Genomic DNA, 240,488 nt, shown 5'->3' on the forward strand with positions numbered 1-240,488 from the left:
CCATATTTCACGGTAGTAATAATGATAGTTGCTAATTTGAATGTTTTTGGATGTCGCAAGCAAAAGGGTAAAATATTCCAGGTAATAGTGTTACGAATTTTGTACATATACAGATAATTTTAGTGAAATTTTTGTATTTTTCGGTTTAATGTAACATGAAAATCTAAAAGAGCGAAGCTTGCTTGAAAACTAAGAATACAAGTTCAAGTCTATTTAACATTGAGTAAATGACTATCTCTCTAATTTGGCGAGATATCGCCAAGCTGTCAATGGTTTTAATGACTAATTTTTGTTGCCAAATGTGGCAAGAAGTCGCCAAACTTGGTGACCATTTGGCAACATTTTGGTTTTCTAAGAACAGGATATTTGCTATATGAGTACCTTTGAGGAAAAGCTATTAACACAACATAGACTCTTAAAAGATTGAAGAAGCAGCTGAGAGAAGTCTAAATCTTGTATGCAGATTGAACAGAGCTTGCTTGTATCACAGTCATAAAGTATTGCAACTGAATAACTGTAATTGATTTCAGATGGTCTGTAACTGCACTTAGCCTGCCTTCCAGTAATTTCTGGAAGCAGAAAGCAGGGCTGTGGAGTTGGGCAGATTTTGGGGTAAAAGGAGTCGAAGCTGGAGTCGCTAAAACTCCGACTCCAATTTTTGTTGAACAGTTTGAATTTGAAATGAAATTAAAATGAATTGAAAAAAAAAATTAATGACAAGCTGAGTTATTATTTTTATTTATGGACTACATACATTAATAAATAGTTTTCTATTTTATTGACATATTAATAAATAAATATAAGGGAGGAGGATGGCTGTGATATTTGCCATTAGTGATTAAACTGATTCATTTAGTTACAAATCTCACTGGTAAATTTAGGTAAGCAGCAATAGCAGCAAGAACTCCCAAAATTGATGCCATTCTTAGGAAGCGAGCAGGAAAAGGAGCAATTATTGATCAAGCAACGCAATAAGGAAGTACATATTTGATGACAAGACGTTTGGAATGATCTTGCAGAATTGGAAACTTTTCTTTCTACATCGCATATAGCCACAAAAAAGCTACAATCTGAAAAATTGACAGGAGGCGAGAATGGAAGAATGTGATGTTTGTTCTTTCTGAAATGGAGAGTTTATTACAGAAGGAATCATTTCTTCAATGAAGAAAAGAGAAACCAGTTTGTTAGACAATGAGATCTTGCTGGGTTCAATATATGTAGATGCAAAACTCCAAATTTTCTTGGATGAGGAACAAATTAAAAAGCCAAAGAAAGTCATCAATGAAATTTTATTAAGAACGAAATTATTCTCAGAACAATTGGAGAATTCGAATCAGGACAGTCAAACTGCAGACATTGCAATTGAGTCTCTATCATCCTCTTCCAAATATGAATTAGATTTTGAAAAATATTTTTGGATAATATTAAAGGCTAAGGCAAAGCGAATGAAAATAAAGAACCAAGAGCCTTTAGATATAAAAATGAAAAGATACAAGCAAGATTTTTACACGGCCTTTGAAGAAATAGAGAAATGTGATTGCGCTTGCAAGACACCTCTTTTAGAACTTATAAAAATCTATCCTGAAAAGTTAAAAGTAGCCCTAACAATAAGAGCTCTTCCTCCTACTCAAGTTAGTGTGGAAAGACTCTTCTCAGCTCCGCCGTTTATCAAATTGGATCTATGGCCCTCCAGCAAAGAAGGTCTTCCCGAAGCTATACTGTTTCTTAGAAATAACTAATGCCAGTTTTTCCATTTCATAATAAATTGTAATTAATATAAATAATTTGCTATACCATCAATTTTCATTTCTGTAGCATCTATTACTTCTTTTATATTAAAAAAATAAGCTGTACCCCATGTGTATATGTTTACACATATATATATATGACAGAGTCTTTAAAATTCCAGGAATCAGAGTCGGTCATTTTCCCTACTCGCTCCACGGCCCTGGCAGAAAATACTAGAAATATCCTGGTAGCCAGGTGAAAACTATACAAGACCAGAGAAAGCATCTGTTCCTGAGTAGCAGTTGTTGTGAGTTGTTAGTTTAGTTAGTTCAGAGCATTGAGATGTCTCTGGGTTAGGTTCCTGTTTAGAAGCATTGTGTTGTGTTTAACATTCTTAGCAGTTTGAAGTGTAACTACTGACTGTAATCTGTAATACTATGAACACCTGTATGAGTATTTCTCTGAAAAGTTCCAAAGTTTTTTTTTTTTTTTTTTTAATAAAATAAATTTTATCTACCTATCATTGGACCTGTTTGCAAACAACAATAGAATTTGTGAAATGTTCCAATCATTAATAACAACACTTCAAATATCAATCAACTGAGAGATGGCAAGTGTAAATAAAATATTACTTCTGATACTGAAGAAAATTACAATGAGGTCATTGATAATGAAAAGATATCGATCCAAGTTTAGAATTCTGAACACAGCAATTTCAGCAAACTTGGTAACTGAACAAGAATTTATTTCTATCTGTAAAATTAAAAAGAATGTAACAGTTTAAACAACTTACACTGAAAGCAATGTTTCATCAAACAAATAAATACTGAGTTTTTTTTTTTTTTTTTATTTTTTTGTCGTTAATTTTGTTTCTTTTATAGTCACAAATGCTTCATTATTTCATAAACAACAATTTCATATTTTTAATTTTATAATTTTTACCTGTATTCTTACTAGATTTAAATTCATGATCTAAAATCTGGAAATTTCCAAAATCCATGATATCCAGACTATTCTGGACTTGGTACTGTATTTGTTTTCGTTTGTGAAAATTTGAATGTAATAAGCAGCTGATTTTATTATCCAGTAAGTTTAATAAGCAATGGATATTTTATTGCACTAATAAATACATTAAGCGCATTGCAAAATGTACTATAATCTTTCATTGCAATTTGTAACTTTTCAAGAAAGTACTATAAAATAATGTAAGAATTTACCTAATACAAAATATTTCAAAATTCTCAATCCATTTCATTGAAAATGCTTCCCTGCATTAAACTATCAGTTTTCTAAGAACAGGATATTTGCTATATGAGTACCTTTGAGGAAAGCTATTAACACAACATAGACTCTTAAAAGATTGCAGAAACCTAAATCTTGTATGCAGATTGAACAGAGCTTGCTATTTCTCAGACAACTTATTTCTGAACTCTTTCACTTATAATAACTGATAGCCTTATACAACATTTCAGTGGAAGAAAGAAAGGCCTAATGTTTCATCTGGACATATTAAAAGAAAATTTTAAGGACCATTCATGTTCTCTGAGGAAAAAAATTATAGATAATAGTTATCTTGATGTGTTACACATTTTCTTAGAGACACAACTAATTTCAGTTGGTATTTATGACACAACTGTGCTCCAATAAGATGACAGATCATAGAATTTTGCGATTATCTTGCTAATTTGTTGGTAATGCATTACCTAATCACTGGATTTTAAGGGACTCATGAAGCATGTGTGCTCTATGTTCATCAAATCTAACCACTTTGATTTCTCTGCTTTGTACTGTTATAAAGTCAGAAATGTACAGGATTAAGATAAGCACTGTCCAGATGAAATTTCACATTCAGTAATGCACACCTTCCATTGTTGGAATAGCTTTTCAGATCAACTTTAGACAGCTGCAAGATTCATGCAGAACTGGAAGAATACATTAAAATTTCTTAATATCTGTGTATTCTACTCTTCTAAGTTGTTATTTCCATCACTAAATTTATTCCTCCTCTTAAAATAGATCAATACTTAACATTTTTTCGGTAATGGAATGAAAACTATGCTTTGTTAAAGGACTATAAGCTCTTAAAGTAAAATATGTTGCTTTTTATAAATTTTGCAGAAATGCCATGAACTGCCTGGATAATTAATAGAGACAGCTACAGCGCCTCTGGGTCTGGATTCAAAATCATGGGGGAGGGGAGTTGGATGTTTTTTAATATTGTATCTTTTTAACAATACATGTCAGAAAGTTCTCTCGTTGCAATGGTAATAAGCATGATATTTTAAGGTTTTTTTCGGCACAATGTTCAGAAAACCTCATTACAACATAAATCGCGTAATATGTATTTTATAACTGTCAAAACTAAGTACTATGCATTAACTAAGTAAGCAGTATTTATTAGTATGCTTTTCTTTTTCCTTTTATCAATAGTCATTGGTTTGAAAAAATCCAAGCATCATTCACCTGACTACAAACTTTTGTGACAGTTACAAAAATACATCTGACTGCAGACAAAATAATAAGAATAAATTTTTCATTCCTGTTCTTAACTTTGTAAAATATTTATGTATTCTACACTTTATTTTTGTAATGAATTTATTATAGTTTAAAGAATAACAAAAATCACAATTATATGAAAGAGACAATATTTTATTTAATAACACAAAAATTTAAATTAGCACTAATAGGAAGTACAGAAATTCTTCTTCTAAAAAGATATTAACATCATAGAAAAATATGTAATGGAAAAGGAAACAGAAATGAAAACTATATGAATAAAAATATATACAGAAAAATATACTAATAATTACAAAAAGAATGGTCGTAAAATGCATAAGGTGATGGAACATGCCATTAGTTGTGCTTGCTAATATTTCATTTCCAAAGGTAAGTAATCTGAGATTTTAAAAAAAAAAAAAAAAAAAAAAAACTGTCTGCTTATTTAGCTAAAAAATTTGATTGTCAAAACAAACACTTAATTCCCCCCCCTTGAATATCAAAGGGAAAATGAAATATCTCTGAAATGTTTTTGCACTGAGAACTTTAATCCCCTTAACCTCTTAGTTCCTAGCATATCATATGTGATATACTTGTGGGTTCATTGTATCATGTTTGATGTTCTAAAATTTGAAAATCTAATAAATGGTGTTAGAATGCCACAACGTGTAACTGAAATATCTAGAGTGTTACCAGTATTTATTCTATGAATGCAAAATGTATGATGCTAGTTTATATACAGAGCAGAGTTTAGAAACATATTAGACAGTGAAAAGTTTCTTTTGCGAATAAGTAAGGCAATAATATATAACATGAGTCGATGTTTTGAATTTTTAAGTCTTTTCCTTAATAAATAAAAGTACTTTTAAATGGTACAAATAATCGTTATTAGCAGCACTGATTTCATCTTATTTTTCTTTCAATTGTATGAAATCATGATTAAAAATTAATGTATGCAGGGTTGCCACTCAAACAGGAGAATGAAATTCCCTGACTTTTCCAGGTGTGTTTCAAGAAAATTCCAGTCTATCCGCGTAATGTACGTTGGCTGTGCTAAGAGGTAAATTAATTATGGTATTACTTGTATTGTGTAGCAAATTCACTTAATTATTCAATAAATCCCAGAGGACATTTATTCTTAATTATTCTTGGTATACTTTGTTTGATAATTTTGTTTAGTTTTCCACTTAAGAAACTTAATAAAATTTAAGATATATACATTGGATAAAAAATGTATGTTTTATTTAATTATTACTCATGATCACCACCAGTTCAACACGAGGCTAATCCGGTCCTTATAAATCACAACGCAATGCTAAATAGTTAGGTTAGATTTTAGGTAAATTTAATTCGCGTGAGGTATGTTCTTAAAAGGCACCTTAACACTTGAAAACACAAATATAATTATAATAGTTGTTGTTTTCTCCACTGAAGATTGAGATTAGAATCTTCCCAATCTGGAATAAAATAAGGCTTTTTTTGCAGACGTTCTGCAGCTAAACGAAAGAAAGAAATCTATTTTAATAAATTGAGGTATTTTATATTTATTTTGCAGCATACATAAGGAAAAAATATGTGCATTAAATTTCGTGATGGTATGTCATCATACTACTATAATTAATTTTAGGATTATGCCAGAGAAAATTTCGTGAAATTTGGAAATATTATTTACTAATAATAAATAAATTTAGAGGGAAGAAGCAACATTAAATTATATGAATAACATAAAAATAATTACTTAAAAATTGAATTAGAAGAATCAACGATATTTTTAGCGAATATAGTTATATTACATGGCTAGCCTAGATGACTGATTACTATTTTTTTATTTTACTGCAAAATGGCAAGGTATTTATTAAAAAGAAAAAAAAAAAAAACAAAAAAAAAAAAGGGTTTAAAAAGATTTTGCGGTAAAATTCTAGTATACGGTAAGGCTTTGGCACGATTTTGAAAATTGTCGCCAAGACCAAAATGACCCGTTTACTGCGCATCATGATGTCGCAAAATCCCATTATTATTCTAAACAAAGAACGTCTATGTAAAGAAGAAAAGGTTCCATACAAGTAAAATGCTATTACCCGTTAGAATGCAGAGGGAAAATTTGTCAAGAAATTTGGCGACGGAACCTGGCGGCCAGAATTTCTCTCTTCGCGATGTGTACAGGAAATTGAGAAACACGTGTTAAGAAGAAACGCTCTTTGACAAAAAGAAAACTACGAAAATCCGTTTTTAAAATTATTGCGAAAAATCCACGCAATAATTTTAAAAACGGATTTTCGTAGTTTTTTTTCCCCTGAAAATAACTAATCCATGAATTAATTTACTTGCGCCAAAAAATATTTTCTTTTCCTTTAGAGTTTAGCCACTTGCGCTAAGACTAAACTTCACGGTTGCGGTGCCGTGCGCTACAATATAACAAGCGGTAAAGTGTCTCATTTACGCCGCTCCGCATCTGCAAGTGCAATCCAGAGCTGTAACTCGAGAAATAAACAATCTCGTTGTTAGGCGACGTGTGCACCACGTTATTTTCATTTTTGCAATAAATGCTTATCGACGTGGTGTTCACGTCGCTCACGGTTTGAGACAAAAGCATCTCGACATGCGTGGCACGTCTTTTTAGCGCAAGTCGTTCAAGAAATTTTAAACGATATTCATTTTATGAACTCTTGATAACGTGACCTTCGAACTTCGACACCGGTTTCGATCTTCGGCGACAGATATATCAGACATGCACAGCTGTTTCCCTCTATGATGGAACGGAGCCACGTCTGTTGCAGAAAAGTTTTCCTTCTTTACAATACATATTCTTTGATTCTAACCTCCATGGTACCGTATACTAGGATTAAACCCATTTTGTTTTATACGAGAACAGGTACTTTCTTTAGTTCATGCACTGCACATGCGATTCTCGAGAATACTGGAAAACCAAAAGTTGCGGGAAAGTTGCTTTGCCTTTCTAAAAGACAATCAAATTGGAGCTGCGAAAATTGGCTCTATGCCAGCTACCCGAATGACACTCACGTGATACATAATTCGCCAAAAAAGTTATCTCTTCCGACGTCGGCGCAAAAATCGCTTTTTTTGGCGGCATCGTTGTATGAACTTCCCTGACTTTCCCAGATTTTGACAAAAATACTTAAATTCCCTGACTTTTCCCTGAATATTTTGGTCAATTTTCGAATTCCCTGACTTCTCCCGGTTTTCCAGGTAGCGTGGCAACCCTGTGTATGTTGGAATCCATATACTTCAATAAAAGATTTTATAGGAACTGTTTTTGCAAAGATTTAATACTGAAAAATATTAGGTACACATGGAAGTTCACAGTTCCAAGGCTGCGGGTCCATGGGAGAATTCATTCTCCTTTGACTGAGTGGAAAATTTTTTTTAAAAAAGGAGAACACATTTATAAGCAAAAATAATGGCTTATGAGTATTAATATAAAATAAATTTTCTAAAGTACAGAAAGATATGTTGCACTAATGGAATTATTTTCATTTATTTTAATTCAAATAAATCCATATTATTAACATTCCTTAGCACCATATTACCTTCAAATTAAATAAAGTTAATACGCTAAATTACTGTAAAATTACATTAAAATAATGTATTAACATCAATATTGAATTACAAAGCATATTTACAAATAGATTTTTTTATATACATACATATAAAGGTGTTTCAAACTTCAAAGCCAGATCATACTGATTATTATTACCAGATACATACTTCACATACTGTTCAGTTGCTTCATCAATAATTCCCTATCTTTTATGATCTTCATTGCTTGATCTCGTTCCTTTTTACTTAGTTTTTTCCCTTTATATTTAGCAGCAGCAATATTTCGATATGCTTCCATAACCTGCAGAAAGAAATATGTGTATAAAAATACAAGAACTTCTGTCTACAAATAATACATCATTTCATAAAGTCATGGATGAAATGTAAGAAATAAATATACAGATGGATGAGAATGCCATTTTACATTGAACAAACGTATGGAAAAGGGAAGGTAGCTTAATTTTTATACAATTTAATTGGGAAATTAATTATTTTCTACTCTACATAAGTTTTGAATAGTAGAAAAACACATTTTAAACATTCTGCACTTCCCCAAAACTACAAGAACACAAGGCCACCATATGAGAAACCACAAATTTCTTCAGATATGAATTGAAATTACCATGCCCAGTTAGAAATTTAGTAATTTCAAAATTACAGAAAAATTTTGATTGAGTTTATTATTATTTTATTTTCCATTCTTAAATTTTATTCTATTGTTAACAAGTCAATTGAATACGAAATGCATTTGTTTCTTCCGACTTCTACAGTTTAACTTGAAATGAAGACAAATTGACATTGCTATCTTTGGATCAAGAAGTAAAATTTATTAAGTTCATTGAAAAAAAATTTCAAAAATTCTGGATTTTATTAAAGATCAATTCCCAGGTCTAGGAAAAAAAAAGCACTGAAAATATTATTGTTATTTTCCATGTCATATATTTCCGAGACAGGCCTTTCAACTATAGTTTATATTAAAACAAAGAAATGCAAGATCCTGAAAAATTTAGATGAGGAGACGGAAATGGATATATTATTTATTTGTTCTAATATTGCAGATATCTGCAGAGGTCAACAAGGTTAAATATCACATCAAATTTTAGAATGTTTTTAAATAAATATATGTATTTTGTTCTTTAATAAAAGTTAAATTTTGAAGCAGGGGTCGCCAACTCCACATCTGCAGCATGGTTCCTTTCCCCCTGTTATCTTTAATACTGGAGTTACTTTTGCAAGCAATGTCATTTTTCCCATTGTGCCTTGATATCGGAAAGGTTGGCTATCCCTGCTTTAAAACTCATATTCTATACAAAACAATTTCAACAATTAGTGTTCCCTGACTTAAAAAGTCCAAGAAACACAATTGTAAATCATCTTTAGGTTTAGTTAGATTCTGTTATTCAAATATGGCAAAGGCTTACATTTCAGGTAAGAGAGGAGATATGCCTTCATGGAGGACTTATGGAAAATGTGCTCATATTCAAGCTACACATAGGGAAAACCCTGAAAAACCAACTATGCAGCCAGCCCATTCACCTATGATTGAACTTCCAATATTCAGCAGTCTTAACCACTTGGCCACTGGTCGTGCCAAATTTCTCTAAAGTGATCTGTTTGAATACAAACAACAACTTTTAACATTACTTTTTTAAGGCCACAAACTCCCTCCATAGGTGATCAAAATCATCTAGAACCAGGATGTTTGCCTTAGAAAGTTTTTACTTTTAGTTCATCAGAAAAACTTTTGTTAATTGTAATATTTAATAATTTGTAAATGGTAACATTTAATATTTAGTAACTTGTAATTGGCAACACTTTGGATACATATATGAAAATAGAACTACAGTGTCTCAAAAAAGTGATGGGACACTTGTGCTTTACAAAAGGAAACTGCAATAAAATAAATTTAAAAAACATGTAAAATTTTTTGTGGGTGTGTTTCATACTTAAATTTAGTAACAATTATTACATAACATACATTTTCTCAAAATATTAAAATATTAATTTAATAAAAATACAATTGTTTAGAAGGGAGCAGAAAATGGCTCACTTAAGTGATGAGACACTTACTTTTCCATCAAATATTTATCCAAAAATTTTACTTTTTAAAAGGTTTTAATATTCTGTTGGATTTTGTTTTACTTTTAAAACATGATTTAATCTTCTTGGGATGGATTTGACTAATTTTTTTGTGATTTCTGGAGTGATTTTACCCCATTCTTCTTGAAGCACCAATTTTAATTGTTGTTTTGAAGAAATGGTGTGTTTGCGAATTCTTGATTTCAATTCTTGCCAAATATTCTCTATGGGATTTAACTGTGGAAATTGTGGGGGTGTTTTTATTATTTCAGGACAGTTATACAGCAGCCAGAGTCTAACGTTCAAAGCACTGTGCTTGGGGTCATTGTCCTGGTAAAATTTAAAATCGTTATGAAGGTTCAAATTTCGTGCTGAAGATTTCAAATTTTGATTTAAAATGTCAATATACTTGTACTGATCAATTATACTGTCAATAAAAACAAGATTACCAACTCCAGTGGACGACATAAACCCCCATACCATAACTCCTCCTCCACCATGTTTTACTGTTGGCACCAAGTTCTGTTTGCGAAATTCTTCCCTGGGTTTTCTCCACACCAAGATTCTACCGTCAGAACCAAATATATTAAGTTTACTCTCATCAACAAATATAACTTCATTCCAGTAATAAGAATTCTTATTTATGTTGGATTTTGCGAAAGCCAGTCTGAGTTTTCTATTCTTTTCACTTACGAAGAATTTTTTCCTGGCTGCTCTACTGTGATATCCAGTAGATCGAATTACTCTTCTAATAGTCTCAGAATTAACAATTACTCCATATAATGCTTGTAAATCAGCAGCAACTTTAGGAGCACTCATTCTTGGATTTTTTTTAAATATTTCGAACGATAATTCGCTTTATTCCATTGTATAGCTTTGATGGTCGGCCAGGTCTTCTTTTATCCTGAATCATATGATTCTTTTTATATCGTTTAATGATATTGAAAACTGTTGAATGACTGAAGTTAACTGTTTCAGTAGTTTCTCTAATAGATTTTTCACGTTCAATATGCAAATTAATAGCTAATTTTCAAATTCCAGGCAAAGTTTCTTTTCGTTTAGCATTCATGGCTGCACAGAGCTAAAAAACACAAAAATTCCAAAACAAACTGGAGAGAAATACTACAGACGATTTTATAAATTATTGGCAATTGCTTTTGAGTAAAAATAAATACCCCAAAAGATATTTTTATTGCTTACTTCAGACGATTTTTGTTGCATAGTACGTACTGTCCCATCACTTAAGCGAGCCATTTTCTGCTCCGTTCTAAACAATTGTATTTTTATTAAATTAATATTTTGAGAAAATGTATGTTATGTAATAATTGTTACTAAATTTAAGTATGAAACACACCCACAAAAAATTTTACGTTTTTTAAATTTATTTTATTGCAGTTTCCTTTTGTAAAGCACAAGTATCCCATCACTTTTTTGAGACACTGTATGCTGGTAAGGCAGTTCTCTGTGATTATACATTCTAAGATTGTAAATAAATAGTTATTAGAGAAAACAGTTCAGCTGTTGAAGAGAATATCAGGGGAACAGAACAAGGAGTTAATACACAGAAAACAGATGTAAAATTATATGATTCCAGATATTCTCAAGGGCAAAGTTTAGAAGATGATCAACTACCAAACTCTGCTAGAAACAAAGAACGGTGAGCTAAGAACTAGAAGTGGGAGAATGATTAGAAAGCTGGCCAGGTATTTGGACTGATTTTAGACTGTTAAAACTTTTGAACTATTTAAAAAAACGGAAGAATGTAATATTTAATAATTTGTAAATGGTAACATTTAATATTTAGTAACTTGTAATTGGCAACACTTTGGATACGGATTTGAAAAATAGAACTAGGCTGGTATTGCAGTTCTCTGTGATTATACATTCTAAGATTGTAAATAAACAGTTCTAAAAGCTAAAAGTGTACCCTCATAATGATATATGGTGTTAGGAAAATTTTGCTTTCAAAATGGAAAGTTTAAAACCACCGAGCCAATGAAATTTGATGGAAATCTAGCTTCGAATTGGCAGAGATGGCTGCAATCATTTGAAATATATGAAGTAGCTAGTGGATTACATAATAAAGAAGAGAAGTAAGAGTTAATACTTTTCTTCATGTAATAGGAATTTGTGGTCTTGAAATATATAATACATTTCTTATAGAAGAGGGTAAAGAAATTAAATTAAGTGAAATTAAAACAAAATTTACGGAATATTGTATTCCTAAGAAAAATATTACATATGAAAGACATTTATTCTTTACTAGAAATCAAACCGCGTCAGAAACCATAGATGAATACATAACTGACCTTCGAAATAAAGTTAGAACATGCAAGTTTGCACAATTAACGGATAGTTTTATAAAGGATAAAATTGTTTGTGGTATTAAAGATGATGTAGTGAGAGCAAGATTGTTACATGAAACAGAATTAACATTATAAAATGCTTTTGATATATGCAGATCTGCTGAAATAAATGCATATCAAATGAAAATCATAAAAGATGAGGAAACTGCTGTAAACTTAGTGAAAAAGAAACTAAGTAAACATAATAAGAATACCTACAAAGAGGTAAATATCGATAAACAAAAGACAAAAGTTTGTTCTAAATGTGGAACATCTCATGAGTATCGAATGTGTCCAGCATATGGAAAAATCTGTCATAAATATAAAAAGGCAAATCATTTCGCGAATCAGTGTAAAAGCTATATAATAAAAAATGAAGCAGTCAAGGTAAACAAAAAAGGTAGACAAATTAAATTAATAAATCATGACTCTGAGGAAAAGTTAGAATTTTATGTTGGCACATTAAACCTTAATTCAGATAACAAGGAAGAGAAATGGACTGTTGACGTTAATGTAAATAAAAGTAAACTAAATTTGCAGTTAGACACTGGAGCAACGTGCAATGTTATTTCTAAAAGCAAAGTGAAATTGCTAAATGTTCTGATACAGAAGTCTGAAATTAAAAGATTAGTTACATTCTCTGGGAATAAAATGGATACTTTAGGAAAAGTAGTACTTAACTGCCAATATGGGAAAAATAATTATGTTGTGGAATTCCAAGTTATTGACAAAGAAGTACCTTCTATATTAGGATTAAAATCATGTTTGCAACTAGGTTTGATTCAGAAAGTAATGCCTGTTTACACTGAAGACTTACTGGGGGAATACAAAGATGTATTTGAAGGCTTAGGTTGTTTGAATGGAGAATATAAAATCCAGTTAAAACAAGATGTAACACCAGTCATTCATCCTCCAAGAAAAATACCCATAGCTATACGTGATAAAGTTAAGAAAGAATTACAAAGAATGGAAAATTTTAACGTTATTGAGAAAGTAAGAGAACCAACCGAATGGGTAAATTCAATGGTCACAGTTGTCAAACCGAACAAAATAAGAATATGTTTAGATCCTAGAGATTTAAATAAAGCTATAAAACGAGAACATTATCCAATGTTAACCATTGACGAAGTTGTCACTAGAATGCCTAACGCAAAAATATTTTCTGTTTTAGATGCTAATAGTGCTTTTTGGCAAATCCAGCTTGACGAAGAAAGTAGTAATTTGTGTACATTCAATACACCTTTTGGCAGATAAAAATTTAAAAGATTATCTTTCGGCATATGTTTAGCTGCAGAAATTTGCCAAAGAAAATTAAGCCAAATAATAGAAGGTCTAGAAGGCGTTGAATGTATTATAGATGATATCTTAATATGGGGATCTAATGAAAAGGAACATGAGCTACGACTTAAAAAAGAACTCTAATGGAGAATATAAAATCCAGAGAGCACGAGAAAATAATTTGAAGTTCAATAAGGCTAAATGTAAAATAAAAGTTAATCGTGTGAATTATATAGGGCACGAGTTAAGTGACAATGGACTAAAACCTGATTTTTCTAAAGTGGAAGCAATTGTTAAAATGCCAGAACCTACAGATGTGCCTTCGCTACAAAGATTTTTGAGAATGATTAATTATTTAGCCAAATTTATTCCTAACTTAACTACTATTACTGCACCATTAAGACAGTTACTTGAGAAAGATGTTCTCTGGCACTGGACTGAAAAGCATCAAAAAGCTTTCAAAACACTTAAAGAATTGATTGCAAAAGCACCCGTATTAAAATTCTATGATGTTAATAAGGATGTAACTCTTTCAGTAGATGCAAGTTCTGAAGGATTAGGTGCTGTTTTACTACAAGAAAACTAACCAATTGCTTATGCTTCCAGAGCTCTAACAAAAAGTCAGAAAAATTATGCTCAGATAGAAAAAGAGCTTTTAGCTATTACTTTTGGATGTTCTAAATTTCATTAATATATATATGGCAAACGTATTACAGTTGAAACTGATCATCGACCATTAGAAAGCATAACTAAGAAACCTCTTTTTTAAAGCACCACAGCGGTTGCAAAGAATGCTGTTAAATTTACAAAAATATGATCTAGATGTACGATACAAAAAGGAAAAGACTTATTAATAGCAGACACTTTGAGTAGAGCATATTTGAATACAACAGAAGATAATGATGAAGATACAGAAATTTGTACGCCGATTCCAGCATCTGATGACAAAATTTATGAATTGAAGAAAGAAAGTGAATGTGATGCTACACTACAGTGCTTAAAGAAATATATTCTGAGAGGCTGGCCAGAAAGGAAACATCAGGTAGAACCTCAAGTCAAAGTATTTTGGGACTACAGAGATGAGTTGACAATGGAAAATGACTTATTTTTCAAAGGAGGAAGGGTAATTATTCCTTTATCTATGCAAAAGGAAATGTTAAATTTAATTCATGAAGGTCATTTTGGTATAGAAAAATGTAAGAAAAGAGCTAGAGATGTTTTGTTTTGGCCACTTATGAACAAGCAGATAGAAGATAAAATTCCAAAATGTTCTATATGTAATGAATACCAGAACAAAAACATAAGAGAGCCTCTGATACCACATGAAATTCCCAATTTACCTTGGTATAAAGTTGCGACAGATTTATTTGAGATTAACAAAGATATATATTTATTAATTGTAGATTACTATTCCAACTTTTTTTAAATCTCCAAACTACCGGATACTCGAAGTCAGACAGTGATCAGTTACATGAAATCTCATTTTGCAAGATACGGTATACCATTGATAGTGATATCTGATAATGGACCTCAGTTTGCAAGTAAAGAATTTGCAAAGAAATACCAATTTAAACATATAACAAGCAGTCCATACCATCCACAGTCGAACGGATTAGCAAAGCGTTCAGTACAAACAGCGAAGATATTGTTAAAGAAAGCCCAAGCAGATCATGCTGATCCTTATTTAGCATTGTTAGCTCATAGGAACACTCCAACTAATGAGATGCTAGGATCACCAGCTCAATGACTTATGAGTAGAAGAACAAGAACGAATCTTCCTACATCTGAAGAATTACTTAAATCTCAAGTTGTGAAAAATGTAAGAGAAAAAATCAACCATGAAAGAACTAAACAGAAGTCATATTATGATCGTCATACAAAAACATTACCATTGCTAAATAAAGGAGATTGTGTTCGGGTATATCAAGATAATCGCTGGAAACCAGCAGTTGTAGAAGAAGTGCATAAGACGCCTAGATCATATATACACTTAGATCAGGTGGATCAGTATTGAGAAGAAATAGAAAAGATATTAGAGAAAACAGTTCAGCTGTTGAAGAGAATATCAGAGGAACAGAACAAGGAGTTAATACACAGAAAACAGATGTAAAAGGATACGATTCCAGATATTCTCAAGGGCAAAGTTTAGAAGATCAACTACCAAACTCTGCTAACTTAGAAACAAGGAACGGTGAGCTAAGAACTAGAAGTGGAAGAGTGATTAGAAAGCTGGCCAGGTAGTTGGACTGATTTTAGACTGTTAAAACTTTTGAACTCTTTAAAAAAACGGAAGATGTAATATTTAATAATTTGTAAATGGTAACATTTAATATTTAGTAACTTGTAATTGGCAACACTTTGGACACGAATTTGAAAAATAGAACTATGCTGGTATTGCAGTTCTCTGTGATTATACATTCTAAGATTGTAAATAAATAGTTTCTAAAAGCTAAAAGTGTACCTTCATAATAATATATTAATTAGCATACTTAATATTTTTGTTCATCAATTTAAATTTACGAGTACTAAAAATATATATTTCATAGTTCTAAATAAAGTGTGGCATATATTTATCACCCAGTAATTTGTTTATTGATAAGTGTTGTTTTCTTATGAAAATTTTAAATTTAAAAAAAAATATAATTTGACAACAATTCCTAAAAAATATCACTTTAAAAAAAATTTTTTTAGAGCCTCCTTTTTTTTAAATTTATGTTCTATACATACTTTTTAAATGCATTAAATATCTGAAAGAGAATATTAAACATTAAGATATAAAACAAAATTCTTTAACTACATACTCTAGCATCAGCTTCTTGCAGTTTTTTCTTAACTTCTTGTTTGGCCATTTCTGCCTTGGCTAAGGCTAAAAGCTTCTTTTTCTGCTTAATATTATGCTCACAAACAGGTATTAAGGCAGCTTGTAGCCTTTTTAGTTCATTAAATACTTCATCAGAACTTCTAGATTCACCATGATTAGCTTCTAAAGCACCTGTAAGGAATAGTAAAATGCTGACAAAGATCCAACATTTGTCACACTAATTGATGGCAGAGGGGGGCTTTTAATTATGTACAACTAAACAGTTTTAATTTAGTACAGCTGAAATAAAAATAAAAAGAAACCTCATTAAGAGTTTCATTTTGGTTTTCTGTAGAAGCAAATTTGCATTAAATATTCAACAGTAATATTTATTTATAAGAAAAATTGATCATTTTCTGAGTTTGTCATCTTTGGGAAGAGCTCATTATAAGAGATTTCACTCTACGTAGATAGATATACTGATAAAATTTATATTTTTTTCCTGACTTCAGATAAAAAATAATTTGAAATCAAAATTCAAAAGGGGGAAAAATTAAAAGAACAAAGGCAACTAATAAAAAAATTTAATTAGAACTAAGCTACCTGTAAATTAATAAACATCTTATTATAACATTTAATAAATATCTGTTTGAAAATATAAAGTGGAAACAAATAGTGAACCTTAGATTTCAAAATATATGGGATTACCGATTAAAGTTGGGATTAAAAAATCTAACTAATACGTCTAAGTTACTCCATCCATTTAAAACACATTCAAGAAAGTTTAGGCAATCATTCGATATTACAGCACTAATTTGTGCTAAAAGCTTTCTCTCTAGATTTAATCTCTCAGCTTCAACAACATATACATATGTTATGCTTCAGTTTCTCTCTGTGAGCCCACTATATCAAATGTGATGCAGAAGCAAACCATCACTGGTGGCCCATTCATTGTGAAGAAATATTTTATTTGAAATATTAAATGCGCATGAATGATGTTAGATTGTAATAGTGAAACGTAATGGCATAGCTTGAATATTAATTTTGTTTGTATGAGTATTCTTTATTATTTTATGCTACAAAAGTAAACTGAACGATGTTTATAATGAGCATTAAGAATTTAGAAATATTTCACAAAGTACAATCAGTTTAAAATTTTGCCCAGAAATATGAAAATATGACATGCAATGATATTTTAAGTTTTCTTCTTCATTCCTGTATGAAAATAATTTAAGTATGCAAATATAATCATTATTAATAACACTGCAATTTAACTTCTTAATTTTAATTTTGATTTTGATTGTAAATAATATAATTTTTCTGCTTATATTATAAAAAGTAACACTTGAATAATATATGCAAGAACCCAAATATTCTATAAAAAGCAGATGTCATAAGAATAAATTTTGCATACTTGGCTTAACTGAAAACACACTCAGGCACATGATGACATTTAGCACTCCAAAGTCATGGGTGCATGCGGAAACTTCTTTCTCCTGGTGTCAGAAGCGAAAAATTTAATTCACACAATTTTAAACTAATTTACTTACATCTGACATCATTTTCTCTATACATAAATTTATACAGTGAAGGTTTAGAAAGTTGAGGTAAGTGATTTGTATCTAACTAGCCTTTGTCTGGTTTTTAAATGTACCGGAAAACAAATGTCTTCTCGACAAACGCCGTATCCAAGTACCACTCAACAAAGATCCAGTATCCAGGAGAAACATTACATTAAAAACCTGCACAGAATTATCAACCTAATTTTTCTGAATGGTAACAGTGCTGATATCAGCAACAATGGCAACCATGATATATCAGCAACAATGGCTTTGTGCTATTGTTGCTGATATGAGAAAGCATTATTGATTTGATGGGATTTCATCAAAAAACGTAAAATAAAAAAAATCGCATTCAAATTTTGAAAAGTTGCTTTGAGGTGCACTGGCTCTTGTCTAGATGCATTTATGTACCAAATTTTGTAGCCTTGGGTCATTAGGTTATGCACAGCACGAATGATAGACACACACAGACTCTTCTTTTTATTATATGTAGAGATTATTAAGGTATTGGGAAAATTTTAAAAATATTCTAGCAATTTGATTTCAAATACAAAGAAATACACCATGTTTATTTTTTCTTACTTTAACCACTCCTGAGCAGTATGGCTTTTTACATTAATTCATGAAAACCTGTATTTAAACAACATTTATTTCGTTAAATTTGTAGAATAACTTATGTTAGTCTCTCATTTCATAAACTTCTGTTCATTAAGATGATATTTGCATCATTAAAGAAAGTGAAAAAAGCAGACTATGTTTAATTATAAGCTAATAGACACTAAGTGACTAAAAGTCTCCTAACTGACTAAAGTCAGTGATGCCAAAACACTTAAAATCACCAAAAAAGGTATGTTAATTACATGTTGTGGGGTGTGAGAGCCATATAAGAATTCTCTGTTCAACAGGAAGGAATCTGTTATCAAAGGAGAGAAAATCCCCATGTCACAGGTGGTCCTGTTATCAGTTATTACGCTCTTTAGTTCATATATACAGAAATGAATGTTAAGACTTGCATTAATTGGCAAGCTGGCAACCAAAACTGCTGAATTTTTTTTTTCCCATAATCTATCAATTTTATGTGGACAGTGCATATCTCATTGCTTATGTTTAAATATAAGACACTAAAACTCATGAAGCAATATTTTTTGTGAAAGCAGGCTTTTTCAGGTAGAGGACGAGATCCTTCTGGTGTTAAGATATGCTAAAAATTCTAAGTTATCAACACCCAGGATCGACTTAGAAATTTTGATTCTTAAACCATATTTATCTAATCTATCGAAAACAAGTTTCAAGTGATGTCTGTGTTGTTCTTCTGAGGCAGAAGCAATTAATATGTCATCGAGATATGGAAAAGTAAAGTCCAAACTTTGAAATGCTTCATGTATAAATCTTTGAAAAGTAGCTGGAGCATTTCGCAAACCAAAGCTCATTACATTAAATTCACAGAGGCCGAATGGCGCTTTTCTGTTTGTCCTTTTCGGCTATAGGAATTTGGAAATAGGCTTTGAAAAGATCAATTTTGGAAAATATGTTTTTGCCTTTTGAAATGTGGTTAAAATCGTTAATCCTAGGGCTAGGGTATCTGTCAGGAATAGTTATAGCATTAAGTCTTCGACAGTCTCCACAGGGAAGAAAATTTCCATCTCTTTTAGAGACTAAGTGGAGAGGATTAGCCCATGGAGATGTAAACTGTTTTATTATATTGTTTTCCAACATATACTGAAATTCTTGTTTGGCAATCTGTAATATTTTACTGTCTAGCTGTCTTGGCTTGGAATACACCGGTTGACCTTCAGTTAAAATGTGATGCTTAACATTGTGCTTAGCATTTATTATCAAAAAATTAGGTTTTGTCATATTCGGATACTTGGATAACAGATCATGATATTTTAACGTATCATGTACTAAACTTATATCATTCATTTTGGAGATGGATGTAATGTCACATTGAGTAGTAAGGTTAGTTACACCATTAATTAATCTTTTGTTGTTTAAATCAATTAATGACTTGAAATGGTCCAAAAAATCTGCTCTGATTATGCCTTTATTAATTTTGGCAATAATGAATGGCCATTGAAAAGATTGACGAAGGCCAAGATCAAGCATTAAAAATTTTACGCCATAAGTGGGAATTTCTGTGCTATTGGCGGCATACAATTTGAAGTCACTTTAAAGTTTATCTTTTTTTGTAGCAGGTAATAAACAAGCATCTGTGCCGGGATCAATCAGAAAATACAAACCCATGTGTTTGTCAGTCACAAATATTCGGTGTTTGCGGCCATCCTGAACATAACCTGCAGCAAAATCAGCCGCTAATTCCGCTGCTGGTTTAAGTTTTCCAACTTCTTTTGACCCCAAGAGCAGTTAGGTTGACACTTTTCAGGAATGCATTTTGAGCCAAACATGTAATGGTAATAACAATACTTTCCATTTGTATTAAATCTTTTACGTTTATTTACTACTTTGCTCTCTGTATCTATCGCTACTATGATTCCGAGACTGAGACTGGTAAGAAACATTTAAAGTTTATATTTGTTTTTCCACAGAAGAAATTTTTAGCAGTAACTCATCAAATTTAAATTTTTGCCAGCGGAATAAATTTCAGGTTTTGAATTCCTTTCCATTATTTTGTCGGCCATTAAAGCTATTTTGTCCCCTCATCGGAAACCAGTAAAATATTTTTTATCGAGTCAGGCATTTTTTTAAACCACAATGCTTTGAGTACTTTATCTGAAAAATCATCAGTAGCGAGCGATCTCATTTTTTGAAGTAACTGACTGGGTTTCATATCCCCAAGGTCAAGGCCAGTGACTAAGCGCTTAATTTGCTTATTTTCGCTCTCTTTCAAAGTGTTTAACAGTTTTTCTTTAAGGCATGTTTATCCGTAATGATATCCCAAATAATTTCAACATATTTTGGCTCTAGTTGAGATATTACATAATTAAATTAGGTACTATCAACAGTTATTGCATTAATTTCGAATTGAGCTTCTATTTGAAAAAACCAAATTTCAGGATTTTCTAGCCAAAAAGGTGGAATTTTAACACTCACCTTGCAAGTTTCCAGCGTTGATATTCCTTCCATAATCCAATGTTATGGTCACCAGTCTTTCATTGTTGATTTGATGAATAAGCGAAATCAAAACTGATCAGCCAGAGCATTTCATAAGTGAAATAAATGCTTATTTTGGTCTTAAAAGAAACAGCCTATTTATTTTTACAATTTCCATTCTTATTTGCAACATGTTGCTTATTTTTTACATAAAAATATAACAAACTTTTAAGAAATAAAGCTTACACAACGCTTATCATGGAACACTCCAAGTAACAACGTTTTTAGCTCAACGTGTTGTTTAACGGCGATCTTAATAACTATGCAAAACATTACATCATGTTGCTACTTAGGAAGTCTTAATAATTATATAGAAACATTAAATTATGTTCCACTACAATGGCACTTACGATTTGCGACCTGTTTTCTGTTTCTACTTAAACCTCTACTAGTCCAGTTTGTGAAATTTTCAGCTTTAGAAATGCTTTTTAAACTGTCTTTTTTTTTTTTTTTTTTTTTTCCAGTTCTTTATCTTTCAACTGTTTTTCTTGAATTTTTTAGAACTATCTCACTGGAAAAATCCACTCATGTTGCAAATAAGTCACAAGGGACACTTACTTTTGAAGATCTAGACATCAAGTCTGCAAGCACATTAGTTTTACCAGGCATATATTCAATTCTCAGATAGCAGAATTGAATCTGAAGAACCCATCTTGCCTAATGGTCTGATGGTGACTTGATGCTCTTAAGCCATTTTAACGCCTAGTGATGGCACGATTATTTCTTGGTTTTCGATGTAACCTCGAAATTTCTCCCGAGCCCAAACTACTACAAATGCCTCACATTCAGTAATGGAGTAATTTCATTCTGCTGGGGTAAGCAGATAACTGGCACACTTGATAACATGTTCTTCGCAACCTTCTCCTTAAGTACAGATTGCTCCTAGAGCATAATTGCTACCATCTGTATGGATAAGAAACGGCTTCGATCCATATGGTTGTTTTAACACTGGGAATGTTATTAATCTTTTCTTCAATTTTTCAAAAGCTTCTTGCTGTTCAGGATTCCAAATGTACATGTTTTTGGAAGGTTACTAAGTGGCCCTGCAATGTTTGAAAAGTAAGGAACATACATTCTAAACCATAAACAAGTTTGCAAGAAGGACTGAACTTCCTTCACACTGGTTAGCACAGAAATTTACTGAATAGAGGATACTTTTTCTAGGTCCACTTCAATTCCATTTGTGATTATTCAGTAATAAAAATATTTAACTCGGTTACATGCAAAATGAAATTTTTCTCTGTTAGCATGAAGAAAATCTCTCGAAAACAATTTGCTAGTCACTAACATGTTGATTAAAAGTCTTTCATAAAGTAATGACAGAACAAAAATATCCTTTAGGCCTGTTCTAAATTAAGTAGGTGTTGAAAAGTGACGGGCATTTCATAATCTGAGAGGGAGTGCACAAATATTAATATGCCCCAAATGGACAAATGAAAGCCATTTTATCTTGATCAGCTTCATGTACTTTGACCTAATGATTGCCTGATCTAAGATCGATGGTAGACATATAGACATATTTCCAGTGTTATAGGCAGTGGGCTTCACTTCTGTGGAAAGATTGTCCCTGCGTGATAAAGGTTATGTGTCTGCAATAATAGTAGCATTTAGTTTGCAATAGTCGACGAAAAGTCTTATGCTACTGCTTAGTCTTATACAACAGAATTCGCATAAGGAGATTCACGTTCTTCAATTATACTATTAGCCCTTAGAAAATCTAATTATTTTTTCAGCAACTCTCCTTTTGCAGAACTCATTCTATACAGAGATTCTGCAATCAGTGGACTGTAACAATATTAACCCTATGAATGGCCCAGGTTTTTGGATCTATCATGAAGACCTATATTTAAAGAGCCTTTAATAGCTAAATATATATATTTACATAATTTAGTCTCTATTTTCATAAACTCACATTCATCACGATGGCATTTAAATTATTAATGAAAGTAAGAAAGCAAAATATCTTAAATCATAAGCTAATATATAACAAGTGAAAAAATCTAATGACCAGATAAAACTGGCCATGGCACTCAGAGGATTAATACAATGTTCAATGAACTGAATTGGAAGTTTCTGAAGTTCTATTCCGAGAGTCAGAAATGGATATAGAATTTTCAGTCTTGGAAAGCACCTTGTAGAAAGTGTACTGGATGTGAGGATTTTTGCAGTAATGCTAAGCATCACTAAGGACATTCAGGACAATCCCAGCATATTGGAGAAAGTCTGTTCCCAAGACAGTTCTGTTTTCTTTTGTTTCAGGCAAAGAATTAGTTTTGTGGGTACCACTTTACTTTCAATATTAAGATCCACAACTGTAGCCAAGGCAGCTATGTTGCTCTGTGAATTCTATATTCCATCAGCATCAAAGAAATATGTTTGGGTTTAAACTTTACTTTTTTACTTTGCAGTATACAGTAAAACTTTACACCAGCAATAGATTGTGATGTACCGGTATCAGTAAATACAGCAGCTTCCACTCTACAAATTTTCAGGATAATTAAGCTGGGTGAAGATGTGGGTAATTCAAGCATAAACAAATTGACACTAAAGACGCTTTTGTTTCTCCTTTAGATCATAAACAAATAGAACATTTAGATTGTATTTAGCTAGGACAGAGGTCGGCAACCTATGACCCGTGGGTCACCGAGTGGCCCATTTGGTAATTTCAAGTGACCCACTTTAGTTCCGAAAATAAAGTATAAGATATACAAACATTTTTTTCTTTTTCCCAAAAATTTTTTGTCGCAAAGTTATGAACGTACCAAATTTGAATCCAGTATAACATATAAAAATATCCATTTAAGCTCTACCCCCGCCTGACTGGATATGGAATCGGCCGATAGTATGCGGAATGCAGCGACATTGTCTGAACAAATTGTACCATTCCTGGATGCGCGCCACATCCCCGCCTGACTGGACATGGAATCAGCCGATAGTATGTGGAATGCAGCGACATTGTCTGAACAAATTGTACCTTTCCTGGACACGTGCGTCGTTATCTCAGTTGTATGTCAGTTATTGTTATAGCACGTGTAGTACAGTAGCACAATAATATTGACCTAGTGAAATAAATATTATTATTTAAAAAAATTACCACAAACAAACAAAAAGCAAAAAAGAGATTATTTCAAGATGTGTGGACAGAAACGTATGGGCGTATCAAAAATGGTAACAAATTGATATGTACTTTATGTACAGATATAATTACTGCCAGAACTTATAATATTGAGCGACACTTTTCTTCAAAACATAAAGATGTGAGTGAAATGGCAAATGAAGATAAATCTGAATACATTGCTAAACATGTATTAAATTTTGGAAAACAAAATAAATTCTTAAAGAGATTTGTTACCAGCAACAATCACACTACATCTGCCAGCTTTGTTGCAGCTCTTAGCATTGGTACCAACGGAAAACCATTTACAGATGGCGAGTTTTTGAAAAACGCATTCATAAATTGTTCCGAACACTTATTTAATGACTTTGAAAATAAAAAACAAATAATTTAGAGAATCAAAGAAATTCCATTGTCAGCTAGAACAGTCCAGCATCACGTTAAAGATATGGCGAAGAATATTGAACAGGTAAAAAATGATTTGTTATCTTGTGACATAATTAGCATTGCAGTTGTCAAAAGTACCGACATAAATAGTATTGGTAGGCTTGCAATAATTATTAGATTTGCATCAATAAATAGCTCGAATGTCAATAAAGAACTATGCATTCTTGCTTCAATGAATGACACCACCAAAGGCACTGATATTTTTCATCAAGTACAAGAGTTTACAAATTTCAAAAATGGGCAAGTATTGGATTTAAAAAGTAAATTGTTTTCCATAACAACTGACGGTGCTCCAAGTATGAGAAGAAAAACTGTTGGATTTGTAAAACTAATGGAAAATGAACTTGGCCGTTCACTTTTATCGTTTCATTGTATCATACACGAAGAAAATTTATTTGCAAAGGCATTTACACCACAACTTAAGGATGTAATGGAAAAAGTTGTTAAGATTGTAAACATGATAATAGCCCGATCAGCATTAATACACAGGCACTTTAAAGCTTTTTTGGAGGAAACTGAATCGAAATATGGAGATTTGTTATTACATTCTCAAATACGATGGTTAAGTCGGGGCAAAGTTCTTAATAGATTTGTACAGTGTTTTGATGACATACAAATATTTCTTCACAAAATCGGTGAAAATGATCTCGAACTCAATGATAAACAATGGTTTTTAAGACTTTTGTTCTTAACAGACATAATGAACCATTATAATGATTTCAACGTACGACTCTGAGGAAATAACCACACAATTTTGAAAATGTATGAGGAATGGAAGAGTTTTACTTCAAAATTGATATTATTTAAAACTGTCATAAAAACTAAAAAAATTCATTTCTTTCCCTTGTTAAAAAGGGAACATTAAAAGAAAATATCGATGAACGCAATCTAAATATGTTCGAAACTTGGATTTCGGTCATTAAAAGTGAATATGAAAGTCGTAAGAAACATGGAGAAATGTTTACATTTATAATAAAGCCCGATGAAATAGAAGAAAATATTATAAATTTGCAGTATTTTGAATATCTAAGAATTGACAATTTTAGTTTAGAAATGATTGATTTTAAAAGTTCAACATTATGGACGGATAAATTCAAGAAATTGCGGAACAATTTGGAAAATACAGAAGATAATCATTTTCTCATGATATCAACATGTTGGGCATCACTTCCTACGATGTTTTCATCATTAAAAAAAATTGTCTTTGCCATTTTGTCCACATTCGGTTCCACTTATAAATGTGAGCAAATATTTTCACAAATGAAATTTATTTTAAGCAAAAACAGGAGCACGTTAACTATTGAAAATTCAGATGCTTGTGTTCGACTTAAAGCGACTAACTATAAATCAGACTTGACTAAATTGACGTCACAAGTTCAACATTAGGGGAGCCATTGATATCGTAGAGAAAGTTTATAAATAAAGTTTATTCAACTATGTTTGTAATTATTTTCTTAATAAAATATATCTTATTATTTACTAAAATACTGTTTTAATACGAAAATATCTCTGACCCAAACGTCTCTTTAATACTCGCATTTTGGTCGATTTTGACCCGCGGCCAAAAAAGGTTGCCGACCCCTGATCTAGGAGTTCCACACTCATAACATCAGATGGTTCCTTTTCTCTGTTAGTAGAAATCTAAGTTGTATTTGGGCTTTTCTTGCGTTTGGGGGGGGGAACCCTGTCTGAAACAGTGAGCAATTAACCTGCATCGCTTAAGAAGCATTTCCTTAATTTTTTTGGTAATCTAGAGATTCTTTTTCTAGTAATAAGTTGTACAATTTCTGTTGGTAATAAACAGATCAGATAAAAATCCATTCTGATTATGGAATACTTAAAAATTGTAATTGACATTTAAAATTGTTAAAAGGGTTAAATTTAAGGACAGCTCTAATAATATCCATTTGGGGTTGCTCTATTTTCTGACCTGTCACCTCTTTTCAGAAATTTTTGTAACTCCAGTTGAAGTTTTTTTTTTCTCCCAACTAAAAAAAAGTGTTTCTTTTTGGTTCTTCCATCTTCTGCAATATTTTCTTCATGCAAAAGTTTTTTTCAATGCTTATTCTTCATACAAAACTTTTTCTTTTTCAACTATACTAACTTATCATTTTCAGATGCATGTTCAACCAATTTTCTTTCGTCAATTATGCTGATAAATATATTCCTTATGAATACTTCTTTGTACTTGTCTGGGTTTATGATTAACTACTTGAGTCAAATCACTTTCATATTATCTGAGACGGGCAGACCCAGTTCTGTGGCTAGTACTTCTAGATCTTTTTTTCTGGCTAGTCCTAAAAATGCCATGTTATCATACTTTACTGTTGAAAAGTTCACTGTCTATTATCTTCAGGTGAATTTGAAACTGAAACTTCATATATCTCCAAGATAATCTTTAGATGAAGATTTCACTGGTACAAGTACTAACTAAAAACCTGCAAAAGAATATGAGTCAATGTCTTGAAGTCTTAAACACTGGTTGTTCTCAACCAGACAAATCATTCGGTTCTCGTGTTGATTTGCTGATTTATAACCAGAGTGCGATAATTCTAAGCATGATTAGCTTCTGAAATATTTTATTTTTTTTTTCCTTTTAAAACTAGCATTACACTAAAGGTATGCATATTATTATTATAATAGAAAATTTTACTGCTAAAATGCATTCACGTTTTGTTATTCATATCATAAAAAGAAAAAATTACCAGACTTATAAAAGCCCATAAATAGAAGACAAAACATTCACACAGCGCCTGTCCTACCACTAACATTTATCATCAATGTTGTTTTTCCTCCTATGTTTAAGTCAGTTACTGTTTTCCTAAAAATCTTTTTTTAAACCTTTGCTTACTGTTCCCATTTCCCATTTTCTGAATTCTGTCTTGTCGTGGCTACTTTTCATTTACTGTTTGCCTATTATTTAAAAAACACTGTATTCCCTCTGGCAGCCACTAGGCAGCACACTTAAAAGCTGTCTGTGGGGTTACAGAAATTTCTTTTTTTTTTTTTCTTTTTCTTTTTTTTCTTAAGCATATAATAATATACATACATTTTAGATCAAAGATAAAAGAAGATATATAATGATTATGAATTATAGTACAATCATAAAAGTTATTTATTTACTGAAAAATTATTATAATTCATTGGAATGATAGAATAAGGAAAATTATACAATTAAATATTTATTACACAGTAACAGTTATTTACTATACAATAACAGTAATTTGTATTTTTACCAATATATAAATAAATAAATCCATAAAATTAAACCACAATATAATTAAACAGTTATTAAAAAATGATGATCCAGATATCATTTTAGATTACTTTAAAAGTAATTTTCTGCCTTCAAAAGAATCAAGCCCGTTTTATTATTATAATATTCAATCTTTGAATACATGCATGTTTGTGCTCATGGTCACGGCTGCCACAGTCAAACTATACAATCAAATCAGTTTTTAAATCTTTTACACACAATATATTCAGGCGCAGATTTTTTTATTTAAATATAAGCTGCTTTAAATGCTGCATAAATGTTTCAAAACTACTTCTGCGTCATCTTGAAACAGAAATTTTTTAAACATTTTATCTATGATTTGTAAAGCTATGTTATAGCTCAGGATCTAAAATTATTTTTCTGAGCTTTCTGACCCAAAAGGGGTATTTACACAACTGTTCTGTGCCTGACTCCTTTATTAGTCATGCAATTATAAGATCATTATCAATAGTCAGATATTGCTCATATTCTATCTCCATTTTGTAAACTTATGTCAGCCATTTCTTTTCTTTCTGAATAAGAATAATTTTCTGAAAGGGAGAGAAATGCATACTGCCTTTAGTAGGTATCTTTCTTATAATGTTAAGTTAGTGAGGTTCCATAACATAGTACATTATACCATATAAAAGTCTTAAGTGGAGTTTTTAAAATGTTAATTTATCTGAGGATTGAGATGTAATAAGGCTCAAATGAGATAAATAATTAAATAACAGCTGAAAATTGTCAAATCTGATCAACAAATAATGATCAAGGCAGACTTCATAGAGATAAAATATCCAATCCTAACAGCATTAAAAAATAATAAAAAAAGGCTTTATATTAATTTTTGTTTTATATTAAGAACTTATGAATTAACATTAGTCATTTGATTCTTTAATGGATAAGACTCATAATATTTGGGAACTTATATTATTGCATAATGTTTTATTCTGAATTCATTGTATAAATTTTTAGAAAAATGGGACATCAAAACATTAAGTACATTCTCATTTAAGTCTTACTGCTACTGGTAAAGAACTAAAAATAATGTGTAAAAATTAATGATTCTGTTTATAATGAAGCAACCAAATGCTACAAATCTCATAATATTTTCAAAGAGGAATAAAGATTAAATAAAAATCAAAGAAGTAATTTGATTTTGTTAAAAAAATCTTTTTTTTGGGGGGGGGTGCAAAGTAACCATAACTTACAGAAAAATGGATGTCAAAGTCTTTACTGAGATATGATTTAGTTATTTAGAGTGAATGAAAGATTATTTTTACAAATCAAGGCAGTGATTATCAAAAATTCCATTAACAAAAAAAAAAAAAAAAAAAAAAACAGTAAAAAGAAACCAATATGAAAGTCAGTATAGAATCTTGCATTCCGATTGAGTGAAAATCATTTTCCTTACCTATATTAACAAGTTCTTTTCGTATTCTTTGTTCAAGACTTTCACCATTTAGATTATTATCTGATTTCCCAATATCCTGTTTACAACTTGTACTTGTAAAGGAGCCATCTGAAAAATTAATTTACCTCAGTAACAATTACTATAAAATCATCAGTAATGGTTTCGTAAAAAGAATCAAAACAAATTTATTATTTAAAAAATATCACAGGATAAAATGGAAGGATAACATTAAATAAAATAATTTTAAAATACTTTATTTAATAACTTAAAGCTAATTTTAAATAACACAATTTATCAGACTACTGCTTAACAAGCTTAATAAATTTTCGGCACATTTAAGAGTAAAGAAATAAACTGAGGATCTCCCATCTAAACAATCTACAGCAGTGGTCGGCAATGCAGAGTCCATAGTCATCAAAATGGCCACCTTTCAAAGATCTTAATTCTATATGTTAAATATTTGGACAACAAACACTTGTAATTTTAATGTATCATTTTTTAAAAAGTTATTTATCTTTCCATTTTAACAATTACACAAGTTGTGCAATTAAACTTTTGATAAAAACTGAATCTTAGCAACATGAAAATAGCATTACATGAATAGATGAATCTATTCTCAACTAATAGAAACATGTTATTCTGCATACACTGAACTATTTTCTCGTTTTGACTCATATTCTGTATTGAGAGAACTATTAATCTCATACACCTGCTTAAATAGCCTGCCATTTCATAAATTTTTATTTTGAGCTGCAAGCAGAGCACCACTGTGAAAAGAAAAAATAAAATACAGAAGACAAATAATTTTAATGTTGAATGGGAAGAACAAGAAAAAAATGTATATGCTTATTATGCAATTCAACTGTAACAACTGCTAAAAAAATGCAACGTACAGAGATACTTCATATCTACAATGCCTGCTGAACTATTGCACTTTTTTTAAATATGTCCTCCTAGTAAAAAAGGTTCCCAACCCTTGATATAAAGAACAGCATTACAAGACATATGTGACAGATTTAATTCATGGTCATGATTTCCGGCATGATGAATACCCATATGTATACAGCCCACAAGTTCGCGTGATAAAAGATCATATCAATAAAAGAGGATATAATGGTTATTAAGACAGATCATAATTATTATCAATATTGAATGTATTTTTTTTGCAATTAAGAACATGGATATGAATCGCAAATTGTTGATGTATGAATCAGAAGGCTCTTCCATGGGATCTTACTCGATTAAGATAACAACTTACTAATTGAAAAGAATATTTAGTCATTTTTATGTATGTGCAAGCAATATAAGCTGTGTTGCTTTATGATTAACAGATTAGCCATAATGTTTCAGGGATGAGTATACAAAATTTTCATTTTATTTTTTATTTATTTATTCTCCTGCTCTCAATGGGTGAAAAATATAAAATATTGTTGACATCTCACAAAAACCAACTCTAATTTTATATGGCCCAGATTAAGTATACACATGTTTCAGACTTTAAGAATTTTAGTTCTTTAAATATATACATTGTTATGTATGTAAGGTTCATAATGGATGAATGCACACAGAATTGATAACAACTTGATGAAATTTATTTCTTCAAAAACCATTTTACATTTCTGGAACTGTTCACACAAAAGTAATCAAACAGCCCTTCTCAGTATGACAAAGCACAATCAGTAGTTACCACTTCAAAGTACTTAGAATGCTGAAAACAAGGCAATCCAAAGCCTCAAATATGTAAACTCACACAGTGACCTCTCGATACTCTGAGCTCAACAATGAACTACACTAAAAACTTACGTAACTTTTCTCTGGCCGCAGAAAAATTTCTAGTATCTTTGATTTTTCGAAATTGCTAGAAGGCATACACAGCTACAGTTTATATAAGGTCGGTTACAGTTACATAGGGATCACAGTTACACAGAGATCGTACTAAACCCTGTTTTTCTGGTGATGCTTCCCACTCTGAACATTCTGAGGCCTTTCATGTTGCATTGTACAAGAAATATCACAAGTTACATATAAGTTCACTAAAATTATTTACATATATACAAAATTCGTATTATTGCCCAGTTCACAATAACTGCACATACAGGGCAGTACAATTCCTGTACAGAAAGACATACTTACAATTAAGGAAAATCAATGCAATATTAAAATAATGATTTCAATAAATAAGATACTAAATCGATAAATAAAGGCACGAACTTACAAATTTATATACACAAAGGACCATAGTCTTTGTATGCTATTTACATTATACTATACACTATGTGTAAGGGGCTAGCCTATCGAAATGAATGACATTAGGCTTAGAATTTGATGACTTATGGATTTGAACATCATCATCATTCTGCCTGCTTAGGGCTGCATAAGGACCATTCCAGGGTAATTATTCCATAGCTACACCTTGACACCTTAGTTGACCTGATGTCTTATAGCTCTTGTGTCACATGGGGTCTTCATCTTCTCCGTCACCAAGTTGACTCGCTCTTGTGTAAAATTATGCATCACTTCAAGCCCGGCACGGAGACCTTGAATGTACTACTCAGGCAAAGAAGGCACATCTGGAGGGCAACCTAACAACAGATTATAAGGCAGACAATGATAACAACTGAAGAACATCTGGGATTGGGAATAGCCAGTAGTCTTATGGACAATACTGTGATAGGGCAGTAAGAACAAAAATAACTTCTGCTCCCAGTCCTATTGCTTTCTAGAAACCATCAGGGAAAAGTTGTTAAGGACAGTTCGATTAAAGCTGCCTACTATGCCGTCTGACTGTGGATGTAAAGGTGTTTTTTGAGTTTTGTTAATGGCAAGTATTTTACACAGTTCTTTAATTACAACCAAGATAAAATTCCTTCCTTGATTAGAATGTAACTGACAAAACCTCGAAATCCAATGCTGTATCATTACCTCTGCCACCTTGATAGCCTCTTGATAAGACATAGGATATACTTCAGACCACTTTGTAAAGTAATCAATTACAATGAGAATTTATTTGTTGACATCCACAATTTGTGACAGAGGTCCCAGGCAATGCAATCAAACGTTGCACTACAATGCAGTGTTGCACCTTCCCTCAGCAGCACTTCTTTCATTCTTTCTAACCCGCACATGCATCGCACGAATGGGACCAGTTTTGCACATCAATCCTCATTTTATTCCAGTAGAAGCATTTTCCAACTCTACATAAAGTTTTCATTATTCCAAAGTGGCTTCTTTTTGGATTGCTATGTAGTTCTTTGAGGAAATTTTGGATCTGAAATATCAGCTGCCATTAGAATGCCTTTCCATCATCCAATTTGAAATTCTGGTACAAGACACCATTCAAATATACAATGATCCCCAGAGAGCCTAATATTGTTTTGTCATAGAATTATTGATTGCAATGACCTGCCAGGTAGGTTTCCTATTTGAAGACTGAACTAAATCAATTATGGGTTTGCGATCATCCTCTTCCAACTGGTCTTTCCCAACTTCTTTTTCATACCAGGGATCTATATCAGAATGTTGAATTTGTAACTCGATCTAAAACTGGATAGGGCCAGTGCCAAAGCTACGGTATCCACATTAAGTAGCAAAATTATTTAAATTTAGGTAAGAGACGGATAGCAGTATGCAGGAGTTTAGAGTCACCACTGGGTGGGAGAAAGTCTTGCTTTGGGCTAACAACCTGATTAACCAGCTCGTATTTCTTTTCACCCTGAATCGATATTGGCAGCTTTCAGGGCAGGGTCTTCTACACAGAGTGTCACTGTTTCCATGTGAAGGTCATTTCTGATGATGGATAGTGATGTCATAGTCATGGAGTCTTTGTATCTATCTGCCTATTTGGCCTTCAGGATTCTTGAAATTTAAGAACAAAGTCAGATTTTTCTGTGCACAAAATTAAGTTTCCTTTTGGTCCCACTTGGCAAAATGACACTGAAGGTGTAGAAAGACTCAATTCACTATTCTGCTTAAATGTAAACAAATATGGCTGCTATGGCAAGAAAAATTAGGCTTAGCTACACTTAAACAACTTTTAAATTGTTGATGATTCTACAACTACTTGCTGCATGATCTGTGTAGAGCAGGAAATTAGCCGTAGGAAATTTCTCAGCTGATGGAGATTTTTGGGACGTCTCCAATCTTTAACTGCTGATATAATTTCTGGATTCATACACACACTGTCGGCAAAGATGACATGTCCAAGGTAACTTACTTCATGTCTGAACAATTTATACTTGGCAGGACTTAATTTTAGATTGGCTTCCTTAAATTTCTGAAGCAGCTTCTTAATAGTTTCTAAATATTCTTCAAAATGCCTTCACATGATGATGATGTCATACAGGTACATCAAACAGGTTCTGTAGAAAAGACCTCTCACCAGGGTTTCCATGGAGTATTCGAATGTTGCTGGTGCACTGCATAATCCAAACGGCATTACTTTGAACTACCAGGGTCCTTGTCCAGGAATAAATGCTCTCATTGTTTGGACATAAAGATGTATCTCTACCTGCCAATATCCACTCTTTAAATCAAATGTTGAAAACAACTTGTTACCAAAAACTGTGTCAAGAATGTCATCAATTATAGGATAGCTGCTTTTCTTCATGACATTGTTCAACCAGTAATTACCTATGCAAAATTTAGTCAAACTATCCTTCTTTCTGATCAGGACAATGGGAGAGGCTCAAGGCTTAATAATGTTGCTTTCTTGCATGCTCTTCAAAAGTTTTCCTACCTCTTATGTTTAGTATTCAGTAAATGTCTTGGATGTTGTTTTATTGGTGAATGATTCCTCATATCAGGGTTGCCACTCAAACAGGAGAATGAAATTCCCTAACTTTTGAAGGTTTCCAAGTGTATTTTAAGAAAATTCCAGTCTATCTGCGTAGTGCACATTGTCTGTGCTGAGAGGTAAATTACGGAAAACACAAAAATTTGCCAATTACATATGATTTATATATTATATCTATATATACAGATATATGACTTATATATATGCTTTCATTGTTTGGACTATAACTATAATAGCAAAGCATTACTATAACTATAATAGAAGTTGTTGTCTCCACTGAAGATTGAGATTAGAATCTGCCCAATCTGGGTTTAAATTTTTTTTTTCAGACATTTTGCAGCTAAATGAAAGAAAGAAAACTATTTAACGATATTTTTAAATAAATTCAGGTATTTTATACTTATTTAGCAATATACATAAGCAAAAAATATGTGCATTAAATTTCGTGATGGTATGTCATCATACTGCTAGAATTAGTTTCAGGAGTATGACAGAGAAAATTGCTTGAAATTTGAGAGTATTATTAACTAATAAAAAATAAATTTAGAAGGAAGAAGCCACATTAAATGATATGAATAAAATTAAAATACACTTAAGTACTTAAAGATTAAAAACTGAAATTTCAATAATCAACTATATTTTGGCAAATATAGTTATAGTAAGTGGTTAGCCTTAATGACTGATAACTACTTTTTTATTTTACTGCAAAATGAGAAATAAGGTATTTATTTAAAAGAAAAAAAATTGATGTGTATACCACAACTTCCTTGTAAAGAGAATATTAAATTATACAAATTTTTTTCCTGCATTTCATTTAAGCATTGAATTTAATTAAATCTACTTCATCAATAGCGCATAAACCACAATAAAATAAATGTGCTTTTTAAAATTCACCATATTTATTTACCACAGCAATACTCTGGCGTTAGGTTCACTTTACAGTGTTACATCTCATTCAATTATAACTCAGAATGCACAAAAAATTATATCATCTGAAGAATTATCTAATCACTGCCACATGTTCTATTCAAATACTATAATAAATCTAAAACAATGTATAAAAGAAATTAGACAAATAAAAAAGAAATACTTTTTCAAAGATGATTCAGCACCGCTTACCTAACGTGCATATGCTACTTGTAAACATTTTCCTCTATCCTAAACAGGCTGGCGACAATATTTGCTCCTAATACGAAACACTTACGTCCTCAAATTTCATTAGAGATACATTGCTCATTCAATTAATTCAGTTTCACTTTGCGGCAAGGCAAAAATGCATAAACAGTCAAAATATCTTCATTCAAAATTGAAAGATATAGAAAAACATAAAACACCAAATACAGTTAAAGCAATTACAAAAACAATTTTTACGATTAAAATTACAGTTTCCATGCAAAAACAAGCAATTTGACCAGCAGGCAAGAAGGCAGATTTTTCTGTGCACAAAATTAAAAGTTTCCTTTTGGTCCCACTTGGCAAAATGACACTGAAGGTGTAGAAAGACTCAATTCACTATTCTGCTTAAATGTAAACAAATATGGTTGCTATGGCAAGAAAAATTAGGCTTAGCTACACTTAAACAACTTTTAAATTGTTGATAATTCTACAACTATTGCAGACAGATTAACTAAAGGCATAAAAACCTTAATTGGAAGATAAGAAAAATATAATTCAATCATTTTTAAAGCAAAAAATGTGCAATTTACCAACATATAAGGAAAAAAAAGAGCTCAGGGAATTGAGTAACAGAGTGGGTACATAAATAGTTTTAGTATGGCTGATTGCAACCGAAAAGAAAGGTGCACAACTGCAAGTTATAGCAGTCCTATATACAAAATTTCAATGTTCCAAGTCTACTCGTTTTTGAGTTATGCGAGATAAATACATACGTACGTATGCACAGACGCCACGGAAAAATTTTCAGAATTCATTTTAAATTAATTTTATAATTTTTTGGGGGGAAAAGAGTCCTTTATCCTTACGTACAGATGTCATGCAAAAACATCATTAAATTGCATTCAATAGCTGTCAAAATGGATATTTTCATATATGAAATACGATACCCAGAATTTTTTGTTATTACAATATTTCCTTTACTTCATTCAAGAAAGTAAAAAAAAAAAAAAAAAAAGTTTATAAGTTTTTGTGATAAAATTCTAGTTTACAGTATGGACTTGGTATGATTTTGAAAACTGTCACCAACATCAAAATGACCCATTTATTGTTCATCATAATGTCGCCAAATCCTGTGTGTACCATATACTAGCATTAAACTGATTTTATTTTATACGAGAATGGGTAGGCATTTTCTTTCACTCAACATGCACTGCACATGCGAGTCTCTCCATTTTTGAGATTACTCTATCTGAGCCAAAGTTGCTGGAAACCTACTTTGCCTTTCTGACTGAAGACAATCTGGTTGGAGCTGCGAAAATTGGCTCTACTTCAACTGTCCAAATGATGCTCATACCATTCATAATTCTTCAAGAAAGTGATCGCTTTTTTCGGGATCACTGTATGAAGTTCAGACTTTTCCAGATTTTAACTAAAATATTTAAGTTCCCTGACAGTTTTGATCAATTTTTGAATTCCCTGACTTTTCCTGGTTTTCTAGGTTGCGTGGCAACCCTGCCATATTAATTTTATTCTGTGCCAAACTGATTCTACCTACATCAGAAGATGGGCAGGGAGAAAACATCTTGAAATTCTTGAATGGCATGGTTTACAGCATTCCTCTCTCCATTGCTTAGTCGTACATTGTGCAGTAACACTCATGTTAGGCTCTCCAAAGATACAGCAATTGGAGTTTAAATGTTTCGTTTAATGCAAGTCACTGGAGTACAAGCTGCAACCACTTCACCTTTCTTAATGACTTTTGCCTTATCACTTTATGCTGGCAGCTCTCATCAGGATGATGGTCCTCAATAGGTAGATGAGCACCGAGGCTACTAGTACTCATTTCAGGCTGTTGCAATTCTTTGAACATTCTATTATGCCATACCAGAAATTACTGTTTTTAGCTTTGGATCCAGGAAGTTGCTATTGTCATGATGTTCTTGCTTGAGCTATGACTTGATGAACAGATATCTTTAATTCCAAACATGATTATGTCCTCAGAGGCTGAATGCAAAGCTCAAGAAAAAAATTTTACTTCCTTAGGAAGTCTAATCTGAGCATGCAAGTGTCTGTAATATCCACTACATAAGCCATGTGATACTAGATGGCATTTTAAATAATGTTAATGTTTAACTTTCCATCGATGTCCATTTTATCACTGGATAAAATCTGCACATTTTATCACTGGACACAATCTGCAGGGTAATGCTGGGAGCTTCCAGATGAGTCTACCTTCCGATCATTGAGCCAGATCTTTCTGGATGATGGTCACATCGGCTCCTGTATCAATGGTCATATTGCAAGGAACTTCATTTCATGTCCCACGATGAAGAATTGATTACTGCCGCTACTCTTTGCAGAAATCTGAAACACTTTAAAATGGAGCTTCTGAATATCTGCAAGTCTCAACTCCATGAGATGGCCACTGATTAGTTTCCCTCCTTCTTGCTGGCAGAACACTTAACTCCTGTTTCTTGGAGTGTTCTGGAGTTCCTTTAACCTGGCCTTCACCACCGCAGTTCCAGCACTTCAGAGTCAGATTATTGCCACTGCTATTTCACCTCAAGTCATTAAACTGGCTGGTTAAATCGTCTAGATCAGCAGCAAGCTGATTCACAAGCCCCTAGACATGAGAAGCTCTGATTAAATGGCGATCTCTAATAGTTGCTAGCGGGGCTACCTCGAATTTCACAGTGTATACTAAAGTACATTTTAGATCCTGACATCCGCTATTTGCAGATATTTATTTATATATTTGCGGATTTAGTATCTCAGGATCCCATATGCCATTGATGAAGTACTGCAGGAGCAAGATTTTCTCTTGTTTCTGTTGGACAGTCCAAAAAGGCCTGATGAGACAGGCTTTCAACATCTGTGGCAAGCTCTTGAAGTGTTTCCATGTGCTTCTGTAGATGATATTTTAATAGAAGCTTGCTATAGTCTTTTAAACACTCTCGCCAAAGTGCAGTTTTAAAGTCAGTTTTAGAGTTTCAAAGTCCAGTCTCTGGTTTTGAAGGATATGCGCTGTGTCTGCTCTGAGAGAAGTAGCAAGATGGCAGGCCCTAGCTTTAGAATCCCATCCATTTGAGTTCATAACTAGAGAGAATTGAATCTTGTACATTTGCCACGTATGATGTCTTTCCATCATATGTGGCATCATTTGAGTCATGGAATTGAAATATGATGTCTTTCCATCATACGTGGACCACTTTAGAGGGGATTGGGAAGACATAGGTATGAATTTCAAGGCATCAAAATTCTGTCCAGCTGCCACTATGTTTTTATACAAGATGTTTACTTCTTTTGTGACAGCAACAGACTGTGACTCTGTCATGGATTTGTTGTTTGATAATAGAAAATCTTTCTTCAATTTGTTCTTTGATAGCTGAAACTCTTTCTTCAGTTTCTCCAACTCTATTTTCAGCCGTGTCTATGCTGTCTTCCATATCCTTGAACTTGTTTTCGATTATAGCAGGAATTTCTCTTTTTATTTCCTCTTAACCTGCTTCAATCTTTTCTTGGTCTGGGTCTACCTTTTTTTGAGTTTCTTCCATCTCTTCTTCAAAGGATTCTTGACCTGCTTTCATATGTTCTTTAATGGACTTGATGACCCCTTCCCTTAGTTGTTCCTCATTGTTTTTGACCCAAGCATTCAAAACCACTCTTGACTCCAAAAATTGTTACATGTGTGTGAGTTCATAATGGACTGAATGTACAATGCACAATAAAATAAAACTAAAGAAAGAAATAAAAAAGGAGGGAACGGTTCTGTATCTTCCGTTCTGCTGAGCCAATTGACGAAATTCAAATTGCGTTTTTCATGTCTCAAAAGCGCGCCTTATGATATATATTAGAATGCATATAGCATTATTCTAATACAGGTATTTTGACCCAAAACGGACTTTTTCTGAAATCGCTTGCGGATTTTTTTTCCATATTTTGATTCTACGACTCGAATTATGCCTAAATATTAAATTTTGTAAAATCTGATGCAAAATTTATGGAAAAATTTAAAAATTTATCTTGTTCCATTTTTTTTTCAGTTTGCGCCAAGAATGATTCACTTGGTGAACTTCTTAATTTAAAGAAACCTATTTTCTTTTCCTTTTTTCATTGCATATGAGCAAAAAAAAAAAATCATTGTTCACACTTTCAAATAATTTTAACAAAATGCATAAAATATGCTAAATTTCAAAATGCCCCAATATGCAAATTCATGTATATCTTAGAAAATTTTGAGTAAAAAAACTCTATTTTTTGCAGGCATTCTTAGAAATACATCTACTTTAAAATGATGGTAAAAATTTTATAGGTTATGATACAAAAATATTTTCGAAAACTTTATAAAAAATATTTCAAAATACAAATTTTAAAAATAAATCATAAAAAATGTATGAATTATATTTGGATTAAGCATAAATTTTTAATTCTGGAAGGTGGAATCAAGTAACTTTTATAAAAAAAGAGATATTAATAAATATATATCAAATTCAATTAACGTTGAGGAGCTAAAATTTTAAGAGCCAATTTTTTAAAAACTACTCGTGCGATTTTTACAAAACTTGGCAGTTTGGCATAATATGAGACGTGGAATTGAAATATGGAAAACAAATGGCATGTGATTTCAAAAAAGTCCGATTTTGTGTCAAAATACCTATATTAGAACAATGCTATATATAAATCTAATATATACCCTAAGTCATGCTTTTGATAGATAAAAAATGCAAGTTGAGTTTCGTCGATTGGCCCAGTAGAATGAGAGATATATAACTGTCCCCCTTTTTTTGTTTTGTTTTTGTGCAAAGTGTACATCTAAATTATGCACAATGGTAACTTACATAAAGTGCATGAAGGCCCAACATAGTTTTCATTATGAACCACACATGAATATCTTAACACATGCAGCTAACTTTTGTTTACTTTCTGTTTAAGCAACACATAAATACAGAAAATGCATATGTGCATAAACTAGAACAATGAGCAGAGGAATTGGGTATGTAAACATACTTAACATTAATTTACTGCTGAAGAACTGCAGTTTACAAAGAACCCCCCCCCCTTGAAATTTACTTTTCCAAAAACACTTTATAGTTCTGGAACCTTTCACACAGAAGTATTTGTACAACTCTTTTTAATCCAACACAGCACAATCAGTAGTTATCACTTTCAACTACTAAGTTGAATGCAAGGTAATGCAGAAAACCTCAGATGCAGATGCTTGCACAGTGATTTCTCAATATTCTGAGCTAAACTCTGAATTCAACTGAAAACCGATGCTCTCTCTGATCTTATAGTTTTCCTTCAGCCACAAAAGAATTTCCAGAATCTTTGATTTCTTAAAATTTCTGGAAGGCATACACAATAACAGACACATAGGGATCGCACTAATTTTAGTTAGCCAAGGATCGAACCCAAACAACACCAAATGGTCGCTAAGTTTGGACACTTTTGATGATTAATCGCCAAATTTGGCAACAAAAGATAGTTTTTAAAACTTATGGCAGCTTTTCGTTATTTTGCCAGTTTAGCGAAATAGCCATTTAGCTCAGTGTTAAATGGATTTTACTCTAACACCCTGCTTTTCCCATAATGTTTCCCTCTCTCAGGCCTTTCATGCTACACTATGCAAGATATACTACAATTTACATAAACTTTCACTAAAATTACTTATATATGTACAAAATTTGTAACAGTATATATGCTGTAGATTTAGTAAACATGGATTATTTTGGAAATAATGATATGTGAAAAATTATTGTAAATTGAGTTAATGGCTTTTTTTTTTTTTTTTTTTTACCAAAATGCACATACACACAGTATGTAGATGCATACACACATATTTAATATCTGTTTATTGCATTTGTTATATAAAATTTAGGTACTCTGGTATTATCACAACCACCTTAGAGCAATCTGGCAAGTTTATGAAGAAGAGAAATAAAGGTAATTTCAAATCGGAGAAAATTATTTATTTCATATCATACATGTTATTTATTAGGCACATATTTTAATTCAATATTTATCCCAAAAATCAAGTTAAAAAATTACTTAAAAATGGTATCTCCCACATGTACATTCTAACATATTTCTAACTGTTCCAAGAAAAATTTAACATTCATTAATTCTTTACTTAAGCAATGCATAAATCTAAATACTTAAGTAAATGCCAGAAGACTGTTCTTGAACTAATTATCACTCTGAATGCTGATGTGTTCATTACACTTTTTCACACTGAATTTCTAAAATGGTCATCTTCCAAAATACATCATCATCAAATACGAATCTGAACATTCCCGCCCGTGCAAAATATTATAGTCCTGAAAAATTTCACAGAACTTTCTGCATTTGCAACCAAATCCCACAAGCACATATTTCAAAATTCAGCTGAAAGCCAAAAATATCACAATTTGCCTTCAGAGTTTCTAATACTACGAAAACAGCATGTATGAAAATGCCAACATTGCTTATTCAAACTTACAGTTATTAATACGGTTACCTGAAGAACTGTTATGTGCATGGTTGCCACAGTTTGGCGACTTCATCAAAGGTGGTTGCAATAATAACAAAGTACCAAATTTATAGGGAAGATGTTAAACTGAACATGAAACTCCTGTAACAAATATTTACTTTCAGCTACCTAACTATTATACCAAGTTCAACTTGAAATGGTTTTCTAAAAATTAAATTACAAAAATATCAGTTTTGAAATCTATTTTTAATAAAATAGTTTTCCTTATATTACATAAATTTAAATTGTATTTTCATTTGCCACTAATAAGCTGAAACCAAATTTCTTAAAATTTTCTAATTTCTTTGGCACTCAGAAATTTGTTTAATTTTACTTTCCTTTGGGTGCATAGTTGACATTTTATAATAAATATTACATACACATATACTTTATACATTATGTAATCAGAAAGAAGGATAATTCCTTTTTCCAACGCTAAAATATTTTTAAACTTCTTTCAGTTTTTAACAACAATGTAACAAAGCAATATCTTCAGGAACTTAAGACATGCTCATTAAAAAAAATTGCTTTCATTTAGTTATTGTTTTTGTTATTTTAAATGAAATTATCAAGAAATGCACGTAAGAAATTGTTAATCTCCCTTCTCAAAAATTTCTTTCATTTTAATGACAGATTTTCTTTTCCCCTCTGGTCCCTTCTCAACAACACATCCTAACACTTGGCCACAGGTGGGCTTTTCATGTATTACAGCAATTACCATCGAGATGTTTGTAGTAGTCCTTGTCTGAAAATATGCTTTGACACAGTATAAAAATCAAATTAAAAGAATAATTCTCATGGCTTTTTAAGATTTGATACATTTTCTTGTCAGAAATCTTTTGTATGATGCACAAATTAGCGAATATTTAGCCTTTAACTGGTGCAGTATTATACCTCATAAAAGAAATAAGAGACTATAAAAAAGAGTCATATGTTTCACATAATGATGCTTTTATATTTAGAGTAAATACCAAGGATTACACATTAAAGAGTTTAAAAAACATCTAATCCCACAACATAAAACTAAAAGTAAGAGCAGAAAAAAAAAAAAAAAAAAAAAAGAAGAAGAAGAAGAAACGGAATTAAAAAATAAAAATAATAGAAACAGTCAACATGACCAAGAACTTTTATAGAGAATAAGAGATATTTAGGCCAAATATAACATATATTTAGAACCAGTTATATAACATTCTTAAAAATTTTAATACGGTTTCAGTTTTTGAAAAATTGCAAATCTGACTTTTTTAAATTAAAATATTTAAAATACTGCACTGGTAAATACCAGTTTGTTAAATTTACTTGAAATTGAAATGATATGAAAGATAAATCTAAGTGGAAAGAATTTAACAGTATAAAATGAAATGGTCAGATTTGGCATCATCCCTGCACGAGTTTGGAAATCACTGTCAAACATTTTTAATATTTAAATTTATCTCACACAATTAAAAAATTCTAATATTCTAATTGAAGATAAGGCTAAAAATTGTATCTTACGAAGGTGTGCAAATTTTTATGTCATAATTATTATTATTATTGAAAAATCTGTAAAAAATTATTTAAAAATAAGCAAGTGTCTTAATATTTTATTTGGATTAAAACTAAATTTCAAATTAAAAGAGAAGATAGCAAGGGAGATTAAGACAGCAGTATTATGAAATAAAATCTAAATTCAGTTAACATTACCAAGCTAAAATTTTGGGTTCTAATTAAAAAAAAAAAAAAAAAAAAAAAAAAAAAAAAAAAAAACCCTCCTCCTGAGATTTTTATAAGACCTGGCACTTGCCATAATCTGAGATACAGAATCAAAGTGAAAAAAATTGGTACGTCATATCAGAAAAAAACTGATTTTGTTTAAAATATATATGTTAGAACGGTGCTGTATATAAATCTATTACATCTCCTAAGTCATACTTTTGAGACATGAAAAATGCAAGCCTAATTTTGTCAATCAGATAACTAGAATGAGAGATAAAACTGCCCCCCATTTTTTTTTTTTTTACTCACTGTATATATACACATCTTGAAACTGAAAATATTTCATTAATATGTAAATAAATGCTTATCAATATTTTAGTTTTCCCCAACTATGTAGGAGGAGGATATGTTTCATTAGCAGAATAAAAAAAAGCTGGAAAGTACCACATTAATCAGATCAAATTTAAAATGCATTACTTTTCAGTCTGATAATTAAGAGAAAGTTTATAATTTGATTGAAAATAGAAACTGAATTATTTAAGGTTACATAATTTTATGTTAAATATCATCAAACTTTGTACTTTCACATATTTTTAATAAGCAACATATATTTAAAAGAGATCTAAAAATGCCACAGTTTTGATTAAACTGTATTTCATGACATTTATATAACTGCATCCTCCAGTTTATTAGTTATTCCAAAAAGTAGAAACTAAAAATGCCCGACATCTTTAAAATATAAAAAATAAATGTTAAATGTGAGCAGCTCTTTATGCACATGCACTTTTAAATTGTTGAAAAAATGAAGTGTTTTAAAATGTTGAAAGAATGAAGATTACCTTCACAAGTTTCTGCCATGGAATCGTCAAGTGATGTCATAAGATTTTCCTCCACAAGAGAAGAAACCAAGCGTTCAGTAAGAGGACTATTTTGAGATTCAATTGTAGGTAACCTATATACCAAGAATACAAAAAATATATATAAAAAACAAAATATGAATAATTCTGGAAGATAAATGATCAAAATGATTATGATTTCATAGAATGGTAAGTGATGTCACTTCTTCAATTTCAGATTTCTAGGATATCAAAAATACATCTCTCTCTTCCGAGTTTAATAAAGGCAACTACATAGAAGTCTTTTTCTTTTGATTTTAACACTTTGTGGTTTCACTTCTATCATGCTAAAACCCCTAGCTCATTGTTCTTATAAGAAACTATTTTTATTACAATAATTCTTTCAAAAATGAGTTCTCAAAAAGCATTTACTTGACTCAAGGAAGCTAAAACTGTCTTTTATTATCTACCTGTAATGAAATTAGTTTCATCCAAGTTTGAATAGGAGGAGGGTGGGTTCAACTCAAATGCTGAATCCTCGGTGGCCATATTACTCAAACCATTTGCACAAGAAAGACTTGTGATTCCAACAATTAAAAGAAAAATTGAAATATGAGATCTTGTGTTACCTATGTACGAACAAAACTTCTAAAAAGATTCCTGGGATTACTTTTCATGCGCAATATTGATATTTTTCTTTAAATGTAATTTGATAAATAGGCTGAAAAATATCACGTCATGCATTTTCTTTAACACGTGAAAAAAAGGATTTAATAGCAATCAAAAGATGTTAAATACATTTTAATGTTTCTGTTTATAACTGGCATCTTCCTTCCTTAACATGCAATCATATATGCTAGGATTAAAGTATGTAATTTGAACATTTTAAGTAATTCATTTTATAATTTCCATGAAAAGTAAGAAATCAGTTGTTGCTACTTTTATGAACTATAAAGGTGTTAAATAAAGTAATGTTTTCTTTATGTATTAATTATTATTCACTTTTAAGTTTTGTGAATTGTTATGAATATAATTTTTGCATGTGATCAAGATAAACTGTTGTGTTGTTAAAAACTGCATAAACTAACAAATTCCTAGGCAATATAGCGATAAAAGTAAGTAAAATATTTACCATAATTGAAAATGTGGAGACATACCAAATTATTTATATAGGTATATTTCTGTAATTCAGCTTAATTCAGGGTAACTTTCTTGAGATTCATAATTATGAAACAAGTATAAACTGAAATTATCAAATTTGCATACATCTGTTTTATTTTATTTTAATGTTTATTTTTTCTTGTTGTTACAAGGTTATGAAAAGGATCCATATAGGATTTAAAAGTTTCATTTAAAAAATGCAAGCTGTGACTTGTTTTTTAGATATTACTGCTACAGCCAGTAAAACTGCAAGCCATAACTAAATGACTTCTGTAGCCAATAAAAAATATGTTAATTTTCGTTTTAATGTATTGCAGCATAAAGCGGTGACTATTTTTTTAGATATTACTGCTACAACCAGTAAAACTGAAAGCTATAACTAAATAACTGCTTTAGCCAATAAAAAATGTGTTAATTTCTGTTTTAGTGTATTACAACTTAAAGCTGAACTATTAAGCATATAAAAATAAAATAACTTTCCTTTCTTTTTCTTAAATATTTATATATAACACGATTCTTTAATAAATTTCTATAATATTTGAAATAAATTAGAAATATCTCTTTTTAAAGGAAAAATTGGAAGGTACACCCAACTGGTAAGTAATAAAAAACAAATCCTTGAAATATGCAGAAACTTTGTTTTGAAAGGCTTTATAATTAATTTTTTAACGACATTAGCATTTCGATTTAGAACTATTTCTTCATAATTTCCTGCACATAGTAAATTATAGATACCATCTTTATTACTTTAAAACAAAAATTTAACAATAGCGAGGCATTTCGTTATAAATTTAACTATTCTTACTGGAAATACGTATGTTTCACTGCTATAAAGGAATCTTTTGAGTTTACAAAGATAACCACCGCTTGTTACGTAGGATTTCATTTCTGATAGTGGAGGGACACAGTGAACCATCGCTATTCCTGTTCTAAACTTCTTGATTTTTCAAACATGAGAATTAAAATGGCAAATGTTTGCAACTATTTCTTAAAAAATGTCAGACTAAGTGTTACTAATTTCTAAAAATGTAATCACAGATTCAATGGAGAATTATAAGCAATAAACTACCTATAGTGGTAATATGTTGTTATTACATACAGCTTTATTGGAAATATCAATCCGAACATATAAAAACAGCTCAAGTATCACACGTGATCAATGGTAAATAATAAAAAAGAATAAACATTTATAAATTAAGAATTAGAATAAATGAACATGGGAACAAAAGTAAAAAGTTAAAAATTTAAACAACAAGGAAAGGAACATAAGAGATGTAGTCTTTACAAGGAGTTCATGAATGCTCTGGCATTCCAATATAGTTTACTTATCTCACCACGTTTCTGAGATTCTTTATCTAGTTCTGAGCATATAAGAAGATACTCTGCATTCATAATGCCCGAATTGCAAATTTGACATATACTAGATGGAAGGATGCCTATTTTGTTATGATGACGTGCCATGCAATCATAGCCTGTTTGCACTCTGAAGTTTGCCACAACCTCTTTACCGGGTTTTTGATGAAACTTTTTCCATGTGTCTTGAATGTTAGCCCATGATTTGTCTGTTGCTTTTGCTGCCAGGTCATACTTAACAGTATCCATTAATTTCTCAAAAATATGCTTTTTAAGTGACTCTGGATGATGTGATTTGCTGTCTTGTAGCGTAGTTCCTGTCTTGGATAGTTAGTCTGCCTTTTGGTTACCATCGATACCTACATGTGAAGGGATACATTGAAAAACAATTGTTTTGTTGTGTTTATAAAGAAAGGTCAAGGTTTGTCTTATTCTGAGATAATCTGAGTATCTGTGTCATGATTTATAATTGCAGCCTGAATGGCTGCTTTGGAATCGACTAGAATAACTGCTTTAGAGAAAAAACTGATCTTTATCTTGAGGTTTTCCAGAGCCAATGAGATTGCAAGGATCTCTACATCAAAATTCAACATGAAGTGTTCCACAGGAGTACACTGAGAAAAAAGTTTACTGTATACATCAGCCCCAGTATTGTCTTGTACTTTAGAGCCATCAGTGTATACTCTAGTCCATTCAGGTGCAGGGTATTGTTCATACATGATGTGTTTGATTTTAATATTGCATCAGGAATGTTTTTCCTTCCCGAATCATATATATCTAGCAGGTATTTGATATCAGTATATTCAAGGGGATTAACTATGACCTTGTTACAATTCATTGGTTTGTTTTCATCTATTTCTTGTAATAATTTCTCACAAGCCTCTAGGTAATATACCAGCTAGCGGTAATATACATTTTACTAGAGAGAATTTCCCTCTAGAAAGGTTTTATTAGTAATGTACCTGTATATTTTCAAAATGACAGACCTATATTGATGCTGCTGCAATGAAAAACCAGATATAAACACACAAATGCTACTTCTGTTAACACACATTGAATTATAAAAATGAAGTTAGCTGTAATGCATATATGTGTGTGTGTAGTATTTTAGGTGCATAGTTAGAGAGATAGATGCAGAAACCAGTAACTTCCAGATGTGGAAGTTTCAAATCACAACTTTATTCCATTATAATTTACATCAGATCAATTTTGTAGACAAGGAATTTATCCAATCATATTTAAATATGATAATTTTTATTTGCACTGGTTTTAAAAGTAAGACATAGGCATCTGAGAAGCAAAGCAGAGCAAAGATGTTAGCAAGGTAGAAGTTAGGGAAAGTAATGGCGTAGTTGTTTTGCCAAGAGTATTTATACTAAGTATAATGCATATGTACAGCTAATCTGTGATTGGTTAATTTTAGGTTGTTATGTAACATGGAAAGATCTCAAATTTGGGAGAACATATGAATTTAGGAAGAAGAACATAAAATCTAGAATAGTTAATTTTGAGGTCGCCAATTGTTTCTTTAGCAGCCATCGTATTTTGTTATATTTTACACACATATATACTAAGAATTGCAAAAGCCCGAAAAGTACAAAGTCCTAAATCCGGACGTTCATTATCCGGACATAAAAACCACCAACTTTTTCTCATAGGCTTTACGCATCCGAATTTGATGCCCCCCTCCACGCATAATAAAACATCTGGAGAGTTCCGATTTTTAATTTCACTTTGACACTAAATAAAGTACCTTGTTATTGAAGAAACAATCATTTCAGCATAAATTTGTGCGATCAATAAATTGTCTCTGTTGCTGCATATCAGCTTGGCACACATCTCAAACCGAAACATTTCACATAGATACATCGCTGATCTGACGCCAACTCATTATTTATTATACTTTCCTTTCATCATGACAACATTGACAACTTGAGTAATGACTCATGTAGTGATGCCTAAACAATTTTTTTATGTTAGCAATTGAATAACAAAGGAGTATGGTAACCTTTTATTTTTAAATTACGATTGGCGATGATTACAGATTTAAGTTAAATGCACTAAGAAATGTTGATGAGGAAAAATTTACCAAAAATTTCTTTCCATATGCTAAAAATAGATTTTGTTGATGATACTCATACACCCAAAGATTACATTTAGAGTTCTTTGAATTAAGAACTGATTTGTTATTCACATAAACATAAAACCAGCTCCAAGGCTCATAAGGCGGCACTGAGTCGCAGAATTTAGGACTCACAAAGACTGCATAAAGCGGTAAGATACCTAGCGCCGGAAAAATTTACTAAAAATTTCTTTCCATATGCTAAAAATGGATTTTGTTGATGATACTCATAGACCCAAAGATTGAACTTAGAATTATTTGAATTAAGAACTGATTTGCTATTCACATAAACACAGAACCAGTGCCAGCGCTTGTAAGGCGGCACCGAGTCGCAGAATTTAGGACCCACAGAGACTGCATCAGGCAGTAAGATATCTGGCACCGACCCTTAATAAGGCTTAAGTATATGTGAGAATTTATTTATTTAGAACTCTGATAAGCTTTAAGCATGTGCAAGAAATAGACATAAGTATAATAAATAACTAAACTAATACAATTCAAGCTTAATTGTCTCTGTGCACGATAGAAGCAAGATAAGATTTAATAGAACAACTTGTCGTTAGTCGCCAAGCTCATGATGCATAGCCAAATATGTATTCTGAACGATAGCTGATTTGGTGATGATAGGCACGAATTTTAAAGGTTTACGAATATCGCAAAACAGAGGTGAAATTTTCCAATTAATGGATTTTGTAAAGAAATTTGGAAAAGCGGCAATAAGTGAAAATGATATAAAAAAAGTTTTTGATTGTGATGAGAATGCTTCTCAATGATCAATCAATTAATGAATGGCGAAATCTGTAGCATGGTTCTAGATCCAGAAAATACTGCTACCGGTAGTGAAGAAAGGAACAGAGAAGTTACTGAAAAAGAAAAAATTTCAATTGCCAAGTTAGTCAGAATTCTGGACACAACAGTTACAGGACTTCAACAATGTAACTAAACAAGAGATTGTATCTGTCTACAGAATTAAAGGGAAAGTATTAACACAAAAAATGAAGCAACTTAAACAAATTACATCGAAAGAAATGTTTAATAAGGTACACAAAAAAATATCAAGTTTTTTTTTTTTTTTTTTTTTTTTTTTTTGTAAATTTTAATACCCTTTAGATCATAAATACTTCATTATTTTATAAATCATGATTTCATATTTTTAGTTTTATAATTTCTACATGCCATTTTACTAGATTTAAACTGGTGATCAAATATCCGAAAAAATCCCAAATCCGGACTCGCCGGGACTTCGCCGACTCCGGATTTCGTACTGCATATAAAACTTGAATATATAATATAAGACATTAGAACAATTTTATTAGTTATACTTATGGAAGTATTTCTCTTTTTTTTCGGGGGGGGGGAGAAGTCAGGACCAAACTTATAAATGGACCACCTTACTCTTGTCCACTTCAAAAACAAAAGAAAATGTATAGTTGTTTCTAATAAATTCAAGGCTACTAGAGTTTGGATAATCTTTATCTTACAACCTAAAAATAAAATATATGTTGGTACCCATTTTGATGATATGGATGAGCCTGTTGATTCTCGCACAGTTGCAAAATTGTTTAGGTGTATGCTGGTACACTTACATCGGAAATCGGCATATACATTAAGTCGATTTCGGTACCTTGTTTTCATTTGAGTAAGTGATGAAAATTATTCTCACACAGATGCGTGAAAGAAAACTGAATTAAAGTTTTTAATTACAGTTTTAATTTATTAATTTTAACCATTACAGTGTTTCACTATACTCTTGTTACACTACTAATGAGGTCCAGTTTTATTTTAACTCCTGTGTAAGTTGAATTAGCAGTTTTTTTATTTTCAATATCAGAATGAACTCATGAAAGTTCCTAACATTTACCACTTGGAAAACAGATTTTAAAGTGTGACCCCAGAGTTTTGAGATATGAATATATGTCACTGCATAATGCTTTTCCAATAATGATATCATTTCCTACTAAAAATGATTGTCTGGATGAAAATTGTCAAATATTTCTCTGTTTTACACAACTAATCCACAAACAAAATTTCCTCTCCAACCCCTTTATTTTTTCATGGGCATTGATTGAAAACAGTAAACAATTACCTTGTAGATAGAGATTTAGTTCATTTAGTTTTGTGAACACATCTGAAACATATGCCACATCACCAGCAAGAAATGATATAAAATCTTCATTAATTTTGCTTATAAAGAAATGATACAAAATCTTTATTAATTTTGCTTACAAGTTCAAAAAGCTTTGTTAGTATCCTACCCTGTGAAAGCCAGCAAACTTCAGCATGAAGAAGAAGCTATTTGTGCTTGCTACCCATGTCATCAGAAAATTATGAAAATAATCTGCTACTCAGATACAGCCTTAATAAAGTTAATTATTAACATGGTTTTGAACTTAAATGACATGCCTTTGGCCTTCAGACCTTGACTATGAATAGAACAATCCAGGGTATAAGTAATATTAGGTGCTACATATCTAACTTTAGCTACAATGCCACTACACACATCAGCAAGCACTCGAGTCCCATTCAAACAAAAACTGGTACTTGTGTATTAGTGCAGCCACCTTGGTGTAGTCTGGTGATTTTTTACAAAAGAAGAAGTTGATTCAGTGAATTTTCAAATTGCTAAAAGAACTGTTATGTGCATGGTTAACACAGTTTGGCGACTTCTACTACAGTGGTTGCAATAATACATAAGCACCCAAAAGCCAATATATTTTTCCAAATAATTTCATGCTTTTGTACACAGTCATTTAGAACTTTAAAAATTTTTTAACTTTAGTAGTACAGGCAAATACCAAAAATTCGCCGACCTGAAATCCGCCAACTCCTGAAATCCACATTGCCTCTTAAAATATAAACATTCTTTTTTTATAGGTTTCAGAAACCGAAACACTGAGTACGAAACATCAAAGAAAAAATACTTACCAAATAATAATGAGTCATGACGGAAATACCAAATTATTGACATCATAATAAAAAAATTTTTTCCCTCTAATCTGCATCGAGGTAAAAAAGCAGACGATTCACTCAACTCTTCTTTCAAGTTCACGATTCACATTGTTGTATTTTCTGAGCTTTGTTATTTCACGAGATTATTTAGTGCTGCATTTTTTTATCTGGATATTTTGTGGATAAATTAAGAATAGTTTAAATTTCAGCCCTTTTTAATACAATGACAGATAAGAAACATACTCATGATTTTACTGCTTGCAATGTTGAAAAACGTAAACACGTTGCATTGACAGTAATGCAAAGAGTGCAAATTCTGCAAAAGATGGAAGCAGGTTCCACTCCTCGGTTTATAGCAGAATCGTATGGAATTGCGACACGATTGTGTATGATATACGGAAAAATAAAGAAAAGCTGTTGAAATTTTACAGCAACAGTGATTCTAACACCTAAATCCGAAAACAGAAATCTTTGCATGAGGCGAAATTGGCAAACCTGGATGCATTGTACATGTAATACAATGAATAATATAATCAATTTATATATTTAATAATAATTTAACACATATAATAAATTATTGCAATAATGTATATAATAATTTAATTAAATGTATCTAGTACACCTTATTTATTTTGCACTTTGAGTCTGAATATTATATATCTTTTCTGTTCTGAAATCCGCAAAATCCTAAAATCCGCACAACCTCTAGTCCCAAGCTTTGCGGATTTCTGGACTTCTACTGTAGTAGAAATTGGCAAATCTTCGAAAAAAGACATCTTTATGAATGTCATTCTTAAACCCATACCTGACAAAATACTATGGTCATAATGTTTTAAATCCACCTTCTGTGTTGAGATTTGAGTTGGAAGTCCATTGGTACGACAATCAGTAATCAAATTTCATAAAACATTCAATCTTGCATGGGGAAGTGATAGATGATTGCCATGTGTAATTTCCAAACTTAGAAATTTTCAATTATAGAATTCATTTCAGCTATATGAATTTTATTTTTTTGCCACAAGGCAGGCTTCAAGAACACTGACTCATGATATAAAATCTTAAAAACTTGATATCAGCATATGGCTGTTAAAAAATATTATGTATACCATTTTAAAATCATGCAGGGCTAAACCAACAATTTGTTACACTGATATGCAATATCCTGACATGATTTTAAAAATAAATCAGCCACAACTGTGCCATAAAAAATAACATGAATAGTCAAATTACCAGGTCATGTTGACAGCAAATTCATAGAATGACTTTATATAAAAAATGGAAAGAATAGGCAACAATTATAATTCTGCATCAGTAATTTTTTTCCTTAAACGTTTCTAAAATAATACTTTTTTTTATGAAATGATCTGTATAAATTAGGCATGGCTTATTTGAAAATTAGCTAGATTGACATATACAAAAAAACTCAACCACAAAAAGTCAACACTAACGGCTTTAACTGTCATACACTAATTAACATGTCTCCCCTTGAAGGAAAAAAGAAAGAAAATATTTATAAAAAAATTTGAAAGCTTTTCAGGTTTTACATTATGCCCAAAGGTGCCTTTTTTTAACCTTTTATGTGTTATCTTTATTTATTAAATACCATGTTCTTCGAACTTAAACCATCAAATTTAGTTCAACAGGAATATCGCAAAATAATTTTAAAATGAGCATATCATTAGAATTTCTCATACACAGTCTTGTCTTGTTTGATGGCTTAAGGAACCACTGTTTTATCACAGTGCGAGAAACATACATACATTTATGCAGATTCTTCATTATTTAGTTTCTTTAAATATAACAACAGAGCTCTAATATTTGGTGGCAACAACTTGAAAACAAAATGAAATTAATAGTCCTTCTTTGCAAATTGCCCCTTTGGACTAAAAACAAACTTATAGGGTAAGAAATAGAAAAAGAAAGTTTGTAAAACATGAATTTAAAAATGGGAGGGAAGGAGGCAGAATACAGTAATACCTCCCAGAAGGGACATAATCTCTGCCCCTTTGAATAGGGACCTTAATGTCTTATTAAGAGACATTCTATATAAGAGACATTGAAAATCAGTTTCAAAAATAAGATATAATTACAGAAATAAATAAAAATAGAAAAACTCTTTGTTAGTAACCTTTTGAGGTTTGAAAGGCAAATTTGTGCTCAGTGAAAGATAGTTTTGTGACAAAGGAACAATAAAATGAAAAGTTAATCCTTCTCTTTTGGAAACAGTTTTTCAGTTGGGAAAAGGGGATTAATACATTGGGAAAAAGCAAATTGTAGTGCAGTCAAAAGTATATTTCACATTCATAGAATTCTAAATCTAGTTATTCCTGCTACAGTTCTCAGTAGGGAGAAGAAAACAATGTCAGCAAGCTATAAGGCAATCCATGGTAGGACCAATGGGAAAGAAAGCATGGTAAGAGGACTAGGTCAGCTGCCAAGGAACAGGAATCTCAGAATGTGACATAGCGAAAATTTCTATCATTCTTAGTTCTTGCTAGGACTGGGGAGCCAAAGAAGTGCAGTTTCGTACTTGTGTGTTATTTTTTACATATGTTATTTATCATGGCTTTAAAGAGGAAAAGATCAACATTAAAATATAAAGTTGATTTAATTCATGTAGCAGAAACTGAAAAGCCTGAGAGATTTATGGCAGAAATTTGGAATAAGTAAAAACTTCGTAAAGGATAGAGAATAAATAAAATTACTATAGATTACTAATTCAAATAAACATTCCAAGACTGTAAAATTTGAAAAAAAAACTGAAGTATGTGAAATTGATACATTAGTATTCAACTGGTTTTGTTTTGTAAGAGAAAACAATATTCCTGCAAGTGGAGTTTTATGGAGAAAAAGCAAAACAAGTTGTGAATACAGAACTTCAAAGCATCAAATATCAAATTGGTTAGGCAAATTTAAACAAAGACATAACATTACTTTTAAGACTATTTGTGGTGAAAGAAGATCAGTGCAGTTATATATATATAAAAACAGGGTGACTCAAAAGGTCATTGCCAAATATAACATGCTGGTCTGTCATACCATCACAAACAAGATTTACACAGGAACTTGTGTCTGAAAATGTGAACAGCAACCGCTTGACGGCAATGTTCACAGGCTTATGTGAGAGTGGGAATTGCGATCATTTCAGGCGAGGATGTTGCAGAAGGTTGAAACAGTTTACTAACTCAGTTATTTATGGACATTTTATGGAAAGAGTGTTGCTGGATCTGATGATTGACATTCCTGTAGCTACAGACTGAATCATCTGGTTTCAGCATGGAGCAATGCACATTTTAGCAGCACTATGTGGGAATACCTCAACATATCTTGATTGCTGGATTGTCAGAGGTGAACCAGTCATTAGGCCATTGCAATTCCCTGACATGACTCCGCGGAAGCAGCGGCATGTAACACACTATGGAAAGAATTTCAAACATCTTCTATAATTTAATCATGTTTTTTAATAAAAGTCATATTAATACCTCTTTCGACATCCTTTCTTTCTTCCTCTCTATGCTTGTGAACATTACTCTCTAGTGGATGCAATTCGCAGTTTTGGACAGAAGTTTCCAATGTAAATCTTGTTTGTCAATTGTATGACAAACCAATATATTAAGTTTGGCAACGACTTTTTGAGACACCCTGTTTTATATATACAGTCAAAAGTCGTTAATTCGGACACCCATAATCTGGACCTCAAAGCTAAAAACTTTCTGCGCATGTGCCGCGTTGACACATGTGCATAGGCGTTCACGCGTGCGCGTAAGACCTTTTACGTCTGCGCATATGCGTGTGCGCAAGTGCAGAATACGTTTTCGCGTGTACATTTTATGTATAACGGACGGTATAAGCTAAAATTATCTAATTATCTATTTCAGTTAATGTTGATGATTGCGTTGTTCCTTAATTTTCGAATTGGATCCGGCTTATTATTTTTTGCAGACTATAAGAGCAATACTATAAAAGTAAACTTGAACTTTCGATTATGTCAAAAAGAATTTCCGATTCTGGAGCTCCCAAAGGATCGTACAAAACGAAAGTATGTTTCGATGTCCATCAAACAAAAAGTGGAATTGCTGCAAAAAATGGATAAAGACATGAAGAATGTGACAGAGAGGTTAGTGAAAACGAAAAAATTTCGATTGACAAGTTAGTCGGTATTCTCGGCACAGCAATTAACGGGACTTGAACAGCGGAACTTTGTAACTGAACAAGAAATTATGTCTGTTTATAGAATTAAAGAGAAAGTATCACATAAAACGAAGCAACTTAAACAACTTACATTTAAAGAAATGTTTAATAAAGTAAACAAATAAATATTAAGCTTTTTTTTTTTTTTTTTTTTTTGTAAATTTTGATACCCTTTAGATCATAATTGTTCTTTATTTCATAAATTACGGTTTCATATTTTTAATTTTAGAATTTCTGCATGCCATCTTACGAGATTTAAACTGATGATCTACAATCCGGAAAAATCGATAATCCGGAATCATCGAAGTCCCGACGAGTCCGGATTAACGACTTTTGACTGTATACACATATATATATTCTTTTGTGCCCTCATTATGAGATCTCTTTCTCAGACCTGTGAATTTAAACAGATTCCGAAAAATGAATTGCTGTTCATATCAGTAGAAAAAAAAGCAAAATTATTTAGCAAGAACAACAGAAAACAAAACTTTAAAAAAAATTACAAAATTGAATTTACATTATTATAAAAACAGAGTATCAAATGAAAATTTTTTGTGGAAATTTTTGTGAAATTAAAAGGATAAGAGGAAAAAACTTGTTCTAATTCAGCTCAACTTTATTTCAACTACATTACTCTCCCACAGACAAGATTTAATGTACTGAAAATAGCATCAATATAAAATAAAACTTTAAATTCTCAGCACGTTTAGCAAACTTCTGTAGTGGAAAAAACCAATTGGAAGAAATTAATTTTTTTAACTTAATGTATTTATAACCTAACATTATATGCACGTTTAGGTTCATCTGTATGCCTGAAATAACTTTCTTTGCTAATATATGCATAGAGGTATATATGTATGTTTTTGTACTTTTCTATAAGATCTGCTTTCACATTTGTAAGTCTTGATGGATTTTGAAACTGAATTTCAGTTCTTAACAACAATAAAAAGAGAAAATTAAAATATTTATTAATAAAGAACAGAAAACAAAATTTAATTAAATATTAAAAAACTGAAGCTACATTACCATTAACTCAATGCAACATGCTGTAAATGAATAAGAATTCTACCACACATTTCACTAGACTTTGGGCAAAAATATTTATAATTTATTTGCATTTTATAACAGAAAAGATAAAACATTTATTTCTAAATAAATCCCATTGTTATTAGTACATTTACACTCTTTAGTAGCACACTGCAGGTGCATTACTGTATCATGTACCATGTTCCACTTAATTTCCATTTTTTCCAGGTTCTTTCATTGTCCTGGAAGTAACACAATCATGCTATGTGACCATAAAAATAAGCTCAACAATAAAGAATTGCAATAACTTCAGATGAAAATAAAAAAGGAGATTGTTAAGGAAATGTTTTTAGATTAAAAAGGAGGAAGGGAGAATGATCCTTGTTCTTTGACTGAACAAAATTGTTCAAAATTCTTTAAGATGCAAAGCTTCATGTAACAATATCATCCTGATAAAACATTTGCAAGTTTTTATATACATATACATTTTCAATGACAACATTGTGTCTCATTTTGGAAACATTTTAAAAACACAAACTGATTGGAAAAAATTCTGAATGAAAACAAAGTCAAATAGCACTAAGAGACAAAGAAAAGATACTGCAGAAAGACAGTTAGCTGATGTTTTTATGAAATTCACTTCTCATCCAAACAGTAACATCTCAGCAAAATGTTCATTCTCCTTCATATGAATTAAGTAATATTAAACTAAGTTTTCATCTGCTTTATATTGTATTTTTATCTTTGTCTCAGATTTAGTGATTCTGATTGGTTTTGTGTTATGAGCTTATGCACAGAGTATGGTTGTAAAGTTTAAATAAGCAATTGTTGGTAACCCGGAAACAGATTAATCTATTTTACATTAACGCCTATGACAAAATAGTTTATGAACATTCTGGGTGAAGAGCAGTCCTCTGGAATGAATTGCATTAATGAACTGAGATCTAAATGTACATTAGTTGAATATTAGACTGCACATATAAGAAAAAGTAACCAATATCTTTATCTTTTAAATTGATATTCATTTTTCTTTAAAAAACATACCATTCATTTTCTATTTTCTTCAGCAACTTTTTTGCTTCTTCTGTATTTACGGATGGATTACCATTATTATTCCCTTTCTGATTATCAGCAGTTTTGGAACCTATTTAAAAATAATAAAATTAATTAAAATTCCAAGGTACAGCTATACAAGTACACAAAACAAACATTCTAATTTGATGTAAAAATAATAATTAATATACATTAAACAAAAGATAAATAATTTTTGTATATTAAATCAATAAAATAAATTCTGTCACATAAAATTATTATATTAAAAATCTTTGACTTTTTGCATTACAGGATAACATGTTGATCTGTTAGGTTAGTAATTTCAATAAACAAAAAACTAAAATAGAATGGCACATATTTTTTTTTTTTATTGACAATACTTACTTTCAGAATAAGATCACTATTATTAGTAACACATATAATTTAAAGATTAATAATTAAAACAACACATATAATTTAAAGATACAGGCAACAATGCCAGTTAAAATCTATTCAAATGGGATTTTGTAAGCACAAAAACAGTTTGTTCCCGTTAGTTCATTTAAAGAAAAATCAAATAATATGTTTTCACTGGAATTATCAAATTAAAAAATGTTTAATAATTACACATTTAATTACTATTATTTATCAGACAAAATATTCCCATTACATATATTGACATACATTTATAGATTAAATATACATATATAGATTACATATACACATAATATTACATATATATTTACTAAAGAAATATTGATTATATTATCTCCTAATATAAATTTAGTAGAAGTATCAAAAATGAGTGAACCCATATTTAGAAAGTTTAATTCCAAAAATTGTGTTTTAAAGTAACTTGAATGTAAATTATTTAAAATGTTTTACGGGGACTTGAATTAAATCATGAATAACAAAATTTCAAACTTTGAAAAAGAAATTAAACTAAAAGCAAATAATTATTGCTATTGATCAGAAATTAGTTGACTTTTCAAGGGGAACAAACCAACTCCCGTTCAATTAACAATAATTAATAAATACGAAGGTGCTTTGTCTTTTACTCAAGTAAGAATGGTTATGCCAAATTGGCAAATTAAGTTAAGCCAAATAGTTCCGTGAAGTGATGGGATTTAGAACCAAAGTAGAGTACCAAAGAACTCATTCTGAATTAAGCATTTTCGCTAATACAAATTTTGAGTAAAAAGCAATTTATGTAGTAAAATTTATAAAATAATTGAGTAAATGTCCACCGACACCTTCACTTTTATGCATGTTAATTCAAAACTATTTGTATAAAAATTAAACAGTGTTAATCTTAATTGGAATTATGAAATAGAACTCAAAGTAATCGAAATAAATACGTATTAGAAAATTAAGAGAGGCTCATTTTTTTAGTAACAGCATAAGAAAAGTCTGAAAACAATTAGCTTTTTATATTATAATTGTTTTCAGGCTTTTCTTATGCTCTATTTCATAATTTCTACTATTTCATAATCTTTAGTCTATCAAACAGCTCGTTGACAGTGAAAATTACTTTTTTCCTTTTATAAATTTCTTCCTCGTTCCAACACAACAATTAGCCAGAAATTAACTAATTTCCATTCACTATTTAGTATATTCAAAATTTTAACAGACGTTTTCACTCACATAAGAACTCCTCAACAAACGTCCCTCAAGCATTCCTAGTCCCTCCCATGTCCCATAAATTATTTCTCACAAGTTTCGCCGCCTGATATAATTCAAAGTATCCCCGCTGCCAATAACGGAATTTCGAACACACACCCCTTCTGAGTAAGACAACACTTTACCGACATCCCACTAGAAAGAACCCAAGTTAATTAATGCATTTTCTGGCCTTTTATATTTTCATGTACATTTCACAAATTTTTTATTATATATATATATATATATATATATTAATTTTTCAATTTTTATTATTTGATTTGTTTTTGCAAAGATAGCATTATGTTTCTTAATTTTCTAATGTTTATTTCAATTACTTTGAGTTCTATTTCATAATTCTAATTAAGATTAACACTTTAATTTTTATACAAATAGTTTTGAATTAGCATGCATAAAAGCGAAGGTGTTGGGGAACATTTACTCAAGTATTTTATAAATTTTACTACATAAATTGCTTTTTACTCAAAATTTGTATTAGCGAAAATGCTTAATTCAGAATGAATTCTTTGGTACTCTACTTTGGTTCTAAATCCCATCACTTCACGGAACAATTTGGCTTAACTTAATTTGCCAATTAAGCCAATCATAACCATGCTTACTTGAGTAAAAGACAAAGCACCTTTGTATTTCTTAATTATTGCTCATTGAACGGGAGTTGGTTTGTTCCCCTTGAAATGTCAACTAATTTCCGATCAATAGCGATAATTACTTGCTTTTAATTTAATTTCTTTTTCAAAGTTTGAAATTTTGTTATTCATGATTTAATCATGATTGCTATTCATGATTTAATTCATAGTCATGATAATAATAGTCATGATTTTGTTATTCATGATTTAAGTCTCCGTAAAACATTTTTAATAATTTACATTCAAGTTACTTTAAAACACAATTTTCGGAATTAAACTTCCTACATATGGGTTCACTCAGTTTTGATACTTCTACTAAATTTATATTATGAGATACTATAATCAATATTCCTTTAATAAATAAATTATTATTACCTTATTTTGCAGCTATTGCGCAAGTATTAGAAAAACTTGTTTTTGAACTAAGTGAATTTATGATCATACAACATAATATTACATATACATATATAGATTATTCCAACATTTTCTTCACACTGGCAATTAAGTGATGACTTAAGAAATGTTTAAAATGAATGTTCTTGAATGTTATCTTTCATTTCTGATCTAATTTCCTAGGAATTTTTTTTAATTGCTGCTGTTTTGTTTTGTCTTAATGCATTTGCATTTAGCCTATTAAAATAAAAAAAAAATACTTACTAAAATTACTAAAAGTTACATTATGCTAATCTGAAACTGTTGAAAAAAAAAAAGGTATCTACAATTCTACTGACACACAACATAAAATACAATGTGAAAAATAAGGCACGATTCATACTTATGTTTATATTATCATAATTTTAAAAATATTTATGAATTAGAAGCATTTGAGCATTGTTATATATGTATATATCAAACAGGTTGTCAATGTGATCGATGATGATCAACAGGTTGACCCAAATATGCACTGGCAACTGATTGGCATAATCAAGACCCAACTAATTATAGAAAATGTCTTAATAAAACCCATAATTAATTTTTTATTGATATAAAACTGCATCATACAAAACCCAATCTTATTAAAAACACATGGGTGCATTATATTTTGGGATTTAAAGTCATCTGAGAGAAATATCCCAAAATAAAAATTGTTACTAAATCAAATTACTGTATTTTCTCTCTTCTTACTTGTAGAAGCAGGCTTTAGTCATGTGACTAATTTACTATGGAAAACAAGAAACAGGTTGACTGTTTTTCAGCAAGGTGATTTAAGAATTAAATTAACCAACTTTATGTCAAATATTAAAAAAACTTAACAATACAAGTGCAGACATCACATTAATTAAAAAACTTTTGTGCAACAGAGTCCGATTTTTATTTTAAAATATTCGCTTATATTTATAAAATTAAAAATAATATTTACAAAAAATATAATGTAGGGGAAAATGACTGGTTATAAGCTATGTACATTCTGAAAGTTTACAATTTCTTCTAATAAAGACAATAATAGCTGGTTGCATAAAGTCTATCTGCTTGATAAATATCTTGAAAATAAAGATATTAATCAAATGCATTGCTTACCCAACATATTTATCAGATATCAGTTCTGTTGAACATGTCCAAAATGTTTTAGGACATCATAATTGCAGAAATTCATTATGAACAATCACGTTTAAGCTTTTGATGGGTTACCAAGCATTATAAACAATCACATTAAGAAATTATTTACATTCTTAAACAGCATTCACAAATACAAGAAAATTAAACTGGTTGCATTAAAAAAATTCATAGCACTACAAATGAAAATCTCCAAACCAGATGTTAATACCGTAACTCTTTTTTTGAATAATAGAGTTTAAATGGCAAGATACGAAGCACGTATTTCTAGCTATAAAATAAAGCATAATAAAATAAATACCTTTGGATATAAATAAAGTAATAGACCAGTAAAAAATGTTGCAAAGTATTGCAACAATGGTAGTCCCATCTAAAAATGATGTAATATTATTCATCATATCCCTTTTGAAAGGTATAAATCACAGCCATATGGAGAAAACCGAATAATTAATCACTGTTTACTTTTTGCCAACACAATCATTAAAAATTCTTCTCATTTTCATATCCTATCCTAAATACTTCACCTTTCAAAATAAACAAATAAACCAAACCTTTCAAAATAAACAAATAAAGAGAAACATCATTTTTAACTGCTGCATGTATTTTTTCAGCAAAAGTTAATTATTATTCAGTGAGAAATATAAGCCAAAAATCCTTTATATATATTATGAAAAAATGCTTCCCTTACTAGAAAAACTCTTTTTATGGCCTTTTACATACACACATACTTTTCTGGTTTTTAACCAATGCTAATTAACTCACAGTTTAGTAAACTGAAAATTGCAAACAAATTTGTTAGCATTTTACAATGGATGAATGAATCTTGACCTACCTATCACAAATTCACATTTAACTGTAATCTCATACAACATGAGGAGTGCTGTATAAGTATGAAATATATAAATATACATTATGATAGACTTGCATTACTTCTTTTGGTTAGTAAAAGAAAACTCAAAGAGGGTTTTTCACTTTTATGGAAAAAAGTGCAAAGCAAAAAGCAGGGTTTTTAACATGAAGATAGAAAAAATTATAACTAATTATTTTAAAGCATACAGGTTTAGGGTGGATTTTGCAAGACCTTTTGATTGTCTGCAAAGAAAAAAAGAAGGAAAAAATGTGTCAGTCTCAATAGCAAAGCACATTATCTTACTCCAAACCTTTTACAAGAGAAAAAGCAAAGATAAATCTAAAATTTTGACTTTGGATCCAATAGGCTGAGTGGCTGAATGCATAAAGATCACAAAATAATGGCAGTTTTCAAAAAAGGGCTAGCTACAAGATTTGTTTTTGTGGTTTCATGCACAATGTGAATATAAATCAGTTTCTCCCCAAACACATTCCTCCTTTTAAGCAGATATGGCTTTGCAATATTCAAAAGACCTGAACCAACCACTGGGTCAGGTGGCTGAAAACTTATAGATACAAATAATAATAAGATATTAATACTTAATTCTTGTCTTCTTTTATATAGTAGAACTCTCATTACCAATTGTACACTGGTTTAGGACACCACTGTCATGGGTACCACCTTCACTGCTAATGTGCCTACTCTCTTGCAATTTTGGAAGGCAAAAAATGTTTTTAAAGCCTTTTTCTATGCAAATGAATAGGTTCCCTTCCCCTTATGCTATTTTGGCAGACAAAAGTTTTCACAGCTTTGTTATTGACCAATGACAGAAATCTGTTCTTGGGATAAAATGAAATACACAAACCTTCTCTCATTTCTTCTTGTATATCCTCTTGTGGCCATTGTGATGCAAAATGAGTACCTAAAGGAGGTATGCTTTGATATTCATCATCATTCTTATGAGAGCTTATCCATTCTTCCAAAGCCTGGTATAAAAAAATTAAAATGAAAAAAAAATAAATAAATAAATAAATAAAATAAAGGTTTTTCAGATAAACTTATTTTTAGGATAAGAAAAGGGGAAAACATTTAAAAGCTCAATTGATTTCGTTAACAAAATACTAGCAATTATCTTCAAAACAGGTGTGTGAATATTTTGATCCTTAAGGGGAGTCATCACTTTTGTGCAACACAAAAAGTGAAAATTTTGACTGATTTTCGAGTTTTAATAAGTCAAATTGTTATGGTCATAGATATATGAAATTTTCAGTGTGTTATCGCTATACATATATGATTAGGGTCCTTGATTTATTTTACTAATAGTGTATAAGAATTTGTTTTATAAAGAAAAAACAAACTGTACTTTTCGAAAATTTAAAATTTGTACTGAAGCACTGCGTGCAAACTGACAGTAATACAAATTTAGTTACAGTAATAATTTTTACAATTTTGTGATGGAACATCATTAGGTATGATTCTTCACCTATTTAAATTTTAAAATATCAAAGAATATTAACACCATTAGAATAAGATCTTAGAAAACAGAAAAAGCATTAATAAAATTTTAAGTAAAGTTATATAAATACTTAAAAAAAAATTTTTAGAAGAAAAAGGTAGGTGCATTTTTTCAGCAATATCATCATGCAAGAACCCTGAAATTTTAAAATCAATAGCTATGATACACTTTTTTAAAAGAATGCGCACAAGTATGAAGATCACCATTTTGAGAAAAACGGTTTTAAAGTTAAAAGGTTCAAAATTTTCAATATATTTTCTCTCGGATAACACTAAAACAGTTTAAAACTGCCCAGCTGCATACACCATACCCTCCTGTTCTTCAATAGCTGTTACTGCAACCAAGTTTGGCTCTTTTTCTTGCTCTGCGAGCATCTATTGTCAGACATCTCTGCCTTATTTTGGCTTACTGAATACGACATTGATCAGTGTCTGTTGCAAACTTGATTGCATTATCATCAATTCGGTATCCAAGTTCATTCATAGTATGCAATTGCCCAGCTTGACCATCGTTATATATAACAACTGCCTCATTCATTGCTGTCTTAATAATATTATAATCACACCCAGAATTTTTAGTAAACAATTTCCAAATCAAAGCATTCAACGATTCATTTGAGTTCTGTGTATGTCCTCCTAAACACTTTTTAGTAATAATGGCATGCTAATATCTTTAAATATATCTTTGATAGCATCCATTACAGATGGTGGAAATGAATTTTTAATGTTTTTCGATTTCAGATTTTCACTCGCACTTGCTGTTTAGTATGTACACCCTGAATACTCCCCTGTTGGACAAAAATTGTGAGTAGGTTCCATGTTGGTTGAACATTTGTAGTAAAATATTGCGCATACTGCTTTCTGCATATCTTTTACAGAACTGCAATGTTTTCTAGTAGCATTTCCATAATAAATTGTCAATTGATTTATAATATCATCTGTAAGGCGACCTTTTCCACTAAGAGTTTTACTGTCACTAAGTTTCCTCCCCATCATTTTGTACTTTCTCTTTCATAATTTAGTGGCCATTCTTTTCTGAATGTGTCCGACACATTCAATTTTACCAAAGTACATGATGTTAACAGTAAAAATTAAAGCAATCTACGAGTGAACATTCGTAAGCAGCTGCGCGTACAATTGTAAAAAAATGTCAGGTGATGATATAAATGCCCAATCTGGCAATATTTATCTCAGAATCGTTTCCTTTATTTCATAATTTTTAAGGTTTTAATTCGAATATTGTAACGCCGTTTGTTTTAACAGATTCAGAAATGTTTGCAATTTCTAAATATGCGAAAAAATAAAATTCACTTTTTTGAATGTGTACAGGTGATGACTAAACCATATAGAAAATATTTAAATACAGCAGAAAAGTTTTACACTATGTTTAAAAAAAAAAAACTCAGTTTAAAAATTACTCAGTACCTATTACCTAATGGAAAACATTGGTAACAGTTCATGAAATGACACCTCACTTCTAGGGGATAAAATGCTGATAGTTGATATTACAAACCAGTGGTCTTCAAACTTTGTCAACTCACGGAACCCACAAAAGTATAAAGTACTTTTGGGGAACCCCATCCTACCCTTTGAAAAATATATCTTAAAATAATATTTAAAGCTTTATCTTAAAATAATATTTAAAGCATATCAATACGTTATAAGTACTTTATGTAAAAACAAAAGAAAAATATTATATATTAAAAAATTTTAACATAAAATTAAAGAATTTACTCATTAACTGCATTGGTGCTCCAGGCACACCCCCTTGCATCATATTTCATGTAGGGGTGTGCCTGCATTTTTTTACACAAACTGTGGAAGTTTAACTCTATATGATTGGTGTTATATGCAGTCACATTTCACATCCTGCATTTAATTTGTTTCTATATTTTGTTTTGGTCGTCATATACATTTAGAAAGGCTTTTCACTTTAATGCGTTGTTCCAAATGGCATTCAAATGTTGTGTGAGAAACATTTTTGAACATATCAACTGAACAATCGAAACAATGGATCTACTCTAGCACATAAGTCACTGTTGACACTGTGTTACAAATGTTGGCAGCCCCCACAAAAAGCTTCTGATTCACTTTCATAGATAATGAAATGTATATCTATATTTTTTTCGAATTTTTTCTTTTTGAATTCTTTCTTATTTTGACTTGCAGAACTCCTAATTTTCGCAAAACACAGTTTGAACACAGCTGTATACAAATAGGATACAAAACAATAACATAAAAATTAATTATTAAGAATAATCAGGGTTTCACACACATTTGCTAAATGTGCACAGAAACACAAAATTTAAAAAAAAAAATTAATGCTTTAGACCATTGTTTCGCAACCTTTTTTGTGCTATGCCCCACCTAATCCCCTCTAAAATTTTTAAGCTCTCCCTAGCATATACCTAATTTTTAATATTTAAAAATTAAAATTTTCACGAAAGAAACTTGAATGATAGCTTTTAGGAAGAAATGACTACGAAATTTTGTGAGCAAACACAGTAAGTGAACTTTCAAAACATGGAGAACTGAAATTCAAGAAAAAACTCATTTTAGTGAAAGTGTTTTTAAGTATTAGTAATTTTTATTATTTAAATTTAGCGAGTTTCTTGTGCTTGATACACAGAATTTTTTTTTTTTTTTTTAGCAGCAAATCATTTATGGCACTAAATCCGCATTCAGCAAAATATGAAGATGGAAACGGTAACAATAGTTCTCTTGCAAATTTTGCTGCATTTGGATATCTGATTCTGGTTTCCTCACAAAGTTTTGTCATTGCTCGTTTTATATTAAATAAAGTTTCAATTGACTCATCAGTTTGCATTTCTGCGAGTTCTTCTTTTTACTGCATATTTGAAATATCAGCCAAATTCACTAGCATTGGCTGCATCATCCAAATTGGAAAATCAATTTGTTTTAAGTTACAAAATCTTTAAAATCAGCCGATAAAATTTTCAGATGATTGACAATAACAAGTATAGTGGTAGTCATGTCACAGTTTTGGAGCCAATGAGACTTTTCAAAATTTTTGTGGTAAATAGTATATGCCTGAAATAATTCAACAAAAATAATGAAACTAAATATCTTCCTTTTGCATCATAAGTTTTATTTGCTCCTTGAAGTTGTTTATTTAATGTATTTAATTTTTTAAAGATATCGGCTAAATAACTCACAATTGCCTTGTTATCATCCGTTAACAGATTTTTCATTTCAGGTTTGTCGCTTAAAAAATAACTAAGAGTATCAAATAGTTCCATAAATCTTTCCAAGCAGTTCCCTTTCGAAAGCCTTCTTACTTCAGACTTCTTCAAACTTCTTACTTCTTCAAATAACTTACTTCTTCAAATAACTTAAAAAGACGTTCACATTTGGGCCTAGCTTTAATAGCATTGATAAACTTTATAACTGAATTTAGTACTTCATTTAGAACAGGCGAAATGTTTTTAGCTACCGGGTTTTATCTATGAATAACACAATGCACAAGAAACATTTCTGGATTCTCATCTTTCATCAATTTTAAGCAACCCTTTTTCTAATTCTGTGCTTTATTTTATTTTTCAACCATCATATTAGGAGCACCATCTGCAGTACAAGATGTATTATATTTTTTATTGGTATATTCTTTATATCTAAGTAATTTTTTAGCTTACTATAAATATATTTGGAGGTAGTGGTGCTTTCTAATGATTTATAGAACATTTCTTCGGCAAAATCCCCTTTATGAATATATCTTACACAAGTTTACAAGTACGGCCTCACTGTCTCTCAAAGTTGGTTCATCCATTTCCACCGAAAATGTTCTTGTTTTCAGCTTTTCAACAAGTTGTATTTCAATATCCTCACTCATTTAATCTTTCTTCTGTAAACAGTATTGTTATTTAGTGGCATAGCTTTAACGTCTTTGTCATCTTTTTCTAGAACAGTTTTTTATGCTGATAATGATGGGTTTGATTAAATTCTCCCCTATAGTACGGCTTTTCCCAGATTAAGCGATGAGTAATGAAATTTGATAAATAGCCTCAAGAGCACGATTAACACTTGCATTATGAGCAGCAAATAGACACTTTAATATTACTCTATTTTGAAAATTTTTCCTTAAAGTGTGAAAATAATTCGAATCTGAATTAATATCAGCATTATATTTCGCCTTCAAATGTGCCTCAAGACGACCTAGTTTCATTTATTTGCTGGTAAGGCATTATCGGCATAAAAGGATAAAAGTTGATCGTTTGTGGACCGGGTATGAAACCAAATTTTAAATATGCCTCCGAATACCGACAAACGTTTTTTCTTGCTTGCACCCCTCATTTCACTAAGGGCTGAAAGAAATAAATATAAGATCAATATAAAAAAAGCTGAAAGCAGCTGCTGTTGCCATTCAAGGAAAGAATAATATACCGGCTGTCATTCCTACAGTAAAAAATAAAATAAATTTGTTGGCTGAAATGTGCGAGAAACGTCTGGAAAGAGTAATGTGTCAGTTATTTAAATACCTTTAAAAGCATTTAAATGTCCATGTCTACAGTGAGAATTTTTTATTAAATATTTAAAATGCACAGCAATTTAAAAACTTTTTCACGTATACATCACTTACATTTTTCTTTATTTTGGGGAATAAAAAATGAAATTTCGAAAAATTTTGACTTCATGAAACATATTTAGAACATCCTTTGTCCCGTTTGAATGTATTTTGTCCCTTTAATCTCTGGACGAGTTCATTTTCGAATTGCCCCCCTTAACAGTCGCATTGCCCCTTGTGGAGCGTGGGCCCCACGTTGGGAAACACGGCTTTAGACATTTAATTTCATGAATAAACTGAAAACTGTATTTATCACACAAAATATAATAAATTAAATAATTTTCACTTAATGTTTTTTTACATTCCGATTACTTCAGAATCTTCTCGGTTTTTCCAGAATCAAATTTACATTTAAACAAAAACATTACATTCTGAATCATTTCAGTTTCTCTATTTTCAATTCTAACACAGAAAACTGCAAATCTTAAATACTTTAATCCTGTTCTTACATGGATCACAAATATATTTGCCAGTATCGCAACTTATCTTACCTTCTTAAAAAAAAAAATAAAAAAAAAAAACATGCACATGAGTTATCTTGAATGAATCAAAAAGGTGTGCCTGCCATTTTCTACAGATCTTAATAAAACAATGGCTTCACTCATCAACACATCTATTTTAATTTACCTAAATTTACATTTAGGTAAATTAATTTTGTTGACTTCAAGGCCATTTCTTCCCTCCCAAACAATGATTCATAACCATGTCAATGACCACCGCAGAAAAAGTTCAAATCCTGTAATTTGCTAAAAATCCCCTACTTCACTCTATATAGTGATGACAACAGACAATATGACTACAAATGAGGAGAGGATTGTTATGAAATTGAAATGCCTATTTTAATATAACAGACAATACCAGTCTCCAAAGGTAACAATTGTACAGAGAATAGTTATATTCAACATAGATATTACAGTTACAAACATTCATGTCTTATCCAAGATTCAAAAACCTGGTTCTTTGGCATGGAAGCAACCGCAGCTGATCATCATACTGATCAGTTTAAAATAAAATACTACATTAGAGAAATGATACAAAATAAAAGATTGGTTTTAGTTGGAACATATGAAAATGATACTAAATGGCAGCTACCATTATATAATGAATTACAATCATAAAGTAATTATACATAATATCCACTTTGAGTTTTTTATAATATTCTCATTTTAAAATTGAGTGCATAAATTTTACTTATTTGCACATTTCTTAATAATATATTTTTTGTTCGGATATGATATGCAAATTTAACTTAAACGAATCATACATACTGAATAATGCATATATTTAATTTTCACTGAAAAGTGATAGTTTTATTGCAAAAAGTTTTCCTTTGTACAAAATGCAATTATTTATAGACTCTATATACTGTAATTTGATTATTCTCACAAATTACAATTTAACCCTAAGCAACTGTATTTTTCATTCTTGATATTTTTCATGTTGTATCATATAACAGTTATTAAACAGTTGTTATATCAAAACAGTTTTGTACCTTTGATTTCTCCAAAATTAATCAATTTTAGTCTTAAATTTTCTTTTTATTTTCAACATCTGCTTCCCAGATCTACATTTACTGTCTTTATCAAAGTGTTATTTTAAAGGATAATCAACAATAAAGTCTATGGAGCAGTATTTCTTAACTCTTATTTTTTTGCAAACAGTTTTATATAAATTTTAAAGAAGGACTTTAATTTTTAGACACAGCAGAACTGTGGCTCATACAACAGCCATAAACATCTGAAAATGCAAATCTTAAAACCTCTGTGCTCATGGCTCATGTCATAAAATAAAGTGTACTATACATAACAGTTAAAGAAACACCAATGGCTTTTAATTAGAGATTGCCAAAACACATTATATATATTCAAAATGTGAAAAAAAAATCTTCTCTTCTATTGAAGTGATTGCTGCAGATCCCAAGGAGTTCTAGTTGTGCATATTACATTAAATATTCTCACTATATTAATCCAGAACTTACGGAAGACATATTACACAGCAAAAATCAATCTTTATTTCGAGACTTCGAATATGCGCATTTCTCCTCCTCAAACAGCCGGTACTTTCACACATAACAAACCATAAAGCTGGGTCTGATCGGTTATGAACCAGAATTTGAGCGGCATATATGTCAGACCTTGTGCAAGGTTTAAACCAAAACAAAAGTAAAAATACTACTACAGAAAATAAAATACGAATAATAAGTAGAAAACAAAATGTTAAAATGAACTATAATTGCTAATCATCTGTAATCCAGAGGATAAAAATCAATTTAATCCTTAAGTTCTGGTTTGGAGCTCTTGAGATGGTGATCCATCAAAAGCAAGAGTACTTGCAAGCTATTTGTATGGTCTGATTTAGGGAAGTGAAATCCAGAAGTCACCAATGAAGTGATTGTTGTGGATCCCAAGGAGTGCTAGTTGTGCATATTACATTAAATGTTCTCACTGTCTCTTCAATGCAGATGATTATAAGTTATAGAGTGCCTATGGTTCAAAACCATGTACCTCCACATCAGAAAAATATCTCGTATTAATCCAGAACTTTTAGAAGACATATTACACAGCAAAAATCTATCTTTATTTCGAGACTTCAAAAATGCATATTTCTCCTCCTCGAACACGCGGTCTCTCTCTCTCTCTTTTTTCTGTGTGCTTCTACCTCGGGTTGCCATATTTTTTCAGCACACATTCGAAGCACAAGGCGCATTCTTTATCACCACCACACTATACAAGGTAACTTTAACAAAAAGGTAAAAAAACTCCAGAAGTGCATTTTGTTGCCAAAGGGAAAGAAAAAAAGTCCTTTGAGTGTATAACAGTTAAGAGACGCCAAAGTTTGTCACAAGATACTCTGTGACATGAATACAAAAAAGCAGCTAGCCTTTGTTTTCTCTTGTTACAGATCTTAAATGTCCTGTAGTTCATAAACTGTGAATTTTCTACCATATATTTGTTCACAAAACTAAACTCTCTTTTGATTACCTTCACACCCTCTGGCTACAGAATGCACTTCCAGAATACAGTAACTTTCTTCTGGGGCATGCACCATAATGTATACACAATTCTTACACAATAGAAGTACCAATAAATAATCCTCTGCTTCAATACTTATGATTTACAATGGCCTGAAGAAGGAAGAAATATAATGAAATACGCAGTTTCTTAAATAAATTTTAAATACATATCAAAATGAAAACAGATGCAAATCAGTGGCTCAAACCATTCAAACACATACTAGTTTACCAAGAACACCAACCAACATTCACATTTCAAATTGAAATGGAAAAAAAAAAAAAAAATGGCTGAAAGTGGCCCTTAAAGAATCTCATGTATTTTGTTTATTTCAAATCACTCCTCACATATGCCTTTTCCTTTAATCACAGCCCCACTGTATCTACATCAAATGTTAGTTTAATAAGGGTAAATATGTTGGCAGAGGGCAGCAGCTATTCAACAATCAGAGAGCATTTGATTCTTTTTGTTTATTTGCTTGTTTCCACACAGCATCTAATATCCTCCTATACTCAGAAAGCTATTATTTACCATAACAATGTAATGCTACTACTTCTTCTAAGTTAAAACAAAATTCTAACGTCTTTTAAATAAGCAGAAAGTGAAAAGCTCTAGATGAGATTGAAGTGGAAGAGGGAATTATATGCAGAAATTGCCAAGTAATATAAGAGAGAGCATTTATTCATGTAGTAATGAAGAACAATGAAAAATTATGATATTGTACATGATACTGTATTTCAAAATAAGTTGATAAGTTTATTCATTTATCTGGTTGACAAAGTTATTAACTTTCATGCTTATCAGAAAGAAATTATACTGTACTGTACAATATTTTTTACATTTCTTTATTTAACAACACAGTGTGTAATATAATATCTCACTATGCATAATTTATTAATGTTAATAATTATGTTCATAATGTTAAGCACTGTCCACAATGAATTTTCAATACAATGTTTTGCCAAGCAGTAATGCTACTACTCCTTCTAACTTAAAACAAAGTCATAATGTCTTTTAAATAAACAGAAAGGGAAAAACTCTGATGTGACTGAACTGGAAGAAGGGATTATATGCAGAAATTGTCAAGTAATATATGAGAGAACATTTATTCATTTAGTAATGAAGAACACTGAAAAATTATGATATTGTACATGATACTATGTTTCAAAATAATTTGATAAGTTTATTCACTTATCTGCTTGTCAAAGTTATTAACTTTCAAGCTTATCAGAAAGATAATATACTGTAATGTACAAAAATTTTTGCATTTCTTTGCTTAACAACATAGTGTATAATACAATACCTTACTATGCATAATTTATTAATGTTAATAATTGTATTTATAATGTTAAGCATTGTCTACAATAAATTTTGAAGTATATCATCCATGAATAAAAGGCACTACTGTATAATTAAGGAACAATTTTAGAAATATAGGCTATGAGACAGCTTAAAAAAGGAGGGTAACCAAAACATAACAATACATAATTAAACATAAAAAAACCATAATTTATTGATCAGTTTTCTGATTATAAAGTAGAGGACTATAACAACAAATTAAAATTTAACAAACATCAATTCATGCATTCCAATTATAAAATTTGTCTACCTAATTAACTTCACTGGCAAAGTCTCTCTCTCTCTCTTTTTAACATAACAATTATTTCTATTTTCCTCATAAACAGATATTTTCCAATGAGTTTATTTTTTAAAAAATCACAACTCTCGTTACTTTAGTCTCATTCTACTTTATACATCTTCCATCATGTTTACACTACTCTCACATAAAAGTAGGAAAAATGGATAAACCTTTCTCTTCTCTTAGCAAAGTTAATAAATATCCCCACCTCGACCCTCCCCAAAACACAACTTTTATTGAATATCTGTCATACATGCAATAATTTACAATAAATTTAATTTTATTTAAGCAATTAAATTTAATGCTTACAATAAATTTATAGTGTATACCTTTATATCATCCATAGTAATTTCAGCACAATATGGTTCTATAAGAGTCCAAAAGCGACTGGGAGAATCATTTTTTTGTTCTTTTGGAATATATTTATATGGATCCTGAAATTCATGCTCCTGTACTTTTGGTGCCTAATAAAAACATATCAGAACAATTTCAGTATTTACAATTTCAGTACAAAACTCTTAAAAGTTATATGGATTCAAAAGTAATCACTGAAAATAAAAATTTTACTTTGTTATAAAAATGTATGACTTCTGCTACTAGAAAAATGCAAATCTTTTAAAAACTACACATTTTGAGTTAATATTATGAATTCCTGTGATCATTTTTTAATCTTATAATACAAATGCAAGACTCTCACATATGCCAAACTTCTATTAATATTTATTACTTAATATTCTACATTTAAAACATAGAATATTTTACTTGGATCATGTCTCCATATCTCTCAACTGTTAAAATGAATTTGTTTGTTTTACGCACGCTGAGGAAAAACAAGAATAATCCCAGTACATTTATAAACATAAATGTACTGGGATTATTCTTGTTGTTATAATTGTCTAAAATTATAAATGTCTAAAATTTCTAACAAAATTATGAATCTTTCACACTTTTAATTTTTCATAGATATATAAATGAACACTGCTGTATATAACAGATTTAACATTTATACATAAATTATTCAATAACCTTCCTTTATCTGACTTAAAAGTTAATCCTGAAATATTTTCCAAAACTTATTTCTAGGGTTTAAAATGATGAAAATCTTAAAATAATGGGAACTACCCTTATATGCACCCTCGGGTCACCAAACGCGGCGACAAATTTCTCGTCAAACATTTTTGGCGAGAAACTCCACAATGCCATATTACTAAAATTTTTTGTCTACATTTCGAACTTTAAGCCTAAAATGTCTCCAAAAATGCGATTTTCGCCCACGCAAAAAACACGTTTTGAACACACAATTTAAGCTAAAAATCCGAAACAAAAACAAAAAATTTATATAGCAAATATGTAAAGTTTCTAACCAAAAATATTTGACAAGAATCCATGTACACAGCGATATGTTTTAACTTAAAAAAACATCTACGAATTGCACAATCTAGCTAGTGAAGGAATCTACGAACTACGCACACCGCGCTTTAATAAATTAACGTAACAACAATAAATTTCAAAGACTACCATGTACACAGCATTCTGCTTAAAAAAACATCTACCAATTGCATAATCAAGGCATTCCGCATAAACCACCAAAATAAACTAAAATAATTTACAAGTAATTCAAAAAACAACAATAGCAACAGAAATTCATAGTAAAAAAACAATGAACATAACATTCTACAAAATAAAAACAATAAAACAAAATTCACTTACCATAATCGATGCTTTTTCGGAGAGCAGAACGTAGCTTTAACATGCAGCCACATACTTTCTATGGTATTTATATGACAGCCAGACTCGCTATCCACAAAATTCATACTATGATTCACAAATAAATGTTCAAAACCTTCTTTTTTCTAAATCCTTGTAAGATTTCCAGCCATCCGAAAAAATAGTTGTAGAAGGCTCAATCCACTCTTTAATACACTGCATCAGCGTTTCCTTACTTCTATCATGCACAGCCACTAAAAATAATCTCCCAGATCCTCTTGCAACCACATCTCTCATTGCAACAGAGGCCATTTCAAACCACGCACGGCACGAACAAACGAGCAACTAAACCACAAAAGAGTTTTCAACGTAAAAAGGGTTGCCATACAACACGCAATCGCGACAAAAACCAGCGCAGAACACATATCGTCACATTTGATGATCTTAGGGTGCATATAAGAGTAGAGCCAAACAATGAAATCAAAGTAATGAATTAAGACTAAGAAATACTACCAATTTCTTTAAAAAAAAATCTTTAAATGTTTTCTAACATTTAAAGATTTCAATAATAAATTGATGTTTGTCATAATATAATTTAAACTAGACTGACATTAAATTAGCTTTTTTATTATTATTATTAAAGTATATACTTGATGATCATTAAGAAATCACGGTACTGTGGACAACTACTTAAGTTCATTTTATACATATACAGTCAAAAGTCTTTAATCCGGACTTGTCAGGACTTTGGCGATTCCGTATTATCAGTTTTCCTAGATTATAGATCATCAGTTTAAATCTGGTAAGATGGCATGCAGAAATTATAAAATTAAAAATATGAAACCGTAATTTATGAAATAAAGAGCAATTACGATTTATAGGGTATCAAAATTTACAAAAAAAAAAAAAAAAAAAAGCTTAATATTTATTTGTTTACTTTATTAAACATTTCTTTAAATGTGCGCATGCGTAAAGCATACATTCCGCATAGTCCAAATTAGAAAATTGCAACCAGAAAACTATTTGATGTGTATTCGTGATATTTATAATGACGAGGAATTTGATTTAAATCATATCAAAAACAGAGTACATCGTAATGAAATACTACATTTAGTAAGGAATTCTAAGCCGAATAAAATAAAAACATCTGCCCTGAAGATAAGGATAGTGCTGACAGATCAACTTCCAGTTCATTGCGTGCCGCGACATCTCCCCCCCCCCCCCGTCAGAACAGCGTGAAATTGATAAACAGATTTCGGAATGGTTAGAGAAACAAAGGATATGCCTTTCTCTATTTTTTGCAGCAATTCCACTTTTTGTTTGATGGACATTGAAACATGATTTCGCTTTGCAGATCCTTTGGCAGTTCCAGAATCGGAAATTCTTTTTGACATAATCGAAAGTTCAAGCTTGCGTTTATAAAATTGCTCTAACAGTCTGCAAAAAATAATAAGCCGGATCCAATTAGAAGATTAAGGAACAACGTAATCTGCAACATTAACTGAAATAGATAATTAGATAATTTTAGCTTAGCTTATACTGTCCATTATACATTAAACGTGCATGCATAAACGTATTATGTGCATGCGTAATGGTATTATGCGCATAAGTAAACGCATATGCGCATGCGTAAAAGCATTATGCATTTATTCATGCGCAGAAAGTTTGTAGCATTGAGGTCCGGATTATAGATCATTCCGGATTATGGACGTCCGGATTAAAGACTTTTGACTGTACATATGTATATAAAAGTATTCGCACTATATTTTTCAGAGGCATTAGCAGATAGCTAGCTATGGATAAGTGAAACCATGAAAATCCCATGCGACTAGTGTGTGCTCATACCATTATTAGCTACTGATACACTACAGCTGAAGTCATTCCGTGAGTTATAGCACTGAATGACCTAAACATAAAACAGAATTTTTGATAAAAAATGTTATTTAAATATTAATACCACAATCCCCAATATAGTCTGGTGACTTTTTACAGAAGAAAAAGAACATCTTATAACTGCAAAAAGATATTTATCTTTTAATTATCTATTTAACCCAGAAATCGATAATAAACATACTTAAAAGCAGCTCCCCCCCAGTGGAATTTCCTGCCAATCACTTCAGATCAATTGTTCTGAATGAGTTTTTCTCAGTTCCAAATCAGTTGTTTTCATTAACACTTTTGGGGTAAAATACAATATTCCTCAATGAGTTTTATTGTAATTTCTTCGATTATAAGCAAATACCACAGCTGCAAATTTTAAAATTGCATTTACGACAAAAAAATATCAAAGCTTGTCTAAAAAGCTGTTGGAACTTCTAATAAAATTTTAAGAACTCTTATGAAAATAACGACATTGCTTAAAACTGAAGAATTGTTATACACATGGCTGCCTGAAAAACTGTTTGTGCACATGATGCTAACAGTTTGGTACATTCTGAAAATTTGGCAATTTCTAATAAGATGGTTGCATTAATACATAAATTAGGTGCATTAATACATATTACACATGGCGAAAACCATGAAAACCAGCCATGCAGCCTGCAAATTCACCTGGGTTAGAACTCAGGTTGAACTACCACATTCAGTAGTCATAAATATTCACTGCTAAACAACTGCAGAGTGGTGAAGACACTGAACACTGGTAGTTCAACTCGGCTTTAATTCCAGGAAAAAAAGCTGGCTACATGGATGTTTTCATAGTTTTTCCATGAGACAGTTTTACGTAGAAAATTCTGCATGAAGGCATTTTTCACGTTAGGTAAATAGCGCTTACATGCTTTATCATAATTAAATAAAAAACTTAACCACTTGGCCACTAGTAGGCTCATTTTATGTACAGTGTGATAAACTGGGAAAGACATATTTCTGATATTTTTTTGTCATTTGATTTATAATTCTTTTTACTAATATTAGTAAAAGTTTCAGAAGAAAAATACCAAACAAGAAATTCTTCTCTACTATGCAAAACTAAAAATATTGACACACAAGTTTGCTTTAAAATAAAACACACATTTAAAAATATGTTTATAAGCAAAAAAGCTCTTCACACAAAATTAGAATAAAACAAAATCAGATAGATTTATTTTCCTACCTGTACATTTTTACTTTTGACACGACCAGAAGCTGAGGAAGTGTGTGCTTTTCCAGTTGAATCCTTAAATTTTTTTGCTGGAGAAACTTTTTTGTCCAGATGTTCTGATGATAGCTATTTAAACAAATTAAAATTAAGAATGCAAGAAATTTTTATACAAATAAGAATAAAAGAATGGATTAAAAAATCAAAACTTACATATCAAAAGACTATAAAGTAAAATAAACAAACATAATGCTATTTACACAACAAAAAGTATAAAATTTAATCATTGAATATGTCTAATATTAAAAAAAAAATATTTTTTCTAAATCAGAGATAACTGCTTTCGTCACAAACTATGAGACAGGCAAACTATACTAAAGTTTTATAGAAATTTTCTGTAATACAATAGAACTTACTTAAGTGGAATGAGAGCACTAAAAATATGAAAGATAAAAATTTAGTTTGGCAATTATTTATTTAACAAAGATACAAAATAAATGCATGTTTCAATGTACTTTAATACAGTCACTAGAGTTATGTACAACACACTGCCAGAAATGTAGAAATCGTAGAATGCCAATAGCAGTGCTCAGTCTGTTGATAGCCTTAATGAAATGGTTTAATGTTGGAAGAATCTCTGAAACAATTTTGAAGTCAATGCCATGAAGTGGTTCTTTAATTTATGAAAACAAACTAAATTATAATAAAGTAAGTTCAGGAAGTATGATGGATGGCAGAATGCCTTCTTAACTCCCTCATTTGAATAAATTAGTCACAGCTTGCACTGCATTTATATAAGCATTGTCTTGCAAAATGATAGATTACAAAATATCACCAAATTTTTCATATTCTGTTCCATAGAGACAATAATACAGCTCTCTTTGAGTGTCTGCACTAAAGGTATGACATGTATTAATATAACATTATCATAATTATACATAAGAAATCCAACTTTTATATTGCTGAAAGGTAAATGCAATCCTGGGCAGTTTGGCAGCACACAGGCTGCATCTATGTGCTGTTTTGTGTAATTCCTCCATTATGCAGTTGGACTGCACCCAACCAACTTCACATCAACATGTAATTATTATTAATTGAACCCACTATTACTTCTTTGTATTTTTTGTCAAATCACAGCATAAAGTGGAATCTAGCACAGCTAGAAATGTGGACTATACATATCTAACTATCAAAGATGAAATTAAAGAACTGGTGTCAATGTCTTTCCTTATGTGTTACCCGCAGTATTTGGCCGTAACATCTGCACAATCCATTTTTATTTTGCCATTTATTTCCAATTACATTTTTTCCTCCTTACATTAAAAAAAGACAGAAAGAGATGCAGTATTTGGTAAAAATATATTTATGGGTGCTCTTTGCCGAAAATTGGCGATACATGGACACCGAGTCAGTGCAGTTCTTTGACTTGTTATATTGGCTTTGTGTAACGGCGATTTTTGGCGCAAAGCTAAAGTAACAAGTCAAAGTATTGCACAAACTTGGTATCAATATTTACCAGAGCCAGGATGAGGGTGAGGCAGGTGAGGCACTTCCCTCAGGTGAACAAATAGAAGGGGTGCCAAATTAGTTATTCCATCAAAAATTCAGAAATTTATTTTTAAAACTTATGATTTTTAACTTTTTATTTCATAATCCATTAGTACATACTGTAATATAATATACATACTATAATATTATTTATTATTATATTACAGTAGTGTATATAATATTTTTAACATTAAAATTTGTTATTGAAAGTAGCTAAGGAACTAATTACATTTTGTGTAATGAATTGTATACACTAAACTTTCATTATTATACTGCTGACATTAGTTGTTCTTTGCTGCCTCTCATTAGTTTGACTTAAACTCTTTACTTAGCCCTGACATAACTGAACACAGACCCTGGCATAACTGCTGAGTTTTTCAATTTCATAAAAGCCTTCTGGAATAGCATCCGAACAATAAACAAGGGTGATTGAAAATGAAATGTACCATATTATATGTTATTGCACTCTTTTTTTTTTTTTTTTTTTTTTTTTTTTTTACAAAATTTTCCAATAAGCATGAATCTAAGTAATCTAAGTTTTTGGCTTGTATTCACACTCATGTTGCATGGAAACTCTATGGATTGTTGTTTCATTTAAAGTTTTTCTGAAGCAGATGCTGAAGGATTAAACAAATTGCTTCATTCTTTGTCAACTGGGATTTAAAGATATAAGGTAAGATAAATGCTTTTAATAATTCTGTTGTTCATATTGAAACAATAAAATAAATTTTCCAGTTTTAGAGAACTAAAAAAGGAGGTTTAAAATTTTAAGTACTTTGTGGAACATTTAAGACAAACTGTTCTGGCTAATTCTAATGTAATCAATTGATTTTGACATAACAAATATCTTTTAAAAAATGAAGTTTTGTTCCATTGACTCTAACGGGATTGATATAAAAATATATTTAAAAAATATATTCTTGCTAAAAAATTTAAGAAATGCTCGTTGCTGTGAATAAAAATGATAAATACCTGTCGTAGTCGTAAAATTTAACACATAGAAGTTTCTTGATTTAATTGATGAGATGCAATAAAAGTAAAGATAAAATATAAAGTATCATTAAATCTTGTTAATTTTAAAATTATGCTTTCATTGTCGAGATATCATGAGACTGCTAGGGAAAAAAGTGTCTGACAACAATTATTAATATTGCCAAACTATTGCATATTTAAATTTCTGCTTAAGCTCAAATAAACTTTTCATGGGGGGGGGACAGTTTAACTTTGGAACTTTCTGTGAATATTAAAGACTGATTTCCTTGATTAATCTATTGTAATGATGCAATACTATATGCTTTAGAAGAATTGCTTTCATTAAGGATGTTCTGATAACAATGTCTAATATTCAATGTACAGAAGATTAAATGCAGTCACTATAATAAAATTGTTTGAACAAGTTGTCTATGTTACCCCTCGGCCACTTTTGAACTCGAACATCAATGGAAAGACCAGAAATGTAGAAACATCTCTTTAAGTGCTTAAAATGAAAGCAATTTTACTTAACATACTGAAGAGGATTATTTGCGGAACTGCGTTAAAGGTATATATATATATACAGTGGCTCCCAAAAGTGTTCGTACTAAAAATATTTTACGATTTTCATTGAAACAGGGCTCTATCCATTAATTAAAAGTAAACTTTCTGAATGAGATTTTAATAATAAGATATATAATCCATTCGTAACAAAATTACATGAAATATTTTTAAAATATAGCAAAACTTTATTTTTAAGAAATTAATAATCAAAAAATGACAAACATTTTATCTCACAAGTCTTTGTACACTGAAATATTTTCGGATAAAATCAAAATCAGTATTGTTGTTTGCTGCTTTTTTTAATTTTTGCATTGTGGTGGCATTTAAAAAATCGTTTGCTTTAATTTTTTATTGTTCACTTCATAATATTCTATTTATTATTGAAAAATGGGTCGCAGTCTTAAAGAAATTACAAACAGCATTCAAAAATTGATAATTTTTACCATAGTAGTGGTAAATCAATTCGAAATATCTCTAAATTAGTTAATTTATCCCATTCTAAAATGCAATATGTGATAAAATGCTTTAAAGAAGAAAATCGGATTGAAAACAAGGTAAGAAAAGGTCGACCAAGAAGGTTAATTAAATGTGATGAGAGATTTATTATTAGAAAATTTGTGAAAACCCCACGTTTGAGTGCTGTAAAAGTTTCTGCAGAATTTAAGGCAAATTTTTCTACTTCAGTTTCACCTGAAAATGTTCGATGAATTCTCAGAGAAGCTGGATTACACGGGCGCTTTGCCCATAAAATATTTTTTGTTAGTGAGAAAAACAGAAAGCTTAGGCTTTCATTCACAAAATCAATGATAAGTACACTCAAAACGTATTGGAATAATATCCTATTTGCTGACGAAAGCAAATTTAAGATTTTTGGTTCCAATGGTCAAATAACTGTATGGAGAAGGAAAAATGAACTTCATTCTAAGAATTTAGTTGGAACAGTTAAGTATGGCGGTGGAGGTGTTCTTGTGTGGGGGTGCATGGCAGCATCAGGACTAGGTAATTTGGTATTTATTGATGGCATAATGAATCATTCTCTTTATTTAAATATTTTAAGAGACAATTTAAAATTATCAACCCAAAATTTGGGTATTGGACATAATTTTATTTGTAATCACGATAACGATCCTAAGCATACGACTCTCAACGTTCGCCCGTAGTGACTCTATAATTGGCCACAGGTTTTTAAAACACAACCTCAGGCACCAGATTTAAACCCCATAGAACACATCTGGAAAGAAACGGAGGTTAGAGTACGAAAACATGACATCAAAACGAAAAGCGAACTCAAAACAGGCATGATGGAAGAAAGAATGAACATTGATACAGAAATTACAAAAAAACTAGTAAAATCTATTCCCTGATATTTAAAAGCTGTTGTGGATGCTAAAGGATATCCTAGTCTATATTAATTTAATGAAAAATGAAAATATTTACTAATATGTGAAGATTTTTTTTTAAGTGTACGAAGACTTTTGTGAGATAAAATGTTTGCTGCACGATGCTTCCTCTATTTCTAGGAACCTGAAGAGTTGCTTACTATAAAAAGTCATTTACCTTTATAAATGGGACACATTTGATTGAGACTATAAGTCTCTATTTTCTTTTTCAGATATTGTGAAAATTGTGCAAATATCAAATGAAAATACAGAGCAAATATTACATGAAAATGTAGTAAGAGCTGAAGTAAAAATTACTTTCTTTTATACTCAGAGTATATTTTTCTAATGCTTAAAAGAATCATGAGCCAGAACTTTTTTATGTTTCACAGGAATTCGAAAATTTCCAAATCGTAACTCTTAGCTGCTATATGTTAGTTTCGGTAGTTATCATATATATGTGAAATAAGAACTTAAGTACTTAAAGTCTTGGACAAATGCTGCAGAGATAGTTGATTTACTAAAATATTTTCTCTAAATTCTTGAAATAAAAAGTGGTTGTGATACTTCTTTGGTGAAATGAAGCAACTCCAATGATGGAAACACTCAAAAAAAATGGCGACATACAAAAGAAGAGAAAACATATTCTATCATTTAAAAATAAATTACATTCTTCGTGCGAGAGTCGCACGTGGCACTCGAGTCTGGTTTCAAATATTGCCATTAACAAATACCTTAATGTTCATCTATTTAAATTATTTAAACTACAATATTTTAATAATATGTAAAGCTGTTACATGGTCAATTAATGTCAAAAACTAAATAGGAGTAAATTGAAATTAAACTGAGTTATATCGAGCTTCTTAAAATTATTATCTATATTTACTGATATAATTTTACGAAGCGGAATAACTGAGTTAGTTTGAATTTTCTCGTATTTAGTTTTAACATTACTTGTCCACTTTTAATTTCACTTTGGAAGGTAATATTTAAGTTTAATATATCAGTTTTGACATATGTAAACCAGATAAATTAATGACCTACATAAAATTTATATATATATATATGTTATATATATATATATATATATATATATATATATAATCAACCTATCAAATATCAGATTTAAGAGAAGATGCTAATATTAATTTGTCATTCAGTTTAAATTATTTTCTCCCCCTAAATAAATATTAATGAATCTTCTTGAATAATGGAATGGTCTTAACTTTCAAATTCACCATTTTAGGTTAATAGTTCTAATCTAATTTTCAAAATTCTTTTCATTAAATCTAAATATTCGGTTTGTTAAACGGTTCTAAATTCATACACAGAGGCGTAGCTAGAGGGGCGCAAGAGGGGGCATCTGTCCCCGGGCGCAGAATCCAAGGGGCGGCAAACTGATGCTACGACATTTTAGAATTAAATGTTTTCTATCCTTGGCAAGCAGTAGGGGGTGCAAAATCTTCAGTTGTCCCTGGGCGCTGAAAACCCTAGCTACGACTCTGTTCATACAAATATTATTATAATGTATGTCATAGTAAGCTGTTATTTACTTTTCCAATTTTTAATCACTGAAGTTTAACTTACTTAACTTTCTTACAGATTCCATATTTTAAGATATGTTTAAATATTTATTTTGTTTCCCAATTACTTCTCTCACCGATATAATATGAAATACATTTAATTTATAATACAAATTTAAATAATAATTAAGAACATATGAAATCTGTTCAAAATTAAACAAATAATTTCGAACTGTCTTATATTCATCTCTTAGAATTTTTAATCTCCTGTTCATCCATTTCTTTTTAAACTTGCACCATATATTTCTTTTTCCTGTATATTAGAATTTGTTTATGTTAACATCCCATCTTATTAGGATGGGTAAAAATTAGCACTGAATTTTGAATGAAATGCTTCACATACATTTGTTCTTTTTCCATGAAATATCAGGGCAAGCTCAAAGTATTGGGGAAAATTTCTTGCAGTTAGCTCTCGTATTTATTACTGTTATTCAAGTAATTACCTGCTTATTAGATATTTTTTACTTGTTCTCGTAATTTGCAATTATATTTCTCTTATGTTTCTTTCCCTCTTGGCTGCTATTGGCTTCGAAAAGTAAAAGTAACTGTAACCCTTAGTTTTTTGAAAGAGGAGGTTTTGTGAGATGGAGAGTGTGAAGACTTCCTGGAGTTCCTAAGGAGAGAGGAAAACTTTTTTCGCTTTATAAGCTTATTAGGTCCACCCCCGTCCTACCCTATTTCGTCAGGGGACTTATCTTTGTTAAACACTTAACGGTCTTCCTCTCAGTCTCTTTAGCCATTGTTTTCATTATTTATTTAAATGTTTCATTTCGATGATGGGGAGGTAATTTAGTTTTATTACAAAGGTACTCCGTAAACGCCTTGGTCTTTGGTCCCTGTAAGTGACGCCTGGAGTCCCTTTGTTGTCCTCTCTCTAGGCGGAGATATTCAAATGAGAAACAGAGCATAGAGGCGCCTTATTTTCATACTGACGCCTCTTGGGAAGTAAATGGAGAAGCACTGTAAATTGTAACTATTTCCTATCGCCCATTACAAATTAACCTTGTACCATCCTGGACAAATGAAATAATTTAGATTAATGAACATCGAGAATATACAGCAGACCGTCAACGTGGACTATGCCTCTAAGAAATGAAGTAAGGCATTTTGATTTTTTGCAGCTGGTCGGCAACTTAGGCTTTAAAATGGGTTTATTATTTTTATATTTTTTAAAGTTTGGAGAGTTTTTTGTTCTCTCATTTTCTTTTAATGTGCCTGCTTCCAGTATTCTTCATTGTATTTAGCGAGACGCAACCAGTTAGTTAGCGCTCGCATCCGCGAGCCCTAAGGCACTGTTGGCTTTAATTTTCCACATGCAAATTTTGATCGGAGGACAATCAGCGGTAAGCTAACGTGGTTGCCGCCGATTGGCCGATGACGTCAAGATCGGCAGGTTGGCCGAGTATAATATATATGTACGCCGGTATCGGCGAAGCTTCTTGTTCTTGTTCTCTTGCGTGATTATCAGTTAGCATTATGCTAGTTTGCTTTCAATCAAACGATTTTAAATGTAAAGGCTACAGTGTTAGCTCTTTTATTTTATTTACGGAATAAAGCATGAATTTTATTTAGTTTAGTCTTAGCTTTATTTAAGGGAAGCAAAATATGCTTTGTCTTTATCACCACTGCCATCAGGCACAACCCTAAGACTTTACTGAGTGTAATTACGTCAATTTTTAATTTTCTTATTAAGTATATTATTTAATGTAAAAAAAATCATGAGAGCGTCTAGAAAAAAACTCTCAGGAGCAGAATATAGAAAAAGAGCAAAAGACAGGACCGAACAGAGAAAACAAATTGCAGCTAAAATGAAAAAAATGGCTTCACAGAAAAGACGAACCATCAAACTTTGCCTCAACTTCCAATGATGACGAGATTCTAAAGGATATTTCTTGCAATTTGCATAAGCAAGATGAAGAATCTTCATCTATCATCCTTAAACAGACTACATTTCAGCAACTGAGAGAACAACCTTCTTCATCAACCTCAAATGAACATCTAATGGACGTAAAATTAGGGTATAAAGAATCTTCTCATTTAGGTGAGAGTGGGCAGCAGAAAGAAGACTTAAAAACTTTTGATTTGTTGGACCCAGGAAGTTGGCCAATCACAGAAAAAATGAAGGATCAGCAACGATCTTTCTTAAGCAGTCAGGCTGTATTATTAGCAAAAAAGCATCCAGAAAATATAGACCTTAGGTCCACTGAACAGGATGGCAGACATTTAACTTCTTCATTGTGGTACAGAACATTAGCAAATAGTGAAAAGATTAAAAGATCTTGGCTTGTATATTCTAAACCTAAAAATGCAATTTTTTGTTCACCCTGTAAGATTTACCAGAAACATGCCACTGCCACTACATCAGCATTGTGTACTACAGGATTCATTAATAGGAAAAAAAGCTTCAGAAAGGTTAACTGAGCACAAAGCATCTGAAATCCACCGAGAGTGCATGATTAAGTGGAAAATTCGACTACAACAAATGAAATCATGTCAAGGCATCGATCGTGACATTGAACGACTAATTCACACAGAGAAAGAAAAGTGGAGAGAGATCCTGCACATAGTTATGGATGCTGTATTGTACCTTTCAACAAACTGTCTTTCTGCCAGGAACTTGCCATTTTTAAAGAACAAGCCTCAATGCTATTCAGTGACATAAAAAAGGCCAGCGCTTTCAATCTCTTGCAACAGATCTACACCTATGATTTGCAGGATGCTTTTTACAATATTTGTATTGCACTGCGGATTTACTCTACACTTCCAACTACATCCGCAAGCTGTGAACAAAGTTTTGTGTGTGTGTGTGTGTGTGATTATGGCAAAGCCTCGAGGGCTATCTGCCTAAGATGAGGGATGCCTTCGTGGAGGACTTTCTAAGGGAAACTGGCCCGTATACACATTACACATGGGGAAAACCACGAAAACGCCCATGCAGCCAGCCCGTTCGCGGGATTCGAACCTCGGACCGAACTACCAGTGTTTTGCGACTTTACCGCTCGGCCGCTGGTGGGCTCTATGTGAACAAAGTTTTAGCAAATTAAAACTTATTAAAAACTATCTGCGATCATCGATGAGCCAGGAGCGTTTGTCAAGTCTCGCAATTCTGGCAATCGAAAATCAAGCAGCACATCAAATTAATTATAACGATACCATAGACTTATTTGCAGAACAAAAGGCTCGCAGAGTAAAATTTTAATCCCATAATACTTTAAGAGCGTTGTAACTAAATATTATTTTTATTTATGACTGCATATTTGATTGAACGTTAGAACTTACTTATTTAAGTATGTTATTGATAAAAAAGAATTTCATTATTCATTGCATTAGTAATTTGTAACATGTATATATTCATTTAAGCTATTATTAATAATGAGCCATTTCTATTTTTCGTAATATGCTGAACTGCTTTAGTATTTAGTATGAATTATTTTCCATTAATTTGACTAGTTATTATTGCAAATATTACAAAACTGCATATTTCAGAGAAAATGTAAATTTGATTATTACAGTGCCAAAATAGTCTTTTCTGTGAATATGTAAATATTTATTATCTTGTCGGGCTGTGAGAAGACGATAATAGAGTTCTTGAGTAGCCTACATAAAGGTGTTATAGTGAAATGAAATTTTAAAGTGCCAGGTTAAAACTGCTGTTAATTTAGAAAAACTAGTGCGCTAATTATTGAATCCATTTCATTCGTGATTTATAACTTGTATATATTTGTTTAAGAAAAGTAATTGGTAATGTATCATTTCTATATTTTGTACTATGCAGAACTGCTTGAGTATTTGGTATTGAATCGTTTTCCATTAGTTTGGCTAATTATTGTTTCAAATATTGCAAAACTGCGTATTTCAGAGAAAATGTAAACTCGTTTATTACAGTGCAAAAATAGTCTTCTGTGTGAATATGTAAGTATTTACTACGTTATCGGGCTGTGAGAAGACGATAGTAGAGTTCTTGAGTAGCCTACATAAAGGCGTTATAGTGAAATGAAATTTTAAGTTGCCAGGTTAAAATTGTTGTTAATTTAGAGAAATTAGTGTGCTGATTATTGAATCCATTTCATTTGTGATTTATAACTTAAATACATTTGTTTAAGATATCAATTAGTAATGTGTCATTTCTATTTTTTGTACTATGTGGAACTGCTTTAGTATTTAGCACTGAATCGTTTTCCATAGTTTGGCTAATTATCGTTTCAAATATTGCAAAACTGTGCATTTCAGAGAAAATGTAAATTTGATTATTACAGTGCAAAAATGTCTTTTGTGTGAATATGCTAGTATTTATTATGTTATCGGGCTGTGTAGAGTTCTTGAGTGGGCTACATAAAGGCGTTATTGTGAAATGAATTTTTAACGTACTACATTACAGTTACTGTTAGTATAGAGAAATCGGTATAAAATTATTCAATCCATTGCATTAGTGATTTGTAATTTGCTTATATTTATTAAAAATTTTTTTTATTATTTAATAATGCGTTATTCCCATTTTTGTACTGTGCTGAATTACTTTAGTGTTTAGTATTGAATCGCTTACTATTTGTATCATTTATTAGTATGAGTAGCTATTGTTGCAAAATATTGAAAAAAATGCCTATTTCAGGAAAATGTAAGTTTGATTATTTCAGAGCATTGATTATTTAGGAGAGTTTGCATGAGTTTTTAATTATATAACATTTGGTATGTGTGTCGGGCTACTGGCGGCTGAGCGTCTGAATACTGGTAGTTCGGTCGAGGGTTAGAATCCCAGTGACTTAGCTGGTTGTGTGGGCATTTCCGTCATTTCGCTCATGCGTAATTTGCATACGAGCCAATTACTCTTAGAAAGTATTCAGTGAAGGCATCTTTTCTCTTAGGCAGATAGCCCTCTTATGCTTTGCTGTAAATAAAGAAACTAAACCATTTGTTATGTACATTTTTTTTATAATAAAAATGGCATATAAAGAATTTCTAACTATAAAATAGATTTTATATTTTATCTCAAACCGTACTTATTTCTATGCTTATTAAAAAATTAAAATTTGTTACAACAACTTAAAGGAAGCTGGGTGAGGGCGGCAGTTTTGCGTTTTTGCCCCACCTAAGAAAAATGCTAAATCCGGTGCTGGGCAAGTGTAGTGTGTAGGGACATGGAATGCACTGTCTAGGGATGGCACAAGTGTAGTGTTTAAACTGCAATTAGAGCACTACTGTAGTGTTTACGGATGTGAGTGTAGTGCCAGCATGATTGCGCACATGATGTAGGAGAGAAGCAGGCAGTTGTGCTTTCGATTGAGTTGATGCAGCAGTGCGTGTGAGGGCATCATGGCAGTCACATTGCAAAATTCGATGACTGAGGAGCTGCAAAGTGTTATCAGATTTCTGATTGCAAAAAGGGTTAAACCGCCCAATATTCACTGCTGGATGATGGCCGGATATGGGGGAGACTGTGTGTCCGACTAGTCAGTGAGAAAGAGGAGTGCCCATTTTCATGAGGCTGGGAGTGTTTGAGTGATGACCTGAGACCAGGCCAGGCAAACATGGTAATCACAGTTGAACTCATCAACAACATGAACTACCTGGTAAAAAGTGATTGGAGGGTCACAGTGAGAAAAGTGGGACAGCATACAGTAGAAGTGTGCGTTGTCACCTCCCCTTAAAAAATTCAAAGATGAGCCCTCAACAGGCAAGGTGATGCTCACCATCTTTTTCAACATCTGAGATCTGCCACTCATTGAATTCCTCGAGCACAGAGAGATCACTAACAATGCAGTGTGAGACACACCACAGCATACACAAGTCCACCAAGAAAAAATGTCCTAGGCTGCTGCTCATGAAGGGACTGATTCTGCTCCACAATAACGCATGTTTACACATCTCCAAGGTCACACAATGTGTAATGGCCAAGTGGGAGCAGCTTGAACATCCACCCCTACAGCCCAGACATGTCGCCCTGTGACTTCCATGTATTTTGTCCACTAAAAAACGTCTCAAAGGGAAGCACTTCAACTTGGACAATGAACTGAAAGACACAGTGGAGGACTGGCTTCTGTCACATCCACAGGAATTCTGAGAACAGGGATTCCTTTAGCTCGTGAACCAGTGGAACAGTTGTACTCAGGCGATTACTTGTGAATAAAGACTTCAATTATACTCACAGTGTCATTTCGTACCTTTGCATTTAAACACCCCTCATAGGTTAAAAAAATTACCATATTTGGTAACAAATCACATTTCTTGTTCTTAAGCCTCAGGAAATCATTTCATATCCAGTAAACAAACAGAGTTCTCAGTTTTTAAATAACTCCAACTGTTCAATGTTAGCCACATAAAAAAAAAAAAAAAAAAAAAAAAAAATTAAAAGGCATTTATAAAAGCACAAACTGCATTGGTTTTGGAAACTATAAGGGGAAATAAACAAAATTTAGAGAACTTTAGAACAATTATTGAAAACTGAGAAAATTTAAACTTTTCATGAAATTAAGGAACATTGAAGTAACTCCAACCTTTGATAGTAAGTACAGGGTTCATACACATTTCTGCACTTGGAAATTAAGTACTTTTAAGGACTTTAAAGAACCATTAATGAAAAAAATTTAAGGAACCACCAACAAATGGGAACTAAATAAATTCAAATAAGATATTAGCTATCCTGAACTTCACTTTTGTAATAATACCATTCTAAGAATAAAATAGATCCACAAGTGGAATGCATTATTATTAAACATAATTACAAAACAAATTTGAGAATAAAATAAACTTTATAAAATATTTATTTATATACAGCATTAAATATTTCACCCTTATTATAGACAGACATATTTGAAAGAAGATTAGTGACATTTTATTTAACTTTTTTTAACAGTTAGCTTAACATTAATTTTTTTCTTTTATGTCTCATTTTACCATATAGTTGCTCAGTTTAGAGGTTTAGTAAATAACAAATCAATTTCATGTCAAACGGCATAGGTTAAAATGAAAATGAAAATCATAATTGGCATAATTTGTTTCAGAAGACTGGTTGTTGCCACAACTGCTGCTTGCCTAGAGAGAGGCCTACTGATCAGAACTAACTTGAAAGCCTGATATTGGCACGGTTGGCAAGTTTTTAAAGTTAGTTGTGCTCTACCTGTCTAACGGAGTTAGTGTCATAATTCCATGTAGAGTTCCTGGGGTTCTAACTCAGTTAATATATTTTAAGGTTCTAATAAGGCACTAAAGCACCAAAAGTGATAAGTTCTTTTGTATTAAGTCTTCCACTAGATACAAAGAATTGAGTTTCACATTAACTTTTACATTTTTGTGCTGTATCTTATGACCACGTTAAAGATTAATGAAAGGCAACAACTCCCTTTAATATGCAAAAATAACTTTTAAGGGTGACCAGCTAGTTACAAATAATTCAATAGATAGTTAGATACCCTTAGTCATTATAGATTTACATGGCCACTATTTAATTCATTTTTTAAAAATATTTGTTACAAAAGTACTATTAAAATCACAATCTATTAACATGTAACAGTTTAAAATTAATGTAATTTATGATATAGATTCTTGTACGACATTAAGATAACTGCACCTTAAAAGCTACAAAACATTTACGCTTTGTAAGAACAATATTCAACAAAATATTTATGCATCTTTTTAATATGAAGCCTTTCCAGACATTCTGGCTAGTTTATATCAATTTCCTTCTCTTTAAGCATCTTTTCTAATTATTAGAAATTTGTTTCAATATGCAAAACAATATTTCCACTGGTTTCTGATTGTTTATCTCCTAACTTGTCCTATGTACCTATGAGGTTTTACTTGATCTGATAAAAGCTAAATAATCCAAAACCCCTGACAGATGTGAAGCAAATTATCACTATGACTGAAGTAGCTACAAAGTCAGATAAAGGTTTAAATAAACCTCTTATTTAAAAAGACCTTAAATGATAAAGGCATGTTATTATGCTAGCAAAATCAACTACAGCTTATGGTGATCCAATTAATCAGGAACTGTCAGATTAAAACTAAAAATGTAGACTAGTAGTCAAAGACCTACACAATTTAATTTTAATCTAAGCCGGCTCAGAACACATCGTAACAACCTCGTAACTGAGCAAAATGCAGTTATTGTGCAACAAATGCAAAGATGAATATAACGCAAAGAAGAATAATTACAAATTACTAGAGCTGGTAAAAACTAATGCAGTGTGCAAGCGAAGGCCAAAAACAAATTCTTTCTTACAAGCCAAAAACCTTAGTTTAAAAACTATCTAAGTGATTTCCATTCTGGTGAGGAAATGGAAAATTATAGCAAAGGCTGAAATTGTAAACAACTGCTTAATTTACATAATAAAAGCTGTACATATCTTTGAAGAATAATTTTCCTTTTTTTATGTATTCAGTTTCTTCCTTCAATATGTTTTCCTTTCATTTTAGAATTTTTGGATTTCATTAAAGATTTCTGTTATGCTAAAAAACTAAATGCATTTAGAATGTATAAGAAAAGACGCTAATTTTATTTCTTTAGTACTATGAACAATCAGAATAAATATGAAATGATATATGATATGGGCCAGTTACAAAGGAGGTGTAGCAGAATTTTTAGAATTTAGTGACACACCAAGCAACAAAATTGAGAAAAGGCAAAATTTCAGAATTTAGGAAGGCACTAGGCAGCAGAATTTAGGATCCAGAGCGACTGCATTAGGAGAGAAAATGCGTAGTGCCAGCCCTGTGTATGCACAAGGCCGTAGCTAGGGGTTTCAACACCTGGGGACAACTGAAGATTTTGCATCCCTTTCTGTATGCCAAGAATGAAAAACATTTCATTTTAAAATTCTGTAATATCACTTTGGGCCCCCATGGATGCTGCACTCAGTGACAGATTCCCCCCTTGCCCAACGCTAGCTACGCAACTGATGATGCATTGAGACATATAAGATGAATCTTTTAAATTGTCAGTTTTCAATTCCTTTATTAATAGAAAAATTCCTTTCGATAAATGCCTGTCCATGCGATAAGATTAGAAGCACTTTTGATATTATCCATGCTTGTGTCTAGTGAAAAGTAGAGAAAATAAAGGAAAGATAAAAATGTTAAGAAAAAGACTTCTAGTACCAGAAGCAAAACATTCAATTATTATGTACTCATTATTCTTTCAAAAAGAAATTCATCGCAAACTCTCTGTAAAATACATCCATTATGTGTTAATACCATGAAGACATTTTTCATCTTGTGACATTTTTCTGGAATCTTCTAGAATTGTGGATCTATAAATCTTGCCTTGATAGCCTTTTCAAACTTTCCAAGTTGCGATGTCTAAAATCCTAAAAAAGAATTAACCCCTACCAATTCTGTAACAGCAAATATGTTGAAAAAAAATCAAAGGGAAAAAGTGTAAAATTAATTTTATAGAGAACAGTGATTTTGAGATAATTACATGGGAAAACTCTTACCATGAAAAAATTAGAATGAAGGTATTTTTAATTAATTACATAGCTATTTTGCTTTTGCTAAAGCCCAATTTAAGCATTTATTACCTTGTTTATTTTTCAGATTAAAAAAAAAGTCACCAAAAGCAATGTCACATTATAATATGATAGCAAAAAATAAAAATGTTTCACTTTAATGTTATTTGTTGAATACAATTTCAATATATTAGCATTTTTTAATGAAATTGATCAATGTTACAATGTTTTTAAAAAAATATCATTGAAAAATTCCCAGATTTTCAAATTAAAATTTTCTATGTTGCCAAAATGTTGCCAAGTCGCCAAATTTGGAATCCTTTAATAAAGAATTCACATTTCCGAAAGCAAAAAGTTGTTTAAGAGCTCTTCATTAGAAACAATGAAATAATTTCGAAATGCATATGTTTCACTTCTTGCTCAGAAACTTGAGTATTCCACTAGTTATATTAGAAATAGGAACAAATTATAATCCATCAATGTATTCATCCATTCAAAAGACATTTATCAATGCATCGCCAAATATATTTGTCCAAAAGGCTAATTCCCATCCAAAATGGCAGTCGTAAAAGCAGACAGAAATTTCAGATGATTAAAATTAAGGACCTAATGCCAAATTTGGTTGAAATTAAGGACTTTTAAGGACCAAAAATTGATTCTAAAAAACCGAAGAACTTCTAAGGACCGTATGAACTTGTATCTATGACTTCCAGTATATTCAATACTGATCCATCTTCACAATTTCTGTTTCGCAAACATCATGACTATAGTGTATCAGGCTCTCGATTAACTCAGCTCTTCTGATCATTGCACAAATGTGTGAAGTAGTAAGGAAGAGTCCACTTACTCCAAAAGTAAATTAAGCATGTAATTAATATATGGTATAAGGGGCATTATTTAGCACAGTTGCATGGTATCTCTATAGCACTGCTGCCATTATTAAAATTCTGATCTTTGTGCACAGTGTTTGTTACTTTACACTGTTAATTTAGCGTGTTTTTTTTTTTTTTTTTTTTTTTTTTAATTCAATCTCTCTTTATTTCCTATAGAATCAGTTTGCAAGTTAAGAATAAATAATGGTGCTTGCATATTAGGAAAACTTTCTGCACCAATGGACTTTACAAGTCCAATCTGGTAGCAATACAAATACTAATAGTTAGTTGGTCAATCAGTTTTGATAAAGCATGAGGAGGTATCTGCCAATGATTTTATTTCTAACACTATTTCATCACTTCCTACTTTCTAAAGACAAAAAATTGACTGATGTTAATTATCTCGACTACTCTCTCACCAATATAAAATAAATAAACTATAACGTTTCTAAATGTGATCTCGCTTTCATTAAATCAGTTTCCTACCTTTATTCTCATCCTCTATCTGCAATCTTCAAATTTATTATTAAGACAATGTGCTGTATTTCTGCACACTGTCTTAAAAAATGCAAAATTTCACTGCATTATTAGAACTGTCTTAAGTGCTCAACAATTTTCTATGCTTCTGAAAACATGTTGAGCTTCTATTTCATTACATAGCTGGACAACACCGAAGTTAATATAAGACTCAGTATATATTTAAAAGAAAGAAAAGATTGAGGACATGATTACACTATCATATGTAAATATCAACTAAATTTTCTGATAATAGTTAACAGATAAATAATGAATTACAAAAATTGTTATTACTGATACCATTTTAAAACACAAATCACATGCATAAAAAAGAGGAAAAGAAAAAACTTCAGTTTGTCCAGATGATGTTATTTTATAAATAACTTAAAAAGCAATATGTTTCAAAATACTCTGATATTAAAGACACAATAACACACCAAACAAATACTAATTCAGAAGTCAAACAACAAAAATCAGCATTATATTTTCAAATTTTCACAGGACTAGTTTCGATAGTTTTACCGAACCACCATCCTCAGCTGCAAAAGCGCAAATGAACGAGATAGGATATAATGATTAGATAAGATAAGAAAGCCTGGACAGAAAATAAGCTAGTGGCACCATCTGTTGATGAAACTAAAACATAATTTCTTTAAAGGCCGAAGACAATTAATTGAATTGGAATTAGGATCGTTAACTAGAACAGAAAGATTTATTTTGAATGTGAAATGCCTCTAGAAAATCCAGTTCTCCAATGGAATATGCTTTTTGAATAATTCTGGCAGCAGAAAAATTGAAAGTGTGATTTTCGGACCAACAATGTTGGGCAACAGTGTTTCCTTTTTTCTAACATAACATATGCCTCATGTTCCTTGACGTGAAATTTTAAGGCTCCCTTAGTTTGGCCAATGTAAATTAAACCACATTGGCAAGGAATCCTATAAATACCCCAGGAATTCATATCCGGAATGGGGTCCTTGAGTATGGAACTCGGAATTTTATTGATGGGAGAATAAACAACCCGAAAGTTAAATTTCTGCAAAATATGTGCAACTTTATAGTTGATTGATGGAAAGAAGAGAATGACAACAGAATCTTTATAATCTCTTAAAACAAGAGCGTGACTTTTAGTGTGTTAACATGAGAATTTTTAACTGCTCGATTAATAATGTTGGGTGAAAAGCCCCTATCAATAGCTATTGCTTTTAAATAATTTAGTTCTTCATCAAGGGATAGTTTGGAGGAGCAAACTTGAACAGCATGGAAAACATAGGAATAAAATGAAGCTAACTTTTGTTTAGTCGGATGACATGATTTGAAGTGCGGTGGAAGGCAAACCAATAAAGGTTTACGGTAAACCATAGTACTGAAGTTGGATGTGTTACGTGTGACCAGAATGACGAGAAACGGAAGAGAATTGCAAGTCTCAAGTTCAAAAGTGAACTGAAAAGCAGGATCAATATAATTCATCATTGAAAGAACTTTATTTAAATGGTCTTTATTACCTTCAAACAGGGTAAAAGTATCGTCTACGTAGTGGAACCATACTGGGAAGTTTAAAGTAACAAACAATTTTGATTCATAATAATGCATTAGATATCAGCCAGGATGGGACTGGGGGGGGGGCTTCCCATGGCTAATCCCTCAGTTTGCTTGTAATATTTATTTTGGAAAACAAAATGTGTTTGTTTCAAACAGAGTTGAGTGAGAGAAATTAGCTCATCAATTTTGAAGCAAGAGAAATGAAATTCGCGAAGTCTGGTTTCTAGACATCTTAATGCACCCTCCACATTTTGTTGCACAAACAAATTTTGCAGAAATTTAACTTCCGGGTCGTTTATTCTCCCATCAATAAAACTCCGAGTTCCATACTCAAGGACCCTATTCCGGATATGAATTCCTGGGGTATTTATAGGATTTCTTGCCAGTGTGGTATAATTTACATTGGCAAAACTAAGAGAGCCTTAAAATTTCGTGTCACGGAACATGAGGCATATGTTATGTTAGAAAAAAGGCAACACTGTTGCCCAACATTGTTGGTCCGAAAATCACACTTTCAATTTTTCTGCTCCCAAAATTATTCAAAAAACATCTTCCATTGGAGAACTGAATTTTCTAGAGGCATTTCACATTCAAAAAAATCTTTCTGTTCCAGTTAACGATTCTAATTCCAATCCATCTTTGCCTTCGGCCTTTAAAGAAATTGTGTTTTAGTTTCATCAACAGATGGTGCCACTAGCTTATTTTCTGCCCAGGCTTTCTTATCTTATCTAATCATTATATCCTATCTCGTTCATTTGCGCTTTTGCAGCTGACGATGGTGGTTCGGTAAAACCATCAAAACTAGTCCTGTGACAATTTGAAAATATAACGCTGATTTTTGTTGTTTGACTTCTGAATTAGTATTTGTTCAGCGTGTGATTGTGTCTTAATTATAGAAGCCCCAAACAGGGTTATTTTTTGCTTTCTTTTTTCCGCGTGGTTTTCGACGTCTTGCATTTGTATGTGTTTTGAAGCAGAAAACTGCTTATTTTTCACTTCCTTTTCTGCACGTAGTGTTGCCACCATTTTGTGATACCATGGGTTTCTGTAACTACTTTTTTGCAATTTTGAAGTTCCGTTTGTGTTTCGCATATTTGGGTATTGTGATTTGCTTGTCCGATTTCATGCATTTCGGTTGCAAACATTTTGTTTTCTATTCGTTACAGTGTGGGATTTTTCTGCTGATTTGTGCGTGCTTTATTATTGTTAGTTAATTATTATTGTTAGTTAGTTTGATTTTCTGCATTGTTTATCATGCCTTCATTCATTAATCGTTTCACTAAATTATGCCTAAAATGGCAAAAATTCCTGAATCATCTTCACTTTTTACTTAAGTGTAAATGTAAAAAATTAATCCCCAATTTCATTCAAATCAAATCTAATAAAAAAACCTTCCAGTCATGTTTCAAGAATTCTTTTAAACTGCAAGCTTGCCTTACTTTGGTCCATCATAAGGGATACACGTCAACAATTGTCCAAAACCGAACATGAGCTCTATAAGTTTCATCTGGAACTCGCTAATTCATATCCAAAATTCACTGCCTTTGAACAAAAGTCTGGTCTAGAAAGGAGAATGCAGTTAACCGTCATAAAATAACCCTTGCAGTTAAATTCGAAAAACTTCTTTTACAGTCTTCCAGTTCATGTAGTTCAAAAAATCTTCCCATTGTAAACATTAAGCCAATAGTTAATATTTCTAATGTTAGTTTATTAGAAGAACAAGAGAGAATTCTAAAATATAATTTTAACTTCTCACAAACCTGTAAACCCTCGATTCCAAAGATTTTGGCTCCTATCAAAAAAGCTTTCAAGTTCAGTAAAGTTTCAGATTTACAGAAAGAAATGATTAGGCATCTGATTGCTCATAATGTGAAATTCAATAATAAACCTTTGAAAACAAATCTAACTGCGAGAGAAAGAGCTACAATGCACGAAATTCATTCTAACCTGGATATTATCATTTCAAAGACCGACAAAGGTGGCCAGATAGTTGTCATGGATAAGAACATGTACATCGATGGTGTCACTAAACTCTTAAATGAAGGACCATATAATCCGATCCCTAAAGATCCTTCCCCTTCGAACCTGTCAAAAATAAAAACTGCGATCAATTCTTCACAAACCATTTCAAGCAACTTAAAACATTCGCTTATCCCGTCTGTTGTGAATTGTGCCAGATTATATGCTCTTCCCAAAATTCATAAAAGTGGTATTCCTTTCCGCCCAATTGTATCAAATTTAGGTACTGCCTCGTATCCATTAGCTAAATATTTAGTTTCTAGATTTTCAACTCTATTAGAAATAACATTTACACCATAAAAAATTCAATAGAGTTTGTAAAAAAGTTTAAAAACATTTCTCCTAGAAATTTACTCATGGTTTCTTTTGACGTAAAATCATTATTCACCAATGTTCCAGTAGAGGGTGCACTAAGATGTCTAGAAACCAGACTTTGCGAATTTCATTTCTCTTGCATCGAAATGAGCTAATTTCTCTCACTCAACTCTGTTTGAAACAAACATATTTTATTTTCCAAAATAAATATTACAAGCAAACTGAGGGATTAGCCATGGGAAGCCCCCCCTTCTCATTTCCTTCCTGGCTGATATCCACATACATTATTATGAATCAAAATTGTTTGATACTTTAAACTTCCCGGTATGGTTCCACTACGTAGACGATACTTTTACCCTGTTTGAAGGTAATAAAGATGATTTAAATAAAGTTCTTTCAACAATGAATTCTATTGATCCTGCTATTCAGTTCACTTTTGAACTTGAGACTTGCAATTCTCTTCCGTTTCTCGACATTCTGGTCACACGTAACACATCCAACTTCAGTACTACGGTTTACTGTAAACCTTCATCGTTTTGCCTTCCACCACACTTTAAATCATGTCATCCGACTAAACAAAAGTTAGCTTCATTTTATTCCTATGTTTTCCGTACTCTTCAAGTTTGCTCCTCCAAACTATTCCTTGATGAAGAACTAAATTATTTAAAAGCAATAGCTATTGACAGGGGCTTTTCACCCAACATTATTAATCAAGCAATTAAAAAATTCTCATTTCAACACACTAAAACAGATTATAAAAATTGTTTTAAGAGATTATAAAAATTCTGTTGTCATTCCCTTCTTTCCATCAATTAGCTATAAAGTTGCACATATTTTGCAGAAATTTAACATTCGGGTGGTTTATTCTCCCATCAATAAAATTCCGAGTTCCATACTCAAGGACCCCATTCCAGATATGAATTCCTGGGGTATTTATAGGCTTCCTTGCCAGTGTGGTTTAATTTATTTAATACATTGGCCAAACTAAGAGAGCCTTAAAATTTCGCGTCAAGGAACACAATATGTTATCTTAGAAAAAAGGAAACGCTGTTGTCCAATATTGTTGGTCCGAAAATCACACTTTCAATTTTTCTGCTGCCAAAATTATTCAAAAAACATCTTCCATTGCAGAACTGGACTTTCTAGAGTCATTTCACATTTAAAAAAATCTTTCTGTTCTAGTTAGATCCTAATTCCAATCCATCTTTGCCTTCGGCCTTTAAAGAAATTATGTTTTAGTTCTGGTTTCATCAACAGATGGCGCCACTAGCTTATTTTCTGTCTAGGCTTTCTTATCTTATCTAATCATTATATCCTATCTCGTTCATTTGTGCTTTTGCAGCTTTTGTATATGGATCTTCCCATGTACATAACAACCTGTTTTTGCTTTTGCACAAACTTAGCATGATGAATAGCTTCAGCACTGCACATACTAAACATTTTATATATTATGTTATATGATACGTTACTGTTATTACCAGATCATTTTTTCTCCATGAAGCTTTACATGCAGTTACGTTTACAAGCATTTAGTTAGATTTCATGCCAACATTTATGTTTGGTGTTAATGGAAAAGCAGTGGCATGCTGTTCATGGAAAAGAACCAAGAATACTTTACAAAGAAGCAGTTTTTAATATACAAGAGCTTTTGAACTAGACTTAGTCTCTTTTTCTACTAAGTAAAATGAAATAAATATTTACCTTTCCCTTTGACTTCTTTGGCTTTTTTTCAAAAACATCTAATTCATCTCTGATGGTTTCTTCTCGTTTTGTCAAATTAACTAAAATATTTTCTAACTCAAATTGTAATTCTTGAAGATCATCAGACCCAATACAAATATTCTCTACTTGCTGCAACACTAAGAGAAACAGACACAATTTATGATACATGGTTCAAAAGTAATTATATTTCAGCTTTATTGTATAGATTAAAATATTATTGTTAACTTTTAACTGTCATATATAATAATTACTAGCCAAGAGTTGAAAAAAAGAAGCAGATTACAGATGCAAATGCAGATAACTATCAGTTACAGGCAATGGGAAGCGCTCAGTTTCAAAAAGAAAAAGACAGTTATTGATCTGCACATGCACAAGTAGTTACATTAGACAAATACACATAGTTTTTCCCTTCAGCTAGGGAAATTTTTCCTGATTTTTCATCGCCAAATATTTAATATGCTTAGAATTTTCAATCTTCCATCAACGGAAAAAAAAAATACTGCTGCCTATTTTTTTTTTTTTTTTAGCTTGAAAAAGCATTAGCCCCGAACGGCTGTTAGACTTAGTGACCTGTTTCTATATGAAACACGTCGCCAAGTCTCAAAACAGATTTTGCATTGAACGACTATAAAAGTCTGAATCCCTTTTCAAATTGTTACCACCAAATATTATCACCCTGTATTACATTTAAAGAAATTAGACAATGAAGAATTTTCAGAAATGTATGCATGTTTTGTGAAAAAAATTATAGCATCTCGAGCCATCAAATTTTGAATAACGTAGTCCTCCAACCAAATATGGACACCTGGAAGCCCTAATTTTGAATTTCGAATTTGTTTTATAGTGTATTTCATATTTTGTTAAACTTGAACGAATGTTTGGTTAAGAAACTCAACAATTTCAAAGTCAGCAACAACAACACTGCACAGAAAAAAACATTTTTATCTCCAGCATGCAAGACTGTCTATCGAAAATTCTAAAGATAGGCTATTTTTAAATATTTTTAGCCCAAATGCTCTCCAAACATTTATGTAAATAGGGAAAAGCGTCCATTTGGTAAGATTTTATATTATGACCAAACCTTTCAGATTTTTATTTTTTATTAGTTCCTCCCCCCCAAAAAAAATATATGTATTTTTTCGGTACTTTTCCGTTTTCCCAGCGCAGGCAATAAATCTCCAATAATGGTACAACTGATGCCAAACGGAATATCCTCGCTGCTAACCTTTAACACCTCATTTTCAAAACACATAACAGCCATTTCTCAACAGCTTGATTGTATCTTTCAATACTGGCATACAATTAATTACATAGAGTTTTTACCAGATAGTTCAGTTTTATGCCACAAGGCCATTCGCGGTAATAATCAAGTCAATTAGGATGTAATCATACCGCTCATCCAAGGGCAAAAATATAGAAAAGTCAAGGGTTAAATTCATCGATTCTAATGAGAATGCACTAGTGAAGTAAAGCACTGTGGTTTTCCATAACTTATGACTGAGTAAGCTAAGCGTACGAATTGAAATAATTCTTGCATTTAAACTTCTATTAAAATTAAGATTTAATTTGAAATTAATGTAGATAATTACTGAGAAAATTAGATTTTTGCAGTGTAGTTTACGTGAGATGAGATCAATTGGGCTCACATGATATAAACTGGCAAATCAGGATGTTGAACCATGAAAGCATAATAAACTCTTAAATTAATGTCTTTTTACAAATTTATTGCCTTTACTTATTGGCTTTTAACAAAATTTTAAATGATATTAAAATGTTTATGCCTTCAAAATAAAAAATTCTTAGAACTAACATTTGTTAACATTTTTTTATGCGTATACCGTATGTTGTCGTCAATAAAGTCTGCTTGGCGAGATTTGCGCAAACGAAATGGAAAAGTACCATTTTTTTCTTTGAAACAAATTATTGAAAATGGCTAGAGCATACATGGAAAACATGGCTATCCTAAAGTTACATTTCCATATGTTGTATGCTTTATATTTTGCTGTTCTATTTGTTGTTAAGTTTTTATTTGTATGTTTTTTATATGCTGCCTACTGTATGTATAGGTTGCAGTAACTACATATATGACGTTTATTTTTAATAAACTGCTAATAAAATTTCATTTAAAAAGAAATATAAATTTAAAATTAAATTAATTACACATATTACATAAACTGTATAATGAACTGAATAAACAGCTTGTCTGTATTGCTAAACTGTTCTTTGCCAAGACTAAAATGTGACAATACCTCTTTCTCACCAAGGCTTTATAACTGAAAAATAAACCAAATAATCAATGAATAAAACAGTACCTTTTTCCTATTAAAATTAAAAATTTTACACAGGCGCAAAGGGGGGGAAACTTCTAAACAGACTATTTAAATGAAGCGGGATTACAAAATAAAATACTATAAATAACAAGTGGTATCTTTTAGAGTAATGACAGTATTATTGGTGGCATACACTTTGAAATTCAAAGAAAAATTTTTCCTGTGTTGTGAACCTCAGTTATGGGAGTACAACTATATATTTATTGCAAAAATCCAAATGAAGTACTAAAAACTCTGGAAATTTAACATTTATGTACTCATGAAACTTCAACACTGGATTATTTTTAATTAAAAAAGTGTGGGGGAATGAAGCAGAGAATTATTTCAAGAGTTAATATACAAATAAACTCCAAGTACAGAATATTAAATTCTGCTCATAAAATTAAGAATCTGGCACTCAAATATTTCACAGGATGATGCTGGTGATCTAGATCCACTGAAATTAGTAAAATCATATTCTTTTTTTCAATTAACACATCTATTGGACATCAGTAAAACTGATATTTTAATATTTTCAAAGTTTTAAATTAAAACTAAGGTTTTGAAGTTATAAAGGATTTAAATATTGAATATTTTGAAAAGATTCAAACATTCAAATTTTGAATTTTTTCATTACTTTTTATTTCATGCAAACACTACTCTTACTTTGAACATAATTGTTACTGTGAAGTTGCAATGCCCTAGCCAACACGTCAGATTTATAAAAGTACTAAATTTTAAAGCATTAAAGGTATAAAACAGATATTTCAGTATAAATCACTAGAAAGTGAGAAGACAGTAGAAATTGAGGAGAAAACTGTATATTTCGTTAAGGTTAAAAAGAAAAAAAAATGTATGAAGAAATTGCATAATAATTAATGCAAAAAAATTAATATGAATTAGATGAGCTTAAAAACACAGAAAACTTTGGCTAATCTTTGGAATATGGTAACAGGTAGTTTGGCGAAATTTTGGTAAGGCGATAAAGGTTACTAGCTAGGACTTTAGCAGTGTACATGCATAAAGTCAAGAGTGTGCGCAATGCCATTTTTGTGCAATTCTGGGATGTTTCTTTTAGTGAAAATAGGTCGACGTGTACATGGATACTGTGTATGTGCAATTCTTAAAAACGCGACAAGCAGCTTGCGTTTCTGCACTTTCTCCCAATTTCGCACCTAATCTTCGTTATGATTACGCACTTTTGTTCCATAAAAGTTCTAGCATAAGCATAATTCAGCTAGCAGATTGTTGGAAAAAAATGTTGAGTAAAAAAAAAAAAATTCCTTTACTTCGTGAAAACAAAATGGCGTCCAAACAAAAACTAGCAGGTTACTGTAGCAGGGTTGGTCACCAAATTTTCACCAAAAAATTGCCAAGTTACCATAATCCAAAGATTAACCAAAACGGCCATTGTCTTTCTTGAATTTACAGATAATTTCACTAACCAAATAAGGAATTTACAGAATATTTTGAATTTCAAATAATTTTACACATCAATATTATTACAAAAGGGTAATGCTACAATAAAAAAAAAAAGAAAATATTTTAATTAAAAAAGTTAATACTTATAATAATTAAATAAATTCAAGATAGGCATTGAAAGTTTTCTAATTTTGATAATGAACATAACAAATTGTCCTAAAATATTCCATCATTTTTCTTTCATCTATTTTTAATGTACAGTGCTTTTGTTCATGTATTACTAGCATATATATAAATTTCTTTTTAAGCACTGAAGAGTCACTAAATTCAAAATTGTAATTTACTGTAAACAAATAATTTAATTTATGCATTAATAAAAATATTACTGATCAAAATATTACAGTTTTATGAAATAAAAATATAAATTAGCATTTGCATACTTAAATCATATTTAGGGCAATCTTGCACAACATCTACTGGAGTTAAATCTGGACACTGTATAACACGAGGATTTTCCGTTTCTCCTTTATTTTTATCTTTCCCCATGATTTCTTTTACTGCTTAGAATATAACCTGAAATAAATTTTAAAAATAAAAAGATAATACAGTGGTGGCCAAAATTGTGGACACTTTTGGAAATTTTTATGTTTTGAACTTTGTATGCTTATAGAAAATGTTACGTTTTGCAAAATGCAAACTTGTATATATCATTTTAAAGACATTTTATTACTGAATTCAATATAAAACACAAAATTCAATTATTTGCAATAGAAAAAAGTTATATGTACTTTAATATAAATAAAAAACACAGTTACGAAGTGTTTTTTCCTGGCCAATCACTGTTCTTGTTCTGCGAACCAATCAAATGTTAGTAACTGCCAGTAGAAACTGACATCATGTTTACACTTGAAACAATTTATTATTTTGCTTTGTTCTGTAGAAGGAGGACCTGTTTCTTATACACTGCAATTACAAGTAGGAATTTCTGTAAAAAGTTTTTAATATTTAGTCAAGAAGTAATGACATCAAATAAAAGAGCAGATTGGACACCTAGAAAGAGATGTAATATTATTGTGTTACGAGAAAGTGGTCTTTCCTATGCTGAAATTGCAAGACAGGTGGGTGGTTCAGTGACTACATCTGGAGTCCGAAAGTTTTGTTTACGATATCAGGAGACAAATTCAATAAAAAACAAAGAAGGAAAAGGCTGAAAAAGGTGCACCACATCTACTGATGACAGAAGAATAAAAAGACTATGTCTCCAAGATAGAAAAATGTCATCAGCGGCCATCAGAAGTGATCTGAATAATGTTGGTGTTTCTGTCAGTTCAAGAACAATCAGGAGAAGATTAACAGATATTGGACTGAGAGGTAGAATTCCACGAAAAAAGCCTTATCTTAATTTTCAGCAACGAAAAAAAAAAAAAAAAAAGACTACAGTGGGCAAAGGAACACATTAATTGGACAGATGATCAGTGGTCACAAGTTATATGGAATGATGAAACTAAGATATCGTTATTCGGTAGTGATGGGCGAAAATATGTAAGATGTAGAATAGGAGAAGAGCTACATCCTGACTGCATTCAAGGAACTGTGAAGAACCCTGTTAGCGTCTTGATTTGGTCATGCATGTCAGCAGATGGTATTGGTCGCCTTCATGTCATCGATGGGACACTGAATGCCAGAAAATACATTGACACTATTCTAGAACCAAAAATTCTATTTTCCATCAGAGATCTCTTTCCCAACAATGCTTCATTTATTTTTCAGCAGGATTCTGCTACTTGCCACACGGCCAAAATATCAAAAGAGTGGTTTCGTACAAAGAGCATTAAACTGTTGCCATGGCCAGGAAATAATCCTGACCTCAATCCTATCGGCACTGTTTGAAAAGTCTTGTCCGAATGAGGAGCCCATCAAATAAAAGGGAAGTATTTGAGGCTATAATTGTTTCCTGGCATCATGTAATAACGAAAGAAGAGCTTAAAACTCTTGTCAGCTCAATGAAACATCGATGTGAAGCTGTAATAAAAAATAAAGGGTACCCTACTAAGTACTCATAACTCACTGCAATCATCACTATCTAATGTATATCGATAACTATTACGGTCAAAAGTCGTTAATCCAGACTTGTCAGGACTTCGGCAATTCCGGATTATCGATTTTTCCGGATTATAGATCATCAATTTAAATCTGGTAAGATGGCATACAGAAATTATAAAATTAAAAATATGAAACCGTAATTTATGAAATAAAGGACAATTATGATCAAAGGGGTATCAAAATTTACAAAAAAAAAAAAAAAAAGCTTAATACTTATTTGTTTACTTTATTAAACATTTCTTTCAATGTAAGTTGTTTAAGTTGCTTCGTTTTTTATGTGATAATACATTCTCTTTAATTCTATAAACAGACATAATTTCTTGTTCAGTTACCTAGTTCTGCTGTTCAAGTCCTATAATTGCTGTGTTGAGAATACCGACTAATTTGTCAATCGAAATTTTTTCATTTTCAATAACCTCTGTCACTTTCTTTGCTATCGGAAGCGAATTGTAATGACGACAAATTTTATTTAAATCATATCTAAGACGGAGTATATCGAGATGAAATACTACATTTAGTAAGGAATTATAAGCCAAATAAAATAAAAACATCTGCCCTGAAGATAAGGATAGTGCTGACAGATCAACTTCCAATTCATTGCACGTCGCAGCGTTAAAGATAAACAAAGTTTAGATAAACAAACGTTAAAGTTTAAACAAACAAAGGATATGCCTTTAGCCATTTTTTGCAGCAATTCCACTTTTTGTTTAATGGACTTCGAAACATTCTTTCGCTTTGTAGATCCTTTACATATTAGTAAATATATATCAGAAATTCTATTTGACATAATCGAAAGTTCAAGCTTACTTTTATAAAACTGCTCTAACAGTCTGCAAAAAAATAATAAGCCGAATCCAATTCGAAGATTAAGGAACAACGCAATCTGCAACATTAACTGAATTAGATAATTTTAGCTTAGCTTATACCTTCCGTTATACATTAAACGTGCATTCGTAAACGTATTTTGCGCACATGCGTATTTGCAGCCATAAAGGTCTTACGTCAAAACGACGCATGTGCAGAAAGTTTGTAGCTTTGAGGTGAGGATTATAGATCATTCCGGATTATGAATGTCCGAATTAACGACTTTTGACTGTATCATTTAACTTTTTTTGTATTGCAATTAATTGAATTTTGCGTTTTGTATTGAATTCAGTGATAAATTCTCTTTAAAATGATATATACAAGTTTGCATTTTGTGAAACGTAACGTTTTCTATAAGCATACAAAGTTCAAAAACATAAAAATTTCCAAAAGTGTCCACAATTTTGCCCACCACTATATTGTATTTTGTTAATGCATCCTTTTATGCTTTGGAACAATTTATGTAATATGAAATAATCAAGCACGGCATTTTATGTAATATAATTTTATATTACATTTTATGTAATATAAAAAATACACTAACATTTAACTATAGATTTACCAAGCAGATCATTCTGAAAGGATTGCCAGAACTGATACTATTACAAAACACCGACACCTGTACAGAATGTAAAAAGACTGCTAGCATAAAATATGTAAGCAAAATTAAGTACATCTGTAAAACGAGGGCAGAATGTATGTAACATAATGTAATGTTAAGTATTATAATAATAAGATAAGTATTATAAATCTTATGCCCCCATACATCTGTTTCATTTATAAGATTATTTGTATAATTATGTCATTTTTTAATTAAAACGTGTTATTTTGTTCATGGGTCAAACTGATCCATGATAGTAGAGATAGGTATGCAAGAAATGTTAGTAAGCCTAATGTTAAAAACAAAGTTTGTTGTTGCTTGTTAGTAGTATAATACAGAACAACAGTATAACTTATATATTCCATGTTCGATAAATGCTTAAATAATATTCACACTCCGTACAAGTGCTATTTATCCCTTAGTGTTATTTATCTTTGTACAAGTGTTATTTGTGCATTGTAGCTGATTTACGATGACTGTCATTTCTTTAATCAAGGAGATAATCCACTTTTTTCACTCCCTGAAATTCTCATTCTTGGAGATGAAGATATCTTAGAAAGAAAACTTCAGATCTGACACCCTTTTCAAATGAAAACAATAGTGATGACTGTCATTTCTTTAATCAAGGAGATAATCCACTTTTTTCACTCCCTGAAATTCTCATTCTTGGAGATGAAGATATCTTAGAAAGAAAACTTCAGATCTGACACCCTTTTCAAATGAAAACAATAGAAAATTTCAAAACATTACTTTCTAGTGAAGGAGAAGGAACTTATGGTTCTTTAAAATGGTTTGATGCTTTGGAACTTCATTCAGTGTCCTTAATTCCTATTTTGTCAGAGAAGCTAATTTTTTTTAAAAAATGCACTATATAGCAAACGTATGCCGCTCAAATGGCCTACATTCCATGCTGGTAAAACGTTTTTGAATGTTCACGTAGGCACTTTTTGACACCCTGCACTCATACAAAAGTTACCACTGAGTTGGCAAGTTTATAAATTGGCAAAAGATGTGTTTTCGGCTATCTGTATGGTTTACAGGCACTGCCCTGTTAAAAAATAATAATAAAAAGAAGCCTTTACCCAGAAACAAACAAAAAATATATATATATATATATGAGTTAATGAAAATGTATGTGGGCAATATCATTCTGACAGCAAGTGAATACTTATACTTAAATGATGGTTAAATACAAAGCATTTACTTCTACTTGCACTCAAACATATATGTGGTATGCACATTTGTGAACTGGCTTTGTTTGCATGTATACTAAATAATGCACCAATCAGACAGCAGTTTTAACACATGTTAAAAACCCACAATATAACAATCAGTATATTGTCTAATGGCATATAAATTTTGTTCAAATTTCACATCTAATCATTCTGTCATATCCCACATAACTACTGGAATTTGATTTATGGCATACAAATACCAACAAAAGATGTTTCATTTTCATTCAAATGTTACTCGGCACAGCAGCATAGTAACAGAAACACCTTTTAATCGGTCTCATATTATGAAATTATGCACTCACAACATGACTTCTAAAATACTAGCTAATCCATATTGCTTAATAAAGCTGAAATATTTAAATCATATGTTGAAAAAAACTAGTTCACCCTTCCCTGGGATCTCTAAATTGCAGTGACCATAAAAGGTATTCACACAGTTTGATATTTATTAGGTATTACTTTACAATACATATCATACCAAAATAATTTTATCGTAAGTACTTTACAAACACTCCAACACAAACTTCGTCTGAAAACAGAACAGTTTGAAGACTTTACGCAAATTCCAAATTGCCAGATTCGGTGACAACGTTTCAAGAGGAAAAAAAATTGTTTTATTCTTCAGTCCTATGCCCACGGAGTGCCTATGCCTTACGAAAATGATTTTAAAGCTTTTTAATCAAGTCCAAGAAAATAATTTACGTAATTATGACATTTTTCAAAACTTTCTTTGCACATCATCTGTTGATGTTAGATTTGCAAAATTTACGTAAATCTTTTAACTTTCGTATACGAACTTTGTGTTGCATATGAATATTTCTTTAGATTCTTAAATGTCTATGCAATGAAACAGTAAATTATTTTCTTTAAAAAGTATATTTCTTTAATTATGTGGGGAACATTAGTTTGTTAATCTGGCAATAAAGAAATGTTTAGCATAAATCTGGCATGTTTGTTTATCGGGTAAAGTCACTAGATAAAAATATCAATTAAGAGTTTTTCCACCTTTATTATATTTCTGGGAAATAAGTGTAACCACGTATTAGGTAAAGAAACTCAATTTAAAAATGGAAACCGTAGTAATGTCTGCAGAGGGCAAAGTGGATCGTTTTGTGGAAGAAGTTCTAGTAATTATTAACTTAAATATTATATTTAATTTATATTATTTTAAAATCATTCAGAAATAAAATTTTAATACTTTATGAGGTTTAATCCTAGTATCCAGTGCACACGGGATTTGGCTACTTTTGGCGGCTTTTATGATGAACAGTAAAATCGGGACATATACGATGAGTAGTAAACGGGTATTCAAACAATGTATTATAGCTATACATAGTATATAGTGTATAGTATACTATCATTATATATATATAGATATATATAGACGTTCTTTGGGTTATTTTTGGTGTTGGCGATAATTTTCAAAATCGCGCCAAGGCTGCACCGTATACTAGGATTTTACCGATATTGGTGCGAAGTGAAAGCTGTATTTTATGGATCTAGTGTATTCTTATTTTCATAGGAAGCTATTGCATAATGTATGTTTCTTTTATTATTATTACAGCTTTGTTCGAGTTAAATTTTCTTTTTCCTGTTGGTAAAATGTGAAATATTTTTTACACATTATTTTAATTTGCAAGTGTACATTAATGTCTAAATATGCACATTAATAATTTTGTTGATTCAATATATGAAGAAATACCTCAGGCACAACTCTGTTTCTTTACTTTCCTAGTCTCCTTGTTAAATTATGTGAAAAGTTGTGGTGGTACTTCCCCATAAAAAATCCCCAAAACTTTGGCGAAAAACATTTGTTTGGCTTTCTCTACCTCATAAGCAGCAATAAAAAGAAACATCTTATAAGAAAAACTAGGTAAAAATATATTTCAGGGTACCCCCTGGTGAAAATTGGCAGTTTTTTGGTGCAATTTCTGTTTACATCCAATGCCCTTCCTAGTAAAATAACATCCAAAACATAATTAAAACAAAATAATATATAATTTAAAACTGCATTTTAAAGAAAATAACATAAGAATGAAAATACATTTTATGTAATCTACACAACATAAAAAGGAAATATCAACTTACCTATTTAAAAATTTTGGCTTCTTTGGTGTGTGAGATACATAGAATTCCTTAAAAGCATCCAAAAACTATTTACAATTATCTAAACTAGAATCTGTATACCGCTGTCACCATACAAATTCACAAAAGTAAAAATGAAAAATATTCTCTGTTCTGCCGGACTGTCGATGGCATTTCTTTCGACAATTCCTTTATATTACACCCACATACCATCCATATTGTTAATATGAGCTCCGGTTTCCAAATCCTTAAATCTCGCGGCGTAATTTACTGAGAGGTGAAAAGCCATTTAAATCTTCATTTACACACCAGTCAATTAATGTTTTCTTTCCCAGTTGTTCTAAAGTGTACAAAAACTTCAGGTTAATCGTACTACCAGGCATTTTCTGGTGTAAAGCACAAAATAAGTAATGTACTTCCTAACCAACATTCAACACATAAATAAGCCCTTAAAAATATTTTCCCATCAGTCAAATTCACCATAATCACATCATAATAGGGTTTCAATAATATTCAACTACTCAGGTCATCATAAATGAAACAACAACTTGGTGATAATCGAAGGAGTAACCTAAAATATAGACTAACCGAAAAACCTATATGGTTTAGATTCACATTTTTTATTACCAGACCTGTTAAAAGCCTGTTTTTTACCTGTTAAAAATGACAGTTGTATAAAAATCTACAGTTATTTAAGCATGTAGATGGCATGTATAGGTTGGCTATTCTTGCATGTATACTTGAAAGTATGGCAGAAAAATGGCAGTTCTATCAAAAGTTGAAACTGAGAATATCAGATAATCATAAAATACTATTATGTCATATAATTTCTGCCAAGTATAGTTAACAAAATGTAAACTGCACAAAACTTGATATTTCAGATAAAATTTGTACAAAATCATAATTAACTGTTTGATCAGTTCAGAATTATGTACACAGTAAACTGGTATTTTAACATTGTATGTCACTTTTAGTGTACAGTATTAGATTTTTTTTAATGTAAGTTATTGTTCCTCTTAAACCTCCATGTTTCCATAATATACAATTTAGTATTTCATAAAAATATTTATACTTAAAAAGAGCCAAACAGTTAGTAACAGTCCTCTTAAATGTTTGATTATTCTTATAAATATATCTTATTAAAAAGTGATATCAAATAATGTATTCATTCTTATCACATAAACATACTATTAACATATGTTATTAATTATATATTTCGATAGTAGCAAAAAGTTTGAATTTCTCCATTTGTGTTTAAATTGTTTTCTCAAGAGATAAATTAATTCTAAAAAAGAGAAATATGACATTCTAGAACACAGGTTTTTAACTTGGGGTTAATTTAATACTTTCAGAGGGATTGAATGTAGTCAACCTTTTAATTAGCTGTTAAGTATTTAATTTTAATTTATGAATATAAAAACTGACTGAAACACATCAGAAAATAATATAAATCTAAATTTATGTATGTATTTTTCAAGTTTTAGAAAAAAGGCCGGTGGAAATGATCTTTGAGCAGTAATGAAAGGAGTGCATAGATTAAAAAAGGTTGAGAACAAGCCATTCTAGAAAAATGTTTGCAATATTTTTTCATTATATAAATAGTACTAAATTTTTAACTTGCTATGACACTTTAACAATTACAGTCAAAAGTCGTTAATTCGGACACCCATAATCCGGAATGATCTATAATCCGGACCTCAAAGCTACAAACTTTCTGCGCATGCGTCGCATTCACGCGTGTGCACAGGCGTTTACGAGTGCGCGTAAGACCTTTACTGCTGCGAATATGTTTGTGCGCATGCACGTGTAATGTGTAACGGAGGTATAAGCTAAGCTAAAATTATCTAATTCAGTTAATGTTACATATTGTATTGTCCCTTAATCTTCGAATTGGATCCGGCTTATTATTTTTTGCAGACTGTTAGAGCAATTTCATAAAAGTAAGCTTGAATGTTCGATTATGTCAAATAGAATTTCCGATATATATTTACTAATATGTAATTTGTATCTACAAAGCGAAAGTATGTTTTGAAATCCGAAATCTGTTTATCAATTTCATGCTGCGGATTGGAAGTTGATCTGTCAGCACTAGCCTTATCTTCAGGGCAGATGTTTTTATTTTATTTGGCTTATAATTCCTTACTAAGTGTAGTATTTCATCTCGATATAATTTAAATCAAGTTCCTTGTCATTATAAGGTGATAAAGGTTATTAGCTAGGACTTTAGCAGTGTACATGGATAAAGTCAAGAGTGTGCGCAATTCCATTTTTGTGCAATTCTGGGATGTTTTTTTTAAGTGAAAATAGGTCGACGTGTACATGGATGATAATGTGTATGTGCAATTCTTAAAAACGCGGCAAGCAGTGGGCTATTTTGCACTTTCTCCGAATTTCACACCTAATCTTCATCATGATTAATCACTTTTGTTCCATAAAAGTTCTAGCATAAGCGTAATTTGGCTAGTAGATTGTTGGAAAAAAATGTTGAGTAAAAAAAAAAAAAAAATGCCTTTACTTTGGGAAAACAAAATGGCGTCCAAACAAAAACTAGCAGGTTGCTGTAGCAGGGTTGGTCCCCAAATTTTCACCAACAAATCGCCAAGTTACCATAATCCAAAGATTAAAGACCACTATTAGTTTTGTTTCTCAGTGTTATTATTATGTCAATTATGTTTCTTAGATAAGATCTTTACTGTATATTTTGTAATATATATTTCAGTTTGAAGGTGAATTAGCAGTTGCTTTTCATGGATTTATTATTCATACGGCTGAAGATCAAACAAAAATACAAAAAAGATATCAAGAAAGTTTAAAAAATATGTTCTCCTCATTTTCAGAGGTAATTATGTTTCTGATTTTATTATTAATTTACATATAAAAACATTTACAGACATACTTTGCAAAGACACACTTAAAAATATAAAGTATTAAAGTGTCAGCTCTGATTTATTTTAACACATAAATGTTGCTGCTGTGAACACATTTGGTTTCTGTAAAACATAAGTAGCACAATATAGTATATCACTTAGAAACATTAATTGAAGCATTGTATATAAAGTTGATTTTTAAATTTCATGAAGTTAAGGATGACCAGTATGGTGAATAAATGGAAATCAATATATTTTTTGCCACATCAAAACCATTAATAGCCTACTGTTAACCAGAAACTTTCTGATTAACAATAACAAACCAAAAAAAAAAAAAAACTTTATTGCTTAGCACAAAAGAGGCACACAAGAAGGCGCAAATTTTGTAATCCATTAAAAAAAATTTCTTGACTACATTTTTTTGTTCACTAATTGCATCTTGAGCACATCTTGCCATATCTTTAGCAAAAAGATGTATCTGCAGTTCCTGTTAATATGGCTGAAAAATAATTTTCCTTTTGTACTGTCACCATATAAATTCTACTTTGATGCTCTTTTTCAAGATGACACTGAGCCACATCATTACTTCTTATTCTGCTATTTTATGGCTAATCTTCCATAATTGGGGTAAGTTGGTGCCAAACTCTTTTCGTTTGCGATGTCAAACTTCACATCGCTGTTTCATTTCGCAATTGCTGATTGCAAACAGAAACGTCGATGTAAAATCTAACATCTCCAAACAAAAATAACGCTAAATACAACACAAGCATAAACTACTACAAACTAAAACATTAATTTAAAATAAACTACAAAACATTCAAGTCACAAACAGGAAACTAAAAATTACAAAAATACATTAATACAAAAATACCAAAATAATACATACCAAATGTCTCTTCACTTGCATCAAAAAATTGTCAGCTAGTAAATATGTTCAAATTCACCAATAATGGGTGCATCATAAACTCACTAAAATATACAAGTTACTATCATTGTGAAGTTCAACATATTAAACCATTTTTGTTCAGCACTTTAAACTTTCCACATCTCGGTTGCCACATGCAAGAAACAAAGCTAAAAAAAAATAATTAACTGACCCAAAAAACATTAACTAAATTAAATGAAAACATTCATAAATTATAAAACTACACATCATCTGAAATCCAACATTCTCCCACCAACAACAGCTTAACCTCCTGCAAATATTAAATATAAATAGTAAAACTTTTAAAAATAAACACAATATTTCAAAATTAAATTTTAAAAACTCTTCTGGCTTCACTAAACTCGCACTCATTACAATCACAGAAATAAAGTTCTATGTTTGCCATAAGAAAACATACAGCCAAAAACAAATACCAAATCAAAATTATGCCAAATAAAAACTCGCCAAGTTTCACGATCACCCTGCTTGTGGAAGATTAATCAATCTTATAATCTTTTTATATCTTGAGTATAAGTGTCAGTTTTAACATCATCAAACATTAATTTGTAATCCATCGTCCTTCTGATTATTTATAATACATAAAATGACTTGCTTGAAAAAAAAAAAAAAGTGTCTGTGCAAGGTATTAAATAAGATTGGTTTTCAGTCAGAGATCAATTTTAATGATTAAACAGGAGGAAACAATTTTCTTTCATGATAGCCTTTATAACATAGAGGTACCAATTATGTTTTTATAAATTAATTTCAAATAAACATTTTTAAACATATGCTATTTAAAGAGTGTAAGAAGTAAATTGTCAAAAAGAATTTTAATTATTTTCAATCAAGAGAAAGTGTGTAAATGCAGAACCATTTGTCTGTCATCTTTTTATTTTAAGAATAAGTTCTATTGGATTAAATAATTTTCTTGGTTTTTAATTTTTTCAGAAAAATTATTTACTACTTATTATTATAGATATCCAAAATCATTGTTTGTATTGTAAATATTTATATTTTATAGTTTTGTTTCAGTTGTTAATTTGTAGTTTGTTTGCAGTGTGGATCTAAAAATGTATTATTTTATAAGTATAAAGTATCATAAGTGAGTTACTATAAATTCTTATGAATCAGAATTTCACTAAAAATTTTAATACGAAAATTGCAGTAGTTGACTAAATCAGACTTATGAACTTATTAATGGTCTTCCTTAATTGAAAAAGACTCTAATATTTTAAATTCCATTAAATTTTATATTTTACATTATTTATAAGTAGAATCCTGATTTATTCAGCTGTTTCATTAGCTTGATATTTTATATTACTTTATTTATTTTATTGTAAGATGAATATTAATAAGTATTTTTGGAGTAAGGCCAGTCTTTTAATTGTACTTGAAAGTGATTTTCCCCCTTGTATTTAATATCCTTTAAAGAGATTATTGGATTACTGAGCAGATAATATGTTGTTAAACCATCTGTAAACTTTTATCTTCTAATATCTCCATACAAGATCAAAATGAGGTAGAAGAATTTTTTTTATAAAGTCTGCTATATGTGATATGATTATTTTACAGGAAGAATTACCTCCTGCCTTAAGTCATTATGTTAAATTAATCAGCTCAACAAGTAATCAACAAAAAGCACGTATATTATTTTCTTTACTGGAGTTTGGAGTCACAAATAATTTTGTTCCACAAAGGTAAGGGATTGAAAAACGATTTTGTTCATAAAATTAACAAATGTTATTTTGTATGGATAATTTATATTCTTAAATATGTTAGTTAAGAATTCAATAACAGCATTTTAATTGCATGATAATTTATTTTGTTAATATGAAGTTTGAAAAAATATGTTCTGTCACTATGATTATCAATAATATTTGCATTATAATTTTTGGTTATCTACAAGGACCATTCTGATAAGTTCACAGAATATAAGTTATTAAGGAGAGTAATAAAATTTAAAAAATAATAATAATGGGCTTTTTTTTCCCAATTATTTCAACTGATGAGCTTCTCAAAAATATATTATAAATCATCTTCTGGTTTCCAGTCTAGATTGGGTTGTTTGAATATAGTAAAGCACACGAGAGTTATCTACCTAAGGGAAGGGATACCTTTGTAGAGGGCTTTCTGGTGCAAACTGGCTCGTATTCACATTACACAGGGGGAAAACTATGAAAGCTAACCATGCAGCCAGCCCATTCAGTTCGAATAGGCATCAAACAACCAGTATTCAGCAGTCTTAGTCATTTAGTCACTGCTAGTAATGTGTTTTGTTTCGTGGTCCATGCTAAACTTTCTTCCTCATGACTGTTTCTGAAGTATTGGAAAAACTCCGAAATCATAGGCTGAGTGATCTAAACTGTTAGGATTAAGGTCTAGAGGCTGCTTTCAAGCTTTTCAGTTTCCATAGCCTGTCGTATATTGCATATGGTTTACATTGTCTTGAAGTGAAAATCATTCTCATGAAGCAATTCAGATCTTTTTCTCTCTCTCTTGTTTTTCCTCTATGATTGTGTGAATGGCTGTTTATTAAATATTAGTTTAATAGTCTCCATTTACATTTTCTTTCTCTGGAACTCAGTGTTGCAATATTGTTCTGTAAAATATCAAAAAAAAAAAAAAAAAAAGAGAGAGAGAGATCCATATTACCTTCTCTGAAATCTAAAATTTCTTATGAGGCAATGAGTCACTGTCTTTTCATACATTCTGTTGCTGCTTTGATTCAGAACCATAATAACCAATCCAGGACTTATCAGAACAGTATTCTATTCAATAACTTAGACTCTTTTTCTTATTCATTGAAGAAATCACTGACACCATTGAATATGAGAGAGCTTGTAGTATTCTTCGCTCAGTAAATGTGACACACATTTTACAAAAATGTAAAGCATTTCTAGGTTTTTTTTAATGAATTGTGATATCTTGCTGTATTAATATTTAATTTAATCGACAGCTCACAAATTGATGAATATCTGTCCTTTTTCAATAGAGTACTTTCACAAATGTTCTCATTGTTCATAAATATTGATAGATGCCCATCTGTTAACCCAACCAGCATATTGTGTTTGCTGTCCTTAAAATGGTTCTACCAAGTCTGACTAGTCTGCCCATTATCTTGCTGAACATGTGTTGACTCTTTCAAATATTTATTAGCCACTTTTGCATAACTTAGTTAAAAATCCAGTGGTGATTATTTATCTTGTAATTAGTGATACATCCTTTTCATCTGCTAGTGTAACTTATACTGCAGTGTAATTTTTATAATGAGCAGAATAAGTGGCAACTATCTGTTGAGTGTATTGAATATCAGAGATTGCATTGATGCTTTTATCTTGATTTTTGATATGTTGAATAAAATTAATTGTATTGAGAATGAATTAATAAATCATAGTGTAGATTACCTTCAATTGTGACAATCAGAAAATTTCTTCAAATCTGCTGTTTAGACAAATCTAATAAACTAGCATACTACACTTAAACTAGTTTTCTTTTTTATTTGCTATATTATAAGACACTTTTCAAAGTGAATCCTAAATATTCTAAATGCCAATTTCTACTTTCTTTCACTTAACATATTTCTGTTCTTTGATTATGCAAGTTAGATTCTAAATCAGTGATTGCCAAACTGTCGATAGTAGCTCGCAGGGACATTTTTGGTAGATCACGTTAACACCTCGGTTGGCTAACCTTGATTCCTTTACTGAACTGACGCTGATGATAACTGCTTATTTATTCTGCACAACTGCCATTGTCAGCCTCATCTCATAGTTGATTGTATAAGCATAAAGTTATGCATGTTATGTTTGTCATGTGTATATTAGACATTTGCTAACTTGAATAGTTTGATTTAAGCATTGGTGCCAAGCTAGGTCTGTTCTAACTATAGCTTGTTCAATCAAAAAGCAAAAAACTTATCACTTTAATTCAAAACGGAAAACCTATTACTTCTTTACCCAAGTAAAGGACAAATGTGTGTGTAGATTTCAAAAAGATTTCAATTGTTTGTTAAATCGCCTTTTATACAGATTAATGCAAAAGAGTTCTGTATTTGTGTTGTGGAGCATTTTGATTTTCAAGAAACTAATGCTGCAGTGGAGTTGGAACTGATCGATTTTCAAGGTGATATATCTGTAAAATTGCTTTCTTCAAGCTCTGAAAATATTTGGCCTCTTGTTCCTAAAGAAAAATACCCAATTTGGTCCAGGTTTGTCTCAAAGTGAAGGCAGTATTCAGCTCTACATATCTGTGTGAGATTTCTTTTTCCAGTATGAAATTTAAGAATAAGTACAGAAACAGACTCACTGATGAACACTTGGACAGCTAGACCAAAAGAGTTCCATCCTTCTCATTAACCGTTTGAGTCCCAAGCAGTGCAATCGCGCTGTTGAGATTTTACGTTGAGAAAACTCAGTACATTTTGAACATTGTGGAGAAAATGAGAAACGCTTACACAAGAATACATCCGATTGCTTTGCAAACTGCAACAAATGTGACTAAGCGATGAGAAAAAGCCGAGAATCGCGTTACCTAACAAATACAAGAAGCGCTATTGATCCGATTAGGATTCATCGATATAAAATAAACAAAGCGCTATTGCGCCACTTGGTATTTCTTGACATAAAATAAAACAAGTGCTATCACGCTGCTTGGGTCTTTTCGTACTAACTTAGAGAAAGCGCAGTTGCGGTGTTTGGGATTCTTTGACAGTGTTTTTTCAATATCCCTGGGACTCAAATGGTTAAAGTCTGGTAAAAAAGATCTGTCATTACATTTGTTATTTTTAAATAACTACACTTCTATTTCTTTCTTATGCATATTTCAATTTCATTTTCTTTTTGTTATATACAGTTTAATTGATTTCATATTTACTAGAAATGTAAGCTTATAGGCAATAAACAAATGTAAGATTTTTAAAAACATTTGTAGTTCTTTTGGTTGGTAGCTCACAGTAAGATTTAAAAATGGCACAGTAGCTCAGAAGCTTCATAAGTTTGACACTACCTGGAAAACCGGAAAAAATCAGGGAATTCAAAAATTGATCAAAAAGTTCAGGGAAAAGTCAGGGAATTTAATTATTTTAGCCAAAATCGGGATAAGTCAATGAATTTCATCCGGCGATCCCCCCAAAAAAGGGAGTTTTACGCCGACGTAAGCGATCACTTTCTTGGCGAATTGTGTATCGCGTCATTCGGGCAGCTGGCATCGAGCCAATTTTCGCAGCTCCAATTATAGATTGTCTTTTAGAAAAGCAAAGCAAGTTTCCAGCAACTTTTGGTTTCCAGTAACCATCGAGAATTGAGAGATTCGCAGTGCATGTTGAACTAAACAAAATACTTATTTTCGTTTAAAACAAAATCGGTTTAATCCTAGTATATGGTACTATGGAGGTTAGAATCAAAGAATATGTATTGCCAAGAAGGAAAACTACTCTGCAACAGGAGTGACTCCATTCCAACATAGGGGGAAACAGCCAAAGAATGTGCATGCTGGGAAATATTTGTTGCCAAAACTCGAAGCCGGTGTCAAAATTCGAAAGTCACGTTATCAAGAGTTTATAAAATGAATGTCATTTAAAATTTCTTTAAATTTTAAAGGAAAAGAAAATATTTTTTCGCGCAAGTAAATTAATTAATGGATTAGTTATTTTGGGTTTGGGAGGAGGAAACTCTACAAAAATCCATGTTTAAAAAATTATTGCGAAAAATTAAAGAAGAAATATTTTGTCAAAGAATGTTTCTTCTTAACATGAGTTCCTCAATGTCCTGTACACATCGCGAAAAGGGAAGTTCTGGCCGCCAGGCTCCGTCGCCAAATTTTTCCTCAACTTTCTAACAGGGCAATAGCATTACGTCTATGAAACCTTTCCTTCTTTACATAGATATTCTTTGGTTAGAATAACCTCCATGTATTCTATTCTAACCTCTATGTACGGTACACACGGAATTTGGCGACATTATTATTGGCTGACATTATTGGCTGTAAACGGTGTTGACGACAATTTTCAAAATCGTGCCAACGCCTTAGAGTACACTAGGATTTTACCGCAAAATCTTTTAAACTTTTTTTTCTTTTCTTTTTAACGTATGGTCACACAGGATTTGGCGACATTATGATGAGCAGTAACGGGTCATTTTGGTCTTGTCGTGCCAAGGCCTTACCCTATACTAGGATTTTACTGCAAAATCTTTTAAACTTTTTTTTTTTAATAAATGCCATATTTGCCATTTAGCAACAAAATAAAAAAATAGTAAACAGTCATCTAGGCTAACCATTTAATATATATTTGCTAAAATATCTTTGATTATTCTAATTAAATTTTTAAGTAAATATCTTTATGTTATTTGTATCATTTAATGTTGCTTCTTCCCTCTAAATTTATTTATTATTAGTAAATAATACTTCCAAATTTCAGGAAATTTCTCTGGCATAATCCTGAAATTAATTCTAGCAGTATGATGACATACCATCACGAAATTTAATGCACATATTTTTTGCTTATGTATGCTGCTAAATAAATATAAAATACCTGAATTTATTTAAAAATATCATTAAATAGATTTCTTTCTTTCATTTAGCTGCAAAATGTCTGCAAAAATAAAGACATTTTTAAATCCAGATTGGGGAGGTTCTAATCACAATAAGTCAGGATTTTATTCTGTGTTTGTAAGAATTATTTGGTATTTCTATGAGTGAACAATTATGCAAATATAGCTTTAGGAGGATTATTAATATTTTTTAAATTTTATAAATAAGGTAATAAAATTTTATTTTATACTTAAGCTTCATTTTATTAATCACTTTTATTATATTTTTGATTCAGTTCTCTTTAAAATGAGTGTTCTGCCAGAATATACTGCTGTATATTTTTATATAATGAATGGGCAACAAATGTTAATTTTTATGTAATGAATGCGTCTTTGAAATGCTCATTTATCCCAAGCCCATTTATAATTAAAATTTAATTTGTAATTCTTGAGGATTTCCCCCCTTCATGGTGTGTTCCTTTTTTTCTCTTTCTTTTTAGATTTTATTGAACATTTCAATTATTTAAACTATATAACTCCTATCCTTTTGTTTTAATTAATGTATAAATTTTAGATTTCTAAAATATCTTGAAAAAATCAGTAATTCTTTCATTTGTAGGTTAGTCTGTGAAACTTTACTAAAATGTGATGCTCTTGTCTACCATAATGAAGATTTTTGGTGCCAGAGTTTTATGTTGATTGATAAAATCATTGCTGGAGTTGATTACAAAGTAAGCTGATAAAAGAAAATATATATTTTCATCTTCTAACCTATAAAATTAATTTTATAAAACTGTGTAGCAATTATTTTTGATTATTATCTATTCAAGTTTTAAAAAAATTTAAACATATTTCTACTGTTTTATTAAATTTTATTGTTTATCTTGTTTATAATTAATATGTGCTGATCAAATTAGTGCACGCATATGCTGTATGATACATCTCGTTTTCAAACATATTTCGTAGGCAAATACCCATTTACATACCTTTAAGCAACAAAGACTAGTTCTTTGTTGCTTAAAGTATCTGATGTTTTGCTTAATATGAAGAAATTAAACATTGTTTCTCTGTTTCATTGTAACACCATATTGGTATATTTTTATGTTCTATGTATAGGGTTGTTGAAAAAAAGATTTTTTTCCCTCTTAGTTCAGTTAGAAATGTAAAGGTAAATATAAGTAAAAATAATTATAATGTATCTGTTCTATCATTAATATTTAGTGGACTGTGTATGGGCTTACTGTCTTACCCTCAGTAGAACTCAGGGAAATCACTGACTCATAATATTGACTGAAACTCATGTATTTTTTTTCCCTGAAAATGTCACATAGGCTGAAGAATGGGAACATTCCAAATGTGCTGAATTGTCATAAATTCTATCTTGTGAAGCTCCAAATAAATGCTTACCTCAGGGTACACCTAAAAAAACATGCATGTAGTTGGAACTCCTGTTACTTAAAATGTGAAGTTCCAAGTGCTAAAAAAATCTTAACAATTTTGCATCTGCACCGTCCTTCAATTTGATGACATAAAATAAAATTTGCATAACATGAATAGCATCCAAGCTTTGTTTGTAGGGACAAGCAGGGTAATCTTGGCGTGCTTTGCTGCCAACATTAATCAGCCAATACACATAAAGATGGCACCTACGTAAAAAAAAAAAAAAAAAAAAAAAAAAAATTTAGTCCATGTTGTAATATACAGAAATTAAACTTTTGTACAATGCACATATTTGCAAACTTATGGGATATAGCCATTTGTTACAAAATGATAATTTATTCTTGCTTACACATTAGACATAGTCCAGTATATATGGATGGAAACAGAATACTACTTTGATATATGCAGAATGACCAACAGAGCTCATAGTGAAATTTACAGATTGTGTGGCAAAATAAATTTTAATGTTCACATTTATTATGAAATAGCATTTTTTATACTGCTTCATTCCCCCCTCTGATAAAAGCATCTAAAAGTCAAATTCATTTTTTGATGCTCCTGATTCTATTTATGTGCTTTATCAAGGGGTTATTTTATTAATAAGCCTGTCTGTTGTACAGTTTTAATAATTAAAACATTAAATAATGAATAAAAGCTGTTAAAACAATTATTTTATTGACAAAATATATATACTGATGCTAATACACACATATAAATTAACTATCCAATACCCCAGAGTTTGGCTTCCAAATCCCAAAGTGTATGAAAATACCATTAAAAAGAGGTAGTTTCTTGGTTATAATTCCAAATTGCTTCTACCCTATACCTGGACTCTCTTTGAAGATACTGCCGTAATGTTTAGATATATTTCAAAGTTCACTTATATATACATAACATAAAGGTATAGGAAAAATATAATTGAATATGTATATATGGCCTCAACAGCAACAAATATATTTTAATAGGATATGTTTTATGAAAGATGCTGGTTTTAAATTTTTTTCTAATATAAAATAGTCAAACATAACAAATGTATATTCATAAACAGGCACACATGTTTTGCTTAAATATAAAAAAATTATTAAAAGACAATATCCTTTCTTATTGCCAATAATTAAAATATGCTTTGTTCCTGCAGCATATTTTAATCATTGGCAATAAGGAAGGATATTGTTTTTTAATAGAACTTCAAGTGAAATGTGAGCTGAGCAGTTGTCTATAATCAGGACGTTTTTTGCATCAGTATTTAAATTAACCAATGTGTTGCCAAGCCTCAAGTATGAAATGATTTTCAAAGGAATCATTCATTAATGTTTATATTATTGATGTTATTTTATTTGAATATTTCATTAGGGCAAATATCATTAATCCTTTAAATGCCTGAGATAAGTACTTTTTCCTATTACAAGAAGTTTACATTTGTTTACATCTGCACATGCCAAATTGTTAATCTCGCTGTGGAATTTTTGATGCCAGTTAGGTCTTTTCTGCAGATGTTCCCAAGGTATATCAGAGCACAAGCCAATTTTGTCAGCCTTGTAAATTTGTTTTGGAGATAGCTTTTCACTATTAACGAGTTTGTGATGAATTCTACAAATGGTTTTGCTGCTTCAGTATCAGCTGAAGTTTTTCGCCTGAAATTTAAGCTGCCTTACATCATGCTGATTTTAAAATTTCATTAATGAACCTGCCAAATACAGAGGCTGTTCACACATTTTTTAGACGATGTATATTGTATTCACAAAACTAAATTACATAAAATTGTGTTTTAAATGTTCTATTTGACATCCCTTATTTTGAACTATCTTTTGACACCGCAATTTCCAGGATAATAATGCCTTTTGAAATGGCAGAAGTGGTATTCTATCCCATTCCTCCCAAACAGCTTTCCAGAGTCCTGTTAGGGTTTGGGGACAATGTTTGGATAATGCAGTTTTTAAAAATTCGAAAGCACAAAAATCCATAGGTGACGCATCGGGAGATTTAGTAGGGATATCGGTGAAAGGTACGGCCTTGATACCAGTTTTTTGTTCCATTTCTTTTAGGAAATTTGCAGTGGATTTTGATGTGTGACTGCTAGCTTTGTCCTGATGGAGTCTCACAGATTGATGGCACTGTGGGTAAAGCATGTATGTGTATTTCATTCAGAAAAATTGGCGATAAAATATGTTCCTGATAGTATTTGGAGTTAATCTTGACATTTTTTTGCACTCTCTTTATTTTTAACTTGCCATTATAAGAAAAACCAGCAACAATCATGAATCCCTTAGAAAAACTTTCTTTCGATTCTTTGAACCATGTACTTAAATTTTTTTCTCCCCTTTTATGATAATAAATGGCTCTTTTTTTTGTTACACTCATTTAAATACACCCATGCTTCATCTATTGTGACAATTGTTTTCATTTCTCTTTGGATAAGTGTTTCTCATATAGAATTCTGCAGCGTGTCCTGCGTTGAGCGATATGCTTTGGAAGAAGACGATGCACATTGCGTTTTTCTCTTTCTTAAGATTTAAATCAACGTTTATCATTTTGTTTACAGTGGACACCGAGCATTTTATTAATTTTGTAACTGTCCTTTGACTAGGGGGATTTTCTTTTAACATTAAACAACGTACCTTTGCAATAGTCGAAGATGTCCGTTTTTTCCTTGGATACTTGTTTGGAATTTTGTCCCACTTCAGGCTTCAATTTGACTTTTTTTCCCCTTTCTTGTTGATGATATTACCTATCGACGCTTTAGATATCACAAAACCATGACTCTCACATCATTTTTGGATAATGGAGTCTGCATATTTCTCTTCGGAAAGAGCGTAAATGTTGCCTTCGAACCACTGCTTTGTTAAATTCACCATTTTGAATAAAAACAAAACTTTCAAGCCACAGACGATAATTTTGACTTTTAAAAACATAGTACAATTGCAATTACTTCTTTTGCAGCAAACGATTTTTTATTTCCACTTACCAAAATCGTCTAAAAAATGTGCGAACAGCCACTGTATATGCACTCAGTCTTTTTAGTTCTATTTTCTCATGAAATATTTTCATTGAGTCATTAGCCTTGGACTTGCCAATAACATGCCCTCACTGCAAGTCTCACCTATTCAATCATCACTCTGTCATGTTCATCATTTTCAGCATATTGAATAATTTTTCTAGTATTTATTACAAATGTTAAAATCAGGAAAAAAATCAAAATGTTTTCCTCCATTTTTTTTAAAATTATCTTGTAGACTGTTGATTTTCCAGTTCCATACTCCTTGCATAATTTTGATACTGATTTACCTTTATCCATTCTTTTGCAACAATTCCACCTTTGGCTTGTATAACATCAATATGTACTTCCACTTTGCAGATCTTGCTGCAGTTGGAGAATTAGAGATTTTTTCAAACATCAGATCAAACAAAAAAGTCAGATTTTGAATTTGATAAGATAGCTGTAATAATAATAGCTCTCAAAATAATAATAATAATAGTAATAAGCTGGATCAAATTAGAAAGTAAGGAAGAGAGCAATTGCTATTTACTAGTGGAATTTAGGTTTCTCCTTTCTCCCTTTCCTGCTGCTATGCCAGCAGTAGACGTCAAGTATGATGAGCAGCATCCCATTCTGAACAAATATTTCTTGGAGATTTATTTATATTTTAAGCTGGATAGAAAATGCTAACTTCCAATAACTACTCATGGGCTGAAAATGTGGTCGCATCCAACATCAGTTGTTGCATTGTCATTGGCCATGGTGTGATTCCATAGCCGCCATGTGTTTGAAAGTAACATGCAGGAGTTTCAATTAATTGGGAGAAAATTTTGTTTTAGAGCACACCTACTTTTTCTTGAGTATTATATTTGTCATTTCTGTTGTGAGGAAAATGAAATTGCTGATGTTCCAAAGGTTTGGATGTTAGATCATTCTTATTGGGTATCCAGATTTTAGACTTTGTACTCTTAATATTGTTTTTTAAACGTGCCTTGTATATTTAGCTGCATAGTAAATTGTGTATCACAAATGTAAGTATGGAAATGTATTTTTCAAACAATGAAATGAAACTTTAAAATATGGCATACAATACATGAATTAATTATAATTTTTGTTCTCATAATTTTTTAAGTGGAAGACTGCAGTCTTGTATTTTTTCATAGGAAATAGTTTTCTTTTGTCAGTTATAGATATTTATATTTCATTCATTTTGTATAAATAAATAAAAAAGCTTGCATGTTTGGCATATCATGATTTGAAATATTTTATGATTTTCTTGTAAATTAATTGAATTAATAATACATTGTTTTGCAGGGAGTTAGAGATCTCTTAAAAACAATTTTAGACAAAGCTCATGGAATTAAGTGTGCTAATAATGTTGCTGTAATGAGTCAGCTGCGTGCAATTCAGAAAGTGAGTTCTCTAAACTTAAGCAATTTTCACAGTTTTATATATTTAGAAGATGTATAAACATTTTTTAATGAATTTATTGCATTATAAATAATGTACGAATAGAAGTACTGATTTATTAAGTGTTCTGCCTGATGGTCCTTTCAGTGGATTCTCAGTCGGCATCTAAGATAACAAAGCATTTCTTGCCATTGGCAGTGATATTTTATTTCATCTCTTTCTATGCTGTTTTCCATGCTCCATCTAGTATTTTAGCTTAGAAAATACTGTTTTATCATTCCAAAAGCACAGTTATCCACTGAAAAAGCATCAAAATGAATATGAAGAGACCATAAATTTACTATTTGTTTATTTTATTTTTAAATAAATTAAAAGTGATGGTTGATAGCTTTATCATGATTGAGTTGTATTCTTTGATGACTATGAGCATAAAGAGGGACAATATTTACATTAAATAAATGTATGTAATTATAATAAGGATCAAAACTGAATTTAACATAACTTTCAACTATCAAGCTTAATTATAGCTCCTGGGTGGGAAAAAAATCATGTAAAGCAAATGTTTTTAAATAATTGATATAATTTTTTAAAAAGCCATCCTTTTATAATGAGGGATCTATAATTATTCAAAATCTGTGCACGTGTGTTTCAGCCAGCTTAACTTGAGAATTTCAATCATAGATATAGCTTCACAGATTCTAGAAATCCTCTGCGATCAAGTAAAGTGACTTAGTCCCCTTTCTTGTTTTAACACCATGACCATTATTAGCAATTTATCATACTTCTTGCTTGTGAAGATTACAAAGTCATTTTACACTTACCTAATAGTTAAATAACCAAATATTATTCTAGTAAATTTTTTCATAGGTTAAATTAAATTCATAGGTTTTGTTCCAAAGCTTGCATATGATTTTTAAAATAGATGATATTTAATTGTATGTGCAGATAGTTAAGGTGCAGCATGTTAAGTTACTGACAAATGCTTCTTTTGGAATATTTTAAATGTCTCTGCCCCCTCCCCAATGAAAATTATTCTAAAAATGTATAAATGATTTCTGTAAATATCAAATTTATGTAAAGTTCAAATAATTGTTTTCCTTTAGCCTCATAGTTTAAATTTGCTTTACATAGTATTGAAATACTTTACTTCTCATGATTTGAAGGTGTTTCAATATTGTATTACATAATTTCTTATGATAAGCGTGTCAGATTTTAATATCTTTAATTAAAATTTTTCAGGTTTTAGAAACAATTTTTGACCGAAACACTTGTTTATTGCCGAGCTATTTAATATTGGATGAAGTACAGAAAAAAATACCTGCTAAAGGATCATATCCTCATTGGGTATTTATAGTTTTTATTTTATAATTTGGGGATATGTATATATGTATATGTTTGAAATACTTTTCCAACAAGTTATAATTATCAGAATGTAACAGTTATTGCATTTTGTTTAAATTGTTGAAGAAAATTTTTGAAAGTCTATTAGCATTGAAGGTAATTTTTTATAAATAATATAAATGATAAATCTGAATATTTTAATTTAGGAATGTTTTTTAGTTGTAAAAAAACTACTTTTGTTATCTGTTAAATACATATCTGCTTTATTTAACGAGTAATGTTATTCTTTTTAAAACTAAATAACATACAAGTGTTATATTCTTGATTTTTCTTAAATAATTAACATATGTATATTATGTTTTTGATAAGTACCAGTCTAAAAGTACAAGGTGAAATTAACTGCTGACCAAGACTTCATGATACACTCTTTATTATCACTTATGTATCATGTATGCGTAAGTTCTTTAATTGACATATAAAAAAATTAAATCAAATTTCACAAAAATAGACTAGATTTATTTTTATTAATCATATGTTTTCATATTAAAAAACAAGGAAAATTTTGTAATGTCTTTGTTTTTAAACTAAATTTTAACTGGTAAAACAATAAAAATATCTTTCACTATGCCAAAAATATTCTTAAATGGGAAATATTTTTTACAAACATTGTGAAAATGGGTAGTTTAGTTGAAAAACTTAATATGAGGATATATATTTAATGAAATATAATAAATATTATAGAATTTAAAAGGCAACTGAATTCTAATAATATGAAAAATGAAATTTGGGAAAAAGTGAGTAGTTAAAAGGTTAATTTTAAATATTTTTTAAACAAGTAATTTTATTGGTTTTTTCCAGGTGAATCTTTTAAATTTTATTGAATCAATCTTAATATGTTTTTTTTAATTGTTACATACCTTTTTACATTACAGCATGATTGATAGAAACAGAACTTTATTTATATGTAAATTTTACAGAGTATCAAACCTGATGTAACAAATTTTCTGATTTATATTTATATAAACAGTCATGTTATATTAAATGTTTTACTTCATCTTAACAGCTTCTTATATTTAATTTCAGAAGTTTTCTAAACTGATTTCATCCTTTGTTGACAGTTTTAGGCCAACTGCTCAAATGGTTTCAGTTTCTGGTGAGTATAGTTTGTACTTTTTGTACATATGTAAGCTGTGTTTCTCCTTTACTTCTTATTTAATTTTCTTTTTTTATATTTATTCTTATTTTAGAGAAGCATATTAATGCTGGTATTTATATTTATCTTGTTTTATTAATTTTCAGGTGTTTTCCTTTTATTTTTAAATAGGAGAACTTTTTTCAGTGAATGTTAAAGTAAAAACTGTTATCTGATTTTCTGTGAATACTCTGGTATTATACTGGCAGTTAAAATTTTGACACTTAATGTGAAAATTTATGTTTGACTGTGTGCAATCACATGGCCGCCCGAAATTCTAACTGGTGGATAAGTTGAAGTGGCTTAATTTTTACTTTTTGCTCAAGCATTGTTGCTTATCTGTGAAGTTTATTTGTTGCTAAGTATTTGTCAACACACTATGGCCATTACTTTGTTAGTATATTTTGTGAACATTTTTTGTTAATTTCAACAGTTACTCAGCCGACTAATCTTCTACAAAAATTTTAAGTTAATAGACTTCTGTCAAAAGTTAATAAACTTTTGGCAGAAACTTCTCTCAGGTAATTATTCTGAGGATCTTAAGAGTCATATCTTGGAACATATTTACTATATATAAAGGTAGTAAAATAGTAAGCAATATTATATTTTATATATCTTTTTGAAAAAATCATTTTCAGTTCAGAATGTTGCATTGCAGCTACCTTTTCTGTTCCAGGTACTGTATCATGCTGTGGCCATGTCCACATTACCTTTTCATAGTATGGTTTTTCTTGTTTCTTTTTTAAAACATTGAGCAAAATGTTCCCAGGTTGATGGGAAATTTCAAATATTGATCATTTGAAGCACTTAAATGAATACCAGTTTGGTATTTAATTTCCCTTTTACTTGGTTGACGTTTCATTTTCTTTTTACCTGGAAAGTTTTTTTTTTTTTTTTTTTATACTATTAATGCAGATTCATTACAGTATGTGAATTTAACAGTTGATGGGGAAATTCATTTCAAGTTTTATGCCAACCGTATAGATTGACAGAAAAACTCTTATGTGCCTTTAAGTTTTCTTGATTATTTAGAATAATAATAATCACAAATTATATAAAGCACCATGCAATTAACTTTAATAAGAAACAGATCTAAGGCATTTTATTTTTCAAAGATCTCTCCCTAATGTCATAAAACAAAATGCACAAGAAACAATATAAGAAAGTTAGAAATGCTTAATAAATCGATATTTTGGTTAAAGAAGGAACAATGTTTAAATACAACCACATGTTTAAAAAACATTGCATTGCAAGGATTAGAATTTGAATCATTACCTAAAGCTGAAAGTTTTTAATGAATAAACCTTATTAAAACAAAGGCTGAAAATCTAACAGATATATTTTTTATATTTATAGTTAACAAAGTCATAATCTTATTATTTGCAATGAAACATCCCTAAAATGATCATGAATTTACAGCAATCCTTAAAATGACCATGCAATTTTGGCTTTCTGTAGAGTTAGTTACCTAAGAAAGGTGATGTTTGGTACTGGTAATAACTTTTAACGGTTAGTACAATGAGTCTCCATTAAATATTTTATTGTAATGGGGGGGAATTAAACTTTTTTATGATTAAATGCTTCTCAAATTAATAACAAAAATATTTTTTAATCCAACTTATAATTTCTGAATAAATTATACAAATCATAAAATATTATTATGTTTGTGAAAATAGCATTTCTGTAATTCAGTCCTAACACAAAATTGAATACAATACAAAGTCCGAGATCTGGATTCGTCGGGACTTCAGAGATTCCGGATTTGGAATTTTTCCGGATATTAGATCATCAGTCTAAACCTAGTAAGATGGCATGCAGAAATTATAAAATTAAACATATGAAATAATGGAGCATTTATGATCTACAAAGTATCAAAGTTTACAGAAAAAAGCTTAATATTTATATGTTTACTTTATTAAACATTTCTTTCAATGAAAGTTGTTTAAGTAGCTATGTTTTTTGTGCTAATACTTTCTCTTTAATTTTATAGAAAGTTATAAGTTCTTGTTCCGTTACCAAATTCTGTTGTTCAAGTCCTGCAGTTGTTGGGTCGAGAATTCCGACTAACTTGTCAATCGAAATCTTTTCATTTTCAATAACCTCTCTGTCTCTTTCTTCACTACCGGTAGCGGCATTTTCTGGATCTAGAACCATACTACAAATTTCGCCTTCATTTGCTTGATTGATGATTAGGGCATTGTCATCAAAATGAAAAACTTCTGTTAACTACGCTTCTTCCCTAAATTCTGCCACTCGCTGTGGCCATGCGAGCTCTGTCTTTATGTGAATAACAAATCAGTTATTCTTAATTCAAATAGCACTAAATGTAATCTTTTGGCCTATGAGTATCATTAACAAAATCTATTTTTAGCATATAAAAAGAAATTTTTGTTTAAATCTTTCCTCATCAACGTTTCTTAGTGCATTTTAACTTATATCTGTAATCCACGCCAAGCGTAATGTCAACAGAAAAGATTACCATACTCTTCTTTATTCAATTACGAATAGAAAAAAATTTTTTATCCATCGCTACATGAGTCATTTACTCAAGTTTTCATGTTTTGATAAACATGCAGTGAGGAAAGGAAAGTATAATAAATAATGATTCGCCAGCTTGGCGTCCGATCAACAATGTATCTATGTGGAATGTTTCGGTTTGAGATGTGTGGCAAGGCAGATACGCAGCAATGGAACCAAATTACTGATCGTACAAATTTATACTAAAATCATTGTTTCTTCAATAACAAGGTATTTTATTTAGTGTCAAAGTGAAATTAAGGATCGTGACTCTCCAGATGGTTTATTATACATGGAGGGGGAAATCAAATGTGCATGTATAAAGCCTACAAAGAATGACGTTGTTGGTTTTGAGGTCTGGATTTTAGATCATTCCAGATAATAGACGTCCAGATTTCGTACTTTATACTGTGATAATCATTGTTAATTTTTTTAATGTTTAATCAAAAGTAAATTTGCAGATTAAAATACAATAATTATACTAGAAAATAACGAAAAAAATTAGCACTGACATTGATTAAGTTAGTTAATTGGGATCAATTTACATTTCAATAACCACAATGATTTAATAGTGAAATAAATACAAAAGAATCATTCTAACAGCATTTCAATAAGATTAATTTTCCAATAGCAATATTGCATAAAAGTAGATTGTTATGATAAGGTAAGTTATAAAGTAACGGGTGGCCATAATTAAACTGACAGTGCTCACAGTGTTCTGTAGCGTGATCTATTTGTGAGAATGACGCCACATTTTGTAGGAAGATTAAACAAGACGGGGGACGAAGGATTCCGTAAAAAAAAAAAAAAAAAAAAAAAAAAAAAGTTCTAAAAGTCACCGCTAGGGGAATATTGTATCACCGCTGCGTAATAGAAAATAGAGTGTTAACAAATGCAAATCAATAGGGAAATTACCATATTTTGCATTCAAATGAGGTTCAATGTGGCTGCTGTTGTTGTGGACCACATATTGCATTCTGTGCACAGTATGCACAACAGCAGAAAGTAACATGTCTGCAGCAATCTCCCGTACAGTTCGTGATATGTTATCCTTCAACATAGCCAGGTCCTGGACCACTCCTTGATAGACCTTGGACTTAAGGTAACCCCATAGCCAGAAGTCGCATGGGGTAAGATCAGGCGACTGAGGTGGCCATGCAGTTGGAAAGTAGCGGCTAATGACTCTTTCTGTTGTGAATTTCTGTCGTAGCATCTGTTGCACCCGTACAGCAATGTGTGGAGGGGCTCCATCTTGCATGAAAATTATTTCCCACAGGCATTGTCTTTGCTGAAGTGCCAGAATGACAAAGCTGTTCAACATGTGGCAATATTTCTCTCCGGTAACAGAACAGGTTTCAGGTCCAGTCGGGGTAATGTTTTCATAGAAGAATGGACCTACGATAAATTCCGCTGTGAACCCACACCAAACAGTTACCTTTGGTGAATGTAAGGGAATTGCTGTGACTGCATGTGGTGATTTGTCATCCCAAATTCGGCAGTTCTGGGTATTCGCAGTTCCATTCAGGTAAAAGTGGGCCTCGTCTCCCCAATAAGATCATCCATCTTGGCCAAGCATTACCCACCTCCATTCTGGCAAGAAAGGTGAGAGCAAAGGTCAATCGCTTATCATGGTCGGGGTACAGTAACTCCTGTTCACGGCTGATCTTGTACGGATAGAATTTGATAATCTTACGTAAGATTTTCCATACCGTAATATAAGGCATATCCATATTCCATAAGGCATATTCATAATAAAAGGTAATTTTATTCCGTATTAATTTGCATTTGTTAATACTCTATTTTTTATTACACAGCGCCAAATATTCCCCTAGCGGTGACTTTTGGAACTAATTTTTTTTCTGCGGAATCCTTCGTCTTCCGTCTTGTTTAATCTTCCTACAAAATGTGGCATCATTCTCGAAAATAGATCGTGCTACAGAACACTGTGAGCACTGTCAGTTTAATTATGGCCACACTAAATTTCCTTTTGAAATATAACATGCATACAAAATTGTGATCTGCTGAAATATATGTATATTAATTAATGAAATTTTATTCTTCTCTTAGCCTTGGTAGCTAAAAAAGTAATTAGTGTCAATTGAAATATGTTGAACTATATTGCCTGGTTAACAAAATTTTCATCATTTAGAGCAATTAAACATCCAGCTTAGAGGAAATTGTGGCAAATTAGAGGAGCATCAACAGTTGTGTAGCAGGGTACATCAACTAAAATACTTCAGTTAAATTGAGAAAATAATAATTTTGAGCAGCATACTATGAGAACAAGAATATTATGTTTATATTTATAGTATACAAGTTTATACGCATAGTGTGCAAGTGCTTACACTTTTTAGTACTTTATTATAAAAAAGAAAAGAAATTATGAATTTGATTTATAATCTTAAGTTATATCATTGACTGGAAGGAGGTTAATTTATTACCTAATTACTTTGTATGGTCTTTTCACAAGCTTCATATATTTTTATTTTGCTTCTGCTTTGAAATTATATTTTTTAGTAAAATGAGCAGAAAAAAGTATTTCAGTAGAATATTTTTTGAATTACTAAAAAAAAAAAATCTAATGAGTTCTTTTAATCAGCCATTCAGATGGTGAAAGTTCTGTTGTATAGAAATTAAATCTATATTTAAATATTCACACTGTAATTTTATAAGTTTCCATTTTTATAGCTATATCTGAATACTATAGATAGTGTGAATATTTTATAATTTAGTATTAGTATATTGGAATATACTAATACTAAATTTTCATGAAAAATAAACATAAATCTCTGGTGAAATTATAATGAATGCTTTCTTATAGTTTTTATGGAAATTGCTGGAGATGATACTGCATATGGAAAGTCTAAGCTTCTGCCCGTTGTTGGCCATTCTGCAACTTTGGGAAATGTTTGGAAACTAGACCCAGTCACAGCTAAATCTCCTTTAAGAGGACTTTTGCCATATAACAAAGTAAGTGCATTTGCTGTAGCATTAAAAGAAATTTAGTTTCATGCCTGAATTACATAATTTCAGTAAATTATAGCAAAATGTGTTTAGTGTATCTAATAGAAAGGATTTTAATATATACCAAAAGTTGATTTTTTTTCCTTATTAGGAACTTCTAGAACCCCAAACATCTCTTTTGAGATATGTTTTAGAACAGCCATACTCCAGAGATATGGTATGCAGTATGTTAGGGCTTTCTAAACAGGTAAGATTAATAATCTCTCAGTTTGTAATTTTTAGCCTTGACTAAGAAAAATGCTTCGCAGCAATAAATGAAATTTCTTGAATTAATGAAATTGGTCAAATTCCATTCTTCCATCCTCAATGATTTTCTGTATTAATTCTTTATTAAATTTTATTTGATCTGGATTATCTTAATCTGCTCTAGTTGTTTGTTGAACTTTCTATGAAGCTTTAACTAATGTTTAAACAGTTAATAATTGTATTTAATTTTGTTTAACATTAATATTTGGTACATTACTAAATTTATTCACATAATAGTATGTATTATAGGTATTAATTTTATTTTCATCATGTTCAAAAGTACTCTGATAGTTAAAAGCTTTCTTACCATACTTAGAATTTTCTTAGTATAATTTCTTAGCTTAAATATTAATATATTTTACATCAAAATCATAATTTAAATAACTGAGTAACCTAAATTATGCATTATAAAATGAATTTAAATAATTCTGGTGTTCTTTAAAAATGACACTGCCATGCAGACAGAAACCTTTCTGGAAAGTCCTAATTTTCATATGAGAATTTCACTTTTTTTTAACTTTATTGTTGCCTGCTATGAAAGGATGTTTAGATTAGTAATAATATAATCCTATTTGTGTGTAAGTTTGTTCTTATTTTAAATAATAGTTATTTAAACTTTTTGGGGAGGATGTTACTATAAAACAGCCTCTAAAAAAAAAGGATGCCCTCCCCTTCTAGAGAAATTGAATATGCAATTGATATTCATCATTTTGTGCATTTCTACCTACTTTTTCTATCAAATCAATGAGAAATTAGTCCTTTTTGTATTATCAGTTTTTTTTTTTTTTTTTTCCTTGAGATTTTTCTAAGCTTTTTTTCTTTTCAGGTTTTCTTTTCTAAAATAATCACAACCTCTTTCAGATGATTTTGGTGTTCTATAGAAATAATTGTCTTAGAAGAGTTAAGTTTTGTATCGATCTTTGTTGTGAGAAAAACTCACTTTCAGAGGTTGTCATCATTGAGGCTAATTAAAAAAAAAAAGGAAGGTTAATTATAGTTCTTTTATTTTGAGTTAGGGTTAATATAATAATGAACTTCAAAATATGATCAGGGTTCATATAAAAGGCAAATCATTATTGCAACAATGTTCTTAAATCCTGACAGATTATTAGTTCAGCTAGTTCCATTCCATCCTGATAAGACTGTTTATAGTAAACTCTTTGTGTGACTATTGTTCCTTGGTTAATATAATTAATAAAAGATTTCTAACATCATATGTTTAGTTTCTGGATCCTGTAATTTTTTCCCCTATGGCATTATTGCTAAAGTTTCTTCCACTTTTCCTTTTTAGTACTTTAACATTGTATATTACTGATATTACAGTCAAACTTGTATTTAACAAAGTTGCACGGTCCCACGAAATTTATTTATAAATCCTAGGTGGAGGAATTCACAGAATGGAGGTTATTACAAAACATGATTTAGGATGAGAATTTTTTAAAAATTAAAAATGTAAAATGAAATGCAAAATTACACACATTATTGTATCCATACTATCAAAGTTACATATGAAAATTACATAAACCCATTTTTAAAAAAATTAATAAATTACTTTAGTGTGCTTTGATTGGCGGAAACAACATTTCATGTCTTAAAAAAATCTGACTTCTTTGTAATTCACAGGAAACATCTTCTGGTATCTTCTGAAACCACATCATAAAGTATCAAATGCATATAGCATATCTTATGGCAGAGATTTAGTATATTCATTTATATTAATGTTTTTTATTCTTCATTAACATCAATCGCTTTTTGACTGCCACTTTTTATGCTCTCCAATATGTCCGCTTCAGAAGGAATTCCTGAGGTCTCAGCATGATTATTTATAAATAAATAGTTTTGTAATTATACATTATTCATGAATTGTCCTTGGTTTTTTTAGTTGCAGCTGCATATCATTCAGTTCCTTATCTTGCCCATTGTCACCATTGACACTTTTGTTATCAGTAGTATCAGTCTTGGCAATAAAGCCCTAATTTTGAAGCAACTGAAAAAATGTTTTTAGTCATTATTCCCCTATTTGGAAACTTTTCTACATTAATTATTATTTTAAATTCTTACTTAATTTAATTTTAATTAATTTATTCTGAATAAATTTATTTCTTCGTAATTTTAACTTAGCTTTTAAACTTTTTAGCTTTTGTTTTACAATAGTAACTTTTGATTTAGAAAGTTTTTTAGCAGTTCTGCTTTTTCTTTGGTTCAAAATTTCATTAATACTTATTTAGCAAATTGATTTTAATATTTCTTTAGCACATTGCTCTTGATTTTTCTAATGGTAATTCTTTTTATTTTCTTTTTATATATTATTATTTTTAGCACATTGCTTTCAATTTACTAAATAGTTATTCAGGTTTCTTACTTGAAAATTTAATTAATAATTTTACTAGGTCATTTTTGATTTACCCAGTGGTTTTGTTTAGTTTCTTAAGTAGTTTTCTTAAGTAAGTTATGGCTTGATTATTAACTGAATTTTTAAAAAAATTACTTTGTTATACTTCCCTTTAATTGGCATTTTCATGTATTTTTTTAAATCTTTCCAGTATTATGAATCATCTAGAAATTCATTCAGAAATGTAGTGCTGTTGAAAGTTTTTAGGCTGCTCCTTGGGGGGAAAAAACCAAGGAATTTTCAACGTCCCCCCTATCATTTTTATTAATTTTATTGTATTGTTTTTGTTTTAATTTTGATACATGTATTGCCTGTTAGAGGATAGCCCACCTTTCATGATTTAATTATTATCTCTTCATTATATATATATCGTATATATGTATACATGTGTGTGTGTGTGTGTTTGTATGTATATGAATAAACTTAATTAAAATACTCTTGATATATGATTGTTAAAATTTTTTAATTTTATTTTCAGATCTTCTTTAGAAAGAAAATAAATCAAATTTCAGTATTTTTTGTTAGCACATTACATTTGTTATAACATTAAATTTAAGGTAGTAATACAATTATTTTATTGTAGCAAAAACAGAGATGTCCTGTTTTAGAAGAGCAACTAGTGGAGTTAATTGTTTCTGCAATGGAAAAGTCTGAAAATGAAACTGAAGCTATGGAAGATGGTGGTCCAACACAATTATTATGGCAACATCTTTCCAGTCAGTTGATATATTTTGTGCTCTTCCAGTATGCTAGTTTTCCGCACATGGTTCTTGCCTTGCATAGTAAAGTGAGATTTTACATTACCATTCTCTAGATTTCTTACCTTTTTTGTGTTCTATAAACTTATCATTCTTTGAGAGTTTTATACAATGCATATTTTAATGCTATGTAAATAACTGAATAATGATCTAGGTTATTAGCAAAACGTATTTCTTAAAAACTGCTTTTAAAAGGCCTAAATTAAAATTTTTGTGTTTAGATGATGATTAATTAAATCTAGATAAAAATTGATACTATTGTTGCAGAATTCTGCAGGTAATTAAAATTTTAGAGAAAAATATAAAGGTCTATTTTATTATATTTATTAAATTTTGTGTAATGTTTACTTTCAGCCATGACTTAACCTGAATATGCCTTTAATACTTTGTTATTGGATTTGCATTTAAAGTTAATTGTAATTGCTGATATGTTTTTTTGTAATACTATTGTTTTAAATCACACAATTAAAAGTAATTTAGAATAAATTGCATTTTTACAACATAAAAAGTCAGGAATTATAAAATTTATATTTTTCCTGTGTTACTTGTCAAAATTCTGAAAATGCAATTTTATGTATATATATATATGTCATAATTTTGAAGCACTGTCACAATGGCTGAGTGGTAGGGTGAGAGGAAGAAGTCAATACCAAACTAAGTTCAACCACCTTTATTTCCACACATATAAAATCATCTCAGTAGATATTTATCCAATCATAATGAAATCCGATACATTCCTGTGATTCAATCATAATGAAATATGATAAAATTGTATGTACATTGGCTTTTAAAAAGGAATGACGAAGGCAGTTAAGCAAAGGTAAAGTGACGTGATGTTGACAGCGTAACAGTTAGGGAAGAAAAGAAGAATGATATAATTAGTTCACCAGAGGTATTTGTACCATAGTAGGCACAATTCTTCTAGAGGCAAGCTATGATTGGTTAATATTAGTTTTAGCTTCACTTTTCCAGTAGCCATTACATAATGTAGAAAGATCTCGAATTTGGGAGAACAGATGAATTTAGAGGGAGATCACAAAATCTAGAATGTTAATTTTGAGGTTGTCAATTATTTTTAAAGCAGCTATCATATTTTTTTATATCTTACATACACACACACACGCACATGTATATATATGTGAGAGTGTATGTATAATATATATATATAACCACAAGAGTTAAATTGCTACAAACACACCTACAGATATATTGATGACCTTATTACAATTAATAATTTTGGTAAAATTGAACACTCCGAGATTTATCCGAATTGTCTTACACTTAATAAAACTAATAATTCACAAAATAGCATAGACTTTCTAGATCTTCAAATCATTAACTACAAAAAAATTTTACTTTTTGACAAAACAAGAAACTTCAATTTCAATACTAACAAATTAATAAATTGGAACTCCAACATATCCAAAAAAGTAATTAACAAATACAACGAATTAAAACTATATGCACAGATACAATAGATTTACAATGCGAAATTTTGATCCTTATTAAAATTCTCAAAAATAATCTAATTCCCATTCAATTTATCAACCATTGCCTTAAAAGAGCAGGCGTTAAATACTCACTCTAAATCATTTAACTGATACGGATATGATAATTTATTCCTAAACCTGAGAAGGCGGTATAAGTTGGATGACTGTCAGTTGGAAGATTTGTATATAGTGTAATTACTCAATTGTATATATTGTAAAAAGCTAATTGTCTTCAGACATATACTGTTACTATACTGTTACTAAAAAAAATGGGCCAATTTCATGCCTTTAGTCTGTCTATTAGCTCTTGGACAGTAAAAATTCCTTTTTCCTTTCTTAAATTCTTAATCATTGCGACACGACAATTAGCCAGAAATTAATTAATTTCCATTCACTAGTATTTTCAAAAAAATCTTAACAGACAGTCTCACTCAGATAAGAAGTCCACAAAATACATCCCTCAAGAATTCCAAGTCCCACCCACTACCATAAATTACTTAACCCAAGTCTTACCGACTGATATTATTCAAAGCCCCTACTGCCGCTAAGAATTTTCGGACACCCTACACTTATGAGTCAGACACGAAGAGAACACTTTGCCAACTCCCCCACTAGAAAGAATGTAAGTTACTTAATACCTTTTCTGGCCTTTATATCTTCATGTACATTCACTGATCTTATTTATATTATTTTCTATATTATTTTTATATTGTCTTTGATTTGTTTTTACAAAGTTTGCATTATTTATCTTATTTTGTAATCTTCTATGTTTATTTCAACTTTACTTTGAATTCGATTTCATAATGATAATTTCCAATGTTTAATTTCTACAAATAATATAGTACTCAAATGCATAAACATGAAAGTGTCGGGGACGGTTACTCGAGTTAAATAGGATTTCTCTACAGTAATTGATTTTTACTCCAAATTGAATTGACTAAAATGCTTCATAAGAATAAGTTCTTTGAGTATCAGCATTGGTTCATAATTCCTTCTATTCGCGGAAATATTTGGCCTGACTAGAATTGCCGGTTTGGCTTTAACTTATAACTTGAGTAAAGACGAAACACTTTTGTATTTACGTATTTTTATCAATTATTGTTCATTGAACGGGAATTGGTTTGTTCCGCTTGAAAAGTCAACTAATTTCCGATCAATGACAATGATTACATGTTTTAATTTTTCCTTTTACAATTGAAATTTTATTCTTCATGATGATTTAACTCCAGTCCCCGTTAAAATATTATTAACATTTTGCTTTCAAATTACTTCATCTTTCAAAATATAACTTACCAGTATGGATTCACACTTTTAAAATAATTCTACTTTAATTAAACTTAGGAGATAATATAATCAATTAATCAATACTGTTTAGGAAATAAATTATTATATATTATATATATATATTCATATATTAACAAGGAAGGTAGTTAGTACAATACTGTATGACCAATTTGGTCTAGATAATTTTTTGCGCAATATGCTGCAAAATCAAGTATATTGGAAATTGTAGTAAGCTCGCCTAAAAGTTACCAGGAGCTGTGGCTCCAAAAAAAGTTCAACACATTTTAAAAAAACAGTGTCATTGAAGGGTGAGAAATTATGCTACACGAGAAAATAAACACAGTAAAATACTAAGCGTGGGAAACTAGTAATGGCAAAAAATACAGTAAAATACCTATCGATGTGACACTTGAAAAGTTAAAACATATGAAAATCAAACCATGGAACAAGTTAAAACATAAAACAAACAAAACCAGATAAAAATAGAAAGCGGAAAATGGTAAATTAGCTGAATTCGAAGTCCAATCTGGCTTTTCAAGGGAAATTTCTAATCGAACGTCGAATCAAGCTAACTCCATTACGCGTTTCGCCAAAACAAACAATTGAAACTTTTTCGCGACAAAATTTTTAATTAGACAAAGTGTCTTAGAAAATTTATTAGTCTCAATTCTCTGTTCCAATTTCCCGACGCGTCCGCACAAAATGACACATTAAGGTGTTAAAATATGTAAAAACTATTCCGATTACATCAAAAATAAAGATAAAAAATTTAAATAAATAGCGGTCTGCTATTAGTCCTAAATATACAATAAAATACGGGCTGGAGCTGCAAGCTTAAAGATTTATGCCTTTATAAAATTTAGAAATCTGTAATTAAATTTAAATGAAAAATTAAATGAAAACAAGCACAGTGGGTCTTGCTAAGACCAAGAAAAAAGTTGCAGTAAAAGAAACAGAAAAAACTGACCTCTGGCGATGCAAAGCTCTCCCTCTTAAAACTAAGTTGAAAAGCGGTTGTAATTTCTTTCTGTGTCCTTCAGCATCATCCCACTCGTCATGTGATGTAAGTAGGGGGGAGCGATGTCTTAGGGCATCAGCCAATACGACAAGACTGTCCGTTAGCTGTAACTCGTCTCTAATTTTCGAAGGGGGTCGGAAAAATGTGGAAAGATTTCAAAATGGCGTCAGTCAAGTTGTTTGAAGAAAAAATTGTTATTGCAAGTGAATTCAGCTAAAACTACTTAACATGGCCACTTAAGTAAAAGGAAAAAACAGTCATTTTGTTAATAAAAAGTCATAATTCTTCAAGCTAGAGGGCAATCAAGCTACTATGAAAAACGAAAAGGCCCGATTTGTTAATAAAAGTAGTAAAATTGGCCATCAAAGTAATTTAAAACTATTTAAACAATAGTATTAAAAGTATTGTGCCAAAATTTTTTGTTAGATTCTCTGAATCAGCCGTCCACTTTATACCATCCCATTGGGCTTTAAGCATAAAATATCACTATCTAACTCAAAAAATCTAAAAATTGGTAAGGCTAATGCCAGCTTTTTTTAAGGTATTTTTAATTATTTTATGAGGAATAAGGTTACTTTTCAAGATAGTTACAAAGTATAGTATTTCTTCTTGTAGGTGTTTTGCAGTATTGCAGATTCTTTTTATTCTGAGTAGCTGTGAATAAATTGTGTTGAGGATGACTCTTTTGGAAGTATTTGAATTCCAGTTGGTTAATTTTAGTGTGGAAAAATTAAATTCTGGTCTTTTGTCGTAAACTTTTATAAAATTGTAATCAATAATATGTAAATCAAGGTAGACTACATTATGCTGCTCTGTATTTGTTTTATTTAGTTTTAAGCATGTAGGGTAGATATTAGCAACTTCTATTTTGTTGTAGTTATTAAATGCAATGACATCATCAATATATCTATAGATGTGTTGGTAAAATTTATGTTCTTCTGTACTGAGTCAACGGACAAAGGTCAATTCTTTTGTAAAAAGAAATAATTCACAGACAGAACTTGAAAAATTACCTCCCATTAGGATTCCCTGCACTTGTTTAAAGATGCTATTGTTAAATTGAATAAAATTATTGAAAAGCACGCTGGAGAGGAAAAGTTGCCATTTTTCATTGCTAATAATGGTAGAAATTTGCGGAAATAAATCTGGAAGAGCAAGTAAGCTTGTAAATATTTCTTCAAGTGGTAGAGAAGTATAGAGGTTTTCAAAGTCATAGCAATGGATATGGTCTATTTCAAGTGAATTTACTGTTTTCAGAACTAGTTCGTTACTAGAGATCATCCAGTCGTAATGCAGATCCTTAAAATCATAGTTATTAATTAGGTCACGTATCATTCGAAGTTTTTGTGCAAAAAGATAATCTATTTCTTTAAGATAAATTTTGGTACTATTAGCTATGAACCTGAATTTTAATGGAGACTTATAAAATTTTGGTAGGGCATAGAAATTGGCAAACGTATTGTTATATTTCTGGGGATGTATTTTAAGTCTTTTATGTAGTGCGTTAAATTTATTGAGAAGAATCTTAGTGCTGGTAGTTATTTTTTGGTAAGTGCATGTGTTATTTAACTCTTTATGCAGAAGGTTGAAGTAAAATTGTTTTCAAATTACACTAAAATTGTTGCTGGCTTTGTCAGTCTTCGTGATGATAAAGTTATCTTGCAGTTTTTGAATAAGATCCTCTAGATGCTTTTTATTGTGTAAAGAGTTGAAAAAAGGTGACTTGAACAGCAAATGCTGAAATTCTTTAATTAGTGCAGCTTTCCATTCAAGAAAAGTTGTAGTAGGTAAATTGGATCTATTACTAGCTAATATGATAAATTTAACAAGATCATTATTGAATTGTTTGAGGCAAAAGTGCTTATTAATACCAAAAGTAGGACGAAATTTGGTGCCAAGTTGCATAAGGGTTCGCAATTCTATATCTTCAATGATATTAAGATCTCCAGTAATAACATGTTGGTGGAAAGGATCGACGTATTTTTTGTAGACAGGCATTAGGCAATTACATTTGCTATTATCTTGTATAACGTGGTGGTTGATAACAAGTTGACTTAAGGTATTTTCAAATTTAAAACAGGGCTTAATTTGAAGTTGTTGGTCAGGAAGCAAGTGTTGAAATTTTTTAACTGATCGTAAGAAGGGTGTTTGAACTGAATAGTACAAAAAACTTTTTTGTGAAAAAAATTACTATTCTTTAGTTTAAAATTGCAGAAGTCTATAATCAGATCCTTGACTATTTGGAAGCATTGAGAAGGTTGATTTATTATTTTAATCAGATTCCATAAGGTAGTATTCTTAAAGGTATGAAGAAGTTTTATGGCATTTTTAGCGAATTCTTTATGTTCAAGGTAGGAATTAAGATTTTTAATAATTAATTTCAGATCTTGTGTTGAAAAAAATTTTTTGTTTTTGGAATCACCTCCTCTAGATCCTCTGGTAGTAGTATTGCTAAAAAATCTGAATTGTCCATATATAGAGATTTCTGACTGTCTATTGGTGGTATTACTAAGATAGGCATTTAGTCCGTAAGGATAAAGTGACTTTTTTGAAGTATGTAAATTGATTCCTTAAACAGTCTAAGTTTGGTGTTTGGTACAATATCAAGCACATTAATTTCTATGCTATTAAAATTATGTAAATTATAATGCTCAAGAATTGCTGTATGCTGATAATCATTGGTGCTATTATTGTTTTTATTTTTAAATTTTTTGATATGAGATCTATGGTTATTAATTCTGAGGTTGAGAGGGTTTCTTGTTTGACCTATATACGTGAGGGAACATTCTTTACAGGTAATTTGGTAGATGCAATAATAAGTCTTTCAAAGTGATTGTGTTTTACTAGAAGTAGAAGGAGGAGGAGTAGCATTAGCCTTACAGGTTTTTCAAAGCTGGTTGCTTCATTGAATTATTTCTATGCTATTTATCTGAGCCAGTAATTGAAAGTAAAGAGGGAACTAGCCTGCTTTACAATGTTTTTTGGAAGGAAGACTAACCTATCGTAAAAGTGGAACATATAACAGTGGTGGCCAAAATTAAGGACACTTTTGGAAATTTTTATGTTTTTGAACTTTGTATGCTTATAGAAAACGTTACGTTTCACAAAATGCAAACTTGTATGTACCATTTTAAATAGAATTTATTACTGAATTCAACACAAAACACTAAATTCAATTATTTGCAATACAAAAAAAAATTAAACGATAATAGTTATCGATATACATTAGATAGTGATGATTGCAGTGAGTTATCAGTACTTAGTAGGGTACCCTTTATTTTTAATTACAGCTTCACGTCGATGTTTCATTGAGCTGACAAGAGTTTTAAGCTCTTCTTTCATTATTACATGATGCCAGGAAACAATTATAGCCTCAATTAGTTCTCTTTTATTTGATGGGTGCCTCATTCGGACAAGAGTTTTCAAACGGTGCCACAAATTTTTGATAGATTGAGGTCAGGACTGTTTCCTGGCCATGACAACAATTTAATGCTCTTTGTACGAAACCACTCTTTCGATATTTTGGCCATGTGGCAAGGAGCAGAATCCTGCTGAAAAATAAACGAAGCATTGTTGGGAAAGAGATCTCTGATGGAAGATAGAAGTTTTGGTCCTAGAATAGTGTCAATGTATTTTCTGGCATTCAGTGTCCCATCGATGACATGAAGGCAACCAATACCATCTGCTGACATGCATGACCAAATCATAACACTAACTGGGTTCTTCACAGTTGCTTGAATGCAGTCAGGATGTAGCTCTTCTCCTATTCTACATCTTACATATTTTCGCCCATCACTACCGAATAACGATATCTTAGTTTCATCACTCCATATAACTTGTGACCACTGATCATCTGTCCAATTAATGTGTTCCTTTGCCCACTGTAGTCTTTTTTTTTTTTTTTTTTTTTTTTTTCGTTGCTGAAAATTGAGATAAGGCTTTTTTCGTGGAATTCTACCTCTCAGTCCAATATCTGTTAATCTTCTCCTGATGGTTCTTGAACTGACAGCATCATTCAGATCACTTCTGATGGCCGCTGATGACATTTTTCTATCTTGTAGGCATAGTCTTTTTATTCTTCTGTCATCAGTAGATGTGGTGCACCTTTTTTAGCCTTTTTCTTCTTTGTTTTTTATTGAATTTGTCTCCTGATATCGTAAACAAAACTTTCGGACTCCAGATGTAGTCACTGAACCACCCACCTCTCTTGCAATTTCAGCATAGGAAAGACCACTTTCTCGTAACACAATAATATTACATCTCTTTCTAGTCTCCAATCTACTCTTTTATTTGATGTCATTGCTCCTTGACGAAATATTAAAAATTGTTTACAGAAATTCCTACTTGTAATTGCAGTGTATAAGAAACAGATTCTCCTTCTACAGAACAAAGCAAAATAATAAATTGTTTCAAGTGTAAACATGATGTCAGCTTCTATTGGCAGTTACTAACATTTGATTGGTTCTCAGAACAAGAACAGTGATTGGCTAGGAAAGCTAGGCATTACAAACCACTTCATAACTGTGCTTTTTATTTATATTAAAGTACATATAACTTTTTTTGTATTGCAAATAATTGAATTTTGTGTTTTGTATTGAATTCAGTAATAAATTCTCTTTAAAATGATATATACAAGTTTGCATTTTGCGAAACATAACATTTTCTATAAGCATACAAAGTTCAAAAACATAAAAATTTCCAAAAGTGTCCACAATTTTGGCCACCACTGTATATGTGTAATATATATATACACACAGTACAAAGTCCGTAATCCGGACTCGTTGAGACTTTGGCAATTCCGGATTAGGGGTTTTTCCGGATTATAGATCATCAATTTAAATCTGGTAAGATGGCATGCAGAAATTATACTATTAAAAATATGAAACCGTTATTTATGAAATAAAAAGCAATTATTATCTAAAGGGTATCAAATTTTACAAAAAAAAAAGCTTAATATTTATTTGTTTACTTCATTAAACATTCATAAACATAAACTCAATGCGCGCGTAATGAATGCGCATTCTCTATGCATAAAGTTTGTGGCTTTAAGGTCCGATTATAGATCATTCCAGATAATGGATGTCCAGATTACAGACTTTGTACTGTATATAACACACATACATATATATAATATATAAGAAAGGTCATAATAGTAAAAAACTACACTCAAAGAAAAAGAAAGGACTAACCTGCACTGAAACTGCAAGTATCAATTTCAGAGTAAAGTGAAAAGGTGGGGAGAAAATTCATTTAATGCCAAAAGCAAAGGTAAACCTAAGATCCTATCTATGTGAATTTGGTAAAATCACCAAATTACATCTATTGAATGGGAAATAATTAATATATTGTTGCGTGTGTACGGATTCGTGATAGAGTAAATTAACAAGTCTGATAAAAAGTTAATAAAATTTATTCTTATCATAAGAAATAAATCAAAATGCTGAAATTTTCCTCACAGATACTCATGCAATATCACACAGTAGTCATATTTTAAACTACAAAAACGTTAAATAGAACACAATTCAAAAACACAGAGAAAGCTAATCCAATCTCACCCTGAATTCACTACAGTAAACATTAGCAGTGATCTAAACAACTCATCATTTTGGCCATGCAAGCGAACATAATGGTACTTTCTCAAAATTTCTGGAAAGCAAAAGAGTTCAATTACGAGATATATATTTATTAAATATAAAATGTGCTTGCTCCTATATTTTTACTTATTCAGCACAGCTTTCTCTTAAAACTCATTGCACAGGGAAATAAAACAATTTTTCTTCTAAAAATAATTAAATAAATACATAAACCGTGACAATATATATATACTGGGTGGCCATAATTAAGCTGACAGTGCTCACAGTGTTCTTTAGCGCGTTCTATTTGCGAGAATGATGCCACATTTTATAGGAAGATTAAAAACAAGACGGGGGACGAAGGATTCCGCGAAAAAACAAATTAGTTCTAAAAGTCACCGCTAGGAGAATATTTGGCGCTGTGTAATAGAAAATAGAGTGTTAACAAATGCAAATTAATACGGAATAAAATTACCTTTTATTATGCACATTTTCTGACTTAGTTCAAGTGCAATATGGCAACACTTTTAAAAAAGCGTAAAATCTACATAAACACCGATAAAGTCTCGTGATCTGCAATATCACGTACGCTGAGCAGAAGAAGTTCTTTATTCAAATTTCATGTTACATCCATTCACACAGTGCCAGCTGCTTGGGTTTCAAAAGGCAATGTGTTACGTTTCGAATCAATCGGATTGAAAGTTTATGGGCAATGTCTCCTTCTTTAGTCGAGCATGCATTACTGGTCAAATTCTTTTACCTCAACCAGTGCAATGTGTCTGCCGCTCATCGTGCTTTTAGAACACACAAAAAAATGCGTAAAGGTAACGGTCCTGTGTCAGTTAATGGGCTAAAAGCAATGGTTGTGACGTTTGAGAAAACAGGTTCTCTGAAGGTTCAGTCAGGCAGAGGACGAAAACCTGTACCACAGGATACATTCGAAGCAGTTGCCACGGCGATTGTCGACAGAGGACCAGACAATATTGCTGCCACCTCTAGCGCTCGTGGAGTAGCTTGGAATATGGATATGCCTTACAGTATGGTATGGAAAATCTTACGAAAGATTATCAACTTCTATCTGTACAAGATCAGCTGTGTACAGGAGTTACTGTACCCCGACCATGATAAGCGATTGACTTGCTCTCATCTTTCTTACAAGAATGGAGGTGGATGATGCTTGGCTGTGGAAAATCTTATGGAGAGACAAGGCCCACTTTTACCTGAATGGAACTGTGAAAACCCAGAACTGCCGAATTTGGGATGACAAATCACCACATGCAGTCACAGCAATTCCCTTACATTCACCAAAGGTAACTGTTTGGTGTGGGTTCACAGCAGAATTTATCGTAGGTCCATTCTTCTATGAGAACATTACCCCGACAGGACTGGAAACCTGTTCTGTTACCGGAGAGAAATATCACCACATGTTGAACAGCTTTGTCATTCCGGCACTTCAGCAAAGACAATGTCTGGAGGAAATCATTTTCATGCAAGATGGAGCCCCTTCACACGTTGCTGTACGGGTGCAACAGATGCTGCGACAGAAATTCACAACAGAAAGAGTCATTAATTGCTATTTTCCAACTGCATGGCCACCTCGGTTGCCTGATTTTACCCCATGCGACTTCTGGCTATGGGGTTACCTCAAGTCCAAGGTCTATCAAGGAGTGGTCCAGGACCTGGCTACGTTGAAGGATAACATATCACGGACTATATGGGAGATTCCTGCAGACATGTTACTTTCTGCTGTTGTGCATACTATGCACAGAATGCAATATGTGGTTCACAACAACAGCAGCCACATTGAACCTCATTTGAATGCAAAATAAAAGATAATTTCCATATTGATTTGCATTTGTTAATAGTCTATTTTCTATTGCACAGTGCCAAATATTCCTCTAGCTGTGACTTTTGGAACTAATTTTTTTTTTTCGCGGAATCCTTCGTCCCCCATTTTGTTTAATCTTCCTACAAAATGTGGCGTAATTCTTGCAAATAGATCGCGCTACAAAACACTGTGAGTACTCTCAGTTTAATTATGGCCACCCGGTATATATGTGTGTGTGTGTGTAATTTTTTCCTTTAATAGATTAATTAGTATATTATCTCGTTTGATAAAAGTAGTTAGAATTCTATTGAAATAAAGTAACTCATTAACATATTTAAAAATTGGATCTTGAATAAATTTAAAATGGAAACATAGAAAATTAATGTTATTTGTAATAGAAACAACTTAGAAGTAATGAACAGCAGGAATTTCATGTCATAGAATGCTGAACTGCACATCCACAATGAACAGAAAACTGGCAGCCAGGGCAAATAAAATCTCTTTTTTTATTTCAGCAAATATGTTGCAGCCACAAACAATTTGGCCCATTATTTGTGCCTATTTTAAGAGGTTTACATTTTTGATAACTTTGCAGTAAGAAGGAAGCAGCAGACAGCTGTCCAGCTATGCCGAAGAGCAGCAAGCAATTGTTCAGGGTAAAATCTTAATTCAGGCTGAATTAGTTTAGGTTTTTAATGCATTTTGATTAGATAATTCATGCTGCTGTAAAATTATTATTGGCTGTTCAAGTTTTAGTTCCATTTACATCATCAGAATTAGTAAAAAAATTTATCGTAAAAATCATATGACATGGATTAGTCTTGAAATGACACAGTGCAAATAAAGCCTCATAATTTGATAAGAAATATGTAATTTATTAAATTTATAACTCATTTATTTGCCATTGTGATTTTTAAATCTGTCTATTCTAAATAAAAATTTTGATCTAATGAAGTGAGGTACCCACTCCTGTTATAGGAAGTTTAACAGTGTGAATAAGAAGAATCAATAATAGAATAGCGATTAACAATAAAACAGAAGTTTAACATTTAAAAAACGGTATTTTTACTACAGTCAAAAGTCGTTAATTCGGACACCCATAATCCGGACCTCAAAGCTACAACCTTTCTGCGCATGCGTAGCGTTGACACATGCGCGTAAGACCTTTACCGCTGCGAATTTGCGCGTGCGCAAAATACGTTTACGAATGCGCATTTGATGTATAACGGATGGGATAAGCTAAGCTAAAATTATCTAATTATCTATTTCAGTTAATGTTGCAGATTGCGTTGTTCCTTAATCTTCGAATTGGATCCGGATTATTATTTTTTGCAGACTGTTAGAGCAATTTTATAAAAGTAAGCTTGAACTTTGGATTATGTCAAATAGAATTTTCGATATATATTTACTAATATGTAAAGGATATACAAAGCGAAAGTATATTTCGGAGTCCATTACACAAAAAGTGGAATTGCTGCAAAAAATGGATAAAGGCATATATTTTGTTTATCTAAACTTTAACGCTTGTTTATCTAAACTTTAACATTTGTTTATCTAAACTTTGTTTATCTTTAACACGGCGTGCTATGAATTCACTATTCTTATCTTTAAGGGCAGATGTTTTTATTTTATTTGGCTTATAATTGCTTACTCTATGTAGTATTTCATCTCGATGTACTCCATCTTTGATATGATTTAAATCAAATGCCTCGTCATTATTATTCGCTTCCGATAGCGAAGAAAGTGACAGAGGTTATTGAAAACGAAAAAATTTCGATTGACAAATTAGTCGGTATTCTCGACACAGCAATTATAGGATGTGAACAGCGGAACTTTGTAACTGAACAAGAAATGTCTGTTTATAGAATTAAAGAGAATGTATTATCACATAAAAAACGAATCAACTTAAACAACTTACATTGAAAGAAATGTTTAATAAAGTAAACAAATAAATATTAAGCTTTTTTTTTTTTTTTTTTTTTGTAAATTTTGATACCCTTTAGATCATAATTGTTCTTTATTTCGTAAATTACGGTTTCATATTTTTAATTTTATAATTTCTGCATGCCATTTTACCAGGTTTAAACTGGTGATCTATAATCCGGAAAAATCGATAATCCGGAATCGCCGAAGTCCCGACAAGTCCAGATTAACGACTTTTGACTGTATATCTTTTGTTCATGCATCACATTCATAATTTTGAAAAATAGCAAAACATTGCTGTTTTTCATAGGTTTTTTTTATAATTACAAAACTTAGTCCTATTAAAATGTAATTGTCCTTAATGATGGGACGTGAGAAACATGATAAAAGTTTAAAAACCTGGCATTTCAAATTATTTATTGTTTGTGCAAAAAGGTCAAAAAACACAATTTTTTGTGAAAATATTTTGTAATTCCTGATAATTTTATTTTTAGTAGACAGTTAGTAAATATATTTATCATTTCGACTGTGCGTAATGTATGCTTTATGCATGTGCACGTTGAAAGAAATGTTTAATAAAGTAAACAAAGAAATAATAAGCTTTTTTTTTGTAAATTTTGATACCCTTTAGATCATAATTGTTCTTTATTTCGTAAATTACGGTTTTATATTTTTAATTTTATAATTTCTGCATGCCATTTTACCAGATTTAAACTGATGATCTATAATCCGGAAAAATCGATAATCCGGAATCGCCGAAGTCCCGACGAGTCCGGATTAACGACTTTTGACTGTATAACACACCATCACAATTTCCTGGAGCCTTATAATAAAAGTAATGCCTTTTTGAATAAACTTCAAAGTAATTCATTAATAACTTGTTTACTTGACTAAACAAAATTCAGATTTAAAGAAAATTTTGCTCTTTGTAATAGATGGAGGTCATAATGACCATCACAGTAATATTTTTTAATTTACATATTGTTTTAAACTTTTGTGTCAAAAATTATTTTTATCTTTCCCATACTATCATTTTATGGAAAAATGTAAAATAATAACTATTAATACATGTAAATTCTGTATTATTTCATGCTATTTTCTTCACTTAATCACAATTTTTTTGCAGTTGGTAGGTCGAAATCTTCGTAAAGGTAGAGATCATTTGATGTGGGTTCTTCTACAGTTTATATCTGGAAGCATACAAAAAAATCATGTAAATATATTGGATTTTGTGACCTCTTAAGAAAATATTAATTTTTCTTGTTATTTATAGAAGACATTTTTTAAAGAAAATCTCACTCCCCCATATATTATGTATTAATTCCTTCATGAAGGAAAAAATAATCTAAAATCTAAAATTTTAGAATTATTTATTATAGTCTTGCCTATGCTTATTTCTGCACATTTAAGTTTTAAATTAAAGAAGAAAAAAAATCTGAAGACAAAGTGCACTGTTGGCATGATTATTGTTAAATTTTCTTTGATGAAATGCCTTTAAAAATTGTATTATGAAGTTATTCAGCTAGTTGTTCATGGCCTAGCTGCTTGCCATCATTGGCTACACAAATTTATAGGTGTCCAAGTCCATTGTTGCATTCTTTTCAGCATTTCGGGAATGAAAGTATTGATGATATCACATTCTGGAGTTTGTATAGATATGTAGATATGCAGTAGCACTCAGCAGTGGGCTTGCCAATAGCAGCTCGTAGCAAGTTATTCAGATTCTTGAATTTGTGGCATTTAGCTCAAATATAGAATTAATCAAGTTATAAGGTTTCATGAATATGATGCATATTTTGAGAGAAAAGGCATGTCCGACTCTATTTTAAAATGTTATTCAGCAGTTTTGCCTTTGATATTTATATCATGTTATCACATGAAGTAAATTAATTCTCTTATATTGCTTAGCATGATTTTGAAATAGACATGAATCTATTAAGAGTAATGATACAGAAAATCAGTGGCTCTCTGTTGAACATTAAAACATGCATTCTGTCACATTTAGTGAAATTTAAAATTACTATCCACTTTTACAAATGATTTCTGTATCTTACAAAGATAGTCACCTTAGAAATATGTTCAATATGTGTGTTTTCTTTATCTTTTCAGTAATGTTTCTCATTTTTAGAGATGATCACCGTGAAAGTTTACTCTGTATTTACTGCATGCTGTCTTGCATTAAGATGTGAAAAATACTGATTTTATTGAATGGTTCTGCAAATCAAGGATATAGCTGAAATATTATTCTATACATTAAAATCCATAAATTCTTTTTATAGCATGATATATAAAAAGTGCAGATTTCTTTAAGTTGTGAAGATGACTGAAGTATTAAATATATTTGTGTCTAAAAGATGATTTTTATAGCTGTAAAAAATAATAATTTTGAAACTTGGCTTTAAATACGTATATTTTTAACTAAGCTGTAAACTCCAAAGTAGATATTAAGATAAATTTTTAAAAAAGGGAGAGGACAATGATATAAATATTTGAAAATGAAGTTAAATCCATAAAATATTCTGTTAGTATTATCTCTAAATATAGTTTATTTTTTATGTATCATATTCAAATCATTAAGCGTTTAACATTGTGTTAATAATTGTTTGAACTATATTTTTACAATTTTTAATAGTACAAGCTGATTTTGTTAGTTTCTAGAAGTTGTTAAAAATATAGTAAATTTTGTGAATCATAGTTTGATATGTATTTTTGAAATCTGTGTTAGAAATTTGGTGCTATGAATTCTCTTCTGAATTTCATCATACACAACTTAGATATTTTACATTAAATATATTAAATGTTGTTGTACATAATTGTGGCAAAGCACACGAGGGCTATCTGCCTAAGGGGAGGGATGCCTTCGTGGAGGACTTTCTAAGGGAAACTGACTCATATATACACGTTACACATGGGGAAAACCACAACAACGCCCATGCAGCCAGCTCGTTCACATGATTCGAACCTCGGACCGAACTACCAGTGTTCAGCGACTAAATATATTAAAATATATTAAAATTGAACATTGCTTTTATATTTAATTTAAGGTATATTTTCTGTGAATGTTTATATTTTTATTTATAATAAATTTACAATCAAAAACTTTTACAGTTGAATGATTTTTTACCTGTTATGAAATTGTATGACTTGCTGTATCCAGAAAAAGAACCTTTACCATTTCCTGATGTAACAAAAGCTAGTTCAACTCATGCCTTGGCTATTACCTGCATATGGATTCATCTTATGAAAAAAGCTCAGCTAGAACAAGTTAGCCTCCAGAGAAGATTGCCTCCAGCTTTGACAGCTCATTTAGAGTAATTTGCTTCTTTTGTATAAAATTATAATATTGAACCGATAATAATCTGCACTGTAGTTTCTTTTTAACATCTTTGGTTGAGTAGGAAACATTGATATGACATTAGAAGTTAAGCTTCTTTTGACTCAAATCAGAACAGAAAGGATAATTATAAGCAGAAAATAAGGGAGAAAAAAGTTATAAGAAAAACTTTCATGTTGTTTGTCTGTCAGATTGTGTGGCTAAATCCTCTTTAGCCTGCTTTCAATTTCATTCAGCCCTCTTTACACTATATACATAAGAACATATATTTTTCATGTCCACATTGCATCTCTTACTTAATTGGTGATGGGTTTTATTCAGTATCCAAAATGCTTTTGCCACAAAACAACATTACATTGCTTTTATGAACTTGAGAATTCTGCCATCTGGCTCACCCAACTATAATGAGTGTCTTTTAACAAGATTTTCATATTTCTACATTCTTCTTATACTCAGGGAAAACATTTTGAGAAATTTCATTAAAGAAAGAAAAGGAGGTCTTAGAACTAGAATTGCCTTGTTTATTCAGCACTGAAATAATTGAGCCTTTTCCTTGTATCTTCTGAAGTAGAAAGCAAATGAATATTTTATTGTGTTTGAGACTATGTGTTAAAATCTTCCAAAATATTATTTTTTAACACCAAATTTAGCATTCACATCATTTGTGAAATAAGTAATTTACATCATTTTTTTGATATTGTTGTCATATCAAATAGCCAGTCTGCCATATATTTGATGAAATATTCAAGAAAATTGAGATTTCTATATGTTGTTTGACTTTGTTCTGTACATTTTTATATGTTGTTTGGCATGTGTTATTTATTCATTGATTTGGGATTTCATTTTTTATGATACTAAAATATTGGATTTATTTTTAATACACATCAGATAATTTCATTTATCAATTTTAGGTATTTGCAACACAGTCTGAGCAATAACAACTTATCCCATAGCTTGAATACAGACTATAGGATATCACTGTTATGTAATGCATGTAAGTTACTTGCTCTATTTTCATTTTTTTTTAAATCATATCTTTGTTTGAATGTTTTATTGCTAGATTACAAAAGACAAATTTACCATTTTCTGCAAATAATTATAACACAAAATTCATTTTTAATATAAAACAAAGATAGATAGTTCAAACTGACTAAGAAATTTTAAATTTGTATTGAGAATAGGAATAAAGAAGAGAATTTAAGTGACTATGGAATAGAAAGCTAAAAAAGTAATTTGAAACTGCTAAAATTTATGTTCATTGTTATAAAAATGACGCTAAAATCATGTGGAGTTAAAAAAAAATTAATTTTTTGTTACAGTGATTTCAAATATTGAATTTTTTAATGTTTTCTGAACTGAGTTCAAATTTAAAACTCATTTCTGTTTTGGAAAACAAATTACTATTGGTCATTGTTTTTGAGTATTTCCCCACCCCTACAAAAAAATTATTTTGCATATGTAAGCCATTATGAATAATGATAATTATCTTAGAATGCAGTTTTAATCTGTTTTCTGAGATATTTAGAATGCAGTTTTAATCTGTTTTCTGAGATATTTTTTTCTGATACATCTCATCTTAGAATCCAACAGTAGTAGGGTAACAGTTTGAAGGCTGCATTTTCCTTTAATTTGTGTTTCTACTGAATGTAAGTCCTGATAGTCTGGGCAAATGGATAAAATTATAGGACAGTTTCATGGTAAAGCCTGCCATTGTTTCCCAAATCATAGACTATCATCTCTGAAAGAGACCAGTATTTCATGAGACATGAATAAACATTGCCTAAGGTGACCACTTTCACAAAAGAACAAAATCATGAATGTTTGTCTTATAGAGGTTTTGTTGTAATTTATCCCACATTTAAACAGCTGCCTGTGTATAATTTTGTCTCATGTTTACATGAATACTAGGCAGTTTTGTCTAGGAAATCCTCTGTTATTTGATAGACACCCCTCCAAAAGCAGATGGTCTGCAAGTGTCTTGCCATATTAAATAATCGGTTTCTTGTTCAAAATTCCTGTTTTTATTGTATTGCAGATAAATTATCATATGGGCCAAAAGCTAAATACTAAATAAGGTCGGGTATGAAACAATTAAGGATACTTTATAGGTATTGTAGCTTAAGTGTATTATTAGTCTATTAAACAATTTTTATGTTCTAATATTTTAATATTAATTAATTTTAATATTAAATCTGCTAATTTTATGTTCTAATATTTTAAGTATTGGTGTTTGAGATGATGATGAAACTATTTTATTATCAATATTTTCTTGCAGTCTTTTACTTGATTGCTGCATTATCTGGTGTACTTATTAATGTAAAACTTTTTTGTTTTTAAAAATTTGTTAATTCAAGTTTTAGAATTCAGGAATTGTCTGTTTGTATAAAATAACCTCCCCCCCCCCCAAAAAAAAGTTCTTGCTGTTCATAATTGTCAGAAAGAGACTAACATAGAGCGTTAGGTCTCAAAGTAATTTCTATCAGAATCCAACACCCTTTGAAAATATTCCTGCAGCTGTGAAGCATCTTTCAAATAAAACTCAGCGGTCTTGGTTGCACAGAGTCTAGGTGTAAAGTCAGTGAATGTATGCAGCAAGTCTGCATCGTTGAAGTAATTTTTCACAGAGGTAGTCCATGAATTTCATCAGGTGGTAATTTGTGGACTCTAATTCCGGCAAGCACACTGTCTTGGCCAAGTCGTTGAATGTCAAACCAAATTGCCTCTACCACATGGGTCTTGCATTGTACAACACACCCTTGTGATTAATCAACACTAACTCCATCTGCTGCAGTGCATGTTTCACAAGTTCAACTGCTGTGATTAAAGGTCTTCACTAACCTGTACTCTCAGCCACTCAAGTAGTAGGCTTGATGTTAGTAGTTCGTAATGCATCACTTGCAGACTAGTCCAATGGACACAAAGCTTGATCTTGCATGTGTTAGTAGTGGTCTTGCTGTGTAAGGCATAGGGTCATGTGGTGACAACTGTTGTCTTGTATATGTTGGAGTGTCATACTGGACCCAATTTTTATCACTTGACCAAATATGGGTGTGCCAAATACAGTGGTGAAGCAGCAACAACAAAGAAGTTGTCACTTGTTTGTTGTTGTCTGCTGACATTGTGTGGGGGTATTCACTTTCTCATAATCGCTTGTCTAATTTTTATATCTCTCCTGTGCACTTTAGGAGAAGTCAGGCTGTTTCCTTGAAAAACTGGAAGTATACAGCAAGTTCACTTCTGTAGTTGTCTTCAGAGCCTTGAAATCTAACACATGTGGTTACCTGAGGTTCATCACAAAGACTCATCTCCGAATTTGAACTTCAAGAACCAATGCCTGGGGATGAATGTGTTCATTTGCAGCATCCTCCCCCAACTGCCTGACATATTCTTGGTATCCTTTCCAAAGCTTGACTTGATGCAGCTGCTAACAGACCCACTATAATGTCGTACAACAAACGAGCTGCTTTGATACCTCCATTTCTGCCTAATGTTGAATGAGCTATAATTGCTGCATATGTACCGTGTGCCTATGTTAGTGCAGATCAGTGGTTGTACTAACCCTCAATCGCTTTTCTGGCATGCGAGTCTCTCCGTTTTCTCTCTGCAAGCTCTTCACTAAGTGGGATGTCGAAAGTGGCAAGAGTATTTTTGATTACTTTGTCTAAGCAACTGAAATATATGTTATCTCTCTGAAGGAATTCTCTTTTAATATTCTTCTTTAATTTTATATAATTTAAATGAAAAATTCTGGTGTAGAAGAAAGACGTGTCCTTGGTTATATTCATCTATAGCAGTGTTTCAAAATCTTTCTGTGCCTAGCATCTTTAAACAGTGCTTGATTATAATTTGTAACATACAGTAGAGTTTCAACTCCCGATATCTCGACATTCCATATAACTCGACAACTTTTTAGAAACTTTTTTAAGATATCCGTAGGCCAAACAGAGCAAATATTGCATATAATTATTATTTATTTGTACATGCAGCACATTATCTCGAATTTGTGGGACTCTACTGTACTAGCAAAAATAATATCTCTTTTATGCTCTCCTAACAAAAGTTATTCATATTTATCACTAAAAACTTTTGATTGATTTATATGAATGAAAGACTATACAATTATTACATCATATTGCATGATTCTGAAAGCAGTACTGTGACATTAAATAGTTTAATTATAAAATACGTTTTCTCCCTTTCATCCAAATACCAGGACAGTTCATGATGAATTACTCTCTGGAGTTATGGCGGAACTCATTGTTCATCACTGAAAAATATGAGAGATAAGAATATTTAAATATAAGTATTAAAAGCACTGTTATTTAATAACATCCATGTGAAAACAAAGCAAATTTGTTTGCTATATAATAAAATAATGTAAACAATAATATCAGCATTTAGAAAGTAGTTTTACTCCAAAAACTTATCTTTTATTAACTGCAATCTGTAAAATCCTTGAAATTTTTGCTCTTCGTATTAATTTAAGAAAAAGTCATTCTCTAAATTATGTGCATACTAAAAGCATGGGTAAAAAATAAATAAATAAATAAATAAAGTATCTTATAATCATTTAATTTCAATTAATGTTTGTAATATATGACATTGTTTGTCTGTTGTTTTAGATAGCACCAATCAAGAGTGCTTTACGCGACCTATGGGTGTGCTTGTTGAAGCTGTTCAAGGTAATCCAAAGCAGCAAGCTGCACTCACAGGAGGAGCTGTTTCTGGTCCTATTAAGCCTTTATCAATGAGCATATTAGATTCACTGACTGTTCATACAAAGATGAGGTAGTATAAATTTTATTTTCATTGTAGAATACTGTATTAAATAAAACTTACTTTCAAAGAAAAAGTTTTAAAAGCTTTTTATGAAAATTTTAAATACAAGTTTTATAAATCTTTAACTAAATTACTTTCAAATAATTATTTAAAGGATATTAGATGAGTACACATTGATATAATTTTTTTCTCTTATGTTATCAATAAGTTCTTAAATTTTGTAATTTTTTTAAATCATTCATTATATTAGTTTTTGCAAATGTGATGTATGATACAAGAAAATAAAAACTGTTTTCTTTATGTCAGAGGCACTGCAAGATTTTTAGTTTTTAGTTAAAATTTTATGTACATTTATTAATATTTCAGATTTTTAGGTTATATTTTGTTGCTCTTTCTCTTTTAATTTTGACTCTATTTTTATTGTAAACCGTTCATTATTTTTTTGGGTACTTATAGCTGTGATTTTTAATGTTTTTTATTTTACTTTCTGAGTAGTCCTATTAATTTTATTTTCATTTAAAAAAAAAAAAAACATATTTCTTGCAGCCTCATACATAACATTGTAACACATGTAATGAAACTTGCTCAGACGAAATCAATGCTTTGTCTTGCTCCTGCATTGGTGGAAACATATAGCAGATTATTGGTATACAATGAAATTGAGAGTCTTGGCATAAAAGGTTTTATAAGTAAGTATTGTTTTCTAAATCTTTGAGTTGTATTTACATGGATGGTAGGCAGCTTCACATTTAGGGCAATCTTTCTGGAAGGTGAAAAGAAATGGGCTTAACCCATATGTAAGCTCAGCATGTTGAAAGTATTCTGTAAGGTAGATAATTAAATCTGAGGTAAAATTATGTAAATATGTTTGGTTTTATATAACAAAAAAGTGAACATGATAAATTATCCATATAATTATCAGTTTTGATGTCTGATGTACTATAGAAAATTTCTTGAAGTTCAGAAAACTGAATTATTTGTTTGAAATTTTATAGATAATAATCATAATGCAATACACACTGGTACAGAAATATATTAATAGTCAAGAATTCTGTTGCATACTTCAAAAAAGAGTGATTGATTCCAAATCAGAAGTGATATTTTATTTCAAACCTCTGCACTGTTTTCAAGATCTAAGACTTTAAAACTTTGAGTGTGTCTTATGATTCGTAAAAGTATATGATATTAGCACTTTTTTACTTGCTTTTAAAGAGTCTATTCTATTTTATTACTTTAACACTTCAGAGAATCTATGAGAGGTCTAAAGCCATGTTGCTGAAAATGGTCATTTATCATCCATTATTTGTTCTAACGTATGTGTTTTTTCGTTGTGCTGTATCATGACGTTGAGAGTCGTATATAATTGGTCTTCTTCTCAATTATAACATATTATAACTGTAATAAATAATAATTGTTGTTTTTCCAACATAGAGTATGTAAGTTGTAATGCATTTTGTTTGCTTAAAGTGTTTATATGTAATATTAGTATATTTTTATGAAGGATATTTTAAAGGAAAAAATTTTATGTTGAGGCATACTGCTTGCAATGCTTATTTGCTAAAGGTGGGCATATAATTTGAGTGTCAAATTTTTAGTTTATGAGCAAATTTCATGATTTCTGTTTTGCAACTTCAAGGAGTTTGCTTGTGGAATTTCTAAGCAATTTTCATTTAAGAATTGACTTTATGTGTGTGTGTGTGTATGTATATTGTGTAGGCCACATTTTCAAAACTAGATGGCAAGCACAGGTAGATGGAAATTAACTTGCTCAAACTATGGCGAGAGTAGAAAAATAACATCTGTTGCGCTTTGGTGATCTTCTTTTAGTTTTCACTGTTCTTTCATTATTCATTAAATATGTTTTCATGAATAAAGTCCGTTTGAGATTTTACTTATTTATGCACGTTCTAAATTGTTTATTGGTCCATCAAAGCATAAGGACCTTTGTACCTATGGACTTTTGTGAATTTTCAATTTATTTTATGGGGTGTTGTTCAATAAAATTCTCTTAGTTCCGTTCCGCTGGATTAAATTATACTGTGACTCTTTTAATAAATGGTGAATCCATGTTCCACTGTGACGGTTCTTTCAACTTATGGTGCGTTCAAAATTTCTTTAATGCAATTTGTGCATTTAATTGACTTATAATTCGTTTAATATAATTTCATGCATTTAAATGACTTATAGTTCATAATTCATTTAATGCATGTATTCTAGATTCATAATGGAAAGTTTCAAAACTTTACTTGATCAAAAAAAGGCACTTAAATTCTCAATCACCCATTTAAAGAACAAAGCCCTAGAGGAAATAAATCACTTGGATTTTGCTAGATTAAATTATAGAAGAAATAGATCTAATTCTATGATAGAAGAAATAAATGATATTTTCTCTAAAATATTTTGGTTGTGTAGCGAAGATAAAGAAACTGGCACGTACTGCATGGAGAAAGAGGAACTGTTTGAAATGTGTGATGAAACGTTAGCTAATTTACGAGGGCCATCCAGGAAGTAGATTACGTTTCCGTCTGTGTCCGCTAGGGGCGGGGCTAGCGTGGCCATCTTGGGGTCAGAGCGTTGCGCAGCTCAGTCTGCATCTAGCCGTGCTAGTGAGAGGTTCGTGCTGTGCTCCGTTCAGATACTGTGACGGTTTGAAATGTCTGCGTTAATTGAAAATCCCGCGAGCTGCGAGGTGCGCTCAGTAATAAGGTTTCTGACTGCAAAAAACTGTAAACCGATAGAAATCTATCGGCAGCTTCGTGAAGTGTATGGGGACAACATTATCACTGAAGGTGGAGTGCGTCAGTGGGTCATAAGATTTCAAAATGGCCGAACCAATGTTCACGACGAAGATCGAAGTGGGAGACCCAGCATAGTGACCGCCGAACTTCTCGAAAAAGTCGATGCTAAAGTCCGTGAAAATCGAAATTTCACAATAACGGAACTTTCTTTGAGTTTTCCACAAATTTCGCGAAGTTTGTTGCACGAAATCATCAGCGAAAAGCTTGGTTACCACAAGTTTTGTGCAAGATGGAAGGCAAGAAGAGGTAACGAAGTGGTTGAAGGCGCAGGCGGCCGAATTTTTCGACGAAGGAATTTCCAAGCTCGTACATCGCTACGATAAATGCCTTAATTTGTATGGTGACTATGTAGAAAAGTAGTATTTGAGTGTGGCTTTCATCTGTATATAATAAAATTTGTTTCCTATACTTTGTTTATTTTTTTATTCCAAAACGTAATCTACTTTCTGGATAGCCCTCGTAGATGAACGTTAGCAATTTCAAGATGTAAAGAAAGTAGAGTTGATTCTGCAGTAGCAACACAAACAGTGCTGATGAAAGCATATGATTCCATTGAAATTTAACTTCCTCTTTTGTCCTTACCTACATTTTCTGGTGCTGTTGATGAATGGTTGACATTTTCCAATTTGTTTCACGCATCTGTAGGAAAAAAATGAAAGATTATCCGAGTCTCGGATGTTACAGTATTTAAAAGGGGATGCTCAAAAGATAGTATAGTCGCTTTCTATTACTGACAGTAATTTCAAAATTGCTTGGGATCTCCTTGTAGAGAGATAGTTTCATAAACGTGAGATACTGTCTTCGTTGCAAAAAAAAAATTCTTAATTTTGCCCTCTCTAACCTGTGAATCTCATGTTCAGATTGTGAAACTTGAGATTAATAGAGTCCTTGGATGTAAAAATTGCAAAAAGCAGCAAGTATTATTCTCGTGTTTATTGTGCAGTTTAAATTAGATCCAATTACAAGAAGATGGTGGGCGTGGTCAATAACAGATGATAAAATTCCTTTCCTGGGTGAACTATTGCAATTTCTTTCAAAACATGCTAGATCATTTATTACTTACTAACAATACAGAATCAAAAAAGACTTTTTCTAAGCAGGTTACACTAGTTGCTTTGGGTTTTCAATCACAGTGTTTACTGCCAGGGAAATCATGTATTGATTAAATGTAATGCATTTCTCAAGCTGTCTGTGCAAAAAAGACTTTCTCAAGCTGTCTGTGCAAAAAAGACTTTGTTTTGTAAAATTGAAAAATATTTGCTTCAATTGCTTAACACAATTTCATCTTAAATCAACCTGCACAAGTTCTTATAGATGTCGCAAATGTAAGAAAGCTAATCGCACGTTATTGCATTTTGACCACACCACTGAAGGTAGCACTGATTCTCCAACAAGGAATACAATTTATCCAAAAGGTCTTTCTGTGAACGCTAAAGTGTTTGCACCTTCCAATTCTAAAAACTACTAGTGACTTTAATGCAAAATGTGAAATTATTTCAAATTCCATTACTTCTTGTTGCTCGGATTTGGACTCTGATACCCAGGTGCTACTATGCACTGCTCTAGTGAATGTAAAGGATTCCTCTGGTAAAATTTCTACTTATTGTGCTCTTTTGGATCCAGGCAGCCAGGCTTCTTTAATAACAAGTGATTGCCTAGAAAGAATGAGTTTGTCAAAAAAGAAAAAAAAAAGTGATAATTTCATGTTTGGGTGGTGTTTCTCAAATTAGGTTTACTCATCATTTTCTATCAAATCCTTCCTTTGTTACTTCTGTATACATTATCAAGAAAATAGTGGGTCAGCTTCTACATGTTAATTTGGGTCCTTCTTGTCCCGAACAATTCACTGATCTTACCTTAGCAGATCCAACTTTTTACAAGACTGGAAGCATTGATATTCTTCTTGGTATGGATATAGCACTTCCAATGCTTAAAGGTCAGACACTTTCATTGGGAGACAGAAAGCTCTTTGTTCTTCGGTCTCAGTTAGGATGGCTAATTGTTAATTGGTCTCGGTTAGGATGGCTGTTCAGTCTCAGTTAGGATGGCAGGGTTCCCTCATATGAAAAAAATTCAATTGTTCAGGTTAATAACATTTAATTAATCAGTGATAAATTTTAAAATAAATTTTTGGAACTAGACAAAGTACCTTCCGTAAGCTCCTTGAGTCATGATGGAAAAGCTTGTGAAGAGCACTTTAAATCTACACATTCTAGAGATACTGATGGAAGATATATCGTGAGGTTGCCCTTCTATACCTCACCTTCTCAACTCAGTGATTCCAAGACAGCTGCTTTCCGCACATTGAAATACTTAGAGAATTCCTTACCTTTCAACAGTAAAAAATACGAACAATATAAAGACTATATGCATGAATATCTATCACTAGGACATATGGAACTGATTCCACAATCTGAGTCTACGAAAACAAATGCATACTACCTTCCTCATTTTGCTGTTCTTCATGATTTGAGCACTATAGCAAGGTTGAGAGATGTTTTCGATAGTTCTTCCATGTCATCATCTGGACAATCTTTGAATGATCTTTTAATGATAGGCCTGCAAATACAGGAGGAATATTCACTATCCTTATTTGTTTTAGAAGTTTTCAAACTGTGGTGAGTGCTTATATATAAAAAATGTTTGGACAAGTCAAGGTTAATTCTGAGGATACTGATTGGCAAAGAATTCTTTGGAGAGAAAGTCCTGAAGAGCCAGTTAGAGAATATAGATTATCACAGTCACCTATGACACAACATCAGCACTATTCTTGTCCATAAGAGCTATGCAGCAATCAGCTTTAGATGAGAAAAACAATTTTCCTTTGGCTTCACATGCTACCCTTAATGTTTCTATATTGATGATCTCCTGAGTGGAGCTTCATCAGAGCAAGAAGCTCTAGAGCTAGCAGATGAATTAAAGAATATGATATAGAGAGGTTGATTCAACCTTTGAAAATTGCTCTCTAATGTTCCATCAATATTTAAAGAACCACAAATTAAGGAACAAAAAGATCTGATGCACATCAATTCAGATGAAAAAGTTAATGTCCTTGGTATTAAATAGAATACAAAAGATGACTGTTTTCATTTTGCAGCTCCACCAATCAAAGACAAATTGACATTTTCAAAAAGAGAAACTTTTTCAGAAGTTTCGTATGGTTTCGATCTCTTGGGTTTCATATCTCCTTGTGTGATATTTATGAAAACCTTTCTTCAGGAACTGTGGAAAAAATCCTTAACTTGGGATCAATCCATCCCAGAAGAGATGGATATTCTTTTGCAAAGAGCTTCCTCTAATTCATCAACTAAAAATACCTAAATGTGTATTGACAACACAAAGTGTTGAACTGGAAATTCTTGCATTCTAGGATGCTTCTGAAAAGGCTTATTGCAGCGTGATTTACGTGAGATGTATTTCAGAAAATTCAGATGCAAATGTTTCTTTACTTACCTCTAAAACAAAGGTTTCAACTTTGAAAACACAATCTCTGCCGTGTCTAGAATTATGTTCGGCTTTATTGCTAGCAAATTCGTTGCGTAAGAGACTTTTCCTTTACCAGTTAAATGCATCATAGCTTGGATAGATTCAACGATAGCGCTGGCGTGGCTGTCTTGTGAACCTTATCGCTGGCAGTTATTTGTCGTAAATTCAGTGTCCAAGATTCAGACGATAATTCCTCAAGCCAAATGTTTCAGAAATTGATAATCCCATGGACCTAAGTACAAGAGGTATCTTACCTTCTCAACTAATTGTAATAAATGGTTCAATGGTCCTTGACTGGTTAAACAAACCTATAGATGAAATATAGAACTTTCCATTTCTAGAGACACTCTCTCTTTTTGATATTGCCTTGAAAGAAGAAAAAAAGTATTATAATACCAGTGTTTTAGGAGTTCAAGAACCTGCTGTTATTTCAAAATATTCTTCGTGGTCTAAATTACTTCAAGTCTTGGCCTGCTATGATTTGTGAATAACTGTTCTCATCCTGAGAAGAAATCATTAGATTTCCTAACTACAGAAGAGCTCAAGGCAAAAATCAAAATTCTATAGGTGAACCTTCTGAATTCCAGGAAGAAATTTCGCATTTGCTTAAACTCTCTCCTTGAAAATGAGAAGAGGTAGACCAATAGAGATTTTTAGTGATTGTGGCACTAATTTTAAAGGAGCTGATAGAGAGATCCAGAAGTGTTTTTCAAAATATCATGAGATGAAACTTTCGATTATGTCAAAAAGAATTTCCGATTCTGGACTGCCAAAGGATCTGCAAAGCAAAATCATGTTTCAATGTCCATCAAACAAAAAGTGGAATTGCTGCAAAAAATAGATAAAGGCATATCCTTTGTTTCTCTAACCATTCTGAAATCTGTTTATCAATTTCACGTTGGTCTGTGGGGGGGGGGGGGCGTTGCAGTGCGCAATGAACTGGAAGTTGATCTGTCAACTGCCACTATCCTTATCTTCAGGGCAGATGTTTTTATTTTATTCAGCTTATAATTCCCTACTAAATGTAGCATTTCATCTTGATGTACTCCATCTTTGATATGATTTAAATCAAATTCCTCATCATTATAAATATCACGAATACACATCAAATAGTTTTCTGGTTGCAATTTTCTAATTTCGACTGTGCGTAATGTATGCTTTATGCATGTGCACGTTGAAAGAAATGTTTAATAAAGTAAACAAAGAAATAATAAGCTTTTTTTTTGTAAATTTTGATACCCTTTAGATCAAAATTGCTCTTTATTTCATAAATTATGGTTTCATATTTTTAATTTTATAATTTCTGCATGCCATCTTACCAGATTTAAACTGATGATCTATAATCCAGAAAGACCGATAATCCGGAATCGCCGAAGTCCCGACGTCCGGATTAAAGACTTGACTGTATGAACATATCCAGAGTTCACTACACTCATCACTAGGTCGAGTTCTGTTTGAACTCACATCCATTGGCAGCAGTGTCTGAGGATCCTACAGATTTTGAAGTTCTCACACCAAGCCACTCTCTGATTGGAGCTTCACTTTCTACTTTTCCATTTTACCAGAGCAGGAGCTTTAACAAGAGCCTACCTCCTATAGACAAAGATGGCAGTTGTGGTAATCCGTCCTACAACATTTCTGGAAGAGGTGGTCAAGAGATTACCGTTTTCAACGGCAACAGCATCTTACGTGGCAAAGACGAAAAGAGACTCAGGTCAATGATCTTGTTTTACTCAAAGAAGAAAACATTCCACCTCTGTTGTGGCATATAGGAAGAGTCATTCATTAGACTTCATCCTGGAAGTAACAGTAAGATCCGTGTGGTAACAGTACGAACTGCACACGGAAAACTCAAAAGACTTATCATTAAACCATGAAAGTATAATACAAACTACTAATTCATATAGACTCTTGAATATGATTTGATTAACAGCTTCAAAAATGTTTGCATTCAATTATGTTTAAAAAGTTTGTGTTTTAAGGATGGAGATTTTTCTTTAATTAGTTTTGTGTAATAAAATTATAAAAAGGCTAAATGAACTGCTGTTATATGATTTCAAAACAAAAATTTTAGCCTTCATCAACTTTTTATATGATATTAAAACAAGAAATTGTCTTATTGACTTTTGATAAGTTTATTCACATTAAATGACATATCATGAATAATCATTATTATGCCATCATTTATTCAGAACAATTTTATGTTCTTTTATATTTTAGGTCACCTACTACCCACTGTTTTTCGAAGTCATGCGTGGGGAATATTGCACACTTTACTAGAGATGTTTAGTTATAGATTACATCACTTTCAGCCTCATTACAGAGTACAGTTATTAAATCATTTGCATAGTTTAGCAGCTGTGCCTCAGACTAATCAGACTCAGCTTCATTTGTGGTAAGTAATGTTTTTTTTTCAAATACCATAGTCACTCTCATATTTCTCCTTTTTTTAACTAATTTTACTTCCTGAAAATTGAGATACATGTAATATATACCACTTTTGAGGGGAAGGGTTAATTGGCGAACTTACCACATTTAGAAGCATGTGTGAACAGATATACTAATTTTACTGTATTTTATATGTCAAAGAAGTAAGTTAATTATCACTTTCACGACTATCCTTTTTACTTTACTATGTATTTTTGATATCTGTCTACAGCTTTTATATAGCCACTGTAGATCTGAAATTTTTAAAGCATATGCTAAAAAAAGTGTTCAAGTAAAATAGGTATATTTTGATTTTACACTCATTGTTTCTGTTATTTTTTCTCCTTTATTAAATTTAAATAGCATCTAAAAGATTCTGTTGTTTGTAGTGTTGAAAGTACTGCTTTAAAACTTATAGCAGGAATGGGAAGTGCTGAAGTTCAACCTCAGTTATCTCGATTGCCTGCAGAACCTAAATCATTATTATCTGGTGAATCAGAGGAACTCAATAAAGTTCTGGTTTTAACCATTGCTAGAGCAATACATGTTACAGGTTAGTTATCTTAAAGTTATGTAAATTGTTTTTTAGTAAGTGATTTTTTTTATTATTATATAAGATGAATATGAAATTCTTGAACTGGAAATAAAAAACAATTATATGCATATTATAAGTAAAACTTTACAAACTGATATGGCAATATTATTAAGAATTTGCTGCATCAGAGCTTCCAATTTTACTAGAAAAGAAACATGCCAATATAAAATGTAAAATTAGGCAAATAAGAAAATTTAGATTAGCATAAATTTAAAAAGTATATTGCAAAATTTTTTGTTTCTAAGGGGGGGCCTATGTAGAATCACTTTCAATATTAATAGAATTTCATTTTAAATCTGTATCAATCTGAAGCTGCTTCCCCCCCCCTAATTTTACATCATATCTGTCTATACATTTTATGGGGAAAAAATCATTCGGTATATCAGATTTAAATATTCAGCTCTATATATACTTCATACTTGATCACTTTCATTTTAATTTTTTCATGATAAAAATAATTAAAAAAAAATTGGTACAGAAGCAACTTTGGTTACTTTTATTACTCTTATTACTTCCTGTACAAGGAGGTTAAAATACATGGAGATGGCATCCTCTATTGCAGTACAAAGAGAGTGAAGCAGGGGGAAGAAAATAAGCTACATCACTTGAGGGCAAGAAAACACTACCCTTACTAGGTGCAGTGAGGTTAAATGTTAGCTGGTTTCAAGTTCTCAGTGTATTTCTTGTTTTGTATGCGAAGATATAAGAGGCTTAAAAGGTATTGAATAGTTACAGCAAAATAATGTGTACATTTCCATGTAAAAGAGTGTTTTTCAACATGCATACAAAAGTAGAAGAATCAAAATGTGTGTTTGAAAGGCCTTTAAGAAAAGAGTTTGAGTATTTTCTTTGTGTAAACGTTGGCAAAGAAATATATATAGTTCTCAGATTTTCTTTTTTATAATAATAATAAATGTGATACTCGTAATCAACTTAGATGTGACAGCAAAACATAAGGTAAAGAAGGGGACGTGGTGTGGCTAGATCTAAATGGGAAAAAAAAAAAAAAAAGTTTCCTTTAAAGTGCAATCATATTATATTACTACAAGCCTTATCTTTTATGTATATAACTTTATTTTATTCTCAAGTAAATATGTAATAACAGGATTTTATTTTTAGTTACATTTGTCGTGTGAGGTTTAAAAATAAGAATGTAGAATTTACATATTTTTTTATCATTGTTTATTCAAGTTAAGATTTTTCAAAACATAAGTACTATTTATAACATGGAAAATCTGAGAATTATATATAATTAGAAAAACTAAAATATAACCAATTCATGGTTTGTGTGCTTAGTTTTTTTTTTTTTTTTTTTTTTTTTTTGTGTGGTGGGGGCATCACAGTACTTTTAATGCCAGCATTCATTAATGATGGCATGCAATTACATAATGTAGAAATTACTGCAATTACATAATCTAGAAAATGTAGAAATAAAATGAAATGGCGCATAAAGTAAAGGAAAAAGGGTGCGAAGAATCTGGCATCTTTAATTTATGACTTCCAGGAACTAATTTGGGTGTGGTTTGGTTCTAGTACCAGGAACGGAACTGGGTGTGGTTAGGGCACGTCAGTCTTTCTAAAAGCCACAACTACTAAGGGCATACTTCCCCCCCCTTTTTGGCTTCATTTAAACTACACAGAGGGCTGTAAGATTCTCACTAGTGTAATTAGTTCTCAGTTACTGTAGAAAGTGATGAATCTTAAGAACTATTTAGCGAATAATCACTTAAGTTCGTGTAACAGGAAACAACAGGATGGAAGGGTAACTAACCCTTTATTATTCCAATAAGATTTAACAAAACTCCCTCTTGGAGTGTACAATCAAAGCCGACCCTTAGGCTTGAACTTAAGAGACTAAGAATTAAACTAAAACTAAGATTAAATAAAGAAATATAGCCGAAGCTATCAAGATTTTAACCGAGTTGGTTAGCTTTATTTGACTATGAAGCTTATCAAGGGCCTGAGTACAGCCAAGCATAATAACAGCTTTGAGAGAGAGAGTGGCCAGAAGGCAGACACGCATAAATCAGAAACTCTGATTATCTCTAACTCTGTAAATAACTTTGCGGTTTAAATACTGCTCCTCCTCATTAAGTATTCAGACAGATTCCAAAACTACGTTCTGGCCGGAAGTAGTAAGTTGAAGTTAAGAATTTGACAGGAAAGGAACTTAAAATTTAACTGTTAATAAAATTAACATAATCCTTACAGGGCATCTCCATGTGTTCTAACCTCCTTGTTCCTGTACAATTTATTCATTTGTGTGATTTAGAAATTTATTAATGACTTAACAGTATTTATATGCTACACATTGTTCAATACCACATTGCTCCCTCTTTTACAGCAGCAGTGTCCCTGGTCAGGAATTCTGTGAGGTGTTGAAAGCTAAATAATATTATTGTCAGCTAGCAGTCTTGCAGTATCCACAGTACATTTGTCACAGAATATATAATTATGAGTCTAGAGCAGGGATGGCTAACGTTTTTCAATCAATATGCTAGTTAAATTACAATTTATTATTTTCATGGATTTTTGGAGACTAGGAAAGTTTTCCAAGTTTCTGTTATGCTCATTAAATCACTACTGGGCAACGTGTGACTAATGGAGTGGTGCATAATTAACTTGAAGGAGCACATTCTTCTTTAGGAACAACAAGCACATGAAGAAGTGCAGATGATCAGCCAATAGTTTAATTTAATCTGAGCTTGTCAGGGTTCCATCTAATGTGATGAGAGGATGACATAAAGATGCCCCAAACAATTACATCACCATATAACCAACTTGTATAAACCTGCCTGACACAAGTGATGCACTGCTTTTTATGCCACTTATGCACTCTATGGTTTATCCCATGCATGAACTGTCATTTGCTTGCAGCAGCTGGATCACAATTATTTATTAAACTTGTGAGAAGTTTCCTGTCTTCTTCCTTCCAGTGACGGTGCGATTTGGCAAACTGCAGCCACATCAGTTGATATCTTCTCATTAGCGGTGAAACTTGAAGTAGTTGTAAGCTGTATAACCAAGTTGTGGCAATTACTGACAAACAATCCTTTTGTAGACACTACATGAAGTATCTGTTTCAAAATCTGTCATAATCTGATATAAGGTTGCACTTTTTGCTGTTGATACGATATGTCAGTCACCAGGCACCTCACACTTCAGTCACTGGTTTACAGGCACATTTACTATGATTTACTTTGTTTTTCTTCGCATTCAAGGCACAGAACACTTTGTCAATACCTCTCAACATGCCCAGCAGTTAGGTTTTATTGAAATTGAACATCTGACTTTGTGAGTGCCAGTAGTCAGTGCCAATCAAACTCACTTAGATCGCTGCCTTTGATAACAATCTATAATGTGCTCGTGTTTGTACCCTAATACAGTCAAAAGTCTTTAATCCGGACGTCCATAATTCGGAATGATCTATAATTCGGACCTCAAAGCTACAAACTTTTTGTAAGATTTCCAGGGGTACTGATTTCCATTCTTCTTCTACTACTTTCCAGATTCCATTAATCATGGTGGGTTTGTGTTTAGAAAGAGCTTTTTGCAAGAGACCAAAAGCAAAATACTCCATAGTTAAAAGTGTCAAAGTACTTTATAGAAGTATGCCAAAAAGATATGTATGAACTACCTGTATCAGTCTTCATTTTTTCAAGGATTGCAGTGGTACTTTTTGATGTATGACTTGTGCATTTGTCTTGATGAAGTTTCATTCTTTGAAAATTAGACTAAACAAATGGAATTTCTTCTTTAACCCCTTAACTGCCGCGGGCGTATATATACGCCTTGTTCAGCCGATGCGTTAACTGCCCCAGATGCGCAGCCGATGCGTTAACTTTGCGAATAATTTTAGGTGTAGCAGCGCAAAGCAAATGATAGCAGTTTGGAAGGACGTATATATACGCCTGGGGCAGTTAACGCATCAGCTGAGCAAGGCGTATATACGCCCGCGGCAGTTAAGGGGTTAAATATCAGACATAAAACTCTCTCTTGATAATATGTTGAGTTGATTTTAGCATTTTTTTCCACCCACTTAATGTTTAATTTTCCACTGTAAAAGAATCATAAATTCTTTTCTGAATGTGACAATCATTGACTGAAACTTTCTTTACATTGAAGGAATCTGGTTCATGCTGTTTTTCGTCCCTTCATTTTTGATAATAAATGAACCTTTTTACTTCCTTGTGCAAAGTAAAAAGGAAGTATTGTAATCGCGAAAAGTTTCAGGCAGCATATTTCAATGAAAATGTCCATTTTGACTGCTATTGAATGCAATTTAACAATGTTTTTGCGTGATATCTGTGCATAAGGACAGAATAAAATACTCTTTTCCTTCAAAAAAGTTATAAAACTGCTTTAAAATTAATTCTGAAGAGAATTTTTCGTGGCGTCTGTACAAACATATGTACGTATGTACGTTCGTGCATACGTACGTATCTCGCATAACTCAAAAACGAGTAGCCTCAGAAAGTTGAAATTTTGTATATAGGACTGCTATAACATGTAGATGTGCACCTCGTATTTTGGGTGCAATTGGCCGCACCAAACGTATATAAATATATTTATATATATATCACTCTGTTACCCTGCTCAGTGATCTCAGTTTCTTTACTCTTATATGTTTGTAAATTGTACATTTTTTGCTTTAAAAATGATTGAATTATGTTGTTTTTATCTTCCGGTTAAGGATATTATGCCTTTAGTAAATCTGTGTGCAATATTTTTAGAATTATCAGCAATTTTAAAGTTGTTTAATTGCCGCTAAGCCTTTTTTAATGGCAGCCATTGATGTTTACATTTGAAACAGGAGACTAGTGGATTTGTTGCCAATCTAGAGAAACTTAGCTTCGCAACAACAGAGATAACACCTTCATTTATTATTGCCAATTAAATCATGCTTAATCCTTTCTGGAATTTTTTCGAGGAAATAAGTGTTTAAGATTTACTTCGTAATTTTTAATATAGATATTTTGAGTTTTTATGTATTTTTGCCTTCTTGTGAAGTGAGAACTGAATTAATTGAATGAGAAATACTCAATCGTCTGTGAAAAACTGTTTCTTTTTTGTTTTATTTGCTTAATTTCTTTTATACATCATTCTAGCTTTATTATAGTATTTGAATAGAACATGTGACAATGATTAGATAACTCTATTCTTTAAATGATATAAATTTTGTGCATTATGAGTTATAATATGAACGAAATATATACGTTAACTGTTATATAATTATTAATACTGTTAAGTGAATCTAGCGCCAGAGTGTCGCTATGGTAAACAAATACTAGAGTGAATTTTAAAGAATGCATTTATTCTATTGTGGTTTATGCACTGTCGGCAAAGTAGATTTAATTCAATCCAATAAGTTTAAATGAAATGCAAGAAAAAATGCGTATAATTTAATATTCCAATACAAGGAAGTCATGTGTTGTACACATCAGATTTTTTTGTTGCAGTCATGTAAATACATGTTTCATAAAGAATCAGAAAATATTTCCAGTTATCTCATACTAAATGGTTTTCATACGGGGTTCTACAAATGTTTTGTGTTGTGCCACATGTGTAGGCAAAAGCTGATGAACATTATGTTTTTTAGTATTTGTAAGTAGTAAATCTTGGTTTATTATTTTATTTATTGTGGCTACAGATGTATGTAAAGACTTTGCATTTGATTTTTCTATTAATGATTTTGTTCTTGTTACTGACAAATATAACTTTAGAAGCTTTATTTAGAGGCAGTATATACTTTTTCAGGTATTTGTTTATTCTTTTCATGTAGATGTAATGATTGACAATTTTTCCCATTCCGTTTAATAATATTGCTTAATTTGCGCTTAAAAATTTTAATACCATGCATTTTACAATAGTTTTGGATTAAGGAATAGGGATATTTCTAAGAAAAATTAATTTAAAAGTAGCAGACAGTATTTTTCATTTCAAATAATAAGCTGTTGCAAGAAATTTTTATTCCAAAACATTTTTTTTTTTTTTTTTTTTTTTTTAATTCTTTATCAAAATGATTCTAAAAAGGTGTAAACATACTCTGTGTATGGATATGTATATATGCTTGTGTGTGTTTTGCATCCTTATGGTTGTTAAATGTTATTTAGGTTCAGAATCTCTGTCTGGCACTTGGTGTAAGGAAATACTAACAACAATTATGCAGCATACTCCCCATAGTTGGTCAAGTTTTACTTTAATGTGTTTTCCAAGTGTTCTTGCTGATTTTTTCCAGCAACATCAAGCTGCTAAAGAAAATAAAGCTCAGTTAAAACGCTCAGTGGAAGAGGAATATAGAAAATGGAAAAGTATGTGTTGTTTTATGACTTTCTTTGCTCAAGCCATAGATATATTTATTCCTCATTTCCTAACCTCCTAAAAATAATATTTTGTTTTCAATTTCTAACTTAATCTGTAATAAAACAAATCTAAAATATTTCTCCGATTTATCCAAGATCCAGATTTTTAAAAAAAAAATTTTTTTTAATTGTCAGAATTTTTTTTAATATTTTATGTAAATATTCATGTTGTCAACATAGAAAGAAAAATTTAAATTGTGAAATACAAAAGAGATTAAAATTCTGCTTTTCTTAATCAATTTCAATGCATTTCATCAGTCCTGATTTTTGTGGTTTTGTTAATACAGAAGCATTGCTGATTCATGTAGAATTCAGAAATCTATCTCTCTGCACCTAATGTTAAAACTATAAATAATAGCTGTTAAAGAAACTAATTATTACTAACTATATGTGTATGAAACTTTAAAAATAATAGTGTATATTAGAGCAGAAGAATTATGATTCTGCATCAGCATAAAGTTAAAATTTTGTGGAGAATTCTTGTTAACTTGCTAGCTACAAAACTAGATAAGCTGATATTTTTTAATATTTCTTATTTAACCTTTTCACTGCCACTACAGGGAGAATAAAGCTCCCTTGTATACTCAAGTGCTTTTTACTTTTAAACCTAACATGTCTCCTTCAAGATTCCTTTAAAGCAGGGTTTCTTAAACTTTTTTCAGTTGTTTTTTCAGTTGTCCCTTTTTATCATTGATATTTTTTCGTGACCCCCAGGACCCCATAATATTTTCAAAAATTTTGTGGGATCCCCCATAAGTAGTGCGCAAATCTGACGCACGCGTGAGTGAAACTGTTAATTTTTTCACTTGTACTGAAATATACTATTGCAATTTTAGGTCATTAACTTAAATTTCTAATTTTAAGACATAGAACAATGTGAAAATTTTAAATAAGTAACAGACAAAATAACAGCGTCCAGTGTAAAGCAAAGAAAATGAACGTTTATATTATAAAAAGAATGCATCGAAACGTTTTCGTTTTTTTCTTTGTCTGTATTGTCTTATCTATTTTCAGCTACATTGTGTAAAAATATTTGGTAATTGTAAAATTATTATGATAAGTTAAAGAAATATCAAAACTGCTAAAATTTTTGGCGACCCCCCTTTCTTCGGTTGCAGGTCTTGTGATTCGCTTGGGGGTCGCGACCCACAGTTTAAGAAACCCTGCTCTATAGTCTGCTTTTTATTGAAATATTTAGATTTTTACATATTTTATTTATGTCTTATGTTTTTATACCTACAATCCTTATTTATGCAATTAAAATAAAAATTAAGATAATATGTAAACTGTTAATAATGCTTATACATTAAAATTATTTCTGTGCATTAATGAAGCAGAAAACTTAAAATCCAGAAATTAAATAGGTCATTGCATATTATAACCTAGTATGATACTTATATATAAGGATCAAAATGCCTTCATTGAGTGAAACTTTTCAAGGTGCTATGTAATATATTGACTAACTTTGCACATTTTATAATTTTATCGTAAAATCATACATAATGCATACAATAGCAAGGTTGGCACTCAAAATATTCCATTCATTTAAATTCCCTAACATTCTAGAATAATTGTTTTGCTTTTAAAATTTCAAATAAGACTTTCCATTTTAGTGTATGATATATGATATACAATACAGTGTGCCATGGTAACACTTCATTCATATATTGGGCTTACAGAGGGAAATAGAAGTGTATCTTATATGATATGCTGGGAGCAAAAAGGTTAAGCAGGTATTTTGAATGTGAAACAAGATTAAAATATTAATTCAATATTGTGTCAGGCTTTAATAGAGTTTAAGAATAGCAAGTACTTTCAGATAATTAAATACTTTTTTATAAAATTCTTCAGACCATATAGATAATTAAATATTTTGCTATGATTCATTTATTTCATTTAACTAAATCGTTTTGTTAGTAATTTAATTTATAATAATGATATAGAATATTTAGTTTTGTTTGAATTTTTAAAATTAGGTGTTGAAAGAAGTAATATGATAACTAGAAATGAAGTCTTCTAATCATAGTTATTCAATAGACTGTCATAAATATTCAATAGACTATCAAGAGTTTGACATCTGTAAACAAACAGGCAATATTAAAATTAATATATGTTTTCTGATACAGATCCTTTTGCTTGTACTTGAACTATTTTATATAAATGTTTTTAAAATCACAAATATATTTATTATTTCCTTGTTAAAAAACCTTTCTTCCTTCTTGCACATAAACTGAGTTTAATGTAATCAAACGAATTTTGCATTGTGAAACTAAATGTAGTTAATGATAGTCCCAGGAGTTATGTTCAATATTCAAGTAGGATTATCATCAAATGATGATATACTTGTCTCTTTTAGTTCAAATAAAAGAGGATTAAATTTTTTAAAAAATTATACCTACTTACTTACCTTTATCAGTGATTCCTTTATAACAGTGTTGGATTAACCTCTAGACAAATGTCTAGGTCTCATAATTTACAGTCTATCTATCATAAGAAAAGCTCTCGCCAGTTAGTCTGCAGCTGTCTGTAGCCATAGAAATGAGCCTTGACCTATTTTCCATAGGGGTGTCTTGAAGACAAATGATAAACTCTTTTCCCCTCAACCAACAGTTGCCATAAACAAAATAACAATAAAGCAACCCTTGGTTCACCCCTATATGAAATATACTAGCCCTGTTGCTATAGTGACCGCTACCTGCTAGACACTGTGACGGGTACTGTTCTCATAGACAAACAGTAGAAAAGTCCAATTTCTGTGCATAAAGCAATAAAAATAAATAGCAATAATTTTTTTTAATTTTAATATAATTTTTATAATATGCAATATTAGTGTTATTATTTTTAAATAATACAAAGAAATATCATTATGTTTGATAACTGAATAAACTATGTTATATTTTTTCCAGTATGTAGTGTGCATGAACTGTGTGGAGATTGTAACTCCAAGTATGCATACTGTGCTTGTTTTTCACTGTCTTTCCATTTTCATCTGCAGTTGTTATTGTAAAAACTAACATAAATTATCAAATTGGGTATCAAACTAACATAAATTACTTGTATTAAGCATTGGGGTACTGACCAGCTAAATTTGTTAAGTATAAATTCTCAAGTCTGAAAAGGTCAAAAGCTGCAATAACTCAACAGACACCTGAGAAATATGAAGGTCTGTAAACCAGAATTAAACATTATAATGAAACTGTACATCATATGCATTGTGCAGCACATTTAAAAGGTTTTTTGTTAATTAACCCAAGTTATAAGTTTGGCTTTACATTCATCCCGCCCCCTTACACACACACACTTTTGTCAACTCCCATCAGAATGCAAGTTTGTTAAAATATAAATAAGCAAAGACTTTTTTATCCTTAGATAGAGAGCACTTTTGGTGATATAGGTTGATGTCACCATTTAATTTCCTTTTTGGTAGAATCAGTTTAAACTTTCTTTTTGGTAGAATCAGTTTAAACTTTAGTTAGGTGGTTTTGCTTCATGAACACTCAGGGTTAGCCGAGGTTTAGTAGGAAATGTTACTTTTATATTTGAATATGTAATTGAATGTGTGTTCTGAATTATTCACAAGTAGTGGAGTTTAGTGTATATTTAACTTTTTAGGCTGTATAGGCTTCAGGTTCATAGCTTAATAAATTGCATTTATTTTAAACCTTTAGTTTCGAACTATGGTACTTTGAATTAAAAGGTAGATGGGGCAATAAGCCATCAGGCAGATTTTATACATATTACAGTGATTGGTAGATTAAAGTAATTTAGAGAACTGTATACATTCACTTAATTTAGTTGACTATACTGTTGCTGAATGTTATTTACAAACCACATTAAGTTTTAATTTTGTAGAAAGAATTGGTACTTATTATTAATAGTATTATTAGTTGCATGTTTTCATTGTTATTAGAATTAAAACTTTCCAATATTGAGATGAATTTTACTGTAAAGCAAAATGTACATAATATCACTGTTAAGAGAAATATCTCTGTGTAATAAGTAGCAGTTGGATATGTAGCAGATGTAATAAAAGCCATGAAAAATTTTAGTAAAATACAATGTATCTTATTTTCATTATTCTCAAGCTAAATTGCTACATCTTCCTATTCAAGCCAAAGCAAAACACATTCAGGGAAGAAAAAAAAAAAGAAGAAAATCAGAGTTTGTTCGAATGATTGATATTCGGAGCAAAATACTCACAAGGTTTAAAGCATCGAATAAATCCATAGTAATAATTTATCCATCTCTATAGTCTGCTAAAACATTTATCACGGTACCTTTATATGATTTGAATGGTAAATTTAATCAAGCAATAAAATGAGGCATTATCTATATTTCAACATCAAATTTTACACCAACACTCTTAAAAAATAAAAGTGGTGTCCCCCCCCCGACAACCATACAGATAGAAATATCAGTTTTGTTGGTCATCAGATTTTAAATTAAATCCATTGTATGTTATATGTGGCAAAATTTATAGTGAAATTCATATAAAATAAAAACAATATTAAGAAATTAGCAAACTGTTGCATTTTTTCAGAATTTGACGATTTAAAGTATATGTTGGATTATACAAATGAAAAAGTTTAATTCAATGAGGATTGACGTTCATATCAAAGAATTTATTTTAATGGCAAGAAAGGGAAATTTGCAAAGTCCAAACAATGTGTGCCAGTCCGTAAAAAAATGCAATATTGCATCTTTTTTTTTCCAATTACCAAAATACTGTTAAGAATTTACACAACTATACATGTCAGTAATGCAACAGAACAGCGATTTTTCCCTGTTTAAAGATGAGTTTAAAGTTATTTAAAGAAATTCAGTCGGATAGGAAAGACTGAAGTCTTTAACAATGCTTGCTACAGAAAAAGATTTTTTTGAATGGCTATATTGTGAAGACATTATTGATCAGTTTCCTAAAATGAAATTCCAAAAACAAAAAATATTGTTTTTTCAATGCTAATTAATTATTATAATTATTACAATTATCACTGTATTGATGTTTGTGTATTCTTTTATCAATAAAACATTCAAATTACCTTTTTAAAATTTCATTTGAAATCACTTATATAATTGAAGCCCCAATTTAAATTTTATAATGAAGGCTCGATAGTGTCTTTGTCTGTCTTAATTGCCCTACATTCTATTAAAAATCAATAAAAGAAATAAATTAGATGAAAAGAATTATTAAAGCATTAGTTGTAAAGGTGCTAACTATGTCTTAGATAAAATTACAGCATAAAAATTAGTATGTGTATTTGGTAATCATCATTTAACTCATCTTTTTCACCTTGATGTACCAAATCTGCAAATTGCGACATACTTTCCGATTAGAATAAACATGTCTTATTTTATTCATTATTAATTCGAGAAATTATGTGTTGCAAATATGCAACTTTGATGCATGTAATTTTTAATTAGCAAATTGAATTTCTCTGAATTACTAATTCATTAAATTCTTTATTTTCAGCTATGAGTAATGAGAATGATATAATTTCTCATTTCTCTCTACAGGGCTCATCACCTCTTTTCTTGTGGTAAGAATTATTTTTATTCATCTGTTATTGAATGAAATATAAGAATTATAAATTTATATGCTTATTATGTAGTACAGTCAAAAGTCGTTAATCCGGACTCGTCGGGACTTCGATATTTCCGGATTATAGATCATCAGTTTAAATCTCGTAAGATGGCATGCAGAAATTCTAAAATTAAAAATATGAAACCGTAATTTATGAAATAAAGAACAATTATGATCTAAAGGGTATCAAAAGTTGCAAAAAGAAAAAGCTTAATACTTATTTGTTTACTTTATTAAACATTTCTTTCAATGTAAGTTGTTTAAGTTTTGCTTCGTTTCATGTGATAATACTTTCTCTTTAATTCTATTAAACAGACATAATTTCTTGTTCAGTTACAAAGTTCCGCTGTTCAAGTCCTATAATTGCTGTGTTGAGAACACCGACTAATTTGTCAATCGAAATTTTTTCGTTTTCAATAACCTCTGTTACTTTCTTCGCTATCGAAAGCAAATTATAGTCACGAGGAACTTGTTTTAAATCATATCAAAGACGGAGCATATCGAGATGAAATACTACATTTGGTAAGGAATTATAAGCCAAATAAAATAAAAACATTTGCGCTGAAGATAAGGATAGTGCTGACAGATCAACTTCCAATTCACTACGCGCCCGCAGCGGCGACCCCCCCCCCCCCCCCGCTGAGCAGCGTGAAATTGATAAACAGATTTCGGATTTCAAAACATACTTTCGCTTTAGATCCTTTACATATTAACAAATATATATCGGAAATTCTATTTGATATAATCGAAAGTTTAAGCTTACTTTTATAAAATTGCTCTTACAGTCTGCAAAAAATAATAAGCCGGATCCAATTCGAAAATTAAGGAACAACGCAATCATCAACATTAACTGAAATGGATAATTAGATAATTTTAGCTTATACGTTCATTATACATAAAACGCGCACGCGAAAACGTATTCTGCACTTGCGCACACTCATATGCGCGGTCGTAAAAGGTCTTACGCGCACGCGTAAACGCCTATGCGCATGTGTCAACGCGGCGCATACACAGAAAGTTTTTAGTTTCGAGGTCCGGATTATAGATCATTCCGAATTATGGGTGTCCGAATTAACGACTTTTGACTGTATAAAGTTTCAGAGAAATATAGTAAATAATTTAAAATTCTTCAAGTAGTCTTCATCCATATAATTTTGTATAATACTTTTTATATGGATATCAATGTATCACTTGAAATTCTAAAAATATAGTAAATAATTTAAAATTCTTCAAGCAGTCTTCATCCATATCATTTTGTATAGTACCTTTTATATGGATATCATTGTATCACTTGAAATTCAAGTGTATTTGCTAGTATATTTATGAACTTTCCCTCCTAGTTTGCTGTGGAAGATGCTTTTAGACAATGATCGTATTTCTACAATAGCATACAAGTAAGATATATGAAATCAATCTGTTCATTTTCAGAAATCCATATCTAATTTTAATCCATAATATAATTTTAACTTTCATGAACGAATATAACCAAGTTTAGGTAAATTATTGTAATTCTTCTTTACTTCATAGTGCGTATTTTTCAATTTCTAACTGAAAGTATTTATTAATGGTTTTTAAAATAAATTTATATTCCTATTCTTTTAGAATATTGGATCGTATTGGTGCCCGAGCCCTTTCAGCACATTTAAGAACTTTTGCTGATTTTCTTGTCTTTGAATTTGCCAACTCTGTAGGGGGACAACATGTTAATAAGGTTAATTATAGTTCATACTTTCATCAGTCTTATAGCTTAAAATTAAACTATTATTGCATTTGTGTTAAAATTGTGTATCATAATACCTTAAGATTGTCATGTAAAAATATTATAGTGAATCTGAGGATAATTGCTTTATGCTTATTATATGAATGCTGTTTTATTATTGAGAAGATTAATTTTTTAATTTTTAAAAATTTGAATTTTAAGTAAATTTTAGAGCAAATTAAGAAGTCTGAAATTAAGAGGAATTGGAATAAAAATTTTAAATGGAATATTTTTTTTTTTCATAATCAATCATCAAAACATATTATTTCAGAAAATGATAGAAAAAACTCTCTTAACTGCTGTAAGATCAAATATTCAAAGCATTGGTAATAACACCATCCGGGGGGGGGGGTATGTTTATATATCCTAGTTTAGTACACAATAACAAAAACAGGAAGTAGATAAATAATTTGTAGGGGAAAAACACAATTTATGTGGATATCCAGAAAAACATATCCTTGTAATTCAAAAGAAAATCATAAAATAAGGAAAATATGGGTTTCACTAGTTGAATGATTTTTAGTGTAATATTTATTCAAATTGTCTGCCTTCAGTTGCTACACATAATTGTGTCCATAAAATAAAGTGTTCTTTAACTATCTTAATATAATTAGTGTTACACATCCACTCAAGGCTAGTATATAATTGGGCAGTCTGTGCAACTTGTTGATTCCTTTATATAAAGTCCCCCCCCCTAAAAAAATTCTAGTGGATTTAAATCAGGTTATCATGGTGGCCATTTCATGATCCCATATCTAATAATATTAGTTTCAAATGTACTTTTGGAAAAATTGCTGGACTCTGGGGATTCATATGCTGGAACACCATCATGTTAAAACTGCACAAGCCAGACATTATCTTGTAAAAAGTCAGACAATGGTCCATTTAATATTTTTATTTTAATTTATGTGTGCTTTTCACCAAATCAAGTAGTATAAAAAATAAATGGATCAATCAGTGTATCATTTGATAACCCAAACTAAGCAGATATGAATAATAAAAAATTATACATGAGAGAATATTATGTATTTATGAGTTATAAAAGAATATCCTTGAATGACTTAAATAGATATAAAGCAATCTTGATTTATCCTAATATAAAATATTTACCTGACCCCTCAAGGAGTGTGATAAATTTGATTTTCTGGTGCTAAGAAATCCTTAAAAATTGCAAGCTTTAAAATTAAATATCTTGGTCAATTTTTGTCACATGGAAGTCACATTTTTTATATTTCATAATGAGTAACACATTTTTCTAACTATAAGGATGGGAGAACATTAGAAAAATTTAATTTTGTACTTTTTACAAAACTGATTTTTAAATTAAAAAATGAATATTTAGCTAATTTTAAATATTTTTATGACTGGAAGTGTATGTCTGTGACCATTGCTAACAAAATTTTATAGTTCCCCCTTAAACAGAAGAATTTTAGAATTTTTTCCCTTAAATAATCTTTAATTTAAATTTCTTTTATTTTTTTTTTATTTTATTATTATTTGGTTTTGTTTTTGTTTTCAAAAAGTTGTGTTGTCCAAAAGGGGCTTTGTCCCTGAGGGACTATTGTTTGCATTTTGCGATTATGTGTTGAATCACTCTGAATGTCCGTTTCACTTTTCAAACTGTTGCCACCTTATCGCCCTGTATTATATTTGAAGAAATTAAATAGTGAAGAATCTGCATAAATGTATGTATGTTTCTCTCATCGTGATGAAACTACAGAACCTAGAGCCATCAAATTTTGAATGACGTAATCCTACTGCGAATTTAGGCATCTGGAAGCCCAAATTTGAAATTTGGAATCTGTTTTATTATCGATTTCATATTTTGTAAAACTTTAAAAAATTTTTTATTAACAAACTCAAGGATTTCAAAGTGAGCAGTAGCAACGTTGTACAGAAAAAAAAAAAAAATTATCTCCAGCGCGTAAGACTGTGTATCGGAAATTCTAAAGATATGCTCGATTTAAAATTATTTTGCGATATTGCTCTTGAACTGAATTTCATGGTTTAAGTGCGAAGAACATGATATTTAATAAATAAAGGTAACACAGAAAATGTTAAAAAAAGTCCCTTTGGACGTAATTTAAAATCTGAACCCCCCCTTTTTTTTTTACAATCTTCAAATTTAGCAAGCTTAACTGTGATTTGTTGTGTCTATACATTGCTGCATTTATATATATATATTTTCTTTTGCAGTATATTGACGCATTAAATGATTTAATATGGAAATGCCATGTCATACAGTTGGATAGACTTATATTATGTTTGGTAATATTTTTTCTTCATGTAATGATGATAATATAATAATACTTTTTTTTTTTATCTCCCATCTATCTGCTGTCTTTACATTTTATATATTCGTACTTTACCTTTTTTTAATATTGTACATATATTTATTTATTTATACAAGAATATTTCACTTATATGAACTGATTTATTATTAGAGTAACTAGTGAAGGAGAATTCATAAAGTTCAAATGTAATTAACTATTAATTTATGTTTTGCCTCAGATGAAATTGCCATGGTGATGATATGCCACCTGTAATTATTGCTTATTTAGTGGAAAATTTGTATAACTTTTTAGTTTTTAAAATGAAATTCTTATTTTCAGATGAAAAATTCTTGATCTTTATAAAATAAGGTATAGCTGCATGTACATATTTATAATAAATATTTCTGTAAATATAATTTTTCAGCAATGAATGTTTAAATTCTATTCTCAGCATTTTCCTAATTTTTAGCATGCTGTCTATTTTAAAAGTTTGAAATGGAGTAAAATTGTTATATTAGCCATATTAATTAAGCCATTTTGTGAAAAGTTTCTTTATCAAATTGTCAGAGTTCCACTAATCAGTATTTTAATACATAGTCCAGATCTTCATGTCATTAGAGTGTTTTGTAATTAGAAACTCAGGAAAAAGGCAAAAAATCATTTGAAGCAAAAAACTATAGAGTAAAAGACTGAAGATCTTCACCTAAGATTGCAAAGTAAAATCTTGGACTAGCAGTAACATAAAGTAGTCTTCCCCTTCATTCTGAAGGAAGCTGAGTGCCATGAGAAAATATTTGTTGACAGCCCTTTATGGCTTGGCATAATCAGAAGCGATATACATTTATAATTTTACTTTTCGATCTGCAGTCTGTCAAAAAAGTTCCTTTACATTCTAAAAAATTTTCATTTTATGTTCACAGAATTAATTTTGATTACCCTTTTTTTGGCGGGGGTGTTGGAGATAGCAAAGATATCCTTGCACATTTTTTTGTCAAAAAGACAGCAAAAAATGTTTTGTAAAAGAACTGCCATATATTTCTTGGCATGCATGCTATTTATCTTATTGCTAAACATTTGTACAGTCAAAAGTCGTTAATCCGGACTCGTCGGGACTTCGGCGATTCCGGATTATCGATTTTTCCAGATTATAGATCATCAGTTTAAATCTCGTAAGATGGCATGCAGAAATTCTAAAATTAAAAATATGAAACCGTAATTTAGGAAATAAAGAACAATTATGATCTAAAGGGTATCAAAATTTACAAAAAAAAAAAAGCTTAATATTTATTTGTTTACTTTATTAAACATTTCTCTCAATGTAAGTTGTTTAAGTTGCTTCATTTTATGTGATAATACTTTCTCTTTAATTCTATAAAAAGACATAATTTCTTGTTCAGTTACAAAGCTGTTCAAGTCCCGTTAATTGCTGTGCCGAGAATACCGACTAACTTGTCAATCGAAATTTTTTCGTTTTCACTAACCTCTCTGTCACATTCTTCATGTCTTTATCCATTTTTTTGCAGCAATTCCACTTTTTGTTTGTTGGACATCGAAACATACTTTCGTTTTGTAGATCCTTTGGAAGCTCCAGAATCGGAAATTCTATTTGACATAATCGAAAGTTCAAGTTTACTTTTATAAAATTGCTCTTACAGTCTGCAAAAAATAATAAGCGGGATCCAATTTGAAGATTAAGGAACAATGCAATCATTAACATTAACTGAAATAGATAATTAGATAATTTTAGCTTACACCATCCGTTATACATTAAACGTGCAGGCGCAAACGTATTCTGCAGTTGCGCACACGCATATGCGCAGTAGTCAAGGTCTTACGCGCACGCGTAAAACGCATGTGCCAACGCGGCGCATGCGCAGAAAGTTTTTAGCTTTGAGGTCCGGATTATAGATCATTCCAGATTATGGGTGTCCGAATTAATGACTTTTGACTGTATTACTTTTTCATACTCTATTTACTGTATCACCATATACTTATTTTGTTGAAATATTCAGAATTTCTTTCTAAGCATTTAAGAATTGAATTTAACTTCCTGACAGGATAAAAAGAAGTGGGTAACATATCAGAACTTCACCAGTGGCTTTATAGATGTAGTCTCACTGCACTTACTGTGCAGTTTTGCTTCAATTTGAATGGAGAACACCCCAGGAAACAAATCTAAAAGTCTTCCACCTTTCTTCCACTAACACCAAACCTCTTGAGAGAACTTTTGTCTCACCTGTCTTTTAAGTGCCCCTATGCCACAATATACATTTACAAACATTCAAGACTTCTCCTGGATTTGGGCAAGAATTGTATTGCAGTATAGTATTTATTTTCAATAAATGTGAAATAGAGGACCTCCCGCCCCCTCTGAAAAAAGGACATTTTTAAAGACATTCCATATTCAAAATAATTAAAAATTCTGCCAAGAAATTGATCAGCTGTGCATTATTGCTTTGAAGACTGGCATATAACTAACATACATGTGTTTAAAATAACTGTGATCATGTCTGAATACAGTCAAAAGTCGTTAATTCGGACACCCATAATCCGGAATGATCTATAATGCGGACCTCAAAGCTAAAAACTTTCTGCGCATGCGCCGCGTTGACACATGCGCATAGGCGTTTACGCGTGCGCGTAAGACCTCTTACGACTGCGCATTTGCGTGTGCGCAAGCGCAGAATACGTTTTCGCGTGCGCGTTTTATGTATAACGGACGGTATAATCTAAAATTATCTAATTATCTATTTCAGTTAATGTTGATGATTGCGTTGTTCTTCGAATTGGATCCGGCTTATTATTTTTTGCAGACTGTAAGAGCAATTTTATAAAAGTAAACTTGAACTTTCGATTATATCAAATAGAATTTCCGAATCTGGAGCTCTCAAAGGATCGTACAAAATGAAAGTACGTTTCGATGTTCATCAAACAGAAAGTGAAATTGCTGCAAAAAATGGATAAAGACATGAAGAATGTGACAGAGAGGTTAGTGAAAACGAAAAAATTTCGATTGACAATTTAGTCGGTATTCTCGCACAGCAATTAACGGGACTTGAACAGCGGAACTTTGAAAATGAACAAAAAATTATGTCTGTTTATAGAATTAAAGAGAAAGTATTATCACATAAAACGAAGCAACTTAAACAACTTACATTGAAAGAAATATTTAATAAAGTAAACAAATAAATATTAAGCTTTTTTTGTAAATTTTGATACCTTTTAGATCATAATTGTTCTTTATTTCATAAATTACGGTTTCATATTTTTAATTTTAGAATTTCTGCATGCCATCTTACGTGATTTAAACTGATGATCTATAATCCGGAAAAATCGATAATCCGGAATCGCCGAAGTCCCGACGAGTCCGGATTAACGACTTTTGACTGTATATACAAAGGAAAAGAACTGATGTGGAAAAACTTCATAAATTACAAAGAAGATTATGTAGTTGCTTTTAAGAAAAGAAAACTTATTTGTGTAAAGGTTTCTTCTGTCAGTAGATTGTTTTCTAAGTTAATAAACTGTTATTGTCTTTAGACTGCTTTCTAAAATCATATTTAGGATTTAATTGAATGGCCGTATTTTTTTATTCATTTACTGTTCTCAATGTGCATATTTCAGTAATGGAGTCATTGTATTTTTGTAACTATTGAAATCAGCTGACTCTTAATTCTTTCATATAGATTGGTTCATATTTGTGTTTTTTAAATGTTTAAAAAGAACGTGCTCTTTAAGCTGTCTATAAAACATGTGGTTATACTTAGTAGAAAATTTCATCTAAGACAGCCGTTCTCAACCTTTTGACTAATTCGTACCATCTAAACTAACCATCTAACTTTGACTAATGCATACATTTGAACAAAATGGATTTCTAATCCAATTTTCTTTTTCATAATCCATGGGAAAATACATGTTGAAATTATTTTTCAATCAAAAACAACTATTTTTAATGTTGGATGCTAATTCTTATTTTATTTTCAAATTGTTTTCGGTTAGAAAACTTTCTAAAAGTGGTAAAAAGCTTAAAATACTATTATCCAATTCTTTGATTATTAGCTTGAGTTTTTTTTTTTTTTTTTTTTTTTTTTTTTTTTAATCATTTCATTTATTTTATCTGTAATTGTAAACAAATTATCACTTGTATTCCTAAATTAAATTCATTTAACATTCCAAAAATATCAGCTAAATATGCTAGACAAGCCAACCATAATTCACTAAATAAACATTTTTGTATTTAATATTTTGAATCACAGGGAAAAATTTGAATTTCTGATCGAAGTTCAAAAAGATGATTTAAAACTCTGGATAACCACCCTACTTCGGAATGTAACAAAAGTGTTTCAATTTCACCGCCCATCTCTTCATAAAATCATAAACATTCTTGAATTTCAAAGCTCAGCTTTTAATAAAATTCATCATTTTTACAGTTCGATTCAAAATTCAGCTGTTGGATTTTCAGGTTTCCTGTGATTGTTTTGGCTATGAAAGCTTCGCAATGAATGGAGCAGTGAGTAAATTTAGTTTCAGGTGAGACTTTCTTTATTTGATAAATAATACTGGAATATTTTCCTCTTAAAGCCCAAGCTTTGTTACACACAATGCACTTATTCCAAGGAATATCATTCTCAGACTTAAAATTGTCAATTACTTTGACAATTTCATTTGCAGTTGCTCTATCATGAAGAGATTCACAAAATAAATTCTCTTCCACTATTCATTTATCCACTTTGAAATGTATGTGAACTAATAATTAAATGAAGTTTGTTATATCAGTACTTTTATCTAACTGCAATGCGAAATACACTGTGTTTTATTTTTTTGATTAAGTGTCTCTTTTATGAAATTTGCCATTTCATGAATTCGTTGACTTAGCGTATCATTTGATAATGGAATATTGTCAAGTTCATTAGCCACATTTTCATTGAATAATGCTAAAACAATATCATTAGTTTCTTGTAATATAAGGTTTTCTCCAATAGTGTCAGCCTGCCCAGTCTTGGCAATTCTTAGGCTTACTAGAAAACTAGCTTTTAAAGCTTTTTCTCTTGAAGTAACAAAACCTTTCATTTTTTGTTTATTACTTTTGAACTCTGATATTTTTTAGCTCCTATAATTTCCTCTTAAAATATTCTTCGGATTTATCCTTTAAATTTGCATGCTTAAATTCTAGATGTCTTTTAAGAAACGATGGCTTCATACTTTAATTGTATAATAGTTCACCATGAACAACACTTTGAGTTTGAGGGTCCATTTCATCTCTATTCCAAGTAAACCCAAATGATAAGTTACTTTCATTATATTTTCTATAAACTTTTTTTCTTTTCTTTTCAATATTCTTAGTGCTAGTAGATTGTCCTTAATCCATCACTTGTGAATCTCCCCTTTTCCACTTAGTCGATCTTAGCCATTTTTCCATTTTAAAAATCTAGGTTTGTTTTAGTATTTTTTCACAAACATTTAAATGCACAATATATTATGAATTCTTCAAAAACAAGCCATGATATTCTGAAATCGTGTAGAGAAATAAGGAATGCAAAGCAACAAGAAGACAAAATACCTGCTGTTAAAGACAGCAAATTGACGTAAAAAATGTTTCTAATTGAAAAGAGAGCAATATGATCTCGGGAATGGTGGTGACATAAATTGTAGAAATGGTAATAAATCGATCAACTGTAAAAAAATTTCTGAAATACTATTATCTATTATTCTATTATACTTATCTATTATTCTTATTTATGTGATACTTTTTATAGGAACTTGTTTTTATTTGCTATTGAATACAACATTTATTTCCATTACTCCTTTTAAAAACATCATTTATGACAAATTTTGTTATGTCTATGAATAAAAGAATATTTGTAAAAATAAAAATGGATTTTTTTGCTGAAGTCTATGAGTAGCTATTAATGTTGAAAAAAACTCAGATCGCATAAATTTACAAGTGTTAGAAAAAAAACTTAAACAGGATGTTGCGATATTTAATTTTTGAATTTAATAGTTAAGAATACTTTATTTCTTTTCGTACCATCTATTTTTCCTTGCGTACCATACCACTGGTTGAGAATCACTGATCTAAACTAAACATTGTCGAAATTTTATCAGTTGTATTTAATTTTGCAATCTTTAAATTTCATAATAGTTAAACTTAATTTTGCCAATGAATCTTATAATAGACAAACGTAGCTTTTGGCAATTTAAGTATTTAAAGTAGAAATATAACTTAAATATGTAGATTATTTTGAATTTATAATTGTTATTGTTTTATTCTATATGTTATTTTCCTACCTATGCAGTCATATCATTTCTGGCAACTTAAAAATACTTTGTTTCTTTGTGTACATCTATTTTTCTCTTGCAAACCACCGGCTGAGAATCACTGATCATTTAAATAATTTAAATAATTTTGATACCATTTAAATAATTTTGATATTTTACCTCTTTTATGTAAAAGTATTTGCTACATTATAATTCTTTTCTTTTTTAAGGCACTACGAAGTTTTGAAGGAAATGAGGCTCAGGTGTGTTTTTTTATTATCCATATGCTACTCCTTAGACCAACAGAATTCAAGAATAGAGTGTATGATTTTGTGAAAGAGGTGAGATGGTTTTGTTTTACATAAATATATTTTTTTCAGTAATTAAATAAAATTCATTAAAGTGTGTTGTAATTTTTCCTTTAAAGTGTTCTTAATTCTTTTCAAGAATGTTTCCAAGCATTTATTTCTTACTAAAGAAAGTAAATGTAGTGAACTGTTTTGGCCTCTAAAATTGATCAACATGTCTGAGAACATAAATTAATGTTCATATTAAATATCACCTTTCTAAAATGGCCACTTTTACAGAAGGCCAAAATTATCGAACTATGGATGGTCATCTTTTTTTATATTGCTTTGTCATAGGTAAATTAAAATTTTTTCTAATTTTAAACTTTAATTAGCCAGAAACTGCTACTAAATGATGAAATATGCATAATTTATTTTAAATTTTTACATTGATCATCATAATGTTCATGTATAAAATTTCTACTTATAATAATTATTAAATAATGAAGTAATACATTGTTATTCTATTTTATATAGCTGTTAATTTCAAATATTAAATACCTTATGTTTTTAAATTTATATGTAAAAATGCAATTTCAATAAAACTATATGTATGAATTTTTTTATGAAGTTTTAATATGATTTTATCATGAAATAATTTTTAGAATTCTCCAGAACATTGGAAGCAGTCTGATTGGCATGAAAAGCATCTTATGTTTCACAGGGTAAGTAAAATATTTTTAATCATAAGAAAATATTTCTTTTATTAGACTGCATGTGATAGCAGTAAAAAGTGTGAATTCAAAGATAGGAAAATTTATAAATAGTCTTGTAACTGATACTTCTTTTTATAAAACCATTTTTGAATTCTAGCTTTGTTATATGCACTTCATTTAATTATTTTTGCAGTACCTTTAGCCTTTGATGGTCATCAAAGCTCAGCTTACATTTAGTTATACACTGCAGCGGGCGGGCGCAAACAAACTTAGTTCACATTACAGATTTATGACTGGCATATCTTGCACCTATCTGGGGGGAGGGGGGAATTGCTTAATCTCTTTTTGCATCTCTAATAATTTAATATTATTTCTGAAATTTATATTATTTCTGAAAAAAATTGTCCATAAATAACAAATACTAAAAAAATTCCAAATATTTTACCTCATCGCATTTTTCTGTTGAAAATAGGTAAATTAACTGTAGTCATGATCACTGTCAGAAGTCGTTCTTATAGTGTTTATTATTGTCACAATACAGGGTGTTTCATATTAAATAGGCAAAAAAAAAAAATAATAATAATAAAGAATAGCATAGTACAAATTCTGTAATTTATTTATTAAGCCAAAAAAAATAATTCTGAAACTAAAATTATACAATTTTTTATCTGGCAACAGTAAAAAATCATCTGGTTGTGAAATCACCACTAGAAGCATTATTAATCAAAATTCCATCATCCATGCAGGAGAAAGCCTGTTTTGGAATATGATAATATATGATATCATCATTTATCATTGTTCAAAGACATTTTTACCCAAAATTTGGCAAAGAACAACCACATTGCCAGAACATCAAACAGTGGGTGAAGTAGTTTCAGGACACAAACTGCTTGTGTAAGAAAACCAGCCTAGATGAACACCAGCCAAAACCAAAGTAGTTGAAAAAATTCATGAAGCATTTTTACAGAGTCTCACAAAATCAGTGGATTATGCAAATTCTGAATTCAATGTGCCTGATGTAAAAGTGTGGCATGTGTTATGGAAACATCTACAGTTCCAGCGGTACACCTTTCAGATGGTGCAAGCGTTAAAAACCTTACAAAAAACTGTTGTATAAAGCTTTTTGTGAGAATTTGCAAGATAAGCTGAAGGTAGATGTGTATTTAAGGATAAAGCCACTTTTCATGTTTCTGGCAAAGTTAATCCCCATAATTTATGATTTCAAGGGACGAAAAATCCACATGGTATAATGGAACATAGGCATGATTCTCCAAAGGTAAACATTTTCTATCCCATTTCTAACAGTTGTCTTTTTAGTTCTTTTTCCTTTATGGAAAAATCAATTAACAGGTGGATTTACCAAAATATGCTATCAGAGTGGCTGTTCTCTCCAGTTCTCGGCTTCATTCTGCAGCAAGATGATGCTTCACCACATAGGCATAAAAACATATGTTAGTACTTGAATGATAGTCTATGCCATCACTGGATTTGGCATGCTGGGTCAAACAAAATGCTGTTGCTTTGTTAGCCACCAAGAACCCCAGATCTAAACCCTTCTTTTTTTTCATATGGGGTTATGTTAAAGACAAAGTGTTATATTATGTAGGAAATGGACTTGAAAGAAATTCTGGTCAAATTCAAAGTTTAGAGCTTTATGATGATGTTCCTGGAAATGAAATAACTTTATTTTAACAAATAGTGCAGGACTATATGAATGAATCTAGAACATTGTGCGTGTTAAAGAAAGAGAGGGAAAGAAAGACATTCTCTGAAAATAAGCCCTAATGCAACTTTTGGAGCCAAGATTAATATGATACTCAGTCTTATTTTTAGAGAATTAAGGTAATCATAAAATAATCTCTGAATGTTCTATGACTTGTGTTTATTAGGTAAGTTTTTAAAGACTATTATTTATTTAATTTTGTCTGTTGTAAAAAATTCCCATCTCATGAATTTTTCTTTTCCTTCCTTTTTTCCTCCCTTTCCTATAAATTTTATGCATTTAAAATGTACACTGTTCATTCTCACATTATTCCAAACTTTTGCTTTAATATTGTTATGAAATGTCCAGGTGCGATGAGATAGCTTCTCCGCAAAGCAGTTTTAGGGTTGCTATCACATGGCAAGAGAAATTAGGGTTGCCACATTTGGCAAGAAATAGCCCATTTGGCGCCAAAATTGCCAATATGCCAAGGATGAATGGAGAATTTTCTGGAATGAATTCTTACCGGTTTAGCCCAGAATGTTCTCGAACACAAGCTGAAAGCTATATAAACACAACTGGTCTGCAGTCAGTTAGTGTGTGTGTCTCGTCTAGCGAGTCAGTCCGTGTCGATCGAGTTGACAGCCAGGCAGTGAGTGTCGAGTGCACCGAAGGAGTCTGTTAGTGTATCTCGGTTAGTGCATCGTCGAGGGAGCGTGTTGAGCTCCGGAAACGACTGAACCGAAGAGTCGGGAGCTGTGCTCGTTTGTCGTCGAGTGCATCAGGAGTTGTAGCCTGGAGAGTCTCAAGAGTGCGTGGAGTTCCGAGAACGACCAAACAAAGTCAGGAGCTGTACTCTGATGCTTTGCAGCGAAGCTGTCTCCACTGTTATAGCCTGATAACCTGAAGGCTGTGTCGCTGATTGTGTCAGCGTGTTTATAGCAGTTCTTCGACGACCGTAACGTGATTTTGGAGCTGTTCTGATTAGTACTGGCTAAATAAAGTGTGTTTTGATACTTCATCAAGTGTCGTCGTTATTCACTCTAAATCTACGACCCCGTATGAACGTGAAGGAAGAAAATAACGCAACAACTGGTGTCAGAAGAGAAAAACGTAACAATATTAAAACCAATTAATTACTTTTAAAGTAATATGACGTCAGCAATTACATCATCCACAACATAAAATTCCATAAAATATCGTAAACAATAAAATCTTTATTCCAAATAAAAATGCAAAATTAAATTTATTTTTTAATATTTAGAAGCCATAAATAATATTTAGAACACGGAATTTATGCATAATAAAATGCATTATTTTTTAAATAAAATTACAACAAAGTATCGTTACCATAAATAACTTGTCTAGCAATGGGTTTATCATAAGTCATATTGTTCGCCAAAAATCCATGCAACCGTCTATCAAAGTAGCATCAAACATTGCTCCAACGTTTAGTTGGATTAAAATATTATGCAAATTGAATATCGAATTAAAAACCATCATAACGAATGTTTAAAAGAATAAACCCTGCTTTCCCGCAGTCAGTCAGTAATGTCTCATTTAGATGGTGAGTAAGTGCCTCATCTAGAGTGCGAGATAGTGTGTCTCATCTAGTTAGTCCGTGCATAGACTATCGAGTTGACAGCTGGCCAGCGAGTACCGAGTGGGTTGTTGAGTGCATCAAAGAGTCTATTAGTGTCGAGAGAGAGTGTGTTAAGCTCCGGGAATGACTGAACCGAAGTGTCGGGAGCTGTGCTCTGTGTGTCGTCGAGTTGTAGCGTGGAGAGTCTCGAGAGTATGTGGAGTTCCGAGAACGACCGAGCAGAGTCAGAAGCTGTACTCTGGTGCTTTCCAGTGAAGCGTTTCCATCGTTATTGCATGACAACATGAAGGCTGTGTCGCTGATTGTTCCAGCATGTTTATAGTAGATCTTTGACGACTGTAAAAGTGTTTTGGAGCTGTCCTGATTGATATTGATAAATAAAGTGTTGTCGTCGTTATTCACTCCAAATCGACACAAGTCCCATATGAATGTAAAAGAAGAAAATAACGTAACAACTAGTGTCAGAAAATAATGCAACAACTGGTGTCAGAAAAGAAAATAACATAACAATTGATGTCAGAAGTGGGATTTGTGAGTGAATGCCAATGACCCGCCTGCAGAGGAAAACCATGGTGGAGGAGGGACATTTTAGCCGAGATAAAAGCCGGATATGATGAGATAATAGCTGGATATAAAGAGATGACATCTGAGATCAAAGCCGGCCTGGAAGAGAAGAAAGTGCGACGAGAAGAAATAAATGTCGGCCAAGAAAAGGTGCAAGAGCAACTCCAACAGGTGAAAGTTTACGGAAGATATTGGAGGCATAAAAGATGATGAGGAAATGAGAGAAGTGGTAGTTGAAGAATCAAAGGATGTAGAAATGAAGGAAGTAGCTAATGAACTATCTCAGAAAGATCCAGAAATGAAGGACGAAATATCTAACGAGATTAAAGACAGAGATCGAAAAGATGAAGACATTAAGATCGGGAAAGAAGCTTTTGATTCTCAAGTGCCTGAAGTGGAAGAAAGTGAAAATGCGACTGTTAAGTTTGTTGAAACTGATAGTGAAATTATGAAGTCACGGTTAGCAAGTGTTGAACCATCTGAAAGTGCATGTGATGCAGAGATGGGAGAAGCTGATGTACAGCTTAAGCAGTGTACTCCAGTATTGCAAGAAAATTCACTCACCTCGCAAATTATGTGTGCGTCTCATTGTGCAGATTTTTCAGACAAGGACTTGATTTTAAAGCTGGATACTTGTGTTTGTGAAGAATCAGGTTCTGTTCGCTACTCTAATGCAAACATCGGAATTGGTTTTCAGGAAATAGAGGTAAATAAGCATGTACCAATTGCTAAAAATACCGAAGGGAACTGTATGCATGCTGCGAATGAACTACAGAGTGGTGAACAAACAGTTTCACATCTTCCTGTGGATGACAAGTCTGAAAGGACTGAATCTTGAGATTGTGATATGCAAAACATAAGTATATCTGAGAACTGCAAGGGAAAAGTGTTTGACACTGGTATAATTTAATGAAAAGACTGAAACTGAAATTCATTATGAGTTTTAATTTGTATAATATAAAATTTTTATGTGTTTCATTTGTGCATGTAACTTTAATATAGTGTAAATATGTGTTTCTTTAGTTATGTTTGTTTTATGTTTTGTTTGTATCGAAGTTGGATTCTGACCAAGGGTTGTACTTCTGGAAGAACCTTCTGGAATGGATTTTTACCAGTTTATCTCAGAATGTTTTGAACACAAGCCAAAAGCTATATAAACCCTGCTGGTCCGCAGTCAATGGGAGTATGTGCCTCGAGAGTGCAAGATAGTTAGTCTCGAGTTAGTCAGTCCGTGTGGAGTCGATCGAGTTGACAGCCATTCAGCGAGTGCATCGAAGAGTCTCTCAGTGTATCGTGGTTAGTGCATCGTTGAGAGAGTGTGTTAAGCTCCGGGAACGACTGAACCGAAGAGTCGGGAGCTGTGCTCTGTGTGTTGTCGAGTCCATTGCGAGTTGTATCGTGGAGAGTCTTGAGGGTATGTGGAGTTCCGAGAACAACCGAGCAAAGTCGGGAGCTGTACTCTGATGCTTTGTAGTGAAGCTGTCTCTACCGTTGTTGCCTGATAGTATGAAGGCTGTGTCGCTGAGTTTCAGCATGTTTATAGTAGATCTTCTACGACTGTAAAAAGTGACTTTGGAGCTGTCCTGATGAATGTTGGCTAAATAAAGTGTGTTTCGATATTTCATCAAGTGCTGTCGTCATTATTTACTCCAAATCTTCACGAACCCCATATGAAAGTGAAGGAAGAAAATAACGTAACAATTGGTGTCAGAAGAGAAAAATGTAACAATTGGTGTTAGAAGAAAAACGCAACAGTATTATTGTTATTAGTGCATAGCTGTGTAGAGAAACTACAGTATGATCAGAAAATGCTTCATATAAGACAAAATATGACATACTGACAGAGATATGTATTTTGAAATGGAGGTAAAAATGATTGTAATTCCAAACTACTATATAAGCCCTGTGGTTGAATATGCAGCATGTTTAATAGATAGTACCATTTTAGAGTATCCTATCATTCACTAGCATGGCATTCATTCAGTGAGTGCTCAAATTCTTTTGGTTGTGTGTGGTATTGATGAAAGTTCTCAATTCATCCTTACTGAAATGTTATGCAATTTTATGACTGAAGCCTACAGTGTCTCACAAAAGTGATGGTACATTTGTGCTTTACGAAAGGAAACTGTTGTAAAATAAATTAAAAAAACATGTAAAAATTTTTTGTGGGTGTGTTTCATACTTAAATTTAGTAACAATTATTACATAACATACATTTTCTCAAAATATTAAAATTGTAATTTAATAAAAACACAATTGTTTAGAATGGAGCAAAAAATGGCTCACATAAGTGATGTGACACTTACTTTTCCATCAAATATTTATCCAAAAATTTTACTATCTTAAAATGTTTTAATATTTTGTTGGATTTCCTTTTACTTTTAAAACGTGATTTAATCTTCTTGGGATGGATTCGACTAATTTTTTTGTGATTTCTGGAGGGATTTTACCCCATTCTTCTTGAAGCAATGATTTTAATTGTTGTTTTGAAGAAATGGTGTGTTTGCAAATTCTTGATTCCAATTCTTGCCAAATATTCTCTATGGGATTTAAGGCTGGAGATTATGGTGGTGTTTTTATTATTTCAGGACAGTTATACAGCAGCCAGAGTCTAACGTTCAAAGCAGTGTGCTTGGGGTCATTGTCCTGGTAGAATTTAAAATCGTTATGAAGGGTCAATTTTCGTGCTGAGATTTCAAATTTTGATTTAAAATGTCAATATACTTGTACTGATCCATTATACTGTCAATAAAAACAAGATTACCAGCTCCAGCGGACGACATACACCCCCATACCATAACTCCTCCTCCACCATGTTTTACTGTTGGCACCAAGTTCTGTTTACGAAATTCTTCCCTGGGTTTTCTCCACACCAAGGTTCTACCATCAGAACCAAATATATTAAATTTACTCTCATCAGCAAATATAACTTCATTCCAGTAATCAGAATTCTTATTTTTGTTGGATTTTGCGAAAGCCAGTCTGAGTTTTCTATTCTTTTCACTTACGAAGAATTTTTTCCCGGCTGCTCTACCGTGATATCCAGCAGATCGAATTACTCTTCTAATAGTCTCAGGATTAACAATTACTCCATATAATGCTTGTAAATCAGCAGCAATTTTAGGAGCACTCATTCTTGGATTTTTTTTTAATATTTTGAACAATAATTCACTTTATTCCATTGGATAGCTTTGATGGTCGGCCAGGTCTTCTTTTATCCTGAATCATATGATTCTTTTTATATCGTTTAATGATATTAAAAACTGTTGAATGACTCATGTTAACTGTTTCAGCAGTTTCTCTTAATAGATTTTCCATGTTCAGTATGCAAATTAATAACTAATTTTCGAATTTCAGGCAAAGTTTCTTTTCGTTTAGCATTCATGGCTGCACAGAGCTAAAAAAACACAAAAATTCCACAACAAACTGGAGAGAAAGACTGCAGACGATTTTATAAATTATTGCCAATTGCTTTTGAATAAAAATAAACACCCCCAAAAATATTTTTATTGTAGTACGTAGTAGTATTAATGGTGTTCCATCACTTATGTGAGCCATTTTTTGCTCCGTTCTAAACAATTGTATTTTTATCAAATTACTATTTTAATATTTTGAGAAAATGTATGTTACGTAATAATTGTTACTAAACTTAAGTATGAAACACACCCATAAAAAATTTTACATGTTTTTTTAAATTTATTTTATTACAGTTTCCTTTTGTAAAGCACAAGTGTCCCATCACTTTTGTGAGACACTATATGTCTTTTGACAATTGTTTTGGTTCTCCATTCTCAAGTCAACCAGTCAGTTTACTTTCTTGTGTTTTCAACCCATAGTTGTAGCAACATACATACCTTTTGTATCGGTGAGATGGAAAGAACATGTAGTATCTGTAGGCCTATGATTAAAAGCCTCTAGTAAACTTATCTATTCAGCAAAAAAGTGAACAGTATTTCAAAGCCATTTTCAGTTTTAATTTTTAATTTGAAACAAAACTAAAAGCAAAGACTGTGCCCTTAAGTAAGTCTCAAAAGATAGCTTAACTAACTAACTTTTCTCCTTTTTATTACACTTTAAAAATAAACCTTATTACACTACTTATTATTACACTACTTTATTACACTACTATTACTTTATTACATTACTTATTTATTACACTTTCTCCTTTTAAAACAAATAATGATATTGAAAACAAACTGCAAAGGTTTGCATAACTAGTATCTCTGAATTTGTAGCATTATGACAAAATTTTCATGGTATTGCATATTTTGTTTAATGTGTATTATAGCTGTGGAAATTAGAACTGTTACTAATTATGCAACTGTCTTAAATTTAAAGAAAAGAGTACCAGATGTCTCATTTTAAGTCAGAATTAAAAAATGATTGATGTTAATGAGTGAATATGAAGACATGTTGAAAGTAGATATTTTTTATACCAGTTTAACGAAACTTTTAAGTGCATAATGCTTAAAAGGTATCACAAGTGCTAGTGAATACACTGATAATGAAAAACTAAAAGAATTTTTTTATTGATTTATAGATGTGGTTAATAACACATGGTAACGTATTATTTGCATGCATTAGTAATTCAAAAACTCCATGTGATTCATTTTATTTTGCGATAGTTGTCTTTAAAGTGAAAAAGTCAATATATACGTGTTTATATATATATATATATATCTGGTTGTAATGAAGGTTTTCCACCAAACAATAAAGTTAGGAAGAAATAAAATATGAAAGCAGTACCTTAAGTGTGGGTAGTAATCACCACACAAATCTATGATTTTCTGCCAGTATTTTGATAGTTTTTCAAAGCTTTCGGCCCAAAAACTTAATGGCTGTGAGTCCAAAAACAGATTAACCTCATTTCGGATGTCCTGTACAAAACGGAAGATATTGCCAGCAAGGTGTAGCTGCAGGTGTGAAAAAAGTAGAAGTCCAAGGGAGCAATGTTGGGCTATATGGTGGGTGTAGCAAAAGATCCCATTCAAATCTGTACAGAGTCCAGCTGGTGAAATCAGATTGTGGTCTTGCATTATCTTGATGGAACATTACCTTTTTGCACCAGAACTCAGTTCAACGTTCTTCTGTGATAATAGCGTCAACACGAACTAGCATCTTGCTGCACACTTTACTGTTGAGGGTTTTGTTTTTTTCCAGATACTGTTTATGGAAAATAAATACTACGGTAGTCCCATCAGATACAAAGTATGATCTTTTTGTTAGTGAAATTGTGCTTTGCCACGCTGTTGACAGGCTGACTGGTCACAGACCAACCCCCTTTTTGGCCTATGTAGTTGAAGTAAATCTACTTTTCATCACAAGTGACGATCCACTCCAAAATTTTGTCAATGCATCAATATTCAAGCAGATTAGTGCAGGCTCGAACACATTTGTCCTTATCTGCTTGAGTCAGCTCATGCGGTACCTAGCGATTGAACTTACAGGTCAAGTTTGCAATGTATAGTGTGGCTAATGGACATGGCACTAATATATAACTCCTTAGCAAAGCTCTCATGTGGTTGCATACTGATCTTCTTTCACAAGTTCTCGCAGGTGGCTTGTATCGACATCAGTATGCTGGCCAGAGCACTTTGTTTCTTCAATGTCATAGTTTGATAGCATGATAGTTCCATTTCAGACACCTTGTGCTTAATGATAACAGTATTGTTTTACAGATTTCATAACACAGTCTCTTTCTTTCGAATGCCAGAAATCGTTTGGCAAAATGTGATTAAACATGCCAACGCAAACTGTTTGCACAGATGATATTTGCAATAGCAGGAAACTTTCGTTAAATTCTGATATATTAAATATGCAGATTCTTTTATCTTTCATGCTTATTTTTATCATACAGACTTTATCACTTTTTGTTGCATTTAACTTCTAATTAACTACAAATTTCTTAAAATTTAATTTGCATATTTTTATAGAAATGATCAAGAACATGAAGTTTTTCCATGATAAAAAAATTTTTTTTTCATTACATTTTTTTAGATGTACCAAGAAAAGTTTTATTTCGAGGGGCTACATGATCTAAATACGCAAAGTAGTCAACATACTTACTTGCCAGTGTATTTTGGAAATGTATGCCTGAGATTTTTGCCTGTAAGTACAATTTTTTTATTGTGTGCAGTTTATAATTTTTTTTAATTTATTTTTTTTAATGCTTTTTATTTTGTGTGTTCTCTGCAGGTTATGGATATTGTTATACACAGATTTCTAGAGCTTCCTACTGTTCCAATGTCTGTTGAGGGTTTGCTTGATCAGCTAGGATGTTTGTACAAATTTCATGGTATATGTGAAATTTTAATATATTATTCTGCATAAGAATCATTATTACAAATTATAATTTAACTGTGAATGACACAAAGGTCAGAGTGGCTTACTCTAGCATGTAACTTTCAATTTCCCAAGAATTTTGTTTAAAACCTATTTCTGTGCTATTATTGATAGTTAATAATACATATTTTATGTGTTATTGTGTATTTTATGTTGTAGCCTTATGTGAAAACAAACCAGAGAAAAAAAAATTTTTTTAAAAAGAGAAATTCTATTAATAGTGCTATTCTGTATTTGTCAGTAGCTAGATTTATATCCTTTGTTCATTATTTTTCTACCTTTGAATATTACATTTTTAAATTAATTATGCATTTTGAATTTATACTTATGTCACCAACTTATATGCAGCCAGTTATAAATGTTGCATCAAATTCTTGGGTGACACATTATATTTTCACACGGTCCATACAAAACCGGAATTTAATTTCTAAAATCAGAAGTGCCAGAGCCTTACAAGAGGGCATCAAGAGGAAAAATAATAAATAAACATTGTAAATAAAATAAAAAATAAATAAAATTACTATTAAAATAATAAGAAAGTAATGATTAAAATTAAAAAATTCAATACAAAATTCAATTCAAAAATCTGAAAGCTTCAGATTTTATATTATGCCAAAAAGTGGGGTGTTCCCCCCCCCCCCGTTTTGTTTGTTACCTTTATTTGTTAAATATCATGTTCGTCACATTTAAACCATAAAATTCATTCAACAGCAATATCGCAAAGTAATTTTAAAATGAGCATACCTTTAGAATATCCGATGCACAGTCTCACATGTTGGAGATAATTGATTCCACCTCCCGTCCTCTGTACATTGTTGCCATTGGTCACTTTAAAATCATTGAGTTTCTTAATCAAAAATTCAAAAGTTTTAAAAAATATGAAATAGATAATAAAACAAATTCCAAGTTCAGGCTTCCAGATTTCCATATTCTAGTGGAGGACAACTTATTGAAAATTTGATGTCTCTAAGTACCATTGTTTTTTTTTTTTTTTTTTTTTTTTTCCCAGCATGAGAAACATTCATACAGATTCTTTATTATTTAATTTTTTTTTAAATATAATGCAGGGCTCTAATATTTGGTGGTAACAATTTGAAAAGTGAACCAACTTTATAGTGAATTAACACAAAATGCCAAAACGAAATTAATAGCCCTTTTGGGCTATTAATTTAATAAATATAAAGAGACAAACAAAAATTCAGCATTTTATGAAATTAATGATGAATAATTAAAATGAAATACTGAACTTTATCTTATTTGGGGCTGCAGCTGGAATTACAATTTCATAAGGAAAACAAAGAAGTGGCTTAGCCAGATTCTGATTGAATTTAAGCCCTGAATAAGCAGTATAATTTTATATTTCAAAGGATGATTTAAAAAAGCACACCAATGAGAAAAGGTAAAATGGTTATAGAGTCATTAATAAGAATAGAGAGAGTATTAGAAAACAGCATAATTTGACTGCTGCAGCCATGACCATAAGCACAAACATGCATGCTCCATGTAGACCAGTTTATTCATGAAATAGGGCAGATGGATATAATCACGTAGTAGGGATTTTTTTTTTTTTTTTTTTTTTTTTTTTTTTTTCTGTGTTTATTTTCATAGTGTTCAAAGAGCACAGAATTAAGGCAAAAATTACTAATTTTTTTTTTAATTTAAGCTGAAATATGATCATGATTTGTAATTAACTATTTCATTTCATTGTGTTTAATTTTGTGCATTTACATATTTATTCATATATTGGTAAAAATACAAGTTTTTCAGAACATAATTTTGATATATTAACATAATTTAATAATAAATTATAATAAATAATTGTTTTTGTATAACAATTTTGATTATAATAATTACTATATATATTTTTTTATTTTTGATCTTAAATGTTATTACATGCTGGGAAAAAAAATTTCTGTACAATTCAAACTTGTGTTTTCAAAGTTTGATTGTAGTAACTGTTAACAAAATTTAACATGACATTATCATTATCTAATTAACTTATCACATATTCTTTATTTTAATTTCAGATCGCCCTGTGACATATCTGTATAATACTTTGCACTATTATGAGCAAAAGCTAAAAGACCGTCCACCTATGAAGAAAAAACTAGTATCTGCTATCATTGGTTTGTATTTCTTATATAAATGTGTAAATGTATGCAATCATATAAAATAACATTTGTTCTTTTGTGTTTTTTATTTTCAACTTGTATTAATAACTAGTATATTTATAAAAAATTGTTCAATTCTTAGGTTCCTTGAAAGATATACGTCCTAAAGGCTGGGCTCTTAGTGAAGGATATCTTAATTATATGGCAAAAAATTCAGATGATTTAGATTGGATACCAGAACATGACTACTATGTGAAATTAATTGGCCGTTTAGTAGATAGTATCCTTTTCTGTTGCCTTGTGATTTATTTTCATGTTACTATAATAGTTGGGGTTTTAAAAAACTGAAATTTTCTTTATATATCATTGTGGAAGCTTTGTTAATATTAAATTAATTTCTCTGTTGATAAAATGAAGCATATCAATTTTCTTAATAGATTTAATAAGATTCATATTAGTTCCATTTTAGCTATTACCAAATTAGCCAAGCTAAATTAAATTAAATTTTAAAGAGTTTTTATTTTTGGTTTCCAAATTTCAAGTTGCTGTCTTTGGAAAAACTTATGAATTTTTCTAAATCTGATTTAACAGAAATGTGTGATAATTTTTAACAATCATGGAAAAATTTGTAATTGAACAGCACATGAGACAGCTGATAGCTGAGCAATTAATCCTCAAGGGAGACAGTTATAGAGAAAGGATAAGTGATTTTTTTTTTTAATTTTGGGTTGAACTTCACTTAATGTAGTGTGGAATTAATATTCACCCTTGGAATATCAATAAAAATTAGAATCTTGACAAAAACATGCATGTATTTGCTTGATATGAATCTTGAAAACAAAATTTTCACCAAGACATGCTATACTGTGCATACAGTGCTTGGGATAAAACAGTTGCTGCTTTGTGTGAAGTTTCCCTCACACGTAATTTCATAAAATGACTATCTGAGTGTCAGGGTCATGTGATTTAACACCCATAAACTTTTCTTTAAGGTTTTTCTAAGTCTCTATTCTGTACCAAAAAGGCAAAAGTAATTCAAGCTCATAGAAAATATGCAATGAAAAATAGTTGATGTGATGCCTCAAATATGCCAAAATGTCATTCACAGTCGGATTCTCAATTGCAAGCTATGAAAAGCAGCTTTGGTGGCCATTTGAATGAAATGATGTTTCATTGTTAATGGTCATCAACTGTACTTTCAGTAGCTGATAAAAACTTACAGTGAAGGTCTTCCAGTCTTGAACTCTATCAAAAAAATATATATATAAAAGTCTACACATTTAGAAATAAATAGTAAAAAATAATAATCCCTCCTATCTCTCTCCCTTTTTTTTGGGGGGGGGGGACAAAGAAGTGACCTTTTTGATAAAATTTGGAAAATTTTCAAAATATTGCTACTTTGTTAAATGTAGTTAGATTTGCATATTCACATCGATTAAGCAGTTATTTTTTATTTATTAATGGAAAATTATGGTTGACAAATAGAAGAAATCTTCACACAATCTGTTGGAAGAGACTGACTGAATCAAATAACACATATAAAATCAATAACTGTTGAATCAAATAACACATATAAAAAAGAAGTCTGAAATGTTTCATTAAGTAATGAATCTGAAAAAAAATCTCAATCATATATCATAATATTATAAGAAAAAGGTGATAAAATATGGTTACAGTATAAGACTTATAGAATTTGGTGTTCTTTGGCAGGAACACAACCTTAGGAATTTGGTATCCAAACTCCTAAGGTTGCTATCACACATCCGTTTGTTTCAGAAGAACAACCATTTGGAACAATTTTTCTGCTTTGTCACAACAGCCAATCGCCATAGATAACTTTGGGGTTAACATGTAAAGGGAAAACTGGTTCTCCTTTACAAACAAGCTAATAGCATTCAAAGCTTATAGCTGAATGGTTGAAAATGAACTACTTGCAATATTTTTTAAAAGGAAGGAAAAACTCGCACGTTTTTCTTTCAATAGTAATCCAGGCAGAAAAATTGTCCAAAATAGTTGTTTGTATAAAACAAATGCATGTGTGATATGAGCCTAACACACTTACACAAAATTATCGTTAATCTGTAAGAAGCCTCGGAAAGGATAAAAAATAACCTTTTCTTTTTATTAAATCAGAACTTTCAATATAAATGGCACTTCTCGTGTTCACATAAGCAACCACAACTCATGACGATTTAACTGAACTTAACAGACAAAATTCAAATTAAAACTAAGACTGCACAAATGATTAAATGCAAGGTTAGCTCAAACTTTACACTTTAACAATTTAAATATCAGCTGCTATAATATGAAGCTGCAGAATTCTATTCTATCAGAGCTGCCAAAGCCTAGTAATATGGTCTTGAGAGGCAGAAGCACGCTCCGACTTATAATCCAGAAATTTCAGCTTAAATACTCTGAAATTAAATTTACATTCTGGTAGGGAAATGGAAGATAGAAGTAACAGTAAAGGTTTAAATCAAAAACTGAATGAATGTAAAATAATAATGTTAACCTAATAGACTAAAAAAATTAATTATAGCTTGTAGTGTCCAGCATTTATATTATTGGACAATAGATCTTCAAAAGATCTCATCTATAGAAAGATGTATTGAAAAAAAAAAAAAAAAAAAAACATCATATGGCAGGAAATTGACATTTAAAATATAAAGATGAATCTTAGCCAGTTTTTCGGTTTTATCCAATCCTTCATGAATTACAATGCTTCATTCAACATTAAAAACTATTGCCTTAGATATTCATTGTTTTAGAACAGTTGTTTTGAGGAATCTGTAAGATAGGATTTTGGGCATTCCACATTCTGTTCGACTTAACTGCACTGCATGTCTGCATGTCCGACTGCCGAGCCAGGTTCATGGGCTCAACCCTGTCCTTGCACCTTAGAGAAGGCTGGTGTCATTGCCCTTCAGTGACACTGGTTGTCAGTTTGCTTACCTACCAGTCACATGGGCTGCCTGTCACCCAAAAACATTACCCTGAAAACCCGGGACGCCACACCCAAGCAGAACCCAGGATGCCACTCTGGGCTAATAGAGCTTTGAGCTCTAGGACATGCCAGACCCATGGGCCAACTGATAAGCAATCTTTCTATGGCCTTTAGAACCACTAGGTTTGTTATTTGTATACCCCAATGGCCGAGACTGCCTAGGTACAGATCCTAGCCAGTAGCTTCGCAGAGTTCCCTGCGTTGACCCCCGGGGGAGGATATGAAAAAGAAGATACCACTATCTAAAAATGAAGTTCTGTATATACTCAAAAAACCATTGCTTTGATGTTGCATTTTTGCAATATTTTTAAAAATGCATATTTATACCAACAAAAATAAAATAACAATCTTACCTTTGGATGCCATTATACAGTCTGATGTTTCTAGAAGATTGGCTTGTCTTCATAATATCATTTGATTCATTGTGCTTTCTATAAGATTTACTCAAAATTAAAAGAAAAAACTTTGCAAAAAAGTAACAAAATGATAATTTATTTTTATAAAAATTTTAATGTGAGAGAAAGAGCTTTTCTTGCCAGAAACAATGAAGTACAGTATGCCCCCATCAAAAAAGGGTTCAGATAAAAAACATTATACAGAAAATGAAAAAAATTTGTTGACTAATGTTGCGAAAATGCAGCATCAGTCATTAATGGATTAATTATTTTAAATCATTCTACCAAGGATTATATCTCATCTTCATTTTAGTCAGAATTTAAATGAAAAAATTCAAATTAATTGTATAAAAAAAGCATGGATTAGGTTGCTAAAGTCTGTCAGCTTTCCCAAGTGTTGTGTATTTTCATGCCTGTGGCACACAAAGTAAAATTTCTAGACAAAATTCAGACTTAAATTGGCATTTGTGTTAATAAAAAATTATAGTGGTTTTTATTATTATTATTGTGGAAAGGAAATCAAATAAACTTAAGTTTAGTTTCTTCATAGTGTAAATTTTGTAAATATTTATTATAAATGATAGGAATTTATATTTAAATCTAACAGTCAAGCAAATAAAATTAACAAAAAATAAATTTATCATTTAAGTTGCTTTCAGTCATTTGGTGGAGCACTGTTGTGCTTGCTCATAATTTATTTTTTTACATTTCAAAAATTTGCCTTCTAACATTAATACTGATAAAATGTGTTTCTAATTAAACATATATGTATATAATTACAAAACAATTTAAAAAAAAAACATAATATAATCATGGTTAGTATTTTTGCATATTAAGCTGCTGAAAAATTATTAGTAAAGACATAAAGTAAGAAATTTAGAACCAATTTTTCACAAAGACCAAAAATTAAAATTCATGAATAATAAATTTTAAATAATCCTATAAATGCAATAAAGAATTTAAATGTTAAAACCAAAACACTTCAAGCAAACAATATCCCAATTAAAAACATCAATGAAATTTAAAGAAAAAAAGAGCATAATAGAAGAGGGATTCAATCAACTTCATTGCCACTTCATTGGGAAGAGGAATATTGAAATTAATTGAAATCTCTCTTCCACAAAAAATCCTTGCTTTTCTGTATCCAGAATTAGCTGATGAACCATTTCAATGTATTTTAATAGCTCACCCGAAAAGTCTGGCCCCTCCCCAAACCAAGGGAAGAAAAAAAGTAAATTCTAAACTCTGAAATGGTTCATCAATTAATTCCCGATACAGAAAAGCAAGGATTTTTGTGGAAGAAAGATTTCAATTGATTTCAATATTCCTCTTCCCAATGAAGTTGATTGAATCCCTCTTCTATTATGCTCTTTTTTTCTTTAAATTTCATTGATTTTTTGAATTGGGATATTGCTTGTTTAAAGTGTTTTGGTTTTTACATTTATTAAATTCAAATTTGCATTTAAAGAATTATTTGAAATTTATTACTTATGAATTTAAATTTTTGGTATTTGTAAAAATTGGTTCTAAATTTCTGACTTTGAATATAAATTTTTATTTTTAAAAAAATGCCATTTTTCTATCCATAAGATTCTATGAATATTTATGTATGCTGATGGGGAAAATTTTTTTAATTATTATCATCATTATTATTATTTCCTTAATAAAATATCAGCACTTGGTGGAAAATCCCCATTTCCTCATACTGATTGGAGGTTTAATGAATTTCCTAATCCAGCTGCTCATGCACTACATGTAACTTGTATTGAACTTATGGCTTTACCTATTTCTACTAATGCTGTTGGAAATGCCTTGCTGGATATTATTCTGCGAGGGTAAGTTTGAGAATTATTTCTTAAAATATCTACTTTTGTAATAAAATTTTTATAGGTAATTGTTATAAATTATATTCTAATAATAATTCTTAAGGTAATAGCGATAAATTTTTAATTCTGTAGTATTTTCACCATACCCATTCTATAATGAGAATATACCTAACATTGTTATTGGGAAGGAAATACTTTATTTATTTTTTTTATTCCCCCCCTTCCTTTGAATAAAAAAATTTTCTTTGAGATTTTAAGAATTCTTTTATAAAGTTTTCAAAACATGATTTTAGAACATTTAGTGAGATTTTGAATTTTAAATCTTTCAGGATTATTTTTAATTTTTAAATGAATTATTTAAATATAATTGCCTGTTTACAGTAATCCTCCCTAGAAACAAACAACTCTAAATGATCCCTAAAATAATCACCCATGAAAGTGATGAAAATAAGTATTGGCATTTTGTGTCACTTTTCTAGGAGCTGAGTAGTAAAGTCACTGAACACTTGTAATTCAATTGCTTTTGTGTAATGTTTATGCAAAACAGTTTCCCTTAGAAAATCATCTGTGAAGGCATCTCTCCCCTTAGGCAGTTCGCTCTCATGTGCTTTGACAAAATCAAATGAACCAACCATCACTTGTAGTGGACAGTTACCTCTTCAACAAACCAAAATCATCAGGAACTGCTGATGACAGAGAGTAAACTGCATTTTTTTAAAATTTTTTATATGAACACTGTATTTTAGTATTTCAAAAGTTTTTGCTTTTAACTGACAAATTACACCTTTCATTATTCCTTTTCTGGAGTAGTTAATTCTTTTTAAAACTTAAATTTCGATTTAGAAGCCATATCAAATGAATACAGTTTCAAACTGTCATCTAGTTAACAAATCATACTTAATCCTCTCCTGCTGAAATGAAACAAAATAACAGTGTTATGGTACTTTTTTTTAAGTATGCAATTAACCCCCACCCTCGCAAATATTTAGAAAAGGCCTTAAAAATGTTAAAATATAATAAATTTTAAAAAAGAGAGAAAAAATAATGCAAAATTAACATATATAGTTTGTAATAACTTCTAATATTTTTAGGAAATTTAAAAGTCACTTTGTTAAATTTTATATTAAGTTGTTTCTACTGTGAAGGCTTAATATAACAATTAAGTTACATGTAAAATTCACATAAGTCATGCTTGTATAATTAATTGATTTTAAAAAAAGCATCTGAAAGGATTAGAAATTCAGCTTCAAATAAAGAATTATTTATATCTATATTTAAAGTCTACCTTTCAGTTAAGAGCAAGAATGTTAAGAGAGTCAGCTTTATTTGTATTTAAGCTTACTAAGTCACATCTTTCTCCCCCCCCCAGCTCATTACATATTTGAAAAAGTCATTTAATATTTCAGCAAAGTTTTTCTGATCACCCTCCTGTTTTGTTGTTTATTTTGAGCTTTATAAAAAGAAAAACTAATTATTTAAAGCTATGGTTCTGTAATTCTATTCCTGAATGATAGTTGAGTTTTTAATTTCTTCAGTAATTAAACGTTTGGCTTCTGAATGTTTTGCTATTGCTTCCTTTATAATGTGCAGTGTATTTATGAAACTTTTATTTCAGACGTACTGTAACTGCACATTCTAACATCTTGGCTTGGATGAATGCAGTTGGACTTGTTTTAACAGCCTTGCCTGTAAGTAATTTTCTGTAATCTGCAAAAAATAATTTTCCTTTTTGTTTGTTTACCTATTAGTATATTTCTTTCATAAAAATTAATTACCTGAGACTTTTATTTTAGTGGATTCACTTTAAAAATTCTCAAATAAAAAATTTTTTTGGAAAAAAATTTGAGTTGTGGAATAATTTTTCTGTAAATCTTATTAGAAAATTTAATTGGGTTCTATTATATAGGAGTGTGTATTGGAGCCTTTTTGAAAACCTCCTCCAAAAGTGATATTTTAGGGCATAAACTAACTTTGGTATGCTGGTATTAAGCTTAATGTATTTAAGATACAATAACACGCCGAACAAATATTAATTTAGAAATCAAACAACAAAAATCAGCGTTATATTTTAAAATTTTCACAGGACTAGTTTCGATGGTTTTACCGAACCATCATCCTCAGCTGCAAAAGCGCAAATGAACGAGATAAGCTATAATGATTAGATAAGATAAGAAAGCCTAGACAGGAGATAAGCCACTGCCACCAACTGTTGATGAAACCAGAACTAAAACATAATTTCTTTAAAGGCTGAAGCCAAAGATGGATTGGAATTAAGGTCGTTAACTAGAACAGAAGGATTTTTTTGAATGTGAAATGCCTCTAGAAAATCCAGTTCCCCAATTGAAGATGTTTTTTGAATAATTTTGGTAGCAGAAAAATTGAAAGTGCGATTTTCGGACCAACCATGTTGGGCAACAGAAGACTTCTGTGTTTCCTTTTTTCTAACATATGCCTCATATTTCTTAACGCGAAATTTTAAGGCTCTCTTAGTTTGGCCAATGTAAATTAAGCCACACAGGCAAGGAATCCTGTAAACACCTCAGGAATTCATATCCAGAATGTGGTCCTTGAGTTAAACGGCTCGAAAGTTAAATTTCTGCAAAATACATGCAACTTTATAGCTAATTGATGGAAAGAAGGGAATGAAAACAGAATTTTTATAATGTCCTAAAACAAAAGTGTGCCTTTTGGTGTGTTCAGATGAGAATTTTTTAACTGCTTGATTAATAATGTTGGGTGAAAAGCCCCTGTCAATAGCTATTGCTTTTAAGTAATTTAGTTCTTCATCAAGAGATAGTTTGGAGGAGCAAACTTGAAGATCACAGAAAACATAGGAATAAAATGAAGCTAACTTTTGTTTAGTCGGATGATATGATTTGAAGTGTGATGGAAGGCAAACAGATGAAGGTTTACAGTAAACCGTAGTACTAAAGTTGGACGTGTTACGTGTGACCAGAATGTCCAGAAACGGAACAGAATTGCAAGTCTCAAGTTCAAATAGCAGGATCAATGGAACTCATTATTGAAAGTTTTTTTTTAAATCATCTTTATTACCTTCAAATAGGGTAAAAGTATCATCTACATAGCGAAACCATACTGAGAAGTTTAAAGTATCAAACAATTTTGATTCATAATAATGCATGTAGATATCAGCCAGGATGGGACTGAGGGAGACTTCCCATGGCTAATCCCTCAGCTTACTTGTAATATTTATTTTGGAAAACAAAATGTGTATGTTTCAAACAGAGTGAGAGAAATTAGCTCATCAATTTCGATGCAAGAGAAATGAAATTCGCGAAGTCTGGTTTCTAGACATCTTAATGCACCCTCCACTGGAACATTGGTGAATAATGATTTTACATCAAAAGAAACCATGAGTAAATTTCTAGGAGAAATGTTTTTAACCTTTTTTACAAACTCTATTGAATTTTTTATGGTGTAAAGATTATTGTCTAATAGACTTGAAAATCTAGAAACTAATTATTTAGCTAATGGATACGAGGCAGTACCTAAATTTGATACAATAGGGCGGAAAGGAATACCACTCTTATGAATTTTGGGAAGAGCATATAATCTGACACAATTCGCAACAGATGGGATAAGCAAATGTTTTAAGTTGCTTGAAATGATTTGTAAAGTTTTATTTTGACAGTTTTTATTTTTGACAAGTCCGAAGGTGAAGGATCTTTAGGGATCAGATTATGTGGTCCTTTGTTTAAGAGTTTAGTGACACCATCGATGTAAGTATTCTTATCCATAACGGCGATCTGGCCACCTTTGTCGGCCTTTGAAATGATAATATCCAGGTTAGAATGAATTTCGTGCATTGTAGCTCTTTCTCTCGCAGTTAGATTTGGTTTTAAAGGTTTATTATTGAATTTCACATTATGAGCAATAAGATGCCTAATCATTTCTTTCTGTAAATCTGAAACTTTATTGAACTTGAAAGCATTTTCAATAGGAGCCAAAATCTTTGGAATCAAGGGTTTAGAGGTTTGTGAGAAGTTAAAATTATATTTTAGAATTCTCTCTTGTTCTTCTGATAAACTAACATTAGAAATATTAACTATTGGCTTAATGTTTACAATGGGAAGATTTTTGAACTACTTGAACTGGAACACTGTAAAAGAAGTTTTTCGAATTTAACTGCAAGGATGTTTTTATGACGGTTAACTGCATTCTCCATTCTAGACCAAGATCTTCAAAGGCAGTGAATTTTGGATATGAATTAGTGAGTTCCAGATGAAGCTTATAGAGCTCATGTTCAATTTTGGATAACTGTTGACGTGTATCCCTTATGATGGACCGAAGTAAGGCTAGCTTGCAGCTTAACAGAATTCTTGAAACGCGACTGGAAGATTTTTGATTTAGTTATCTTTGCAGGAAGGAAAATTTATGTTCTTAAATGTGCGTTAAGTGACAGCAAGTATAATAAAAGTGAAATACTGAAATAAACTGTTCAAGCACGTTTTATACATCGTCTTCCCACAGTATCAACTAATGTAACTAAATATGGGAGGGGGGCAATAAGTTTAATCAGCAACTTTACATTCATCCTTAGGAGTCAGATTCAGGACTTATTTTACCCCTGACACATATCTGCTTGATGGCTATAATTATATCTGCAGAGAGCTGCAGTCAAACAAAACATTCTTGCTCACTAAGATTCCCCTCATTTTATGTTTCCAAATACTCATACCCTCATGCCGTCATTCTGTTTCACCCTGTTTTTAGCATTATTTGAATTTTCATAAGCTGTACTTTTAATTAATATATGTGATGATAAAACAGCATCCCCCCTACGATCAGAGCTAAAATTGGACTGGCTACGGTGCTTCTTAGTTTTTGTAATAAATCATAATTCTAGCCACAGTGCACCGAAGCCCTAAATAAGAAGGCTGTGGTACTTCTTTTATGTAACTGAATAACGATTTCAGTAGAAATTTTATCTAAAAAATTTTATTTTTAGCAATAAAATTATATTAAAAATCGCTTATTAAATTTATCTCTAAATTTAATGTAATTTTAATTATTTAATTACTTTAAACTTTATTTAGTTATTTCAATAAATAATAATTAATTATATAATTGATTTGTAATTGTAATTAATTCAATTAAATTGTAATTAATTAATTATATAATAATTATTGATTAAATAACAATTTATAAACATTAATTAAATAGCTGTTAATTAATTTGATAATAATTAATCATTTAATTTTAAAATTATTAATGAGTTTAATAGTCATTTTATTTATTTATTTACTCTTGTTAATCTTTACTGACAGTCTTCCATAGGGCTCCAGCACTTCTAATTTGAGAAATTAAGCCCTGTAGTAGGATATTCTAAATATATTCCTGCCTTTTGTTCTTTCAGGAGGCTTATTGGTCTGTTTTGAATGATCGCATATTAGAAGTTATGCAGTCTCCACTTCTTGCAAATCCATCTCCTGATATGGATCCATTTTTGATGTTTGATTTTGCAGGCAGCTATAACAGTATGACTGAACTCCCTTGCAGTTATCTTGTTGCACTCACTCATGCTGTTTGGTATCATGCTAGCATTGGACAGATTTGTACATTGACACAGTAAGTTAATTTATTCTGCCTTTGGTATATTTTTAGATCCTTTAATATTTTTAATGAACGTGTTTTAATAGTCAAATTAACTTAGAATGACAAATGAAGCACAACTGAAATATCAGATGCTTTGAAACAGTTTTCTTTTAGTGACATGTTCCAAGCTTAAGGGTATTATTTTTAATGTTTAGATTGTTGAAAGAAAAGTTTAAACCTGCTGTGAAGACTGAGGAACAATTTTTGTTCATCTGCCATTTAGTTGCTCCATTTTTACAGCGCTTTCATGTTGAAAGGACAAGATATGCAATGGAGGTAATGTTTATAAAATTGTAAAGGTGTTTAAAAATAATGTATTTTGTTAGAAATATTAGAATTTTTTTTTCCTGCTCTGACAATCCTTTTGTACGTATTTTTTAATATTTAGCATTGATGTTTTATGAAAGATGTGAAATGCTAAAAAATGAAAATGATATAAAAATTTCAAAGTTCTATACCTTTGTAGTTTTATAGCATTAACAATATTAAAATTATATTTGTAATTATCTAAGTTCTGCTTTTATTCTGAAAATTCATTCATTATAATCATACTTATATCGTTTTATATTCTTGGATATTATACTTTGTGATTTTGTTTTATAAATACTGCAAAAAAAATATTGCTAATCGAAGTTTGCAAGTAATATTCTTTTATTTGAAGAATGTATTTGAATGCATTCGTATTACTTAGGTAGGTGCTGTAATTTTATGTGGATGAATTTTTCATCAATTGAATGATTTTAATGCAATAAAAACACTAATTTTTTATGTGATATATTAATTAATAATTTTATTTACCAATTATTCTTTTGGCTGCATCCATCAACAAAATTATTGTAGCATAACTTTGTGATAGTTATAAAACTCTGTAGTAACATAGACTGTAACTGTCTAAATCAGGGCTGTCCAACTGGCGGCCCACGTGCTGTATACAGCCCGCCAAATTATTTTTACGGCCCACGAGTACATTTTACTATGAATAAATTTATGTTACTAAATTATTATTATTAATATTAAAATTATTTTACTATGTGAAAATTTAATTCTAATTTGAATTTAAAGTAGGTACTATTTAGTTTGCGTAACTTCACTTAACCTGGCTGAGTACAGCAGCAATCCGTTTAACGTCTGATGATGGTTGGCTCAACGTTGGCACCACATATTATATTTGTGGTTGGTTGTTGTTTACCTATGGTTGGCACACACTACCCTACGCTATTTGGTTGATTCATGCAATCGTACGAGCGCAGTCCTGTCTAGAATTTGTTGAGGGGTGACTGTGTTATAATATTATTAACTTAATTTCATATTTATTTATTAATTAAAATAATTATAGAATATGAGTGCTACTAATAAAAGAAAAATAGACCTCGAAAATCGAGAATTTTAAGATTGCTGGGAGATAGATTATTTATTTATTCTGAACAAGAATGGTAAACCACAGTGTTTGGAATGTTTACAAATCATAGCTGTGTGTAAAGAATATAACTTGAAGCACCATTATCTTCCCATGCATGAAAAAAAGTATCATTCATACACGCGAGACATGAAAATACCACTAGTGAAAAAAATGAAAAAGCAGCTGGATCATCAAACGATTTAAATGAAGAACCAAAATTTCAAGAAGCATCTGTAGCTGCATCATTTGAAGTTTGTTTAGAAATAGTAAAGGCAAAGAAGCCATTTTTGGATAGAGAATTCATTAAAAAATGTGATTTATTTTGTGATCCAATTAATATTGATATCAACTCCATTGATCTTAAATATCAAATAGAATTATGCGACCTGCAGGCTGACCCATTTTTTACGTCTCGTGGAGTAACTGGAATAGAAATATTCAAATTTTTAGATAAAGAGAAATATCCCAAATTGAGAGATTTTGGACTTCAAATTGTATCAATGTTCGGAAGTATATATATCTGCGAGCATGCATATTCCAATGTGAAATATATAAAGTCAAAATATAGAAACAGTTTGAAAGACTGAAAGATTCCCCTCTTGAAGATATAATTAGACTTGCCACAACAAATATTGATGTGGACATAAAAGATATTGTTGCTAAACAATTACGGCCACAATGTTCTCATTAATATATTACGAATATTAAGGTTTTCTTTTTAGTATAAAGTCAAAATATAAAAACAGTTTGAAAGATTCCCCTCTTGACGATATAATTAGACTTGCCACAACAAATATTGATGTGGACATAAAAGATATTGTTCCTAAACAATTATGGCCACAATGTTCTCATTAATATATGAATAATTAAAAGTTTTCTTTTTAGTATAAATAAAATATTTTTTTTAAATTAACATAAACTGACTTTTCATTTATCAACCTTCTTGGCCACTGAAATGTTTGGTGAAGAAAATATGACCCGCGGGCTATGATAAGTTGGACATCGCTGGTCTAAATAATGGTTGAATATTGTTTTTGAAAATGATTTGAATAATGTTGAAAAATATGCATCTGTTGCTGTTTAACAGTCCTGAAATATCCATTTATGTTTATATTAGTGCAGCATATTTTGCTTTTAATATGCCATTATTTTTACTGCACAAAGAATAAATTTTTGTTGGTAAAATATTTTCTCTCTTAAGTGTAGCAGACTTTGTTCTTGTGTGAGGTTAAAAACTGTAGAAATTAGGAAAATTAGGAATTAATTGAAATCCATTTATCATTTTATGGTTAATATCTAAAAAATTCCAGCCTGCCCTTCCCCACCCTTTGTGTGTATTAAAAAATGTATTAGTATAGAGTCTTTCCAAAATTTGTGATCGTTTACATCATACAACAATGTGTATATCATCTACTATCCCTGGTGGTACTGCAACTATGTGAATCCTAAATTAATTGATAATGTACATGAGCTCACTCATACTCAGTTATGTGAGTGTTGCTATTTTACAAAATATAAGACTGCATTTTTTTATCTTTAAAATTTTTGTAACTACTTAAAAAGATAAGCAATTTAAAATCATTAACTGTATTTCTTAATGTTAACCTTTATTAGTTAAATATTTATTAATAATCTGATTAATTGATTCAATTTTGAATGCATTAAATGTGCAGTCTAACAGATAATTTTTGGAAACACTCACAGTATTATAATAAAGATTTTTTTAATGTCATATATTTCATTCATTGTAACATTTTTTTAAATTATAACAATAAATAGAGGTTGGGAATCAAAATGTTTATATTTTGGAATCTTAAAACATTTCTTGCAACCTAAATTTTTTGTGGTATAATATTCATAACTCGACAGGAATTTTGGGAAGAGGATGAATATCCAAAAGTGTAAGATTTCTTGTAATCTTAAAATATATCCTACAATAATATTTCTTTAGGATCAGTAATATTTTTTGAAGTATCAAAATCCTTCCAAGAATTTTTATTTTACCAAAGCAGTGCTAAGTTTTTTACTGCCCCTAATTTCTGAAACCTAATACAGCCACAGTAGTTGCCCTATGGCCTTGTAGTTATCTTGTTTAGAAAAGAGTGTTTTGGAATAGTAAATTAAAATTTTGTTCCAGATTATTTACATAATTGTTGTTAACTTTGTTACACTAGTTAATTTTTTTATCTATATTTTTAATCTTTTATATAATTTACTCTCATTGTATGCAAGTTTGGGTAATCTTTTATGCTAGTCATAAACTTAGGATCATAATAATGGCTTTAAATGTGAGTTCTTGAGGCACCTAGCAAGTATTATAAGTTTGTTTCAAAATCATAGCAAATAATAAAACTTTTTTTTTCTTTGCCTAAACAGGCCTGTCTAAGTCATAGGTGGCATTAAACTAACCAGTGCGCATGAAAATTCTATTGTTTTATTAACTCAATATTTTTAAGCCCTGTAATTGCTGAAAAAGTTATCATTTGTTTAAATTGCTGTAACCACTCTAAAACTGACCAGTATTTCTCAGAAAATAAATAAATATTTGTATTGAATGTCAGCCTTCTAAAGTGGCTATCTCTGCAAAAGACAAAAATCATCTGAAATCATGGATTTTCATTGTATTTTCATGAGAAATCATTGTCTTGACTACAATATGTATGTAAAAGAGTAATTGCACATATATTGTAATTTTAAGTATTTGAAAAGTTTCATGCTTTAGACAGAACTGTAATGTTTTCCTGATATTCTGACTTTATGTTTTGAAATTATGAATGACTCTCATTATGAAAACAAAAATTAGTTACGGATTTTGATTGTTTTGACTGTAGGCTTAATTCTTTTAAAACACTTTTTGATAACGTTGTTATTTATTGTAAACTAGTTTTGTGATTGGACATTCCTCTGTTTATAGATTACAGTAGAGCTGTATGAAATGTTAGAAGCAGTGGATAAAAATTGTGAGCAGTTGCGATACATTGATTCAGTTTGTGATTTATTGTATCCTTTAAGAAATTATTATTCGTGTAAATACAAGTGTACTTTTGTATAACTATATTTAAATATTTTTGTTAAGATGTTTTATCCATCAATTGCAAAATTGTGATTTTGCAAATAATTAATTTTTGAGGAATGTATTTTTAATTTATTTTTGCTATCATTTATTTCATTTTAATGTTATATCTGTATCAGATGAAAAATAAAATGGTCTGACATATAAAGACAACTGTGCATTTTCAAGGTGTTACACAAGGTTTCAAGCTGTTGTACAAGGGAAAAAACATTAATAAATAAGTATTCAAAGTCTTGGAGCAGGGTTTCTTAAAACTTTTTTCAGTCACAACCCCTTTTTGTCACTGAGATTTTTTTTTTATGACCCCCAGGACCCCATAATATTTTAAAAAATTTTGTGGGACCCCATAAGTACTGCGCAAATCCAACACACACGTAAGTGAAACTGTTAAATTTTCACTTGTACTGAAATATACTATTGCAATTTTAGGTCATTACCTTAAATTTCTAATTTTAAGACACAAAATAATGTGAAAATTTTAAATAAGTAACAGATGAAATGACAGCGTCACTTGCAAAGCAAGGAAAATTAACGTTTATATTATAAAAAGAATGCATTGAAACATTTTCGTTTTTTCCTTTGTCTGTATTGTCTTTATCTATTTTCAGATATATTGTGTAAAAATATTTGGTAATTGTAAAATTATTATAATAAGTTAAAGAAATACCAAAACTGCTAAAATTTTTGGCAACCCCCTGCTGCAGGTCTCGCGACCCCCTTGAGAGTTGCAACCCACAGTTTAAGAAACCCTGTCTTGGAGTATTGATAGTTTGTCTTAGGGTTAGAGCTTAAGTTTGTGACAGTGCCCAATGGAGCCTGTCTACAGTATTTCTCAGGTTTTGAGATAAATCGTAAATTTAGCCGGACCCCTAAATAAAACAGCTCGGGCATTTCTTTTATGTAAATGAACCATAATTTCAAAAAAAAAATTACGAATAAATATGCCTTAAAAATTTATTCTAGCTTCTGAATGCAGGCCTGTCTTTCCCTCAGACACAAACCTTGGACAGAGATTGAGACTTTTATGGGAAAAATATCCCCTGCCTACCTTCAAAGGCTTATTCTCCAGGAAGTGCAATCAATTTATGAGATTGGCTTAATTTTTCGTTCCTGAAAGCACTTAAAGTGATCACTGGTCATGCACAAGCCCCACTAGTGACTTCTTGCTACAAAGCTCCTATAGACTTTTTTAACAAAATAACCGAATGCAGGGGACCACTACTGCTATTTGTGTAGTTGAGTCCTACTTTATTCTTGAGTTATCAGATCGTATTCAGAGGAAATTTTGCAGGGCATCACAATCAGTCTTGTACTCTTCCCTCTTAATTTTCAAAGCTACACTTTTGTTAAAATTTCCTTCCATATCCACAAACTGTTCCTGATTTCACTGTTCTCCTTTGTGACACTAATCGTCTTATCTTTTTCCATTTGTGTGCTAAATGAAAAAGGTAAACTATTCTTTTTGAAGAAGGAAAAAAAAAAAAAGAATAGTTTCTGTATCAATCATCCCTTGAAATAGTACATTATATGTATAATCAAGGCTTAAAATCACATGGAGATCGGCTGTAGCTTCTGAGTGGAATTGTAATTTCAGCTATAGCTCCAAATAAGACGAGATCCAATAATTTATTTTTTATTTAACTATTTATAATTAATTTAATAAGTTATTAAATTTCTATTTATCTCTTTACATTTCTTTCAATTTATTAATTATTTTAATTTTTAGCCCAAATGCACTATTAAGTTAGAAACAGGATTTTGTGTTGAAAGGACAATAAAAATCTAAACTATTTTTCAAATTGTTGCCCACAAATATTATCACTCTGTATTGTATTTGAAGAAATTACATAATGAAGAATCTCACATAGTGAGAAAACGATGGTACCTACAGCCATCGAGATTTAAATAACATAGTTCTAGACCCGAACTTGCGAACCTGGAAGCCCGAATTTTGAATTTGTTTTATTAACAAACTCAATGATTTCAAAGTGAGCAATGGCAACACTATATGGGAAAAAAGATTTTTATCTCTAGCATGCAAGATTGTCTGTCGGAAATTCTAAAAATCTGCTGTTTTTAAATATTTTGTGATTTTGCTCTTAAATTGAATTTTATGAACCATAAGTGGGAAGAATATGATATTTAATAAATAAAGTTAACAGATAAAACGTTAATACTTTTTAGTATTAACATTTAGTATGCTACTAAAATGGCTTACCAAAAAAAAAAAAAAAAAAAAAAGAGAGAGAGAGAGAGAGAGCAAAGAAAACTGAGCATTGATATGATTAATTGAGATAAACCTGAAAAATATAAAAATGCTTCACAATTTTTGTAATTTTGCCATTGAACTGTATATGGCATAAGTATGAAGAAAATGATGCTTAATAATAAAACTGCAAAGACCAAAAAAAAAAAAAAAAAAGAGTGGGTTAGCAGGAGGGAATGTAACAGCAGCCTGGTAGACTGCAAGTTGAATGAAAGCATAAAAAAGCATAACAGATCCTTTTGGGTGTCTGTAAAAATCTGAAACTTTTCAGATTAATTTTTAATTATTTATTTACTTCTTTCCTACCTTCTTGACAGTCTTCCATAGGGCTCTGGCTCTTCTAATTTTAGGAATTAAGTTCTGCTTGGGATTCTGTTTCAGGTGATTGAAGGGCTGGTTGCATGTGGTTTTGCAGAAACCTCCATGTGTCTATCCTACTATACTGGATGACAGCTCTAGCGTGCTTTACCATGATTAAGTGATTTATTATGTACAAGAAAGGGAACTGTCTCACAACATATTCCTCATATGGTATGAATTTGATATGCTAAAGGTATTTTACAAAAGAAAAAAAAGTTTAAACATAAGGTAAAAGTAAAATAGAAAGAAAAAAAATTAATATCTTGTAGCATAAAATTAAAGAGATTGATGATAAATTATTTTCGTATATTTTTAAATATTAGGTTGGACATATAAGAAGAATATGGTTTATAGAACATTTTAAGATGGGGAAAAAATTATGTTTAAATCATAATGAAAATTTGAAAATTTAGGGCAGTGTTAAAAAAAATTTTTTTATAGTATTCAATTAAACATATAAAACATCTTCTCCAATTAGGAAATCCCATCAATCATGAAAGTTAGCAGAAATGTCACCAAACTTGCCCCAATCTTTAAAGCAGAATTTATTTTTTATTTAATTATGTAATTGTTCATCATTCATTCTTAATTTTTGTTAAAAAGTAAACATGTACAAGTTACAGATATAGCATTTAAAAACTTGAATCTTTTATCATAATTTTTCTACCATTGTTTATCAGTTTTTTAATAAAATCATATATTGTGCTCATTACCTCATGCTTTTCTTGACACCTTCGAAAATACTCCACTGCAATCTGTTTTGCAGAAAGCAAGTCCCATAATCATTCTTCAAAATGTGAGGGAAAAGTGGATAAATAGCAGTTAACTACAAAAATTGGGTGTACATAAAACCTAAGTAAAGATCTTGTACTGTGTAATGACATTCGTTATGCTTATCCATTATTGGCACCAAGTCACACCATTTGGCAACAGTATATGTGCTTTATAAAGACTTACAAGTCTCTCTTATTCCCAGCTTTTCAAGGGGAAAATAGTTTTTTAAATTCTGAAATTTTCTGGTTGAATGCCAGATAGGTTTTTACTGTACCAATGTTTATATATCCAATAAAACTTAACCGCTGTATAACAAATCTTTTCTCCCTATTTTTTCTAAAACTATGGGTTGTAAAAGTATGGTTTTGGGGTTATTTTTTGTACTCTGAATGTATATAAAATTTTAAGAATTGATTCTTCTTGACTTTAAAAGTTACTAGTATATGTATATAAGCTGTTCATGATAAGACCCAAAATGTACCCAATTAAAAGATCCTATCTGATTCTTCTGCTATATAATGGTCTAATACCTGTATGTTGATAAGGAATTTTATCCAAGTATATCATGTAGTCTTTCTGATATTTATGGATATTCTGAGCCATGTATATTATGATTTGTGAAGTATGATATTTATTAAGTAGCATATGTGTATAGAAATGTGTAAGTAAGTATAATAGAAACTTATAAATAGTTGAAACAGGCTTTTTTATGTAACATTATGTCTTATTTAAAAGTTTTTGAATGGCATCAACATATTCAATATTTTCTACAAGACAATAAACGGTGGGTATCAGCTGTATGGAAGGTTTGCAGATTTTTTGCAGAAGCAGAAATTTTGTGTAGACTATAGCAAAACAAGGTATTGCGACAGGTTGCTTAAACAGAATATTTGTTCATCGTAAAACTTAGATCTTTTGATCAGTTTGTTGTGGTGGATGCTGTTACACATCAGCATTTCTGCTGGTAGGTGGTGCATGAATTTCTCAACAAAAGCAAAACTTTATCCTTTCCTACCCTGCATATTTACTTGACTTTATTGTACAACTTTTCTTTATCTTCTGAATAACAGTCAACTGGAAAGTTATTAGTTTCTCAATGCAAAATAAATTTGAAAATTCATTCTTATTATTAAGATATCTCAAAGAATGGGTTCCAGATATGCTTCGAGGATCCCTGTTATTGCTGTTAGAAGTTTATTGTTGCAAAAATGTATTTTGAGCATTGATGTGTTCCAGTACTATAGCAACACAAACTTTGGGCTTAAGAATCTAGTTCCTGAACTTTTGAATATATACTGGTCACATTTAGAAGTAATGACCTGGGAGAAATAATCTTCATCAGAGGCTGCTTTATATGTAATAGCTATACAGTGCTCTTGTGGCAACTACCTCTCTAAGATGAGCACTTCTAAAACTGAATAGTATTCTGTAAAACTATTATTTAATATCACTTCTCTGAGGTAACCACTTCTTAAGAAAACCAAAGTCCTTTAGAAAATACAAGTAATCATTTTAAAGAGGGTTTATAGTATACATATTATTCACATATTTGTTTTATAGTGTTTATGTATTACAAGCTTAAATCATTTGATTAAAGACACTGAAAACTTCTTTTATATATATATATTTTTTAATTTTAATGGCTTGTTTTTTCCTCTTTTATTTGAAAATTGCACAATATGAAGTACAGTCAAAAGTCGTTAATTCGGACACCCATAATCCGGAATGATCTATAATCCGGACCTCAAAGCTACAAACTTTCTACGCATGCGTCAATGCGACGTGTGTAAGACCTTTACGGCTGCAAATATGTGTGTGCGACGTTTACGCATGTGCGTTTAATGTATAACGGACGGTATAAGCTAAGCTAAAATTATCTAATTCAGTTAATGTTGCAGATTGTGTTGTTCCTTAATCTTTGAATTGGATCCAGCTTATTATTTTTTGCAGACTGTTAGAGCAAATTTATAAAAGTAAGCTTGAACTTTCGATTATGTCAAATAGAATTTTCGATATATATTTACTAATATGTAAAGGATCTACAAAGCGAAAGTATGTTTCGAAGTCTATTAAACAAAAAGTGGAATTGCTGCAAAAAATGGATAAAGGCATATCCTTTGTTTATCTAACCATTCCGAAATCTGTTTATCAATTTCACGCTGCTCTGCGGGGGGGGGGACGTCGCGGCGTGCAATGAACTGGAAGTTGATCTGTCAGCACTATCCTTATCTTCAGGGCAGTGGTTTTTATTTTATTTGGCTTATAATTTCTTACTAAATGTAGTATTTCATCTCGATGTACTCCATCTTTGATATGATTTAAATCAAATTCCTCGTCATTATAATTCACTTCCGATAGCGAAGAAAGTAACACAGAGGTTATTGAAAACGAAAAAATTTTGATTGTCAAATTAGTCGGTATTCTCGACACAGCAATTATAGGACTTGAACAGCGGAACTTTGTAACTGAACAAGAAATTATGTCTGTTTATAGAATTAAAGAGAAAGTATTATAACATAAAAAATGAAGCAACTTAAACAACTTACATTGAAAGAAATGTTTAATAAAGTAAACAAATAAATATTAAGCTCCTTTTTTTTTTTTTTTTTTTTTTTTTTTTTTTTTTTTTTTTTTGTAAATTTTGATACTTTTTAGGTCATAATTGTTCTTTATTTCATAAATTACGGTTTCATAGTTTTAATTTTATAATTTTTGCATGCCATCTTACCAGATTTAAACTGATGATCTATAATCCGGAAAAATCGATAATTCGGAATCGCCGAAGTCCCGATGGGTCTGGATTAACGACTTTTGACTGTATTTTCAATTTAAGTATCAACTTTTTTTAAATGAACTAAAACATGAAAATGCTAATTGCATAAATGATATAAATTTAATGCATTTGAGGGGAATTATTTTTAGTGTGAAACTTATAATTATAAATGTAATTATTATAATCTAAAATTACTAACCTTGAAGTGTTATTTTCAAATTCCATGCATGATTTTAACTCATTTTCTTCTTTCCTTCAATATACAGTACGTCTTTTCATTTCTTTTGCATTTTTTGTATTGTTAAGTATCTTTACTTGTTCTTGGAGATCTGCATTTTTAGTACTTAGTGTACTTTTAATTTTCTTAACTATGTTATAGGTATCATATAAAATATATGTTTATAGGTGATTCAATTAAAAATGATGTGGAAAGGAGTATTCGAAACTTAAGACCTGCTATTCAACGTAAACTGAGGTTTATAACTCATCTCAATATAGAAGAAATGTCAGTAACATGAGCATTAATCGACTGTCATGATTGAATATGTATTATAAAGTTGTAAATATTCATTCATCTGCATGAAGTTGTTTTTAGCATTTTAAGAAACAGCAGTTTATATGATGGATCATCCTATGTGGACATTCAGTATTTCACCTGCAGATTTGCTCATATAACATATTTAAAATGATGTATATTATCTTTAGTGTCGTTTTTATTGTCTTATCATGAGATTTTTATATCAAAAACATTATTTTTGTATGAACTTTTCTTTACTGGAAAAATTTTTATAGGAACTAATGATAGTTCATGAACATTAAAAAGTTATAATGAAGAATTTGAATGTTGATTTTTTCGTGAAGTGCATATATATATATATATATATATATATATATATATATATATATATATTAATATTATCATGTAAAACATTTACACTACCTGAGGACATTGGTTATATTCATTAGAAGCCATGAAGATGATGGCAGCAACAGTGACATTTTGAATGTTTGGAGATACAGTAATGAGAGAGATACAAAACCTACAGTGTAGAAAGGAAAGGATAAGAATTTGCTGTTAGAACCTAATCATCATTTATACCATAAGATCTCTGTGTCTAAATGCAGGTGTGAATGAGTTTGGAATGATCAGCACAGAAATTTAGATCAAGAGCATATAATTCTTTTTAATATTATTATAATAGTAATTATAAAGCTAAATTTATATAAAAAACAGCTAAATTTTAAAATATTTATTTTATAATACTTGAAGTATTATACTTAAGTATAATACTTAAATATATATAAGGTCAGTTTGAGAATAAATATAAATGCTGATTAACTTCTAAAGTAAAGAAAATATGGTCATAAACTGTTTTTGTTATTACATAATAACTAAGAAATTAAAATTAACTGCTTTGAATACATGTTAAGATACTTTTCTGTTATGCATCTGCTTGCTTTTGGGTGCCTATGGAAGAGACGCCAAACGCAAGACCTAATAAAAACACACATCAGAATCAACAGTAGTGCCACCAGGGCTATTGTTTATATGTATTTGTGTCTCTATAAACTATTCTTATAATTTGAAATTATTTACAATTTAAAAACCGACCAAAATAAGGGGCAGGTGCATAACAGAAAAGTACCCATGTTAAATATCAACTGCAGACACTGTTTTATTTAAATGATGGAACTAGATATTGAAAAGATACATGTAACATTAAAGTGATGTAAAATACAATATAGTTTTTAAGTGATATTTTTGAAAAGTTATTTATTAATACATATGTGTATCTTAGTCAGTTATTACATTTTAAATAGTGTTAAAAATTACAGTATGCAACAGAATCCAAATTGTAAAAACAACCTTGTATTTAGCGTAAGTATAATGAAACACTCAATCGATTTCGAGGGCAGCTAAAGGTCCCTCCTCATCAGGAGAAAGAAGAAAATAAAGGAGAAGGAGTCTCAGAAACACATGGTCCTTATCAGCACTGCACGTGGTTATAACTGGATTTATAATCAGAGTTGCACTGGCTGTCTACTTTTACTGAGCCAGGCTGTCTGATCAAGCATAAAGGACAAGAAAAATTAGCGAAGTTAAAATAGGGTGCGAGGGGCAAATGCACCTTCACGCTTAAAATCTGAACTTCAAATAATGGAAAGCAACCACTGAACTGATTTTTATACCCTCTGGTAGTACCAAACGTGAGGAGGTAATGCCATCTATCGGCAAAAATAACTGAATTAAGATAGTAGAATTTTAAAGGCATTAGGAAGGACTGGATTGGACTTCAAATCTTTAACTAAACCTGCTAAATCTTTGTGAATGTGAAAAGCCTCAAGAAAATCCAATTCACATATGGAAGAAGATTTTTGGATAATTTTTGCAGACCCAAAGTCAAAATTATGGTTAAATGTCCAACTATGATATGCTATTGAAGACTTGTTAATTTCGCCTTTTCTGACATAAGATTCATGTTCCTTGATGCGAAACTTCAACGCTCTTTTTGTTTGGCCAATATATCTTAAACCACACTGACACGATATACTATAAATTCCCCAAGAATTCAAGTCAGAAACGCAATCTTTTAGAATCAAAGGGTGAATTTTATTAATAGGGGAGGAACCAACTTGAAAATTGAATTTCTGGAGAATCCGTGCAATTTTATAGCTAATGGAAGGATAAAATGGAAGCACGACAAGGTCATTAATATTATTTCTAACAGTGGAATGTCTTCTTTGATGGGAATCTGAAAATTTTTTAACGGCTTTATCAATAATCACGGGAGAAAATCCACGGTCAATCGCAACTGCTCTCAAATAATTAAGTTCATTGGTAAGCAAAGATTCAAAGGAACAAACTTTAAGCGCGTGGAATACATAATAGTAAAAAGAAGCCATTTTTTGCTTAACAGGGTGGCATGACTTGACATGGGGTTGTAAACAAACTGCAAAGGGTTTACGGTACAAAGTGATGCTAAAATCCGTTTCATTGCGGATTATAAGAATATCAAAGAAGGGGAGGGAATTGTTGGATTCAATTTCAAGAGTGAATTGGATGGCTAGATCAATTGAATTCATAATAGATAGAATCTCAAATAAATCCTCTTTATAACCGTCAAAAAGTGCGAAAGTGTCGTCAACATACCAAATCCAAAGATGAAAAGATAGTTTATCAAATAATTTCATCTCAAAATAGTGCATTTAAATGTCAGCAAGTACCAGACTGAGAGGATTACCCATAGCCAATCCTTCAACTTGACGAAAATATGCATTTTGGAAAACAAAGTGGGTTTGACTTAGAGAAACTTTAGTTAGCGAAACCAACTCATTAATTTCAGTATGTGTGAAGTGAAATTCCCGAAGCCTAGTTTCAAGACAATTTAATGCTCCTTTAACCGGAACATTAGTAAACAGTGATTTGACATCAAATGAAACCATAATGGAACGAAGTGGAGAAATATTTTAAAGTTTATCAATGACTTCAACAGAATTTTTTACAGTGTGAATATTGTTGGCAAGTAGAGGAGAAAATCTGGAAACTAAATATTTGGCCAAAGGATATGAAGCAATACCGATTGGAAACAATTGGTCGAAAAGGAATACCGGTTTTGTGGACTTTTGTAAGAGCATAAAGCCTAGCGCAATTAGTAATAGGTGGAATAAGTGATTTCTTCAACTGAGTTGGCAGAATGTGGGAAGATTTAATAGCACTTTTAACTTTTGTGAGGTCCGAAGTTGAAGGATCTTTAGGGATCGAGCAGTATGGGCCTTCATTTATCAGTTTAGAGACTCCAGTAATATATGTGTGTTTGTCCATAACAACGATCTGTCCGCCCTTATCAGCTTTAGAGATAATGATATTAGTATCAGAATGAATTTCACGTAAGATCTCATTTTCCTTTCTGCTAAGATTCGAATCCAAAGATTTGTTGTTAAAATTAACGTTATGAGTAATTAGGTAGCGGATTGTATCCTTCTGCGTTTCCGAAATTTTGGAGAATTTAAAGGCTTTCTCTATAGGGGCGATGATTTGAGGAATTGAAGGTTTAGATGTCTTTGAAAAGTGAAATTATATTTTAATACTTTTAACTGATCCTCCGAAAGATTCCTATCGGAGATATTAACGATGGTGGTAACGTTTACACTGGGAAGATCAGCTAGATAGGTGGGACTGTCCAACTGGTGTGTGAGTTTAAGGAATTTAGAAATAAGCACATTTTTATGCCGTTGACAAACGGTATCGGTTCTAGACCAGGATGTATGTTCAAATGAGGAAAAATTTTCAGTTGAATTAGCAATTTTTAAATGGAGGTAATATAATTCAAATTCAATTTTAGATAAACGTTAGCGTGTGTCCCTTATATAATATGACGAAGAAGTGCCAATTTGAATTTATGCAAAATTTTTGAAACGTGAATGGAAGCTTTAAGGCTACGTTTCACATGTATAAATTTGGGAATGATATTTTGATGTTTGCATTTAAGTAGAAACTGTAGATGATTCAAGAATTTCGTACGCTTAAGGCGTAACTTACAAAATCGGTTCCTGTCAGTGGACATATTGTGAAAAGGGTACAAGCAAGAAACAAGTGAACAAAAGAAATATAATTCCGAATTCCAAACAAGTAATTACTTATAACATGAAAAAACACCAATAAATAATGAAGACAATTTTCATCAACATATGACAAAAACATTCCAAAAGGAGAGAAACATCCAATACTGAAAACCAATAGCACCGTGGAAAGAAACAACGAAAGTCAAAATCGTGCACGTGGTAAACTGATAAAAAAAAGAATTTCCTCGAAAATGCCGGTTGATAGCATAAACCAAATCCGAAAAACTAATAGCGATGTGGAAAAAAGTAAATAAAATGGTGCATGTGGTAAAACAATAAACAGTAAAATATTCTCGAAAATCCCGGTTGATAGCACAAACTAGACTAGAAGAGAAACACGCTAATGTGACAATCCAAATCGTAAAAACAACCTTGTATTTAGCCTAAGTATAATGAAACACTCAAACGATTTCGAGGGCAGCTAAAGGTCCCTCCTCATCAGGAGAAAGAAGAAAATAAAGGAGAAGGAGTCTCAGAAACACATGGTCCTTATCAGCACTACACGTGGTTATAACTGGATTTTTAATCAGAGTTGCACTGGCCGCCTACTGTTACTGAGCCAGACTATCTGATCAAGTATAAAGGACAAGAAAAATTAGCGAAGTTAAAATAGGGAGCGAGGGGCAAATGCACCTTCACGCTTAAAATCTGAACTTCAAATAATGGAAAGCAACCACTGAACCGATTTTTATACCCTCTGGTAGTACCAAACGCAAGGAGGTAACGCCATCTATCGGCAAAAATAACTGAATTAAGATAGTAGAATTTTAAAGGCATTAGGAAGGACTGGATTGGACTTCAAATCTTTAACTAAACCTGCTAAATCTTTGTGAATGTGAAAAGCCTCAAGAAAATCCAATTCACATATGGAAGAAGATTTTTGGATAATTTTTGCAGACCCAAAGTCAAAATTATGGTTAAATGTCCAACTATGATATGCTATTGAAGACTTGTTAATTTCGCCTTTTCTGACATAAGATTCATGTTCCTTGATGCGAAACTTCAACGCTCTTTTTGTTTGGCCAATATATCTTAAACCACACTGACACGATATACTATAAATTCCCCAAGAATTCAAGTCAGAAACGCAATCTTTTAGAATCAAAGGGTGAATTTTATTAATAGGGGAGGAACCAACTTGAAAATTGAATTTCTGGAGAATCCGTGCAATTTTATAGCTAACAGAAGGATAAAATGGAAGCACAACAAGGTCATTAATATTATTTCTAACAGTGGAATGTCTTCTTTGATGGGAATCTGAGTATGTTTAACATAACAGTGGAATGTCTTCTTTGATGGGAATCTGCAATAGAATGTTTCATGTAACTAGACAATGCAAACACTTAAACTACATATCCATATTAGCATAAAAAATTGCACAAATAATATTTAAAAATTTAGAAAAAAATTACTTTTTAAAAAAATATATGTGTTCCTCCCTTAGCAACTGCTTGCTTGCATGAAATGTTAGTAGTTTTATGGAGAGCCACCAAGTCATTCTCTAGCTCAGCGGTTCTCAAACTTTTGACTAACGCATACCATCTAAACAAAAACATAAAACTTTAATATCACCACTACATTTCACAATGATTATTTTTTCGATTTCTCAATAGAAATATGAAAAAAGAAATTTATACTTTGCCATTTGCATAACTTATTTACTATTTGTATTAAATATGTGCATAAAAATATTAGATTAAAAGTTGGTTACCATTTTAATTATCAAAATTTAAGTTATGATACTTTAATTCTAAAATTTAGTGCAAAATTCAGGCCTGCTTAAGAGAGTTCAATTTCTTTATGTCTGATCATTTTTCACTGTGCAGAAAGGCAATAAAAATTTTATAGCTTTATTTGAAATGCTTTTTTTTTTTTTTTTTTTTTGTTGTTGTTGTTGTTGTTGTTCAGCCAAATGTTAACAAATATGTCATTTTTTAAATCTCCAGTTAGAGTTCAATCGCAGGAAATTTCTGTTAATTGTTCTTTTACTTCATGATATAAAATTTCAAATATATTTGAACAAAAAAAAAAAGGGATTTCTAATTCGAGTTTCTTTTTCATGATCCTTAGAAAAATACATTTTGAAAGTATTTTTTCAATGAAAAACCATTATTTTTAACGTCAGATGGTCATTCTTCTTTTATTTTCAAATTATTTTCAGTTAGAAAACTTTCTAAAAGTGGTGAAAAGCTTAAAATATTATTCATTGATTATTACTTTGAGTTTTTTACTTTATTGTCCGAAGTAAAAGAAGTAATAGTGAAAATGTTTTTAACTCAGAACTGAAACTTTTGACCCCCTCCCTTCTTTTTCTGAATTGATGCATCACTTTTCGCTTCAACTCTTCTGTGCTGCATGGATGCTTCGCTATGCTTGCTTCTATCGCCTTAGTATCAAAAATGTAAGTGATCTAGAAATAAACACGATTGAAGTGCCAAGTGAATTGTGGCCACAAATGTGGATTTAAATAATAAAAGAAAATTAATCATATTTCAACGAAAATATCCATTTTGACCACTCTTGATTCCATTTGAAGGATGTTTTTGCAATACCTCTGTATGTACGCACAGAATAAAGGATCTTTATCCCAAAATGGATTCAGAAAAGATTTTTTTTCTACAAACATTTGTATGTATCTCGCATAACTCAAAACCGAGTAGCCTAAGAACGTCGAAGTTTTGTATATGGGACTACTATAACATGTAGATGTGCATCTCCCTTTTGGTTGCAGTTGGCTGCACCAAAAGTATACAAATATATGTGTGTGTAAGATAAAAAATATGAAAGCAAACTTCTAAATTTAATTGGCTATGACCTCTTTTATTTAATTTAGGGACTTCATCTCTCTATCTTAAAAGTAGCACTATAAGTCTAAACTGCGTCATTCAGATTAATCGTGCGATCCTACATAACGCTTAATGCAGATACCTCTTGACCAATCACAAAATTGTAAACCAAAACTTTTTTAATTTGGAACAGAAGCTTTTGATTCCCTCCCTTCTTCCTCTGAATTGATGCTTCAATTTTTGCTTCAACTTCTGTGCTACATGGATGCTTTGCTAATCTCACTTCTATTGCCATTGTATTAAAAATGTAAATGATATGGAAATAGGCACGATTGGAGTGCCAAGTCAATTGTGGCCACAAATGTTAATTTAAATAAAAAAGGAAATTAATCTGACCCGACGTGTTGCTCTTTAATATGGATCAAGTATCTACGCTAAACGATATTGCTACGCTTCTCCATCTCAGTGTTCTTACATCAATGCTTCCAAAATTGTGCTTTCATTACATTTTCAGCCGACAGGATTGGATCACATGCTACTAACCTCAATGGAACATTTATTCCTCAGTTGATTTCTGTAAAATAGTATCTGCAAAAGTTAAATTTGTGTCTTTGTTCATCTGCAAGTCCAAAATACAAGAGTTTGAATGTCTTATGAAAAGAAGTATTGGATTTAGTATTTCGGCCACCTCAGCAATAATGGATAAAATTTTAAAAAAAAGTGTTCATCACTGTTTGAATTCCGAATAAGGGCAAGCTCACTGTAATGTGAAAGTATGGTGCGCAAAAATTTATTTTTAACAGGCAATGTGTTTTTCAACAGGTATGAAAGTGATTTAACAGCATCTTCAAAAGTGCTTCTCCTTTTTGGAAAGTGAAATATTATCAAAAGTGGTATCTAAGAGTGATTAATTTCTTCAGTTCCAAATTATATGTTCAAAGTTGCTTCCATGGAGAAAATCAAGCGACCATATTGAAAAAATATGTTTTGATGTTGCTAGCTTAAAAAAAAAATTTTCCCCCTTGAGTTTCTATCCAACTGCATCATTATAAATAACTTACTCAATAATTGGTTATATTTTGAAATCTGAAAATATAAAATAGCACTGCTTTATGAAAATATCAAATTAAAATAAGTACTCTTAAGATTTTGTTCAGGGAAGATTATTAAATTTTATTGTTATTAGTAAGTATAAGTTTTGTCTAAAATTTGAATTAATGTTAAAAATTTTGAAATTACTTTGTAAATAAAATTATTGTTTAAAAATTTGAATTTAAAAAATTGTTTTAATTATTTTGACAATGATGTGTATATAAAATATAAATGAAATAATTATTAAATGGGCGAATATTAAATATTATTAAAATTAATACTTTATAAATATCAAAGATTTAAGAAATTCAATAATCATAATAAAATTTATATGAGAATTTAATTAAAAGTTGTTTGGAACTATGGTAAATGAACGTTCTAACTATCAATTGTTGTATGTTAAATATAAAGTTTGCTGAGGGAGTACTGGTTCAGAAACAGAGGCTTGCTTTTCCTCTGCATAATTGTACCTTTTACTCTCCTCGTATAATATAAATTTTGAAGGCTTCCACTTTATTTAATTTTTTTATATAGGATTTTTATTTTTTCATATAATGGAATATGATTTTTTTAATTAAATGGAATGTATATTGCAGCTCAAAATGGCAATTGCCTTTAAACAAAGAACGGAGGCCTTTAGAAGCAACTGCCAAAGCAAACTTAACCACTCATGAAAATTTAGTATATGAGTTTGTTAAAGTGGGTATGCCCAAATAGCTGGGTATGTAGGAAAATAGCTGTTTCCAAATAGGAGAAAGCTGTGGGGTCTTTCAGTTTGTGTAAAATAAGAAAATTGTAAAATGTGATAATAAAAGTGAAAACCATAATTTCAATAATGCTATTACAAATGACAAAAGTATTACTTATAAATGTAAAATTTAAAGATTTATGATTATTCATAATAATTAATGTGTATATAAAATTTTTATAATTGTGATCTTGTGATTAAAAATTTTTGAAAATCCTTTCCTGAAGTATCAAAATTGTGATGCGAGTGTTCTACAAACAAGAACTTTTTACAGATTCGACTCAAAGCTTAATAGGACTCGAAAAATGTGCAATGATTTTAAAAAAATATCGTGCTTAATATTATTATTGAATTCAAAATTTTACGACTTATAATTTTTTAATTGTTCAAAAGTTAATTTCATGATTTGTATTTTCAAAATTACATCTCTCATATTTCACTGCTCTATTGCTTTTGCTCTCAAAATATCTTCTCTATCGCTCTGCCTTTTTCTTTTTGAAAGGGGGAATGTATAAGATAAAAAATATGAAAGCAAACTTCTAAATTTAAATGACTATAACATTTTTTATTTAATTTGGGGACTACATCTCTCTATTTTAAAAGTAGCACTATAAGTCTAAACTGCGTCATTCAGATTAATCATGCGATCCTACGTAATGCTTAATGCAGATACCTCTTGACCAATCACCCAAATTGTAAACCAAAACTTTTTTCACTTGGAACAGAAACTTTTGACTCCCTCCCTTCTTCCTCTGAAGTGATGCTTCAATTTTTGCTTCAAATTCTGTGCTACGTATATGCTTTGCTATGCTCTCTTCTATCGTCATAGTATCAAAAATGTAAATGGTTTGGAAATAGGCACAATTGGAGTGTCAAGTGAATTGTGGCCACAAATGTGAATTTAAATAAAAAAGGAAATTAATCTGGCTCGACTTGTTCCTCTTTAATATGGATCAAATATGTACGCTAAACAACATTTCTACACTTCTGCATCTCAGTGTTCTTACATCAATGCTTCCAAAATTGTGCTTTCATTACTTTTTTATGTAAGATATAATAAAATACTATGGCTATGCTAAGAAATAATTGGCGACCTTAAAACTGACTATTCTAAATTTTACGCTCTTCCCCTAAGTTCATCCTTTCTCCCAAATTTAAGATCTTTCTAAATTACATAACAGTGCTTGAAAAAGGTAACTAAAATTAAAATAACCAATCATGGCTTAGAATCACATATGCATCTACACAGTATAAATACTGCTTCATGCTTTTTCTGCAGCTTCCATGCAAACATCTTCACGCTTCTTATGCTTTCCTGTCTGAAATCACGTATCTTTTCTCCTGTTACATAAATATATATTGCATTTGACGATGATTGAAAAGTAATTTGTATGCCAAAGAGATGATTTGAAATGTGTAAAAATAGAAATGGTGTTTCTTCAATTTAGTTTTATTAATGTCTCATTCCTGCCTTTTCCACCCAGCCATGTCTACAGCTAGAAGTTAAAGTACCGGATTCACGACTGCGCACTTAAAATATATCATATACAGTAGAACCTCTATATACGAGAAATTCGAGATGCGAGGAAAGTATATGCAAAAAATCGGTCTCTAAATACAAGCATTGGCTTGAGTAACGAGCAATGAGCCAGGCTGTTGGTATTCGTGGCACTTACGACTCGGGGAATCCCCTTATCAGATCACTCAGTGTTCTTTGATCTACATGTTTGTGCGCTTGTGAGTCAATTGTTTATTACATTTAACATGAAAATAATTATTTCACAACGCCTCCTAAGAAGATTGTTGCCTCAGATAGAAAAAAAAAAAGGAAAGAAAAAAAGGAAGCCATGGCCGTTGAAATTAAGAGAGAAATCATAGATGAGCATAAGAGTGGTGTATGAGTGACAGAATTGGCGAAGACTCACAGTCGTTCGACATTGACAATCTGCACTATTCTGAAGAAGAAGGAAGAAATTAAGAAACTTGATGTGGCCAAAGGAGTTACCGTTACTTCCAAGTACTGTCCAAAACTACTAGAAGATGCTGACAAGCTGTTACTGGTGTGGATTAATGAGAAGCAGTTAAAAAGTTGGTGTCGGAAGCTATCATAAAGGTAAACTATGGTTATATTATTTACCAGTGTTATTTGGTAGAAAAACTGATTTTTATGTTGATATTTTTGGAGGTGTGGAACGGATTAAATGGATTTCCATTATTTTCAATAGGGAAGTTTGTTTCTGGATATGAGAAATTTGCTATACGAACTCAATGCTGGAACGAATTTAACTCGAATTTAACATAGCGAGCATAACTGGCGCCACCTTTTTGACGCCCCCCCCCAAAAAAACACGGTAATATAATGTATAGAATATATTCATAATAAGAAAATAAAACAAATAATAATAAAATGCTGAATCTGCCATAAAATACTCTAAAATATATTCAGAATGGTCACTACCTAACTGCACTAGCATTGGATTCGGAAATGTATCTGTGTCGGCAGAAAAATCAGACATACGATGATCTAGAATTAGTTAAAGAGGTATTATTTATTTTACATATTTGTATAATTGTTTTTTTAAAAAAGTACAATTTTTAAACAATAAAAAGTTTAATATATATTATAGATAAGTAGATGTATTTATTAATAATAATTTAATATTATAATACATTAATACAATTAATTACTATGCATACATATTTCTTGCCTTGGATGAAGCAAATTTATGAATTACTTTATCAAAGTCTATCATTTCAAATTTTTCTCTTTCCACATTTAAAAATTCTAGATGACTTAGGGGATCTTGTCCCATCGATTGATTGTAAATACGTCCAAATTTATTTTAATTTGCTGAATGAATGTTCATAGCTCATTTGATAACGAAATAGCAAGGATTAGTTGAAGTGCTGCTCTCAGGCTTGGAAAAACATTTTTCCAAGATCTGTAATGGAGTTTTAGGTTCAGTTTCTTTTCTACTGCAGAGTAATATCTTGCAGTCACATTCACTGTTCAAAACAATTAGGGGATATTGTGAGTTCGGTATGAAATAACCGTATAATCGACAACCTTTTTAACAAAAGGAAATAGAAGAGATTATAAAGGAAAGTTATAACGTTTACAAGTTGGGAATGTGCAAATTTAATCTGTGACGTTTTAGATAAGGAGCGACCTGCAGCATTCCTTTTGTAGTAGGAGATTAAAAACAATTGAAATGCCCTGAATGCTTTGAAGAAGTGAATATACGATGTCTCAGCCTGATGAATCGGTAGCCAGGAAGGCCGTCAGGCCTTTATAGGAAAGTCAAACGCAATCCATTGTAGCGAAAGCGTTAGGAGTTTCCCAAAATGTCATTTCCAGACTATGGAATCGGTTTTGGGAAACTGAATATGTTTGAAAAATCGGGACAAGGTCGTGTTATCGTTTTAAAATAAAAAGCGGGATCTCTACGTGCATTTCGTTTAAGAAAAATAAAAATATATCTCTATTTTAGAGAAACAAAGTTGTCATTAGGTTAATTGGAAGGAGGAATGATGAAAAATATGCAACCGCCTTCGCCTGGAATGGAACCACGGACTTCTGAAATACCGGCTCAGTCTGCTGACCACTACACCACGAAGGCACGCTAGGAAATGGGAGAAATACCTTATAAAGTGATCAGAAAGAACGTTTTGTATGCGGAGATATTTGGTTGATGCACTGATGGTGAAAAATATGCAGCTACCTTCGCCGGGAATCGAACCACGGAACTCTGAAATATCGGCTCAGTGTGCTGACCGCTATACCACAAATACAATAATTATTAATTTTGAATATATTCTCCAGAAGTCGATCAAAATAAAAACTGAAATTTTCCGGAAAATCTTGTTTGGAGACCATTTGGCGCACCTCTGCGAGCGGCGCCCGGGGCATCGTACATCCCTTTGCCCCCCCCTCGCTACGCCACTGATTTAACTCGTATCTCGAGGTTCCAGTATATATATATATATAATATACACCCAATCTGGAATATATATGTAAATAAACATTTTTTGCATTTCAAATTTTGAATTACAGAGGAAAGTTTGAATTCCTGATTGAAGTTCAAAAAGACGATTTAAAACTTTGCCTCTGGATAACCCCCTTACTTCAGAATGTAACAAAAGCATTTCGTGTTCATTGACAATCTCTTGGCATAAAATCGTAAATATTCTTGAATTTAAAGTTCGACTTTTAACAAGACTTAATAATTTTCACAGCTTGATTTAAAACGGTTTTCGGGGATTGTTTTGGCTACTAAAGCTTCACGGTGAATGGAGAAGTAAGTAAATTTAGTTTCAGGTGAGACTTTCTTTATTTGAGAAATAATACCTGAATATTTTCCTGTTAATGCCTAAGCTCCGTCACTGCATACGGTAATGTACTTATTCAAAGGAATATCATTTTCAGACATAAAATTGGGAATTACTTTCAAAATTTCGTTTGCAGTTGCTCTACCATAAAGAAATTCACAATAAAAATACTCTTCGGCAATCCGTTTATCTTCTAGAAACGTAAGTAATAATTGAACAAAGTTTCTTTATATCAGTACTTTCATTCACTTGCAATGTGAAATACTGACTTCGTTTTATTTTTTTTGAATAAGTTAGTCTCTCGTAGAATTTACCGTTTCATAAATTTGTCGACTTGGTATATCATTTGATAACCGAATATTATTAAGTTCAGTAGCCGCTTTTTCGATGAATAATGTTTAAACGATATCT

The 240,488-nt window shown here is 31.0% G+C and overlaps 2 protein-coding genes across 4 annotated transcripts; one reads left to right on the top strand and one right to left on the bottom strand.

Moving 5' to 3' along the window:
* Positions 1–4,356: 4,356 nt before the first annotated feature.
* LOC118201686 (transcriptional adapter 3-like) lies at positions 4,357–109,835 on the bottom strand. Its single transcript, XM_085819206.1, has 11 exons — positions 109,698–109,835; positions 104,857–104,989; positions 100,665–100,822; positions 78,226–78,339; positions 73,757–73,891; positions 63,546–63,666; positions 57,983–58,082; positions 44,140–44,252; positions 29,190–29,297; positions 16,286–16,476; positions 4,357–8,083 (listed from the first exon to the last, which is right to left on the bottom strand). The coding sequence occupies exons 2-11, from the start codon at positions 104,960–104,962 to the stop codon at positions 7,952–7,954; spliced, it is 1,278 nt and encodes a 425-aa protein (XP_085675332.1). The 5' UTR covers positions 104,963–104,989; positions 109,698–109,835; the 3' UTR covers positions 4,357–7,951.
* Positions 109,836–110,148: 313 nt separating this feature from the next.
* Positions 110,149–227,335, top strand: MED23 (mediator complex subunit 23). Of its 3 annotated transcripts, none has more exons than XM_085819207.1 (34): positions 110,149–110,346; positions 114,024–114,143; positions 116,669–116,793; positions 122,243–122,354; positions 127,355–127,453; positions 128,690–128,794; positions 129,875–129,944; positions 135,322–135,470; positions 135,616–135,711; positions 138,746–138,949; positions 153,163–153,249; positions 155,145–155,347; positions 156,282–156,364; positions 159,993–160,158; positions 160,696–160,838; positions 168,654–168,828; positions 169,250–169,413; positions 175,569–175,766; positions 181,288–181,354; positions 182,739–182,792; positions 183,001–183,109; positions 185,354–185,425; positions 191,919–192,029; positions 192,641–192,700; positions 202,558–202,668; positions 202,756–202,855; positions 204,930–205,028; positions 205,156–205,293; positions 210,088–210,247; positions 211,854–211,926; positions 215,616–215,827; positions 216,010–216,130; positions 220,168–220,253; positions 226,879–227,335. In XM_085819207.1, exons 1-34 carry the CDS (start codon positions 110,287–110,289, stop codon positions 227,015–227,017), a joined length of 4,071 nt encoding a protein of 1,356 aa, XP_085675333.1. In that variant the 5' UTR covers positions 110,149–110,286; the 3' UTR covers positions 227,018–227,335. The 3 variants fall into 3 exon arrangements, 2 of the variants coding, with proteins under 2 accessions (XP_085675333.1, XP_085675334.1); XM_085819208.1 differs by having other exon boundaries at positions 129,878–129,944; XR_015041768.1 differs by lacking the exons at positions 215,616–215,827; positions 216,010–216,130; positions 220,168–220,253; positions 226,879–227,335 and adding an exon at positions 210,828–210,937.
* Positions 227,336–240,488: the final 13,153 nt, after the last annotated feature.

This window comes from Stegodyphus dumicola, chromosome 6, assembly GCF_044657685.1.
Source record: "Stegodyphus dumicola isolate Sdum_Otavi_A_Nest chromosome 6, ASM4465768v1".
Classification (NCBI taxonomy): Eukaryota; Metazoa; Arthropoda; class Arachnida; order Araneae; family Eresidae; genus Stegodyphus; species Stegodyphus dumicola.

Excerpts from the sequence above, each read along its gene's own strand:
- LOC118201686 (XM_085819206.1), bottom strand. The coding sequence starts at position 104,962 with ATGGGGAAAGATAAAAATAAAGGAGAAACGGAAAATCCTCGTGTTATA. Across the intron at positions 78,340-100,664 it reads CAAAGAAGTCAAAGGGAAAG|CTATCATCAGAACATCTGGA; the intron begins GTAAATATTTAT and ends TTGTTTAAATAG. Across the intron at positions 29,298-44,139 it reads CATGGCAGAAACTTGTGAAG|ATGGCTCCTTTACAAGTACA; the intron begins GTAATCTTCATT and ends TTAATTTTTCAG.
- MED23 (XM_085819207.1), top strand. The coding sequence starts at position 110,287 with ATGGAAACCGTAGTAATGTCTGCAGAGGGCAAAGTGGATCGTTTTGTG. Across the intron at positions 192,030-192,640 it reads TGTATGATTTTGTGAAAGAG|AATTCTCCAGAACATTGGAA; the intron begins GTGAGATGGTTT and ends AATAATTTTTAG. Across the intron at positions 216,131-220,167 it reads GGACAAGATATGCAATGGAG|ATTACAGTAGAGCTGTATGA; the intron begins GTAATGTTTATA and ends CTCTGTTTATAG.